At 43.8% G+C, this 288,358-nt stretch overlaps 1 protein-coding gene, 1 non-coding gene and 1 pseudogene across 2 annotated transcripts; 2 read left to right on the forward strand and 1 right to left on the reverse strand.

Moving 5' to 3' along the window:
- Positions 1 to 13,325: 13,325 nt before the first annotated feature.
- LOC126198935 (uncharacterized) lies at positions 13,326 to 168,146 on the reverse strand. The gene is made up of 4 exons (XM_049935573.1): positions 168,049 to 168,146; positions 88,012 to 88,164; positions 36,199 to 36,345; positions 13,326 to 13,608 (listed from the first exon to the last, which is right to left on the reverse strand). The coding sequence occupies exons 1-4, from the start codon at positions 168,121 to 168,123 to the stop codon at positions 13,444 to 13,446; spliced, it is 540 nt and encodes a 179-aa protein (XP_049791530.1). The 5' UTR covers positions 168,124 to 168,146; the 3' UTR covers positions 13,326 to 13,443.
- On the forward strand, positions 102,160 to 102,233 carry Trnat-ugu (transfer RNA threonine (anticodon UGU)). The gene has a single exon. It is a non-coding gene; the product is annotated as a tRNA-Thr (tRNA).
- A 104,131-nt stretch (positions 168,147 to 272,277) lies between the features above and the next one.
- Positions 272,278 to 272,395, forward strand: LOC126200097 (5S ribosomal RNA; annotated as a pseudogene).
- Positions 272,396 to 288,358: the final 15,963 nt, after the last annotated feature.

The following is a 288,358-nucleotide window of genomic DNA, read 5'->3' on the forward strand; positions in this document are numbered from 1 at the left end:
GACACTCGCGCTCCAATACGGGAAGAGGGACATAGAAATACGGAAAAGCCTCTAAACAATAACACAGGGCACTTCGGAAATTATCAAAGAAATTGGCAAGGTACACCGAATTTTGAGATGTAACGGAAACGACGTAACAGTGACCGACATGCGACTCGCCAACATGATGATTTTGACTATAAGCTGTTTATTACTACACGTAAATTCAAAACATTTAAGAATACCGGCAACGACGTTCATCCACAAGCGTGGCTTCGTCAATTCTCTCATTGTTTTCCTCCCAACTGGTCATTAGAGCACATATTAGAATTTATGTGTGGCTATTTAGAAAATGAACCAGCTGTAAGAATGCGATGGGTCATTCACGATTCTCACAGTGAAAGCCGGCCGGAGTGGCCGTGCGGTTCTAGGCGCTACAGTCTGGAACCGAGCGACCGCTACGGTCGCAGGTTCGAATCCTGCCTCGGGCATGGATGTGTGTGATGTCCTTAGGTTAGTTAGGTCGCATAGTGCTCAGAGCCATTTGAACCATTTTGTCACAGTGAAGGAGAATTTTATCATCCCTTCCTCTTAGCATATTGGTCTCAGGCTACTCAAGATCGCGTAAAATATAGCATCATAATGATGAAACATTTCGAACAATCTGAATTTTCCAGTCTTGTCAAATATTTTGAAGACATGTTGCATAAGAATCAGTATCTGTCAAACCCATACAGCCCCTCAGAACTCATCCGCATTTGCTTAATCAAATTGACTGAACATTTACGACATATTATTTTGGCAGGACGTTGCAAAGACGACATTGAAGCTTTTCAGGGGCTGTTACAAGAATTGGAAATTGACACTGACAATCGTGGGACGCGAAAACAGGAACACAACAATTACAGGTCACATCTGTCACAATTCCGCGATGAAAGAAATAATAACTGGACACGACAAGGCTATTCTTACAACGTAAATCGTGACCAAAACAGACACCACCCATATGACAACCGTTGGCAAAGTAGTAATAATTACAGGGAAGGATCACCTCTCCGCGGTAATGACTATCACAGAGACAATCGGAGAAACAGACAATATGGGAACCAAAATAATTATTATCAAAGGAGACAGAATAACGTCAGACGCAACGGTCCATCGCGCAGTTACGATTCCGGGAGAAATTCTCCAACGTCAGACGCAACGGTCCATCGCGCAGTTACGATTCCGGGAGAAATTCTCCACCACATGACCGACAAAAAAGAAACTATGTAAACTACCGACAAAACGACAGACCCGAAAATTTCAACAGAACTGGAGGGATTCAAACAGGGGAGGGCCCTCTCGACAAGGTCAATTTGTAGAAGTTAGATCTCCAAATCCCAATAACGACGCGCGCCAACAAAGAGACAATAGACAATGACTCGCAATGCAGGGAGCCACGAGCACCGGCTGGCCCACAGAAAAATAACATAGACACTAACCTTGAGAAAAATTTTAGCGTACCTTACCAACGTATACAACATGATAATTGCTTTGAAGTTGAAACTCTGCGCACTAGGAAGGGTAAAAGATAGCACCACATTTCATATGTAAAACCGTTTATTGAGAGATAATCTGTTTTTTAACTTAGTCTTTGCCATAAAATCTTTCACTTCACGTTACTAGTATGCTTTGTCACACTCAGAAACTGTTAACATGCAACTATGTTTTAAAGTTAACTATCCTGTCAAGAAGCTAGGGAACATATTTAGACAGTAATTACAAATGCATTGTTATAGTGAACAGACGACACAGTGTTATTTTGTGTGTACATTCTTGCTTGTTAGTTGCACGATTACGTAACGACTATAAGGCTTACATATTTAGAACATATACCGGTAGTGCTAATGACATTGCAATGCAGCATTTAGGTTTACTTGAAAATACATTATGGATTTAAAGTGCTTTATGAGAAATACGAGACGACACAGTGGTTAGTTTATTTGACAGCTACACGATTATATCACGACGCTACTAATTTGTGACACAATGTACATTGTTGCTTTTGCGGTGTATCTGTTTTATATCTGCACAGTTTTTCTGAATTCTTCTGGAAAGTAAAACATGTTTCAGTAGTAACTTTTGTGGTATAGCTACAATGAGACAGCCTTTTTCGTAGCACAACAATACGTTACAGTGTAGTACTTTCTTGATTACGGTACTGTACGAAATAACTACGATATCTATACGCATAGCATTTCGCTTTTGTTTATTACGAGGTAAGTACATTGACTTCTACAGAACTTTGCTTATGGACGACGATAATTACGACACTTAGCACATTTTTTACCCTTAAATTATGACAGAGATTATGTTACAACAAGACTCACAGTTTAGCGCTGCATTACACATATTTGAGTGATTAATTTTGTACTTAAAACATTTATTGTTAAAAATTTTTGAATTACAAAGATACAAAGGTTTTCCGTGATACATTTCATTCCATTGCTGTAATCTGTAACACCTGAGGGTATAATTACATTAATCCTCAGGGGGGTACACGCTTACTTTGTGTACCACGTGTTTGGCAAGCACAAGGAGCCCTACCTAATACGGTATTTGCTTATACAACTTTACACATCGATACCATATTTCTCTAACACATAAATTACACAGCTATCTGATCATTTAACTGAGAGAGGCAAACATTTTTTTCTTACTACGTCTGTGACACATGTTTTCGCAGTTACACAGTTGGATAACTTCACACTTATGAAATTGTATTTTGTCTATACTTTGTGAACTGTTCATATTTTTTTCAGAACCATTGTGATACTATGAGAGCTTTGAATGATGTATTTGGTATGGGATCATGATTTTTAAAGTACGTTTGAGGTAGATGACACTATTGAAATGAGCAGAGAATTCTTTTTAGGTTTTGAAATTATTGCAGAAGCTACGACATTTTTGAGATTTGACTGAGGTGTTATGATGTTATTATTATGATGACGATGTGTATAATGCTGTTGAGGTATGTTTATTATCAATAAGCTGATGCTATATGAGGAATTTGATTATGCTACATATTTATTATGTTGATTATTGAAGAAGTGTCAACGAATATGTATATGTGTAATAAGGTAAGGAGTAATGAATAGTGGTTAGGGTCACTGATATGTGAAGAAGGATGTTGGAAACCAAGAATCGTACTTTAAGAGTTATGAAATGTGTGCATGCGTGAATGTATCACAATACCACCGAAAATTTTTTGGACACTGTTATTTTTATAGGATTTTGTTTCTACACATTTGTAATGCAAATTCTCGACCTGTGAAATTTTTTTATATCAGAGTGTCACTGTAGTGCAAACTGCTGTCGTAAATATTTCGGTAAGAAAGCTAAGTGACATTGATGTAATGCATTGTGGGCACCCAGCTGTGCCAGTCGCCTGGAGAAAAAGCCATAAGGTGGAGAAAAGAAGAGGTCATTAACCTTGCTATTGACATTCCTTTACGGAAAACATCGCAAATACGACATGCTCGTTACTTGAAAACGTATGATTATATTGTGGAGCGCGTAATTTGTGCTACTTACTGAAGTGCTTATGAACTGATGGGAAATATTCTTACATCAGCACACATGATTATGACAAGTGTCTTTTGACGAGAGTTGAGAGAATTTCTACTAACTTATGAAATGCCACATGACTATTGAATGATATTTTTATGCTTTGCTTTACATAGTTGCTTATTTCATTTGATATCTGGTTTCCAGTTGTGTTGCAGCATTGGTTTTATAAAATAAAATTAAATGCATTTGCTAATGTGAACACTTTCTGCCAACAGAACTATTAAATAATAATTTTATGATCCACATTCTTCAAGTAAGGAGCACTTGGAAAGGAAAGAACAATAAGAAGGGACTAATAACAGTAACTTCCCCCATGAACCATGGACCTTGCCGTTGGTGGGGAGGCTTGCGTGCCTCAGCGATACAGATGGCCGTACCGTAGGTGCAACCACAACGGAGGGGTATCTGTTGAGAGGCCAGACAAACATATGGTTCCTGAAGAGGGGCAGCAGCCTTTTCAGTAGTTGCAGGGGCAACAGTCTGGATGATTGACTGATCTGGCCTTGTAACATTAACCAAAACGGCCTTGCTGTGCTGGTACTGCGAACGGCTGAAAGCAAGGGGAAACTACAGCCGTATGTTTTCCCGAGGACATGCAGCTTTACTGTATGATTAAATGATGATGGCGTCCTCTTTGGTAAAATATTCCGGAGGTAAAATAGTCCCCCATTCGGATCTCCGGGCGGGGACTACTCAAGAGGACGTCGTTATCAGGAGAAAGAAAACTGGCGTTCTACGGATCGGAGCGTGGAATGTCAGATCCCTTAATCGGGCAGGTAGGTTAGAAAATTTAAAAATGGAAATGGGTAGGTTAAAGTTAGATATAGTGGGAATTAGTGAAGTTCGGTGGCAGGAGGAACAAGACTTTTGGTCTGGTGATTACAGGGTTATAAACACAAAATCAAATAGGGGTAATGCAGGAGTAGGTTTAATAATGAATAAAAAAATAGGAGTGCGGGTTAGCTACTACAAACAGCATAGTGAACGCATTATTGTGGCCAAGATAGACACAAAGCCTATGCCTACTACAGTAGTACAAGTTTATATGCCAACTAGCTCTGCAGATGATGAAGAAATAGATGAAATGTATGACGAGATAAAAGAAATTATTCAGGTAGTGAAGGTGAGACGAAAATTTAATAGTCATGGGTGACTGGAATTCGTCAGTAGGAAAAGGGAGAGAAGGAAACATAGTAGGTGAATATGGATTGGGGGGAAGAAATGGAAGAGGAAGCCGCCTTGTAGAATCACAGCTAACACTTGGTTCAAGAATCATAAAAGAAGGTTGTATACCTGGAAGAATCCTGGAGATACTAATAGGTATCAGATAGATTATATAATGTTAAGACAGAGATTTAGGAACCAGGTTTTAAATTGTAAGACATTTCCAGGGGCAGATGTGGATTCTGACCACAATCTATTGGTTATGAACTGCAGATTGAAACTGAAGAAACTGCAAAAAGGTGGGAATTCAAGGAGATGGGACCTGGATAAACTGAAAGAACCAGAGGTTGTAGAGAGTTTCAGGGAGAGCATAAGGGAACAATTGACAGGAACGGGGGAAAGAAATAGAGTAGAAGAAGAATGGGTAGCTCTGAGGGATGAAGTAGTGAAGGCAGCAGAGGATTTAGTAGGTAAAAAGACGAGGGCTAATAGAAATCCTTGGGTAACAGAAGAAATATTGAATTTAATTGATGAAAGGAGAAAATATAAAAATGCAGTAAATGAAGCAGGCAAAATGGAATACAAACGTCTCAAAAATGAGATCGACAGGAAGTGCAAAATGGCTAAGCAGGGATGGCTAGAGGACAAATGTAAGGATGTAGAGGCTTGTCTCACTAGGGGTAAGATAGATACTGCCTACAGGAAAATTAAAGAGACCTTTGGAGAGAAGAGAACCACTTGTATGAATATCAAGAGCTCAGATGGCAACCCAGTTCTAAGCAAAGAAGGGAAGGCAGAAAGGTGGAAGGAGTATATAGAGGATTTATACAAGGGCGATGTACTTGAGGACAGTATTATGGAAATGGAAGAGGATGTAGATGAAGATGAAATGGGAGATAAGATACTGCGTGAAGAGTTTGACAGAGCACTGAAAGACCTGAGTCGAAACAAGGCCCTGGGAGTAGACAACATTCCATTAGAACTACTGATGGCCTTGGGAGAGCCAGTCATGACAAAACTCTACAATCTGGTGAGCAAGATGTATGAGACAGGCGAAATACCCACAGACTTCAAGAAGAATATAATAATTCCAATACCAAAGAAAGCAGGTGTTGACAGATGTGAAAATTACCGAACTATCAGTTTAATAAGTCACAGCTGCAAAATACTAACGCGAATTCTTTACAGACGAATGGAAAAACTGGTAGAAGCGGACCTCGGGGAAGATCAGTTTGGATCCCGTAGAAATGTTGGAACACGTGAGGCAATACTAACCTTACGACTTATCCTAGAAGAAAGATTAAGAAAAGGCAAACCTACGTTTCTAGCATTTGTAGACTTAGAGAAAGCTTTTGACAACGTTAACTGGAATACTCTCTTTCAAATTCTGAAGGTGGCAGGGGTAAAATACAGGGAGCGAAAGGCTATTTACAATTTGTACAGAAACCAGATGGCAGTTATAAGAGTCGAGGGGCATGAAAGGGAAGCAGTGGTTGGGAAAGGAGTGAGACAGGGTTGTAGCCTCTCCCCGATGTTATTCAATCTGTGTATTGAGCAAGCAGTAAAGGAAACAAAAGAAAAATTCGGAGTAGGTATTAAAATTCATGGAGAAGAAGTAAAAACTTTGAGGTTCGCCGATGACATTGTAATTCTGTCAGAGACAGCAAAGGAATTGGAAGAGCAGTTGAACGGAATGGACAGTGTCTTGAAAGGAGGGTATAAGATGAACATTTACAAAAGCAAAACGAGGATAATGGAATGTAGTCGAATTAAGTCGGGTGATGCTGAGGGGATTAGATTAGGAAATGAGACACTTAAAGTAGTAAAGGAGTTTTGCTATTTAGGGAGTAAAATAACTGATGATGGTCGAAGTAGAGAGGATATAAAATGTAGACTGGCAATGGCAAGGAAATCGTTTCTGAAGAAGAGAAATTTGTTAACATCGAGTATAGATTTAAATGTCAGGAAGTCGTTTCTGAAAGTATTTGTATGGAGTGTAGCCATGTATGGAAGTGAAACATGGACGATAACCAGTTTGGACAAGAAGAGAATAGAAGCTTTCGAAATGTGGTGCTACAGAAGAATGCTGAAGATAAGGTGGGTAGATCACGTAAGTAATGAGGAGGTATTGAATAGGATTGGGGAGAAGAGAAGTTTGTGGCACAACTTGACTAGAAGAAGGGATCGGTTGGTAGGACATGTTTTGAGGCATCAAGGATCACAAATTTAGCATTGGAGTGCAGCGTGGACGGTAAAAATCGTAGAGGGAGACCAAGAGATCAATACACTAAGCAGATTCAGAAGGATGTAGGTTGCAGTAGGTACTGGGAGATGAAGAAGCTTGCACAGGATAGAGTAGCATGGAGAGCTGCATCAAACCAGTCTCAGGACTGAAGACCACAACAACAACGTAATTTTCTTTTCAACTACTTGGTAACTTTTTTTGTAGAATAAGTTGTGGTATACCACTTTAATGACATAGACATTAAGATGTGAATAGACATTTAACTTATCTACATTGTTGTCTTTAGTGTACTATTTTTTCTGCTTCTGGGTTCGTCATGTTTAGATATAAGTTATTGCATTTGCTGCTGTTGATTGCCAGGCATAGTGCTACTGAATTTCACTTTGTATTACTCTGTTAAGCCAGTTTTACTACTGATTTATTTTTCTTGTTTGCTGCACATTTCCTTATATTAGTTGTAATATTGCAATTGCTTTCCTAATTTAGATATACTGTTTCTAGCTTTGCCAATTTGCATTTTTTTGTCATTGCTGTTTGTGTTAATTGTTTTGTACTGCTGCATGGCCTCGTCTCTTAGTTTATGTATCTGAGCTCAGTTGATTTAACTTAGCTTAAGAGGGGGGATACTATATACGAAACTAACTATGGAGAATAGGGAAAGAATGCATTGAGAAATTATATGAAAAACAATTGGGCCAAAATGTGTATTGTACAATGAGAAATAATTATTTTGAAAGAGGATATGAACCAAACAGTAGGGTTTAGGCACAACAGGTTTAGGTAGGATTTTCTTGAAAATAAATGATGAGGTAAGATAATGGAAAATAAATAATGAGGTAAGAAATAAGTGAAAATATAAATACAGAAAGCATGCTTGGATAGGATTTTTTTGGTGGAAACAAATGCTGAAATAAGAGGAAAGATCTATGGAATGAAGTTTTGGGTTGGACTGCAGTACCAAATGTTACACTGAAAACAAACCCTGCCCTTTCCTTTTGTGTTATTCCGCTATGTTTTTGTGTACCCTTGTGTATTTGTGTTCTTCCTGTCTTTATATTTTTATCTAATAAGATTTATGTTGTAGAATTTTTCTAATACTAGGCTACATTAACTATGATGAGGAATACTGTTAGCCTCAAATATAATTTGCATTAATAATATGTTATTTACTTTGTAAAGATGTTTGGACATTATTTTCTAAAGCTATTCTGATCTTTTATATATTTACATATGTCATAATTCCTTTAACACTTATGTATATGTTTATTTCTATTCTTTTGTAAAGCCTGTGTTACTACAAATGTTATCTGTACTATTATGTTCTTTAATGATGTATTTTGTACCTTTGTAATTCTATTATTCTGTTGTAAATTTATAGTTGTATAGACACCAGTTCTTCAAAATTAAGTTACATTTCACTCCACATGTTTCTGTTGGTCATACTATATGCACAATATGTGAAAAAAAGAGGACTGTTAGTGCTCACACGTGTGTTGATAATTCAGCAAGCGACTGGTTAACAGCATTGCTAGTTCTAAGGACATTCGAAAAAAAAATTTTGTGAATCCACAAGTGATGGTTCATGGACTTGCTATATTATCCGCAAGACTCTTCAATGGTGATTGTGTACCTGCACAGTCACAACGGATGGCTGCTAGCCATCTCTACAAGGACTACAGTGGGTCTGCACCTTTGATGGCCCACCAATACTATAATTTCTACAGGGACTACAATGGGCATACACCTTTGATGACTCACCAATACCATTATTTCTACAAGGACTGAAGTGGGTCTGCTCCTCTGGTGGCCCACCAATACCATAATTTCTACCGAGACTACAGTGGGTCTGCTCTGTGATGACCTACCTACCAGTATTCTTCAAAACTCTGCTGTGGGTTTGCTCTTTTGTGGCCCATTACCTGTCTGCATGTCAAGAGTCAGCACTGTCTTTCCATTGGAAGGACAACACTACTTCTTCAAGACTGCATGGAAATCCACTACTTCCATGTGCATTTTCTTTCTATGATCAGACTTTGTGCACTGCAATTACTACTGCGATGAATGATCAGGACTGTCTTTATGAGAACAATTTTTGCTTTAGACCAACACTGTACCAATAAGTGTGTGCATTTGATGTCTTTGTTATTGCAATTATGAAAATTTTTTTCAAAACTGTATTGGCCACTGCCCAAAACAATTTGTAAAATTTTTTGTGGGGAGCATGGGGGGTGTGTAAGTAGGCTGTTTAGGTTTTTATGTTTGTAATGTCACATAGCACTCTGTATGAAAATCACTGGCTGTGCTGTGTGCAGTCTGTGGCTGGGTGGCATTGTTGGAATAGTCGCTATTGTAGTGTTGGGCAGTTGGATGTGAACAGCGCGTAGTGTTGCGCAGTTGGAGGTGAGCCACCAGCAGTGGTGGATGTGGGAAGAGAGATGGCGGAGTTTTGAGAGCGGATGATCTGGACGTGTGTCCATCAGAAACAATAAATTTGTAAGACTGGATGTCATGAACTGATATATTACGACTTTTGAACACTATTAAGGTAAATACATTGTTTGTTCTCTATCAAAATCTTTCATTTGCTAACTATGCCTATCAGTAGTTAGTGCCTTCAGTAGTTAGAATCTTTTATTTAGCTGGCAGTATTGGCGCTAGCTGTATTGCAGTAGTTCGAGTAACGAAGATTTTTGTGAGGTAAGTGAGTCATTAAAGGTATAGGTTATTGTTAGCCAGGGCCATTCTTTTGTAGGAATTTTTGAAAGTCAGATTGCGTTGCGCTAAAAATATTGTGTGTCAGTTTAGTGTTATCAGAATAAGTAAAGAGAGTAATGTCTGAGTACATTCAGTTTTAGTCAGCTGTTTGAAAATCAAATAACGTAAAGGGTTTATCAGCACAGTAATTCATAAATTTTCTAATGTGATGTTTCACACCTCCTGCTAGAGCAGACACTTAATGGCATATTCACTAAAGCAGCAAGAGGGTTTTCCAGAGTGTCTACATGCACTCGTTACCCTTTTGCCTGTACATACTTTTTTCCAGTCAGATTCTCCAGTTTTACCTGTATTCTTAGCTGGTGCAGTCTCCTTAAATTTCTTTTCCCTAGAACTCCTTATATCACAGACATCTATCTTGTACACCTGTAAGTTCTTTTTATATCTACCACTATAATTATTGTTATTATTGTCATTATTGTTATTACTATTATTATTATTACTATTCTCACTATTAGCGGCAGCAGTTGCAGTAGTACAAGTACTGCCACCATTAACTTTGTTAGGTCATAGTCAGTATTATTTACTCACACAGTCGGTTCAGACACTCAAATTATTTTAATACTACACTGACGGAAAAAATCGCAACACCAAAAAGTAATTAACGTATAGTAACGAAATTTCCTATCACATTTGTCCAGGTAAGGTATTTAAGTGATTTACGTCGCAAGATAACACTTTAATGTAAGCACGAGATAAGCCATAGCAAATGTGAAATACTGGTTTATTAATAACCGATGTAACCGCCATATGTTGCGTGCAGGCATGCAAACGTGAGTGTATTGTGTTGTACAGGTGCCAGAAGTCAGTTTGTGGACTGGAGTTCCTTGCCGTTGCACGTGTTCAGTCAATACAGGGACAGTTGATGCTGTTTGTGGATGACGCTGGAACTGTCGTCTGATGCTATCCTTTATGTTTCGAATTTCCTATATGTGTTCCAGATCTGGTGATCGAGCATGTCAAGGTAACATGACGACACTTCGTAGAGAGTTTCGGACTACAACAGCTGTATGTGGGTGAGCGTTATCCTGTTGGAAAACAGTCCCTGGAATGCGGTTCATGAATGGCAACACAAGTCCAATCACCAGACTGACGTACAAATTTGCAGTCAGTGTGCGTGAGATACCCAGGAGAGTGAAACTTCCTGGCAGATTAAAACTGTGTGCCGGACCGAGACGCGATCTCGGGACATTTGCCTTTTGCGGGCAAGTGTTCTACCAACTGAGCTACCCAAGCACGACTCACGCCCCGTCCTCACAGCTTTACTTCCGCCAGTACCCCGTCTCCTACTTTCCAAACTTCACAGAAGCTCTCCTGCGAACGTTGCAGAACTAGCACTTCTGGAAGAAAGGATATTGCGAAGACATGGCCTAGCCACAGCCTGAGGCATGTTCCCAGAATGAGATTTTCACTCTGCAGCGGAGTGTGCGCTGATACGAAACTTCCTGGCAGATAAAAACTGTGTGCCAGACCAAGACTCGATCTCGCGACCTTTGACTTTTGCGGGCAAGTGCTCTACCAAGTGGAAGGCATAGGTCCCGAGTTCGAGTCTTGGCCCGGCACACAGTTTTTATCTGCCAGGAAGTTTCACATCAGCGCACACTCCGCTGCAGAGTGAAAATCTCATTCTGGAACCGGGAGAGTGCTCCTGTTCTTATATGAAATCGCACCCCAGGCCATAACTCCAGATGTAGATCCTGTATGTCTAACATACAGACTAGTTGGTTGGAAGCACACAATTGGCCTCCTTCTAACCAACACACAGCCATATGTGGCAACGAGGCAGAACCCGATTTCATTAGAAAACAGGACCCTACCCTCCAATGAGCTATCGCTTGACACCTCTGAAGTCGCAAACGGCGATGGTTTGGGTTCAGTGGAATGCACGCTACAGGGTGTCTGGCTCGGAGCTGTCTATGAAATAACCGATTTTTAACGGTTCATTGTGTCACTGTGGTGCCATTGGTGCTTAGATTGCTGCTGCAGATGCAGTACGATACGCCACGGCCATACGCCAAACACAATGGTCTTCCTTCTCGGTAGTGCCACATTGCCGTCCGGAGTCTGGTCTTCTTGTGGCCGCACATTCTCGTAAGTGATCATCTATAGTGGCTACATTCCTGCCAAGTCTGTCTGCAACGTTGCGTAAGAAACAACTCCTCGTAACCCTATTACAAGACCTCGTTCAATCTCAGGTGTTGATAATGGGGTCTTTGTCGCCTTAACGGCATTCCTGACTAATATCAACTCATCGTGTCCAATCTCAAAGGAAACGAACGCTCACGACCGTTTTAGCGTGTATTTAAAGCAAACCTGATTTGCAACCTCATAGTGGCGTTACTAGCGCAACTCGTATGCGACTGACACGAAATTTGACTAGACATCATCTTTCAGATGTAGAAACATGCCTACCAACTTTCGCTTATATCGGACAAGTTCTTCTTAGTGTTGTGATTTTTTTTGCCAGTGTATACGTCATATTAAAACTGTTATTTGTTAGGTAACTATGATGTAAAAAAGAAACTGTATGTGTGAAACCCTGGCCCGGTGTAACAGCCGCTCTGGTGGCCGAAATCAGACCTGGTTAATAAATAAATAAGAACATAACCACAAATACGGGGTGATCAAAAAGTGAGTATAAATTTGAAAACTGAATAAATCACGGAATAATGTAGATAGAGAGGTACAAATTGACACAGATGCTTGGAATGTCATGGGATTTTATTAGAACCAAAAAAATACAAACGTTCAAAAAATGGCCGACAGATGGCGCTTCATCTGATCAGAATAGCAATAATTAGCATAACAAAGTAAGACAAAGCAAAGATGATGTTCTTTACAGGAAATGCTCAATATGTCCACCATCATTCCTCAACAATAGCTGTAGTCGAGGAATAATGTTGTTATCAGCACTGTAAAGCATGCCCGGAGTTACGGTGAGGCATTGGCGTCGGATGTTGTCTTTCAGCATCCCTAGAGATGTCAGTCGATCACAATACACTTGCGACTTCAGGTAACCCCAAAGCCAATAATCGCACGGACTGAGGTCTGGGGACCTGGGAGGCCAAGCATGACGAAAGTGGCGGCTGAGCACACGATCATCACCAAACGACGCGCGCAAGAGATCTTTCACGCGTCTAGCAATACTTTGTTTTTTTTTTTTTGGTTCTAATAAAACCCCATGTCATTCCAAGCATGTGTGTCAATTTGTACCTCTCTATCTACATTATTCCGTGGTTTATTAAGTTTTCAAATTTATACTGACCTTTTGATCACCCGGTGCTTTATTATGAAGAACTTTCCCTATACCTGCGGTGCACAAAGACTGCGGTGCCACATTGTGTAGTAAAGAGATAGCAACCGGGACACTCTAACTGTGCAGGTCAGCAGTCGGTTGTCAACTGAAGAAGAAGCGGGTAGAATCACCTAGTGCTCAGGACAAGAAAGCACTGTTACGCTTGGGCCACATTCTTTACTTTGAGAGGGTTCATACAGACACTTTAAAAGCTGTTTTCAGAACTGCCGTCAGAAAAAAGTAAATGAGACAGAATATAGAATCCACCAGCGGTTGGACAAATTTATTGAAGTAACAATGGTAAATAATAGGTGACAAACTTTTCGTTACAGTTGTGTACAGCGGTGGTGAGACGGTAAGCAGCTGTGCCGCCTTAGAACCCGATGGGGCTCACAAGTTGGAAGCTGCCGTCGAAGCAGGCTTCGTTGCCGTTTCCGAAGTCCATATCCAAGTGTACGGTGTATTTGCCCACGAATCCGGGCATAGCAGCCCTGAACTTGTGCAGGCTGGCCTCCTTGCCGTTTCCGCAGAACTCGCCCTGTAACAGTTTAGCTTCAGTCAGCTCCATGAAATGTGAGAAGGCTACAGAGACGTCCACAGAACACCAGTACCGCGATGTGGCAAAATAGCAGGCGCCACTCACAATAACATTACTTCACGTGCAACGATGGATCGGTAAATTTTGTGAACGTCTATAAGATAGCCTGTAATGCCGGAAATGCATATCCTTCTATTTCCATCTATTGTATTATAATTTTTTTCCTTATTTTGTTACCTGAAGATATGACATATTTGTGTCTTTATGTATTGTAATTGTTTTACTATATATATATATATATATATATATATATATATATATATATATATTTATTTATTTATTTATTTATGCATTTATGTCGATGTATAATTGGTTTGTTTTGTAAATATTATTTGTATTTCTACGCTGGGTCTGACCTAGGGAAAACTATGCTATCGAACGATTACATCGATAGGTCGTGTGGAGAACCAGAGTGTTTAGGATCTTTGATAGTGTTAACTTTGCCGCGTGGAGCGCGGGCAGAGCGGAGTCTGGCTGGAGTAGGGCGGTGGAGCAGGTGTGTTGTGTGACGCTCCCACGAGTCGCCACGCTTTCGGGGTTTGGCAGCATGTAATTGCGCTCAACTTGCTATGATAGTTTCTGACACGGTGTCGCGGACGGGAAGCATTAGCTGGCGCACATCAAGAGCCCGTTTCGCCTGGTGACCGTCTCGAGAAGAAGGCGTGCCAACATCCAGCTTCTGCAACAGCGATGGCCGACAATGAGTGACCGTCGCCACCTCCTCGACCGACTACTTCAAACCTTCAATCAACCAACAAGAAAGACTGGAAGCACGTAAGGTTTTAGAACTGTATGGCAGACCTCAGCTTTGAAAATTGTTCCATTTGCCTCACATAATTACAGCAACATAGCATGAACCTTTGTTACTCATTGTCCCAATTGCATTACCAAGCAGGGTCCCTTCCTTTTGCGAAATGAACCCGAGTGTCGTTGAAATTCAGATGCCAGCATTAAAGTAATATCATTCCATTTCCCTGCTTTAATTTCAAAGTTCAAGTATTCATAGCTGGCTACAATATTTAGATTACACAAGCACAAATTAAGAGTGCGAATTTTGTTACCATATTTTAGCTTACCTGTGACTGCAGCTCAGCTTGTTACGTACTAAATTTTAATATTGTTCAGAATCATTTAATTCAAGTTCAAAGTTAAATCTCTTATTTCTAAATTGCGTAGATTCAAGTAGCTTTTGAAATGATTGTCGAGGTAGCCCAAGACTAACCTTATTTTATTGAATTTCGTAGTGCTTCAGAAACAAAGTTCACTATTAATTTCAGTCACTAAATTAACTTTCAATTTTCCGGTTTTATTAATTCTTTTGCTAAATTAAGTCAGAGTGTAGGGAAATTTATTACTTCTGACAAACATTCAGTTTTCACACAACATCTGTCAACCTTCAGTTACCACGCTTTTAGTGCTAATTATATGTGCATTAATCTTTCATTTTCAGTTATTATAGTAGTTGTCCATAGGACTGGCGACCGTAATTTTTCCCAATCTCAAATATCTAATTAACGGCAATTAATTGTTAAGGCAACGTCCGCACATTTACTTTGTTTATTAATTTTACACTTTTCTCAAAATTAAGTTCCACCAATTTCATTTGCATTTTTTCTTTCATTTAGATGTAACCCTTTCTTCCCTCTTTACCGACAAATTAACTTCGGTGACGAATGCTTTTCCCAAATTTCCATTAGGTGCACACGGTTTAATTTTTCACTGTCGTTAAGGTTGATAAGTGAGGGGGAGGTTACAATCCGCAACATTTATTAAACTGTGTCACTGCCATTTAGAATGATTCCTGTTACACTTCTGTTGGCTTCAGGTATCAGATGAAGTTATTTATCTTCAAGTTCTAATATGAGCAATGCGGTGTGCACTGCAAAAGGCTGCTGTGGATTCGAAGGGGGAAGGTAAAGGAGGGGGGCGGGGAAAGGATTATCTGGGAGACGTGAAACCCCACTCCCAGTAACATTTTACTGCAGGAATTCATACACTCTAAGACAGTAAAAATACGCACCACGGACAAATTATCCGAATGGGACTGAAATCTGCGGATGTTATGTACAGTCGTGGACAAAACGAGCGAGACCCCTCGCCTTTTCGTTATGCTGATCCGCACAGCTTTTAAGTCTGCTACACAGCATAACAGGCAAAGCGACGAAGTTCTACCAACATACTATGCACAGGCGTGAAATTGAAAAACCATCCGAACTTTGTCAGACTGTTTTCAATCATGTGTAAGAGTATATTAATACTGATTAGTGTGTCAAACACAACATGTAAATATAAGATATAAATGAAATAAGAAACGCTAATTAGTATGAACTGTACCAGTAAAAATGAATTTCAGCTAATCGAGATAAAATAACTCTTTTAGTAAGACTAAGTACCCCAGGTCGTTACGAATATTATGCGCATTCCGCCCCGAAACGGTCTGTGTCAACGTTCAGACCAGTCATACACGATTACCGTTGATGACCTACCATGAAAGTGTGCAAATTTATTCAGTTAAAAACCACTCAGTGCCACAACTAAGTCAACTCATTGATTGATAGAAGCGGAAAAAGTAGGTAGTGCCAAGCATGAAATTCTACAAGAGTTTCATATTGACATCCACAGGGCGCCGGCACAGAATAAAGGTAGCAATAAAACGCATTGGGGGCGAGAGAACTTCTTAAAATTGTTTTACTGATTGTCTGTCTGCCTCCAATGAGATTATAATCTTGCAGTAGCGAACTCCTTTCACTACGCCAGCACACAACCCAGGCAAACAGCCCGCTATTATTGCCCCAAACATGATTAATCTGGCAATTTCGCAATGACAGTTGCAAAATGATCTGCAGTTTCTGCTGCATAGAGCTTTCTGGACTCAGAAACATGAATTGTCTGGCTTTATGTCACCGCTTATGTGACAATCATTCGGGATGTTTATCGAAATAACAAAATACTGGTATTAGCGAGTAAATGTAGTAGGATAAGTCTGCACCACTCCAGGAAATAAACGGTGACATAGCTGCCAATAGTATTCTAAAATGTTTCAAATTTTCCATTACACTTGCCACAGCCAGAAAACGTTCATTAGCCGAAGTGTTTCTTAAGCTACCTAGCAATGGGAATGCTCGCACGGGGTGGCATTAATACTGGGATCTGAATTACCACGTCTATAGGCAAATGGATTTTATTTGCACTCCTGTAAACGTGATTTGGATCGAAAGCGTAGCTATGATTAATATGCTGATGTCTCGACTGCAATTAGAACATTTCGAATAAAGAGTAGGGGAAATTACTTATGTGGCCTTCATCTTCAGTAACGGTCGCAGCTATTTTCGTTGTTAGGATTTCGTCACCTAAATCGGTAAAAATGGAACCCTACTAGTCTCTTTCTTGACTTTCTATCTGTCTACCCAAGCCTTAAAACCCGTTTACCTCGAGGTTGGGTAGACATAATAAGCGGAATTCTCGCGCCCCCAATAAGTTTTATTGCTAACTTTATTCTGTGCCAGCGCCCTGTGAGTGTCAATATGAAACTCTTGTAGAATTTCATACTTGTTACTGCCTACTTTTTCCGGTTCTATCAATCATTGTATTGACTTACGTGTGGCACTGAACGACTTTCAATTGAATTTCGTTATGAATCATCACGCATTGCTAAATTTGCACACTTTCATAGTAGGTCAGCAACGGTAATCGTGTATGACTGGTCTGAACGTTGACACAGACCGTTTCGCGGCCGAATGCGCATAATATTCGAAGCGACCTAGGGTACTTTCTCTTACTGAAAGGGTTGTGTTATCTCGATAAGCTGAAATTAATTTATATTAGCACAGTTCATTCTAATTAGCGTTTCTTATTTCATTTTTATCTTATATTAACGTGTTGTGTTTAACACACTAGTCAGCATTAATATAGTCTTACACGCGATTGAAAACAGTCTGACAAAGTTCGGATGGTTTTTCAATTTCACGCCTGTGCATAGTATGTTGGTAGCACTTCGTCACCTTGCCTGTTATGCTGTGTAGCAGACTTAAAAGCTGTGCGGATCAGCATAACGAAAAGGCGAGGGGTCTCGCTCGTTTTGTCCACGACTGTAAATATGCAGACAAACAAATTATTACGAGAATGAAATTTTCACTCTGCAGCGGAGTGTGCGCTGATATGAAACTTCCTGGCAGATTAAAACTGTGTGCCCGACCGAGACTCGAACTCGGGACCTTTGCCTTTCGCAGGCAAGTGCTCTCCCATCTGAGCTACCGAAGAACGACCCGCGGCCGGTCCTCACAGCTTTACTTCTGCCAGTATCTCGTCTCCTACCTTCCAAACTTTACAGAAGCTCTCCTGCGAACCTTGCAGAACTAGCACTCCTGAAAGAAAGGATATTGCAGAGACATGGCTTAGCCACAGCACCTCGTCTCCTACCTTCCAAACTTTACAGAAGCTCTCCTGCGAACCTTGCAGAACTAGCACTCCTGAAAGAAAGGATATTGCGGAGACATGGCTTAGCCACAGGTTCGTAGGAGAGCTTCTGTAAAGTTTGGAAGGTAGGAGACGAGGTACTGGCAGAAGTAAAGCTGTGAGTACCGGCCGTGAGTCGTGCTAGGGTAGCTCAGTTGGTAGAGCACTTGCCCACGTAGGGAAAGGTCCCGAGTTCGAGTCTCGGTCGGGCACACAGTTTTAATATGCCAGGAAGTTTCAAATTATTACAATTTTAGAAAAATTGCATGATATATTCAAGAGAAAGAGCTTCACAAACTGAGCAAGTCATAACGTGTTGGTCTACCTCTGGCCCTTATGCATACAGTTATTCGGCTTGGAATTGATTGATAGAGTTCTGGATGTCCTTCTGAGATATATCGTCCCAAATTCTGTCCAATTAGCGTATTAGATAGTCAAAATACCGAGTTTTATGGGGGAGCCCATAATGCTCCAAATCTTTTTAAGTGGGGAGAGTCCTAGTAATCTTGCTGGCCAAGGTAGGGTTTGGGAAGCATGAAGGTTAGATTAGATTAGTAATTGTTCCATAGATCATGAATATGACACTTCATAATGATGTAGAACGTGTCAGGTTAATGAAAGGTGTCTATACAAGATATTACATCACACAAAATATTACATGACACTTAATATTTTTTAATTTTTTTTGGGTGGGAGGGTGGGGTGGGGAAATTACCCACTTGCTATATCCAAAACTTCATCTAATGAGTAGAAGTAGTTGCCATTCAGAAATTCTTTTAATTTCCTTTTAAATGCTATATAGCTATCTGTTACTTTTGATGCTATTAGGTAAGTGACCAAAGACTTTTGTGGCAGCATAATTTACCTCCTCCTGAGCCAAAGTTAGATTTAACCTAGAGTAGTGAAGATCATCCTTTCTCCTAGTGTTGTAGCCATGTACACTGCTATTACTTTGGAATTCGTTCGGATTGTTAATAACAAATTTCTTAAGTGAATATATATATATATATATATATATATATATATATATATATATATATATATATATAGTGAGGCTACAGTGAAGATCCCTAGCTCTTTAAATAAGTGTCTACAGGATGATCTTGGATGAGCTCCAGCAATTATTCTGATTACACGTTTTTGTGCAATGAACACTGTTTTACTCAATGATAAGTTATCCCAGAATATGATGCCATACGAAAGCAGAGAATGAAAATAGGCGTGGTAAGCTAATTTACTGAGATGTATATCGCCAAAATTTGCAATGATCCTAATAGCGTAAGTAGCTGAACTCAAAGGTTTCAGCAGATGTTCAGTGTGTTTTTTCCAGTTCAACCCCTCATCAATGCATACACCTAGAAATTTTGAATATTCTACGTTAGCTACCGATTTCTGATTGAAGTCTAGATTTATTAATGGTGTCATTCCATTTACTGTGTGGAACTTTATACACTGTGTTTTGTCAAAGTTTAATGAGAGCCCATTTGCAGAGAACCGCTTAATGATTTTCTGAGAAACATCGTTTACAATTTCACCAGTTAATTCTTGCCTGTTGGGTGTGATAGCTATACCTGTATCATTGGCAAAAAGTACCAGCTTTGCATCTTCGTGAATATAGAATGGCAAGTCATTAATATATATTAAGAACAGCAGAGGACCCAAGACTGAACCTTGCGGCACCCCATTCTTGATTGTTCCCCAGTTCGAGAAATCACCAGTTTGTTGCATATTATGTGAACTGCTTATTTCAACTTTCTGCACTCTTCCAGTTAGGTATGATTTAAACCATTTGAGCGCTGTCCCATTCACACCATAGTACTTGAGCAGTAGAAACTCTCGCCGTGTATGGACAGGCATTATCTTGCTCAAATGTAAGCCCAGGAAAGCTTGCCATGAAGGGCAACAAGACGGGGCTTATATATCATAGACGTACCGCTGTGTTGCAAGGGTGTCGCATATGACAACCAAGAGGTTCTGCTATGAAGAGAAATGGCACTCCAGATCATCACTGCTGGTTTTCGGACCCATATGGTGGGTGGCAGTCACATTGGTATCCTACCGCTGCTCAGGATACCTCCAGACACATCGTCGGCCTGGAATCCCACTGAATGGAGTAGAATTGCCTTCCAGTGATGAGTGCCGCTACAAATTGTGCCCCTGTGACCATCGAAAACGTGTCTGGAGGCATACCAGATAGTGGTGAGACACCAGCTTGACTGTCGTCCGCCATGTGGCAGAACAAAAGCAAAAGCAAGCAACATATTGCTGCTCCTGAGACGTCATGTGCGATCATAATAGACATGGTTTGACAAAATCTGAGCTGCAGGGCAAAATTTATTGAGTTAGGAGCACTTACAAAACTGAATTAAGAAAAATACAAGAAAGTGTAATTCTAGCTGTAGCTGTGTTCTCGTCTACAAGACTAAAATCCCATTGTTAGAGTTGGCCAACTCTTTGATAAGGAATATTTTAGACAGGAGGGACGGTTATACAAATTCAAGAAGCTGCATTCTTTGTTCAGTATTCATCTATTTTATACAAATTCAAGAAGCTGCATTCTTTATTCAATATTCATCTATTTAAAACGCCGCTGCAGTGCTCCCCATTCACATATGTTAGAATTTTGCAATATTGCCACTGCACAGATCTATCTTCAAGAGATTAGTTTGCAAACCATTCTCTTCCCGATGCGGCCTGCTTCAAATAATTATTGTTGCTAATGTTAATAACTATTACTGTTAATATTAATTATTATTGGTGGTAATGAAATAGCGTCATCACCAACTAAAACTGTATCTTATAGCATGCCGAGTGTTCTCGATTGTAATGCACGCAATATTTTATGTAATTTCAGTTCTAGCGACAGTGCTTCATGCGTTACAGTATCTTTATTCGTTATCGCGTAATTAACTCTATGTAGAAAAAACGTTGACAGTTCTGGTGACATTCTAATATAATTAAAAGAACTTCTTGGATCTTCCATTACAAATTATTTCAGCAAGGATGCTGAGCAACCGCGCAGACATCTTTTCTTCATCCAGTCACGAATCGAAACACTTTTCTTTTTTTTTTTTTTTTCTTATGCAGCGATTCCACGCAACAAGTTTTAACTCCATCACAACTCGTGCGACGTGCAGCTGCCAAAACTTTCATTTCAGACACGCCTCAGAGACCCACAAAACGACGAAACTGAAGTGTATACTGGTTTTGCCGTGTCTACAGTCGAATATGACACCATTTGCGTGCAACACATTCCACACAACGAGTGGCGCAACCCAATGTCGTCCTGTAAACTAGGCTTAATCTGCATACTCATAGTGGCGCCACTAGCGCCACTGTTATCGGACTATAATCCGTTCATCATAAGAATAAACCTGATGTAAACATTGCGCTATGTATTATTGCGCGTTTGCTGCAACCTCATTGGATTTCCGTTTCACGTGGGACTGCAGCCAAGCTGTCTCGAGTACTGTCAAGTACGATAACAAGGGCACGTTTTGTGCTGTGTTTTACTTGCACATCGACTTAGCGATAATACGGGACAACAGCTTTACCGGCGCATTTAACTTGGACAGCACTGGCCGTTCAGCTGGTACAGCTAGCCTGCAGTGGCGTGGCCAACTGCAGTTGACACGTAAAAAGAGACGAGCAGAGGAGCAATACAGCTTCGAATGTCATTTAATTTTTAAGCAGAATGAAAGAATACACTGCAAATCTCCCACAGTATGCTCCTTAGACGACTAGACGAAAACCGCAACACGTTATCGGTTTTAGCTAACGTATTATTGTAATTAAAATCAAGAATGATGAAAATTCCTGGCTTAAGCTCAGGGTAATTTTTCTGCATAAACTTTGTGTAACGTAAGAGAGTATTGAAGGATTTCACCGAAGCCACTGAAGGTATTACTTACAGTAAGTCGTCTGGTAATCTTTTAGCTCCTTCCTTATCCGAAACCGAGAAATACATTTCGGTTCTGGAAGTGTCACCTGCTTCGTTGATAACGAGCCAATCAACAACGGAATCCTCGAAGCCAACCAGGCGCAGCATTTTCTCTTCTTCTGTTATGACGAGCCGTTCTATATCCCGACAGCGTTCGGCTGTCACGTGTGGACAAGCGGCTACAGTACGTCTGGCAGCTTAAGTCTTGTTACTTCTCGGGCCAAATCCCGCAGCTTAGCTCCAGATCAGTTCTGTTGGGTTCATATTGTAATGGTACAGTAGCAAATGTAAAAATGCAGCGTTTCTACGATGTATTCGGTGCTGTGAAAGTGATTGTTTTTCATGTTTCTACGATACGTATCTGCCTCTGTGCTATAAAACGATGGACATAGTGCAAATAAAGAGGATTTGAAACTTCCTGGGAGAGTAAAACTGTGTGCCCGACCGAGACTCGAACTCGGGACCTTTGCCTTTCGCAGGCAAGTGCTCTCCCATCTGAGCTACCGAAGAACGACCCGCGGCCGGTCCTCACAGCTTTACTTCTGCCAGTATCTCGTCTCCTACCTTCCAAACTTTACAGAAGCTCTCCTGCGAAACTTGCAGAACTAGCACACCTGAAAGAAAGGATATTGCGGAGACATGGCTTAGCCAGAGCCTGGGGGATGTTTCCAGAATGAGATTTTCACTCTGCAGCGGAGTGTGTGCTGATATGAAACTTCCTGGGAGATTAAAACTGGGTGCCCGACCGAGACTCGAACTCTGTAAAGTTTGGAAGGTAGGAGACGAGATACTGGCAGAAGTAAAGCTGTGAGGAGCGGGCGTGAGTCCTGCTTCGGTAGCTCAGATGGGAGAGCACTTGCCCCCGAAAAGCAAAGGTCCCGAGTTCAAGTCTCGGTCGGGCACACAGTTTTAATCTCCCAGGAAGTTTCATATCAGCGCACACTCCGCTGCAGAGTGAAAATCTCATTCTGAAAGAGGATTTGGTTTTTCATTTTTACTTTAAAAGATTGAATTGTTATGTTTTCTTAATTTCAACAAGTTTTATGAACAGTCTTTCCTAAAACATCGATAATTAAGAATTTGTATTGGAAATGGAAACAGGAATTTCGCGTCCAATATGTAATTAGAAACAAGAAATCGTGAATTATTCATAAAAAATGATGATGAATTTTATAATTACGAGATGTAGGTATTTAAAATTGAACGAGAAAAAGAAAATGATACCGTAGAGCACATGCACTCGTATCTGATTCACAGCTTATTACGCTACTGACTGCGCTACACTTTCAAACACAGTTTTCTAATGCATTATATGTAACACTCAGAAAACCTCAAAGCCGATCATCCACGTAAATTGATGAAAAACATTAAGAACAGCCTATTTCTCGGCACTTTTTAACCGTTTTCCTCGCGCGTGTTTCACTACGGAACAGAAAGCAGCCTCAGCCATTATCAGCACGACAATCAGAGCACAACGGTGCAGGGGCTGTGACTGAACAGGACTTTTGAAATAAAAACTACGTAGCTAAAGCGTGATTAAGAAAACGTTGATGCCAGTTAATACATTTGAATATCTTAAAGTTTTATTTAACGTAGCTTAGTAATAAGATATCTAAGACAGAAGTAGGACCTACTTCCAAGAGCGTAACAACACCAGTGTACGTGTGCTACGGCTTCTGACCAATCATTGCGTTTGAGGTTGTTTACATCAGGTTTATTCTTATGCTGAACGGATTATAGTGCTAAATTTCAATAGATGTCATCTTTCGGATGTAGAAATATGTCTACCAACTTCCCTTTACCTCCCACAATTCCTGCTTGGTGGTGGAGGTTTTTTTGTTATTTTGTTGTTGTCAGTGTAGGTAGATACATACACAAATACACTTCTGGAAATGGAAAAAAGAACACATTGACACCGGTGTGTCAGACCCACCATACTTGCTCCGGACACTGCGAGAGGGCTGTACAAGCAATGATCACACGCACGGCACAGCGGACACACCAGGAACCGCGGTGTTGGCCGTCGAATGGCGCTAGCTGCGCAGCATTTGTGCACCGCCGCCGTCAGTGTCAGCCAGTTTGCCGTGGCATACGGAGCTCCATCGCAGTCTGTAACACTGGTAGCATGCCGCGACAGCGTGGACGTGAACCGTATGTGCAGTTGACGGACTTTGAGCGAGGGCGTATAGTGGGCATGCGGGAGGCCGGGTGGACGTACCGCCGAATTGCTCAACACGTGGGGCGTGAGGTCTCCACAGTACATCGATGTTGTCGCCAGTGGTCGGCGGAAGGTGCACGTGCCCGTCGACCTGGGACCGGACCGCAGCGACGCACGGATGCACGCCAAGACCGTAGGATCCTACGCAGTGCCGTAGGGGACCGCACCGCCACTTCCCAGCAAATTAGGGACACCGTTGCTCCTGGGGTATCGGCGAGGACCATTCGCAACCGTCTCCATGAAGCTGGGCTACGGTCCCGCACACTGTTAGGCCGTCTTCCGCTCACGCCCCAACATCGTGCAGCCCGCCTCCAGTGGTGTCGCGACAGGCGTGAATGGAGGGACGAATGGAGACGTGTCGTCTTCAGCGATGAGAGTCGCTTCTGCCTTGGTGCCAATGATGGTCGTATGCGTGTTTGGCGCCGTGCAGGTGAGCGCCACAATCAGGACTGCATACGACCGAGGCACACAGGGCCAACACCCGGCATCATGGTGTGGGGAGCGATTTCCTACACTGGCCGTACACCACTGGTGATCGTCGAGGGGACACTGAATAGTGCACGGTACATCCAAACCGTCATCGAACCCATCGTTCTACCATTCCTAGACCGGCAAGGGAACTTGCTGTTCCAACAGGATAATGCACGTCCGCATGTATCCCGTGCCACCCAACGTGCTCTAGAAGGTGTAAGTCAACTACCCTGGCCAGCAAGATCTCCGGATCTGTCCCCCATTGAGCATGTTTGGGACTGGATGAAGCGTCGTCTCACGCGGTCTGCACGTCCGGCACGAACGCTGGTCCAACTGAGGCGCCAGGTGGAAATGGCATGGCAAGCCGTTCCACAGGACTACATCCAGCATCTCTACGATCGTCTCCATGGGAGAATAGCAGCCTGCATTGCTGCGAAAGGTGGATATACACTGTACTAGTGCCGACATTGTGCATGCTCTCTTGCCTGTGTCTATGTGCCTGTGGTTCTGTCAGTGTGATCATGTGATGTATCTGACCCCAGGAATGTATCAATAAAGTTTCCCCTTCCTGGGACAATGAATTCACGGTGTTCTTATTTCAATTTCCAGGAGTGTACAAAGGATGTCCCAGAAATGTGGCGACAAACTTCGAGGGGATGTAGAGGTTGTCTTGAGGAACAAATCGAGGATAGGAACCCAGGGCCACAAACGTTACCCAACGACGCTACAGAGCGTCGATGTCACAGTTGCCGGCACCTTTCGGCAGCAGACATAACTCTATAGTCTGACGGACCGTAGGCGAGCGTCTCACAATATAATTTGTTATTCAGTGATAGCGACTCATTGTTACGATCGCCAGTGGAGAAGATGAAGCTAGCTGCTGCATAGACATGCACTATGTGATCAAAAGTATCCGGACACCTGGCTGAAAATGACTTACAAGTTCGTGGCGTCCTCCATCGGCAATGCTGGAATTCAGTATGGTGTTGGCTCACCCTTAGTCTTGATGACAGCTTCCATTCTCGCAGGCATACGTTCAATCAGGTGTTGGAAGGTTTCTTTGGGAATGGCAGCTCATTCTTCACGGAGTGCTGCACTGAGGAGAGGTATCGATGTCCATAGGTGAGGCCTGGCACGAAGTCGGCGTTCCAAAACATCCTAAAGATATTCTATAGGAGTCAGGTCAGGACTCTGTCCGGGCCAGTCCATTACAGGGATGTTATTGTCGTGTAACCTCTCTGACGTATGCAGTACATTATGAACAGGTGCTCGATCGTGTTGAAAGATGCAATCGCCATCTCCTCATTGCTCTTCAAAGTGGGAAGCAAGAAGATGCTTGAAACATCAATGTAGGACTGTGCTGTGATAGTGCCAGGCAAAACAACAAGGGGTGCAAGCCCCCTCCATGAAAAACACCACCACACCATAACACCACCGCCTCCGAAGTTTACTGTTGGCACTACACACGCTGGCAGATGAAGTTCACCAGGCATTCGCCATACCCACACCCTGCCATCGGATAGCCACATTGTGTGCCGTGATTTGTTACTCCACACAACACTTTTCCACCGTTCAATCGTCCAATGTTTACGCTTCTTACACGAAGCGAGGCGCCGTTTGGCATTAAATGGCGTGATGTGTGGCTTATGAGCAGCCGCTCGACCATGAAATCCAAGTTTTCTCACCTCCCACTTAACTGTCATAGTACTTGCAGTGGATCCCGATGCGTTTTGGAATTCCTGTGTGATGATCTGAATAGATGTCTGCCTATTACACATTACGACACTCTTCAACTGTCGGTGGTTTCTGCCAGTCAACAGACGAGGTCGACCTGTACGATTTTGTGCTGTACGTGTTCCTTCACGTTTCCACTTCGCTATCACATCGGAAACAATGGAACTAGGGATGTTTAATAGTGTGGAAATCTCGCGTACAAACGTATGACACAAGTGATACCCAATACCTGACCACGTTCGAAGTTTGTGAGTTCTGTGGAGCGCCCCATTCTGCTCTCTCACGATTTCTAATTACTACTGAGGCCGCTGATATGGAGTACCTGGCGGTAGGTGGCAGCACAATGCACTTAATATGAAAAACGTGTGTTTTTGGGGGTGTCCGGACACTTTTGATCACATAGTGTTCTTATCGTCTATGAAAGCGTTGGTTGATGGCTTCAGACACGCGTTTCCATCTGTAGTTTACGTTTCTCCTGGAACACTGTATTATCTTCCATGTTCTTCAGTATACAGCAGAAAAAGTAATTGCATTTGTAAACCAGTGCACAAAACCATCATTCACCTAAGGATTCATGGAACACAAGGCCTGCATATACGGCAGATAGCTCGATCTTCTCCACTGGCGATCGTGCAGTCAGTCACGATCACTAAATAACAAACAACACAGGTCTATAGGGAGACATTCCTCCTACAGTCCGTCAGCATATAAATCCATGTTTGCTGCTGAGAGGGTGGGCTAGTGGCATGCGCCGGTGCCAATAACTTGGACGCTCTGTAGCAACGTTGGATTACGTTTCCGGGCACAGGTTCCAATCCTCAAATTATTCCTCAAGACGGCCTCTATAACCATACAACGTTTGCCAGTATCGTTTTGTAACACCCTGTATCACTAAATAGCTAACCCGGTTCGTGGTTTGTGGTGCACATTTCTATTTGCAGGTTGCTTATTCCAAAGCTACCAGGGGCACTAAAAATCTGATTTTCAATATATCATATAATTGATGACCAAATTTACTATCATAATCCATCTTATATTAAAAGTTTAACACAATAACACAAGTATTACAGTTATAAATTTTGTATATACGCTGAATCGCCACAGAAACTGGTATAGACACATGTATTCAAGTACAGAGATATGTAAACAGGCAGAACACGGCGCAGCGGTCGCCAACGCCTATATACACTCGTGCTCATAAATTAAGGATAATTGCAGAATGTGGTGCCGCCACACAACGTGGCACTACACAAAACTGGCGCTAATAACATAGGCACATAGGGAACACACAAGACACAGATCTGTATGTCCACGGCATTGGTGATAAATTGAGAAAACCGTACCGAAACATATATGCTACAAAACGCCACTGTTTCCTGCGCATGTACCCCGACATCAATATGGGATATGATCACCATGCACACGTACACAGGCCACATAATGGGTTGGCATACTCTGGGTCAGGTGGTCGAGCAGCTGCTGGGGCATAGCCTCCTATTCTTGCAGCAGTGCCTGTCAGACCTCCTGAAGTGTCCTAGGGGTTTGAAGACGTGCAGCGATACATCGACCGAGAGCATCCCAGGCGTGCTCGATGGGGTTTAGGTCTGGAGAACAGGCAGGCCACTCCATTCGGGTGATATCTTTGAGTTCGATGGGGCCGTACGTTATCATCCATCAGGAGGAAGGTGGGACCCACTGCACCTCTGAAAAGGCGGACGTACTTGTGCAAAATGACGTCCCAATACACCTGACCTGTTACAGTTCCTCTGTCAAAGACATGCAGGTGTGTACCTGCACCAATCATAACCCACCCCACACCATCAAACCACGACCTCCATACAGATCCCTTTGAAGGACATTAAGGGGTTGGTATCTGGTTCCTGGTTCACGCCAGATGAAAACCCGGCGAGAATCACTGTTCAGACTATATCTGGACTTGTCCGTGAACATAACCCGGGACTACTGTTCCAATGATCGTGTACTGTGTTCTTGACACGAGACCTTACGGGCTCTCCTGTGACCAGTGGTCAGTGGAATGCACCTTGCAGGTCTCCAAGCGAATTGACCACGTCTGTTCAGTCGTCTATAGACTGTGTGTCTGGTGACAACTGTTCCAGTGGCTGTGGTGAGGACCTGAGCAAGGCTACCTGCGGTACTCCGTGGCCGTCTGCGGGCACTGATGGTGAGATATCGGTCTTCTTGTGGTGTTGTGCACTGTGGACGTCCAATATTGTAGCGCCTGGACACGTTTCCTGTCTGCTGGAATCGTTGCATTAACCCTGAGATCGCACTTTGTGGCACACGGAGGGCCCGTGCTACGACCTGCTGTGTTTGACCAGCCTCCAGCCGCCCTAGTATTCTACCCTTCATAACGTCATCAGTGTATGTTATTTGAGCCATTTTCAACACACAGTCACCATTAGCACGTCTGAAAACGTCTACACACTTACTCTCTGCACCATACTCTGACATGCATCAACACACCTCTGTGTATGTGGGCTGCTGGCAGCGCCACCGTGCGACGACCGCAGGTCAAATGCACCGCATGGTCGTACCCCGAGGTGATTTAAACCCGCAAACCGCCGACCAGAGTGTTTTTTCACCATGTATCAGCATTATCCTTAATTTATGAGCATGAGTGTAAGACAACAAGTGTCTGGCGCAGTTGTTAAATCGGTTACTTCCGCTAAATGGCAAGTTATCAGGATTTGAGTGAGTTTGAACGTAGTGTTATAGTCGGCGCACGAGCGATGGGACACAGCATCTCCGAGGTATCGATGAAGTGGAGATTTTCCCGTACGACCATTTCACCAGTGTTCTGTTAATATCAGTAATCCGGTAAAACATAAAATCTCAGACATCGCTGCTGCCGGAAAAGGATTCTGCAAGAACGGGAACGATGACGACTGAAGAGAATTGTTCAACGTGGCAGAAGTGCAACCCTTCTTCAAATGGCTGCAGATTTCAATACTGGACCATCAACAAATGACAGTGTGCGAGCCATTCAACGAAACATCATCGATATGGGCTTTCGGAGCAGGAGGCCCACTCGTGTGACTGCACGACACAAAGCTTTACCCCTCTCCCGGGCATGTCAACACCAGCATTGGACTGTTGATGACTGGAAGCATGCTCTCTCGTCGAACGAGACTCATTTCAAATTGTATCGTGAGGATGGACGCGTACGGGTATGGAGACAATCTAATGAATCCATAGATCCTGCATGTCAGAAGGTGACTCTTCAAGCTGATGGAGGCCCTGTAATGGTGTGGGACGTGCGCAGTTGGAGTGATATGGGACCCCTGATACGTCCAGATACGACTGTGACAGGTGACACGTACTTCAGCGTTCTGTCTGGTAACCTGCATCCATTCATGTCCATTAGGAATCCGACGGACTTGGATAATTCCAGCAGGACAATGCGACACCCCACACGTCCAGAATTGCTACATAGTTGCTCCAGGAACACTATTCTGAGTTTAAACACTTCCTCTGCCCACCATACTCCCCAGACATGAACATTATTAGTATCTGGGATGCCTTGCAAGTGCTGTTAAGAAGAGATCTCCTCCATCTCGTACTCTTGTGGATTTATGCACAGCCCTGCAGGATTCATGGTGTCAATTCCCTCCAGCACTACCTCAGACTTCAGTCGAGTCTATGCCAGGTCGTCTTCCAGGACTTCTGCGTCCTCGTGGGGGCCCTACACGATATTAGGCGGGTGTACCAGTTTCTTTGGCTCTTCAGTATAAATACGGGCCTTTCGCAGTTTTTCCTCATGCTCAAACAGCGTGCCGTGGCAGTGCAGGAAGTGTGCAACTAGGCTGATCGCTATGGCACTCATACGAGGGCACAGCTTGTGAGCCGTATTCTTGACCACCTCTGTTTTAAGGATTGGATTGGATTGTTTGGGGGGATGAGACCAGACAGCGGGGTCATCGGTCTCAGCGGATTAGGGATGGACGGGGAAGGAAGTCGGCTGTGCTCTTTCAAAGGAACCATCCCGGCATTGGCCTGGAGCGATTTAGGGAAATCACGGAAAACATAAATCACGATGGCCGGACGCGGGATTCAACCGTCGTCCTCCCGAATCTGTTTTAAGGAATCGATGGCTTACGTGCTTTGAACATAGGCTCCAAAAGAAATTAGTCGACATGTAAAGTAGCACTACATTTTAAGCCCAACCGAACTGCGTCTTTTGCAGCACTTCTGGTAGGACCACAGTGGGACATTAAGTTGCTAAGCACTAGCATCTCTTAAAACCTCGCAGTTGTATCCTTGTGCGTGAAACTATTCAATTTCCTACCAAGAAAATCGCCATCTTAAGGGTAATTAGTAACTTTTTAATACAACTAAGTGTCGAACTGCTAAAATCAAGGAAAATTTCATCTAAGCCTATGTATCATCATTATTTATTTATCCTCTCGCGGATGCCCTTACATCACGTATAAAATTAGGAAACAAATTTTACAGCTCCTTACCTACTGAATTCTTTAGTTTCGAGTACTTCACTTTCTTTAACCTACGCGGTTGCGAAGTTCTGTCGCCATACCAAGGGGATGTGGCTTCATATTGCCTCAGTATATTGATACATCGTACTCACACTAGTGAAACTGGCTCATTGCGTTCTGCATCGGATTAACTCTTTACTGTTATCAAGAAAAGCTGTAACGCGTCTATAGTCGCTGAGCTAGTTATTTTCTAATGACAAATAAAAATTAACGTATGTTTAATTTTTTTTAAATTGTTATTCTAGGACTTAAACATTTAGCAAAATCTACGATAGGAATTTTCATTTTTCTATTTTAATCTGTACTTGCATAAATCAGTCTGAAGTCGGAACGCGTCATCGAAAAAGAACGTCGCATGTACTAAATGATTATAAAAAACAATCTAAGGTTTCTATTATTTTTTAAAGTGTGCTTCTTAAAAGTATTAAAACAAAAACTTAGAATATCCTTCTATAAAAATTTTGACAATGAACAAAGTAAGCCAACTTACATGCAAGAGTATTGAAGTGGTTCAGAACAACCCTTGCAGGCAGTTTGTAGATATTGCACAAGAGTACAATCTTTACTTTTTTATTAGGTGGACAGAATGAGAATCTCTCTCTCTCTCTCTCATTTCTACCCAATTTAGGGGTGTTGTAATCACTTTTTGCTGCTGCTGGTTGAAGCCGTGCTCGTTCTGAGCTGTGTGGGTAGTGTTTATGTATTCCATCTGTCGTTCGTATACGGTCCACACAATCTTTCAACAACATCGTCGACGTCAGCTTCGTTGTAATATCATGATTCTGCCAGACGATATATTAGCATTCAGTCCACTCATGTCCAATAACCTATACATAAGAAGTTAGCGCCAACGACGCCTTCTGTGACTGCCTGAATATTCTGAACACATTCGGTCGACAGAATCAACACCTTGATTGACATGTCTCACGATATCATTTACTTGGTAAAACAATATCTACAGCTAATATCACATAAAGACTTATTTATTTTCGACGAGAAATTTCGACAGGCTTTGCTGTCATCTCCTGTTCTTGAAAAACTGTTGCTGGAAAACGTGTTCACTGTGTGTAGGAACCTGATGCCAAGTTGTCATATTAGTGGATAAAATGCAGCACATCATGCAAACGTTTCTCAGAATTAAAATGTTTGCAATCAAACAGCCCTTCGTGCATGTGGCCATGTCCATGTATGTAGCATTCAACAGATGATCGTTAAATCTTAAGAAACACAATCTATAGTAAAATGTACAACAGCACATCTGTTTACGTTAGCCTGACATGTTCTGTTCATTGATGAAGTGACTTAGGTGGCATATATGGTACATATAGCATCAAATGCGTAATTTGATGGGGAATTCTTATTGAAGATATCGACACAGTCCAGTCACGTTAATGTGACACCCCCCCCCCTCCCCCTCCCTCCTATGTTCGACGTCAGAATGCAATAAGCAGTCACAGACAGCAGATGCCAGCACTAGCAATGGAGGGTATACGAGTACAAAGCGTGTCGTGCTGGCGGAGGGTGGGGATGGGGCCGGGGGGGGGGGCGGGAAACAGTGCAGTCGGAGGAGTTTATTGGAAGCAGTTCCAAACGGCTAGCTTTGTAAATTGTTAGCGTGCCACTGTGGCTACAATATACCCCACATGGCAAAATGATGCTATAGGAAACCGGCGCCAAGACAAGTGTTGTGCACCATGGGCCAAGGATGGCAAGGATGAATGAATGAGATGTGTACAACCAAATATAAGTGCAGCTGTTGAACAACTGACAGGCCAGATGAACGAAAGGGCTACCAACAGTGTCTCCTCAACGACCGTTCAGTGGATGTTGCTGCATATAGGCCTCCATAGTAGGTGCACGGTTATGCACCCATGCCTGCTACTGTACATCGGCGACGAAGGTTGTAATTTGCACGCAAATACCGCAACTGGACATCCATAGAGATGATGCAGGTAGCCTCTTCAGATGAATCACGTTTTAGGTTTATCACACAGATGGCTGTTGATGTGTGCGGCGTGAAACGTGTCATTACAAACACCCTGCAGCAGTCATCGGAAAGGTCCAGGCCAGAAGAGGGAGCGTTATGGTTCGCGGCATTTCTTGTGTTATGTCATCATTCTGGAAGCAAAATGGATCAACACAAGCATGTATTTATCCTTGGGGACCATGTCCACCCCTACATGCTGTTTGTTTTTCCTCGGCACGATGGCATCCTCCAGCAGTAAAATCCAATGTGTCACACAGGTCACAGTGTATATGCATGGTCCGAAGAGAACGGGGACGAGTATACCATATCTCCTGGCCACCAAACTCCCTCGATTTAAACCGAACCTAGAATCGGGATTTTCTCTCCATGACTCTTCAACCAAGAAACCTACTACAGCTCGTCACTGCGCTGGAGTCGTCATGGCTCCACTACACTGTCGGTAACTTCCAGGACGTCTTCTGTCACGACTCACAGCGATCCGCGCTGCAAAATTGGTTATTCAGGCTTTTGAGAGGCAGTCACGTTAACATGAGTGGATAGTACACACGTTCTATCACTATACAACTTGAGTCAGTTTTTTCGGACACTTTTCTGTCTTCGGGATTTTCGAAGCGATTTTTCTCGCCCAGTTCAATCTGTCGCAAATAGCGATATTACGACTTCGTGATTCGACTTGGATACAGCAACTAACCTCAAAAGGTGTCCAGTTGCTGCTGAGACCGTTCCTTCGGTTTTGGGCGATCCGTAGACTTGTACCTCAAACTGAACTCTGCCAGTTTTTTGTTCATCCAAAACCATAGTTTGTTCGGCGGCCGGTGTGGCCGAGCGGTTCTAGGCGCTACAGTCTGGAACCGCGTGAGCACTACTGTCGCAGGTTCGAATCCTGCCTCGGGCATGGATGTGTGTGGTGTCCTTAGGTTAGTTAGGTTTAAGTAGTTCTAGGGGACTGATGACCTCAGAAGTTAAGTCCCATAGTGATCAGAGCCATTTGAACCATAGTTTGTTCCTGATAACCGCGTCAAATACTGTCTCCAGTGCTTCATTTGTATAAAGTGGCTAAATACGTCTTGGTCGATAAGTGATGCAAGGCAGTCTGATAATATTGTGGCTCCTGGCACGAGCATTTCTTACAGGTTGTGTTTCAGTCTACTTTTCCGTAATATTATTTCCTGGAATTAGTCTCTCCATTCATTTCAACTTCGTCTCGATGAATCTCTTCGTCGCCAGACAATTCGTAGTTTGAGTCTTGATCACTCATTATCACAAACTCTTCGTCCTCCTGTCCGTTTGATTACGTGCAGATGTTGAATTTTCACCAACTTCGTCATCATGCCCGTGTAATTCATCGTCCAACCGCTGTTCTAATAGGAAATACCGGTTTCCAGAACCACTGTTTAGATTTTCTATTACAGATACCTGAAACGAAAGAGTAAAACTGAAAAAATAACAAAAGTAGTGAATCCATTGCACATCTATAGTTGGGATCCAGTGGACGTGCGCGTATGCCGATACTGAGTGTAGGAGCAGCGAGCGATCGGGGGGGGGGGGGGGGGGGTGAGTGAGGAGAAGTTCTGGTTTCCACTTCGTTTTTACATGTGTTCAAAGACTGGACAGAAATCCATTGGAACCCGGTCTACAGTAAGGGTTAAAGGGTCGGCAAGTTCAATCAGAGGCCATGCGACGAGCACGGTATGAAAGGAACATACGAGGTCTGTTCAAAAAATTCCGGAACATTCTCAATTTCGCGCCAATGTTGAAGTGAAATGCGGTTGACATTCCTGCACACACTTGCATTTAATGTATGGCCGCCGGAAGTTTCATTGTTGTATGTCTGTTAGTTATTGTTCAGTGCTGGACTGAGTAGAACGTTGTGTAACACAGTTTGCGAATTCGAGATGGCAAACTTAGAGGAGCAACACATTTGCATTAACTTTGCGGCGTGAAACTCAAGAAATCCTTTACAGAGATACACCAAAAGATGCAGGAAGCCTACAGTGACGACTGCTTAAGCCGTACTTGGTGTTACGAATGGTTCACACGGTATAAAAATGGCCAGACAGAAGTTAAAGATGACCCTCGTTCAGGACGCCCTCCGACGTCTACCGACGACCCTAATGTCAGGAACGTCAATGAAATTGTGCTTGCCAGTCGAAGACTGACTGTCCGAGAGATTGCAGAAGATGTAACATTTCAGTTGGATCATGTCATGAAATCCTGACACAGCATCTTGGAATGCACCCTGTTGCCGCCAAGTTCGCCCCACGGCTCATGAATCAGGACCAGAAAGATCTTCGCCTCGCACTCTGTGGAGAGCTTTTGCGTCGCCCAAATGAGAACGAGATGTCCCGTAAGAGAATCATAACTGACAATGACACGTGGGTCTACGGTTATTCGGGAGGACGACGGTTCAATCCCGAGTCCGGCCATCCTGATTTAGGTTTTCCGTGATTTCCCTAAGTCCCTTCTGGCAAATGCCGGTATGGTTCCTTTCACAGGGCACGGCCGACTTCCTTCCCCACTCTTCCCTAATCCGATGAGGCCGATGACCTCGCTGTTTGGTCTCCTCCCCCAAATCAATCCAAAAAATCTATGGTTATGACTCTGAGTCGACGCTTCAATTTTCACAAAGGGGCGGGAAAGTTTCTCCAAGTGGCTCGTCAGGTCAGGTCAAATGTCAAACCCATGCTGAAAGTTCTCTTTGACTTTCAAGGATTAGTTCAACATGAATTTGCGCCAAAGGGACATACTGCCAATCGATGGTTCTATGGGGACGTGCTACGACGCCTGCGGACAGATATGAGAAGGAAACGGTCTGAAAAGTGGCGAGACTATTCATGGCTCTCCCATCACGATAACGCACCCACACGTTCATCCCTATTGGTGCGTGACTTTTGCACAAAAAACGAAATCACTGTGCTGCTTATCCTCGGTACTCTCCAGATATGGCCCCTACGAACTTTTTTTTATTTCCAAAACTGAAAACCCCGTTGAAAGGACAAAAATTTGCAACGATAGACGAGATAAAAGAAAATTCTCAGACGGCGCTTCGCGTTATCCAGCAAGAGGCGTACCAAGACTGCGTTGGGAGCGGTGTATCAAGTGTGGAGGACAGATCTCCGAAGGAGACCATGCACAATAAGTGAAAGGTAAGCGTAGAAAAATTTTGTGGACAAAGTTATAGAATTTTTTGAACGAACCTCGTGACATCACTTACCGGAGGCACAGGGCATTCCATAGGCATATTAAGCGCATCGAGGAAAGGTCTCGTGTTGTCATTATCCTTGTTGTCGTCCAGGAATTCGCATCCCTCTTGCTCTCCCTGGTTGACCACAGTTCCGTCCTTCTTCACCACGAAATTTGTCTGCAACAATAAAAAATGGAACGATCATATAGCATTCTTGGCTGCGAAACTGCATACCTGAAAGGGTTTTGTTCCAGTGCGAATTAGCCGGCCGGAGTGGCCGTGCGGTTCTAGGCGCTACAGTCTGGACCCGAGAGACCGCTACGGTCGCAGGTTCGAATCCTGCCTCGGGCATGGATGTATGTGATGTCCTTAGGTTAGTTAGGTTTAAGTAGTTCTAAGTTCTAGGGGACTGATGACCACAGATGTTAAGCCCCATAGTGCTCAGAGCCAGCCACTTCCTGTATTCGACACAGCGCTCATAGCTGCCTGCAAAAACCGAGAATGCCATTCTGCTCCATTGCATTCGAGATTTCTACGAGCCACGATTTGCAGGCAGCGCTCATCAGCTACTGTTGTTGACAGAAGGCGAACACTTCGAGGCACAATTTTTGTTTTGTGTCTCACGATAGTGGTGTAACGTTCCAATGACGTTGTTGTGGTGTGCGCTATGCCAGTGGGCAATCTCACATGATGGCAAGTGAAACGTGGCAATGTGCTCACAAATGTTAAAAATGATACTTCGAGGAGACACGCTGGCAACCTGAGCAGAAGTGATGTTAAATTAAAAGGAAGGTCAGCGTTGGCCGTAATATTGATGTTTTATTGATAGTAGAATCGATTTTCGATCACATAGTGACCATCTTCAGTGTTGTACAAATTAAAGTCAGACACTGGTATGAAGTTCAATATGATACCAAAGTCTGAGTTTAATTTGTACAGCACTGAAGATGATCACTATGTGATCGAAAATCGATTCTGCTATCAATACAACATCAATATTACGGCCAACGCTGACCTTCCTTTTAATTTAATATATATGGTCGTTGTGCGCACAGCACTCCATGGAGTCGCCAATCAATAGATGTGATGTTCATAACTGGAGACACAGCTAGCTCTACCCGGGATCGCTTGAGCGAGAGAAAAAATCTAGTATTCATGATTTTACTGAAATATTACAATATACCGGGTGATCAAAAAGTCAGTATAAATTTGAAAACTGAATAAATCACGGAATAATGCAGATAGAGAGGTACAAATTGACACACATGCTTGGAATGTCATGGGATTTTATTAGAACCAAAAAAATACAAACGTTCAAAAAATGTCCGACAGATGGCGCTTCATCTGATCATAATTAGCATAACAAAGTAAGACAAAGCAAAGATGATGTTCTTTACAGGAAATGCTCAATATGTCCACCATCATTCCTCAACAATAGCTGTAGTCGAGGAATAATGTTGTGAACAGCACTGTAAAGCATGTCCGGAGTTATGGTGAGGCATTGGCGTCGGATGTTGTCTTTCAGCATCCCCAAAGATGTTGGTCGATCACGATACACTTGCGACTTCAGGTAACCCCAAAGCCAATAATCGCACGGACTGAGGTCTGGGGACCTGGGAGGCCAAGCATGACGAAAGTGGCGGCTGAGCACACGATCATCACCAAACGACGCGCGCAAGAGATCTTTCACGCGTCTAGCAACAGGGGGTAGAGCGCCATCCTGCATAAACATCGTACGTTCCAGCAGGTGTTTATCAGCCAGGCTGGGGATGATGCGATTCTGTAACATATCGGCGTACCTCTGACCCGTCACGGTAGCAGTTTTGCTGTCCAGCACCATCTGTCGGACATTTTTTGAACTTTGTTTTTTTTTGTTTTTGTTCTAATAAAACCTCTTGTCATTCCAAGCATGTGTGTCAATTTTTACCTCTATATCTACATTATTCTGTGGTTTATTAAGTTTTCAATTTTATACTGACTTTTTGATCACCCTGTATTTTAAAGATATTGAAATATTGATCTAGGAATGCTTTCTTTGATATCTCTACCTTCACGTGGCTTTCGCTTGTCTAATTACAGGTAATTCTGCTGTCACCGGCCCTGTTTGAAGCGGTGCGCATCTTTACATTATTTTTCACGCGGTAGCTCTCGCGTAATAATGCCCTGTACATTCGTAAAACACCGTCTTGCTTCTTTTTTTAGTCTGTTTCTCTGTGCTGGTGACTTGAGATTGGGTTAATTTTTTTCTCCTGGACGTAGCCTGCCCATATTACGTATTTTTTTAAAAAAGTAATAATACTTATTTGGTTTTACATACTGAATGAAGCAGCTGTGTACACAAAGTACGCGACATGCTCTGTCAGATGTGAAAATATATAAAATTTTAGAGGATAGGTGTCATCTCAGATGAACAGATATTGCTGTGGCTAGAGGAACCGCTGGATGAGAATATCCATACAGAATTCCTGTCTTCAGATACAGACGCACAATCAGACAGTTATTCTGTAATGCGTCTACAGCAGCCCCAACACCTGCAAATCGTGACAGGTATCAAGGTAGGGATGGAAAAACAAAATGGTTCAAACATAAAGCCCCTCCATCAAAAACTGCTCGTCAGAATATTGTGACACAACTTCCAGGTGTAAAGGGGGAAGCAAAAAATTCGAAAGCTGTTCTCGACTGCTGGAAAGTGTTTTTTCAGACAGTGTATAACACTACCGTCTGCTACTACTATGCCATAACCTCAAAGCTGAAGGTAGTTCGTATAAAAAAATTATTCTTATTCAAGTAATTATAGTATGAACAAGCAGAGCAGTGTTACCCTCTGAGAGGAATTTTGTTATGTTGACCGTGTTGTACCTAACGGAGGTGGCTTATCGGAAGTGAAAGTCAGAATTACGTAAATATTTAAACAGTAACAAATAATATTTTACCTAGCTACACGGTTTAAAGCATAAAGAAAACGGTCGCCAGCCTAATTAGGCAAGAGAATGATTAACTTTTTTTTTTAAGAAAGTAGGTATGAGTAACTTTAACGGACAAACACAACCTATATTTTGCCACACGCGAGTGCAGTGAACTCTGACACCTGCATATGTTCACGGATTGGAAGCTGACAGAGCAGAACAAACTATTTGCATAAACATAACAGATAACAATACACACTATTACTTTCAGGGCTTATTCAAACTGAATGGTCTTTATAACATTACTATTAATATTCATGTAAAATCATAAATTGGACATAGGTTCAGTATTACTTTTCAAACATTTTCCTAGCTTACATAAAATTGTAAATGTAGTTCACTGCAAAATTATGAACTGATCACAGGTTAAGCCTCTCTCAGCTAAATACTTTTCTAGTTAGAATGAAAGTTAAATGGAATTCACTAACAGTCTTTTGAATTAAGAAATTATTGTTTTCATAGATAGTGGTCTTTATATTAATCGTTATCTAGCATGAGAACAATAGACTAACTGTTGATCCTGTTACACCATTAATATGCACTTTTAATACACAAGGCGAATCCAATATTGTACAGAAGTTCACTTAAATAGGAAAAGTAATTGAAACTTGCTATAATTAAGTAACTTTGTGCATTTCAGTGGAGGGGGGCCCTTAATCTTGGCCATTGTAGCAGAGCATACTAAACACACTGTCAACACACTAAAGAAACAAGGTATTAGTTCTCAACTCTTACTGCAGTAGAACACGGCATATCTGTAAGAAACTGACTCACCTTTTGCGATTTGCAACAAGCAGCAATGTGATCATTTACTAAGCAAAACTTTACCATCCTCAGTTTTATGACCTTTTAATTTTGAAATTGACAACAACATATTAATAAGCAGTTTTAATAGAAAAATTATTTTCAGCAAGCATCATATACTTTAGCTCACTCTCTTGCCACATTAACTTTAACTTTCTTTCAATAAAGGACACTCGGTAAGCACTTTAGAGTGGGAGGGACCCTAAGTGGATGTGTGACTGAGGATAAATCACGGTAGGTACAAAAGTTCAGCTAAAAATTACCTTGTATTTGAGTACACTAAACATCCAATGAGCTGATCCTTCAGTGTACATTACTATAGTGTTCCATTACAGCGATTGCGCAATGTGGTGGCGATCGCATGTTGGTAGGTGGATTTGCAGGTAGAATTGCCGGATTCTGTCATTTCTTGGTAGCGATGATAGACATCGATTTCAGAATAGTTCCAGCTCTTTATCCATCCATCCGAGGCATTCGAAAGCGCCAGGAAAAGCGTCTCTCAGAACCAACACAATACACAACTTTTACATGAGCTACTGACAGTTTGGTAGCTCGTCCCCGACTGACTCTCAATTCCAACTTTTCTACCTCGGCCAATCACAATTTGCGCGCCCTTCACAGTTCCGTTCCCGAGGGGAACCACAAAACCTTTTACATAAAAATATCTAAGAACCCTAAGTGAAGATCAGCAGTTTACATAACAGCAAAGAAACATTTTAAATAAAACAGAACATTTGCACATATTGGTATTTCTACAAAAAATTATTCACCCAAATTCCAAATATATACACTAAGTTTTGTCTCCCTCCAATTCAGACAAAGAATTTAAATGACAGATATACTACATTGCATAGAATCAAACCATGACATCAAATTTTTTACAAAGAAAGGAGTATACAATTTTGTGTTATCGGTTGAATCAAGCGCATTTACAGAAGCTCAACGATGTAACATTAAATGAAACAAAAGGCAAAATAAATCAGTAGAGCATTAGAGCTATGGTGTTACAAGAGTATTTGACCGTGTTGTAAAATACACAAACCAGGAACTAGACAGAATGGCAGCAGGTTATTTACAGAGTGCTCGAGACTGCCCACAGACAGATTTCGAAGAATTATCTGCTTGCCTTGGAGCTTTATGTCTCACCAGAGTGAAAAAGTTACCGATGAACGACAGGTCACTGATGAAACTGCATTACATATTTTTTTGCATCGATGAGCAGACGAAGATTCCATACTCTTCTGCAAGCTGTACGGTTTGATGACAAGTCTACGAGGGCGCAGATGAAGGAAACAAATAACCTGGCACCGATCAGGGAAATACACAACTGGCCACTAAAATTGCTACACCACGAAGATGACGTGCTGCAGACGCTAAATTTAACCAACAGGAAGAAGATGCTGTGATATGCAAATGATTAGCTTCTCAGAGCATTCACACAAGGTTGGTGCCGGTGGCGACACCTACAACGTGTTGACATGACGAAAGTTTCCAACCGATTTCTCATACAGAAACAGCAGTTGACCGGCGTTGCCTGATGAAACGTTGTTGTGATGCCTCGTGTAAGGAGGAGAAATGCGACTTTGATAAAGGTCGGATTGAAGCCTATCGCGATTGCGGTTTATCGTATCGCGACATTGCTGCTCGCGTTGGTCGAGATCCAATGACTGTTAGCAGAATATGTAATCGGTTGGTTCAGAAGGGTGATACGGAACGCCGTGCTGGATCCAAACGGCCTCGTACCACTAGCAGTCCAGATGACAGGCATCTTATCCGCATGGCTGTAACGGATCGTGCAGCCGCGTCTCGATCCCCGAGTCAACAGATGGGGACGTTTGCAAAACAACAACCATCTGCACGAACAGTTCGACGACGTTTGCAGCAGCATGGACTATCACCTCGGAGACCGTGGCTGCGGTTACCCTTGACGCTGCATCACAGACAGGAGCGCCTGCGATGATGTACTCGACGACAAACCTGGGTGCACGAATGGCAAAAAGTCATTTTTTCGGATGAATCCAGGTTCTGTTTACAGCATCATGATGGTCGCATACGTGTTTGACGACATCGCGGTCAACGCACATTGGAAACGTGTATTCGTCATCGCCATACTGGCGTTCACTCGCCGTGATGGTATGGGGTGCCATTGGTTACACGTCTCGCTCACCTCTTGTCCGCATTGACGGCACTTTGAACAGTGGACGTTACATTTCAGATGTGTTACGACCCGTGGCTCTACCCTTCATTCGATCCCTGCGAAACCCTACATTTCAGCAGGATAATGCACGACCGCATGTTGCAGGTCTTGTTCGGGCCTTTATGGACACAGAATATGTTCGACTGCTGCCCTGGCCAGCATATTCTCCAGGTCTCTCACCAATTGAAAACGTCTGGTCAATGGTGGCCGAGCAACTGGCACGTCACGATACGCCAGTCACTACTCTTGATGAACTGTGGTATCGTGCTGAAGCTGCATGGGCAGCTGTACCTGTACACGCTATCCAAGCTCTGTTTGACTCAATGCCCAGGCGTATCAAGGCCGGTATTACGACCAGAGGTGGTAGTTCTGGGTACTGATTTCTCAGGATCTATGCAGCCAAATTGTGTGAAAATGTAATCACATGTCAGTTCTAGTATAATATATATGTCCAATGAATACCTGTTTATCATCTGCATTTCTTTTTGGTGTAGCAATTTTAGTGGCCAGTAGTGTATTCGATGGGTTTGTGAATGTCTGCAAGAAGAGTTACAGTGTAGCAGCATTGGCAACAGTAGACGAGATGCTGGAAGCTTTCCGTGAACGTTGCAAGTTCAGGCAGTGTATTTCCCTTAAGCCAGCAAAATGCGGAATAAAAGTATATGCACTCTGTGATCCTAGAATTTTTTACACGCTGAATATGGAAATATATGCAGGCAAACAGCCTGCTGGTACATATCAAGTACCTAATGATGCAAGGAATATGGTGTTATGACTAATTCGAATCACTGAAAGCACAGGCAGGAACATGACGATGGACAACTATTTTACATCTGTCCTAGTCACAAACGAACTGTACACTAATCATCGACCCACAGTAGATAACAAGAGAGAAATTCCACAGGCGCTACTGTCTGCAAAGGTTGGATCAATAAACAGCAGCTTTTTCGGATTTGGAAAGAAACCAGGTTACAATTGTCTCCTTTGCTCGTATGTTCCGAACAAGAGACAGAAAAAGATTGTACTAATGATATCTACCTTCACAGAGACGGTAGTATAGATACGGACAGTGGCGAATCAAGTAAACCTGAAGTGATTACATTCTACAATATTACAAAAGGCGGCGTAGATATTGCCGACCGTCTGAAATCGGAATATTCTGTTTTTCACCTTGCTGAACATCGGGGCGATAAATGGTGAAGTAATATACAAGATGAGTACGTGTGACTTGATGCCAAGGAGGTGATTCCTAAAAGAACCGAGTATGGTGGTTACAGAAGCACGTACAATCAAGCGTATACAAGTTACTAGCATATCACACCACTTGAAGGAGAAAATAATAGGCGTTGAAGGTATCCACAACCTGCCTACAGCAGAAGAAGCAAGTGAATCAAGAGGAAATACAAGATGTCACTACTGCCCAAAAAGAAAAAACAAATATACACACCATCGCTGCCATCTTTGTTCCAGTTCCATTTGTATTTTCTTACTTGCCATGACTTGCTCGTCACAAGAAGCTGGAATTAACTCAGATTAGTAAAACGGGTGTGATGGTAAACTAGGATGTTCACTTACAGTCATTGTTTCGAAGTGCTGTTAGGAGAAGTGTTGTGATGTAATGATAAACTGTGTGTAACCACTGCATACTGAATTTTTAAAACTAAAGCAAGATATATGTTTCATTTAATGTTTATACATAATTATAATGTTTTGGTAATAAGAAAGAAGTAATTTACTTGATAATTGTATCTCGGTATGGAACCTACAGGCAAAAACGTAAAGAAATACATTTGTTAGAAAAAATCTAACACGGGAGTTATCGCGCGACAACAATAGGCGCCAGCGATCCCGGGTTAAACTGCACTGGGAGCGAAGGATTACTTTTACCTGTACTAACAGGTCGCTGTCCAGAACGATTTGCTGTAATCAAAAGGCTATGGAGAATTAAGTTAATTCTGACACGATTGTCCTAAAGAGTGACTAAAGTGTAGTTTTAAAGTTTGTTTGACACTACAATAGTGAAGCCATAGTCACGGTATATAAAACTTTTTGCTTTAAAAAGAAAGGGTTACATTACCGGTTTCAATGAACTACATCGTCATTTTCAAATGTAAAAACATCAGTTGGAGAATAGATAATGGGAATTATGACCATACATCTGACAAAAATAACGAGAAACAATGACACCAGGCAACTGAGACTATGGTGGCACAACCAAGTAACTACAAAGGGCGTTCAAAAAGTTTTGCATAGTTGTCTCTCATTTTTTTATTGTTTGCAAGAGAAGAATGAAATTTTTTGTGAAAGTACTTGGAAAATTTAGCTATAAGTTGGTATATAAAAGTATTTTCTTTTATTTACAGGCGAGCCATAATGGACCGTGAAGTAGATGTCAGGTTGCGACAACAGTCGGTGATGGATTTCCTCTTCAAGACGTCATTACCCAGGATGAAACATAGTTGTTTTTGTTCGAACCAAGCCTCATCCGGGTTCCCCTCGGAAGAAGAAACCAAGACTTTCACGAAGAAGAGGCCGAAAGGTGATGGCCTCCTTCTTCTGGGATCAGTGTGGAGCCATTTTCGTTGACTTTTTGGAACCTGGCTCCACAATTAACCGGGACCGTTACTGTTTGTCATTGGACAAGCTGCGACGTGCCATCAAGATCTACAGACCACAGCATCAGGGTCAGCTCATCAGCCCATCAGACTACACCATGACAATGTCAAACCCCGTACAGCCCTTATGACGCAGGAGAAAATGAGGAAAATGGGTTGGAAAATTGTACCTCTTCCTCCCTACAGTTCGAACTTGGCTCCGTCTGATTTTTACCTCTTCGGTCGTCTGACGGTCCATCTGCGTGGTAAAACATTTGATAGTGAGAAAAACCTTATTTCCTATGTCAAGCGATGGAAGTCAATCCCCAGAATTTTACCAAAGTGCATTTACATCATGGAAAGAAGGTTTGGCCAGATGTGTCACAGCTCATGGAGGCTACATTGAGTAGATACAATGTATAGCTAAATTTTCCAAGTATGTTCACAAAAAATTTCAATCTCTCCTGCAAAAAATAAAAAAGTTAGAGACGACTGTGCAAAACTTTTTGAACCCCCTTTGTACAAGTTGTACCTGTTGTTGTTGTTGTTGTTGTGGTCTTCAGTCATGAGACTGGTTTGATGCAGCTCTCCATGCTACTCTATCCTGTGCAAGCTTCATCATCTCCCAGTACTTACTGCAACCTACATCCTTCTGAATCTGCTTAGTGTATTCATCTCTTGGTCTCCCTCTACGATTTTTACCCTCCACGCTGCCCTCCAGTGCTAAATTTGTGATCCCTTGATGCCTCAAAACATGTCCTACCAACCGATCCCTTCTTCTAGTCAAGTTGTGCCACAAACTTCTCTTCTCCCCAATCCTATTCAATACCTCCTCATTAGTTACGTGATCTACCCACCTTACCTTCAGCATTCTTCTGTAGCACCACATTTCGAAAGCTTCTATTCTCTTCTTGTCCAAACTAGTTATCGTCCATGTTTCACTTCCATACATGGCTACACTCCATGCAAATACTTTCAGAAACGACTTCCTGACACTTAAATCTATACTCGATGTTAACAAATTTCTCTTCTTCAGAAACGATTTCCTTGCCATTGCCAGTCTACATTTTATATCCTCTCTACTTCGACCATCATCAGTTATTTTACTCCCTAAATAGCAAAACTCCTTTACTACTTTAAGTGTCTCATTTCCTAATCTAATTCCCTCAGCATCACCCAATTTAATTTCACTACATTCCATTATCCTCGTTTTGCTTTTGTTGATGTTCATCTTATACCCTCCTTTCAAGACACTGTCCATTCCATTCAACTGCTCTTCCAAGTCCTTTGCTGTCTTTGACAGAATTACAATGTCATCGGCGAACCTCAAAGTTTTTACTTCTTCTCCATGAATTTTAATACCTACTCCGAATTTTTCTTTTGTTTCTTTTACTGCTTGCTCAATATACAGATTGAATAACATCGGGGAGAGGCTACAACCCTGTCTCACTCCTTTCCCAACCACTGCTTCCCTTTCATGCCCCTCGACTCTTATAACTGCCATCTGGTTTCTGTACAAATTGTAGATAGCCTTTCGCTCCCTGTATTTTACCCCTGCCACCTTCAGAATTTGGAAGAGAGTATTCCAGTTAACGTTGTCAAAAGCTTTCTCTAAGTCTACAAATGCTAGAAACGTAGGTTTGCCTTTTCTTAATCTTTCTTCTAAGATAAGTCGTAAGGTTAGTATTGCCTCACGTGTTCCAACATTTCTACGGAATCCAAACTGATCTTCCCCGAGGTCCGCTTCTACCAGTTTTTCCATTCGTCTGTAAAGAATTCGCGTTAGTATTTTGCAGCTGTGACTTATTAAACTGATAGTTTGGTAATTTTTACATCTGTCAACACCTGCTTTCTTTGGGTTTGTAATTATTATATTCTTCTTGAAGTCTGAGGGTATATCGCCTGTCTCATACATCTTGCTCACCAGATGGTAGAGTTTTGTCATGACTGGCTCTCCCAAGGCCATCAGTAGTTCTAATGGAATGTTGTCTACTCCGGGGGCCTTGTTTCGACTCAGGTCTTTCAGTGCTCTGTCAAACTCTTCACGCAGTATCTTATCTCCCATTTTGTCTTCATCTACATCCTCTTCCATTTCCATAATATTGTCCTCAAGTACATCGCCCTTATATAAACCTTCTATATACTCCTTCCACCTTTCTGCTTTCCCTTCTTTGCTTAGAACTGGGTTGCCATCTGAGCTCTTGATATTCATACAAGTGGTTCTCTTCTCTCCAAAGGTCTCTTTAATTTTCCTGTAGGCAGTATCTATCTTACCCCTAGTGAGACAAGCCTCTACATCCTTACATTTGTCCTCTAGCCATCCCTGCTTAGCCATTTTGCACTTCCTGTCGATCTCATTTTTGAGACGTTTGTATTCCTTTTTGCCTGCTTCATTTACTGCATTTTTATATTTTCTCCTTTCATCAATTAAATTCAATATTTCTTCTGTTACCCAAGGATTTCTATTAGCCCTCGTCTTTTTACCCACTTGATCCTCTGTTGCGTTCACTACTACATCCCTCAGAGCTACCCATTCTTCTTCTACTGTATTTCTTTCCCCCATTCCTGTCAATTGTTCCCTTATGCTCTCCCTGAAATTCTCTACAACCTCTGGTTCTTTCAGTTTATCCAGGTCCCACCTCCTTCTTAAATTCCCACCTTTTTGCAGTTTCTTCAGCTTCAATCTGCAGTTCATAATCAATAGATTGTGGTCAGAATCCACATCTGCCCCTGGAAATGTCTTATAATTTAAAACCTGGTTCCTAAATCTCTGTCTTACCAATATATAATCTATCTGATACCTTTTAGTATCTCCAGGATCCTTCCAGGTATACAACCTTCTTTTATGATTCTTGAACCAAGTGTTAGCTATGATTCTACAAGGCGGCTTCCTCTTCCATTTCTTCCCCCCAATCCATATTCACCTACTATGTTTCCTTCTCTCCCTTTTCCTACTGACGAATTCCAGTCACCCATGACTATTAAATTTTCGTCTCCATTCACTACCTGAATAATTTCTTTTATCTCGTCATACATTTCATCTATTTCTTCATCATCTGCAGAGCTAGTTGGCATATAAACTTGTACTACTGTAGTAGGCATGGGCTTTGTGTCTATCTTGGCCACAATAATGCGTTCACTATGCTGTTTGTAGTAGCTAACCCGCACTCCTATTTTTTATTCATTATTAAACCTACTCCTGCATTACCCCTATTTGATTTTGTGTTTATAACCCTGTAATCACCAGACCAAAAGTCTTGTTCCTTCTGCCACCGAACTTCACTAATTCCCACTATATCTAACTTTAACCTATCCATTTCCCTTTTTAAATTTTCTAACCTACCTGCCCGATTAAGGGATCTGACATTCCACGCTCCGATCCGTAGAACGCCAGTTTTCTTTCTCCTGATAACGACGTCCTCTTGAGTAGTCCCCGCCCGGAGATCCGAATGGGGGACTATTTTACCGCCGGAATATTTTACCAAAGAGGACGCCATCATCATTTAATCATACAGTAAAACTGCATGTCCTCGGGAAAAAATACGGCTGTAGTTTCCCCTTGCTTTCAGCCGTTCGCAGTACCAGCACAGCAAGGCCGTTTTGGTTAATGTTACAAGGCCAGATCAGTCAATCATCCTGACTGTTGCCCCTGCAACTACTGAAAAGGCTGCTGCCCCTCTTCAGGAGCCACATGTTTGTCTGGCCTCTCAACAGATACCCCTCCGTTGTGGTTGCACCTACGGCACGGCCATCTGTATCGCTGAGGCACGCAAGCCTCCCCACCAACGGCAAGGTCAATGGTTCATGGGGGGGGGGGGGGGGGGAAGTTGTACCTATGTACCCATGACTATTAAATTTTCGTCTCCCTTCACTACCTGAATAATTTCTTTTATCTCGTCATACATTTCATGTATTTTTCATCATCTGCAGAGCTAGTTGGCATATAAACTTGTACCACTGTAGTAGGCATAGGTTGTACCTATGGTTACCCAAATGTTCATTCCATGTCAAGTAGTTTTTATCTATTCTACATTAGAACACTTGTGCTAGATTTGGGGAAGCGAGCTGGTCCCAGATAGAATCCGTCCAGTGGATCAACGACGATAGTGAGTGTGATAGCCAGCTTGGATGTGGTTTTTTGGCGGTTTCCCAGATCTGGCTAGGTGAATACTGGGCTGGTACACAAATTCCTCCACAGTTACATGATTCGAAAGCATTTCGGAAAATGTCCTAATGCTTTGGCATGGGATGCAGACAGCTGGAATAGAAAAATTCAATACCAGGAGGGAGGTGTGGTAAAGGAATGGCATCAAGCCATTCTCTGCCACTAGCGTTGCCAAGTCCGGATTAACATGTCAACACCTGGAAGGCATGGGTAAGGCCAGAAAACAGAAGGAGGATCCAGTTTGGGAAGAAATGATAAGTTCACTTCTTGCAACCTGTAGTCATAAAACTGTTAAAATTTTATTTCAGCATTATGATCCTCCCAATTGTCTGTGGCAAGAAGCGATTTCTTTCTTTGGTCCACTTAGATGTTACTGCCGAAAAATTTCTTTTAACATTCGCATTGTGTCTTACAATAGAAAACCAGAAGAACAAGCAAATTCTCGATAGTTCTGAGGAAGTTTCAGCAAATGCAGACTTTTTGCACTTGAAAAATTTTCACCATTTCCTTAGCTAACCATATGGATTATAAACTGAAATTATTTGTCATCGATAAAATAGTCAGAGGCACATATTTGGAACAGTACACAGATTATACTAAACTAATAAAAAATCGAACAAAACATTTTAAATATTAAAATTACATAGAGCAAAATTCTAGATAATTTACTCGATTTAAAAATGCCGAGGAGTCCTCCTTTTACTAGATGGATGATAATTGTATGTTAGCACCACACTGTGGCAGCCAAAAAACAGCATCATATTGCTAGGTTATAAGTTTTGTCTCTGCCTTTTGTGACACTGATAATTCAGGTGTTACAACCAGTCGCTTTGCTCCTTTTTCTGGAGGCCATAGTGAAAACCCCAATGCCCTACTCATCCCTGGCATTTAGGCAAGATGGCCAGCTCAATTGCACCATTTTTATTGGTAAAAGTGGTATTTAACAGCTGGTACTTACACTCACAAGAGCTGAAAGTGACATTTTATTGTAGTGCATGATATATGAATGACCACAGTACATTGAAGCGTCAAAGGAACTAATCATGCATATTCAAACATAGAGATATGTAAACAGGTAAAATACGGCTCTGCGATCGGCAACTCCTATGTAAGACAAGTGTCTGGCGCAGTTACTAGATCGCTTACTGCCGCTACAATGGCATGCTATGAAGATTTAAGTGAATGTGGTGTTATTGTCGGCGCACGAGCGACAGAGGACAGCATCTCCGAGATAGCGATTAAGTGGGGATTTTCCGGTACGACCATTTCATCAGTGTACTGTGAATATCAGGAATCCGGTAAAACATGAAATCTCCGACATCGCCGCGGCCGGAAACGGATCTTGCAAGAACGAGAACTATTAGGACTGAAGAGAATCGTTCAATGTGGCAGAAGGGCAACCCTTCCGAAAATTGCTGCAGATTTCAATATTGGGCCATCAACAACTGTGTGCGAACCATTCAACGAAACCTCATCGATACGGGCTTTCGGAGCCGAAGGCCCACTCGTGTGACTGCACAACACAAAGCTTTACTCCTCTCCTGGGCACGTCAACACCTACATTGGACTGTTGATGACTGGAAGCATGTTGCCTCGTCGAACGAGTCTCGTGTCAAATTGCAGAGAAGGGAGGGACGCGTACGTGTTGTAAGACATATGCGTTGCCGGCGATGGGCGAGGTATGACAGAGTCTCTGACCAGAGAGTAGTATGTCGTTAGTTGTTGCTTGTCGCTAGTCTGCGCTTGTCTGCGCGAGTCGACAGTAGTCTTGAGTAGTCTGGTGTAGTCTGCGTGAGTCGGCGGGAGTCGGCATGTGTCGGCTGTGTGCTCTGCTCGGGACTCTGGTCAGGACTCTGGAGGATGAGTATTGTTGTAGAAGGTAAAGAAGCAGCCTTGCGCATATCTAATAATGTATGTTAATTGTCATTTAATTTGTTCCAAAAAATGCCCCAATAATAATTTTTATAATATAAAGTAACTCTTTTAAAGAAAAGCATTCATTTCAATTTAAAGAATATTTCCAATGCATGATCATTCCTTCCAAGAATCAAAAAAAAAAAAAAATATATACGCCAGCATTGCACGAAGCTGTGTCGAAAAATTTCTACTTAAGAGCAGATATATTTGCAGTTTTTATTGAGGTAAGAATTTTTTGCTTTTTTTATTCAGAATACAGGGCCGAAGGGCAGCGCTGCTGTTCTCATAAAATTTATTAGGTTACTAAACTTTTTTATTATTTTGGTGTTTAGGAATTTTTCTCTTTCGAACTTAACATTAAATGAGAAAAGAATTTTGTGGCAACATTAAATGTGAATGCATTTCTGCACACAGACTATAAATGGGAGCCAATTTTGTTCAGAGGTTACAATATTAGAAAAATTCATTTAATTATTAATTTAGTGGGGAGTTTACGCTTGGTTCATGGTTCATGGTCAATTTTCATTCATATATATATATATATATATATATATATATATATATATATATATATATATATACTCCTGGAAATTGAAATAAGAACACCGTGAATTCATTGTCCCAGGAAGGGGAAACTTTATTGACACATTCCTGGGGTCAGATACATCACATGATCACACTGACAGAACCACAGGCACATAGACACAGGCAACAGAGCATGCACAATGTCGGCACTAGTACAGTGTATATCCACCTTTCGCAGCAATGCAGGCTGCTATTCTCCCATGGAGACGATCGTAGAGATGCTGGATGTAGTCCTGTGGAACGGCTTGCCATGCCATTTCCACCTGGCGCCTCAGTTGGACCAGCGTTCGTGTTGGACGTGCAGACCGCGTGAGACGACGCTTCATCCAGTCCCAAACATGCTCAATGGGGGACAGATCCGGAGATCTTGCTGGCCAGGGTAGTTGACTTACACCTTCTAGAGCACGTTGGGTGGCACGGGATACATGCGGACGTGCATTGTCCTGTTGGAACAGCAAGTTCCCTTGCCGGTCTAGGAATGGTAGAACGATGGGTTCGATGACGGTTTGGATGTACCGTGCACTATTCAGTGTCCCCTCGACGATCACCAGTGGTGTACGGCCAGTGTAGGAGATCGCTCCCTACACCATGATGCCGGGTGTTGGCCCTGTGTGCCTCGGTCGTATGCAGGCCTGATTGTGGCGCTCACCTGCACGGCGCCAAACACGCATACGACCATCATTGGCACCAAGGCAGAAGCGACTCTCATCGCTGAAGACGACACGTCTCCATTCGTCCCTCCATTCACGCCTGTCGCGACAGCACTGGAGGCGGGCTGCACGATGTTGGGGCGTGAGCGGAAGACGGCCTAACGGTGTGTGGGACCGTAGCCCAGCTTCATGGAGACGGTTACGAATGGTCCTCGCCGATACCCCAGGAGCAACAGTGTCCCTAATTTGCTGGGAAGTGGCGACGCGGGCCCCTACGGCACTGCGTAGGATCCTACGGTCTTGGCGTGCATCCGTGCGTCGCTGCGGTCCGGTCCCAGGTCGACGGGCACGTGCACCTTCCGCCGACCACTGGCGACAACATCGATGTACTGTGGAGACCTCACGCCCCACGTGTTGAGCAATTCGACGGTACGTCCACCCGGCCTCCCGCATGCCCACTATACGCCCTCGCTCAAAGTCCGTCAACTGCACATACGGTTCACGTCCACGCTGTCGCGGCATGCTACCAGTGTTAAAGACTGCGATGGAGCTCCGTATGCCACGGCAAACTGGCTGACACTGACGGCGGCGGTGCACAAATGCTGCGCAGCTAGCGCCATTCGACGGCCAACACCGCGGTTCCTGGTGTGTCCGCTGTGCCGTGCGTGTGATCATTGCTTGTACAGCCCTCTCGCAGTGTCCGGAGCAAGTATGGTGGGTCTGACACACCGGTGTCAATGTGTTCTTTTTTCCATTTCCTATATATATTGCGTGGGGAGGTTACAGTGTATGTAGACAATCTTCTGATTCCATTGACCCTGCGTGTCAGCAGGGTACTGTTCAAGCTGATGGAGACTCTGTAATGGTGTGGGGCGTGTGCAGTTGGAGTGATATGGGATCCCTGATACGTCTAGATACGACTCTGACAGGTGGCACGTACGTAAGCGTTCTGTGTGATCATATGCATCCATTTAAGTCCATTGTGCATTCCGACAGACCTGGGTAATTCCAGCAGGACCATACGAGACACCACACGTCCAGAATTTCTACAGAGTGGCTTCAGGAACACTCTTCTGAGTCCAAACACTTAGCTAGTCACCAAACTCTCCAGACATGAATATTATTGAGCATATCTGGGATGCCTTGCAACGTGCTGTTCAGAAGAGATCTCCATCCCCTCGTACTCTTACGGATTTATGGACAGCCCTGCAGGATTCGTGGTGTCAGTTCCCTCTAGCACAGGGCTTAACAACTGGCCGGTTTTGAGCGTGAGTACTCGCGTCTGCTCAAGCACGTGCTCGCGAGCAGCTGCAAGGTCGCAGAGTACGGTGGCAGGGGAGGGAGGGGAAACGCGCGCGCACGTTTGAATAGGGCCGCAGCGTGCCTATTGAATTCGCGCCGACTGTGTAACGTTTAAAGTACTACGATCAGCTCTTAACAGAGTGAAGTCGCCGTTGTGTAACCCCAACCATGCTTTCGCAGTTCAACCCCCATTGGGAGGAATTGTATCTGTTTACTGAAAAAGATGGTGTTGCAAAATGTTTAGTATGTGACAAAACGCTGAATTCTTTTACGAAATTTAATTTGCAGTGACATTATATGTCGTACCAAAATGTTTAGTATGTCACAAAACGCTGAATTCTTTTACGAAATTTAATTTGCAGCGACATTATATGTCGTACCACGCGAAAGACTACGGACGTGGAAAATGTGATTGACCAGATCGTGCACAGGAAGTTATTAAACATAAAAGGAAGCTATCCGAAGAAGATCTGGACGACGAAGAAAAATCAACTGAGGCAGCTCTCAGAGTGGGTTACAAACTTGCCTTGCTTTTAGCAAAATCCCTGCGCCCCTTAACTGATGGCGATTTAATAAAAGAATGTTTGGTAGTTGCAGCGGAACATTTGTGTCCATCTCAAGTTGAACAGTTTCGGATTGCGCCATTATCTAACATGACCATTATGCGTCGCATACAGGACATGGCAGACGACGTCCAGAGCCAGCTTGCAAATATCTGTTAAGATTTTACGGCGTATTTTCTAGCTCTGGACGAAAGTGTTGATATCACTGGAACAGCGCAACTTGCCATATTTATTAGAGGTGTTAACAGAGATCTTCAGATGAGGGAGGAGCTCCTCGATGTAGTAGCCATGAAGAACACTACAATCGGAGGGGATATTTTAAGTAGTGTTGAAGAAAGTGTTGAAAATATAGGATTGTCGTGGAATTCTTTAGTTTCAGTGTCTACAGATAGGCATACACTAAGCTAATAAAATTATGTGGCAGGTGTACATTGTCCTTTATTTGTTTCATTTGTCGCAGTAATAATTCGTGAGTGATATCCCTGCAGGTGGCCGCGGATTCACATTGACTGGCGGCAGCTGTTGTGTGCCCCACGTGACTCTCCCCACTCTCCGCTCTGGTCCGGTAGTGGGGGGTAGCGTGCTCGCGCTGCTCCGTGCTCGCGCCTTGCTGCTCACAGCTTGCTCCGCGAGCACGTATGTTGTGAAGCCCTGCTCTAGCACTACTTCAGGCTTTAGTCGAGTCCACGCCATGTCGTGCTGCGCCACTTCTGCGTGCTCGCGGGGGCCGTACACGATATTAAGTAGGTGTACCTGATTCTTTGGCTATTCAGTGCATAAGGTGCAAATCACACAGTTTCAGCAATTTAAGTTTTGAAGTGTGATAGGTCCCGCCAGCAATGCCGAGCTGGCTCACGCTATGTCGTCGAGTCACACATAGTGAATTGAGCAGAGGAGCAACACGTGGACTTCAGGCTGTGTCAGGCGTTACGCCTGTCTCACATGGAATGAGAATTACCCTACTTCCGTAATTCCCTCGCAAGCTCCGTCGCCTCCCGGCTGGCTAGCCTGCTGGGATTTGTGCGTGCTTTCCATGGTAGCTTCGGTGCTGGTTTTCTTGTGCTACCAGTGCTGGTCAATCAGAAATCCTGTCTGGTGTCTGACATCATAGCTTACAACGCCAGTTAACCCTTGCGACCCTGCAGACTACTACGTGCCCACCGGCCAATCTGAATTATTTCTCAAACGACTATAAAGAAATTAATTCGTAAGAAAATTGATTTCTACGCATCTTATAGCTTCATTGGTCAGCTTCATGACGAATGTCTGTCATTTCGTTAATGGTTTCAGATACTGTGATATTTCGATATTAGATACACTATTGCAAGAAATTCTTAACGTTTGCAGAGAAAAATAGAGGACACTATTAGTTCATATGTTGCTACATGTGAAATATACCGAAGATGTTGAATTATTCTTTATACATGGAAGGATGTGTCTATCAACAGCCTCGAGAAAACTGATTCTATGTAAAGCAGTTTGTCCCAAACTCGTGTGCCAGCGAAAAAACCAGAATAAAATATTTGCAAAATTTCTCGAATCCCATAAACGGTTGCAGATATCGAAATAAGATTTTGACAAATGATAAGGCGCAAAGAGAAAAGTATTTCGCCATTAACTAATATGCAAACCCTCATGTCTAGCGCAATGTTCATGTGACTATAGATTTTTTTCATTGAAATAATGTAATATTTAAGCCTCATCGATAGCTGTTGAAACGATATTTGTTGTGGGTTTGGAACAGTGTAAGTGAAGAATCACACCGAGAATAGGCATTTTTATGAACTACTGAGTTGTCTTTCCTTCAGTTTCTGCTTCAATAACGCGCTGTTTTATCCTTCTGTCGCAAATGCAATTTTACTAGAATGTCATTAAAATGAATATTTATAAACTCTGCTGTATATTGCCGAATGAAGCAGATTTTAACGTGGCAACAAGAGGACTTATGTCTTACTCAAAACTCGTCACTGACAACGTTCCTCTGAAGACAGATAAATGTGATAAGAAGTCTGGGAAAAATGAATCGCTTCTTTTTTGGAATCATGCACTTCTGTGTGTCTTTAATAACGAATGATATTTATTGCAACTGGACAACGGATTTTATTTCTGTATCTCAGTTATCTAAGAAATATGAAAACAATTAACAGCACCCACCACAAACATCTTCTGGTTCTTCAAAGACATTGATACTCTTTTTGCATTTTGATGGGTGACTGCAAGTGTAAATGTTTTCATGTTTCTCAGATCACTGAGAAAAAGAAATAAAATTGTTTGGGCAGTTTCATACCACATCACTCATTATTGAAATTTCAACAGAAGTAGCCATTTATTTTCACCACACATCTTATTTCCTTTATTTTTTTTCAGACAAACATTATCAGTGGTAAGTTTTGAGTAATACATAAGTTCCTTTGTTGTCACGTTAAAATCTGCGTCTTTCGCCAAAACACAGAAGAGCTTATAAATATTTATCTCACTAACATTCTAATGCAATTGAAACTGCGACAAAATCGTGAAACAGCAACTGATGGAAAGACAACTGAATAGTTTGTGAAACTTCCCATGCTCTTTATAAAAAAGACTAACTTTTTCACAAATATTCTTATAAACTCACAGCAGTTCTCGTTCACCAGCTATCAGTGATCCTTAAATATTACATTACTTCACTGAATAAATTTGTAGGCGCTTGAAATCGCGATAGTTGTGGAAGTTTCGCATATTCATCAATGACAAAAATAGTCTCCTCTTTTGCATACTGTCATCTGCCAAAATATTGTTCCTATATCTCGAACCGTTTATGAGATACAAGGAATGTTATAAATATTTCATTTTGGCTTTTTCACTGTCATATGAGTTTGGGATGAAGCCCTTTACATACAACCCATTTCCTAGTTCAAATGGCTCTGAGCACTATGGGACCTAACTTCTGAGGTCATCAGTCCCCTAGAACTTAGAACTACTTAAACCTAACTAACCTAAGGACATCACACACATCCATGCCCGAGGCAGGATTCGAACCTGCGACCGTAGCAGTCGCGCGGTTCCGGACTGCGCGCCTAGAACCGCTAGACCACCGCGGCCGGCCCATTTCCTAGTGACCAGTGATAGATAACAATATCCTTAGTAGTTTAAAGAGTAATTCAATATGTTAGTTATGTTTCACATGCAGCAATATATGACCTAACGTGTACCAAATGTACAATAATAGCGACCCCTATTTTTCACTGCAACTTTAAGAACATATTTCTGTACTTTATCTAATCCCAAAATATCACAATAATTGTAACCATTAATGAAATGGCAGAAAGTTCATCATGAATTAAGCTTTGAAATGTGCGAGAATCGAACATTTTACGGAATGATTTCCTTACAATCGTTTGAGAAAGTTTTGCAGTCCTGCTGGCTTGCACGCCTTGGCGTTCACGGAGTCAAGCCAGCCAAATAGTTTCTGCACCGAATCATGCACCATGTCAGAGGTTCATCATGTGAGGCGCCACTAGCAAACTTACAGCGAACCATACTCTTTGTGAAATGGGCTTTACCAATTACCAGCTACCCAGCCGTCCCTGTCAGCTGCGGGTGACTAAGCAGAAGCCATCTACAGTGCTACATCGTGGTGAAGCTTACGAAATGCCCTCTCCTTCCTAGCTAACATGGGTTCACAGCTAAATAGTATGGGTGATAAAATCAAATTCATCTGTGAAACTGAAATAAATAGGTGTATGAGCTTGTTAGATGTTTAAAAAAAGAAAGAACATTCGGTGCACAAATCTGGAATTTTTCAGAAAGCAACCACGAGAGATACATTAATCACTACCAAAGCATGCCATAAAAATATCATTTTCAATTATATGGAGATTAATAAATTTTCGACTTGATGAAGATGAGATCATCAAAAAATTGTCAATGTTAAAAAATTTAGCCAAAGTAAATAATTTCAAATCACAAATAATTAAATTAATAAACTGAAGGTTAACCAGTTATCAGCTGCAATGAAATTACTTTAGAAAGAGAGGAAACCAAACAAAAAGTTAATTTCGTAGTTTTTCCCTATTATGGAATCATTTCTAATAAAACAGTCAAAACTTTTTTAAACACAGATACCAAAATTGGGTTCCATACTGAAAAACTATTAGTAATGTTATAAAACACACCACTAGTACAGAGTCATGAGTACACAAAATTTTGAAGTAACGATTGTGACAAAGTATAGATAGGAAAAACTGCAGAGACTTTCAGATCCGTTTTAAGGAGCATATGAAATCTAACGATGACAATACAAGTACCTTTCCACTATGTCTCCTAAATAACAAACATGCGACCTAGAACATTAACGAAAAGCTTAAAATTTTGCATTGTGCTAAGAAAGGAAAGCAAATGAATATCTTCGAAGTCGAAATTTTCAGTCGATTAAAAAGTCAACCATATGCCGTTCTTAATGAGTAAACAACAAACAAATTCTTCGATAACTCAGTCATACTCTCTAAAAATCAATCAGGAACCATCTACGCAATAAAATGAAATTTAAAATTTCGTCTTGTCTCGCCATATCTTTCGGTATTTATTTTTTATCTTTTACTTTATTTTATTTTCCGTACAATTTCATTTCTTCACTATTTTTAACTTTCCTCAAATTCTTATGTAAATATACAGTCATAATATTTCAAATTATTATTCCATGCTTAGCTTTACTCTTAGATCAATATAATACACTCCTGGAAATGGAAAAAAGAACACATTGACACCAGTGTGTCAGACCCACCATACTTGCTCCGGACACTGCGAGAGGGCTGTACAAGCAATGATCACACGCACGGCACAGCGGACACACCAGGAACCGCGGTGTTGGCCGTCGAATGGCGCTAGCTACGCAGCATTTGTGCACCGCCGCCGTCAGTGTCAGCCAGTTTGCCGTGGCATACGGAGCTCCATCGCAGTCTTTAACACTGGTAGCATGCCGCGACAGCGTGGACGTGAACCGTATGTGCAGTTGACGGACTTTGAGCGAGGGCGTATAGTGGGCATGCGGGAGGCCGGGTGGACGTACCGCCGAATTGCTCAACACGTGGGGCGTGAGGTCTCCACAGTACATCGATGTTGTCGCCAGTGGTCGGCGGAAGGTGCACGTGCCCGTCGACCTGGGACCGGACCGCAGCGACGCACGGATGCACGCCAAGACCGTAGGATCTTACGCAGTGCCGTAGGGGACCGCACCGCCACTTCCCAGCAAATTAGGGACACTGTTGCTCCTGGGGTATCGGCGAGGACCATTCGCAACCGTCTCCATGAAGCTGGGCTACGGTCCCGCACACCGTTAGGCCGTCTTCCGCTCACGCCCCAACATCGTGCAGCCCGCCTCCAGTGCTGTCGCGACAGGCGTGAATGGAGGGACGAATGGAGACGTGTCGTCTTCAGCGATGAGAGTCGCTTCTGCCTTGGTGCCAATGATGGTCGTATGCGTGTTTGGCGCCGTGCAGGTGAGCGCCACAATCAGGACTGCATACGACCGAGGCACACAGGGCCAACACCCGGCATCATGGTGTGGGGAGCGATCTCCTACACTGGCCGTACACCACTGGTGATCGTCGAGGGGACACTGAATAGTGCACGGTACATCCAAACCGTCATCGAACCCATCGTTCTACCATTCCTAGACCGGCAAGGGAACGTGCTGTTCCAACAGGACAATGCACGTCCGCATGTATCCCGTGCCACCCAACGTGCTCTAGAAGGTGTAAGTCAACTACCCTGGCCAGCAAGATCTCCGGATCTGTCCCCCATTGAGCATGTTTGGGACTGGATGAAGCGTCGTCTCACGCGGTCTGCACGTCCGGCACGAACGCTGGTCCAACTGAGGCGCCAGGTGGAAATGGCATGGCAAGCCGTTCCACAGGACTACATCCAGCATCTCTACGATCGTCTCCATGGGAGAATAGCAGCCTGCATTGCTGCGAAAGGTGGATATACACTGTACTAGTGCCGACATTGTGCATGCTCTGTTGCCTGTGTCTATGTGCCTGTGGTTCTGTCAGTGTGACCATGTGATGTATCTGACCCCAGGAATGTGTCAATAAAGTTTCCCCTTCCTGGGACAATGAATTCACGGTGTTCTTATTTCAATTTCCAGGAGTTTATGTTTGTAAATGTCGAACTGTCAACCCGTCCAACCAACCAGACATCATTTGTGAACCATCGCGAGTAGAAAACACAAATTTAAAGACGGTGCCATTTCAGTATATAAGGCATAATCTTTTTTGCATGTAAATGTATTTCAAGTAACTTTACGTTCACGTCATTACATTTCTACTCGTGAAAGTAATGTAATAGATTCTATTTTGTACATAAACAAAAAATCCCATCAGAATGGTCAAGAAGGCCGTTACTAATTGTGAACTCAACAAATTATTACAGTAAAGTGAAAACTGCCATCTGTCTTTACTCAGTTCCACGGCCTGTGTCGTAAGAAATTCAAATGGCTCGGAGCACTACGGGACTTAACATCTGAGGTCAACAGTCCCCTAGACTTACAAGTACTTAAACCTAACTAACCTAAGGACATCACACACATCCACGCCCGAGCAGGATTCGAACCTGCGACCATAACAGCAGCGCGGTTCCGGACTGAAGCGCCTAGAACCGCTCGGACACAGCGGCCGGCTTCTGTCGTAACAGCTGAGTACTTATCTGTTACAGATTATCATTGCTTTTTAGCGGAGAAAAGTATAAGTTGCAGTCCTGTGGTATTTCTAGTTGACAGAGGCTGTCTCACAGGGCGTCGGTCCAGTGTCTGAGGCGTCACATAGGGTTCTACGCATTGTAATCGCGGACACGAGAAAACTACGTGGCATTCGCCGGCGGCAGCGCCGCTAGTGCAAATAGCGAGGGAGATGGCACGCTGAAGTTAATGGTAACCGTGACATCTGAGGTGACAGGAAACGAATCGACACTGAGTAGGAATACACGCTCTATTAAGAGAACTAACTCAACTGACAAGGTTGATAAAGGTTTAGTTATCGAGAAAGTTAACTACGGAGAAAATCGAAGCAGTCGATGAGATTCTGAGTAGCCTACAAAGCGAACTGAAACAACATCACCGACAAAGGCCATAGCTCAAGTTAGAAACAAAATCTGGGCATCTGCACTGAGCCGGCCGCGGTGGCCGTGCGGTTCTAGGCGCTCCAGTCCGGAGCCGCGCTGCTGCTACGGTCGCAGGTTCGAATCCTGCCTCGGGCATGGGTGTGTGTGATGTCCTTAGGTTAGTTACCGAGCGAGGTGGCGCAGTGGTTAGCACACTGGACTCGCATTCGGGAGGACGACGGTTCAATCCCGTCTCCGGCCATCCTGATTTAGGTTTTCCGTGATTTCCCTAAATCGTTTCAGGCAAATGCCGGGATGGTTCCTTTAAAAGGGCACGGCCGATTTCCTTCCCAATCCTTCCCTAACCCGAGCTTGCGCTCCGTCTCTAATGACTTCGTTGTCGACGGGACGTTAAACACTAACCACCACCACCACCTTAGGTTAGTTAGGTTTAAGGGGCTCCGGAACGCCCTATACTTGCAATGTTAAAATAACGCTTATAAATTACATCTTTCCTCACAAAGTATTTGAGGTAGGAAGTTGAACTTTTTACAGATTATTTATTGGAATATGGGCTACAACTTAACACAGGGATTTTACAAAATTTTAGTTCAGTTATTAAAGATGATTTTTTTTCAATTGTAATGAAAATTCACAACATTTTTTTGCAATTTTTTATTTATATATTCAAAAATATACAGTTTTTGGGTAAAGGCTGTGTTAAATTATGCAGAAGGTACTGTGTAACATTTACTGAAAGTTTGAAACAAATATGTTTGGAAGATCCTTAGAAAACATGTAATTAGTATGAGAAAATAAAAGTTTTGGGAATCGAGCGACAAAGATTGGATTAACTTTTTAGTGCATTCCAGGTCCATAGGATGGATTATCTTCATCCTCTGCAAACTCCTCCTCCAGCTTCCTCTTGTTCCTCCTCCTGTTTACTCTTGCTTGTATTTCTAGACTCTTTACTGCCCTGTCTGCAGCCCGAAGGCGTTCCTTGTCTAAAGCAAGCATCGCTCGTACCATGTTAGAACCTATCTTCATTCCCATATTTCTAAATACCTTTGGCTTTCCAACATTTCTCCTTTTCTTAAAAGCCTTCAGAGGATTTCTAATAACTTTACTTTTACTCATGATTATACTTCAACAAAACAGAGACTCAAGAAACAGAATTAATTACGAATATTTTCGAGATAACGACAGAGTAAATAAACATGAAACAATCGACAATCACACCAGCGATATATATTGAACCATCACAGGTTAGCCACAACACATACTTTATCTCACATCACTAAAATGTACCTGATGAACACGGACGTTAATAATAACACCATTTGACAGCAGTTTAACAGCGCCACAGTGGGTCACGCCCATGTAGAACACATTTCAAAATAAATTTAAAAATAGTTGTAGTCTTCGGAATTGGATAAATTATATATCTATTAAAAGGTAATAGTCTGCGGATTCAGAAAACGCAAAAAAGTGAAAATTGAACTTTTCATGATTTTGAGCCTTTCCGGAGCCCCTTAAGTAGTTCTAAGTTCTAGGGGACTAATGACCACAGCAGTTGAGTCCGATAGTGCTCAGAGCCATTTGAACCATTTTGCATCTGCACTGACACAGGCAAAACTTGAGGGTCAGGATGAAGACCTGCGTATACAAAAAGAACACATGCTCCGCGAGTTGACAGCAGCGACTACGCCGGACGCAAAAGGACAAGATTGAAGCCTAGTGACAGAAATATAGAAACTAAGGCGGAAGAACATACCACTTAGAAGCGGGGTGAAACCACTTCTCACAGTTTTTGCGGCGGTGGTTGCGGATGTCACTGCCAGCAAAACCAAAAAGTACGATAGAAGCTAGGGTAGAACAGAAACGACGAAGCAAAAAATGTTATGTTCTTCAAACCAACCATCAACCAAGATAAGCGCTCTGTTAAGGAAACCTTGATGAAGGCAATCAAACCCCGGAAAGACAAAATTAAGATAAAGGCCACCAGATCCACAGCCAATACGGTGTTGTAGAAAACGCGTCACAAGTGGACAGCAAAAAGATTTTTTTTTAGATGGGAAGAGCCAAAAAAGAGGTGGCCACTCGCGGGATGCCTCAGATCCCAACAACGCTTTCTGATGATGACTTTCTCGATGAATTGTACGAAATTAACGTAATTGACGACCTAGATAAAGAGGAGTCACGAGGGAGGTCAAATTACAATTCAAAACAAGGAAGGTCAAGTGGCGAACGGGTTGCAGACAGCATCACATAAGCACGACATTGATCATGTATATAATGGAGGAGAGCGCACCTGAACTGACTACGTGGTAAACTCTGATTCCAAAACAGTGCGGCAGAATACAAGAAACATTCTACCAGAATGCGTATTTGGCGTCGCGACGTTCCATGGCGACGACAAATGAGCTTCATAACCGAAGTCGGCACGCAAACGTGCTCTCTGCTTCCATTACTGTTAAATGAAATGTACACTCATGCTCATAAATTAAGGATAATCTCAGGCCGGCCGAAGTGGCCGTGCGGTTAAAGGCGCTACAGTCTGGAACCGCAAGACCGCTACGGTCGCAGGTTCAAATCCTGCCTCGGGCATGGATGTTTGTGATGTCCTTAGGTTAGTTAGGTTTAACTAGTTCTAAGTTCTAGGGGACTAATGACCTCAGCAGTTGAGTCCCATAGTGCTCAGAGCCATTTTTGATAATCTCAGAATGTGGTGACACACAACGAGGTACTACACAAAACTGGCGCTATTAGCGTAGGTACATAGGGAACACACACGACACGGATCTGTAAGTCCACGGTATTGGTGATAAGTTGAGAAAACCGTACCGAAACTCATGTCCCACAAAACGCCACTGTTTCCTGCGCATGTACCCCGACATCAATATGAGATGTGATCTCCATGCACACGTACACAGTCCGCACAACAGGTTGGCATACTCTGGATCAGGTGGTCGAGCAGCTGCTGGGGTATAGCCTCCCATTCTTGCACCAGTGCCTGTCGGAGCTCCTGCAGTGTCCTAGGGGTGTGAAGAAGTGCAGCGATACGTCGACCGAGAGCACCCCAGACGTGTTCGATGGCGTTTAGGTCTGGAGAACAGGCAGGCCACTCCATTCGCCTCATATCTTCTGTTTCAGGGTACTCCTCCTCGATGGCAGCTCGGTGGGGCCGTGCGTTATCATCCATCAGGTGGAAGGTGGGACCCACTGCACCCCTGAAAAGGCGGGCATACTGGTGCAAAATGACGTCCCGATACACCTGACCTGTTACAGTTCCTCTGTCAAAGACACGCAGGGGTGTATACATACCAATCATAATCCCACCCCACACCATCAAACTACGACCTCCATACAGGTCCCTTTCAAAGACATTAAGGAGTTGGTATCTGGTTCCTGGTTCACGCTAGATGAAAACCCGGCGAGAATCACTGTTCAGAGCATACCTGGACTCGTACGTGAACATAACCTGGGACCACTGTTCCAATGACCGTGTACTGTGTTCTTGAACCAGGCTTTACTGGATCTCCTGCGACCAGGGGTAAGTGGAATGCACCTTGCAGGTCTCCAGGTGAATAAATCTTGTCTGTTCAGTTGTCTGTAGACTGTGTGTCTGGAGACAACTGTTCCAGTGGCTGCGGTATGGTCCTGAGCAAGGCTACCTGCAGTACTCCGTGGCCGTCTGCGGGCACTGATGGTGAGATATCGGTTTTCTTGTGGTGTTGTACACTGTGGACGTCCCGTACTGTAGCGCCTGGACACGTTTCCTGTCTGATAGAATCGTCGCCATAACCTTGACATCACACTTTGTGGTACACGGAGGGCCCGTGCTACGACCTGCTGTGTTTGACCAGCCTCCAGTCGCCCTTGTATTCTACCCCTCATAACGTCATCAATACGTGTTCTTTGAGCCATTTTCAACACACAGTCACCATTAGCACGTCTGAAAACGTCTGCACACTTACTCGCTGCACCGTTCTCTGACATGCAGCAACACACACCTCTGCGTATGTGGACTGTTGCCAGCGCCACCGTGCGAGGACCGCAGGTCAAATGCACCGCATGGTCATACCCCGAGGTGATTTAAACCCGCAAACCGCCCACCAGATCGTTGTTTCACCATGAATCAGCATTATCCTTAATTTATGAGCATGAGTGTATAACGGGTACATTACTATGATAAACTGCCTAGACGACATTGTAATGCAGAAGCTAATGGACTACAACGTAATTAGGCAACTGAAACATGAGCTATACCTATCAACATTTACTCAAATAGGGTTAGCTCTAAGCTGGTGAATGAGGTCATCAAAAGAGAGTGTATAATTGAAAAGCAAGTGTTCAGGTGTACCTAGCGGAAACGACGAAATCAAAGTGAACAACCAAACATACCCTACGCTACAACATCGGACCCAAAATACCACCAACAAATTCAAGCAAAACAGGCCTTTGCTTTCGAGACACACATCGCTCATATCGTTCAGACCAACACTAGTGTCAGATACGCAAATGAACACAGCAACCATCATCTGCAGGATATCAGTTTCCATAACAGAATAATAACTGACAGTGGCAGAAACAGTAATCAACAAAACATGTGGTAAGTGATCACTTGACAGTGACGACAGTAAGCGAACAGATGCACCCAGCCAGATGCAACAGACCACAAACGACACAACGCACAAAACCAAACATCTACCAAACACAAACTCGGTAATAGAACAAGGAAACCATCTAAACTGCTTCTCTAACAAGGGAACCTCCCCATCGCACCCCTCTCAGATTTAGTTATAAGTTGGCACAGTGGATAGGCCTTGAAAAACTGAACACAGATCAATTGAGAAAACAGGAAGAAGTTGTGTGGAACTGTGAAAAAATAAGCAAAATATACAAACTGAGTAGTTCATGGGAAGACAGGCGACATCAAGGACTCCAAGAACACAGGAGCGCCGTGGTCTCGTGGTAACGTGAGCAGCTGCGAAACGAGAGGTGCTTGGTTCAAATCCTCCATCGAGTGAAAAGTTTAAATTTTTTATTTTCAGTTTATGTGACAAACTATTGTGTTTTCATCACTTTTTTGGGAGTGATTATCACATCCACAAGAAAACCTAAATCGGGCAAGGTAGAAGAATCTTTTTACCCATTCGCCAAGTGTACAAGTTAGGTGGGTCGACAACATATTCCTGTCATGTGCCGCACATGCCGTTACCAGTGTCGTATAGAATATATCAGATGTGTTTTCCTGTGGAGGAATCGGTTGACCTATGACCTTGCGATCAAATGTTTTCGGTTCCCATTGGAGAGGCACGTCCTTTCGTCTACTAATTGCACGGTTTTGCGATGCGGTCGCAAGACACAGACACTAAACTTATTACAGTGAACAGAGACGTCAATGAACGAACGGACAGATAATAACGATGTAAAAATAAAGAAAGTAAAATTCTCACTGGAGGGAAGACTTGAACCAAGGACCTTTCGTTCTGCAGCTGCTCACGCTGCCACGAGACCACGGCGCTCCTGAGCTCACAATGTCCATGATGTTGCCCATGTGGCCCATGGACTACTCAGTTTGTATATTTTGCTTATTTTTTCACAGTTCCACGCAACTTCTTCCTGTTTTCTCAATTGATCTGTGTTCAGTTTATCAAGGCCTATCCACAGTGCCAACTTATAACTAAATCTGAGGGGGGTGCGATGGGGAGCTTCCCTTGTAAGTATGGGATCCTAGGCGAGACATTGTCCAGTTCAGACAGGTTGGAGCCCTGACACTGTATGCTTGCGAGCGCGTGCGCGTCTTTCGTTACGGTTACGAGTTTCACTCAGCGTTGCTATTCGTAGTGTCTGAGTCGACGTTGATTTGTAGTTTGCCTTCTACGGCGCTGTTGTTATTCGTACGTTTCCCTGTCGCCGTGGGATTTATAGGCGACAGGAGTCACGGTTTTTGTCAGCCAGGGCCATAGCTACGTCAGTCGGCAAAACATGAATAGGGCTAAGTGCAGGAATCCGTGAGCAGGCGAATCTTCCGCGGCAATATGACATATGCCGATCACGTTGATCCCGGCATGCTGCCGGGGCTGACGATACCCACACCATCCAACAGACTAAGGACTGAGTGCACCATGCCTCCTGCCAAAAGTCATCGGTAACCACTGACAGTGATACCGATTCACGAAAGCCTTGTCCATAGCCCCACGTGAGGGGCCGATTTGCCACCTCGTCATGCGACGACTCCAAAGGCCACCGAGTGATAGATCCTCACCCACTGAAGGCCAGCCACGTCGGCACCAAACTCTCATACAGTCAAACACCACTTGGACACCCCATTGGGTGCTGTTTCGTCTACACGTCGTCGACCCGTCGGGCCTTCAGCGGACTCCGCCTCTGTCGATCCCTCCGCCCTCTCCACCCCCTCCCCCACCCCAGCCGAAAATCTAAACGGTCATCTGCTCGCGCCCATCTAAGCAGCTGTGATTCGGATTTGGACGCCTCCACACGTGGGAAAACCTTACCTGTAGGTGCCATGGACCAGGAAATGGGTCCCCCTCTGCCACCGCCACCACGGCCAAAGGAGGAGAAGATCTCTCCTATTGTGGTTTACAATCCCACCTATTAAATTAAACTGAACACTGAACTGCAGCGCCTTTTTACAGGCCATCTGTTTACCAGAAAGACCACGTGAAGTATCTGCTTGACATAAGGAACGACTACCTCTTAGTACTCAACTTTCTGAGGTCGAGGGCAACGTGTTACTACATGCATCAGGTTTCTAGCGACAGAAGAACAAACATCGTCATCAAAGATCTACCCTCTGAAGTTACAGAAACGGACGTCAGGGATGAATTACTGTAGTTCCTTGACCCTTTGGTCCACCAGCACACCAAGAGGGACCCTGAGACCTGGAAGTTAATCCCTATGCCAATCCATGTTGTCTCCCTTCTTAGGAAGGAAGACACTGAACGTATTTACCAAATCAGGTATGCACCAAGGTGGATATTTAATCATATGAAGGCCGCAGCAGGTCACCCATCCGCTGTAGGTGTCAACATTTTCAGCACATCAGTAATTACTGCTCACTACCCTCCCATTGTTTCAAGTGTCCTGGCCTGCACGCATCGGAGGACTGCAAACTCCTGGTCTCAGAAAAACCCAACTGCACCCACTATTTGGGCTCCTATCAAGGCCACCACCATCTGGCCTCCTGGAAGCGTTGTTCTAAATAGCAGAAGGTGATGAAGTCTTCCCATCCTTTAAAAAGGAAGCCAAGAACAAATTGGCCACACCTGCCATTATGGGATCACATCAGTTTTCCCATCTTAAGGACTAAACCATCAAACCACAGATGCCCAGTCACTGGACACATCTGTGACACGGGGCCCCTCCAGCTTCGTCCCCTACGACCACCTTTGCCTCTGCAGCCTCTTCTCCTATTCATCCGTCTCCTGTGTTGAATATCAACGCCCACCAAACGGAAAACCCATCTACAGCCTCCTCACGCCCACTTATTGACGTGTCCCAACCACCCATTGCAGCACCCTGTCAATCTGTCATAGCATCCACCCCTGCCCACCACAGGGTTAAGCAGCCTATCTGGGATATCCTCTGGCTGTGGAGGCATATGCTTCGTTTAGGGATGACATGCAAGAGTCGGGAGGACAACGGTTAAAATCCGTGTCTAGCCACCCAGAATTAGGTTTTCCGTGATTTCCCTAAATTGCTTCATGCAAATGTCAGGATTTTTCCTTAGGAAGGACATGGCCTACTTCCTTCCCTATTCTTCCCTAAATCAAGCTTGCACTCTGTCACTAATGGCCTCATTGTCGATGGGACGTTAAACACTTATCTCCTTCTCCTCATCCATGAAACACCTCAGAAGAACCATCGGTCGGAGGACAGCCTCACAAAAGTCTTTGCCCTGGTTGAAAGGCTCATCCAGATTTTGTTATAGTGGCAAATCGCCCACCACACAACCACCAGATCCCTTGGGATATAGTTTTCTGTATTTGTAATGCTAATGGCATTAAACAGTTGGAAATGAACTGAACATCTTCCTCTATGGCAACTATGTGGACATTTTACTTGTCTGAGAAACCCTTCTCATATTGGCGGGCGATTTTCGTATATGCAACATGGTTTGCTGTCGAACAGACCTCCATTGCTGAAGAGGGGGCATGGTGATATTCCTCCATAAAACACTCATTCACAACCATTGGAACATGTAGAGGCTATGGCAGTCACTACCCCTACCTGCCTTGGAGCTATCACATTTGCTGTGGCATATTTGAGCCCTCACCTGCCACTTCTTGAAGTGGATCTCCGTGCATTGCCATTGTTTGATAGACTCATCGTTGGGGTAGACCTCAATTCCAAGGACCTGGTTTGGCATTCTTGCATCGCTAATTCCAAGGGGAGACTCCTCTTCAAACTGGAAGATACTCTGACACTGTCTATCTATGGCCCACACACTTTGACACATATACCAGTCTGTTCCAACTGCCAACTGGATGTCCTGGATGTGATCATTTTCAAGAATATTGCGATACATCTTTCGTTGGAAACGCTACATAAACTCACATCTGATCATGACTTGCTGCTCCTGCACCTTACTGATATAGTTCTGCCTTTACACATCCATTCTACCTTGACCATCATGGACTGGGACAAATTTTCCAGGGTCATCAAAACACTACCTGGCAGAACCTTTTCCTGACAGTGCCTCCCAATCAGGTTGGTGCTGTGGATTATCTAACCAAGAAATTCCAGGAGCAATGAAGGTCTCTGCTTCCATTGTGCCTAGGGCTTTAGCCCCCACTGGATGATTTGCCTACCCTATTGCGCAAGCTGAAAACCCAGAAGAACCTATACCGCAGGTTGTGGAAGTAGTTTGGTGATCCTTGGGATAAGCATCGCATGACGTGTCTCCAGCATGAATCCTGAGAATCTACTGATTGAAAAATAAACAATGGGTGGACAAGATGTCTGCCTTTAGCCTCCAATGTAAGTCAGACTGGATTGTTGTCTGAGCCCTGAGGCGCTCCACAGTGAGAACCAGCCATTCCATCTCCATAGTGGATGCCTTCTTACGATGCCCTATGTGTGATGGAAAATCTGGTTGATGCATTTGAGGCCCAGAACCAACTGCTCATCAAGGACCTTATGCCTGAGTAACTCCAGGATGTACACAATATCCTTACAGCCATTACCACTCTCAGACAAGACCACCTCTTACTACTTCTCATATTACATCCCTGTCAGAATTCCAAAGGATCCTCTGGCAGAAGCATGGGCAGTCAGAATCTTAAACAAACACCTTTGTTGGCTCCCGTGCAAGCTGCTGGTCATATTCACCAACATTCTGAACTGCTGTCTCACAACTGGCCTTTTTCTCCACGGTGGTAGCAAGCAAAACTGATTACCATCCCCAAGCCCTCAGAGGACACCACAGTCCCTACCAACAACAGACCCATTAGCCTTCTGAATATCATGGGGAAGATCCTAGAATCTTTGCTGCTGCACTGCATTTTCCAGGCTCTGATGGTGGCTGGGACGATCTGTAAGGAACAGTTCGGTTTCGCTTCCTACCTCTCGCCTGAACTACAAGTTTTTATGGTGACAGAATATGTCAGCAGGGGCTTCAACTCCACCACATCGACGCCAGCGGTTTTCGTGGACCTGCAAAACGCTTACGACAGCATTTGGAAGGACAATTTCGTGCTTAAAATGCTGACACAGACGTCCATCCTGGGCATCTATATCATGATCGTGAATATTTCCAACAGAACCATCTTGGCTAATTAGCAAGGAAAGCGCTCACATGTCGATGGGTACCCCTCAAGGCAGTGTGTTGCCTCCCATCCTCATTAAAATCTATGTTAATGATATGCCAGTCATCCCTCACTGCCACCTCTATGCGACTGTCCACAACACCGACCAGCTCACTGCACGTCTCCAGGGGCAGGTGGACTCTTCAGTCACCTAGTGTCGTTCAAACAAGATTGGGTGCAATTCTACCAGAACTACAGCGATCTATTTCACCAAATAGTGCGCTATCCTGCGTCACAGCATCATTACTGCAGGTGTCTGGGTCCCATGTTCCCTAGATACCAAATATCTAGGTGTCTAGATAGATGAAAAGCTGCTCTTCCATAGCGATGCGGAATACGTCATCCAAAACGGGCAGAAGCAGACAATAGCATTCTTCAACAGCAGGGAACTGACCTAAGACACCAAGCTCTGATTGTACCAGATGGTTGTCCACTCTCGCCTCAACTATGGGCCCTCTGTGAGGGACACAATTAGTGCCTCCCAGATGCACCCCCCCCCCCCAGAGTCTGCACAATTAGGTCTTTGGTGGAATTTGCATACCCCTCCACTCGTGAGGCCAACAGGGTCCTTCGAAAGACATCCATTTAAAAGAAGCCTCTGAACGACACAGTCAGTGGACTGCAACACATTGGCACCATGACTCTGCCACCCTGTTCCTCTTACCATCCTTGAGGACTCGGATTTGGACCATGGTTAAGGATTGCCCTGTGCCAGACACTAAGAACGTGTGTTTTAGTATGGGCACTCATTCTGTGCAATCTTTGGTGTGACCAATACTCTAACTATCTCTGTAGTTATCACATCTTCTCAGCAACCTCGAACTTACCCTGTCAGAGAGTGGTATGGATCTTCAAGTCAAAACGCCATACCTTCAACAAGCAGTGCAATGATGTCATTATGAAGGTATTATTGTGAGGAAGACGAACATTACTCATCCACCAAGGAAGGCCGCTCTACATCGCTGGCGCTGTACCACAACCAACCAAAAATAAAAAAAAAAAGATCTTGCCGATTAACAGAATGAAACAGTGAGAAATTTTCCAAATGGTGCAGTGGTTCATAACATGCAAATGCACCGGAAAGCGAGTGCAATATGCTTTCACTCTAGCGAGCAAACAGCCCAAAGGATGTTAGATGTAGAAAATCTGCTGACTAATCCCCACATATTGTTTAAACTCCTTGTGAGGGTGGTCAGCCATGCAGTCTTCAACTCGATAGGCATGAAATGCTTTGTTTTCACAAAGCACCTGTGAAGCTGTTCCAACTATAGATTATGTGGACTACTGTTATATATGCAGAAAAAGAGAAATTCGTGGTCGAGGAGTGCATGAGGAGGATGTTTTTGCCAGTCCTGGCACCTAAGTGCTAGTGTCCATCAATTTGGGGTGGGGCATGTGAGGCATTGTCGCTAAGCTTTGTAGCCTGAAGGTTCCAGGTTTGAGTCTGGACATGTGTAATTTTCTTAATTTTCATGTGATTTCATTGCAATTTCACAACATGGCATAACATGTTGCAACAGCACATAAGGCGTTGCCCCTAAATTCTGGAGTCCCAAGACTGTGTGTTCGAGTGTAATTTTCACAAAATCGTGTTACTCCTATCCTCACCGCCACCAGAGGAGCCGCCGCCACTGTCCTTGCCACCAGCGCCACCAGTCGTGTCAGAATTTCACTGATATGTCATCCATATCTTGCGTCTATGGGACAAATGCAGTACAAAAATGTCAAATGTGTGTGAAATCTAATGAGACTTAACTGCTAAGGTCATCAGTCCCTAAGCTTACACACTACTTAACCTAAATTATCCTAAGGACAAACACACACACCCATGCCCGAGGGAGAACTCGAACCTCCGCCGGAATCAGTCGCACAGTCCATGACTGCAGCGCCCTATACCGCTCGGCTAATCCCGCGCGGCAGATGCAGTACAGGTGACGAGATTTTCTCAAGTTCATTGATACATCTATAAAACGTAATTCGGTTGTGACATATCTGTTCCCACATGTCAGTGTGAGTGCTGTGATAAGCATAGCTCTACACAATGAATTTATGAATTGTTATTCAATTTTCTGCAAACTGTACTTTCTTCAAATTATATGAAGCCGTTGGAGAAATTTGGATGTTACGTAGAAAAAACACTTAGAATTCACTTGATTACTCAGTGTTAATTCTGGACAACAACAGGAACATGAGCTGAAGAACCATGCTTATCCTTCCAAGACTACTCCAGGAATGGAATATCATGCAGAAAATAACATTTAACAATCGTTTTACCATTATTACATCGATCCAGCACAATAGGGGTATGTTATGTTACACACTCACAGCAAACACTACAAATACAGTAAGGAAATACAGATGTTATGCAGAACTAGCACACATCGCCCATTCGGTCACTAAGTGTTAATTTGGCATAACAGGAGGAGTAAGATGAAGAACGCTGTTTAGCTAAGTATGTTGCCTGCTGCACAGTATTTTCCTGAGCAACACATATGGTAAAAGCTCAGTGGTTACTGGAACCTGAGATTGTGTAGATGTTAAAATGTCCTTCTGCCACCGTATCAACTTCTTGAAAGCGAAACTTTTTCCTGGTGTGAGTTTAAACGGATAGAGGAACCTGTATTAGACACTAAGACAACTGTTGTGCATTAATGTGTCATATTGTACAAGAACTAAATGTACAAGATACTGGAACTGAATTGAGATCTTACTTAAAGCGCTTCATGCATCCACCCATATGTAAAAGACTTCAAAACGAATAATGGTATAAATGCCGTACATGTTTCATTACACCTCTACATAAAATCTCTTACAAAGTAATAGAAACATACATTCTCCAAATTGTTGAAGTGGGCAGAATGCCCTCTTGGCAAAGAGCTTCCTATGGGTAATTGGTCATGTGATACAACCAAAAAAAGACTTTGAATAGAAATGGTATCCTCCCATCAAGCAATATATGTTGAGTAATTATAAGTTCTTCTGATGTCGGTAAAACGAGTTTACTTATGACGTTATTAACCCTCCAAATGGACACCATTTCGAGCACATAGACGTATATTTTTCCTAATACTCTGTTTCAGCCCCAGTATCAACTATTAAACGAAATAATGACAGAGATTGAAGGATACTACATGATGAATATAGTGACAGGATGATGGTACCACCACGAAACAAAGTGAAACCAGATACAGTTTTTATGTCAGATGATGTTGAATGTGAGAGTGGAGTTCGATAAGAAATTATTCCTGCTTTGGTAGATATAGCAACATAGCTGTGTTTTATATGTCACAACGTACTCGAAATAACCAAAGAATTGATTCATGATATTGTAAATCTCATTACCGCTTTCAAACAGGATAACACGAATATGAAATACACTCATGAAGGCCATGTCAGTACAGATATGTGTTTCAGCGATTTCAGTAGCATTTTTGTAGATTGCTGGTACCATAGTAAGTATGGTTTTCTATTTATAGATAAGACGTGAAAACTGAATGAAGGACAGTACAGAAGAAATACTGAAGAATATTAGAAAAGCATCCATCATATATTGTACTTAAAGGTTGGAAGTATGATGACTCACAAATTGGTATGACTAGTGGTACACTGGGGTAATAATATCATTAATGGACAAATCTGCAAGAATGTTGCATAATCAGCCAGAGAGGATGCAGAGAAAACTCAAATATATATGGTGACACTAACTTGGAACAATTGACAGGCACGTTGTATATCTCAGTTATGAGCCAAAAACTAGTCTGAATATTCCTAAAACAAATCCCTGGAACTCAGTAGTTACACACCAGAGGAAATAAGAATGTATACAGAAATATTGCACATGACTAAAGCACATAAAAAGACAATGATGATGTAAGAAACAATTGTGGTAATAAATACAAGAAGATTATTAAGCCTTCATTGGACAGTATTTATGATGGAGGTGCGCTTACTATTATTGATATTTACCCTAAGAAAGTGAACAGTTTACCTATGCAATGAACACTTTTCTATGTAATTCATTTGCTAAAATGATCCTAACAAGATTGTAGACAATTTACAGCTGCTGATGGCTTTGACAACCTCCAGTAACACGGTTCATACAAATCATATCAGTTATTCCAGAACACGGACAGGGAGGGATTATCAAGTAAGTACAGAAACTGCAGTTAACGAGTTTCACAGAGCTGCAAGGAAACGTTTCCGTATACACATGTAGTAATATGCACTTTAGACGATTTATGGTAAGTGGATCTTGTAAATATGAAACAGTACACATGAGAGAGCAAAGGTTACAAATATGTTTTAATGATCATTGATATTTACTCTAAATATGCATTGGCTATACCCGTGAAAATGAAGACAGGCAATGCAATTGCATGTAAAATGGAAGAATTTTTGCAAACTGGAACAAACAGAATTCTGAAGAATGTACAGACAGACCATTGGTCACAGCAGGGGTGGGGATGGAGGTGGAGGGGGGGGATGGGGGTGGATTCCACAATCGTCACTTCAAAACTATATTGAAATGGTATGGGATATATCACTACTCAGTGTTCTCACATATGAGAGCAGCTATTGTGGAATGACTGAACAGAACAATAAAAAACCATACGTGTAAACTATTCGATTTTCGTGGGTCATATAAATGAACTGATATACTTCTGAAAATAACTATACAATGTAACCATCCCAAGCATCATATGATACATCTGAAAGCATTTGATACTCATGGTAATGGACTTCTAAATACAATACATAAACACATTAAATGATAGAAGCACGCAAACAGAAATTTAATGTTGGTGATTTCGTCTGCATTTCCAAACTGAAGGCACGTTTTAAGAAATCATATTTAACAAACTGGTTGACAGAGATGTCTGTAATTTCTAAACCGCAATGTACAAATCCTAGCACATACATTCCGAAAGATGATAAAGTTGATGAAATAGCAGGCTGTTTCTACACAAAAGAAATACGAAAAACAATTGAGCCAGACGTCATTAGACGAGTATGAAACAGAGTACTGGTTCGATTGCTTGGATTTCTGTCGTCACATGATGGCTGGATTGACGCTAATGTCATGATAAATAACAGGATTTAACCAACAAACCCTACAACTGCTAGCATGAGTGTTCAGACATGTATCTTTTATGGGACAGGGTATTTTCACAACGCACTCCAAGTTGAAATACATATTCCGACATATAATTACTGTGGTTCAGGAACATAGGTACAGGAACGTTTAGCATGAGCTGATGAAGATACTAACGAAGTAGATGAGGCTTTTAAACTTCAAGAGGTCTCAGACGTTGCAACTAAACATATACAGTAACTCAGAATCGTACAGCAGATTGTATTTTAGCCAGTAGGGGTAAGGAGGTACGCTCAGTAAGAGACATAGGCATACGACAACGAATTGCAGCACTAGTCGTCGATAAAATAATATGTGCAAAAATTGAATTAGGCGCTGGTCGAAGTTTCCGACGATTTGTGAACTCCAAAGTGTGCTTAACATAATGTATTCAATACTCTTTGTCAGCAGCTAAACGAGCTGTACAACAGAAATGAGGAGGAAGAAGCAAGTTAAAACGCCGAGAGTTCTACCATTGCATGAAACATCAGGTGGATTTCTTCTCCTTCTGATACCAGCGTCAGCTGACCTGTCTGCGAAAGGCCCTTTGGCAGGAGGACCTAGTGCCACAGCCACGACAATTAAAAACGCGAAAAACGTCCAGGAACAACTCTATGAGGCTGAAAGACATAATAAAAGTATGTATAGTAAAAGTATGGATTCTGTGACTATAGGAAACGGATTACATTTAACATTATACAGACAGGGTATAGCATTGTTTATAAATAATAATAACAAAACTCCCGGGCATTTTATCTGACAGACCTCTCATGATTGCAGACCTATTTAAGCATGTCACAAAGCTCTGCATTCCAAGATTTTGAGGAGTGTTTATGTGAAATACACTGCCCAATACTCTTTGGGAAACGAATGAATGCGGAAATGTGAATTTAGATGCAGACGGGGCTTGTGGAACACACTGGTTCCACTGTGTTAAGTCGAAATGATGTCTTTTATTTGGACTCGTTCGGTGATCTACATTCACCTGAAGAATTACGTTACTATTTCGCCAACGGCCATGTATTCTATAATTTGCAGTGTTGTCAGAACTTCAGTTTGTACATGTGTGGGCACTTATACGTTATATTTCTCATAATGTATACAAAGAATGTCTATTCCCAAAATATATCCTACCTTACAGTCAGCCGCCACAGATGATAAATCTTTCAATCAGGGGAGTTCTTCATCAGATAGCCACAGAAACCCTCTCCAGTAGGTGGACAATGTTGCATGGCATATCTGTATGAATATTAACATTGAGGTATACGACGACATTTTAGCGACTTATGTCTTACCACACAGTAACAGATTATCTGCCTTTGTGTGTCTGTGTATACACTGAACTAATCCGTCACAAATTCCATTAGCGTATCAACATGTTTTAATAGTTCCAAAGTGATTTCTGTTCTTTTTTTTCTTTTTTTTACATCGTATCCCATGCAAGATGTGGTGTGGTAAAGTAGAATGCAGGACCCAACTCATACATTTCCTTGAACATATCCCAGAACTGTTTGAATGTCTGCAAGTAAATGTACATCGTCAGTCACCCATGTAAAGAAATACATATTCCTCTAAAGTAGGGATTTTAAAGTCGTTCTAAAAACGGAGCACATATTCATATTCTGCATTTTTAAGCCATCTCTACTAAGTTTACCATAGAATACAGCTTTGTTCGTGAACATAGTTTTACAGAGTCTTATCTCTGAATGAATAACTCTGCTGATTAAAAGATTTACCATCAGTGGCAGCTGATATTAAGGTAGGATATGTCTTGGGGATAGACATGCCATATTCTAATAGGTTGCCTGATGCGCACAGCGATTTACCACTATATCCAGAGCATTGAGTTCCGCAGAAAAGTTCTCAACACGAGCAGATGGGAACGTTGGAGGTAAAAAGAAGACACATCCTAGATTATAGAAACTTTCAGTAATGCTTTAAGCTGAGGATAGAACTGAGAAAAATTCACTGTGTTATTAAATTCAATCAGTCTTCATGTTTGAACAAATATATTGATTTAAACATTAAAAAATGTTCGTTTGAACAGGGCTTCTATAGACTAAAGAACCATGTTATTTTCTGGAAAATAAGTAAAATATCTAAAAGTACTGTGATGTTTATTCAGTCAATAAATGAGATAAGTGTCATGGTGGAATTGATTGCTAAGCTGAATTTCAAGTCAGCTACTATCTTCAATGTAGAATTCACTGCTCTGGAGGTGGGGAAGGTTTTGATACAGTTCATGAAACATTTTTATGTAGGTGTGTGTATATTAGATATTTCTAAATTTCAAATGCACTGGTTTCGTCGTCATATCATACAGACACATGTGCAACTCTCGGTGGGCTAAAGATGTGCTTTGTGCAGTCACAAGGAATCTCATAGTCAATGATTTTGTGACATGACTGTATGATGGTGCTGATGTTGATGATTCTCCAACAGCTTCACATATGGTACACCAAGTCAATTTTTAATCGAGGAAACATGTGATACATACTGTACCACGGCTGATGATTGGACTGTCGCATTATGATGATAAATGGGTCTTTTGTGTGATTAGTATTGACACCCTGCTATACTCACACTATTCACTGAGTGAGTAAATGTATTTACTGTGTGTATGTGGAATAGCATGACCTGTTTATCATAGTTTACTGTATCCTGCATACTATATATGCACTAATTAGCTTTTTCCTGCTGCTGGTCGTATATTTTCTTGCATGTAAATAAATATTGTAATGTTATCATTGGAACTGCACCATTAAAAATATATATATATTGTAAATAATTTCGCTTATTTATGTTTTTCATACAGAAATAAATACATATTCTTATTGTATTCCTTATTACTTTTCTGCCTTACATCCCTACAATATTGGATAAGTAACTGATTTTTATATGCCACAGATTCTGCTTGTATGCCATTGAAACCAACAGGAGCAATGACATTCTTAGTTACTTCATTTATAATTTCAAGTTGTACTGATTTATTGCCTATAGGAGTAACGGCTAGACTTTGGTACTGCATGCATACGCACAAAAATACACTGTTCTAAATCATCTTTTATGCTGTGATTACATAATTCACAACATCGTCAAATAACGCTTTCACATACTGGTACCACCGACTTAGTAGTTCTGTTGCAATTCCTCCTATACCATACAGCCAATGTTTTAAATAAACACAATGTGAATGGTCTTCTGGCAATGATAACTTCAGAGTAGGACCTCCATAATGGATGCATTACTGTTAAAGCAATGATGACTTGATGTCTCAAGGAGGAAGATGACGGACTTGTACTCCATTGTCATCAATTCATCAATGTATTTCAGCTGTCTACATATCTCACCACACTCCATCTCGGTAAACTGAATTTTACTATTACATCGAACGTTACTGAGTTGTACTGTTATTTCACAGTCACGATCTGATGCTATGTCAACAATCACATGTTTACAGCCACACCCAGTTAAGAAGGATGTAGTGGTAAAGAGTAGCACTCTGAAACGAACTAGCAGTATTGTCCAACTGTCAGGCTTATATACACATACAGCCTCTTCACAGCAGCAGTATGATGCCTTGAAATTGAAGGTGGTGGGGGAAGCGGCAGAGGCAGGAGTTGCTCAGTGTTGTGAAAATTTTACTCAAACACAGATCTTGGGACTCCAGAACTTATGGGCAACGCCTTAGGCGCAGTTGCAACATAATACATGATGTTGTTAAATTGCAATTAAGTCACATGAAAATTAAGTAACATTGCACAAACGAGGAGTTGAACATTGAACCCATAGACTCTGGAACTAAAGGGCAATGCCTTAGGTGCTGTTGTGATCCGCTATGCATTGTTGCGAAATTGTAATTAAACCGCGTGAAAATTAAGAACATTACTGATGCTGGGACTCCAGTCTGGAACCTTCGGAATTTGGAGATTGGCTGTTGGGAAATATCGCAACTAGGTGATGTTGTGAAATAGTGTGACGGCCTTGGACAGTCTCGGGCTATTAGACTGCATAACACCTATTATGACAATGTGTAATTAGGGGATTTATGACTTTTAGGACTGCCAGCATCGGCAAAAACACTGTAAAATGTGTGGACGTTAGCAGAAACCATGCACAAGGAATGGATGGCTGATTGGTCTTGCAAACAACACAACAGTGATCACAGATGCAGAGGCTGCAATCATATAAGTCAACAGGAAGTGGACTATGACAAAGATATCGCAACTACATTCTGACCAAGTAGTTACAGCTGAAATATATGAGTGGAATGTTGCTTGGATGATTTCGTCCATTTATGCGCAGATCTCTGATTAGATCTGTCCGTGTAGAGAATGGATAGGCAGACTTGTACAACACACACGACATAAAAAGTCCATTATCACAGCATATATCAATCCGTCTCCAACACAAAGGGCACTCATTATGAACAGATATACGTGTACGCTACATTAATGACAAAGTACACAGAACAACCTACACTTAGTTAACAGGGAGGGTCAGCTCACACGTATAACAGACCGAGCGAGGTGGCGCAGTGGTTAGCACACTGGACTCGCATTCGGGAGGACGACGGTTCAATCCCGTCTCCGGCCATCCTGATTTAGGTTTTCCGTGATTTCCCTAAATCGTTTCAGGCAAACGCCGGGATGGTTCCTTTCAAAGGGCACGGCCGATTTCCTTGCCCGTCCTTCCCTCACCCGAGCTTGCGCTCCGTCTCTAATGACCTCGTTGTCGACGGGACGTTAAACACTAATCTCCTCCTCCTCCTCCACGTATAACAGGGCTGCACCAATGTCAAACATCGATATTACAGTAGCAAATATAAAATCTATCGGGTGCTTCTCATCATGGGAGGTATGCAACGGGGCTACATACAGTGATCACAGTGTCATAAGCACAAATATTGCCATACAATGCAACACAAAAAACATACAATAAGCTGTTTCCGGTTAGTAAAGCAGATTTGCAGAAATTACAGGACCTTGTAGAGATACACGGCCTTTCACAGATTGAAGGCAGCACTGAATATGTGATACACAGACTGACGCAGATCTTGCAAGAGGCACAAGATAAAGGAATGCAAACAGTAGTAGATAAGAGTAAAAGGAAAACAGCCCAGTCAGTCGAACTTAGCAGACTGAAAAGGAATTCGTGAACCAAACGCAGATACTACCAGAGGTCAGTACCAGCTAGCGAGAGACAAATAGGGCTAGAACAGTTTAAGGAGGCGAAGCCTCAATACAATGACTTGCTATTGCAAAACAAAAAGATGTCACTGGGACGAGTATGTTCAAACACTATTAACCGACAGCTTATGGGGAGCACCGTACAAACTAATGCCCGAGTGGATAAAAAAACCGTTTTTGGTAGCTAGACATTGGCGATATGATGGAACCTTCAAACAGGGATGGAGACCTACGGCAGAATATCTATTTTACAAGCTCGCTTCCGATGACAACCACAATGCAGACGATCCACACCATAAGAGCTCTAATACAGACAGAATACACAACAGAGACCATTACCTGTCCCTGTGCACAGGAAGAGGTAGCGCTAGTCACAGCAAAATTAAAAGTTAAAAAGCATCGGGCCCAGGCGACATTCACTCCGAAACCATTAAACGAGCAGCACTACATATTATCTCTTTTTTAACTGAGGTAATAAATGAAGTTCAAAAACTGGGAAGAACACCTGCACCCTGGAAGTTAGCAAATACAGTAATCATGAAGAAACGTAAGACAAAGACCCAGTTAAGTCGAAGTCGTATAATACCAATTTGCTTGATCAACTCAGGAGAGGCTTTTGTGTAACTGATTACAGGATCACAGACGGCTCCTAAGACTGAGCGTACCGTGAAAATAAATCAGTTGATGAGACAATTAACTGGGCACTCGAATTAGCGAATAATGTCAACCGCAAGAACGTGTTGGCCATACTGACAGACCTGGCCAGGCATGATAATCTCTGGTCCCCTGCGATGTTTGCGAGACTACAGCAACTGCAGTTACCAGCAAATCATTACCGTAGTCTGCTAGGCTACTATAACAATAGAGCAGCTGAATGACAGGTGGGAAGACGTAAAGTGATCAAGAGAATGACAAAGTGGTGCCCGCAAGGTTCAGTCCGTGGATCCACCTTCTGCGGTCTTTCCATCGAGGCCTCATAACAGAAATGGATGGCGACGCACACACTGACAGGATTGTTGCATACACTGATGATCTACATCTACATCTACATTTATAGTCCGCAAGCCACCCAACGGTGTGTGGCGGAGGGCACTTTACGTGCCACTGTCATTACCTCCCTTTCCTGTTCCAGTCGCGTATGGTTCGCGGGAAGAACGACTGTCTGAAAGCCTCCGTGCGCGCTCTAATCTCTCTAATTTTACATTCGTGATCTCCTCGGGAGGTATAAGTAGGGGGAAGCAATATATTCGATACCTCATCCAGAAACGCACCCTCTCGAAACCTGGCGAGCAAGCTACACCGTGATGCAGAGCGCCTCTCTTGCAGAGTCTGCCACTTGAGTTTGCTAAACATCTCCGTAACGATATCACGGTTACCAAATAACCCTGTGACGAAACGCGCCGCTCTTCTTTGGATCTTCTCTATCTCTTCCGTCAACCCGATCTGGTACGGATCCCACACTGTTGAGCAATACTCAAGTATAGGTCGAACGAGTGTTTTGTAAGCCACCTCCTTTGTTGATGGACTACATTTTCTAAGGACTCTCCCAATGAATCTCAACCTGGTACCCGCCTTACCAACAATTAATTTTATATGATCATTCCACTTCAAATCGTTCCGCACGCATACTCCCAGATATTTTACAGAAGTAACTGCTACCAGTGTTTGTTCCGCTATCATATAATCATACAATAAAGGATCATTCTTTCTATGTATTCGCAATACATTACATTTGTCTATGTTAAGGGTCAGTTGCCACTCCCTGCACCAAGTGCCTATCCGCTGCAGATCTTCCTGCATGTCGCTGCAATTTTCTAATGCTGCACCTTCTCTCTATACTACAGCATCATCCGCGAAAAGCCGCATGGAACTTCCGACACCATCTACTAGGTCATTTATATATATTGTGAAAAGCAATGGTCCCATAACACTCCCCTGTGGCACGCCAGAGGTTACTTTAACGTCTGTAGACGTCTCTCCATTGAGAACAACATGCTGTGTTCTGTTTGCTAAAAACTCTTCAATCCAGCCACACAGCTGGTCTGATATTCCGTAGGCTCTTACTTTGTTTATCAGGAGACAGTGCGGAACTGTATCGAACGCCTTCCGGAAGTCAAGGAAAATAGCATCTACCTGGGAGCCTGTATCTAATATTTTCTGGGTCTCATGAACAAATAAAGCGAGTTGGGTCTCACACTATCGCTGTTTCCGGAATCCATGTTGATTCCTACATAGTAGATTCTGGGTTTCAAAAAACGACATGATATTCGAGCAAAAAACATGTTCTAAAATTCTACAACAGATCGACGTCAGAGATATAGGTCTATAGATTTGCGCATCTGCTCGATGACCCTTCTTGAAGACTGGGACTACCTGTGCTCTTTCCCAATCATTTTGAACCTTCCGTTCCTCTAGAGACTTGCGGTACACGGCTGTCAGAAGGGGGGCAAATTCTTTCGCGTACTCTGTGTAGAAACGAATTGGTATACCGTCAGGTCCAGTGGACTTTCCTCTGTTGAGTGATTCCAGTTGCTTGTGGTGTCAAAAAACTTAAGAAGAGGACTTCAAATCAAAATCAGTGTCATTGTACACAGGATCGGCAGGTGACGCCTGAAAAACAAGCTGACTGTGACTCCAGACAAGGCAGTCTACATATTACGGAAGGGAAGCTACAGCGACAACCAGTTATAAAACTGCACAATGCAAACATATACAGAAAACACTTAGAAAAAGACTTAGGCGTTCCGATTGACGATCGATTGACGTTTAACCAACAGATAGGACAGACAATGGATAATGCAAAAATATTTGTGCATAAACTCGCAAGCATCTGGACAGTCAGTTACAGACTTCCACTGCAACTGCAAGAAAGTAGCACTGGGCGTTGTTTGCAGCGCGATCCCGGACTGAAGCGCCTAGAACCGCTCGGCCACAACGGCCGGCTTGCTCGTCCAGTCGCGGCAAGTCTCGCACGATGTCGGACGAAGACTGCTCTGCGTTGAATGATGCTATTATGCTTCATAGCGCATATACACTCCCGGAAATGGAAAAAAGAACACATTGACACCGGTGTGTCAGACCCACCATACTTGCTCCGGACACTGCGAGAGGGCTGTAGAAGCAATGATCACACGCACGGCACAGCGGACAACCCAGGAACCGCGGTGTTGGCCGTCGAATGGCGCTAGCTGCGCAGCATTTGTGCACCGCCGCCGTCAGTGTCAGCCAGTTTGCCGTGGCATACGGAGCTCCATCGCAGTTTTTAACACTGGTAGCATGCCACGACAGCGTGGACGTGAACCGTATGTGCAGTTGACGGACTTTGAGCGAGGGCGTATAGTGGGCATGCGGGAGGCCGGGTGGACGTACCGCCCAATTGCTCAACACGTGGGGCGTGAGGTCTCCACAGTACATCGATGTTGTCGCCAGTGGTCGGCGGAAGGTGCACGTGCCCGTCGACCTGGGACCGGACCGCAGCGACGCACGGATGCACGCCAAGACCGTAGGATCCTACGCAGTGCCGTAGGGGACCGCACCGCCACTTCCCAGCAAATTAGGGACACTGTTGCTCCTGGGGTATCGGCGAGGACCATTCGCAACCGTCTCCATGAAGCTGGGCTACGGTCCCGCACACCGTTAGGCCGTCTTCCGCTCACGCCCCAACATCGTGCAGCCCGCCTCCAGTGGTGTCGCGACAGGCGTGAATGGAGGGACGAATGGAGGCGTGTCGTCTTCAGCGATGAGAGTCGCTTCTGCCTTGGTGCCAATGATGGTCGTATGCGTGTTTGGCGCCGTGCAGGTGAGCGCCACAATCAGGACTGCATACGACCGAGGCACACAGGGCCAACACCCGGCATCATGGTGTGGGGAGCGATCTCCTACACTGGCCGTACACCACTGGTGATCGTCGAGGGGACACTGAATAGTGCACGGTACATCCAAACCGTCATCGAACCCATCGTTCTACCATTCCTAGACCGGCAAGGGAACTTGCTGTTCCAACAGGACAATGCACGTCCGCATGTATCCCGTGCCACCCAACGTGCTCTAGAAGGTGTAAGTCAACTACCCTGGCCAGCAAGATCTCCGGATCTGTCCCCCATTGAGCATGTTTGGGACTGGATGAAGCGTCGTCTCACGCGGTCTGCACGTCCAGCACGAACGCTGGTCCAACTGAGGCGCCAGGTGGAAATGGCATGGCAAGCCGTTCCACAGGACTACATCCAGCATCTCTACGATCGTCTCCATGGGAGAATAGCAGCCTGCATTGCTGCGAAAGGTGGATATACACTGTACTAGTGCCGACATTGTGCATGCTCTGTTGCCTGTGTCTATGTGCCTGTGGTTCTGTCAGTGTGATCATGTGCTGTATCTGACCCCAGGAATGTGTCACTAAAGTTTCCCCTTCCTGGGACAATGAATTCACGGTGTTCTTATTTCAATTTCCAGGAGTGTATATCAATATAAGTGGTGTCTGTTGTTTCGGACATGTACGAAAGAGCAGACGCTATTTCTGTGTTGTGCCGTAGATGGTTAACGTACCTGAATAGTAAGTGGGAGACCTGGGTTCGAATTATTGGAGCTTTGGAACAAATATTCATTTGTCACCAATGAATTCTTTCATTTCCGCAATGCGGCAGAGATCGCGGGTTCTCCTTTCCGAAGAAGTAATTTTTAGTCAGATTCTTTTAATTTTTCAATCTGAAGTTGTTCTGAAGCTTTCATCTAATTATAAAATCATAAATATGCACTGGGGTACAACATAAATGTCTTTTATGCAACTTTTAAAAAAATTAACTCAAGAAACGGTCCATTTAGTTAGGTAGGCGATGCACCTTCGTTAGAGATTAATATAAATGAAAAAAAGTGTAAATATGCTCAGGCATGAAACTTCCTGGCAGATTAAAACTGTGTGCCGGACCCAGACTCGAACTCGGAACCTTTGCCTTTCGCGAGCAAGTGCTCTACCATCTGAGCTACTCAAGCACGACTCACGCCCCCTCCTCACAGCAGGTGGGGCACTTGCCCGCGAAAGGTAAAGTTACCGAATTCGAGTCTCGGTCCAGCACACAGTTTTAATCAGCCAGGAAGTTTCATATATGCGCACACTCCGCTGCAGAGTGAAAATCTTATTCTGGAAGCATCCCCTAGGCTGTGGTTAAGCCATGTCTTCACAATATCCTTTCTTTCGGTAGTGCTCTTTCTGCAACGTTCCTAGGAGAGCTTCTGTAAAGTTTGGAAGGTAGAAGACGAGGTACTGGCAGAAGTAAAGCTGTGAGGACGGGGCGAGAGTCGTCCTTGGGTAGCTCAGATGGACGCCAGCACAGTAGCTCAGCGTGTTCGGTCAGAGGGCTGCTCGCCCTCTGTAATAAAAAAACTCAGTAAAGGAGTCAACGATCAACTTGAACGGATGTCTTGTGACGTCCGCCCAGACCAAACGCAACGAACAATACCGGGAAAAAAAAAAATGGTAGAGCACTTGCCCGCGAAAGGCAAAGGTCCGAGTTCGAGTCTCGGTCCCTCGCACGGTTTTAATCTTCCAGGAAGTTTCATATCAGCGCACACTCCGCTGCAGCGTGAAAATCTCATTCTGTATGCTCAGGCATATTTATTATCACTGTGGGTGACAGCGACAAATACAATATTGTTCAGGATTTGACGAGGATAAGACTACTGGGGTATGTGGGCACCAGGGAGTGTATGAAATTAATAAAACAGAACACTGAGATAATTTTCCAAAACCAACTGACGTGCCACGTTTATTCATGTAGAGGATGTAACGTGTGATGCCTGGGAGACCACCAACAGACTGAGGGATATATTGTCCTAGAGAGGACTGGTAGGACACGTCTGGATGAGTTGAAAGCTCGATGCCAAGAGCGGCCTAGTTCTCACGCTTACTCTCGCCAGCCACCACGTGACCATTCACAGCACTCTGATTGGGTGCTGGAAGGTATGCTGGAAGTGTACCCTCGTCAGCCATACATCGCCGAAGCGTCACCCGGTCAGTGTTACTCGCTGTGAAAATGGTATGCATGAGATCATGGCGTGTGCTGGCAGCAATACCCGGTGGCATTCGCTATCATATTTGCATATGCCAAGCCACGACTCTGCAGCGAAACGCATTTCTTCTGTAAGGAGAACCAAACTCCGAAAAATAAAAATTTTCTTTTAACCTGACATGCGAATAATTACTTTAATACTTGCTTCTATTTTTAAAAGGTTCTCCCTTTTAAAAAAATTTCCGTGTTTCCATGAGTAAATAACCTACTTCAACTTTTTCCATCGGGTATTGTTATACGAACAGAATAAGCTCGTAAGAGGAGAAACGTCACAGTATCTCATGACGTCATCATAGACTGTCGAGACAAAGTATCGCAGGAAAAAGCTCCAAGGCAATCTTTTCGCTCCACGGCAACGCCCTGGTTCTTTCTGTACAGAAGAATCTCTGGGTTACCACATTTTGTCCTGCACTTCTCGCCATGTATTTTCCTGCTGTGGTACCCTGTGACTTTCTTCTGCTTCCTCGGAGGAAAAAGTGGTAGAATCATGGAGTATCGGACATTTCCGTAAGGGCGACGAGATGAGTTTGCAATTCGAATGTTTGCTGAATAACCAAAATGCAGACTTCTACAACTACAGCCTACGATTTATCTGTCATTGAGGAAAATTAAAGGATCGCATCTTGATTTTTTCGAGTTGATAATCAGGGCCTGACGGACGATATGAGAGCGGAGCAAAACAATTTTGAGCAATTTAGATAGCGTAAATGCTATAGAATTTGAAAATTTTGTCCGTTGCGGTTTCCTAGCAAAGTAATTTATCTCAAGACATGAATTCCCGAAACTTTACGACACAGAGAGATCTTACCCAGGAAGATTCGATGGTGATGTTGGTCTTGTAGCAGCCTACGGCTTTGAAGGTGCACTGCGGAGTCAATTCGGGCTTGAGGCCCTTCAGTTCTATGACGTTCTTGTGGCCCTCGCACGGCTTGATCTGCATGTCCTTGATGGTGTAGCCGTCCTGGAACAACAAGGTAAGCAATCACAACAGCGGAAATGTTCCATTTTACAAAAAGCCTACCTACACTGAAGTTAGCTCCCTCTTAAAAAAAATCTGTTGTAATGTATCAAATTTAGGAGCAGATGATTATCTGTACTGTGTCTTAAACAAAATATCAGGGGCGATCAGAAGGTTTACGTATGAGGGCGTTGCTGCAGCGCACAAGCAACGTAGCGCGACTTCGATGCGGATATACAGGGTGGTCCATTGATCGTGGCCGGGCCAAATATCTCACGAAATAAGCATCAAACGAAAAAACTACAAAGAACGAAACTCGTCTAGCTTGAAGGGGGAAACCAGATGGCGCTATGGTTGGCCCCCTAGATGGCGCTTCCATAGGTCAAACGCATATCAACTGCGTTTTTTAAAAAAGGAATCCCCATTTTTTATTATACACTCCTGGAAATGGAAAAAAGAACACATTGACACCGGTGTGTCAGACCCACCATACTTGCTCCGGACACTGCGAGAGGGCTGTACAAGCAATGATCACACGCACGGCACAGCGGACACACCAGGAACCGCGGTGTTGGCCGTCGAATGGCGCTAGCTGCGCAGCATTTGTGCACCGCCGCCGTCAGTGTCAGCCAGTTTGCCGTGGCATACGGAGCTCCATCGCAGTTTTTAACACTGGTAGCATGCCACGACAGCGTGGACGTGAACCGTATGTGCAGTTGACGGACTTTGAGCGAGGGCGTATAGTGGGCATGCGGGAGGCCGGGTGGACGTACCGCCGAATTGCTCAAGACGTGGGGCGTGAGGTCTCCACAGTACATCGATGTTGTCGCCAGTGGTCGGCGGAAGGTGCACGTGCCCGTCGACCTGGGACCGGACCGCAGCGACGCACGGATGCACGCCAAGACCGTAGGATCCTACGCAGTGCCGTAGGGGACCGCACCGCCACTTCCCAGCAAATTAGGGACACTGTTGCTCCTGGGGTATCGGCGAGGACCATTCGCAACCGTCTCCATGAAGCTGGGCTACGGTCCCGCACACCGTTAGGCCGTCTTCCGCTCACGCCCCAACATCGTGCAGCCCGCCTCCAGTGGTGTCGCGACAGGCGTGAATGGAGGGACGAATGGAGGCGTGTCGTCTTCAGCGATGAGAGTCGCTTCTGCCTTGGTGCCAATGATGGTCGTATGCGTGTTTGGCGCCGTGCAGGTGAGCGCCACAATCAGGACTGCATACGACCGAGGCACACAGGGCCAACACCCGGCATCATGGTGTGGGGAGCGATCTCCTACACTGGCCGTACACCACTGGTGATCGTCGAGGGGACACTGAATAGTGCACGGTACATCCAAACCGTCATCGAACCCATCGTTGTACCATTCCTGGACCGGCAAGGGAACTTGCTGTTCCAACAGGACAATGCACGTCCGCATGTATCCCGTGCCACCCAACGTGCTCTAGAAGGTGTAAGTCAACTACCCTGGCCAGCAAGATCTCCGGATCTGTCCCCCATTGAGCATGTTTGGGACTGGATGAAGCGTCGTCTCACGCGGTCTGCACGTCCAGCACGAACGCTGGTCCAACTGAGGCGCCAGGTGGAAATGGCATGGCAAGCCGTTCCACAGGACTACATCCAGCATCTCTACGATCGTCTCCATGGGAGAATAGCAGCCTGCATTGCTGCGAAATGTGGATATACACTGACTAGTGCCGACATTGTGCATGCTCTGTTGCCTGTGTCTATGTGCCTGTGGTTCTGTCAGTGTGATCATGTGATGTATCTGACCCCAGGAATGTGTCAATAAAGTTTCCCCTTCCTGGGACAATGAATTCACGGTGTTCTTATTTCAATTTCCAGGAGTGTATATTCGTGCGTGTAGTACGTAAAGAAATATGAATGTTTCAGTTGGAACACTTTTTTCACTTTGTTTTAGATGAAGCTGTAATAGTCACAAACGTGTAAGTACGTGGTATCACGTAACATTCCGCCAGTGCGGAATTTGCTTCGTGATACATTACCCGTGTTAAATGGAACGTTTCCCAATTGCGGAAAAAGTCGATATCGTGTTGATGTATGGCTATTGTGACCAAAATTCCCAACGGGCGTGTGCTATGTATGCTGCTCGGTATCCTGGACGACATCATCCAAGTGTCCGGACCGTTCGCCGGATAGTTACGTTATTTAAGGAAACAGGAAGTGTTCAGCCACATGTGAAACGTCAACCACGTCCTGCAACAAATGATGATGCCCAGGTAGGTGTTTTAGCTGCTGTCGCGGCTAATCCGCACATCAATAGCAGACAAATTGCGCTGGAATCGGGAATGTCAAAAGCGTCGGTGTTGAGAATGCTACATCAACATAGATTGCAACCGTACCATATTTCTATGCACCAGGAATTGAATGGAGACGACTTTGAACGTCGTGTACAGTTCTGCCACTGGATACAAGAGAAATTGCGGGACGATGACAGATTTTTTGCACGCGTTCTATTTAGCGACGAAGCGTCAGTCACCAACAGCGGTAACGTAAACCGGCATAATAATCACTTCTGGTCCACGGAAAATCCACGATGGCTGCGACAAGTGGAACATCAGCGACCTTGGCGGGTTAATGTATGGTGCGGCATTATGGGAAGAAGAATAATTGGCCTCCATTTTATCGATCGCAATCTAAATGGTGCAATGTATGCTGATTTCCTACGTAATGTTCTGCCTATGTTACTACAAGATGTTTCGCTGCGTGACAGAATGGCGATGTGCTTCCAACATGATGGATGTCTGGCACATAGCTCGAGTGCGGTTGAAACGGTATTGAACAGCATATTTCATGAAAGGTGGATTGGTCGTCGAAGCACCATACCATAGCCCGCACGTTAACCGGATCTGACGTCCCCGGATTTCTTTCTGTGGGGAAAGTTGAAGGATGTTTGCTATCATGATCCACCGACAACGCCTGACAACATGCGTCAGAGCATTGTCAATGCATGTGCGAACATTTCGGAAGGCGAACTACTCGCTGTTGAGAGGAATATCGTTACACGTATTGCCAAATGCATTGAGGTTGACAGACCTCATTTTGAGCGTTTATTGCATTAGTGTGGTATTTACAGGTAATCACGCTGTAACAGGATGCGTTCTCAGAAATGATAAGTTCACCAAGGTACATGTATCACACTGGAACAACCGAAATAAAATGTTCAAACGTACCTACGTTCTGTATTTTAATTTACAAAACCTACCTGTTACCAACAGTTCGTCTAAAATTGTGAGCCATATGTGACTATTACAGCGCCATCTATCACAAAGCGAAAAAAGTGATCCAACTAAAACATTCATATTTCTTTACGTACTACACGAATATGTAATAAAAAATGGGCGTTCCTATTTAAAATAACGCAGTTGATATCCGTTTGACCTATGGCAGCGCCATCTAGCGGGCCAACCATAGCGCCATCTGGTTTCCCCCTTCGTTCTTTGTAGTTTTTTCGTTTGACGGTTATTTCGTGAGATATTTGGCCCGGCCACGATCAGTGGACCACTCTGCATAATAAACGACATGTAGGTAAGGGATGAGTGTGGCATTCGTGCCTTTCCGACATGCATGTGGTAAGTGTTGAAACGTGAACTGTGACGATAGTATTACCAAATGCATGCAAACATGACCCCGGTACAAATCCATCAGAGAATGAAGAATCCGTCATCTCCGGCGGTACTCCGCAAGGATACCGCCCTTTGATTGTGCCATTCCAGCACTAATCGAAGTGCTAGGTGTTTCAGGAGCCAGCCAGCCAGCCAGCCGAGCAACAGCAGTCCAGCCGAGCAGCAGCGGTCCCGGCCAGCAGCAGCGGTCCCGGCCAGCAGCAGCGGTCCAGCCGGCAACAGCCAGCCAGCCCTCCAGCTGCAGCAGCAGCGGCCCCGGCCCCGTCCGCGGCAGCGGCAGCGGCAGCAGCAGCAGCAGCAGCAGCAGCGGCATTGCTGCCACCCGTCGTCGAGTCAGCGCCAGCGCCAGCAGCGTGGGACTCAGGTCTTCGTCCGTCTTCGTCTTCATCCGTCTTCATCTTCATCCGTCTTCGTCTTCGTCTGTCCCCAGTTTTTGTCCTTTCTTTTTCGTTCTGTGGGTTTTTGTTTCTCCCTGTCGTCATGTCCGCCCCCACCACCACTACCACCACAGCCATAGTTTATACTTCCCCCTCCGCCGCCACTACCACAATAACATGGTGTGCCCAGTCACACCCCCCTCTTTCCATCCCACCTCTTCTCACTCTCCCTTCGCCCTCGCTCTTTGTCGCCCCCTCTTCAGCTTCTTCCTCCCGCTCCTCTCCCTCTGATCCTTTCCCCCCACTCCCCCAGCCTGTCACTGCAGCTCCAGCTAGGGTGGTGGCCCGTCAGGCCACTGCCCATGCCCAACTCTCCCCATCACCTTCACCATCACCGCTGCCACCGTCGCCGTCATCGTCGCCTTCACCGTCACCATCTCCGGCGCCGGCTGCTGCGTCCACGCCGGGACCTGTCCCTTACCACCACCTCCCTATAGCTCCTGTTCCTCATATCACCACACGCCCTTCTGCCGCCATTAAACGCCCTAGTGGCACCACCACCTCCTCTGCTCCCGAAAAGGCCCCGCCCAGTCCTCCTTCCCTCCCAGGGTGCCATGGATGTCTCCCCGCCTGGCCCTGCTCCCTCCGCCTCCTCCTCCTCCTCCTCCTCCCCCCCTCTCTATACAAATACCTCCTCTCCTGTCCCATTCCTTCCCTTCTCGAGGCCCGGAATCTCTCCCTCCTCCTCCGCCAACACTTCCCTGGTGCCCCCATCTCTCTCCTCACTCCCAGACGGCATTCCGTTCTCATCTCCTCCCCCAGCCCAACCCTCCATACTGACATCCTCTCCCACCTCCCCATCACCCGTTTTGGCCCCAACGCCTCCCTCACCCCTGCTCCTTCTCCATCTCCTACCCGCCAACCCCAACCCCCGCATCGCCCGCCGACCCTCACCGCCGTGATCACTTGGCTCAGTCTGTCGATCACGAAGGAGGAGGTGTTGGCAGAGCTCAAGGCGCATCCCACACTGGAGGTGCGGGCGGTCTGCCGCATTTTCAACTCGGTCAGCCCCACCCGCCTTATGCGGGTTTTCTCCGAGGAAGCCCCTTCCATTGACCATCTCCTGAAGGAGAGTGCCCTCCTCTTCAACCAACGCTACAAGGTCGACCCCTCCCGTTCCCCTCCTCAATCCCTGCGCTGCCAGAGGTGTCTGCGCTATAACGCACACCCAAAAGCCGAGTACCGTGAGGCCCCCACCTGCCCGCATTGTAGGCAAGCGCACTTCCTCCGGCAGTGCCCTAACCTTCAATCCCAACCCTCCTGCAATACCTGCAATCTCTCCCATCCCACCTACTCCAAAAAGTGTAAAGCCCAACCCCCTCCGACCACTCCTGAACTCACCGTCCCTGTCCATCCTCTGGACGCTCCCACTCCTCCCGGCAATTCCCTTCGCCTGCCCCCTACCACTGAGGACATCATCAGATTCCTCACCATCATCCTTCAGAATGTTCATCCTTTTCAGCGCCCCCACACTCTCCAACAGATATCCCTCGCTGCCCATTCCATTTTCCAACTCAAAATGTACACCACCTACTCCAACAACCAGGCCCATTTCACCTTCTCCCATCTTGACACCCTCGTCTAAATCCCTATCGTGGCACGACAGCACCGTATCCTTTTCAACAATATCTGCTCCCTTCCCACCAACAAGAACCTCTTCCTGCACACCCTTGCCACCCACCGTGTGGATGCCTTCCTCCTCAATGAAACCTTACTCCAACCCCACCACACCGTCCACACTCCGCCCTATCTCCTCCACTGCTCCGATAATCCCCTACCAATTGCACATGGTGGAGTTGCAATTGGTCACCACTGCCAGATCCCCGTTCGGCTCCAACCTCTCCTTCCTGACCCCACCGAACACCTGATCCTTAGTCTCTTCTTCCCCGGCCTTACCGTTACCTGCGCCACCATCTATGTCTGCCCTAACGCCGCTCTTCCCTTCGACTTCCTCTCCCACATTGACCGTACCTTCTCTTCCTACATGATCGCCCCCGACCTCAACATCCATAGTCGTTCCGCTGCCCAGTTACGGCGGTGGCACCGGTTCCTCTCCTCCCTTCAAGGCGACCTCATCCCCATCCCCCATCACACCCGTCCCGAATCCAACTCCACTCCCGATGTTATCCTCTCCTCCCCCAACCTCCTTGGCCGCATAACGGTGGATGTCCTGGAGCCTATTGGTAGCGACCATCTCCCTGTCCTCCTCACCGTTTCAGACGGTCGTCGCCCCCGCCCCGACCCTCGTAATGACCCACCCTCTAAGTACGTCCATGACTATTCCCGTGCCAACTGGAATGCCTACGGGGATACCCTCTCCACCCAGGTCGATAGCCACACCTTCACCTACTGCCACCCTGACGATGTCACCCATACCACCTCCTTTCTCGAGCAGACCTTGTCTGAGGCCGTGGAGGCCCACGTCCCTACTGTCGCCATCCACCCCCACCGTCCTACCTTACCCCCACAGGCCGTCCTCCTCCTCCATGAATCCCGCCGTCTCTACCGTGCCTTCCTCCGCACGCGTGACCCGGACACACTATGACGCCACTGGCAACTCCAGCGACACATTCGTAATTTTCTCGCGGCTAAGAAACGCCGGGACTGGCGACAGACATGCACCCATTTAAATGCTACCCCAACCTATCAACTCGTCCAATTTCTGGTCAGCCTTCCGTCACCTTACCGGAACTAAACCCTCCCCCTACTATCCTCTTCTCCATGATGATCACCCCTTCCCTGAAACCCTTAGTAAGGCCAATCACTTTGCCTCCTACCTCTCTGATGTATTTTCCATCCCCGATGATCCCCAGTTCGATTACTCCCTCTTCCCGGATGTCCGCGATCGAACTGACACCTCTGTCCCTCCCCTTGCTCCTGGTTTCCAGTACTTGGACACCATTGCACACACGGAACTCAATGCCCCTATCACTACACAGGATCTCATTGCTACACTCCGCACAAAACACAACACCGCTCCTGGTCACGATCGTGTCACCTACCGTCCGTGAAGCTCCTGTCTCTTTCCTCTCCACCCTGGCCAGGCCTGTGGAAAACCTCCCGTATCCTGATGTTCCTTAAACCTGGCAAACCGCCGTCTGCCGTCTCCTCCTGCCGTCCCATCAGGCTTACCTCGGTATTCAGCAAGGTCCTGGAATCTATCCTCACCTGACGCATCCACCAGCATCTCCGCCAGCACCGCCTCCTTCCCGTTTCGCAGTGTGGCTTTCGGCTGTCCTTGTCTTCCGACGACCTTCTCCTTCACCTCACTCATCTCCTTTCTGACCAGCTTAATTCCCATTGCTCCGCAATCTTCCTCTCCCTGGACCTCGAACGAGCTTATGACTGTGTATGGCATTCCGGTCTCCTCTTCAAGCTCCAAACCTTCGCCCTTCCCATTAACTACGTCTGTCTGATCGGCTCCTTTCTCTCCCGCCGTCCTTCCTATGTCACCATCCATAACACAGATTCCTACACCTTTTTCCCCTCCGCCGGTGTGCCCAAAGGCTCCGTCCTCTCCCCCCTTCTGTACCTTTTGTACACAGCGGACATGCCGTCGCCGTCACCCCCCGTCCACCTTCTCCAGTTTGCTGCTGACACCGCCTTCCTTGCCCTTGCCCCCACCCTGCAGCGCTCCCAGCACCTTCTCCAACCCCATCTTGACCGGTTCACCGCTTGGTGCAACCAGTGGTTGCTCAAGGTCAATCCCTCCAAAACCCAGGCGATCATTGTAGGCAAAACCACCCCTTTCTTCTGCCTCCTTGATTTCTATCTCACCATCTATGGCCGTCCTATCGCCCTCACTCCCACCCTTAAGTACCTTGGCGTCACCCTCGACCGTCGCCTCTCCTGGACTCCCCATCTACAGACAACCCAAGCCAAGGCACACTCCCGACTCCGTCTCCTCAAGCTCCTTTCCAGCCGTACGTGGGGTCTGGACCCCTCCACCATCCTCCACACCTATAAATCCCTCATCCGCCCTATCCTTTGTTACGCCCATCCGGACTGGATCTCCGCCCCCCCCCCTACCTTTTATAAATCCCTCGAAATCCTCGAACGCCATGCTCTCCGCCTCGCCTATCGCATCCGTCTCCCCTCCCCCACGCAGATCCTGTATGATCTCATCCTCTTCCCCCACCTCCTCCTTTTCCTTGAAAGGATACGGATCCTGTACACCTCCCGCAAACTCGATCCTCCTCATCTGCTTATCTCACCCATCCTCTCCCATCTCCGCCCGCTGCTGCGCCTGTATTCCCACGTCCCACCCGGTCTCCATCTCTCCACCCTCCTTACCCTCTCCCAAGGTGGATTCCGCCAGCTCCCCCTCCCTGATGATGTCCTCCTGCCCTCCATCTACCCCTCCTATCAATTTTGATCCTTCCCCCCCCCACTTCCTGTGTCCTTTCCTTTAGGCACCCTCCCTCCCTTCTCTTTCCTTTTCCCCCATCCCCTCCCTCCACCCCTCTTCCCCCAGGCTTCCCCTCCCCCTTCCTCCCTTCCCCCTATCTCCTCTGCCTGTCGCATCTGCTCTCCCTTCTCCCTCTCCCACCCCCCCTCCTCCTCTCTTGGCAGGTCCCCGGACTCGTACACAGTTAGTGAACATTCGCGCGCCGGAGATCAACGCCTTGCGTTCTGTGTGTGCCGTCGTTTTGTGCTTAAGTGGTTCAATGTTCTTCGTTTTGTGCACCTACGTTCACGTGTGATAATTTTCGTCTATGTCTGTGTCGAAATGTCTGAACAAATTTTATCTTGGACTCTACGCCTGTGAACAGCTCCATGTATTTTAAGTAGTGTTTGTCTCCGTTTATATGTCCACCGTATTTTTTTCCTCTACATGTCTTCATTTGTATCTTTTGTGTTTCTCTGAGGCCGAAGAGCGGCGTAGTATGCTGCTGCTGGCCTGCCTGTACACAGGTTTCAAAATAACAATAAAGAAAAAAAAAAGAATCCGTATGGAGCAGTGGTGTCATCCACTGTCCCCTCGTCGCAAGAAGTTCAAGAGCCAGCCATCTCCTAGAAAGGTTATGCTCATCCTATTCTTCTTTGATTAGCAGGGTCCATAGCTTATTGATTTCAAGGAACCTGGTGTCTCCTTCACTAGAGAACGGTACCCATGCGATTATCACGCCTTCGGTCTCTTGAAAAAGAACCTGAAGGGTCGGACGAGAAGGTGCAGCAGTCAGTCACGGATTTCTTCATGCAGTAGGACACGGTGTTTAACCAAACGAGTATCTTCGACCTGGTGCATAGGAGAGACGTCTACAGACGTTAAAGTAACCTCTGGCGTGCCACAGGGGAGTGTTATGGGACCATTGCTTTTCACAATATAGATAGTGTCGGAAGTTCCCTGCGGCTTTTCGCGGTTGATGCTGTAGTATACAGAGAAGTTGCAGCATTAGAAAATTGCAGCGACATGCAGGAAGATCTGCAGCGGATAGGCACTTGGTGCAGGGAGTGGCAACTGACCCTTAACATAGACAAATGTAATGTATTGCGAATACATAGAAAGAAGGATCCTTTATTGTACGATTATATGATAGCGGAACAAACACTGGTAGCAGTTACTTCTGTAAAATATCTGGGAGTATGTGTACGGAACGATTTGAAGTGGAATGATCATATAAAATTAATTGTTGGTAAGGCGGGTACCAGGTTGAGATTCATTGGGAGAGTCCTTAGAAAATGTAGTCCATCAACAAAGGAGGTGGCTTACAAAACACTCGTTCGACCTATACTTGAGTATTGCTCATCAGTGTGGGATCCGTACCAGATCGGGTTGACGGAGGAGATAGAGAAGATCCAAAGAAGAGCGGCGCGTTTCGTCACAGGGTTATTTGGTAACCGTGATATCGTTGCGGAGATGTTTAGCAAACTCAAGTGGCAGTTTCTGCAAGAGAGGCGCTCTGCATCGCGGTGTAGCTTGCTGTGCAGGTTTCGAGAGGGTGCGTTTCTGGATGAGGTATCGAATATATTGCTTCCCCCTACTTATACCTCCCGAGGAGGTCACGAATGTTAAATTAGAGAGATTCGAGCGCGCACGGCGGCTTTCATACAGTCGTTCTTCCCGCGAACCATACGCGACTGGAACAGGAAAGGGAGGTAATGACAGTGGCACGTAAAGTGCCCTCTGCCACACACCAAACGGTTCAAATGGCTCTGAGCACTATGGGACTTAACATCTGTGGTCATCAGTCCCCTATAACTTAGAACTACTTAAACCTAACTAACCTAAGGACATCAAAATGGCTCTGAGCACTATGGGACTTAACATCTATGGTCATCAGTCCCCCAGAACTTAGACCTACTTAAACCTAACTAACCTAAGGACATCACACACAATACCCAGCCATCACGAGGCAGAGAAAATCCCTGACCCCGCCGGGAATCGAACCCGGGAACCCGGGAGTGGGAAGCGAGAACGCTACCGCACGACCACGAGATGCGGGCACCTAAGGACATCACACACATCCATGCCCGAGGCAGGATTCGAACCTGCGACCGTAGCAGTCGCGCGGTTCCGGACTGCGCGCCTAGAACCGCTAGACCACCGCGGCCGGCGTGCTACACACCGTTGGGTGGCTTGCGGAGTATAAATGTAGATGTAGATGTAGATGAGAGTGGATTGCCTTAATGGTTACGGCGATTTTGCGTGATTGGGATACCTATTCTGGATTGCGCGGAAAAAATTAAGCCTATAAATATCGATACTTTTTGGAAAATATCGATATATTGTTATTTTATCTACAGTCCTAGTTCCCTGCTATAAAGAAGGATAGAAGATGTTTCTTGAGATTCTTTCGTGGAGTGACTGTACATTTGGAAAGATGTAACATGGATAGAGTTTATACTTGCTGCAAGCGCCAGTTGTGAATTACTATAGTGTAGAGACTGCATTTTACTCAACAGTAGCTGTCCTTTGACATGCATTGCAAAATTATCATTCATGTGTTTAGAGTTTTGATATTTATTGTGCATCCTCTACATTTCAATTAAAAGTATTTCATAAAAAAAGTAGAGGGTAAATTTCGTAACTTACGTACTGTTTGACTGAAACAGATTTCATTGTTTACGATAATGCCATAGGAAGACCACAATTTTCAAAGTTAATGCGATTCATTTCTATTATGAAAAAAAATCGTAGTGCTATCTCTATTTAAAGCAACCTTTTTATTCATTTGCCAACATTTCTCGTCTCACTTTGATATTAAATCTTAACAGAAGTGTACTGTCGTCACTTGCACTATTGCGTGGACAGCTAGCTGCATTTTTTGATAACAAAATAATTCCTTTTGGAAAGTAGCTACGGATGAGCTGTAAGTCTATCTGCCGCCCAATGCTTTCTTACAGGGATATGAAACTGTGATTTTTTATGTGGTAAGCAGGGCTGTCCATAGCGCAGACAATAATCAGTCGCAGGGCCAAAACGAACTTTGTGATGTTGAGTTACGAAACTGTATTCATTTGTAATTTTTTTTGTAAAATTCGGGAGTGACGTTTTTCTTAACAAGACGCTGATTCAGTGAGCGATAGTTAGTTGGCGTGTTGTAATTATTTGATGAGGAAGTCATTCTGTGTATTACTGATAGTTATTCTTTCTATTCAACTTCATTTACAGATTATCAGATTCAGTTTCGAGTAATTTGCATCACACACGTCAAATGAAACTTACACAGTGAATATTCATATTCCAGTGTGTTGTAGATGCACACTAAGCATTATACAGAAACAAAGTGAAATGCAGCAGGCAAATTTGCGTTCCTTTTTCGTTAATTTTTATATTAATTTAAAGAATGGGAGTGATGGTATATGCGCAAGGAAATATTTATTTTAGATCATAGTGACTGGTAGTATGGTGCCCTATGAAATTCCCTTTCTTTAAAATGGTGAAGCATTAATTGTTTTCTAAATGTTTTGGGTATGTGGGAGGACGCAACGCGCTGGAGCTGAGATGGGGGAACACGAAATGTTATGAGGAATGTCCGTTTGTGGGGTGACAAAGGGACAGGCATTGACTTCGCGGAGCTGCGACTGCCGCGGCGTCCCAGGGAGCCACTAAGCATTGTCTGCTTTACAACTTTGGCCAGTGGGCCGCCGGGATGCGGAGAAGCACTACAAGCTGCTGCTCAAGGCCCCTTTGTCATACTTTGCAGACCGGCTTTGTAGACACTAGTCGGCCGTTTTCGAAAACACGAGGTGCACAAAATAATGAGCTAGCTTAATTCCACAGGCCTATAAGAAATTTATACTAACCATTAAAAGTGGCACTGCTGATCTAGTTCTTCTGCAATTGTGGAACATGAAACGTTACAACAAATAATTTCGATGCCAGGTGGAATATTATGATCTCTGTAGGAAAACAGTAGACATATTAAGATTGATCTTGCTGTTTTTTTTCTTTATTGCAATTTCATTTCTCTGCTCCACACGGGCAGGGGAGCGGTGGCAGCGGCACAGTCCACCGCTCTTCAGCCAAAGGGCTTTACAAATACAGAAGGTGAACTCCTACATAAAAGGCGGATAAAAGAGAGGGATATAAAAAACGCTTTAAATGGAGATGATGGGAGTTAAAATACACATTAATACGGGGACAAACACTGGGGGATAGTTAAAAAGTCGACATAAAGTTAAAAAGAACACGGCTAGCAATGTGTAGTGCACTTTAAAACACTGGAGACAAAAACAAGTTAAAAGTCGGCCACAGTATAAAAAGCACACGAACAGTCGTAGACTATATACAGGTCGAGCACACAATTAAAACCACATCACTTGATGACACTGTAGAAGGGCACCAAACACAACACAAACACAGCACACTTGATAATGAATAAAAACCTGGGAGGATCTGCCAGGGGGGGGGGGGTTCAAGGAAAAAGGCAAAGGAGGCGAGATGGAGGGGAGAGAAAGGGGGATGAGGTTGGGGCATGCCGAAGGAGGGCGGGGGAGGGAAGGGACGGTAGAAGAAAACAGCCGAGGAGGGGGTGCAGGGACTCAGGTGAAAGGAGGGAAATCCGCTCTGGGAGAAGGGGAGAGGAAAAAGGGGGCCCTGGGGTTGGGGGGGGAGGAGGAACAAGGCCAGGCTATAGTTGGTAGGTGGGGTAGATGCCACAGCGAAGTTCAACATGTGGGGGGGGAGGTGTTGGAAATTGCCCTGATGAAGGAGATGGTGTGGAGGTGGAGAGAGGGAGGAATACATCGATAGAGGTGCGGCGACGGGAGGGGGGGGGGGTGGAGAAGACGTAGTGCTGCAATGGCTCGCCAATATATACGCTGGCTCGCTAGAGATGCGCAGGCGCCAAGGGTTAAGGCTATAACATCGTCGTAGACGAATCATAGAGCACGGCGACTTCCAGTGTCCCCTGCCGCACAAACGGTCCATGGGCTTCTCATTCGCGACGCTGGAAAAGCTTGACCGCGAATAGCTGCAGAGCGCGTGTGGGCGAGTGTTGGCGCCCAGTTTAAGCGTGCGGGCTTTGATTCTCCGTCTGTGTTGGATTCGTTCGACTGCGGCCGACGATGCCTTAGTACCGTCAGTGCTGGTTTCCATGCCTTGTTGAGTTGAATTCCTGTATCTCTATTGATCAGGTCGTTACTTATACGAATTTCGACTGCTTGTTTAATGATGGAATCCCAGTTCGTGGAAGCGGACGAAAAGATCTTTATATATACTAAGAACAGATACCATCTTAGTATATATATAGTTAAGGCTCACCGGCCACGTGACCATCTTTTTCTTCTGTGCGAATGCACAAACAGTGCCCGAACTCTTACGGGAATCGGCAACGCGCCGCGAGTAATGAGTATAATGGGCGCGGGCAGTACGAATGTAGTGCGGGACAATACGTTGAGAATATGGGTTTCGCGGGAGACGTGCCAGAGATAAATCCCTGCAGTCGCGCTATACTTTGTGTCCTCGGTGGCTCAGATGGATAGAGCGTCTGCCATGTAAGCAGGAGATCCCGGGTTCGAATCCCGGTCGGGGCACACACTTTCATCTGTCCCCGTTGACGTATGTCAACGCCTGTTATCAGCCGGCACGGTAGCTCAGCGTGTTCGTTCAGAGGGTTAGCAGCCCTCTGTAATAAAAAAACTGAGCTAATCGATCAACAACGTACTTAAACGGATGTCTTACGACGTCCGCCCCGAGCAGATGCAACGAACAAACGCGAACAAAATGAGATTTAAAAAAAAAAAAAAAAAAAAGATGGATAGAGCGTCTGCCATGTAAGCAGGAGATCCCGGGTTCGAGTCCCGGTCGGCGCACACATTTTTATCTGTCCCCGTTGACGTATGTCAACGCCTGTAACCAGCTAAGGGTGTTCATTTCATTCAAAAGATCTTTGTCTCTCCGTAGTTCAAGCTCTGTCCCGTGTGAAGACAGTGTTCAGCCACAGCAAACTTTTCTGGCTGACCTAGTCTGGTGTGACGTCCGTGTTCAGGACATATATCCTTAACAGCGCGACACATCTGGCCAACGTATGATTCCCCATACTGGTAGAGCTTTTATATATATCCCTGGTCTCCTTAGACCTAGGTCGTCTTTAAAAGAACGCAGCGTAGTTTGTACACGCGCTGGAGGGCGGAAGACACATTTTATTTGAGGTTTTGTGAACGGCCTGCCAAAGTGGTGGGCTATAGCCGTTTGACTTAACAAGGCTAATAATAAACACTTAACTACAAATGGCTCTGAGCACTATGGGACTCAACTGTTGAGGTCATAAGTCCCCTAGAACTTAGAACTACTTAAACCTAACTAACCTAAGGACAACACACACATCCATGCCCGAGGCAGGATTCGAACCTGCGACCGTAGCGGTCGCGCGGTTTCAGACTGTAGCGCCAGAACCGCTCGGCCACCAGCGGCCGGCAAACACTTAACTGATTATACTAATTTTACATACACTCCTGGAAATTGAAATAAGAACACCGTGAATTCATTGTCCCAGGAAGGGGAAACTTTATTGACACATTCCTGGGGTCAGATACATCACATGATCACACTGACAGAACCACAGGCACATAGACACAGGCAACAGAGCATGCACAATGTCGGCACTAGTACAGTGTATATCCACCTTTCGCAGCACTGCAGGCTGCTATTCTCCCATGGAGACGATCGTAGAGATGCTGGATGTAGTCCTGTGGAACGGCTTGCCATGCCATTTCCACCTGGCGCCTCAGTTGGACCAGCGTTCGTGCTGGACGTGCAGACCGCGTGAGACGACGCTTCATCCAGTCCCAAACATGCTCAATGGGGGACAGATCCGGAGATCTTGCTGGCCAGGGTAGTTGACTTACACCTTCTAGAGCACGTTGGGTGGCACGGGATACATGCGGACGTGCATTGTCCTGTTGGAACAGCAAGTTCCCTTGCCGGTCTAGGAATGGTAGAACGATGGGTTCGATGACGGTTTGGATGTACCGTGCACTATTCAGTGTCCCCTCGACGATCACCAGTGGTGTACGGCCAGTGTAGGAGATCGCTCCCCACACCATGATGCCGGGTGTTGGCCCTGTGTGCCTCGGTCGTATGCAGTCCTGATTGTGGCGCTCACCTGCACGGCGCCAAACACGCATACGACCATCATTGGCACCAAGGCAGAAGCGACTCTCATCGCTGAAGACGACACGTCTCCATTCGTCCCTCCATTCACGCCTGTCGCGACACCACTGGAGGCGGGCTGCACGATGTTGGGGCGTGAGCGGAAGACGGCCTAACGGTGTGCGGGACCGTAGCCCAGCTTCATGGAGACGGTTGCGAATGGTCCTCGTCGATACCCCAGGAGCAACAGTGTCCCTAATTTGCTGGGAAGTGGCGGTGCGGTCCGCTACGGCACTGCGTAGGATCCTACGGTCTTGGCGTGCATCCGTGCGTCGCTGCGGTCCGGTCCCAGGTCGACGGGCACGTGCACCTTCCGCCGACCACTGGCGACAACATCGATGTACTGTGGAGACCTCACGCCCCACGTGTTGAGCAATTCGGCGGTACGTCCACCCGGCCTCCCGCATGCCCACTATACGCCCTCGCTCAAAGTCCGTCAACTGCACATACGGTTCACGTCCACGCTGTCGCGGCATGCTACCAGTGTTAAAGACTGCGATGGAGCTCCGTATGCCACGGCAAACTGGCTGACACTGACGGCGGCGGTGCACAAATGCTGCGCAGCTAGCGCCATTCGACGGCCAACACCGCGGTTCCTGGTGTGTCCGCTGTGCCGTGCGTGTGATCATTGCTTGTACAGCCCTCTCGCAGTGTCCGGAGCAAGTATGGTGGGTCTGACACACCGGTGTCAATGTGTTCTTTTTTCCATTTCCAGGAGTGTATACAAACTGGACTGTTTAAATATGTTTAAATTTCATAATTAATCGTTTAACATTGCGGAGAATAAAAAAAATTGAAAAAATGGAGTCAATGGGAGTCGTACCTGAGCCAACGAATTACCGTTTGATGCGCTTGACACTTCCGTAGTACGCCTTTACAACACTGTTGCTCAAAAATTCCTCATACTCTACGCATAAATCTTTAGAGAGAATTTTACCTTTTACTACGACCCACTCAGGCGAAATATTCTAGGGACATGAAAGATGCATTTACCTGCTTCTATTCACATTGTCTGTGCCAAATCAACAAGCCTCATCCCGCACCCTGCTTTTGTTGGATTTACGTTTGGATTAGATTTACCTAACTTATTAAATCGCACTTTCTCTTCCGAATCTCTACTGGAATAGGGCCTCCTTAGCAGATCATTCGCAGAAACTAGATTTCCTCATGTACTCGCGTATTCTACCACAATCTAAAGCCTTTTGACTTACAAGGGTAATAATCGTAACTAAACTGAAAATATTAATTTCATACACATAAACGGAACTGCTTAAATATATCTAGATTTTATAATAAATTGTTTAACTATTGGAGGAATAAAATAAAATGGAAAAAGAAAGTGTTAGCAGCAGCAAGAACTGAACCCGAGCCAATGAACTGCCAGTGAGTGTGCTTGACCACTCAGCCGCAGTGCTGTCACGGCAACTGATCCTCACAACATTTCATACTCTCCGCTTGCACAATACGTTACACGAAATTAAAAAAAAAATACTGACCTGGTGCTGTGAACAACATAGCATTCAAAGTGCCGGAAGGGATGGTGCCACATCAGAGTATACGCTGTCGAAATCAGATACCTATGTCTCTTCTCTGAATTGATCGTATTGTGGCTGACCGTCATGTCAGCACTCGGCACCGGTTTTTAGTTACCGTAGAGACAGCGCTACAAAACGTGTTTTCGTCCATTTTATTTGCGTAACAGCATGCATTCAATGAGCAATGGCGTAGTTTTAGTTTGAATTCTGACTTGCAGTCGAAGGTGGTGGTGGTTAGTGTTTAACGTCCCGTCGACAACGAGGTCATTAGAGACGGAGCGCAAGCTCGGGTGAGGGAAGGATGGGGAAGGAAATCGGCCGTGCCCTTTCAAAGGAACCATCCCGGCATTTGCCTGAAGCGATTTAGGGAAATCACGGAAAACCTAAATCAGGATGGCCGGAGACGGGATTGAACCGTCGTCCTCCCGAATGCGAGTCCAGTGTGCTAACCACTGCGCCACCTCGCTCGGTTTGCAGTCGAAGAGAAGCGGCATAATTTTAGTGCGATATTTAGAGTATGCTATAGCACAGTGGCACACAGTAACCGCCCACCACTGTGCACTACAGCAACTGCCATTTGTTGTAATGCCGTGCATTAGAGGTAACTTATAACATCCTTGTCATAATGCACGTGATTCATAATATCAAGAACGCCTGGGCAGATACAAGAGATGGTCTGATGCCACCAAATACTGCCAGGCTACATAAATAAACTAACACAGAAACCGCACCAACTAACCATCCATCAGAAAGCCCACTATAGACTAAAACTTCTAACCTGCAGAACTTATGGACTGCATCCTCTAACATAGTCTGTAGTGTTCTGTGGTCGGCAGGACAAAACGAATTATCAAGATTGAACACATTTTATTATAACTAAAACGCCTCCTTGGCGCGCACTAATTTCCAACCGCAAAAACAACAAGAAGCATAACAATTCTTGTGGTGGTAAACACCATTTAAGAGTACAAGACAATGAAAAGAAAATAATAACCAAGATACTGCTCTACACAAATACAAAGACACAACTTTCTACCCAATGCTACGGCGAGTGTCTACTATGCTAGAGCCGGCATAGGTATTGGCCGTAGCTGTCCTAGCTGTAGGTACATTTCTGGTCTGATTGCTGGTGTCCTTACAACGCCGATTCGGCGGAGTGCTACACGTAGTCACATTAGTTCCAATCGATGGATCTCTGTCACCTGGCTTTTCACGAAGTATTTCTGTGTTTATGCGGAAAGTCTGTTGTTGTTTACATCCACTGGCGATGTTTCGATCTGAGCTCTTGAAAGGTCAGCAGTTCAACTTGCTTGTCTGTTGTGCTGGCCCTCTAACTGACAAGGGGCCGCTACGACATAGACTACAGCCACACGGACATAATTCGACCAGCCCACTCTTATGCCAACGATTCCTAGATTTCCACTCCTCCAAAACTTTACCACTTCCTCCAAATTCTCTAACACCATGCACTCTTCACCTTGCTTTCTGTATCCACCCGTCCTCTCTCACTAATATCCTCTACGAACTTACACTAACTGATCAAGAGTATCCAGACAGCTGTTAGTGGACGTTAGGATGAGCTGTGTCCACCCTTCGCAGCTTTTGATGGGTTACACTCTGTTGGGGCACTTCCATGGGATGTCTGAATGTCTGTGAACGAATGGCAGCCCATTCTCTCTCAAAGCCGAAACCTGAGAAGATAGTAATCTTGGATGCAGTGGTCTGGAGTGAAGTCAGCGTCTAACTCATCCCAAAGGTCTGCTCAGGTCGGGATTCTGGACAGGCCAGTCCATGTCAGGAATGTTATTGTCTGCATGCTACTGCCTCATAATTCCTCTTCTACGACAGGATACACAGCCAGGATCTCCGAAATGTTCCTCTACTATAAGCTTTACAAAGAGCTATAAAAGTCTATTGACTTCTGTCTCGGGTTCTTCGGCCGACGTTCATCTAATGATTTTTCTGACGTTTCGCCAGCACGAGTGGCTGGCATTGTCAAAGCTTCACCCTCCATTGCCGGTGGTGAACTGGAGCCGAGCTCGCGGGCGCAGACTATATGTACCTGCCCTTCCTTGTGAAAGGGCAGAGGAAATACGCACGGAAACAGCCAGGATACTGCGCCGAGCAAAACCACCAGCTTGCAACCTGAAGAAAGAAGAGGTACAAGCCATTAAGAATCTCAACGCCGACAAGAGTATATTGGTACTGCCTGCCGATAAGGGGAATGCGACCGTCGTAATGAAGACCGAAGATTATGAGCAAAAGATCCGAGACCTATTAGATCCGACGACGTACCGAAAACTAAGCGCAGTTCCGACGCAACGTATCACACGGAATACGAATCGATTGATCAAGGCGTCTTCTCTGCTGGCGGACATACAGAGAAACCTGCGCAACACAGAAGCCCTACCACCTCGGCTGTATGGATTACCCAAGATCCATAAGAACAACGTTCCACTGAGACCGATCGTTAGCGCTTCTGGATCACCGACATATAAGCTGGCAAAACACTTGGCCTCTCTGCTCCAACCACACGTGGGGAAGACCGACACATACATTAAGGACTCAGGACATTTCATTGAGAAGCTGAAGAAACTGAAACTTGCACCAAACGACATCCTGGTCAGCTTTGATGTTGTTTCGTTATTTACGAAAGTGCCACTCAGTGACGCTCTGGAGCACATCGGTTCCATTTTCCCGCTAGACATCAGAAAGCTCTTCCATGCATGTCTCACCACGAGCTATTTCACGTGGAATGGCGACTTCTACGAACAGCTGGAAGGCGTCGCCATGGGTAGTCCTCTCAGTCCAGTGGTGGCCAACTTCTTCATGGAACAATTCGAAGCACAGGCACTGGACTCGGCCACTTGCAAACCTAAGGTGTGGTACAGGTACGTCGATGATACTTTCGTAGTGTGGAGCCATGGTGAAGAACAGCTCGGTGACTTCCTAAGACACTTGAACAGCCTCCATGCCAACATAACATTTACCATGGAAGTAGAAAAGGACAAGAAACTGCCATTTCTAGATGTGCTGGTCACAAGGGACGGCGAAAACCTGGGACACAGCGTGTATCGAAAACCGACTCACACGGACCGATACCTGCACAAACTGTCAAACCACCACCCGAGCCAAAACAGGGGCATGATTAGTACGCTCGTAACGAGAGCAGGACGAATATGTGAGCCGCAACACCTCAAACGAGAAATGCAACACCTGGAAACAGTCCTGAGGAGCAATGGGTACTCCACAAATTATATTAGAAGTGTAACTGAGCCAAACACTCGGCGAAGTAAGGAACCAGAAAAAGAAATGTCGGGTACGGCCTTTCTGCCATACATTCCCAGAGTGACGGACAGAATCGGCCGTATATTGCGCAAACATGGCGTAAAGACGATCTTCAAACCGACAAGGAAGATCAAAGAGTGTCTTAGATCGGCGAAGGAGAAAAGAGACCCACTTTCAATGTCGGGAATATACCGCATACCATGCACATGCGGAAAAGTTTATGTCGGGATGACTGGACGATCCATTAACACCAGGATCAAGGAGCATAAGCGACATTGCAGGTTGGGGCAGGTGGAGAAATCGGCCGTGGCAGAACACGCACTGAATGAGACCGACCACGTAATAAAATTCGCTGCAACGGAAGTTCTGGCTGTAGAGAACCACTATCACATGCGCTTGTTCAGAGAAGCTGTAGAAATACAAAAACACGCGAACAGTTTGAACAAGAAAGAGGAAAGCCTTAAGGTCAACGGATCCTGGCTTCCCGTACTGCAGCGAACGACCGTCGCAGGTAGCAAGAGGAGAACCGCACCGGAAATGACCGCGGAGAAGCCCTCGGACGTTGGCGCGCCAGGTACATATAGTCTGCGCCCGCGAGCTCGGCTCCAGTTCACCACCGGCAATGGAGGGTGAAGCTTTGACAATGCCAGCCACTCGTGCTGGCGAAACGTCAGAAAAATCATTAGATGAACGTCGGCCGAAGAACCCGAGACAGAAGCCAATAGGCAGTTTGTCAACAAGTGGCCACGAAAGCCTCAATAATTTTGTAGCTATAAAAGTGTTCTCATCTTTCGGCGTTTTGCGTTTCTTAAGTGCATGAAGGAGACCACACCTCCCATACAGTAACACCCTTTCATGGCATTACACAAGGCGACAGGTAATGTCCTCCAGGCATTCACCAAGCCCAAACAAAATGGTTCAAATGGCTCTCAGCACTATGCGACTTAACTTCTGAGGTCATCAGTCACCTAGAACTTAGAACTAATTAAACCTAACTAACCTAAGGACATCACACACATCCATGCCTGAGGCAGGATTTGAACCTGCGACCGTAGCCAAGCCCAAACCCTTCCATCGAATTGACACAAGGTGATCCACTGACACAAGGTGATTCATTACTCCCAGTCGTTTCCAGTCATCCACTGTCCAGTGGCATCGCTCTGTACATCACCTCAAGTGTCGCCTAACATTGGTTACGGAAATATGTGACTAAATGAGGAGCTGTAACACCATTCTAACGCACCCCATTCTTTTTACCTACCGCACGGTCATTGTGCAAGTTGGACTGCCTGTAGCACTTTGGAACTCACTTTGCCATAGAGGCATACACAAAATCGGTGACACATTTATATTGATCCACGGTCCATTCTCGATGGTATTGTGCCCTACAGTCGTATTTGACTATGTCGCTGGGTCTAGATTGGAATTCGTAATGGTCGACTCCTGAGGATCTCCACGTTTAACAATGTATGCTAAATAGTGTGCTCTGAATCACTTGTGCCTGCATCAGCATTGAAACTGAACCAAAATCTCAGCCCTTGAAGTGAGGTTGGCAGCCCACCTTGCTTGTCTGTTGTGCGGGCTCTCTAACTGATAAGAAGTCACTACGACATGGACTACAGCTACACGGCCATAATGCGACCAGCCCGCTCTTATGCCAGTGACTCCTAGATTTCCTCTCTTTCAACCAAAATTTTACCCCTTCCTCCAAATTCTCTAACACCATGCGCTCTTCGCCTTGCTTTCTGTATCCACCTGTCCTCTCCCACTATGATTCTGTATGAATTTACACTAACTGATCAAGAGTGTCCAGACACCTGTTAGTGGACATTAGTATGAGCTGTGTCCACCCTTAACCCTTTTGATGGGTTAAACTCTGTTGGGGACACTTTCATTGGATGTCAGAATGTCTGTGGAGGAATGGCAGTCCATTATTCCTCAACAGCTGAAACCAGAGAAGATACTTTCTTCCCATTTCGCCGTTTTTAATTTCGACATCAAAACGTATTCGACTGGATGAAAGTGAAAACAGCTTGGTAAGGAATCTTACAAGGCGTTACACTAACAAGGAATTAAAGAGTCTCCTTAGTCTGCATAGTATTTTCAGGAAGTTTGTCTCTGGGCTGCATGGCATTCGGCACCAGATCATCAAAAAGGTTTTGAGGCAATCGAAACAGAGGTAAGTTAAAATAGTATGTTGTACTATCCAGAGATGACAAAAGATTTTTTTTCGGCGATGGGTGCGTTAAATGTTGGAATCAGAGCTTAATAATTCCGAGTCCAGTCTGACACAAGAAACAGGGAGCGAAGGTTTACAAGATTGGTTCCACACCCAAGCATTCCTTGTACAAAAGCTTGTTCTGTGGGGGAAGTTGAAACCTTGGCAATAACTTGGGCACCTAAGCGTATTAATTTTTATCCTTTTGGGCATCACAGAAACGTTTATAACAAAGATAAAGCTCTTTGTTTTTTGTTGAACTATAAAATATTATATGCCATAACCGCGAGTTTGCCATTATCTGACCAAGAGCACAGTTTTAAAATAATTTACGTTAAAGGAGAACTAATCATCACACACTTTGCCCATTGCCTCATGTGTACTAGAAGGAGTTCGATTAAATACAGAAGGAAATAATTTTTCCAATATTTTGTTAATCAACAAGCGAGTTACCACAAGTATGAAGATGGAGATATGTGAAATTATGGTCTGAATACAGGTTTCACGTGCCCAGAGGCTATCCACAAAAAAATGGTGCAAGAACAAAGGGAGTAAAAGCTTGGTATGCTCTATATGCCTCAAAAAATGTTTCATTTTGCAAATGTAAAGATAAATTATAAGTATTTAGTGTGGAGTATCTTACTATATTCCTCAGAGTGGATGGTTGTGGATTCATTGCCTATGGAGACGTATCAATTATTTGAATGTGTGGTATTTGTTCTTTCAGACATGTCCTAAATTTAAAATTAGTGAGGAAGGAGGACATGACCAGGTATAGCAGATAAGTGGTGGTGCTAGGTGTGGGTCAGTTGAGAAGCATCCCAAGATAGTCTACATAGTGGTTAACACTGTGTCCAGGTGGCGCAGTAGGTAACGCAGCTGTCTATTATGCAGCAGATCTCGGGTTCAAAAATCGGTCCAGCACTCATTTTGACTTATCGCCACTGATTCTACATAAAGTCCTAATGCAGCTGATATCATCAGTCCCTTCTCTTCCCTTTCCTTTCTGCCAACCCTCCACCTTTAGTGTACATAATAACAGTAATAATGATAATAATCAAGCATATTAACAGATGTCAACTCACCTGCACACAGTAGCAAAATTTCTTGAAGGGAAACAATAGCCACCAAATTTTGATATCAAAATTCCATACAGTTGCAAACCCAGCAGCAAGACTATTTCGTGAGTTAAACAAATTTATGTGTTTATAGATATCTGAAAGGCAAAGCCTCTTGCTTGAGTAACGAGGAGAATTTGAATACATAATTAATCAGCTCTCACAATCTTCATCCAACTTTATCCTATTCTAATTGGTTTTTGAGAAGAAGGGAGACAATAAGTGGACTCAGCTATGACGTTGAGCTGAGCCGACAGGACGCACAGCAGTGCAGCAGCAGCACTTGTCTGAAAAAGTGTAAATTAATTTAGTCTTTTTTTTTTTTTTTTTTTTGTTCACATGCTTCTGCAAAGAAGTGAACTGTATGTGTGTATTTTACTGTGTAGACTACTGGTTAGAAAATTAATCGTAGTTTTTGTTTTTGCCTAAGTCGTTTGAACATCTTTGTGCAGGGTGGCTTTCTAGTGTAAATTTTCCCGCCGCCAGAAACCCTGTCACGCCACTAAGTTTTAATCGTGTGCTAGCAGGCAGCACACAGTTTAGATCAGTGCAGTCTAGTTTGAATATTTATCTCATGCAGTAACTTTTCGGCAAACAGGATTTCTAATAACAGGTATCTATACATACATCAACTTCAGTAGAGAAATTTATGTCTGTTTAATAGCTTGCGGTCCCAGAATACAGTGAGAAATCTGCACAGCAACTTTTAGTGTTACTTCATTCTTCTTTGGTATATTTTCAAACTCTGTAGCGCCATTTGAGGCCTTATATCTAATTTATATACAGTACGATATGGCTAGGGACTGTGCTTGTTGTGAGTGGACACAAGGAGAGTTGGCTGCTGTCCGAAAACAGTTGGCTGCTACGTTGGCTACCATTGACAAGCTTTTAGTTAATGCTCAAAGTTGCGGTGACGTCGGGACGCCAGTGACGAAACCTGCAACACCTATGGTGCCACTGGAATCCCCTGGTGACCAGGGCGTCGCTGCAACTTCTGACACGCAATATCTGACCAGTCCGTCCTCCAGAGTGGGTGGCAGACAGTGGTGGGTTCACGTGTTGCCGGGCGGAAGGCGAAAGAGGGAGCAGGCCGTGCGGCTGGCTCCATACGTCTTACAAGGGAACCTCCCCATCGCACCCCCCTCAGATTTAGATATAAGTTGGCACACTGGATACGCCTTGAAAAGCTGAACACAGATCAATCGAGAAAACAGGAAGAAGTTGTGTGGAACTATGAAAAAATAAGCAAAATATACAAACTGAGTAGTCCATGCGTAAGATAGGCAATATCAAGGTTACCAGGGCCCAGGAGCGCCGTGGTCCAGTGGTTAGCGTGAGCAACTGTGGAACGAGAGGTCCTTGGTTCAAGTCTTCCCTCCAGTAAAAAGTTTAATTTCTTTATTTTCGCAAAGTTATGATCTGTCCGTTCGTTGACGTCTCTGTGCACTGTAATAAGTTTAGTGTCTGTGTTTTGCGACCGCACCGGTAAACCGTGCGATTAGTAGACGAAAGGACGTGCCTCTCCTATGGGAACCGAAAACATTTGACCGCAAGGTCATAGGTCAACCGATTCCTCCACAGGAAAACGCGTCTGATATATTCTATACGACACTGGTGACGGCATATGCGTCACATGACAGGAATAAATTGTCGAACCACCTAACTTGTACACTTGGCGAATGGGTAAAAAGATTCTTCTACCTTACCCGATTTCGGTTTTCTTGCGGATGTGATAATCACTCCCAAAAAAGTGATAAAACATAAGAGTTTGTCACATAAACTGAAAATAAAAAATTAAAAGTTTTCAGTCGAGGGAAGTCTTGAACCAAGGACCTCTCGTGCCGCAGCTGCTCACGCTAACCACGGGACCACGGCGCTTCTATGCTCAAATTAACCTTAATATTGCCTGTCTTACGCATGGACTACTCAGTTTGTATATTTTGCTTATTTTTTTGTAGTTGCACACAACTTCTTCCTGTTTTCTCGATTGATTTGTGTTCAGTTTTTCAAGGCCTATCCACTGTGCCAACTTATAACTAAATCTGAGGGGGGTGCAATGGGGAGGTTCCCTTGTTAGCAACATGCACAAGGTGCTACCCAGTGTTGATTATGACCCTGAGCCAGCATGGGATGCCTCTCCTGTTGGGCCAGCAGTCGATTTTCCTGCCCAGCTGGACAAGTACAGAGAGTGGGTATGCTAGTCATCGGGAGCTCCAATGTTAGGGGGGTGATGGAGCCCCTCGGGGAGATAGCAAACAAGGCGGGAAAAAATTGCATTGTGCATTCGGTATGTTTGCCGGGAGGTCTCATCCGTGACGTGGAGGAGGCCCTGCCGGCAGCTATCGAGCGCACTGGGTGCAACCGGCTGCATGTAGTGGCACGTGTTGGCACGAATGATGCCTACCGCTTGGGTTCTGAGCCAATCCTCGGCTCCTTTCGGCGGCTGGCTGATTTGGTGACGGCAACTAGCACGCGGTATGCAGGCTGAGGTGTCTATTTGTAGCATTGTACCCAGGATTGATTGCGGTCCTCTGGTGGAGCAGAGTGGAAGGTCTAAATCAGAGGCTTAGATGGCTCTGAGAATTTCTCTACCTCCACTGTCGGGTGTAGAATTGGAGGGTTCCCCTTACTAGGTCAGGCGTGCACTACACGCAGGAAGCGGCTACTGGGATAGCGGAGTGGGTGTGGCGTGCCCATGGGCCTCTTTTAGGTTAGAGAACCCCTCCCATGGCAGCAAAGACGATTTGCCTGTTAAATCAGCCACAGCGACCTCAGAGAATCTTGGTCATCGCAGATGAGAGACAGAAAAGATTAATATGATTTTAGTAAACTGCAGGAGCATCCAAGGAAAGGTCCCAGAATTAGCGTCGCTTCCTGAAGGTTATAATGCAGAGACAGTATAGGGAACAGGAAGTTGATTGAAACCAGACGTCAATGACATCGAAATCCTAAGTTCAGACTGGAATGTTTATCGTAAGGATAGGTTAGTCGCCAATGGCGGCGGCGTGTTTATTGCAGTAAAAAATTCGATAAAATGTAGAGAGGTTATCACAGATTCCGAATGTGGATTAATCTGGGTGAAACTGAGTATCAAAGAACGGCCAAAAAGGGTGATCGGATGCTTTTATAGAGCACCTGGGCCAGGATCTGAAGTCGTAGAGCACTTCAGACAGAACTTGCAGAAAATCATTAGTAATTATCCTGATCATGTCGTTGTAATAGGGGGTGACTTCAACTTGCCAGGTAGAAATTGGGAGTGTTATATCATCGAAACTGCTCCCAGAGACAGGGAATCGTGTGGCATTGTTCTGGATGTCTTATCCGAAAACTACCTCGAGCAGATAGAGATGCAACTAGTGAGGTAACGTCTTAGATCTCGTGGCAACAAACAGACCTAAACTTATCGCATCAGTTAATGTAGAGGAAGGTATCTCTGATGATAAGGCTGTGACAGCATCTATGACGACGGGTGCTACAAGGAATATTAAGAAAGGTAGGAAGATATATTTGATCAGCAAGGGTGACAGGATACAAATTTCGGAATATCTCAGCAGTCAGCATCAAATATTCGGCGATGAGGACGAAGCTGTGGACAACAAATGGAAAAAATTCAAAGGCATCGTTCAATATGCCCTAAACAAGTATTGTAAGACGTCGTGGTCTCCTGACCTTAATTGCTTACATATTCCTCCCTCACAATCATATTCCGCACATCAAGACGCTTCATTCAATCCCAAACTCGATAAGATAAAGTCAGTGTTGTAGGAATTCATGTAAACGATATGCAAATAACTAATAAATCGCAAATGCGCACCGAGATTGAAATACTCGAAGCTGGCGTACACACACACATTCAAGACATGATGGTCACAGGCGCTTTTAGTTCGGGAGATGCAAACCACACGCCGGGGGTGGGGGGGGGTCCCTTCAGAGGACGACTCAGTCTATCTATGTCAGCCAGTGACCACCCATAGAGCAGACAGAGTTTGCCCAAGTGAAAGGAAGAACAATCCCGTGTTCGGCTTAAAAGCAAATTCCGCTACAGTGTCTCGGAGTGCCCAGCCTACGCATTCTTTACAACATAGCACGTAGTTTCAGAGATTTTGACAGGGAGACAGCAAACGCCAAACGCCGATGCTACAGATTTCCGGATTGGTCGCCTTAAATGAAACGTCATCCTCCCATTTTAGAAGAGCAATGCTGATTGGCAGACGATATTCCTGACACCTTGAGCTGAAGGAGTAATGGAGGAGACCGAAAGATATACCCCTTCATGTCTGGCATGGAGAGGGGCCGTTCCGTTGTCGCTCTTGGAGCAAGAACACGTAACGACAGCATGTACACTCGTATGTGTACTTAAAGAGCGAGGAACAAGTCTCTCCTCAGTACTTCACTGGGAAAGCACCTCTGTTCGAGACCGAATCAGAGACCTTGCGATTAAGTGTTGCTCACTGTGTTGGCCGCCACACTTATTGTGTGGTGTGAATGGACAGAGCTATAGTTAAACGCCTGAGATCGAATTTTTGAGTGGCATCGCGGTGGACTGGTTATCTGACCGGTGTACCACGCCAATAGTTGGACTAGGGGCGAATAGGAGTCCTTGACTTCATCAAGGCGTAGGGATAGTTTGATTGGCGAAGGTCAATCCAGAGAGAACGAGAGTTATCTTATTTGTCAGCAGCGAGCGGCGCAGACAGCAGTCATCGCAGCTTACGGTATTGTGCGCTACAGCTCTTGTGAGCCCCATATTTCCTCCACAACAGTACACTTCACTGCATTTCACACGCGACAGCCTCGACCTCACCTAGCAACATTCTAACGGATAATTATTCAAGTTGAGTAGGCGTGGCTCTCAGCCATTCTGCCAAGTCAGTAACAATCTTAAACTTTGTATTTAAATTTCATTAGCGAATCCTTTCCTTAAGAGGTAACCTCACATTCCGATAAGAACCTGGAAATAACTTGCTCAGTTCATAACTAAAACTGCCATTGTCATTTCTCAGAATTTTAGAAAAACAAATAATAATTTTCGTTAGTTTCATGTTTTTCTTACACTAAGTAGCACTACACCAGTACCCAAGTATCCCACTACTTACGTAAGAGATTTTGTGAATTTTTGTGTCATTTCCTTACAGCGGACGACTCCAGAAGATATTTATTGCTGAACGTTTTTCAGGCTTTTCTCTTTAGAACGTTAGGAGCGTCTGTCTGACTTCTGTAGTAGTGTGGGGGTGGAAATTGCATCTTGCAGGAGCCACAGGGTAAAGGGCACATCTCGGATTAATCCGTTGTGCATAATGACAGAATAGCACCCACGCCGCTCACAGTATGGTCCGAGTAAGGTTTTAAGGGATGGGAAAGATCCACCATGGTTTAATAGCCGTGTTAGAAAAGCGCTACGTAAACAAAGAGCATCTCAGATTCAAGAGAAGTAAAAACCTAGCTGATAAACAAAAGCTGAACGAAGCGAAAAGGAGCGTAAGGAGAGCAACGAGAGAAGCGTTCGATGATCTTGAAAGTGAGACGTTGTCAACCGATATGAATAAAAACCCTAAGAGATTTTGGTGGTATGTAAAATCAGTATGTGGGTCAAAACCATCTATTCATTCTCTCAGCGACCACACCGGCAGATAGAGAGAAGGCCGAATTAATGAATTCGGTCTTCTGAGGTTGTTTCATCGCAGAAGATCGTAATACTGTCCCTCGTTTCAGTCGTCGTACGAACATCGAAATGGCAGATATTGAGATAAGCGATCGCGGAAGTGAAAAGCAGCCACAATCGCTTATTAGTGGCAAGGCCTCAGGACCAGATGAGATACCTATAAGATTCTATAAAGGTTATGCCAAAGAACTTCCTCCCCTTCTAGCAGTAATTTATCGTTGATCGCTTGAGCAACGCAAGATACCTAACGACTGGAAAAAAGCGCAAGTCATTCCCGTTTTTAAAAAAGGTCGTAAGACAGATCCACATAATTATAGACCTATATTGTTGACGTCAATCTGTTGTAGAATTATGGAACATGTTTTATGCTCAAGAATTATGACGTTTTTGGAAAACGAACATCTCCTCTATAAAAATCAACTTCGATTCCGCAAATAGAGATCCTGCGAAACTCAGCTCGCTCTGTTCCTCCATGAGAGCCACACCGCAGTGGAGAATGGCGCTCAGGTTGATGCTGTGTTCCTTGAATTCAGTAAGGTATTTGACATCGTCCCTCATTGCCGTTTAATGAAAAAAGTACGAGCTTACGGAGTATCGGAGTCGATCTGCGAATGGATTCAAGACTTTCTTGCAGATAGAACTCAACACGTAGCTCTTAACGGAACCATATCGACAGATGTAAAGGTAATATCCGGTATACCACAGGGAAGTGTGATAGGACCGTTTCTGTTTACAATACTATATATAAATGGTCTAGTAGAAAGCGACGATGCTCTTTAAGGCTATTCGCGTATGATTCAGTTGTCAATACCAAAGTAGCAACGACAGAAGGTAGTAAGAATTTGCAGAACGACCCGCAAAGAAATGATGAAGGGTGCAGACTCTGGCCGTTTACCCTGAACGAAAAAAAATGTAACATATAAGGCGTTTATATCGCCCGATTGTTGAGCATTGTTCATCTATCTGGGATCCCTGTCAGGTAGGACTGATAGAGGTGATAGAGAAGATACAACGAAGAGCGGCGTGTTTCATCATGGGATCGTCTAGCTGGAGAGAGAGCGTTACGGAGATGCTAAACAAACTCCACAGGCAGACGATACAAGAGAGGTGTTGCGCATCACGAAGAGATTTACTATTGAAATTTCGGGACAGAACTTTTCAGGAGGAGTCAGTCTATTACTTCCTCCCTTATAAAAATGGCTCTGAGCACTATGGGACTTAACTTCTGAGGTCATCAGTCCCCTAGAACTTAGAACTACTTAAACCTAACTAAGGACATCACACACATCCACACCCGAGGCAGGGTTCGAACCTGCGACCGCAGCGGGCGCGCGGTGCCAGACTGAGCGCCTAGAACCGCTCGGCCACTCCGGCCGGCTCCTCCCTTATACATTTCGCGTATTGACCACGAGGAGAAAATTCGAGAAATTAGAACCAATACAGAGATTTACCCACAATCATTATTCCCCCGCACTATTCGCGATTGTAACAGGATTGGAGGGATCAGATGGTGGCACCGAAAGTATCCTCCGCCACACACCATTAGGTGGCTTGCGGAGTATGATGTAGACATAGAAGACTCAGGAAAGGTGAGACTGAAAGTAACTGAACTACAAAGACAGGTCAAGTATGTTGAAGACGTAATACAGAAGACAGAGTACCATGTTGGAGAGAACATACTGATATGGAACCACCCAAAACCATCTTTGACATTCGAATAACATAAAAATGTCTTAGCGTCTCCTACCGACGTGGAACTCCAGACGTTTTTGATGCAGCGGTTCTTCATGCCATCAGGTCACACGCTTGTCTAAACTTTCACGGTGTGAATCAGTTATTAGTCCTGCCTAATAAGACTGCAAAGAGAAGTTGTGCAGACTGACCTGGTCCAGGGACAAGGGATTGTTGAATGCCGCATATGTTTTGACGCACTTTTAATGTGCTCTCATTGCACTGCATTACTTCTGTGCATTCTTCAACTTTTGTCAGATCGTTTTCTTTGTGAGGTGGTGATACATTCTAGATAGTTCTGTGAGTTTCTAGATCACGTGAGAGGAATTTTCTGTACTTGTCAGTTTGTAGTAGAAACGGTAATACATTGAAATACAATCTGTGATGACATTTTGCCTATAAATATTCATCATCGTCTTTGTAGATATGTGACTTGGAAGTATGTCCAGAATTCGTTTTGTTCATGTTATATGTATGACTCGTGGTGTCACATTTTCGGCAATACATGCTGAACTGTAAACTGATCTGGAATATCACTAAACCGTAAATTCGTTATTTCTAATCATGGTATAATTTTATTGTTAATGACGAGCGTATTTACGAATTATTTGTGATTGAGTTACTACCTGAGAAAAAGTCGTAAAGACGATCGCTATTCACTGGCTTCTCCTGGTTCCAACAATATTAGAAATAGGTTTTACAGAAACAGAGGCAAAAACACCACACATACGAAAGCAGAATAGGCTACGCGTTGGGCTAATTAACTTAATACTGTGATCACCCAGCACTGTGCACTATCCAATAAATTTCTGAATTCCATCGCTTACGTCTCTCGGGAGAGCCACCCATATACGTATAAGTGTTCTACATCTCCTCCTAAACATAGAACAAGGCAGCGCAGTGGTTTGCAAACTGGACTCGGAATGGGAGGACGACGGTTCAAATCCGTGTTGGGCGTGATTTCCCTAAATTCCTTCAGGTAAATACCAGGATGGTTCCTTCCAAAGGCCACGGCCGATTTCCTTCTCTATCCCTCCCCAATCCGAGCTTTTGCTTCACCTCTAATGACCTCGTTGTCGACGGGACGTTAATCTCCTCCTTCTCCTCCTCCTAAACCACTGGACCGAATTCAACCAAATTTGGTACAAACATCAGTTACTGCCTGGAAAGAATCGCTGTGTGGGTAAAAACCACCTAGCTATGAAAGTGGTGGGCGAGGATCTGGAAAAGAAGAGTAGTCCATCACACACGAATATTCAGACGTTATTTATCCAGTATCTGAGAATGAAAGCACTTACTGACATGCAACAAAATTTACTCATAAATTCGAACAATTTAGAAAGGTTTTTCTTCCTGACAGTCCCCACAAAATGATGAATGGAAAAAAGTTTATGTCTTACTACATTTTGCCGGCCGAAGTGGCCGTGCGGTTAAAGGCGCTGCAGTCTGGAACCGCAAGACCGCTACGGTCGCAGGTTCGAATCCTGCCTCGGGCATGGATGTTTGTGATGTCCTTAGGTTAGTTAGGTTTAACTAGTTCTAAGTTATAGGGGACTAATGACCTCAGAAGTTGAGTCCCATAGTGCTCAGAACCATTTGAGCCATTTACTACATTTTCGCTGTTCATTTATTACTTATTTACTATTATCTGTATTCGCAATACATTTCGTTGACAGTGTCCAAATATGCCGCTGAATATATCTAGAAAGTTATGTCATTGTACGACACAGAGTTCAGGAGACATGAGTCATAGATGTAGAGCTGCGAGAGAACGAAACTGCACGGTAAAATTAGCTAGAGATATAGGTGAACTACATGTACAAATATGTGTGAAATATGTTGGACAGGCCCACAGCCACACAGGTCAAACAGAGCACCCTCTAGTCGAGACAGGTCTCTAGCAGGACAATGCCACTATACCTGTGTTGGCGATAGCCGAAGGCTGGGCTGCAGGCGACGGACTGAAGGGACGCATCTACACAGTGGAACCGTAGACCGGGCCTTGTGTGCAGAGCCACGCATAATAAAAATTCACAAGTTTTCATGTTTACCGAAACTGCAAATTGGCCGCCTCAGTCGTATAAGAAACTCTGGCGTCTGAGAAACATTTAGAGATAGAATCTTTATGACCTCATAACAAGGACTAACATGCTCCAAGGCACATGCGATTTAGATAAAGATCTTTAAGATTGTATCTGTTCACTTGTTGCCACGGGAAGCGACACGACTTCAGAGAAAAACATCTTCTCCCTCCTTGAAAACTTAAAAAGGCCTGTAATTGGCAGTTTCTTTTTTTCTCAGAGACGCAGGTTTCTTAACTCTTGCCCTGGTTCGACATGAGGTTGTACTGTCGTGTAGGATGGGAGATTTAGCGCCTCTAAAGCCATGTCATTGGCTCAAGATGGGGCGAAGGCTGTGTCGTTCGTGCACTTTGCGAAAAAAACGGAGTTTTTTTTACCTGGAGAGGTGCGAGGCACTCGGGCTCTGGAAGCAACTTCTGGTCGAAGCTCTGGCATGTGTGGTTGGTACTTGGGAACTGTCCTGAGACTGACTTCACTGGCAAGTAGTTAGATGGAGAGCCTGTGGTGAAATTCTTACTGTACCGATAGGGTGTCTTCAAACACCTCGGACTGCTTGTTTGCTGAGGGAACACTTGTACATTTTTGGTTTACCAGTCTTGACGTGTGGTACCCTTGTGCACTCTGTCGTGTAAGTGAGCCAAATTGGTCCTTGGTACTACCAGCGAATGGGTGTGTCACACACTGAAATCTACCGTCATTCCAGGGTTCTGGTAGAGAGTAAATTGCGATCCGTGTGCATGATCGCTAGACCATGAGATTTTGCAATTCTTTCGTGGCCGCGACCGATTCACAGGTGCCGCCTTACGCCTCGCCTCTGCGGATCTCGACAGCTTCATGTTAAATCGCTGCACGAAGCAAACAGGGTAACGTACTGCTGCTACGGTATTGTCAGGCTGTACAGATCTCAATCGCGTACTTGTTGACATCTGCACCTATATAAACTGTTGTAGATTTGAACAGTCAGAGTCTGCTCAGCATCAGATTAATTCAGACCGCGTTGTCCACTTTCTTAGGGCCAGAGTACTTGACTCACTTTTGCCACCAGGATCCTTGTCCATTGTGGTCTTAAAGCACCTGTACGTTGTTTACGATATTCTACCACAACGTGTTTTGCATAAATTATGTTAGTGTTTTTTTTTGGAAAATAAATGTCAGTAAAACAGCGTTAACTTTCAAGGTCTTCGTTCATGACCAAATGCATCCATGTGCTTCTATAGCTCGTTGGGTTTAGCCTCGCCACTATTGTTCAGTTTTCAGTTCAAACGTGTATTTATTCATGAAAGCTATGGAGGTTACTCTCCTGGAATTTTTGATATTTTGACCATGTTAACCAGTACCTAAGATTTTTGTTCTTTGTGCCTGTGCTGTGCGATACTGTGATTAGCCAGAAATTATTTCTAATTCATTAACCATCCCTTAAGTTTCTTAATTTCGCGAGCCATTTCTTTTGAACATTTCACACGAGTGAAATACAGGGTGATTCAAAAAGAATACCACAACTTTAGGAATTTAAAACTCTGCAACGACAAAAGGCAGAGCTAAGCACTATCTGTCGGCGAATTAAGGGAGCTATAAAGTTTCATTTAGTTGTACATTTGTTCGCTTCAGGCGCTGTTGACTAGGCGTCAGCGTCAGTTGATGCTAAGATGGCGACCGCTCAACAGAAAGCTTTTTGTGTTATTGAGTACGGCAGAAGTGAATCGACGACAGTTGTTCAGTGTGCATTTCGAACGAAGTATGATGTTAAACCTCCTGATAGGTGGTGTATTAAACGTTGGTATAAACAGTTTACAGAGAATGGGTGTTTGTGCAAAGGGAAAAGTTCTGGACGGCCGAGAACGAGTGATGAAAATGTAGCACGCATCCAGCAAGCATTTGTTCGCAGCCCAGGAAAATCGGCTCGCAGAGCTAGCAGAGAGCTGCAAATTCCACAATCAACTGTATGGAGAGTCCTACGAAAAAGGTTAGTTATGAAACCTTATCGTCTGAAATTGGTTCAAGCACTGTCTGCAGCTGAGCACTTCATCACTGGCCTCCAAGAAGCCCTGATCTTACCCCCTGCGATTTTTTTTTATGGGGGTATGTTAAGGATATGGTGTTTCGGCCACCTCTCCCAGACACCATTGATGATTTTAAACGAGAAATAACAGCAGCTATCCAAACTGGTACGCCTGATATGCTACAGAGAGTGTGGAACGAGTTGGAGTATCGGGTTGATATTGCTCGTGTGTCTGGAGGGGGCCATATTGAACATCTCTGAACTTGTTTTTGAGTGAAAAAAAAACCTTTTTAAATACTCTTTGTAATGATGTATAACAGAAGGTTATATTATGTTTCTTTCATTAAATACACATTTTTAAAGTTGTGGTATTCTTTTTGAATCACCCTGAACTTCTCGTTGATAGCTTTAGTGGGCAGTCCATGCCAAGTGTCGGTCACTGTCTACCTCTCAAGTAAGATAGTGATCCGTTTTGTAATAAACTAACGTAAAAAAATCGCAACAGTAAGAAGGAGCTGAGCAACATTAACGAAAGTTGGCATGCGTGTTTATACATCTGAAAGATGTTGCCTTTTCAAATTTTTTGCCAGTTGTATATGAGTGCCGCCAGTAGCGTTACTATGAGGATGCAAATCGTTTTTGCTTTAAATGCAGCCGGCCGGAGTGGCCGTGCTGTTCTAGGCACTACAGTCTGGAACCGCGCAACCGCTACGGTCGCAGGTTCGAATCCTGCCTCGGGCATGGATGTGTGTGATGTCCTTAGGTTAGTTAGGTTTAAGTAGTTCTAAGTTCTAGGCAACTGATGACCTCAGAAGTTAAGTCGCATAGTGCTCAGAGCCATTTTGCTTTAAATACACGCTGGAACGGTCATGAGGGTAAGTCACCTTTGAGAATGGACGTGGTGAGTTGATATTAAACAAGAATGCCTTAACGGCGACAAAAATGCCATTATCAACTCGTCAGTGAGTTTGAACGAGGTTGCTTAATAGGGCTACGGGAAGCTGGATGTTCCTTCTGCAACGCTGCCGAAAGAGTTGGCGGAAATGTCGCCACTGTACATGCTGACAGCGATGGTCAAGAGACTGTATGGTCGCAAGAAGACCGGGCTTCGGAGGGTCACGTTGCACTGCCGAGAGGGAAGACTATTGTGTTTGGCATATGACTGTGGCACGTCGTATTGCAATTGCAGGACCAGTTTGGATTGTAGTTGGCATCACAGTGACATAACGAACTGTTATAAATCGGTTACTTCAAGGACAACCCAACCCACACGCCCTGTAGCGTGTATTCCACTGACCCCAAACCACCGGCCATTTGCAACTTTAGTGGTGTCAAGCAAGATTTCATTGGAGGGCAGGTTGGAGGTCTGTTGTGTTTTCTGCTGAAAGCTGGTTCTGCCTCTGTGCCAGTGACGGCCCTGTGTTGGTTAGGAGGATGCCAGTTGAGTGCCTGCAACGAACCTGTCTGAATGCTATACACAATGGACATACGTCTGGAGTTATGGTTGGCTCAAATGGCTCTGAGCACTATGGGACTTATCATCTGAGGTCATCAGTCCCTTAGAACTTAGCACTACTTAAACCTAACTAGCCTAAGGACATCACACACATCCATGCCCGAGGCAGGATTTGAACCTGCGACCGTAGCGATCGCGCGGTTCCAGACTGAAGCGCCTAGAAACGCTCGGCTACATCGGCCGGCTGGAGTTATGGTCTGGGGCGCGATGTAGTATATCAGCAAGAGCACTCTCGTGGTTAGTGTTAGCCATTGTGTATGTCTTTGACGCCATTGTTGGTCTTCCCCCTAGGTAGACTGTTAACATATATGCAGGGTATAGATATTATTGACTTCTCAGATGGTTGTCGCTGCAGTGGGGAGCAAGAGACAGTGGCTGCTGGGGCTGGCACCAGCGCTAAATAAGTTGCATTTGTTTTATTTATTCTCATGTCTGTTACGTATTAAATCAAATATTTACGTCCATTTTCTCGTGAAAATGGGAGATAGTTAAAATAATGTAAATATCGAAAGGTGTTTCTACACTGAATTGCTTATACGAGGTGTCTTTTTTAAGTACGGTTTTGAAATTAAAAAAAGACTTGCTAAGATATCTCAATAATTTTATTTTTACATGAAAGCCTGTACCTTAATCTACTTTTCTACATAATTTCCGTCAATATTGAGGCACTTGTCATAACGTACCAGTTTTTGAATACCCTCCTAATAGAAGTCTGCCGCCTGATTTGTTAACCACTGCATCACCACTGTTTTTACTTCATCATCGTCTTGAAGACGCTGACCGCCCAGGTGTTTCTTCAAGTGCAGGAACAGATGGTAGTCACTGGGCGCAAGATCAGGACTGTACGGAGGATGATCGAAAGTTCCCCATCGAAAAAAATGTGATGAGATCTTTGGTCTGATTTGCCACATGCGGACGGGCATTGTCTTGTAGCAAAACGATGCCCTTGCTCAACTTCAAAAATGGCTCTGAGCACTATGGGAGTTTACTGCCGTGTATTGACAACACATGAAGACTTGTTCATCATATGCCGCCTATAGCATCTGAGGACGGCCTATGAAGGTAGAAACCGGTTATGATTGTTCATAAAAGTGATTGAGCAAAAAATAAAAAAAATAATAACTTGTATATATGTTTGGATATGGTCTCTGCTGGTGCCTCAGATGACGAAAATTGTATGATATTAAACTTAATTCATTAGTAACATACATCCTTATCCTCGACCTCAAGTACTGGACCTAGTGTAATTACAAGAAAATTAAATTGTTACTAACAAATAGCCACGACCTGAACGGGGTAACTTCAACAGAAACAAGAGTAGCTTCAGGTCTGCCCCAGGGCAGCGTAATAGGTCCTCTGCTTTTTACGATTTACATAAACGATCTGGTTGATGGTTTTGACAGCAGCCTTAGACTGTTTGCCGATGATGCTGTAGTCTACAGGAAAGTAGTATCACACGAAAGTTGTGAACAAATCAATGAGTATTTGCAGAAAATAAATGCGTGGTGTAATGACGGGCAGTTATCTTTCAATATTAGTAAGTTGTAAGTAGGCTGTTTAGGTTTTCTTATTGGTAACGCCACGTAGCGCTCTGTATGAAAATCACTGGCTGTACTGTGTGCAGTCTGTGGCTAGTTTGCATTGTTGTCTGCCATTGTAGTGTTGGGCAGCTGGATGTTAACAGCGCGTAGCGTTACGCAGTTGGAGGTGAGCCGCCAGCAGTGGTGGATGTGCAGAGAGAAATGGCGGAGTTTTTAAATTTGTAAGACTGGATGTCATGAACTGCTATGTATATTGTGATTTTTCAACACTATTAAGGTAAGTACCTTGTTTGTTCTCTATCAAAATCTTTCATTTGCTAACTATGACTATCAGTAGTTAGTGCCTTGAGTAGTTTGAATCTTTTATTTAGCTGGCAGTAGTGGTGCTCGCTGTATTGCAGTAGTTCGAGTAACGAACATTTTTGTGAGGTAAGTGATTTGTGAAAGGTATAGGTTAATGTTAGTCATGGCCATTCTTTTGTAGGGATTATTGAAAGTCAGATTGCGTTGCGCTAAAAAATATTGTGTGTCAGTTTAAGCACAGTCATGTATAATTGTTCAAAGGGGACGTTTCATATGTCGACCCTTAGCCGAGGATACCTCACTGGAATCTTCTGATTTTTTCTTGTAGTTTGTGCAATTAGTGTAGATTTTGTTTATTGCTAGCGCGTAATTATAGAGAGAAATTCCTTTGTAGTTGTAGTTTTTCATTGTCGTACACAGTTGTGGCATGCATGTAGATTTGCACCAAGTATTTCGCAGCTGCGCTTGCAATTAACTAGATATTATTTTCAATGCTATGTTCATGTGTTTTGTTATTTTGCTCTTCAAATCGTGCTTTTCTGTGTTGTCGTGTGAAATATTGTGACAATAATGGCGTGTGAAAAACGTAATACTAGGCTTCAAAGTAAACTGAGAAATGACAGTGAAGACGAAAGCAGTGTGTTAGCGCCGCAGAGTAATGAATTAACTAATGTTCAAAGTAGTAATTTCGTAATTATGCATAGGGAAATGGAGCGGGCTGCAAATAATGGTGTAGGCAGTGAAACAATTAGTGAACAGGGAAGCATTATCGATCGATCGGTCGGCAACAGCTCGCCTCAGGAATCCGAAATGACAGAACACAATATTGCAAATACTATAGACTCAGGTTTTGGGTCCCCACCGTTTTCTCAAATGAGCCAAGACACATTTTCTGCTTGTCAAAACGCGAATGTTGCCGGTGAAAATGCCATGCCAAAAAGCATAGAGAAACACATTCCAGACACTAATAGATTATTATTGCAATTAATGCAACCAATGGAACAAAATCAGAGACAAACACAGCAAAAGCTTCAAAAGTTAGACACAATAGAACAAAATCAGAGACAAACACAGCAACAGTTAGACACAATGGAACAAAATCAGAGACAAACACAGCAAAAGCTTCAAAAGTTAGATACAATGGAACAAAATCTTCGGAAGTTAGACACCACGCTTGAACAAACACGTGAAGATTTAACTACTGAGTTACATAACATTGAATCAAAATGTCAAAAAGCCTGTAATGACGTAAAAACACAAATTTGTGAGCATTTTCAACCTATTTTTTCGCGGCATGAAAATGCATTACAGAATCACGAAGCAGCCATAAAAGAACTGTAATTTATTGTTCATGAAAATCATGAGACCTTGCAAGCTAAAATTGACTCAGTTGCATCTACCGATTCGGTTACACAACTTGCAAAAACTCAGGAAAACTTAAAGTACACAGTAGATACGATTTCAACACAAATGGACACTCTGAAACTTTGTTCAGAAAAACACACAGAGGAAATAATTTCACTATCGGATAAAGTAGCTGAACTTTCATATCAGTTCACTAACTTATCTACAAAGGTAGATGATGATATGAATGACACAAGACCTCTAGCTTTCACTGACACTGAAGAGTATGAATAAATTAGAAAATTCAAACAAAATCAAAATCAAATAAATACACAGTACAAAAGAGAAATCCGGGAAGTACAAGATCAGTTGGCACAAGTGATACAAGAATTACATATTTAAGGGGACACTCGCGCTCCAGTACGGGAAGAGGGACATAGAAATACGGAGCAACCACAAAATAATAACACAGGACACTTCGGAAATTATGAAAGAAATTTGCAAGGCGCATTGAATTTTGAGATGGAACCACCGAAACGAAGTAACAATGAGCGATGTGTGACTTACCGATACGATGATTTTGACTATAAGCTGTTCATTACTACATGTAAATTCAAAACATTTAAGGATTCTGGCAACGACATTCATCCACGAGCATGGCTTCATCAATTCTCTCATTGTTTTCCTCCCAACTGGTCATTGCAGCACAGATTAGAATTTATGTGTGGCTACTTAGAGAATGAACCAGCTGTAAGAATGCGATCGGTCATTCACGATTGTCACAGTGAAGGAGAATTTTATCATGCCTTCCTCTCAGAATATTGGTCTCAAGCTACACAAGACCGAGTAAAACATAGCATCATAATGATGAAACATTTCGAACAATCTGAATTCTTCAGTCTTGTGAAATATTTTGAAGACATGTTGCACAAGAATCAGTACCTGTCAAACCCATACAGCCCCTCAGAACTCATCCGCATTTGCTTAATGAAAATGCCTGAACATTTACGACATATTATTTCAGCAGGACGTTGCAAAGATGACATTGAAGCTTTTCAGGGACTGTTACAAGAATTGGAAATTGACACTGACAATCGCAGAATGCGGAAACAGGAACACAACAATTATAGGTCACATCTGTCACAATTCCGCGATGAAAGAAATAATAACTGGACACGTCAAGGCTATTCTTACAACCAAAACAGACACCACCCATATGACAACCACTGGCAGAGTAATAGTTACAGAGAAAGTTCGCATTTCCGTAGTAATGAATATGACAGAGACAATTATAGATACAGACAATATGATAACCAGATCTATTATTATCAAGGGAGACAGAATAACTTCAGACACAACGGTCCACCACGCAGTTACGATTCCGGGAGAAATTCTCCACCACATGACCGACGAACAAGAAACGATGTAAACTACCGACAAAACGACAGACCTGAATTCCATCAGAACTGACGAGCTTCAAACAGGGCAGGGCCTTCTCGTCAAGGTGAATTTGTAGAAGTTAGGTCCCAAATCCCAATAACGACGCACGCCAACAAAGAGACAGACAATGACTTGCACCGCAGGCAGCCACGTGCGTCGCCTGGCTCAGAGAAAAATAACATAGATGGTAACCTTGAAAAAAATTCCAGTATCTTTACCGACATATACCACACGATGATTCCGTTGAAGCTGAAACTCTGCGTACTAGGAAGAGTAAAGGTTTACACCACATTTCACATTTAAAACCGTTTATTGAAAGATAATCTGCTTTTTAACTTTGTCATTGACATATAACTTTTCACTTTACATTACTAGTATGCTTTGTCAGACTTAGAATCTGTTAACATGCAACAATGTTTGAAGTTAAATATCCAGTCAAGAACCAAGAGAACTTATTTAAACAGAAATTACGAATGCATTGTTATTGTGAACAGACGACACAGTGTTATTGTGTGTGTACATTCTTGCTTGTTAGTTGCATGATTACGTAACGACTATAAGGCTTACATACTTAGAACATATACTGGTACTGCTAATGAGATTTTAATGCAACATTTTGGTTTACTTGAAAATACATTCTGGATTTAAAGTACTTTCTGTGAGATACCAGGTGACACAGTGGTTAGTTTATGTGACAGCTACACGATTTTATCACGACGCTACTAATGAGTGACAATTTACAATGTTGCTTTTGCGGTGTTTCTGTTTTATATCTGCACAGTTTTTCTGCATTGTTCTGGAAAGTAAAACATGTTTTAGTAGAAACTTTTGTGGTATAGCTACAATGAGACAGCCTTTTTCGTAGCACAACAATATTTACAGCACAGTACTTTCTTCATCACGGCAATAAGCGTAATAACTAAGATATCTATATGCAAAGGATTTCACTTTAGTTTATCATGAGGTAAGTACATTGACTTCTGCAGAACTTAGCTTTCGGAGGACGATAACTACGACACTTCCACAGAGATTATCTTACAACAAGGCGCACAGTTTAGCACTACAGTACACGTATTTGAGTGATTAATTTTTGTACTTAAAACATTTATTTTTAAAGATATTTGAAGTACAATGATACAAAGTTTTTCCGTGATACATTTCATTCCATTGCTGTAATCTGTGACACCTGCGGGTATTATTACATTAATCCTCAGGGGGGTACACACTTACTTTGTGTACCATGTGTGTGGCAAGCACAAGGAGCCCTAGCTAATATGGTATTTGCTTATACAACTTTACACATCGGTACCATATTTCTCCAACACAAAATACACAGCTACCTGATTATTTAACAGAGAAACAAACATTTTTTTTCTACGTCAGTGACAGATGTTTACGCAATTACACAGGTGGATAACTTCACACTTATGAAATTGTCTTTTGTCTGTACTGTGTGAACCCTTCATATTTTTCAGAACCATTGTGATACTATGAGGGCTTTGAATGATGTATTTGGTATGAGATCATGATTTTTAAAGTACGTTTGAGGTAGATGAAACTTTTGACATGAGCAGAGAATTTTTTTTAGGTTTTGAAATTATTGAAAGAAGCTGCGACGATTCTGAGATGTGATTGATCTGTTATGATGTTATTATTGCGATGACGATGTGTATTATGCTGCTGAGGTACGTTTATGATCAATAAGCTGAGAATCGTACTTCAAAGAGTTATGAAATGTGTGTACATACGTGAATGTATCACAATTCCGCCGAAAATTTTTTGAACACTGTTATATTCATAGGATTTTGTTTCTACACATTTGCAACGCAAATTCTCGACCTGTGAAATTTTTTATATGAGACTGTCACTGTAATGCAAACTGGTGTCGTAAATATTTCAGTAAGAAAGTTAAGTGACCACCTTCACGTAATGAGTCGTAGGCACCCAGCTGCGTGACAGTCACCTGGAAAAAAGCCATTAGCGTGTGCCTTTCAGAGGCACAGGTGGAAAAAAAGGGGCCATAATCCTCGCTATTGACATTCCTTTGTAGAAAGCATCGCAAATACGACACGCTCAAACTTGAAAACATATGATAACACTGTGGAGCTCTTAATTTATGATATTTACTGAAATGCCTAATGAAATGACGAGAAATATTTTTATGTCTATACACCTGATTATGACTACTGTCTTTCTAGTTGAGAGATTTTTTTTACTACCTTATGAAATTCCATATGGCTAATGAATGATGTTTCATGCCTTCCTTTGTACATATTTGCTCATTTTCTTTAATATCTAGTTTCTAGCTGCACTGCAGCATTGGTTAAAATAAAATTTAATAGATGTACTAATATAGTTATTTTATGCCTACAGATCCAGTCAATAAGAAATTTATGATCTACTTCCAAGAAAACGAGGGCACATAAATAGACATTTCCCTTCACAGGAATTGCATAAATAATTTTTTTACGATTTGGTAACTTATCTGCTAGTGTAACTTCTCGTGATGCATCACTCTAGTGTTAAGATGTGACATAGGTATTAAAAATGGCCATTTTTACTGCAATATTTTTTCTGCTTGAGCTATGTCATGTTTAGGTATAAGTTATTGCATTTGCTGCTGCTGTTTGCCAGGCATAGTCCTACTGAATTTTACATTGTATTAAGCTAGTTTTACTACTGATTTATTTTTCTTGTTTGCTGCGCATTGCCTTATATTAGTTGTAATATTGCATTTGCTTTGCTAATTTATGCTGCTTGCTTTGCCAATTTGAATTTTTGTCATTGCTGTTTGTGTTAATTTGTTATGTGCTGCTGCATTGCTTCGTCCCTTGGTATATATGTCTGAGCTCAGTAGATTTAAGTTAGCTTAAGAGGGGGTAGACTATATAAGAAACTATGATGAATTGGAAGAAATGCATTGAGAAGCTATAAGAAAATGGTTTGGCAAAAAAAAGTAGTGTACAGTGGAGAGAAACTATTTTTGAAAGAGGATGTGAACAGAATACAGAAAGCAGGCTCATATAGGACTTTTGGGAATAATGATGAACGAAGGGAGATCTCCATGCAAAATACTGCAGTAAAACAAACCCTGTACTTTCCTTTTGTGTCATCCCTCTATGTGTTTGTGTACCCTTGTGTATTTGTGTTTTCCTGTCTTTATGTGTTTAGCTGATATGAGTTATGTTGTGGAATTTTCCTAATAAGATGTTATTTTCTTTGTAAAGATGTTTAGACATTATTTATTCTGTTCTGTTTTAATGCTCATGTGTGAAGTTGATGTTTCGAAAGTTATTCTGATCTTTTATGTATGTACTCATGTCATAATTCCTGTAACACTGATGTATATGTTATTTCGATTCTTTTGTAAAGCCTGTACTACAAATGTTATCTGTATTGTTATGTTCTTTAATGATGTATTTTGTACCTTTGTAATTGTATTCTTATGTTATAAAATTGTAATTGACACAAGTTCATCATATTATTAACTTGTAAGTTCCATTTCACTGCACACGTTTCTGTTGGTCACAGTATATGGACAATATGTGAGAAGTAGGGACTGTTAGTGTTTGCACATGTGTTAATAATACAGCAAGGGACTGGTTAACAGCATTGTTGGTTCTAAGGACAATTCAAAAACTTTGTGAGTGCACAAGTGGTGGTTTATGGCCTTGCTATATTCTCCGAAAGACTCTTCGATGGTGATTGTGCACCTGTATAGTCGCAACAGATGGCTGTTGGCCGTCTCTGCAAGGTCTACAGTGGGTCTGCACCTCTGGTGGCCCACCAATACCGTAATCTCTACCAGGACTACAGTGGGTCTACTCTGTGATGACCTACCTACCAATATGCTTCAAAACTTCGAATGACTCTGCTGTGGGTTTGCTCTGTTGTGGCCCATTACCTGTCTGCCTGTCAAGAGTCAGCACAGTCTTTCCGTTGGAAGGACCACACTACTTCTTCAAGACAGCATGGAAATCCACTACTTCCATGTGCATTTTCTTTTACTGCTGAGACTTTGAGAAAAACACTGCAATTTTACTGTGATGAACGATCAGGACTGTCTTTATGGACTTTGACCAACATTGTATCAATAAGTGTGTGCACTTGATTTCTTTGTTATTGTAATTATGGAAAATTTTTTCAAATCTGTATTGGCCACTGCCCAAAACAATTTGTAAAATTTTTTGTGGGAAGCATGGGGGCTATGTAAGTAGGCTGTTTAGGATTTTTTATTGGTAACGGCACGTAGCGCTCTGTATGAAAATCACTGGCTGTGCTGTGTGCAGTCTGTGGCTAGTTTGCATTGTTGTCTGCCATTGTAGCGTTGGGCAGTTGGCTGTTAACAGCGCATAGTGTTGCGCAGTTGGAGGTGAGCCGCCAGCGGTGGTGGATGTGCGGAGAGAAATGGCGGAGTTTTGAAATTTGTAAGACTGGATGTCATGAACTGCTATATATATTATGACTTTTGAACACTATTAAGGTAAATACATTGTTTGTTCTCTATCAAAATCTTTCATTTGCTAACTATGTCTATCAGTAGTTAGTGCCTTGAGTAGTTTGAATCTTTTATTTAGCTGGCGGTAGTGGTGCTCGCTGTATTGCAGTAGTTCGAGTAACGAAGATTTATGTGAGGTAAGTGATTTGTGAAAGGTATAGGTTAATGTTAGTCAGGGCCAATCTTTTGTAGGATTGTTGAAAGTCAGATTGCGTTTCGCTAAAAATATTGTGTGTCAGTTTAAGCACAGTCATGTATAATTTTGCAAAGGGGACATTACAAAGTGACTGTGGCGTTTACTGTTTGCAAGACGTAAATGATCTACATAATTCACGCGATCAGGAGACAACCACCAATTCTTGGAAAGTGACTGTGGCGTTTACTGTTTGCAAGACGTAAATGATCTACAGTATTCACGCGATCAGGAGACAACCACCAATTCTTGGAAAGTGACTGTGGCGTTTACTGTTTGCAAGACGTAAATGATCTACATAATTCACGCGATCAGGAGACAACCACCAATTCTTGGAAAGTGACTGTGGCGTTTACTGTTTGCAAGACGTAAATGATCTACAGAATTCACGCGATCAGGAGACAACCACCAATTCTTGGAAAGTGACTGTGGCGTTTACTGTTTGCAAGACGTAAATGATCTACATAATTCACGCGATCAGGAGACAACCACCAATTCTTGGAAAGTGACTGTGGCGTTTACTGTTTGCAAGACGCAAATGATCTACATAATTCACGCGATCAGGAGACAACCACCTACCACCATCTGTATAACACATCTAGATGCTGCAGACCATAGGCACAGCAACACGCCATTGCTCCTCATTGATAGTACTTTTCTTTGTCGCTCGCCTCAACCCTATAGTGGTTCCCTTGATATCATTTTCAAATTTTTATTTTTAACTGATGCTGGATCACGTGTGAATACTAGTGGAGTTTTTCCTACCGTTTTCAGTGCTTAACATTCATTATCCTGTTCGTAATTCTTGACTGCAGCATACATTTCAATTAATGAGTTAATTTTTGGCTTCTCCCATTGTTTTGATTGTGGCACAGCTCATACTGTTCATCTACACCCTCAAGATAATTTATGATTAGTCGATGTCTAGACTGATAGCTTGATTGACGCCTGTGAGAAGGTTCAAGTGACATGCTTCCGAGGCCAGATGGTATGGCAGCAGCTGCTTTAGTTTCCACTTGTTAGTGGAAGTGGGGGTGGGAGGGCAGACGCGAAGTGTGCTTCAACAATGTGAACGAAAAGAAAGTTGGCAACAAAAACCAATAACTGTGACAGAGTCCATGCAAGATACGGTGGCCAATGCGCAGTGACCAGCTTCCGTCCAAAGTGCTGGGCGAGTTCATTCGTGTGCTTGGAAGTGGAGGCCGACAAGTGCTTGGCACCTTTCAACTGGTCGGCGATGCCAGAATCTAAGTGCACGCCCTGCAATCTTGCTCAAACGATTTTACAGAAACTATTCGGTAAAAGAATTAATTTTTGGTTACTTATAGCTTCATATGTCAGGTTCAGGATGATATGCCCATCATTTCATTAATGGTCATAGCTAATGTGCCATTTGCATAGAAGTAAGACACTGTGTGAAATTTTGCAATGGAGAACAGAGGTCATTATGATCTTGCTTTTGGTGCATATTACATAATGTCATGTGACTAGGGCCTCCCGTCAGGTAAACCGTTCGCCAGGTGCAAGTCTTTCGATTTGACGCCACTTTGGCGACTTGCACGTCGATGGGGATGAAATGATGATGATTAGGACAACACAACACCCAGTCCCTGAGTGGAGAAAATTCCCAGCCAGGAATCGAAACCGGGCCCTTGGGATTGACATTCTGTCGCACTGACCACTCAGCTACCGCGGGCGGACTGCTACATAATATGTTACTGTGTATGAAATTTAGTTAATACATCGAATTATTTTAGACTTGGGTAGATGTATCTATTTGTCACCAGGCTCGAGAAAACTGATCTGATGTAGCACACTCATTTGCGATAGCGCCGTGCCAGTGACAAAGCCAGAGTGTAATACCCACAACTATCCTCACATTTTATAAAAGGGTTCAGGTATCGAAATGAGATTTTGGCAGATGATAGCACAGAAAGAAGAGAGTATTTTTCCATATTGTTATTGTGCAGAGCTTCATTATCTACAGTGTTATTCGACTAACTATAATTTTTTTCAGGGAAAGAATGTACCTTTTAAGCGTCATCGATACCTGGTGAAGCAAGAAATTCTAAGGGTTTTGGAACAACATAAATGGAGACATTACCCTTCTTTGTACAGAGAATGTGATTTTTCATATGCTACTGACCTCACTTTTCCTCAATTCCTCACCTAATAAACCACTGTTTCAGAATTCACTCGCAATTGTGTCTGCACAAGAAGTTAGTGAGGTGAGACTGCGTGAACTTCCTGTGTTTTGGGAAAAGAAGCAAATTTTAACATGGAATCCAGAGAAACTTGTAGATTTTACTGAAATTCGGCCCTCATTATGCTTCTCTGAAAGTTATAAATGGTTAACAAACCAGGCGAAAATAAATCGCTACATTTTCAGCAGAACTCTTTTGAGATATTAACCAATGCGGAGGTGACAAATTTTTTTTTTTTTTTTGATTCGTCGCCATGCAACTGGAGGGGCCCCACTAAATATTTACAAAAGGAGTGAGTGTAGGCTTTAGTTTAGGACGGTACTTCCCCTCCAGCGCTCCGTATTTCCCCTACAGCGCCTGCCTGCCGCCCCTACCACTACCGCTTTCCTCATGCGTCCCGTCTGCGCATCTATCTGCCGTGGTATTCTGTGCACGGACTCTTTCATCTGTTCTGGATAAGATACGATTTAGTTCGGATCCGTGACAGATCTAGTTATTCCTGAGTTTCTCCTGGCGTATACAACTTTCAAATAACTTCCGGGAATTCAGCCAGGTAACACTTTCAGCGACCGCCGATATTTCGGCGGGAGAACACCCCGCCATTTTCAAGGCAAACTGCAACGGACAGGCGGCGTACATGCAAATTTAATACCTCGGTTCTCCGACAGAAGCAGGAAAGATAACACACACACACACTGAACACTAGTGCCACCAAAGATGACCAAAGTCAGAGCTATCGATAGTGAGACTATGAATTCGCAGGTGAGGCAGCATTGACTCTGTTCCTCTGTTTTTTGACAAGGGAGAGAGCCGGATTCCAAACAGAGTTTAAACAGAAACCTCCATCCCTGTTAACGAGGTTGCTCGCTAATTTAATCTCAACTGCCTCCCTAATGACACTATCCCAATAGCTGGACGTGCATGCCAATATCTCGGTGTTATTATATAACATGGGGTGACCAGTATCCAAGCAATGTTCGGCAATTGCAGATCTATTTGGCTGCTGTAATCGTGTGTGCCGTTTATGCTCAGTACATCTGTCCTCCACGGTCCTGATAGTTTGACCAATATATGCCATGCCGCAGCTACAGGGAATACGATATACACCCGCCTTACGCAGTCCAAGATCATCCTTAACGGAACTCAAAAGTGCTCTAATTTTAGATGGAGGTCGGAAAACACATTTCACATCGTATTTCCGTAAAATACGACCGATCTTATTGGACGTGTTTCCTACGTAAGGCAAAAAGGCAGTAGACTTAGGTGTTGACTCAGAATTATCATCAATCACCCGATGTACAGTTGGTCGATAGCGCAACGCACGTTCAATCTGTCTATCACTGTAACCGTTTTGACGAAATGTAACTTCAAGATGGGACAGCTCAGCTGGCAAAGTCTCAGCGTCAGAAACGACATGTGCCCTGTGTACCAAGGTACGAAGTACCCCTTCACGCTGAGCCGAATGGTGACAACTATTAGCTTGTAAGTACAAGTCGGTGTGAGTACGTTTCCTGTAGACTGCATGTCCCAATGATCCATCATCCTTCCTCCTAACCAACACGTCGAGAAAGGGAAGGCAACCATTCTCTTCCACCTCCATCGTAAAACGAATGTTCGGGTGGATCGAGTTCAGATGTTCTAGAAAGACATTCAAATTCTCCCTACCGTGAGGCCAAACAACGAAGGTATCGTCAACGTATCTAAAGAAACAGGCGGGTTTTAAAGGCGCCGACTCCAATGCACGTTCTTCGAAGTCTTCCATAAATAAATTTGCGATCACAGGAGACAACGGACTACCCATCGCAACTCCATCTGTCTGCTCGTACGCCGCCTGTCCGTTGCAGTTTGCCTTGAAAATGGCGGGGTGTTCTCCCGCCGAAATATCGGCGGTCGCTGAAAGTGTTACCTGGCTGAATTCCCGGAAGTTATTTGAAAGATCTAGTTATTGTTCAAAACATTTATCAATTACAAATTATTTATTAGGATGGTATTGCATATACAAATGCAATAATGTCAATAGTAATCACAATAATAATGTCAATAATAATAATAAATGCAATGGCCTTCACTTGCAGGAAAACGTTATCATGTGGTGTGCAGCGTGCAGCTTTATTCAAAATATTTTGCGTTTCCTACGCAGTGATTGGATTAGGGTCTCATAGTACAGCTAATATTGCCATGAGGGATCGAGATTGAAACCGGAATGCAACAACCATTATTGCCACCTACGTTTGGCGCTTTCTTCGGAATACATTGCGATCTATGAGGTGGTGGTAACGCATCTAAAACTGAACATGACAGTCCGCTTAATACCATGTCCTTTCATTATACCGCCACATATTCTACCAAGTTTTACGAGTCTGGTTTATTTTAGTATTATCGTACAGCCAATGGCATGATGTTTTTGGGCCTCAGTCCTTTTACTGGTTCCGCTACTTTATGTAATGACTCAGCACTACCCTTCGCCATCTGATACGGATATTTCCGCTAAAAAAGTCGGTTCGAGCATATGGTATAGAAAGTCTTTTGATTTCGAGTAAATGATATACTTTATGTCTACAGCTTGGTGTTTTATATGTTACTGATTGGCAAAAAAACACCGAGAATGAGAGGAGGAAACGGAATGAAACTTTACGTATTGACATGGTATGTGAAGGTACCGCAGTGATTACGAAATCATCATTTTGGAGACTTGTGTTCAGTTCCTGTGTCTGCAGAACATAATAGTGAATTAATGATGGGTCCATGTTTTTGCAAGTACGCAAAATATTACTTTGTTTTAACAACCAAACATGTTTCACCACAATTGTGATTTCCATAATGGATTTTTCTTTTATTTTCCTTTTGTTTTACATTGAGTGTGTCACGTACTGCCAACCGAAATCAGCCGCAGTGCTCCAGGAACACTCTTCTGAGTTTAAACATTCCGCTGGCCACCAAACTCCTCAGACGTGAACATTATTGAGCATATCTGGGATGCCTTGCAACGAGCTGTAGATACATGGTGTCCATTTCCTCCAGCACTACTCCAGACATTAGTCGAGTCCATGCCACGTCATGCTGCGGCACTTCTGCGTGCTTGCGGCGGTCCTGCACGATATTTGGGAGGTGCACCTAGTAGTTTGGCTCTTCAGTGTGTATAACACATCATCAAGACTGGACAGGATGTGTTGTTTGGCGCAGCAGTCCACTGATTATCACTACAATCGTGCTTGGATGTTTATTTACTCGTGTTCTGTACAAATGTCTTCCACTGTGGGGAAGCGAGCCAGTTTATTCGCTTACTACGTGCGCAAGGTAGCACAAGCGGCAGAGAGTAGGGCATTCCTCTTCCCGTCCTCTCCTCTGGTGCGCTAAGTAAGTGAACTGCATGACTGTCTGTGTAACTAGAAATTGCGAAACAACACGTTCAAAAAATCATAATCCATACATATTATAAAAATGATGTACATATGTATGTAAACCTGTATATACGTATGTATGCATGTGTGTAAGTATTTGTGTTCCACATCTCCTCCTAAACCTCTCAACCGATTTCAACCAAACTTGGTACTCATATCACTTACTGTCAGCAAAGAATCGGTATGGGGTTAGAACCACCTCCCTGTCACAGGGATGGGGGCGAGGTTGAGAAATCAGTGTAGTCCGCGAAGTGCGAATACCAATATTTCATTAGTATTTGAGAATGAGAACACTTAGTGACCACGCACCAAACATTACACATAACTTTAAACCTCCACGAAATTTTATTTCGCTGACGGCTCCCACATAATTATGAAAGAAAATAAATTCATGCAGCAAAACTGGTACGTGAAGCATGACTAATGTATTGCTCCTTTACAACTAAATCTATTCGCGGCACATTTTGGAGAAAGTGTTCATATATGCTACTGAATGTACCAGCAAAATTATCCCTTTTTACGACGTACAGTTCAGGAGATATGACGTCATAAACATTGAGCTGTGTGAAAATCAAAGTACAAGGCGCAATTCGCTAGAGATACATGTGAAATATGCGTACAGATATGAGTGAAATATTTCAAATATATGTGAAACATATTTGACAAGTGCGAATGCATGCAAAGTCATGGGTAAAAAGTCATCCAAAAAGGTTTCAGTAAAATTTGGTATTGATCTTAGTCTAGAAAGATATACTGTGGGGGTAAGAATCACCAGGCTCCTATAGGGGTGCAGGTGATAAAGTGTAGAGAGAAGGGGAAGGAGGAGATGGAAAGAGGGATAAGGAAGAGATGGGCACAGATAAGGGAGAGGAGAAGATGGACAGAGAGAGAGGGGGTGGAATGGACAGAGAGAGGTTGAAGGAGAAAAGAAAGAGGAGATAGACAGAGGGGGGAGGAGGAGATAGAATTAGAGAGCGAAGGAGAAGATGAACAGAAGAGGAAGGAGCAGAAGGACAGAGAGAAGCACATGTACAGAGAGAGAGGAAGGAGGTGATGGACAGAGAAGGGCAGGAAGAGATGGACAGAGAGTGGTGGGTGGAGGGGGGGAGGTGGACAGAGAGAAAAAGTGGAGGAAATGGACAGAGTGCGGAGAAGGATGAGAGTGGTATAAACATACCATCGTTTGATCATCGAACAGATTCCATATGGACAACATAGTAATAGCCATCCCTGGCACAGAGAAACAGCTGAAAGACTTGAAAACAAATAAGTCGCCAGGTCCAGATGGAATACCGGTTTGGTTTTACAAAGATTATTCTACGACATTGGCCTCTTATTTAGTTTTCACTTATCGCGAATCTCTCGCCCAGAGAAATGTTCCAAGCGACTGGAAAAAGGCGCAGGTGTTCCAGTATATAAGAAGGGTAAAAGAACGGACACGAAAAATTACAGGTCAGTATCCCTAACATAAGTTTGTTGCATATTCTCAGTTCGAATATAACAAATTTTCTTGAGACCCAGAGGCTTATGTTCACGAAGCAGCATGTTTTTAGAAACCATTGCACGTGCGACACTCAGCTTGCGCTTTTCTGACAAGATATACTGCGAACTATTGATGAAGGACAACAGGCATAGTCCATAGTTCTAGATTTCCGGAAAGTATTTGAAACGGTTCCCCACTCCAGAGTGTTAACGAAGGTTCCAGTACATGGGGTAGGTTCCCAGATATGTGGCTCAAAGACTTCTTACGTAATAGAACACAGTATATATAACCCAGTATGTTGTCCTAAAAGGCAAGTGTTTATCATAGACAAGCGTATCGTCACGAGTGCCCTAGGGCAATGTGATAGGATCGCTTTTGTTTTCTATATACATAAACCATCTGGTGGCTGGGGGGGGGGGGGGGCAGTAGTCTGCAGTTGTTTGCTGATGATGACGTAGTGTTCCCGGGAGGGTCTCCAAGTTCAGTGACTGTTGCGTAATACAAGATGACTTAGACAAAATTTCTAGTTGCTATGGTGAATAGCAGCTAGCTCTGAATGTAGAAAAATGTAAGTCAGTGCAGAGGAGTAGGAAATAGCTCATAGTTTTCGGTTACTGCTTTAGCAGTATCCCGCTTGACAGTCACGTCTTTAAATATTTGGGCATAACTTTAGAGAGGGGTTTGAAGTGGAATGAGCATGTGAAAACTGTGGCAGGAAAGGTGAATGGTCGACTTCGTTTTATTGGGAGAATTTTGGGAAAGTGTAATTCATCTCTTAAGGAGACCGTGTACATAGCTCTAGAGCGACCCATTCCCGACTACTTCTCAAGTGTTCGGGATCGCTACCACGTCAGATTAAAGGAAAATATCGAAGCAATTCAGAAGTGGGCTGCCAGATTTATTACAAAGAGGTCTGAGAAGCTCGTAGGTGTTACGGAAATGCTTCGGGAATTCAAATGGAAATCCTTGGTGGTAAGATGACGTTCTTTTCAAGAAACAATATTGAGAAAATTTAGAGAATTCTTATTTGAAGTGACTGCAGAAAAATTATACATTCCCCAACATACGATTCCCATAAGAATTACAAATATACGAGTAATAAGGGGTCATACGGAGGAGTATAGACAGTTATACCAAATTTCAATATAGTAAGTGTAAGATAGTTTCGTTTAGAAATGTGGAACTGGCAAGTTCAGAGGAAAAGGGCTACGAGTAGTTGTATGAAAGAATTTGGGAGACCTTAATTTTTTAAACAGAGACTCAAAATTTCATAACTGTATTATACACACTGCTATCTAATAGAAAAAATACTATTACAGTAGAATGCCGCTTGTGAAGATTAACTGAGATTTTTGTGCCGATAGGTGATGCTTTTAGAGCAGATAGTGTGACGCATTAGAGGTGAGAAGTGGAATGTTCCAAATAACGTCCGCAACGAGTGACAAAACCAGCACCAGTGTGGGTAGAGGATTAGTCTGCAGTAATCTGTCGTTGTAGGCAGTTCGTGGCGGAGGCTGCAAGAGGGGCAGATTGTGGTAAGTGAATGTGAAACAGTCACATTGCCTCATAGCCGGTGAGTGCGAGATCCATATGACTGCACTTGGAAAAAAGCTCATGATTAGCGAGCGAGGCTGTATCAGTATTACGTTTCCATTTTATGGATTTGAACTTTCGTGCTGAGTTTATTAAAATCTAAAGAGACTAAATGCTGTTACTGCTTGCAACTTTCCAGTGTTGGCGAGTTTGTATGTGCCGCGTGCATCAAAAAACCGTCAGCCCAGTGGAGCATTGGATTTCCACTTTTGGGATGAGCAAAGCTATCACTGGTTATACAGGCCAATGTCTGATACGAATTTAAGGAACTTAAATAGAATTTTCGAATATGAACAGTGCCAGATGAACAGGACAGATTAACACCTGCATTAGGTTGTACTTTGTTGTGACGTTTGATAAGAGATTCGGGCAGGGAGTGCCGAACTGTACATGAGTCGGAGGTATGTGCTGTGAACGGGTCGACTCTCGGCCAATCTCGGCTTTGCTCAGTCCTTCTAGGAAGTATACGGTAGGGCGCGACACTTGATTTAACATTGTGGAGCAACTCTCTTCAGTTCACCAGAATCGTGGTGTAAGCGGTTCACCGTTCGCTATTTGTTTATGGGTCCGTTCAGATAGCTGAGTAGTCAGCGCGACGATCTGTCACGCCAAGGGGCCCGGGTTCGATTCCCGGCTGGGTCGGAGATTTTCTCCGCTCAGGGACTGGGTGTTGTGCTGTCCTTATTATCATTTCATCATCATCAGTGAAAGGCAACGGGAAACCACCACTGGAATCCTTCACTAGACGCTCAGGCGGTGGACCTCTCTGACGAGGCTTTCCCCATGACAAGACCTGCCGTAAGGCAGAACACAAAGTTAAGATTTGTTGATGGTACCAAGGGCGTTCAAAGGTCCATTGGCTGTTTGCATAAAATAAGGCAGTCTGTCAATGTGTCGCTACAAGCCTTTAAAACTGAAAGAGAATGACAGAAGACATGGATGAGAATTCTGAAAGTATATTAAGCAGCTGTATAATTGCAAATTTCCTGTGAAACGACATTACAATACCAGGCAGAAAGAATTTAAAGATTTAGTTGACAATGAAAGAGCAAAAAATTACAACGAACGACAGATGATGTTCATCGTTTTGCACATCAAGAATCACTTTTTGCTAAATTTGTAGACATGAATCACGTCAAGAAATTTGTGGTGCAAATGGTAAAATTTTTGAAGTATTACACATTATTCGAACGCCACTTTAAAACAGTTTTCGATGGAACTGATTGACTATGGAAATTTTATGTATTACTGCAAAGTACGTTTATTAAGTCAAGGGGCATGCCAGAAACGATTTTTCGATTCAAAACTCGCCACTGTTGAATTTATGAAGGAAAAAATCCAATATGGATTGCAGAACTCGTATTTTAATTGGACTTGATGTGGTGTCACCGCCAGACACCACACTTGCTAGGTGGTAACTTAAATCGGCCGCGGTCCTGTAGTACATGTCGGACCCGCGTGTCGCCACTGTGTATTCGCAAACGTAGCGCCACCACATGGCAGGTCACAAGACACGGACTTGACCTCGCCCCAGTTGTACGGACGACATAGCTTGCGACTAGACCTACCAAGTATTCCTCTCATTTGCCGAGAGACAGATTAAATAGCCTTCAGCTAGTCCATCGCTACTACCTAGCAAGGCGCCATGTGTATCATTGCTAATTGCTTACTACTATGCAAGAGATGTATTTCAACAAGAAGAACATCATTAAAAGTTAAGTAGATGACAATCTCTCTTCTTTTCTTTATAGTTTTTCATCCAGTCTCCTGTTTCAGAATTTACGCCCGTCTGCGTTAGTTTCGCGTGCACCTAGCCACTCATTGTGTCGAGACCTTAGGGAATCGACACAACACTTGACTGCACACGACCAACAGTAAGATATTGCAGGGTTAAAAAAAACTTATTTCTGATTTGATGAGAAGGCATTTAAAAAGAAAATACCGTTAAAGAAGCGACACATTTTGACAAACACAGTCCAGTTCCCTAAGTCCGCTGCCGTTAAAGAAAACGCGAGGTTTGAAGTATTCATTGCGGCCTTGATAAAATTACAAAGATAGCTTTCTAAACGTTTTGAGGACACTGTCAATCTTAAACTCGTTTTCGGGCTGTTTTGGTGACCGTTTGTCATTTCAGCTGAAAGCGCCGCTAAGCAAGACCAGATGTAACTGACTGATCTATAGAGTAATTCCCCGTTTTAAACACAAATGCGGCGTGGGATTAGCCGAGCGGTCTGAGGCGCTGCAGTCATGAACTGTGCGGCTGGTCCCGGCGGAGGTTCGGGTCCTCTCTCGGGCATGGATGTGCGTGTTTGTCCTTAGGATAATTTAGGTTAAGTACTGTGTACGCTTAGGGACTGACGACCTTAGCAGTTAAGTCCCATACGATTTCACACACACACATAAACACAAATCATTTGCGTTAAAACTGTCCAGGGCGTTTGCATTATTTTCCTCTGGTAGAGTTTCCATGTCTCCATATTAAGGTTGCGAAAGTATTACAATATTTCGACCAACTTATGCGTGTGAAAGACTGTTTTTCGATGAAGAAACGAAATAAGTCTCGATTACGAGGAAATCTGAGTGCGAAAATCTCTGAAATTTTCTGTGTCTATTCGTATACCGACAGTTTGTGCCAGATAAAAATTATCTTCAGCGCACCAAAAATAATCAAATGATACTGAAAATTCGTTTTGTTTGTCGTCTATGTCGTTGAGAAATGTGAAACGTAAAAACTATCGTGTGCAGTGCAACTGCCGCCTTTCGCTTTCCACCGCTCAGCGTGATGTGACGGTCAGGGAAATGTGCACCCAAGGTGAGCGATATGGTGGCCATGCCAGAGTACGGCTCGCGAGCTGAATTCTTGCCCACCTCTGTTTTATAAGAATTGTGTTGATGTAATCTGTCTGTGGAGAACTAGTCCTCTAGAAGCAGCGTTTAACAATCAAGGCGATAGAGGGAAACGAGGACGTCAGTCACGGATAAATTTTCAACATCTTGCACGACATTTTGGTCGGTGTTTGCCGGGTTCCGCGACTGTTCACACCAATCAAAACGACCGCTAAACCGAGGTAACAGCTGAAATGTTGCAGCTACGTCAGGTCAATCCAGACGACTTCTTTAGTCGCCTAATCCCTATGGACAAGCCCTGGATGTCTCACTATGACTAGGCTTACCTTTTTTTGGGTCCAACCCAGAATATACTTCCACATTTTTTGGTTGAAACACAAGACATATATTTTTTTAAAATTCGTTTATAGTTTACTGAAACACTAAATTTTATTTATTCAGTTGTATTTTTCACTAGCCATGACTTCCTTCAGAAATGGTGTTTGTACAATGTCGACTGAACGACAAGTTCCTAAAATAGCTCTATCTAAATCAGTCTGATCTCTTATGAACAGATTTTCATTCGCCTTTCTCTTGACACAATCAAAATTAGTGCTATTAGCAGTATAACAAACAAAGTTTTCTTTAAGTTTTGAATTTTTTGCACATTGCAAAAGATGCTGAGTGAAAATTTGAGCAGTTTCGCCTGGCACTTTCTCAGAATTTGAAAGTTGATCCCGAATTCCCTTCTCCAGACTGAAATATCTTACATGAATTGGAAAAATTTTTACTTCACTTGTTTGAATTGTCGTTGCTGTTATGCAGTCAATGTCTTCTACAGAACACAACACATTATCAAATATAAATGGCAAAATAACGGTAAGAATGAGTGTCTCGGTTTTGGTTCTAGCAGATGGAAAATTTTTGTTACATAGCTTTTTAACCAGTTCAAATATAGCTGACTGCGCCGGCACGGTAACTCAGCGTGTTCCGTCACAGGGTTAGCTGCCCTCTGTAATAAAAAAAAAACTGAGTTAATGGATCAACAACGAACTGAAACGGGTGTCTTGCGACGTCCGCCCCGAACAGATACAACGAACAAAATGAGATTAATAAAAGAAAAAGTGGTCAACGCGGCAGACTGTCAATCCTAAGGGTCCGGGTTCGATTCACGGCTGGGCCGGAGATTTTTTTCGCTCAGGGACTGGGTGCTGTGTTGTTCTAATCATCCCCATCGACGAGCAAGTCGCCGAAGTCGCGTCAAGTCGAAAGAATTGCACCAGGCCAACGGTCTACCCGACCGGAGGCCCTAGTCACACGACCACTTACTTACTTACCAGTTCAAATGTGCAGTCTGGTCTTTTGAAACTGAATTCGTGTCTACCAGCCTGGGATGAAAATGTAGCCTCTTCAGCAGCACGCACTACATCACAGTTCCCATCATGATCTTTAAATGAATCTCTTAGTTGTGGTGAAGCAGTATCATTTATAGCACTCCTGTATTTAGATGTTTTCACTTGGTCTTTAATATGATCCTTTCCTTTATGTGCAACAGAAAGTTGTCCAATAGATAATACGCATTGTAGACTTTCATTGTTACCGTTATTACACAGTTTCAAAACATTGTATTTTTGTTCCAGATTAACATAAAAAAACACACTTCCTTTTGCCCATTACTAAACGATGAGACAAAAAAAATGAATAGAGATAAAATAAACAAAACTGAGTAGATGAATTACGTGACATACAAAAGCAACACAAACATATTGCCCTCGTTGTTTAACAATTGCCTAAATGAAAAGTTGAGGCGGAACGGGTAGCTATAGCTTCCCATCGACGTCAGCACTTGCTCCATGGTCGGCTGAGAGAGGCAGCGGTAAATGAATGTTTAAAAACGCAATGTCGAACATATAGCTCTAAAATTAAAAAAAAAAAATCTTCGGCAGTCGTAAAGATTCTCAAACCCCGAACATTTCTGAAACATCGGACATTACCCCAGACAGCACTAAAAAGCATGGCCTTTACGGGCTAATCCGAGACGTATGGTAAACTTAGCTATGGCCCGTGCAGCTTCAAGTGGAAACAGACGTATTCAGCAGTACCTAGAAACGCGGGGAAACTGTCTTTTTGGGACTGGCATAGTGTGGTGCTAACAGATTGGTGGTGAACACTGGTTGAGGTTTGATAATTTATACAGAAACATGAAAGTGGGCCCTGTATCTGAGATATATTAATTAATCTCCCTCCAAAGTAATTGATTAGGAACGCTATGACTCCTAAATGAGACGAAAATGCCGGCCGGTGTGCCCATGCGGTTCTAGGCGCTTCAGTCTGGAACCATGTTACCGCTACGGTCGCAGGTTCGAATCCTGCCTCGGGCATGGATGTGTGTGATGTCCTTAGGTTAGTTAGGTTTAAGTAGTTCTAAGTTCTAGGGGACTGATGACCACAGATGTTAAGTCCCATAGTGCTCAGAGCCATTTGAGAGGAGAATTACAATTACTTTGAGTTATTTTGATAAAGTTATTCTTAAATCAGCTCTGTCATCGGAACAAGACACGCCCAGGGCAAAAGCACCAAGGCGCAAAGATGGGAGCTGGTGCCAGTGCTATAGAGACTCGCCTCTTGCGCGAGTTCCATCAGCGCCACGGGCGGCGCTGAGTATGAAGATATCGACTTCGCCTCAGTCAATTTCCGGCCGAGTACCACCCGCCAATGATCGGACGACAACGGACAGAAGCCTGCTCGGAAGACAGAAGAGCAGCTCTCGGCCACTTGGCTATAGATCATCGTCCAAGGCTGACTTAGACAGGGAACGTCGTTTACTGAACTCTCAAAAGTGGACAGACAGTTGTACATTGCGTTGGCTATATACTGTGAAGTCTACCTACGATTATTTGCACTTAGCCATTGAGGGCCCTTTCTGTGTTATATTACAAGCAGTTTCGCAGACTTCAGTATTCAACAAGTCACAAAGATAAGAAAACCTAATGAAAATTTTCACTCTGCAGCGGAGTGTGCGCTGATATGAAACTTCCTGGCAGAGTAAAACTGTGTGCCGGACCGAGACTCGAACTCGGGACCTTTGCCTTTCGCGGGAAAGTGCTCTACATTTGAGCTACCCAAGCAGGACTCACGCACCGTCCCCACAGCTTCACTTCGTCCAGTACTTCGTCTCCTACCTTCCAAACTTTACAGAAGCTCTCCTTCATATCAGCGCACATTCCGCTGCAGAGTGGAAATTCTCATTCTGGAAACATCCCCCAGGCTGTGGTTAAGCCATGTCTCCGCAATATCCTTTCTTTCAGGAGTGCTAGTTCTGCAAGGTTCGCAGGAGAGCTTCTGTAAAGTTTGGAAGGTAGAAGACGAGGTACTGGCAGAAGTAAAGCTGTGGGGACGGGATTGAGTCGTGCTTGGGTAGTTCAGATGGTAGAGCACTTGATAGCGAAAGGCAAAGGTCCCGAGTTCGAGTCTCGGTCCGGCACACAGTTTTAATCTGCCAGGAAGTTTCATAAGAAAACCTTTTATTGTGTGACTTTGTTACTAACTTGTTGGACTGTTGTAGAACCGTCGTTCTCCTATCCTGTTACCTGACCCTGAGGCATAGCTGAGTAATAGTGGCGGGGAGAAGTTGTCTTAGCGATGTACTGCACCAGAAGTCGTTTCAAGAACCCACAAGCTCGGCCTACTGTAACAACACTGGCAACTTGGCCTCCACAGCGGTAGCGACGAGGCCTTTACAAGGGTTTACAAAAAAACCAGTTGAAAAACAATGGTAGTATTAATATACTTGACCCTGGCACATCTGACAAAGGGTGTCAGGGGGCAAGGATGTTAGTAACCGTGCAAGAGAATAAATTGTAATCGCAAAGTGCACAGTGATTGTCATGATATTAACTGAATGACAAGTAGTACTACAGAATGTAACACATCGCACCAGTGGTTGGAGGTGAAACCAGACTTTTCACTGAATTAAAATACAAATCTTCCTTCAAGTCTAAGATAAAGTACAAAAAACAGTAATTTCTAACCGAATGTTTTCTACAAGGAAACCTTACATTACCACGTTACACATTTCTTATTGCATAAAGATTGCCTCGGCTTCGGTTCTTCCGAGCAATGAACAATAAACATGCTGCATCGGACACGCTAGTCTCCTTTCCTGGGCTATCGTCTACCCGGCTAATCGGTCATGTGTGTTCTACCATTTTACACATAAAAAATCATCTCTCTCTCTCTCTCTCTCTCTCTCTCTCTCTCTCTTTCTGTGACCAAAAAGGCAGTCATAAGGCAGTCATCAGGAGCACAGCAGAGGTCCTCTCCTTAACCTCTCTTTTACTTATTTTAGCCAATCCCTGTGATTTTTATACCCTGAAAACGATCTCACGCCTTCAAAGGCCCAAAAACTAAGGGTCTCCAATTTATTTTTGAGATGTTTATCTGTGGAGTCCCCTGATTTACAGAGAAAAACTCAGCTTTCTACTTTCTTGCACCTTAGTGCTAGAAACGTTCCTCCTCTTTCCACTCTCTAGGTTGTAACCTGTTTTGCAGCAGGGGGCTTGCACCACTTGCACCACAGGAGATCCTATCTGTATTCGGCCACGATGCTTTGGACTACCCATTGCAGCAATACAAAGACCTGTCCAGCCCATGGGCTATTGACCTGTACGTCCCTTGGGCGTACTTCTACAAAATGGCTCAGCGTTGTGGCCTACTTTTACTTTAGCAGACCGTGAGCTTCTGCACTATCCATAATGCTTTCAGCGTCCTCTGATGTGTAGAAGGCTTGCAAATCCAAATCAAGAGTAAATTAAGAGTAAGGTTGCATTAGTCAATTGACAACAACCAAAAGATAAGGCATAATCGTAGCATTCAAAACAGACAGTTCAAACCAAAAGTGCATTTAAAAAATAACAAAAGAACACAGACATTTAGTAGAACGCACGAATATACCAACTATAATGCAACATGTGTGTTGGAGGATATGTTGTAAAAACCAGCAGAACGTTCGACAGCTGGTAGAAAAAATATATCAGAGCATGGAAATACGGGACAAGACAATCAACTTCTGCAGAACTTTTAAAAGAAAAGAATCACAAACCTACTACAAGAGAGAAAGACATGAATATAGTTACAATAAATAATGAAAGACATCTCTTAACCTTGCAAGAGAATTACGACATATCTAAAACAAAGGCTGAAATGAAGATACAACTAGACGACCAAGTGAATCTGACTAACTACTCACTGACAAACTTCCTATTCGCTTCTGTGCCGGTTGCTTCAGCCGACTTTCATCTAATGATTTTAGTGACGTTTCGCCAGCACGAGTAGCTGGCATTGTCAAAGCTTCACCCTCCATTGCCGGTGGTGAACTGGAGCCGAGCTCGCGGCCGCAGACTATATGTACCTGGCGCACCAACGTCCGAGGGCTTCTCCGCGGTCATTTCCGGTGCGGTTCTCCTCTTGCTACCTGCGACGGTCGTTCGCTGCAGTACGGGAAGCCAGGATCCGTTTACCTTAAGGCTTTCCTCTTTCTTGTTGAAGCTGTTCGCGTGTTTTTGTATTTCTACAGCTTCTCTGAACAAGCGCGTGTGATAGTGCTTCTCTACAGCCAGAACTTCCGTGTCGGCGAATTTTATTACGTGATCGGTCTCACTCAGTACGTGCTCTGCCACGGCCGATTTCTCCACCTGCCCCAACCTGCCATGTCGCTTATGTTCTTTGATCCTGGTGTTGATTGATTGTCCAGTCATTCCGACGACCGTCGCAGGTAGCAAGAGGAGAACCGCACCGGAAATGACCGCGGACAAGCCCTCGGACGTTGGCGCGCCAGGTACATATAGTCTGCGGCCGCGAGCTCGGCTCCAGTTCACCACCGGCAATGGAGGGTGAAGCTTTGACAATGCCAGCCACTCGGGCTGGCGAAACGTCAGTAAAATCATTAGATGAACGTCGGCCGAAGAACCCGAGACAGAAGCCAACAGGCAGTTTGTCAACAAGTGGCCACGAGAGCCTTAACAATTTTGTAACTACTCACTGTTATATAACAGACAGTAATCCCAGTATACGAACACAAATTCCATTTCTCTCCCAGGCATATAAAAGTGTACGGGAAAAAAATAAGCTCACACACACACACACACACACACATTAGCGCAGACATAATCACAGAAGAAAGGAACAAATAAAATCTAAGAAAGTTGCCAACACTTACAGAAACAACTGACACTTTAGACACAGAAAATGGCTCTTAAAATGCTATATTTCGCAAACAGTGACCAAAAGAAAACTGCCAACTTTCAACCAGTTTGCCAATTGAGAGATAGCTGGTTGGCTTACAAATAATGAATTAGACGCAGATCTGTAAGTACTTTTCCATTTCATTACAAAATTTCCAATGAACTATTTGAAAGCTATAACCTCTATGTGCAAACGATAACCTATATGTGCAAATGAAAAAAATCGTGTAATATTTCAGGATTCCCACTCAAGAGTCTTGTAACTAAGGCGAAATGCGCCCGGGTGCACCTGATAAATAAATAAATAAAAAAAAAACTTGATGTGTAGCAAGCAAAAGCCGTTTTTCTTTTGAACTACTGTAATTATAAAATTTGCTTTTTAGTTGAATAATGGAATTTTTAGTCGTATAATTTAAAAATTATTATACTTTCCGTCAGAAGAAGTGGGACATAAATAAAGAAGATATTATTCTGTATTGACATATTAAACATAAGACACGGGTTAACTGTGTGAGCTACATGTTACATATTAAGGAAAGGTAGCAATAATTGTAAGAGGCGATCAGTAAGTTCCCTGTACAGTGGGGCCCGTTACTGAATGGGTTCACTAGTACAAAAATTTGATTTTTATTTTTCACTTGACGTTCGTCAATGCCTTCTGCCTGGCGGTAAGTTGTAGCGTCACAGTCACGTTGCCCAAAACCGGATAGAACCACCCTGAAACTCACGTGTTGAACCATCAGCAGCTAAACTCAGGTGTTGCTGACGAGGTAACGCTACGGAACTGCGCGTCTGACGACCTGACCGACAAATAGGGAGGCCTGGAGGTGGTCAAGTGGGGCTGGAACTGTGGCCAGCTGCTGGGAGCGGACACGCCATTGGCTCTCTTCTGCTGGCAGCTTCCTCTCCGACCGGACGCTCTCCTCTCCTGCTCTCTTGGGCGGAGCCCATTCAGTCCCGGCGGCTTCTCCAAGCCTGCCTGTTTACAGCTTTAAACTTTCATGCATATAAAAATACACTACTGCCCATTAAAATTGCTACACCAAAAAGAAATGCAGATGACAAACGGGTATTCATTGGACAAATATATTATACTAGAACTGACATGTGATTACATTTTCACGCAATTTCGATGCATAGATATTGAGAAATCAGTACCCACAACAACTACCTCTGGCCGTAATAACGGCCCTGATACGCGTGGGCATTGAGTCAAACAGAGCTTGGATGGCGTGTACAGGTACAGCTGCCCATGCAGCTTCAACACGATACCACAGTTCATCAAGAGTAGTGACTGGCGTATTGTGACGAGCCACTTGCTCGGCCACCATTGACCAGACGTTTTCAATTGGTGGGAGATCTGGAGAATGTGCTGGCCAGGGCAGCAGTCGAACATTCTCTGTATCCAGAAAGGCCCATACAGGACCTGCAACATGCGGCCGTGCATTATCCTGCTGAAATGTAGGGTTTCCCAGAGATCGAATGAAGGGTAGAGCCATGGGTCGTAACACATCTGAAATGTAACGTCCACTGCTCAAAGTGCCGTCAATGCGAACAAGAGCTGACCGAGACGTGTAACCAATGGCACCCCATGCCATCACGCCGGATGATACGCCAGTATGGCGATGATGAATACTCGCTTCCAATGTGTGTTCACCACGATGTCGCCAAACACGGATGCGACCATCATGATGCTGTAAACAGAACCTGGATTCATCCGAAAAAATGACGTTTTGCCATTCGTCGTTGAGTACATCATCGCAGGTGCATCTGTGATGCGGTGTCAAGGGTAATCGCAGCTATTGTCTCCGAGCTGATAGTCCATGCTGCTGCAGACGTCGTCGAACTGTTCGTGCAGATGGTTGTTGTCTTGCAAACGTCCCCATCTGTTGACTCAGGGATCGAGACGTGGCTGCACGATCCCTTACAGCCGTGTGGATAACATGCCTGTCATCTCGACTGCTAGTGAGACGAGGCCGTTGGGATCCAGCACGGCGTTCCGTATTACCCTCATGAACCCACCGATTCCATTTTCTGCTAAAAGTCATTGGATCTCGACCAACGCGAGCAGCAATGTCGCGATACGATAAACCGCAATCGAGATAGGCTACAATCCGACCTTTATCAAAGTCGGAAACGTGATGGTACGCATTTCTCCTCCTTACACGAGGCATCACAACAACGTTTCACCAGGCAATGCCGGTCAACTGCTGTTTGTGTATGAGAAATCTGTAGGAAACGTTCCTCATGTCAGCACGTTGTAGGTGTCGCCACCGGCGCCAACCTTGTGTGAATGCTCTGAAAAGCTAATCATTTGCATATCACCACAGCATCTTCTTCCTATCGATTAAATTTCGCGTCTGTAGCACGTCATCTTCGTGGTGTAGCAATATTAATGGCCAGTAGTGTATGTTTTCTTTACGGGTGCCTACAGCTTTCCCCTCCTGGCCAATCCTGACGCATTAACATTCCCTCTTGAAGGCCGTACAGTCTGGACTCGATGAAGCAATCAGACATTGAGGCAATCATTTTACCGACGCTCCAGCCTCAAGATTCCACTTTCAGGAAAACTCTATGTGCTGTGCTGCTACGTAAAGAAGTCCGTAAGTGCTTGCTGCACACCCGTCTGACAGGAATCGTTGACCCTTTGATGTATTTTTTTAAGCGAACAAAGCCGTAATAGAACTATAGGTTAGGTGCTCGAATGTCCCCCTCTTGTGTTGGCGTAACTTCTGCGACTTGTGTCGAATCGCGACCAGCACGGAACTTGGCACACCATTTTCGACAGTCATGCTACCCTATACACATTCTTCTGTTCTCCAACGGATGTCAACTGGTGTTTGTCCTTCGGCAGCCAATAAAGGAATAACATCTCATTGGTCTTGTTTTGAAGCATTTCCTAACAGGAAATTTGGAAAATTGTGGTAATTTCCTATGACCAAACTGCTGATGTCATCGATCCCTAGGCTTAGACACTGCTTAATCCAATTTAAACTATCTTACGCTAAGAACATCATACACTCACCCTAGGTAGAACTCGAACCTCCGACGGGAGGAGCCACGTTTCCTAATAGTGTCGCCATAGTTGACGTATCTGCATTTACCACATGCGTGTCAGAAAGACACGAATACCACAGTAATCCCTTGCCCACATGCTGGTGCTTGTACAGCACACCCACATCGGAGCTATGCCGAGTTGTATGTACACTGTAGCAACGTCCTCAAACAAGAAAATTTTTACTGCCCCTTACAGTTAAATTTTAGAAAATTTTCCGTTAATGTAGCTGAAATTTGATAAACACGATCAACACTTTTATGTATGCTATGGATAACACAAATTCGTCTATGATATGAAGGAGAAATCAGGCAGTGGACCTGAATTCGACTGATAGTGACAGAGTAAGGAGGCTGCTTAGGTTTTTGTGTTGGTAACGCCACGTAGTGCTCTGTATGAAAATCGATGACTGTGCTGTGTGCAGTCTGTGGCTGGTTGGACTCATTGTTGGAATATTCGCTATTGTAGCGGTGGACAGTTCGATGTGAATAGCGTGTAGCGTTGGGCAGTTCGAGGTGAGCCGCCAGCAGTGGTGGATGTGGGGAGAGAGATAGCAGAAGTTTCAGGGGTTACTATGAGCGGACGATCTGGACGTGTGTCCACCAGTAAAAGGAAATTTGTAAGACTGGATGTCATGAACTGTTATATACACTCCTGGAAATGGAAAAAAGAACACATTGACACCGGTGTGTCAGACCCACCATACTTGCTCCGGACACTGCGAGAGGGCTGTACAAGCAATGATCACACGCACGGCACAGCGAACACACCAGGAACCGCGGTGTTGGCCGTCGAATGCCGCTAGCTGCGCAGCATTTGTGCACCGCCGCCGTCAGTGTCAGCCAGTTTGCCGTGGCATACGGAGCTCCATCGCAGTCTTTAACACTGGTAGCATGCCGCGACAGCGTGGACGTGAACCGTATGTGCAGTTGACGGACTTTGAGCGAGGGCGTATAGTGGGCATGCGGGAGGCCGGGTGGACGTACCGCCGAATTGCTCAACACGTGGGGCGTGAGGTCTCCACAGTACATCGATGTTGTCGCCAGTGGTCGGCGGAAGGTGCACGTGCCCGTCGACCTGGGACCGGACCGCAGCGACGCACGGATGCACGCCAAGACCGTAGGATCCTACGCAGTGCCGTAGGGGACCGCACCGCCACTTCCCAGCACATTAGGGACACTGTTGCTCCTGGGGTATCGACGAGGACCATTCGCAACCGTCTCCATGAAGCTGGGCTGCGGTCCCGCACACCGTTAGGCCGTCCCGCTCACGCCCCAACATCGTGCAGCCCGCCTCCAGTGGTGTCGCGACAGGCGTGAATGGAGGGACGAATGGAGACGTGTCGTCTTCAGCGATGAGAGTCGCTTCTGCCTTGTTGCCAATGATGGTCGTATGCGTGTTTGGCGCCGTGCAGGTGAGCGCCACAATCAGGACTGCATACGACTGAGGCACACAGGGCCAACACCCGGCATCATGGTGTGGGGAGCGATCTCCTACACTGGCCGTACACCACTGGTGATCGTCGAGGGGACACTGAATAGTGCACGGTACATGCAAACCGTCATCGAACCCATCGTTCTACCATTCCTAGACCGGCAAGGGAACTTGCTGTTCCAACAGGACAATGCACGTCCGCATGTATCCCGTGCCACCCAACGTGCTCTAGAAGGTGTAAGTCAACTACCCTGGCCAGCAAGATCTCCGGATCTGTCCCCCATTGAGCATGTTTGGGACTGGATGAAGCGTCGTCTCACGCGGTCTGCACGTCCAGCACGAACGCTGGTCCAACTGAGGCGCCAGGTGGAAATGGCATGGCAAGCCGTTCCACAGGACTACATCCAGCATCTCTACGATCGTCTCCATGGGAGAATAGCAGCCTGCATTGCTGCGAAAGGTGGATATACACTGTACTAGTGCCGACATTGTGCATGCTCTGTTGCCTGTGTCTATGTGCCTGTGGTTCTGTCAGTGTGATCATGTGATGTATCTGACCCCAGGAATGTGTCAATAAAGTTTCCCCTTCCTGGGACAATGAATTCACGGTGTTCTTATTTCAATTTCCAGGAGTGTATATATGTGATGACTTTTGAACATTATTAATATAAATACATTGTTTGTTCTCTATCAAAATCTTTCATTTGCTAACTATGCCTATCAGTAGTTAGTGTGTTCAGAGTTAGAAACTTTTATTTATATGGCAATATTGGCGCTCGCTGTATTGCAGTAGTTCGAGTAACGAAGATTTTTGTGAGATAAGTGATTCATGAAAGATGTAGGTTATTGTTAGTCAGGGCCATTCTTTTGTATGGATTTTTGAAAGTCAGATTGCGTTGCGCTAAAAATATTGTGTGTGAGTTTAGTGACGATCAGAGTAAGTAAAGAGAGAACTGTCTGAGTATGTTCAGTTTTGCTCAGCTGTTTGAAAATCAAATAATGTAAGACTTTTTTCCAGCACTGTTATCTTTTACATACAAAGAGGAAGTTACAACAGCACTAATTTAAAGTGACACACCCGTCTCTGAAATGGCGTGAAACGAAAGTATTTGCATCAAATTCTGAGTCACACAGGATATTATAGAAAAAAATTTGTTACTTTATATACAGAGGATGAAAATTATAGCAGAAACACAAACGTCTGAAAGTATACGATAAATGAAGCAAAAACGTTCCAGTAAACATTTGTGCACGAACACGCCCGTGGCGGCATACTTGCGATTGTGTGAGTATGAGCCCCAAATGGTTCAAATGGCCCTGAGCACTATGGGACGTAACATCTAAGGTCATTAGTCCCCTAGAACTTAGAACTAATTAAACCTTACTAACCTAAGGACATCACACACATCCATGCCCGAGGCAGGATTCGAACCTGCGACCGTAGCAGTCGCGCGGTTACGGACTGAAGCGCCGAGAACCGCTCGCCCACCGCGGCCGGCTATGAGCCCCAGCTGACTTCACTATGAAATATAGTCCTAATTGCCAGAAATTTATTTGATATGTAAACTATTCTGTCAAGTCCCACGTAACTGGGCTCAAATTTCGTCTATGATAATATTTGCTACTGAAGTCAGCGGTGATTTGTAACAACACATCTGCAATTCTCTCGCAAATGGTAGGTTTTGGAGCACGTTTACAAGAACGTTTTTGCTTCTGTTATTGTACACTTTCATCTGTGTTAGTTTTCTGTGGAAATTGTTAGAGCTGGGCAAACGACACTCCGACATCCTCAGGATATCTCGATACACCACAGTGTTCGATACTGTATCGATCCTGCTAGACTAACCTCGAGAACTCTGGATTATCTACATGGAGAGGCTGTAGCTTCGCTTAAAATATGGCAGTTTCTAAAAAAAAGAGTGACTACTCCATAGCGTGCGAACAAATATGCAATAAGAGTTCCTGTGCAGTAAGTATGAATCTACAGGATGGACCAAAAGTCACGAAGGAGCTGTAACTCTGAATATCTTATTTACATTTTCTTTTCTCCTTTCTTTTGGTTCAGATTCTGACGGGGGTTATTCTTAGCTGCAGGGTGGGGAAAATAAAAGTGGCCTGTGGAACAGAGTACCTGGGTACAAAGAAACACAGCAGAGGGAAGGAAATACAGTAACAGCTCGACTAAAACAGTTGTAGAAAGTGACCACCAATCATCTCTTTGGACTTTTGGACCCTGATCAGCAAATTTGCTGAAGGAGGATCGAAGCTGGACTGCTGGAATTCGTGTAGTCTCATCCGAAATGTTCTGCTGCAGTTTTTGAAGACTGTGAGGGTTTCTGCGATACACCTTAGACCTGAGGGCTCCCCACACCTGCACAGTGACTCGGGTGGCCACCTAGGGCCACAATCAGACTGACCTCTGCTAACAACCCCGACAGGCGTGTAGACTGTGTAAATGTGCTCCAAGGTTCGGCCGGCTGTATGGGCAGCTGCTCCATACCGTTGGAAGTAACTGCAGGCCTTTTCCTCGGCTGTTAATGCCGCCACAAATGAATACAGAATGTCCAAGCCACTTTTATTTGCCTCAACCTGGATAAACTCTCTGTGACTCCGTGATTGTTCGCTCAACAGGAGCTACTCGACCGCATAGTAGCGGCTTCGGTCAAGAATACCATCATATCAACCGTGAGAGAGGTGTGCTGACCCCGCCCCCCTCCTATCTGCATCCTCCTCTGAGGATGACACGGCGGTCGGATGGTCCCGGTAGGCCACTCGTGACGGAGTGCTACTAAACAAAGTAAATCAATCAAAACTGTCCATTACTGCTGTAGTGGAAACAAATCACAGTGGGAAGCCTAGTCGAGAAAATAACACTAACAAATGTCACCAGACTGCCGGACAAGCGAGAGGGGCTCTGACGTAATGTACTCGAGCAGTTTTCGAGTCGCGCTCAAGCACAGCATTGCTAATTACGAAGCACACTCCGTACGAATTTCACACGTTGCGCATCTCTCAGCTTGCCCCCCCCCCCCCCCCCCTCCGCCTCCCCGCCGCCCCAAGCAGCACCTTGTGAGGCTTGGCGATTAAACCGACACTGGCTGCTGCGGTATAGAAGCGCCGAATGGCCAGGGTGTACAAGGCGTTAAACCTACAACACGCATCTTCTCCAAACGGAAGTGACCTAAGAGGCATCCCACTCTGCCCATGCGCGAAGCCTACTCCACCCTGCTCTTCTCAAACATCTAAATATTTATAACATCGAAGAATAAACATGTCATTGTTGCTCGTATCACCCGCAGCAATTTAAGCTGTACTTTAGGTTTCTGCCTAACCACATCCTCTGGTATAGCAACATATTCGGAAATGAACAGCCAAATATTTGTGACAAAGGAATTTTACTGCAGCTCGTTTCAGTCTCCGCGATTTAATCTGTCCTCTTAGGTTCCTGCCCAACAACAACCCGGGAAATTATCACATACTTGTAAATATTTATATACAGGCAGTTACATTGATAGTGACCGGGCCAAATATCTCACGAAATAAGCATCAAACGAAAAAACTACAAAGAACGAAACTTGTCTAGCTCGAAGGGGGAAACCTGATGGCGCTATGGTTGGCCCACTAGATGGCGCTACCAAAGGTCAAACGGATATCAACTGCGTTTTGTAAATAGGAACCCGCAGTTTTTACTACATATTCGTGTAGTACATAAAGAAATATAAATGTTTTAGTTGAACCACTTTTTTCGTTTTGTGATAGATGGCGCTGTAACAGTCACAAAAGTATAAGTAAGTGGTATCACGTAACATTCCGCCAGTGCGGACGGTATTTGCCTCGTGATACATTACCCGTCTTAAAATGGACCGTTTACCAATTGCGTAAAAGGTCGATATCGTGTTGATGTATGGCTATTGTGATCAAAATGCCCGAGGGGCGTGTGCCGGCCGGTGTGGCCGAGCAGTTCTAGGCCCTTCAGTCTGGAACCGCGCGACCGCTACGGTCGCAGGTTCGAATCCTGTCTCGGGCATGGATGTGTGTGATGTCCTTAGCTTAGGTTTAAGTGGTTCTGAGTTCTAGGGGACTGATGACCTCAGATGTTAAGTCCCAAAGCGCTCAGAGCCATTTTTTGAACCCAAGGGGCGTGTTCTATGTATGCTGCTCGGTATCCTGGACGACATCATCCAAGAGTCCGGACCGTTCACCGGATAGTTACGTTATTTAAGGAAACAGGAAGTGTTCAGCCACATGTGAAACGTCAACCACGACCTGCAACAAATGATGATGCCCAAGTAGGTGTTTTAGCTGCTGTCGCGGCTAATCCGGACATCAGTCGCAGACAAATTGCGCGAGAGTCGGGAATCTCAAAAACCTCGGTGTTCAGAATGCTACATCAACATCGATTGCACCCGTACCTTATTTCTATGCACGTCGTATACAGTTCTGCGACTGGGAACAAGAGAAATTACGGGATGATGACAGATTTTTTGCACGCGTTCGATTTAGCGACGAAGCGCCATTCACCAACAGCGGTAACGTAAACCGGCATAATATGCACTATTGGGCAACGGAAAATACACGATGGCTGCGACAAGTGGAACATCAGAGACCTTCGCGGGTTAATGTATGGTGCGGCATTATGGGAGGAAGGATAATTGGCCCCCATTTTATCGATGGCAATCTAAATGGTGCAATGTATGCTGATTTCCTACGTAATGTTTTACCGATGTTACTAGAAAATGTTTCACTGCATAACAGAATGGAGATGTAATTCCAACATGATGGATGTGCGGCACATACAGTAGCTCGCGTGCGGTTGAAGCGGTACTGAATAGCATATTTCATGACAGGTGGATTGGTCGTCGTTGAGAGGAATGTCTTTACACGTATTGCCAAAAGCATTGAAGTTGACGGACATCACTTTGAGCATTTATTGCATTAATGTGGTATTTACAGGTAATCACGCTGTAACAGCATGCGTTCTCAGAAATGATAAGTTCACAAAGGTACATGTATCACATTGGAACAACCGAAATAAAATGTTCAAACGTACCTACGTTCTGTATTTTAATTTAAAAAGCCTACCTGCTACCAACTGTTCGTCTAAAATTGTGAGCCATATGTTTGTGACTATTACAGCGCCATCAATCACAAAGCGAAAAAAGTGGTCCAACTAAAACATTCATATTTCTTCCCGTACTACACGAATATGTAATAAAGAATGGGGGTTCCTATTTTCAAAAAACGCACTTGATATCCGTTTGACCTATGGCAGCGCCATCTAGCGGGCCAACCTTAGCGCCATCAATGGAGCACCATATATATATATATATATATATATATATATATATATATATATATATATATATATATACTCCTGGAAATGGAAAAAAGAACACATTGAATTGACACCGGTGTGTCAGACCCACCATACTAGCTCCGGACACTGCGAGAGGGCTGTACAAGCAATGATCACACGCACGGCACAGCGGACACACCAGGAACCGCGGTGTTGGCCGTCGAATGGCGCTAGCTGCGCAGCATTTGTGCACCGCCGCCGTCAGTGTCAGCCAGTTTGCCGTGGCATACGGAGCTCCATCGCAGTCTTTAACACTGGTAGCATGCCGCGACAGCGTGGACGTGAACCGTATGTGCAGTTGACGGACTTTGAGCGAGGGCGTATAGTGGGCATGCGGGAGGCCGGGTGGACGTACCGCCGAATTGCTCAACACGTGGGGCGTGAGGTCTCCACAGTACATCGATGTTGTCGCCAGTGGTCGGCGGAAGGTGCACGTGCCCGTCGACCTGGGACCGGACCGCAGCGACGCACGGATGCACGCCAAGACCGTAGGATCCTACGCAGTGCCGTAGGGGACCGCACCGCCACTTCCCAGCAAATTAGGGACACTGTTGCTCCTGGGGTATCGGCGAGGACCATTCGCAACCGTCTCCATGAAGCTCGGCTACGGTCCCGCACACCGTTAGGCCGTCTTCCGCTCACGCCCCAACATCGTGCAGCCCGCCTCCAGTGGTGTCGCGACAGGCGTGAATGGAGGGACGAATGGAGACGTGTCGTCTTCAGCGATGAGAGTCGCTTCTGCCTTGGTGCCAATGATGGTCGTATGCGTGTTTGGCGCCGTGCAGGTGAGCGCCACAATCAGGACTGCATACGACCGAGGCACACAGGGCCAACACCCGGCATCATGGTGTGGGGAGCGATCTCCTACACTGGCCGTACACCACTGGTGATCGTCGAGGGGACACTGAATAGTGCACGGTACATCCAAACCGTCATCGAACCCATCGTTCTACCATTCCTAGACCGGCAAGGGAACTTGCTGTTCCAACAGGACAATGCACGTCCGCATGTATCCCGTGCCACCCAACGTGCTCTAGAAGGTGTAAGTCAACTACCCTGGCCAGCAAGATCTCCGGATCTGTCCCCCATTGAGCATGTTTGGGACTGGATGAAGCGTCGTCTCACGCGGTCTGCACGTCCAGCACGAACGCTGGTCCAACTGAGGCGCCAGGTGGAAATGGCATGGCAAGCCGTTCCACAGGACTACATCCAGCATCTCTACGATCGTCTCCATGGGAGAATAGCAGCCTGCATTGCTGCGAAAGGTGGATATACACTGTACTAGTGCCGACATTGTGCATGCTCTGTTGCCTGTGTCTATGTGCCTGTGGTTCTGTCAGTGTGATCATGTGATGTATCTGACCCCAGGAATGTGTCAATAAAGTTTCCCCTTCCTGGGACAATGAATTCACGGTGTTCTTATTTCAATTTCCAGGAGTATATATATATATATATATATACATACATATATATATATATATATATATATATATCACTTTTCCTTTTCTAATCAGGCAGAAATACAATGAGCAACGAATATTGCAGAACATAGGAGAGGCGTTCAATAAGTAACACAACACATTTTTTCCTTGGCCAATTTTGTTTGAAGAAATGCGGAATTTCTTGTGGAACATCGCAAATTATCCCCCCTTCAGCACCTATAGTTTCATGAAGTTCCGATGGGCGGCGTTGCTATACGTAGTCTTCAAAATGGTCTCTGTGACGGAGGTGCGCTCGAGGCAGCGAGCTATCACCGAGTTTCTTTTGGGGGAAAACCAGAGCGTTGCAGATATCCAGAGGCGCTTGCAGAATATTTACGGAGACATGGTAGTAAACAAAAGCACGGTGTGTCGTTGGGCAAGACGGCTGTCATCATCACAAGAAAGTCGCGCAAAATGTCTCTCGTACCGGCCGGCCGTACACAGCTGTGACTCCTGCAGTGTTGGAACGTGCGGACACTCTCATTCGAGGTGATCAGCGGATCACAATGGAACACCTCACTGCACAACTGGAAGTCTCTGTTGGTAGCGCTGACACACTCGTCCACCAGTTGGGGTACTCAAAGGTGGTGTTCCCACTGGGTTCCCCGCCGCCTATCAAAAGACTATAAAGAGCAACGATGGACCACCTGTGCGGAATTGCTTGCGCGTTACGAGGCTGATCGTGCCAGTTTCTTGTCGAACATCGTCACAGGCGATGAAACATGGGTGCATCACTTCGAGCCGGAAACAAAATGGCAAACCTCTCCTCCGTCCGCCCCGACAGCTGAGTCGTCAGCGTGACGAATTGACGTTCTGCGGGCCCAGGTTCGATTCCCGGCTGAGTCGGGGATTTTACTCCGCTCAGGGACTGGGTGTTGTGCTGTCTCATCATCATTTCATCCCCATCCGGCGCGCAGGTCGCCAATGTGGCGTCGAATGTAATAAGACCTGCACCAAGGCGGCCGGACCTGCCCTGCAAGGGGCCTCCCGGCCAATGACGCCAAACGCTCATTTCCATTACCTCTCCTCCGAAGAAAAAGTTCAAAGCGGCACCCTCAGCCAGTACATTCAAGGCGACGGTCTCCTGGGACTTTGAAGGAGTTAATCTGTTTGACGTCCTCCCTCCCAATGATGAACTGGAAAGTGTATTGCGGTACCGTCAGAACATTGAAGAAACGACTTCAGCGCGTTCGTTGCTATGAAAATGCTAACGAACTTCTCCTTCTCAATGACAACGTAAGGTCGCACACAAGTCTGTGCACCCGAGCGCAGCTCAGAAACCTTCCTTCTACATCTACATCTACATCTACGTGATTACTCTGCTATTCACAATAAAGTGCCTGGCAGAGGGTTCAATGAACCGCCTTCGTGCTGTCTCTCTACCGTTCCACTCTCGAACGGCACGCGGGAAAAACGAGCACTTAAATTTTTCTGTGCGAGCCCTGATTTCTCTTATTTTATCATGATGATCATTTTTCCCTAGGTAGGTGGGTTCCAAAAGAATTTTTGGCAATACGAGGAGAAAACTGGTGATTGAACTTTCATGAGTAGATCCCGTCGCAACGAAAAACGCTTTTGTTTTAATGTTGCCACTCCAATTCACGTATCATGTCTGTGACACTATCTCCCCTATTTCGCGATAATACAAAACGAGCTGCTCTTCTTTGTACTTTTTCGATGTCATCCGTCAGTTCCACCCGTTACGGATCCCACACCTCATAGCAATACTCCAGAATAGGGCGGACAAGCGTGGTGTAAGCAGTCTCTTTAGTATGCCTGTTGCAACTTCTAAGTGTTCTGGCAATGAATCGCAGTCTTTGGTTTGCTCTACCCACAATATTATCTATGTGATCTTTCCCATTTAGGTTATTTGTAATTGTAATCCCTAAGTATTTAGTTGAATTTACAGCCTTCACATTTGTGTGACTTATCGGGTAATCGAAATGTAGCTGATTTATTTTAGTACTCATGTGAACAACTTCACACTTTTCTTTATTCAGGGTCACTTTTCACACCATAGAGATATCTTCTCTAAATCATTTTGCAAGTCGTTTTGATCATCTGATGACTTTACAAGACGGTAAATGACAGCATCATCTGCAAACAATCTAAGACGGCTTCCCAGATTGTCTCCTATGTCGTTAACATAGATAAGGAACAACAGTGGGCCTATAACACTTCCTTGGAGAACGCCGGATATTACTTCGTTTTACTCGATGACTTTCTGTCTATTACTACGAACTGTGACCTTTCTTGATAGGAAAGGACTGCTCTTCCTCGTTCATCCTGCAGCCCAGATCTTGGATCTTTCGATTCCCATCTGTTTGGTCCAATGAAGGATGCTCTCTGTGGGAATCAGTGCGTGGGTGTTAAGGAGGTTGTCGATGCAGCAAACCGCTGGCTCCCACTTCGACCAATAGAGTGGTACCAGGCTGGTATAAAGGGCCTTTCGGTAAGGTGGCTTAAGGGCGTCGCCCTGAACCAAGATTATGTTGAAATATATGGTTCTGTAGCGAAAAGAGTGTGGTATCGACAGCTACGATGCCACAGCGTAGGTGCCCGTTCTTAGGTTGGCACTGCGAGAGCGGAAGATCTTCGCCGACGACAGCGCCCTCTAGCCGGCGCTGTGCAGCTCTACGAGCGCCGCTCCAGACTCACCCCATTTCATCACGAGCAGACGACCAACCAACATCGTTTAATTTTCGTAGTGGGCGAGCCACTACAGATTTTGCCTGTGTAACTTATGTTAGCTTTGATACATCCGGCTTCACACCTACGTGCATCTCAGTCAAAGTTAGGTAACAGTTTATGTATTCAAGTTATTATTGTGTTGTGATATAGTAAAAACACTTTTACTTTAATTGCAGTACCAAGAGTTCTACCTCATCTGCTCCTCCTAGCTTCCTACATTCGACCTACCCTTCAGTTTTCAGTAGCAGACCCACGCGCCGCCTTCCAGGCGAGATGCAAAAATGAGTGGAGAATAATATTGTGTATTGGAATCCTGAATACAACCAACCAGCTTTCACAGAAAAGTGTGTCGCATTACTTATTGATCGCCATTCGTATTACAGTAATAAGTAATTCCCGGAATATGTTGAGAACGCTAAGATGAAAAAAAAAGTATCAGTTCTTTGTGAGGCGCAAACCTAGGGAACTACTTCCTTTAGCACTGTACTCAACTAAGTTACCCATTACACCACTTCTCAATGATATGACTTCGGTATTTTGTCTTGAGTATCATAGTGTCTCATGAAGGTTTACATTGCCGATGCGTCATTAACTGACATTTTACGACAAGGATGACGTGTTTTTGATAAATCTTCAATATGCCGTTAGCTTGAAACCGTAAACTGCGAGCTGTGTTACAAACTAGGTAAATATGCCAAATATTAGATACAGGCTCCCAGGTAGATGCCATTTTCCTTGATTTCCTGAAGGCGTTCGATACAGCTCCACACTGTCACCTGATAAACAAAGTAAGAACCTACGGAATATCAGACTAACTGTGTGGCTGGATTGAAGAGTTTTTAGCAAACAGAACACAGCATGTTGTTCTCAATGGGGAGACGTCTACAGACGTTAAAGTAACCTGTGGCGTGCCACAGGGGAGTGTTATGGGACCATTGCTTTTCACAATATATATATAGTAGATAGTGTCGGAAGTTCCATGCGGCTTTTCGCGGATGATGCTGTAGTATACAGAGAAGTTGCAACATTAGAAAGTTGCAGCGAAATGCAGGAAGATCTGCAGCGGATAGGCACTTGGTGCAGGGAGTGGCAACTGACCCTTAACATAGACAAATGTGATGTATTGCGAATACATAGAAAGAAGGATCCTTTATTGTATGATTATATGATAGCAGAACAAACACTGGTAGCAGTTACTTCTGTAAAATATCTGGGAGTATGCGTACGGAACGATTTGAAGCGGAATGATCATATAAAATTAATTGTTGGTAAGGCGGGTGCCAAGTTGAGATTCATTTGGAGAATCCTTGGAAAATGTGGTCCATCAACAAAGGAGGTGGCTTACAAAACACTCGTTCGACGTATACTTGAGTATTGCTCATCAGTGTGGGATCCGTACCAGATCAGGTTGACGGAGGAGATAGAGAAGATCCAAAGAAGAGCGGAGCGTTTCGTCACAGGGTTATTTGGTAAGCGTGATAGCGTTACGGAGATGTTTAGCAAACTCGAGTGGCAGACTCTGCAAGAGAGGCGCTCTGCATCGCGGTGTAGCTTGCTCGCCAGGTTTCGAGAGGGTGCGTTTCTGGATGAGGTATCGAATATATTGCTTCACCTTACTTATACCTGCCGAGGAGATCACGAATGCCGGAGGCTTTCCGGCAGTCGTTCTTCCCGCGAACCATACGCGACTGAAACAGGAAATGGAGGTAATGCCATAGGCCGGTAAAGTGCCCTCCGCCACACGCCGTTGGGTTGCTTGCGGAGTATAAATGTAGATGTAGATGAAAGAAATATGGCGTCTACCGCATCGAGTCACTTCCCTTTGGAGCAGACACGTGTCATTCCTTGAACATCTTCAATGGGCATGTTAGGACGTAACGTCGGTATCTCTCCGGGGACACGTGGCCACAGGGTGCAGGGGAAGGCCTGCTTAGTGTACAGAGCGCGCATGCCGCGACACTCACACAGGCGTGGGCGGTGCCAGCGAGGGCTGCCACGGCGGCGGCGATGAAGGCGACGGTGGCTCCGGTAGCTGCCATGGCGGTCCAGCGGCACAACTGGCTCTGAGCGGAGCGGACGCCGGACCGCTCTTGTAGTCCAGCGCATCCGGACGCTCGCGTGCGACCAGATGCTATCACTGGCCCCGTCACAGCTGCCCAAGGCCGACGCCGCATTCTGCCGTCCGCTACATTCACATTCATTTTGCATAGTCACTAATGAACACAGAGCCCACGGTCTTTGCTAGCTGCCCGACAGTGGTGCGGCACCAGTCTCATTCTCGAACCACTGTATATGCTCCGTTATTCTGGGGAGGCTCACAATTGGTTACTTCTCTTTCTCGCTCTCCCCCCCCCCCCCCCTCTCTTCCCGCAAATATACACTCATGCTCATAAATTAAGGATAATTGCTGAATGTGGTGCCACACAACGTGGCACTACACAAATCTGGAGCTAACAGCAGAGGTACACAAAGTACACACACAACACAGATCTGTAACTCCACGATATTGCTGATACGTTGAAAAAACCGTCCCGAAACACATATGCTACTAAAGGAAACAGTTTCCTGCGCATGTACCCCGACATCAATACGGGATATGATCACCATACACACGTACACAGGCCGCACAATGGGTTCGCACGCTCTGAATCAGGTGGTCGAGCAGCTGCTGGGGTATAGCCTCCCATTCTTGCACCAGTCCCTGTCGGAGTTTCTGAAGTGTCGTAGGGGTTTGAAGACGTGGCTCTGAGCACTATGCGACTTAACTTCTCAGGTCATCAGCCACCTAGAACTTAGAACTAATTAAACCTAACTAACCTAAGGACATCACACACATCCATGCCCGAGGCAGGATTCGAACCTGCGACCGTAGCGGTCGCTCGGTTCCAGACTGTAGCGCCCAGAACCGCACGACCATTCCGGCCGGCTTTTGAAGACGTGCAGCGATATGTAGACCGAGAGCATCCCAAACTTGTTCGATGGGGCTTAGGACTGGAGAACAGGCAGGCCACTCCATTCGTCTGATATCTTCGGTTTCAAGGTACTCCTACACGATGGCAGCTCGGTGGGGCCGTGCGTTATCATCCATCAGGAGGAAGGTGGGACCCACTGAACCCCACACCATCAAACCACAACCTCCATACAGGTGCCTTTCAAGAACATTAAGGGGTGGTATCTGGTTCCTGGTTCACGCCAGATGAAAGCCCGGCGAGAATCACTGTTGAGACAATACCTGGACTCGTCGGTGAACATAACCTGGGACCAGTGTTCCAGTGACCATGTAGTGTGTTCTTGACACCAGGCTTGACGCGCTCTCCTGTGACCAGGGGTCAGTGGAATGCACCTTTCAGGTCTCCGGGCGAATAAACCATGTCTGTTCAGTCGTCTGTAGACTCTGTGTCTGGAGACAACTGTTTCAGTAGCTGCGGTAAGGTCCCGAGCAAGGCTACCTGCAGTACTCCATGGCCGTGTGCAGGCACTGATGGTGAGATATCGGTCTTCTTGTGGTGTTGTACATTGTGGACGTCCCATACTGTAGCGCCTGGACACGTTTCCTGTCTACTGGAATCGTTGCCATAACGTTGTGGCACACGGAGGGCCCGTACTACAACTTTCTGTGTTTCCCAGCCTCTAGTCGCCCTAGTATCCTACCCCTCATAACGTCATTAATATATGTTCTTTGAGCCATTTTCAACACACAGTCACCATTAGCAGGTCTGAAAACGTCTGCACACTTACTCGCTGTACCGTACTCTGACATGCACCAACACAGCTCTGCGTATGTGGACTGCTGCCAGCGCCACCGTGCGACGACCGCAGGTCAGATGCACCGCGTGGTCATACCCCGAGGTGATTTAAAACCGCAAACCGCCCACCAGAGCGTTGTTTTACCATGTATCAGCATTATCATTAATTTATGAGCATGAGTGTAGATTGACGTTACTCCCACAGCTAAAGTTCCATAGTGAACAAAAACATCTGAAACGTGGTGCTGCAGAAGAATGCTGAAGGTTAGATCTGTAGATTGAGTAACCAGTCTGGAGTTACTGAATCGAGTTCGGTAAAAGGAAACTGAAGACTTGAAATAAGAAAGACTCTAACAAGGGAACCTCCCCATCGCACCCCCCTCAGATTTAGTTATAAGTTGGCACAGTGGATAGGCCTTGAAAAACTGAACACAGATCAATCGAGAAAACAGGAAGAAGTTTTGTCGAACTATGAAAAAAATAAGCAAAATATACAAATTGAGTAGTCGATGTGTAACATAAGCCACATCAAGGACAATGTGATCTTAGGAGCGCCGTGGTCTCGTGGTTAGCGTAAGAAACTGCGATACGAGAGGACCTCGGTTCAAGTCTTCCCTCGAGTCAAAATTTTAACTTTTTTATTTTCTAGCAATTGACGTGTGTCAATTATCAAAGTTCAGGCACTCAGACAATCAACTTCGCTCTCGAAAATTCCAGGATATGTTCTGATTTGCTTGGACATGTGCAGGATTTGACACACGGAAAAAATTGGAAAACGTTAAAAACATATGTTTTGACAGAGCACAGGGAAAACTGTGTGACTGTGAAACTGTTGCATTCATTTGTTGCAGTTTATGTGATAAACTCTTATGTTTTCATCACTTTTTTGGGAGTTATTATCACATCCACAAGAAAACCTAAATCGGGCAAGGTAGAAGAATATTTTTACCCATTCATCAAGTGTACCGCCGGCCATTGTGGCCGAGCGGTTCTAGGCGCTTCAGTCTGGAACCGCGCGAGCGCTACGGTCGCAGGTTCGAATCCTGCCTCGGGCATGGATGTGTGTGATGTCCTTAGGTTAGTTAGGTTTAAGTAGTTCTAAGTTCTAGGGGACTGATGACCTCAGATGTTAAGTCCCATAGTGCTCAGAGCCATTTGAACCATTTGAACCATCAAGTGTACAAGTTAGGTGGGTCGTCAACGTATTCCTGTCATGTGACGCACATGCCGTCACCAGTGTCGTATAGAATATATCAGACGTGTTTTTCTGTGGAGGAATCGGTTGACCTATGACCTTGCGATCAAATGTTTTCGGTTCCCATTGGAGAGGAACGTACTTTCGTCTACTAATCGCACGGTTTTGCGGTGCTGTCGCAAAACACAGACACTAAACTTATTACAGTGAACAGAGACGTCAATGAACGAACTGACAGATCATAACTTTGCGAAAAGAAATAAAGTAAAATTATCACCCGCAGGTAGATTTGAACCAAGGACCTCTCGTTCCGCAGTCGTTCACACTAACCACGAGACCAGGGCGCTCCTGAACTGACACGATGTTTGATGTTGCTTATCTTGAACATGGACTACTCAGTTTGTATATTTTACTTATTTTTTCCAAAGTTCCACACAACTTCTTCCTGTTTTCTCGATTGATCTGTGTTCAGTTTTTCAAGGTCTGTCCACTGTGCCAACTTATAACTAAATCTGAGGGGGGTGCGATGGGGAGGTTCCCTTGTAAGTGCCAAAAGCATGAGTTTGAGGAAAATGAGTTTTAACTATACTAGGTATTCATGGTCGTAGTTGCACTATTAATATGTTTTATCTGATAGTTATGCATACACTGAGGTGACAAGTCATGGGATACCTCCTGATACCCTGTCGGATCTTCTTTTGTCTGGCGTGCTGCAGCAGCTTTACGTGGCACGAACTCAGTAAGTCGTTGCAAGTCCCGTACAGAAATATTGAGCCTTACTGTCTCTATAACGTTACATTAATTGCGGAAGTGTTGCCGGTGCAGGATTTGGTGCGCGAACTGACCTCTCGATTACGTCCCATCAATGTTCGATGGGATGCACGTTGGCCGATCTCGATGGCAAAATCATTCGCTCGAACTGTCCAGAATGTTCTTCAAACCAATCTTGAACAATTTTGACCCGATCACATGATGCGCACAAAAATTCCATCGTTGTTTGGGAACATGTAGTACACGACAGGCTGCAAATGGCCTCCAAGTAGTTCACTTGGACCAAAGGGTCCAGTCTATTCCCTGTAAACATGGAGTAAACCATTGAATTATAGACCCAAATCACTGACCTCAATTTGCAGTAGGATTTTGGAGCATATACTGTCCTCGAACATTATGATCACCTTGAAGAAAATTACTTATTGATACATAACCAACACGGATTCAGAAAATATCGTTCTTGTGCAACACAGCTAGCTCTTTATTCCCATGAAGTAATGAGTGCTGTCGACAAGGGATCTCAGGTCGTTTCCATATTCCTAGATTTCCAGGAGGCTTTTTATACTGTTCCTTACAAGCGACTATTAATAAAATTGCGTGCATATGGAGTATCGTCTCACTTGTGTGACTCGATTCGTGATTTCCTCTCAGAGAGGTCACAGTTCGTAGTGATGGACGGTAAATCATCGAGTAGAACAGAAGTGATATCTGGCGTTCGGCAAGGTAGTGTCATAGGCCCTCTGCTGTTCCTGAATTACATAAATGATCTAGGTGATAATCTGAGCAGCCCCCTTAGATTGTTTGCAGACGACGCTGTAATTTACCGTCTAGTAAAATCATCAGACGATCAGTTCCAATTACAAAATGATCTAGAGAAAATTTCTGTATGGTGCGATAAGTGTCAATTGGCACTAAACAAAGAAAAGTGCGAGGTCATCCACATGGGTACTAAAAGAAATCCGATAAATTTTGGGTATACGATAAATCGCACAAATCTAAGGGCTGTCAATTCGACTAAATACCTAGGAATTACAATTACGAGCAACTTAAATTGGAAAGACCACATAGATAATTTTGTGGAGAAGGCAAACAAAGATTGCGCTTTGTTGACAGAACACTTAGAAGATGCGACATACCCACTAAAGACACAGCCTACATTACACTTGTCCGTCCTCTGCTGGAATACTTCTGCGCGCTGTGGGATCCTTACCAAGTAGGATTGACGGAGGACATCGAAAAAGTGCAAGGGAGGACAGTTTGTTTCGTGTCATCGCGCAATAGGGGTGAGAATGTCACTGATATGATACGCGAGTTGGGGTGGCAGTCACTGAAACAAAGGCGGTTTTCTTTGCGACGAGGTTTTTTTTTTTTTTTTTTTTTTTTTTTTTTTTTTTTTTTTCATCAGTCTACTGACTGGTTTGATGCGACCCGCCACGAATTCCGTTCCTGTGCTAACCTCTTCATCTCAGAGTAGCACTTGTGCAACCTACGTCCTCAATTATTTGCTTGACGTATTCCAATCTCTGTCTTCCTCTACAGTTTTTGCCCTCTACAGCTCCCTCTAGTACCATGGAAGTCATTCCCTCATGTCTTAGCAGATGTCCTATCATCCTGTCCCTTCTCCTTATCAGTGTTTTCCACATATTCCTTTCCTCTCCGCTTCTGCATAGAACCTCCTCATTCCTTACCTTATCAGTCCACCTAATTTTCAACATTCGTCTATACCACAACATCTCAAATACTTCGATTCTCTTCTGTTCCGGTTTTCCCACAGTCCATGTTTCACTACCATACAATGCTGTACTCCAGACGTACGTCCTCAGAAATTTCTTCCTCAAATTAAGACCGGTATTTGATATTAGTAGACTTCTCTTGGCCAGAAATGCCTTTTTTGCCATAGCGAGTATGCTTTTGATGTCCTCCTTGCTCCGTCCGTCATTGGTTATTTTACTGCCTAGGTAGCAGAATTCCTGAACTTCATTGATTTCGTGACCATCAACCCTGATGTTAAGATTCTCGCTGTTCTCATTTCTACTACTTCTCATTACCTTCGTCTTTCTCCGATTTACCCTCAAACCATACTCTGTACTCATTAGACTGTCCATTCCGTTCAGCAGATCATTTAATTCTTCTTCACTTTCACTCAGGATAGCAATGTCATCAGCGAATCGTATCATTGATATCCTTTCACCTTGTATTTTTATTCCACTCCTGAACCTTTCTTTTATTTGCATCATTGCTTCCTCGATGTACAGATTGAAGAGTAGGGGCGAAAGGCTACAGCCTTGTCTTACACCCTTCTTAATACGAGCACTTCGTTCTTGATCGTCCACTCTTATTATTCCCTCTAGGTTGTTGTACATTTTGTATATGACCCGTCTCTCCCTATAGCTTACCCCTACTTTTTTCAGAATCTCGAACAGCTTGCACCATTTTATACTGTCGAACGCTTTTTCCAGGTCGACAAATCCTATGAAAGTGTCTTGATTTTTCTTTAGCCTTGCTTCCATTATTAGCCGTAACGTCAGAATTGCCTCTCTCGTCCCTTTACTTTTCCTAAAGCCAAACTGATCGTCACCCAGCGCATTCTCTTTTCCATTCTTCTGTATATTATTCTTGTAAGCAGCTTCGATGCATGAGCAGCTTCGATGCTGATTGGGCGATAATTCTCGCACTTGTCAGCTCTTGCCGTCTTCGGAATTGTGTGGATGATGCTTTTCCGAAAGTCAGATGGTATGTCGCCAGACACATACACTCCTGGAAATTGAAATAAGAACACCATGTATTCATTGTCCCAGGAAGGGGAAACTTTATTGACACATTCCTGGGGTCAGATACATCACATGATCACACTGACAGAACAACAGGCACATAGACACAGGCAACAGAGCATGCACAATGTCGGCACTAGTACAGTGTATATCCACCTTTCGCAGCAATGCAGGCTGCTATTCTCCCATGGAGACGATCGTAGAGATGCTGGATGTAGTCCTGTGGAACGGCTTGCCATGCCATTTCCACCTGGCGCCTCAGTTGGACCAGCGTTCGTGCTGGACGTGCAGACCGCGTGAGACGACGCTTCATCCAGTCCCAAACATGCTCAATGGGGGACAGATCCGGAGATCTTGCTGGCCAGGGTAGTTGACTTACACCTTCTAGAGCACGTTGGGTGGCACGGGATACATGCGGACGTGCATTGTCCTGTTGGAACAGCAAGTTCCCTTGCCGGTCTAGGAATGGTAGAACGATGGGTTCGATGACGGTTTGGATGTACCGTGCGCTATTCAGTGTCCCCTCGACGATCACCAGTGGTGTACGGCCAGTGTAGGAGATCGCTCCCCACACCATGATGCCGGGTGTTGGCCCTGTGTGCCTCGGTCGTATGCAGTCCTGATTGTGGCGCTCACCTGCACGGCGCCAAACACGCATACGACCATCATTGGCACCAAGGCAGAAGCGACTCTCATCGCTGAAGACGACACGTCTCCATTCGTCCCTCCATTCACGCCTGTCGCGACACCACTGGAGGCGGGCTGCACGATGTTGGGGCGTGAGCGGAAGACGGCCTAACGGTGTGCGGGACCGTAGCCCAGCTTCATGGAGACGGTTGCGAATGGTCCTCGCCGATACCCCAGGAGCAACAGTGTCCCTAATTTGTTGGGAAGTGGCGGTGCGGTCCCTTACGGCACTGCGTAGGATCCTACGGTCTTGGCGTGCATCCGTGCGTCGCTGCGGTCCGGTCCCAGGTCGACGGGCACGTGCACCTTCCGCCGACCACTGGCGACAACATCGATGTACTGTGGAGACCTCACGCCCCACGTGTTGAGCAATTCGGCGGTACGTCCACCCGGCCTCCCGCATGCCCACTATACGCCCTCGCTCAAAGTCCGTCAACTGCACATACGGTTCACGTCCACGCTGTCGCGGCATGCTACCAGTGTTAAAGACTGCGATGGAGCTCCGTATGCCACGGCAAACTGGCTGACACTGACGGCGGCGGTGCACAAATGCTGCGCAGCTAGCGCCATTCGACGGCCAACACCGCGGTTCCTGGTGTGTCCGCTGTGCCGTGCGTGTGATCATTGCTTGTACAGCCCTCTCGCAGTGTCCGGAGCAAGTATGGTGGGTCTGACACACCGGTGTCAATGTGTTCTTTTTTCCATTTCCAGGAGTGTATATTCTACACACCAACCTGAATAGTCGTTTTGTTGCCACTTCCCCTAATGATTTTAGAAATTCTGCTGGAATGTCATCTATCCCTTCTGCCTTATTTGACCGTAAGTCCTCCAAAGCTCTTTTAAATTCCGATTCCTATACTGGATCCCCTATCTCTTCTAAATCGACTCCTGTTTCTTCTTCTATCACATCAGACAAATCTTCACCCTCATAGAGGCTTTCAATGTATTCTTTCCACCTATCTGCTCTCTCTTCTGCATTTAACAGTGGAATTCCCGTTGCACTCTTAATGTTACCACCGTTGCTTTTAACGTCACCAAAGGTTGTTTTGACTTTCCTGTATGCTGAGTCTGTCCTTTCGACAATCATATCTTTTTCGATGTCTTCACATTTTTCCTGCAGCCATTTCTTCTTACCTTCCCTGCACTTCCTATTTATTTCATTCCTCAGCGACTTGTATTTCTGTACTCCTGATTTTCCCGGAACATGTTTGTACTTCCTCCTTTCATCAATCAACTGAAGTATTTCTTCTGTTACCCATGGTTTCTTCGCAGCTACCTTCTTTGTACCTATGTTTTCCTTCCCATTTCTGTGATGGCCCTTTTTAGACATGTCCATTCCTCTTCAACTGTACTGCCTACTGCGCTATTCCTTATTGCTGTATCCATAGCGTTAGAGAACTTGAAACGTATCTCGTCATTCCTTAGTACTTCCGTATCCCACTTATTTGCGTATTGATTCTTCCTGACTAATGTCTTGAACTTCAGCCTACTCTTCATCACTACTATATTGTGATCTGAGTCTATATCTGCTCCTGGGTACGCCTTACAGTCCAGTATCTGATTTCGGAATCTCTGTCTGACCATGATGTAATCTAATTTAAATCTTCCCGTATCTCCCGGCCTTTTCCAAGTATACTTCCTCCTCTTGTGATTCTTGAACAGGGTATTAGCTATTACTAGCTGAAACTTGTTACAGAACTCAATTAGTCTTTCTCCTCTTTCATTCCTTGTCCCAAGCCCATATTCTCCTGTAACCTTTTCTTCTACTCCTTCCCCTACAATTGCATTCCAGTCGCCCATGACTATTAGATTTTCGTCCCCCTTTACATACTGCATTACCCTTTCAATATCCTCATACACTTTCTCTATCTGTTCACCTTCAGCTTGTGACGTCGGCATGTATACCTGAACTATCGTTGTCGGTGTTGGTCTGCTGTCGATTCTGATTAGAACAACCCGGTCGCTGAACTGTTCACAGTAACACACCCTCTGCCCTACCTTCCTATTCATAACGAATCTTACACCTGTTATACCATTTTCTGCTGCTGTTGATATTACCCGATACTCATCTGACCAGAAATCCTCGTCTTCCTTCCACTTCACTTCACTGACCCCTACTATATCTAGATTGAGCCTTTGCATTTCCCTTTTCAGGTTTTCTAGTTTCCCTACCACGTTCAAGCTTCTGACATTCCACGCCCCGACTCGTAGAACGTTATCCTTTCGTTGATTATTCAACCTGTTTCTCATGGTAACCTCCCCCTTGGCAGTCCCCTCCCGGAGATCCGAATGGGGGACTATTCCGGAATCTTTTGCCAATGGAGAGATCATCATGACACTTCTTCAATTACAGGCCACATGTCCTGTGGATACACGTTACGTGTCTTTAATGCAGTGGTTTCCATTGCCTTCTGTATCCTCATGTCGTTGATCATTGCTGATTCTTCCGCCTTTAGGGGCAATTTCCCACCACTAGGACAAGAGAGTGCCCTGAACCTCTATCCGCTCCTCCGCCCTCTTTGACAAGGCCGTTGGCAGAATGAGGCTGACTTCTTATGCCGGAAGTCTTCGGCCGCCAATGCTGATTATTTATCAAAATTTAGACAGTGGCGGGGATCGAACCCGGGACCGATGACGTTTTGATTATGAATCAAAGACGCTACCCCTACACTACGGGTACATACCCGAGCTCTATTTACACAATTTAAATCACCAACTTTCTTTTTCGAATGCGAAAATATTTTGTTGACACCCACCTACGTAGGGAGAAATGATCATCATAATAAAATAAGAGAAATCAGAGCTGGAACGGAAAGATTTAGGTGTTCCTTGTTCCCACGCGCCATTCGGGAGTGGAATGGTAGAGAAGTAGCATGAAAATGGTTCGATGAACCCTCTGCCAGGCACTTAAGTGTGAATTGCAGAGTAACCATGTAGATGTAGATGTTGATGTTGAAACACAGCCCACACCATTATGAAGCCACCACCAAGTTTCCCAGTGCCTTGCTGATAACTTGTGCCCATGGCTTTGTGGGGTCTGCGCCACACTCCAACTTACCATCAGATCTCTCAACTAAAGCAGCGACTCATGTGACCAGGCCACGGTTTCCCACTCCTCTAGTGTCCAACAGCTATGTTCATGAGCCTGGGAGAGGCGCTGCAGGCAATGTCGTGCTGTTAGCAAGCCCATGAACGCCAAATGTCGCCGCACTTACCTAACGGATACATTCGACGTGCGTTCCACATTGATTCGTATGGTTACGTCATGCAGTGTGGCTTGCCTGTTAGCACTGGCAACTCTATGCAAACGCCCGTGCTCTCGTTCTTTAAACGACGACCGTCGGTCACTACAATGTCCGTGGTGAGAGATGATGTCTGAAATATGGTATTCTCGGCACACTCTTGAAACTGCGAATCTCGAAATATTGAATTCCATAACAGTTCCAGAGTAGAATGTCCTATGCCTAACTCCAACTATCATTATGGGTTGAGTGTCTTTTAATTCCCATCGTGTGCCCACAGCCACTGCGGAATCCTTTCCACATGATTCATCTGTGTGCAACTGACAGCTTCGCCAATGAAATGCTCTTTTGTACCTCGTGTACGTGAAACTACCGACACCTGTGTGAAACCTCCTGCTAAACCCGCAGGACAGGATAGGTAGTTGGAATTGTGGAAAGGGGCCAAAATGAGCGGCTGTCAGTTACACTCACACATATAACTTTATTTAATTGACCAAACATTACAGTACAAATTCTTGAACTTAGTTATCGGCTAAATCACCACACTATCATATGTCTTAAGGGCACAATCACTTTAATTTTAAAAAATGAGTAAAAGCCATTAACTCAAAATTCAGACGCCAAAGAGAATATTTAGAGGGCAGAAGGCCTCACGTTAAGTAAATTCTATAATTTGGCTGAAGGCCCAAAATCTAACACTTGAAAGGCAACAACCTTAATTTAAAGACGGCTCAAGGCCCATGATTTAAGACTCAAGGCAAAATTAAATAAAAAAAAACACAAGGCAGAAGGCCTTATCTTCAATTAGGCTGAAGGTCCCAAACAATCTAATAATTGACAAGCATGGAACTTTAATTTTAAAATGGCTGAAGGCCCATGACTTAAAACATAACTAAAATAATCTTTAGTAGACAGAAGGCCCAAGGCTTTACCGTTAAACACTATATTAATCAGGCTGAAGACCCAAACACTCTAACACTTTACAAGCAAGGAACTTTAATTTTAAAATGGCTGAAGGCCCATAACTTAAAACACAACTAAAATAATTTTTAGTAGACAGATGGCCCAAGGCCTTATCTTTAAACAATATATTCATGAGGCTGAAGGCCCAAACAATCTAACACTTGACAAGCTGTTAATTTTAAAGCGGCTAAAGGCCCATGACAAAACACCACTAAAAACAATTCAACTTTAATTCAAAACCGTTGGCTATGAGCCATACAAATACACACAACAGAAAATAGGAAAAGGCAGTGCTGCTAATGGCTCTCAGCACTTGAAATACTAACGTTCACTTAGGTGAGACAGGCAGTCAGCACAACCATTCTCGATCCGACGACAACCCAACCAACAGCAGTCAACGGACCCACCGACAAGGTAACTTGTGCTCCACTCGACCAGAACCCAACTGGGAGTTCATTGCAAACGTAAAAGGCATGGACGCCCACAACCAAGCATACATTAAGCTGTCGAACTACACACCATGCTGAACAGTGACAACATGGTGAGGAAAGGATACTGCCTGAATTTACGTCATTGGCCAGAACAGGTAACCGGAATGTTAACGACCACAAGGCAGAAAATTCTGCTGGTGCACTTCTATTCCAGATTAACAAATATAGTTAGACTCCACTAGACGGTGGCAAATCCTTCACCAACTCGAACACACATGTTGTTGCTGGCAGGAATGTCCCAACAGCCAACAACGAGAACCAGACTGCACAATGTGAACAGTCTTGACTTGCTGATAAATTAAATGGAAACTCAACTTTCGTGTCCAGGGTCGGTGAGCCACGGACCTCGTAGCGATAGGAACAGCCGCGCACACTCCGACACTGCGTAGAGACCGCCAGCGGGCCTGGACAAACTACGCCCCACGGAGGTTTCCTCACTGCTCCACGCCAACCGACCGACTCCTCGCACACAGCACAGCCAGAAATTAAAAGCACCAGCCTAAAAATAGTACAATGTGCGAATATTGGTACATACTGCCCCTCATGGAGAGAGCAGACAACAGCATAATCGCAATAACCATGGGATACCAAACACAGAATAGGAACCAAGGTTTAAACGAACGCACAACTTGAGCCCAACATGTCTCAGTGTATGTGCCTTCGCTGTCCCACGACGGACCTACTTTCCAAGGGAAATTATAAACATCTTTTTGTAGTAGTATGAAAAACTTACAGAAAAGTATGAAAAACTCTAAACGTCATTGTTCAGTTCTCAACAAAAATATAGTAAAAGATCATTCTGGTTTTGTAAAACTGTAAGTGGTCATTGCCTGTCAGGTACTGCACCATTTCATTAAATCTTTCTTCTTTTCTTCGCAGATGTAACTTTTAGTAACCAGGACTGGTAGTTCCATTTTCTTGGTGTCCTCTAGTCGTAAACCTTTCCTCAAAATAAGGATGCATTTCCTGGCCAAAGTTTCATTTAAGCTTCTCCTAGTCTTAACTGCATGAGATTTACTTTTGCCAACAACAGCCACTGTACAATGAATATGTTTGGATTTGCGGTGTTGACATTACAATCTGTTGCTTTCTTAAAATCTACGTAGTCATATGCATTCATACTACTGACGATAAGTGGCTTTGTTTTGATTGCTGTGTCATGCCCTTTGTATCTTCTGGAGCAATGCATTCTGTAACTCAAATAGCGTTCAGTAATGAGACGTCTTGTATTGAACGAGGTTTTGCTGGAATACATTTATTACTTGAATTTATATATTGATTCCCTCCATTTTTTCATCTTTTTCGTCCTTCCTACCACAGTACCTTCTCCTTTAATTCGTCGTTCCTTTCCACTCAAACTATTACAAACGTCTACTGCCTCCGTCATTTTGTCTAACACCGAGGAATAAGAGCACTGGACGTTACAGCCTTTCATATGTTAACAGCAGTGGCTGTTAAAACGCATATCATCTTTTGATTCCATTTAGTACTATATTTTCATTCGTGGCAGTTTGAACCCTTTATAGGTTACTGGGATGGCGCACAGATCTCATCTCACACAAAACCTCAAAATTCCTTACTATGGCACTTAGATCCTTCAATTTATGACAAAACGTGACTCAAAAAAGGGATAGTTTGGCAGGGCTCACCCAGAGGCGTGAACGACTCGCCAGTTACTAGTTGAGGGAAGTGTGAGGGGATGAATACAGTAAGCAATTGCAAATGGACGTAGGTCTCAATAGGTGAGGAGGCTTTGCACTGGATGGAGTAGCCTGGAGAGCTGCATATAACTACCCATCATGCCCAAAATAATAACAGTTTTAAGAACTGAAATGGTGAGTTGCAAAAGGGGTCATGTCCTAGAAAGTAAATTTTTTAGCAGACACAAAAAACTGTCTTACTACACAACGGGTTTAAACATGTGGTCGGAAGGTTTCTGTGCAGGAAATGCCCCAGGAATAAACAGTTTATACGATTACAATATACTTGAGGTATCGAATGTTGTCAGTCATGAGCACAATGGTTTATTTATAATGTACCCAAGATACAATCACAATCAAAATACAGCAAAGCAGACGACAGTGGGTATGCTTCATTTTTATGTTGTCCGTTCTTCGCTGGCCACTGGCAGATACTATGATAAAATTAATTTTTGCTCATGAGTTATGTATTGTAGAATTTTGTTTACATTGCTAAGTTTCTTCTTTTTTATTGGAGCAGGACCTCTATATGCTTGTTTATCCTGGGAGTGGCCCCTTCTGTAACTCAATACCCATCTAGCGACCACTTATAGTTACACATATAGTTATTACACATACGTGTGTTCGAACTCAATGCCGTGTCAAAATTTCAAAGCACTCGTGAAGAACTTTCGGAGGTTTACGATTCTGAATAAACGAACATTTACATTTTTGTGTATACAGAAGTAAATGTTTGTTTGTTCAAGATCTTACATCTCTGGAATTTCTTGACCAGTTCCTTTGAAGTTTTGATACAAAGTTGCATTCCAACAAGCCATATGATACATATATTAAATAATTACATTTTTATACATGGCATACCAGTAGGTGTATAAAAACTGTTGTGGCGTAACAAGGTAGCTACGCCACACTGAGAAGGAAGCCGAAAGGCACGCGTACACACACGCCGACTGGCGTCAAGTCTGGAACAGGATACGTATTGAATACTATAAAGAAAATACGTAGCTTTGGAATATACTTAACTTTTAATGCTTCCTTTGGTACATCTCTCTTGACTATACAAATGAGACTCGTAAGATACATGCACTCATACAATTGGCGCCTTGCTAAGTCGTAGCCATTAACTTAGCTGAAGCCTATTCTAACTGTCTCTCGGCAAATGAGAGCAAAGGCTTCGTCAGTATAGTCGGTAGCAACGTCGTCGTACAACTGGGGCGAGTTCTCGTACGTCTCTCGAGACCTGCCGTGTGGTGGCGCTCGGTCTGCGATCACACAGTGGCGACACGCGGGTCCGACATGTACTAATGGACCGCGGCCGATTTAAGCTACCACCTAGCAAGTGTGGTGTCTGGCAGTGACACCACAAAAACACTCGCGTATTGTAATGCAACATTGAGTCAAAATATCAAAGAAATCGGCAAAGAACTGAAAGAAACTGTCCATTGAATTATTTCTTGTTGTTGTTGTTGTGGTCTTCAGTCCTGAGGCTGGTTTGATGCAGCTCTCCATGCTACTCTATCCTGTGCAAGCTTCTTCATCTCCCAATACGTACTGCAGCCTACATCCTTCTGAATCTGCTTAGTGTATTCATCTCTTGGTCTCCCTCTACAATTTTTACCCTCCACGCTGCCCTCCAATACTAAATTGGTGATCCCTTGATGCCTCAGAACCTGTCCTACCAACCGATCCCTTCTTCTTGTCAAGTTGTGCCACAAACTCCTCTTCTCCCCAATACTATTCAGTACTTCCTGATTAGTTACGTGATCTACCCATCTAATCTAAAGCATTCTTCTGTAGCACCACATTTCAAAGGCTTCTATTCTCTTCTTGTCCAAACTATTTATCGTCCATGTTTCACTTCCATACATGGCTACACTCCACACAAATACTTTCAGAAACGACTTCCTGACATTTAAATCTATGCTCGATGTTAACAAATTTCTCTTCTTCAGAAACGCTTTCCTTGCCATTGCCAGTCTACATTTTATATCCTCTCTACTTCGACCATCATCAGTTACTTTGCTCCCCAAATAGCAAAACTCCTTTACTACTTTAAGTGTCTCATTTCCTAATCTAACTCCCTCAGCATCGCCCGACTTAATTCGACTACATTCCATTATCCTCGTTTTGCTTTTGTTGATGTTCATGTTATACCCTCCTTTCAAGACACTGTCCATTCCGTTCAACCGCTCTTCCAAGTCCTTTGCTGTCTCTGGCAGAATTACAATGTCATCGGCGAACCTCAAAGGTTTTATTTCTTGTCGATGGATTTTAATACCTACTCCAAATTTTTCTTTTGTTTCCTTTACTGCTTGCTCAATATACAGATTGAATAACATCGAGGAGAGGCTACAACCCTGTCTCACTCCCTTCCCAACCACTGCTTCCCTTTCATGTCCCTCGACTCTTATGACTGCTATCTGGTTTCTGTACAAATTGTAAATAGCTTTTCGCTCCCTGTATTTTACCCCTGCCACCTCCAGAATTTGAAAGAGATTATTCCAGTCAACATTGTCAAAAGCTTTCTCCAAGTCTACAAATGCTAGAAACGTAGGTTTGCCTTTCCTTAATCTAGCTTCTAAGATACGTCGTAGGGTCAGTACTGCCTCACGTGTTCCCATATTTCTACGGAATCCAAACTGATCTTCCCCGAGGTCGGCTTCTACCAGTTTTTCCATTCGTCTGTAAAGAATTCGCGTTAGTATTTTGCAGCCGTGACTTATTAAACTGACAGTTCGGTAATTTTCACATCTGTCAACGCCTGCTTCCTTTGGGATTGGAATTATTATATTCTTCTTGAAGTCTGAGGGTATTTCGCCTGCCTCATACATTTTGCTCACCAGATGGTAGAGTTTTGGCAGGACTGGCTCTCCCAAGGCTGTCAGTAGTTCTAATGGAATGTTGTCTGCTCCCGGGGCCTTGTTTAGACTTAGGTCTTTCAGTGCTCTATCAAATTCTTCACGCAGTATCATATCTCCCATTTCATCTTCATCTACATCCTCTTCCATTTCCATAATATTGTCCTCAAGAACATCGCCCTTGTATAGTCCCTCGACATACTCCTTCCACCTTTCTGCTTTCCCTTCTTTGCTTAGAACTCGGTTTCCATCTGAGCCCTTGATATTCATACAGGTGGTTCTCTTTTCTCCAAAGGTCTCTTTAATTTTCCTGTAGGCAGTATCTATCTTACCCCTAGTGAGGTAAGCCTCTACATCCTTACATTTGTCCTCTAGCCATGCCTGCTTAGCCATTTTGCACTCCCTGTCGATCTCATTTTTGAGACCTTTGTATTCCTTTTTGCCTGCTTCATTTACTGCATTTTTATATTTTCTCCTTTCATCGATTAAATTCAGTATTTCCTCTGTCACCCAAGGATTTCTACTAGACCTCGTCTTTTTACCTACTTGATCCTCTGCTGCCTTCACCACTTCATCCCTCAAAGCTATGCATTCTTCTTATACTGTATTTCTTTCCCCCATTCTTTTCAATTGTTCCTTTATGCTCTTCCTGGAACACTCTACAACCTCTGGTTCCTTCAGTTTATCCAGGTCCCATCTCCGCAAATTCCCACTTTTTTGCAGTTTCTTCAGTTTTAATCTACAGTTCATAACCAATAGATTGTGGTCAGAGTCCACATCTGTTCCTGGAAATGTCTTACAATTTAAAACCTGGTTCCTAAATCTCTGTCTTACCATTATATAATCTATCTGATATCTTCTAGTATCTCCAGGGTTCTTCCAGGTATACAACCTTCTTTCATGATTCTTGAACCAAGTGTTAGCTATGATTAAGTTACGCTCTGCGCAGAAGTCTGTCAGGTGGCTTCCTCTTTCATTTCTTAGTCCCAATCGATATTCACCTACTACGTTTCCTTCTCTCCCTTTTCCTACACTCGAATTCCAATCACCCATGACTGTTAAATTTTCGTCTCCCTTCACTACCTGAATAATTACTTTTATCTCATCATACATTTCATCAATTTCTTCATTATCTGCAGAGCTAGTTGGCATATAAACTTGTACTACTGTTGTAGGCGTGGGCTTCGTGTCTATCTTGGCCACAATAATGCGTTCACTATGTTGTTTGTAGTAGCTTACCCGAACTCCAATTTTTTTATTCATTATTAAACCTACTCCTGCATTACCCCTATTTGATTTTGTATTTATGATCCTGTATTCGCCTGACCAAAAGTCTTGTTCCTCCTGCCACCGAACTTCACTAATTCCCACTATATCTAACTTTAACCTATCCATTTCCCTTTTTAAATTTTCTAACCTACCTGCCTGATTAAGGGATCTGACATTCCACGCTCCGATCCGAAGAACGCCAGTTTTCTTTCTCCTGATAACGACGTCCTCCTGAGTAGTCCCCCCCGGAGATCCGAATGGGTGACTACTTTACCTCCGGAATATTTTACCCAAGAGGACGCCATCATCATTTAATCATACAGTAAAGCTGCACGCCCTCAGGAAAAATTGCGGCCGTAGTTTCCCCTTGCTTTCAGCCGTTCGCAGTACCAGCACAGCAAGGCCGTTTTGGTTAATGTTACAAGGCCAGATCAGTCAATCATCCAGACTGTTGCCCCTGCAACTACTGAAAAGGCTGTCCGCTCAACAGATACCCCTCCGTTGTGGTTGCACCTACGGTACGGCTATCTGTGTCACTGAGGCACGCAAGCCTCCCCACCAACGGCAAGGTCTATGGTTCATGGGGGGGGGAGTTATTTCTTACGTGACACTTTTGTAGAGTTAACGTTACAGGTTTTTTCTTGCATAAGGTTTTATGTCAACGACACAGAGTTACGGAAATCCTAAAAAACCAGGATTGTGTTTGTGTGTGTTCGTGTGTGTGTGTGTGTGTGTGTGTGTGTGTGTGTGTGTGTTTGAGCGTTGGAGCTCTCAACGACGAGGTTATCAGCACCCATACGAAAATAAGTAGAAGCGAATGTGGTTCGACATAGGAAATGCGATAAAAGAAATAAAAATCAATCTGACATAAATTAGCACTCACTTTCCTTCCTAGACGCTCTGAGACAGACGACAATCATCCTACTAAAGCTTGCTTAAAAAATTTCAAGAAACAGTGTTAAGTGAAGAATCCAGAGATATGTTTCAGCCCGATACACGTCGCTCCTTATGGGACCGAGAAGTCAAGACGAAATTAATTATGAAACGTGCATTTAGTCAGCCATTCTGCAGAGTATGTATACAGGTATAGACAGATGTAGAAGGAGGCTGTGTCGTATGAGTCACAATGGGGTTTAACAGCCAAGAAAGTGAACGGATCGCAAGATAATTGTATTACCTACTGTAAAATGTGAAGCAAAGAGTACTTTAAATTGTCCCATAGACATTTATCGATGTTACGATCATTATTATTATCTTCGTCATCAGCTATTTCACATCCAAACACAGACCTCCTCTGCTGTTTCTCACAGGCGTCCGCGGAAACCTATCCAAGAGGAGGAAATATCCTAAAATTGCGTTTTTGATATAACGGATTCTGTGATTTTGAGAACATATCGGTCCCCAAACAATTAAATTTAATAGAAAGCACACAGAAGTTGTTTGATTACTATAACCTCCATGTTTGTAAGTATACAAATATTTCGTTAGTTTATGCAAAGTACATGGATTTACGTTATAGATATGAATACGAACGACATCCGTTTGACCAAGCAATTTGGAATGACATACTACTTACGATAAAATCGAGGGTCTCCAATGAGTTAACGACAAAAGACTTTTGCTATTAGTTTGACACTGGAAATTAACATATATATATCGGTCTTCATAATTTTGTTTTATATTTGTTTTGGAAATTTTTATGTATATTGTATATTTGTTTTTATATTTGTTTCCTAGGAAGATTGATTAAATCATGTTGAAGAGAAAAAAATAATCCGTAAAAACTGTAACATTACCCTGCCTCATTAATGTTCGTCAATGTGGACGCCAGGGTACCTCGGATATATATAAAACAAAATTAGGCAGATTGATTAAACATGTCGAACAAGAATGTGTGTGTGTGTGTTGTCGCCAGTGTAGCTTGGATATATATGTTGACAACATTAATGTGGAAGGTAATGTTGCAGTTTTTACAGATTATTTTTTTCTTCTTTGACGTGATTTAATCAATCTTCCTAGGAAACAAATATAAAACAAATATACAATATATACAAACTATAAAAGCATATAAAATAAAATTAGGAAGATTGATTGAACACACACACACACATATATATATATATATATATATATATATATATATATATATATATATATATATATAGGGTGTTACAAAAAGGTACGGCCAAACTTTCAGGAAACATTCCTCACACACAAAGAAAGAAAATATGTTATGTGGACATGTGTCCGGAAACGCTTACTTTCCATGTTAGAGCTCATTTTATTACTTCTCTTCAAATCACATTAACCATGGAATGCAAACACACAGCAACAGAACGTACCAGCGTGACTTCAAACACTTTCTTACAGGAAATGTTCAAAATGTCCTCCGTTAGATAGGATACATGCATCCACCCTGCGTCGCATGGAATCCCTGATGCGCTGATGCAGCCCTGGAGAATGGCGTATTGTATCACAGCCGTCCACAATATGAGCACGAAGAGTCTCTACATTTGGTACCGGGGTTGCGTAGACAAGAGCTTTCAAATGCCCCCATAAATGAAAGTCAAGAGGGTTGAGGTCAGGAGAGCATGGAGGCCATGGAATTGGTCCGCCTCTACCAATCCATCGGTAACCGAATCTGTTGTTGAGAAACGTACGAACACTTCTACTGAAATGTGCAGGAGCTCCATCGTGCATGAACCACATGTTGTGTCGTACTTGTAAAGGCACATGTTCTAGCAGCACAGGTAGAGTATCCCGTATGAAATCATGGCGGTGAATCGAGGAAGTACAGTGCATACTGACGAAACTAAAATGAGCTCTAACATGGAAATTAAGCGTTTCCGGACACTTGTCCACATAACATCTTTTATTTATTTGTGTGTGAGGAATGTTTCCTGAAAGTTTGGCCGTACCTTTTTGTAACACCATATATATGTTTGTGTGTGTGTGTGTGTGTGTGTGTGTGTGGACTGATTAAATCATGTTGAATAGGAAAAAATATCATCCGTAAAAACTGCAAAATTACCCTACCACATTAATTTTCGTCAATGTGTGTGGACGCCAGTATAGCTCGGAACCCGCCAGCGCTCCAAGTAAACTGCAATATCCCGCCAACAGACTGAAAAAAAACAAATTCAGATTATATAATGACTGCTAAAGCAATAACATTTCACATTTCCGAAATGCAGTTTGCTAGAGTCGCAAACAATCACTGCTAGCAACGACTAAGAACTTTATAACGAAAAGAAAGAAAATACCCCAAAATTCCAGGAAGGGGCAAGGGCCCCCTGTAACACTCCTCAATACACACCCGAAAGCACTTTACTATGTATTGCAGCGTTAAGCTACAGTCGACCATTTTGCCGTACACGTATTTTTAATGTCATCTACCCAACTCGTGTTAGGTAATAGTCTTGGCCTTTTCTTCCCTCTCTGAATCCAGCGAAGAATTTTCTCGGATCCACCTACCATCTAGTCATTGCCCACAAGTGTCGCTGTCCCAGTACTCCCAGACACAATTTGCAGAAAATCGGGACTTACGGTCTAGTGGTTTAAAAAATCGGTGTGACAAGGACTTGTAAGTATGGACGCAAACAAAGCATGAAAATTTTCAGTCATTAGATAAGGATTTTCTTGCAATATATTATGGACAAAATTGGTCACTAATGTACTCAAAAGCATTTTCTGTACATCGCAATTGCACCTATTGGCTGGTAACAAAAAATGGAATGTGATTCACTGACGTCAGCTGCAGCGGGGCGTTAAGCGGAATCAGCGGCGTCGAGCGAAGGTAACAAGAAACATTTTGCACAAAGCAAACTTGGATTTTTCATTTATGTTCTGACGTCTATGACTCATAATCTCGTTCTCAAAGAATCCTTGACACAAAACAACCTTGTGTAAAAGAGTTAAATATGAAGGAACATGGATATACAGTAGTTAAGAATTATCTAACTGCATTTCTTAAGAATACTAATGAAATTTCAAAATATAAGACGAGTTACTTAACATGCCTAACTATCAATTAGCTTCATTGAAATTGTTTGTATCTGCTGCGTTTCTACACACATACTCTATAAGTTATTTACCTGTATTTCCACTGACTGAATGGACTGAGAATGTCAACAGGCGTTGTGCACAACACTGAATTTTACCTGCCTGCCCTGTTTTGTTTTTCACTACGAACTGAAGTGTGACAAACAAATTTTTTACACTCTTCTTTGCAAGAGCCGACCAAATGTATGCATGTATGATCCATATTTTAAGTAGATTTACTATGTTTCAAAATAGATGTATGTTTGTTTTGTTACTAAAATAGTGTTGTGTTTTTTTTCATATAATGGGCGATCACCGGGAAAATAAGTAACGCATCCGACGCCGAGCTGCACCGGGTGCCTGGCCATCAGCAGCAAATGTGTCGAAGGCCATCGCTCCTTGAAGAAGCGCTCGTGATATTATTGTTCTCAGATGTTCCTCTCGTTGTAAGAACTGGAAGTCTATTATTTTCCATTTTATTGTTCTCTGGTTTAGGAAAGTGATTACTGTGATCTTATTGAGTTATGATCAGATGTACATCGATGTTATTGAAACTCTTTGTTGTTCGAAAGTTGTAGATGCTCATTTACGTGCAGAACAGTGCAGTAGTTTATTAATACGACTGTTATTTTCAAATACCGATTCAGTTTTATTTTTACAAGCTGCAAATTGGATAAAGAGTGAAAAGGAACAAGATCTGAGCTTGGAAGGAAATGTGCACACTCAGGTAAAACTCCTGCTATAGTGTGTTTGAAGAGGCGATGGGAGATCCATTCACTTCTGCTTCCAATCAGATCCATTTCTCAACCGTTTCAGAGAATGGGGCAAATATTTCTACGTCTACGTCTATACTACGCAATCCACCTTGCCATTTGTTGGCGGAGGATAGTTTGTGTAGCACTGTCGCGCTTCCCGACCCCCCCTCCCCATATCTCACCCTGCCTTGTTTCAGTCTCAAATAGTTTGCAGAAAAATGATTGCCAGTAATCCTCTGTGTCGGCTCGAATCTCTCTAATTTTATCTTCGTGATCTTTTCGCGACATATATGTAGAAGGAAACATTATATTTGTTGACTCTTCTAGGAACGTAAGCACTCGAACTTTACCAGTAAAACCGAGCGAGGTGGCGCAGTGGTTAGCACACTGGACTCGCATTCGGGAGGACGACGGTTCGATCCCGTCTCCAGCCATCCTGATTTAGGTTTTCCGTGATTTCCCTAAATCGTTTCAGGCAAATGCCGGGATGGTTCCTTTGAAAGGGCACGGCCGATTTCCTTCCCAATCCTTCCCTAACCCGAGCTTGCGCTCCGTCTCTGATGACCTCGTTGTCGACGGGACGTTAAACACTAACCACCACCACCTTTACCAGTAAACAACCCCGTCATCCAGATCACCTCTCTTGCTCGCAGCATCTGCCACTGGAGTTGGAAATTTTGGTTCAAAAATGGTTCAAATGGCTCTGAGCACTATGGAACTTAACATCTGTGGTCATCAGTCCCCTAGAACTTAGAACTACTTAAACCTAACTAACCTAAGAACATCACACACATCCATGCCCGAGGCAGGATTCGAACCTGCGACCGTAGCAGCAAAGCGGCTACAGACTGAAGCGCCTAGAACCTCACGACCACAGCGGCCGGCGGAAATTTTGGAAATTTGACGTATGTTCGCATGGGATCAAACTGCTGAGGTCATCGGTCCCTAGGCTTACACTTAATCTAAGTTAAACTAACTTACGCTAAGGACAACACACACACCCATGCCCGAGGGAGGACTCGAACCTCCGACGGGGGAGAGTCGCGCGAACCATGGTAAGGCACCTACAGCATGCGGCTTCCCCGCGCGACACACTGAAGTTGGCTGATCATCTTTGTGACGGTTAGCTTCTTACTAAATGAATCTGCAAAGAAATGTGCTGCTTTTCTTCCGATCTTCTCTATTTCCTCTATCGCTCCTCTCTGGTACGGTACTCATACTGATGAGTAATATTCAAATGTTGGTCAAATGAGTGTTTTGTAAGCTATCTCCTTTGTCGATCGACTACATTTCCTGCGGTTTCTTCCAAGCCAGCCACAGTGGCCGAGCGGTTCTAGGCGCTTCAGTCTGGAACCGCGCGGCCGCTACGGTCGCACGTTCGAATCCTGCCTCGGATATGGACGTGTGTGATGTCCGTAGGTTACGTTTAAGTAGTTCTAAGTTCTAGGGGACTGATGACCTCTGATGTTAAGTCCGATAGTGCTCAGAGCCAATCATTTTCTCTACTTGAATTGAAATGCACTCATCTTAAAGCTTGCAGGATATGGTTTACGACGAGGTCTTGCACCCTCGTGACAACAACCCTTCCATCCGGCAGTCCATGCACGCCGCCAGCAGTCCCAGCGTATTCTCGCACTGCGCAGACCTGGCTCCTCCTGAGTCCCCAACTGAACTGCACACACACGACACGGAAAAACGACGACGTCGCCCCAAGGATAGGGCAACAGTTACTGCATATCCATAACCGCCGCTGCTGCCAGTAGCGGACAGGCAACGCTTGCAAAACGAGTGGTGCCAGTCAAGACGAGAAGAAGACAAACAACCGCAACCATGCCAACTAAAGGATACGGTCTGGCCTCCAACAGAGGGCGGGAACCTACAAACAGCACCAACGCGAGCTGCAGCACGGCTCAACCATCATTTGTCTATATCAAAGCTTTAAGCGATTTTTAAATGTTTTCCATTATTGAGAGAAAAATGAACTAAGAACGTAATTAGTTGCACAATTTTATTGTAAGACATCTCCATCAAATGTCTTCATTCGGAATGAGTGTCAGATCTCAATAGCAGTTGTTTTGGGGGTCATCAGCATTGTGGCTCGCTTCATGCGCCTCACCACTGGTTCCTCTCCTGTGCCAACATCTTCTTCGAGAGTAGCACAACATCTGACGTCCTCCATTATTTCCAATCTCTGTCTTCCAGTACCGTTTTTACCCTCTACAGCTCTGTTAAATGCCATGGAAGTTATTCCCTGATGCCTTAACACATTTCCTATCGTCCTGTTCCTTCTTATTGTCAGTGTTGTCCCCACATTCTTCTCCCCGCAGATCCTGTGGAGACCAACCTAATTTTTAACGTGGGCAACATCTCAATCGCTTTTCCCACTGTTCATGATTCTCTTCCATACAATGCTGTGCCGCAATCGTACATATCCCAAAGTGTCTTCCTCAAATTGTGTCTTATGTTTGATACTAGCAGACTTATTTTGGCCAGAAATGCCGTCTTTGTCTGTGGTGGTCAGCTTTTTATACCCTCTTTGCTTCGCACATCAAGAGTTATTTTGCTTCCTTCCCAAGTAGTAGAATTCCTTCACGTTGCCCGCTTCGTGATCCCCACTTTTGACGTTAGTTTTATCGGTAATCTCATATCTGTCACTTCTCATTACTTTTAATTTTCTTCAGTTTACTGTTAGTGCATAATTTGTGCTCATTGGAGTGTTCATTCTATTCAACAGGTCCAGCACTTCTTTCTCACTTCCCCTGAGGATACCAATGTCCCCGGCCGCTGTGGGCGAGCGGTTCTAGGCGCTTCAGTCAGGAACCGCGCTGCTGCTACGGTCGCAGGTTCGAATCCTGCCTCGGGCATGGACGTGTGTGATGTCCTTAGTTAGGTTTAAGTAGTTCTAAGTCTAGGGGACTGATGACCTCAGAAGTTAAGTACCATAGTACTCAAAGCCATTTGAACCATACCAATGTCCCGACGAATCGATACCCTTTCACCCTGAATTTTAATCCCACTCTTGAAACATTAATTTCCGTTGTTGCTTCCTCGATATACGAGGTCTGTTCAAAAAATTCCGGAACATTCGTAATTTCGTGCGAATGGTGTGTTGGAATGAAATGCAGTTGGCATCCCTACACGTCCCTGTGTTTAATGTGTAGGTGCAGGACGTTTCACTGTAGTATGTACAGGGTGTCCATAAAGTCCTTCCCTGATTGCATAAATTGATAACTCAGGCTAGAAGTAAGATACAAATATGAAACTGGTGTCTAATTGTTTACAAACTATCAAAGTTTTTTTCACACATCAGTAAACTTCCACATGAGCAGCCTTGGTAGCACATAGCACATCTAGGTGATATTCAATTTCTGTCCACACATTAGCCAACATCACTGGAGGGATCGATTCAACGACTGTGGTTATCCGTTGCCTCAGGGTTTCAAGATCTGGTACACGTGTTCGGTAGACCTCGTCCTTGACGTAACCCCATAAAAAGAAGTCTAATGGGGTTATGTCAGGAGAGCGTGGAGGCCAAACCGTTGGCCCATCGCCACCAATTCATCGCCCAGGAAAGGTCATATCGAGATAGGCACGGACGTCAAAACCCCAATGAGGCGGTGCACAGCATACAGTTGCAACATGTCCAGATACACTGCAGATGTGGTGGTAGCCTCCGCGAAGAAGAATGGCCCGATAATTCGATCGTGCAATAGCGTGCGCCAAACATTCACCTTTGGACTGCCTCTGGTGCACTCCATGACCTCGCCAGGGGGTTGTGAACCCCAAATGAGCACATTATGGCGATTCACTACTCCACTGACAAAAAAGGTCGCTTCGTCGGAAAAGGCAATTCGTCTGAGATAACCATCATCGTCCTCAATACGTGATAGCATTTCGACCGCAAAGTCATAGCGACGTGTACTGTCATTGGGCAACAAGGCCTGAACGATTTGCACTTTGTATGCACGAAACAATAAACGTTTGTGTAAAATGTCATGGAGAGAGCTTTTTGGCATCTGTAATTTACGTGAGGCCCTGCGCACCGATTTCTTCGGACTTCGCAGAAAGGATGCCTTACAGCTTCCACCCTGTCTGCTGAGGTTCTTGGTCGACCAGACCTCGGAAGGTCAGCAATCGATCCTGTGTTCTTGAACCTCTCATACCAGGCTTTAATGCTCTTGACATCAGGTGGATTCCTTCCAAATGTTGTCTGGAAGTGTCTCTGCACTGTGGTTGGTGATCGTGTCACATGGTACCACAGGACACACTGTGCCTTCTCCTGATTGGTTAACAAGGCTTCTTGGGCACTGCACCTCATCCACTACTTACGTACTGCGAACCTAAAACAGAAAAAAACTTTGATAGTTGTAAACAATTCGACACAAGTTTCATATTTGTATCTTACTTCTAGCCTGAGTTATCAATTTACGTAATCAGGGAAAGACTTTTCGGACACCCTGTATGTTACTTATTGTTCAGTCATGTATTGAATAGAATGTTGTGTCGCACAGTTTGCGATTTTCGAGATGGCAGAGTGCACGAAACTCAAGAAAACATTTAGAGACACACCAAATGATGCAGGAAGCCTACGGTAATGAGTGTTTAAGCCGTACACGGTGTTACGAATGGTTCACACGGTTTAAAAGTGGCTGGACGGATGTTAAGGCTGACCCTCGTTCAGGACGCTCTTCGACGTCTACCTACGACGCTCATGCCAGAAACGTCAATGAAATTGTGCGTGGCAACATAAGTCTGGTTGTTTGAGACATTGCAGAAGAATGTAACATTTCAGTTGGACCATATCATGACATCCTGCCACAGCATCGTGGAATGCATCGTGTTGGCGCCAAGTTCGTCCCACGGCTCGCAGTCTGTAAAGGGCTTTTGGATCGCCCAAATGAGAACGAGATGTTCCTTAAGAGAATCATAACTGGTGATGAGACGTGGGTCTACTACAGTTATGATGTTGCGACTTTGAAAGGACGAAGACTGGCAATGACAGACGGGATGAAAGAAAATTCACAGACGGCGCTTCCCACGAACCAGCAAAAGGCGTACCAAGACCGCTTCCGGAAGTGGAAACGGCGTGGGAAGGAGTGTATCAATTGTGGAGGAGAGTATTTCGAAGGAGTCCATGCTCAATAAGTATAAGATAGGAATAGAAGAATTTTGTGGACAAAGTTCATGAATTTTTTGAGCAGACCTCGTTCAAGGTGAAAATTACTGCAACGGAGTAACTCTGGGAGGGTGCACGGGAAACCAAAACAAACATTTTTCTTTAATCTCATAATTACTTTTGAGAATTTTTTTAATCCGGTAGAGGGCGTAATCTTTCTCAGCACTGGTCCAACTGCCAATAGCAAGGGGCCGAATCAGACGAATGTAAGAAACGTCCTTCTCGATCAATTGTTAATCCATTTTACTTGCGGCGTGTGCACAGCCTGGAACCAGGTGAATATTCAGTCAGAGCACAGTTACCGTAGTACTACCTGGAACAGTATGAAATGCATCCTACATTTCCGTCTTCTGCACTGTTTACAGATGAAGCAAGGTTCGGGCATGATGGGGTGTTCAACAACCACAATTTGCAAGTTTTGAGTGAGCTCAATCCACAAATCACATTTACTCTCGCACATCAGCTGTGGTTCCACGTGAACGTGTGGACGGATATTGATGGTGACTGACTGGACCATATCTCCTGTTTGGCTGGACCATATCTCCTACCTAGGCTATTAAAAGACAAACATTATTACAACTTGCTCGCCAGAGCATTACCACAGTTTCTGAGTGACGTGTCAGTCGTTACAAGACAGCGCATGTGGTTCTACGGGGTGTTCAAAAAGTCTCTCCACAGTGCCGTATGATTGTTGGCCGCGCGTGCCGTATGATTGTTCGCCTGCCTGGGTTACTTCCCTTCAAGTGGACTCTCCCAACATTCCACTGTTTTGTTTATCTCAGCCAGCGTCAGTAGTATCGTTGGTGTGTGTCGTTACGTGTTGACGTGAACGTTCAAGTTGGTTCGTTTGTTTCGTTTTTGTCACTGTCAAAATGCTAACCATTGAAGAATGTGTGTTTTTATTCGAACAAGTGTTCAAAGCTGGCGGTAAATACACATTTTCACTTCGTCAAACATTTAATTCAGTTTTCCCGGAGACAACACTCCCACATCGCGATACTGTGCGAGATTTGATTAACAAATTTCGAAGTACGGGTTCAGTGACAGATGCACCGAGAAGTGGTCGTCCTAGCGTTTTGTCTGAGGATAAACTACTCTATATTTCCGATAAAATGTTCATGAGTCCGAACAAGTCAGTAAGAAAACTCGTTCAGGAAATCGATGTTAGTGTCGGAACGGCCCACATAGCTGTAAGGAAAAAATTAGAACTTTTCCCGTACAAAATGACAGTCGTGCAAGAACTGAAAAATACTGATCATGACAAGAGACTGCATTATTGTCAATGGTTCAAAAATTTCGTTCAACAAAATGGAAAGGATATTCTTAATGAAAAGCTTTTCACTGATGAGGCGTGGTTTCATTTATCCGGGTACATGAACTCGCAAAATTCTCCTATGTGGAGTACTGCAGATCCATTGCGTATTCATGAGGAACCACTTCATTCTGTGAAAATAGGACTTTGGATTGCAATTTCTAGACGTCGTATTGTGGGTCCCATATTTTTCAACGAAACAATAAACGCACAACGATACTGCAGTGATATTCTGTACCCATTCATAGGAGAACTTGTGTTATGTGAAATACTGAACGGTTATTTTCAACAAGATGGTGCAACCGCGCACACAGCTCGCGTTTCAATGTCACTGCTTGCTGATGTCTTTGGTGATCGCATAATTGCACAGGGACTTTGGCTTCCACGATCGCCTGACCTAACACCACCTGACTTTTTCATCGGGGGTGTTGTCAATAAAAAAACGTCCAAAATCCAGCGATGAACTGAAAACTACAATATCCGCTTTCACTGTTTCTGTTATAGACGAAATCTTACAGCTTGTGTTTGGAAACATGATTAGACGAATTGAATTGCGTATTCAACAACAGGGGGGACACTTTCAACATCTAATGTGAAAATTTATAAGTAAAAATTAATATTCAACACATTAATAATTTGTATTTCACTGAATTTGATGTCGGTATATTCACTGCGGCATACGGCACGCGTGGCTAACAATCATATGACACTGCGGAGAGACTTTTTGAACACCCCGTAGCATGACGGAGTGCCAGCGCATTTCAGTCGACCTGTATATCGATTCTTGAACTGACAGTTTCCAGAAAAGTGGATTGGCAGTGGTGGTCCTGTACCAGGGCCTATTCGATTCTCTGATTTGACCTCTCTGTATTTTTGTGTGGTCAGGGATGTGCAACCTTGTTTACAAAATCTGTATTCAATCGGAAGAGGATCTGGTTGCCCGGATAGTAGCAACAGCAGCAGCAGAAATTCAGGACACTCCTGCAGTCTTTGACCGCGTTAGAAGAACATCGCCTACCGGTGTAACCTCTGTTTACAAGTCAATGGAGGCATATTTGAACCCCTACTATAATTGTACTAACTGTGCCTGTGTTGATGTTGTTGTCCCTTGGTAGTAAAGGATTAAAACTTGTTTGTGTTACTTGTCCTCACAGGAAAACACATTAGAAAAAGCGTTTTCAGTGTACCATGCAACCTCCCAGAGTTTGTTACTTTAATTAATTTTCATCCTCTACCGGTTTAAGAAATCGTCACAGGAAAATATGACATTAGAGAAAAATATTTGTTACGGTGTCCCGTTCAGTCTCCCAGAGTTTGTCGGTTTAAATTAATTTTTCATCCTGTATAAAGTGAGCAGCTGGGGTGAAAGACTGCAGCCCTGTCTTATTTAATGTGAGTTCCATCTTATTGTTGTTATTATAGCAGTTATAAGTGATCAAACATCGAAAACTGTCTGTTTGAGTGCTGGAAATCTTTTGCATTCTGGTTCTATTTTTTAATCTGATTTCTAAGAACTATGTATCGACTAATTCCGCGAGCGAGAATCTTGCTTAAGATGGTTCCTTGAGACATGGGAAAAAATAAAGAAGTAGATCTTGACAACTACCTCCTTTCGTTAATGAAAGTTGTTTGAAGATGGAGGTCGCATAGTTCATTATCACGAGGTGTAGCATAGAGATTGTTCTGAAACCGCCTTAAACTAATATCGCCGTGCTGAAGGCATTCTTTTCACGCATGCAGTGGGAGACAGCCTGTAACACAGAATGTTGCACAAAGGCGCAGCAATGGCCGCACAGGATGTGAGTTAGGGGTTTGCTACTTGTGCAGTTGACCACGAGCTCAGCGGAAGGCGAGCAAGATGGCAGTTCTGATAAGTATGCATTGTATGTGTGTGATGTGTAATAAATTACCTCCGCACGTGTCGCCGACAGGAAGCCGAAAGTCGTTACTGACACGCACGAAGCTGCTGAAAACTATCTCAGCTGTTCAAAGCTCAACAATACGTACATTGTTATTATAAATGATTGGATCGATTTCATAAATTCACTGTAGCTACAGTAACTGACATATTCTCACAAAACTGGACACTCGTATAGGAAAAATAAAAAAAATAAAAATTGTACTGTTGCCGCCGCACTTCAGCTTTCTGCCACGAGAGCGCAGCAGTGGGGCAACATGGCGACAGGCACCGAGAAAGTGTAATACTCGCGCAAAGTTGACACCCGGCGCGGTCGCTGATGGGAGCCACTGTAAATGGAAAATGCCTTTACGGTCGCTCCCATCAGCCACCACGCCGAGTGTCAATTTTGTTCGCGTGTATAGTATATTGTTCTTGAAACGCGTTCACATCAGTCTGCCATATCAGTGCAACGTCACATCAGAACAAACTTCAACAAAGATCGACCAATTGTCGGCTGCATTCAGCGATGGTGTGCGCAGTTAAAAGTTTCAGGATGCCTCTGCAAGGCGAAATCAACGGGCCGACCTGCAGTGAGTGCAGGAACAGTTGAGCGCGTGAGGGCGAATTTCGCACGTAGCCCTCAGACGTCGATGAGCAAAGTAAATACAGAGCTGAACATACTACAACGACCCCCAGCCACCCGCCGACCCTCGGCAGTGACGTCACGGCCGACACACAGTGCTACTTCGTGCCTTTGGCAGCGTCGGCCGTGACGTCACGGCTGAGGGTCGGTGGGTGGCTGGGGGTCGTTGGCAAGTAATCAGTTATGTAAAAACGTGCTCATTTGTATTACCAATGTTCTTTTGTGTGCAGATGTGAATCGGATATATAAGGAGTAGCTTTGTTTCGATTGAGTACGTTTCAGTCAGTACCTAGTGAACAAGTGCTACTGCAGTCATAGGTCTGAACAGTGAAACAGTGCGTAAAATCGTGGCTTTCAAAGAAGAAAGGTATTTATAATATTATTTTAATTAATTTGTGTTAACTCGGAGCGATACAATGAGTTCGTCCGACTCCAACGAGAGTTCTTCCAATAGTCTCTCTTTATTGAGTAACGAATCGTTTCCTCCGAGACGCAATATTAATAGTAGTACGATTCGACGCTTAGTTTTTGAAAGTGACAGTGAAGGTGAGAATGAAGAATTACTCAATCGAAGCCGAGAATCTGATGATCGATTTGTCCAACGTTGTGCAGATTGGGCAGCATGTATCGATGAGAAGGTACCTGTGTCAACTAAAGACTTACTCTATGGAGGACAGACAATAGTTCTCAAAGGTTTGGGTTGGCCAAGTTGTTTATATGATAACGCAGTAATGAAAGCAGTGCCAAACACGACATACAAAATATTTACTCGTAATGAAGAATTTGAGAGACATTTTAATTGGAGTGTTGTAGCATTTAGGAGATATGATCACTTTATGCGTATTTGTTCTCTAAAAGATAGAGATTTGATAACATGGACAAGATTTGATACGATGCGTAAGTTACGATACAGGATTAAAATTGTCAATGTCAATTATAAATTAATATCACTTAGCCAAACACATAATTATTGTCTCAGGCACTATGATCATATGAGAAAGCCAGTTTTATATAATGTTTTATGTTCAGATTGTTATTTGAATGTTATTGTTAATACTCATGACGAAGGTAAATTACGTATACTAACCAATAATCATTTTGTAAATAGACCATCTAATGTATTATATCTGACTGAACAACCGACACAGGATCATTACGGATTTACAACACAAGAAATACTATGTACATCCAAGGCTCATTACTTTGAAACTTTATTACAGATGAGCGATATTTTATTTTGTAGAATATGTTTGAAAGCAACGTTTGCTGAAAGAATCGAAAGTATTTTCACTAAAGATTTAATAAGATCTGTAAATCAGTGTGACTTATAAAATTTTAATTCTATTTTCAGATCTATTATTACGACTGGCAGATATCCATTTCATTATTTCACGCCATCACAAAAGGACATAGATTCATTTTTTAATATGTCTAAAAAGGACATCTCATCTGATTCATCTGATTATTCAGACGAAGACGATAGAAGACCGACTACACCTGGAAAAGACATAGACTCTAGACGTAAACGAAAAAATTCTGATACGGAAGAACATAAAGAAGTAAGTCAAATAAAAAAGCCAAAGTCAATAACTGTGACAAGCGACAACGACGATACTGACGGAATAACAATAGATGTGATAGAAATTGTAAGTTTACTTGTAAAGATAATTGATTTATTTGACGATCCAGAAGAATGTCTAAATTCATTCTATGGTTACGTACTCACTTTGAAAAAAAATGTCAAATTGAACATTTACAAAATTTACAGCAAATTGAAGGGAGAATGGGAGAAATCACCTCAAACAACATCATTAATTACTTGTGTTTCCAATTTAGAGAATTGGATTGGACACACTCTGTGTTCATCCAAAGCCAATACTCGAAGTGTTATAAAGACATTACAAATTGCATTAGATTCTTTTGTAAACAAAGTCAAAGAAACAGATTTCTCTTCATCCTTGCCGAAAAATCAGAAACTAACTCAGATCACATCCACGCCATCCACTGTTGCAATAGAAGAAATGGATGGTGCAGATGTTACTTCAGAACATACATCACTAATAGAATTGGGAAGCCAGAATTTACATCAGTCTTTAACACATCCAACGAACAAGGCCGAAGAAATTTATTCCAGTATTTCAGTGCAAAACAACAATGCCATTACATCCTCTTCATGGATCGAGGACGAACAACCATTTTATATGATTGTTCAATTTTATCCAACACAGACAATAAAACATATCAACAGATCTCAATGGTGGAGACACAAAAAGAGGGAAATGAAATTATTTGTGAATCCAGATTCAAGCCATTCTCCCTTGAATCAAGCTGTAAGGAACCTTATAGTAATATCCCAACAACATCTGGACAGACTTACAAAAAATGGACAGGAGGTCACAAAAAAAAAATCCTTTGAGGAACTCGTATGTATAGTAAAAAATAATTGAACTGTACCTATGTGGAGATGTAATACAACACTTTGTAAGTAATACAAATGAGCACGTTTTTACATAACTGATTACTTGCCAACGACCCCCAGCCACCCGCCGACCCTCGGCCATGACGTCACGGCCGACACATAGTGCTACTTCGTGCCTTTGTCTGTCCTCCATAGAGTAAGTCTTTAGTTGACACAGGTACCTTCTCATCGATACATGCTGCCCAATCTGCACAACGTTGGACAAATCGATCATCAGATTCTCGGCTTCGAATGAGTAATTCTTCATTCTCACCTTCACTGTCACTTTCAAAAACTAAGCGTCGAATCGTACTACTATTAATATTGCGTCTCGGAGGAAACGATTCGTTACTCAATAAAGAGAGACTATTGGAAGAACTCTCGTTGGAGTCGGACGAACTCATTGTATCGCTCCGAGTTAACACAAATTAATTAAAATAATATTATAAATACCTTTCTTCTTTGAAAGCCACGATTTTACGCACTGTTTCACTGTTCAGACCTATGACTGCAGTAGCACTTGTTCACTAGGTACTGACTGAAACGTACTCAATCGAAACAAAGCTACTCCTTATATATCCGATTCACATCTGCACACAAAAGAACATTAGTTATACAAATGAGCACGTTTTTACATAACATATTCCTTTGAGGAACTCATATGTATAGTAAAAAATAATTTAACTGTACCTATTAATAAAGTAATAGAAACATCTACGTGGAGATATAATACAACACTTTGTACACTTAGTGATAAAGTATTATCAAATATTGTTAAACACATTCAAATTGAAACAAGTCATTTGAATGTAATTCAGTTGTATGAATATATATGTAATGCTCAATATGTTTATTTTGAATCATATGTTTCAAATTTTAATGACTTTTATTATGATGAAAATGTCAGTGGAAAAATTGTAAAAGATTTGTTACGATATCAATTTCAAGATGATGAGGAAGCTATAAGACATTTTATTATTACATTATTCCATGTGCTTAATCGAAGTAATGGAAAAAAAAATTTTTAAATTTGATAGGAGAACCAACTTCTTTCAAATCGACATTTGTTCAAATGGTTGCATCAGCAAGGTAGTAACAACAGTAATAATACTTCAACTAATGGAACCAGTTCTACACAATCAACTCCATTTCAGTTGTGGAAGTCAGTAGAACAAATTAAACAAAATAGTGTTATAATTGTTAATACTCACATATTTTTTGTATGGGGTTACGCTTATAAATGGTTTGATGTTGTTGCTCCTGAAAATAATAACAAAGTTGTTTTCATCATAATCTTAAGGGAACGGCTGAACCTAGAGCCTTACCACTTGCAATTGTTACAATTCCTGATTCGGAATGACAAAACCAGACACTTTGAATTTTCGGCACAGTTGCAACAGCTTATGGAAGAGGAGGCTTTTTTTTTTTAGAAATTTATCTTCAGTGACGAAGCAATATTTGTTGTGAAAGGTACAGCGAACAGGCACAATGTGCGAATCTGGTGGATGGAGAATAGCCGTGCTATTGTGCAAGTACGAGGGTAATTCCAAAAGTAAGATCTCCTATATTTTTTAAGTACATAGACCTGTTTATTTCTACCATAGTTTACATCAGTTTACAGCTTGCACATTTAGCTATTTTTCAGCATACTCACCATTTCTGTCAATGCATTTTTGTAGACGCTGTGGCAGTTTTTGTATGCCCATGTCATACCAGCTCGCCGCCATGCTGTTCAGAAAGTTATGAACCTCTTCTTTCACCTCGTAGTCGGAGCTGAATCGCCGGGACCACAATTAACGCTGACAGGTACTGTGAGGCTCTGAAAAAACTCAAACGGGCAATTCAGAACCGGAGAAGAGTAATGTTGAGCAAGGGGTACACATTCTCCATGACAACGCTCGCCCACTCATCGCTCGGCAAATCGTTACTCTCCTGCAACAGTTTCAGTGGCACATAATAACCCACCCACACTACAGTCCTGACTTGCCGCCCAGTGACTATCACCTGTTCCCTAGGTTAAAAGAACATTTGATCGGGAAGCGATTCAGCTCCGACGACGAGGTGAAAGAAGAGGTTCATAACTTTCTGAACAGCATGGCGGCGAGCTTGTATGACATGGGCATACAAAAATTGGCACAGCGTCTACAATAATGCATCGACAGAAATAGTGATTATGTCGAAAAACAGCTAAATGTTCAAGCTGTAAACTGATGTAAGCCACTGTAGAAATATAGAGGCCTATGTGCTTATAAAAAAATAGGAGACCTTACTTTTAGGATTACCCTCGTACATTCGAGATTAACCAAGCGTTGATAGGTTTTGGGTAGTCTCGCGGTTTAAAGTTTACGGTCTCTTTTTCTCCTGTGAAAAGACAGTTCTAGGGCACGTGTATCTCGGTAGTCTGAAAATTAGCTTATGCCACAACCGGAGAACGACAGCGTGGATTTCAACTACCAACAGGATAATGATCCACCACACATCCATCATGACGTTCGTGAATTCTTAAACAGGAAACTGGGAAAACGATGTACCAGTTCTGGTGGGGTTGATGATTATAAATTCATGTCATGACCTCAACAGCCTAATCCCTTGCGATTTTTTTGTGTGGCGTTATGTGAAAGACCGAGCGTTTACACCCCTTCTATCAACAAACCTACAAGAACCGTGAACAGATTAATAGGGACACGCTGCGCTGGACGTGGGAAGAACCTTTTTCATGATCGAACAGTCCACGGGTGTAGTGCCGGTCCATAGTGTCCAACAGGCAGAATATTTCGGCGATCAGACATGTCGCCATCGTCAGGTGCGCTGTCGAACTGAGCTCCTGTCGCTGCAGCTCTTCAGGGAGATATCTTCGGTACCTCGGTGGTGTAGAAGTATTTGCATTTCTGCATCGTCTTCTGCCTAGAATTGTGTTGGGGTTGTTGTATACAAGGGAGTTTTGGATTCACAGGATATCTTGCTGCATGAGAGGAATAGGGTTTACTGTTGGACAGTGGATAGAGTATCTTAGGATTGACTTTTGTCAGGTTTTTTTTTATAGTATGAGTAGTGAGAGAAGAGAAAGATAGAGCAAATAGTCAGAGATTTTTGATGATGCTGATAAGTGTGGTTTGGTGATTTGATGGCTGTGATCCTTAATTCTATGATGATGATGATTTGCGGGTGTCCTTACGACAGTTTGCTACTGTGATGGGCTTGTGGACATACACTCCTGGAAATTGAAATAAGAACACCGTGAATTCATTGTCCCAGGAAGGGGAAACTTTATTGACACATTCCTGGGGTCAGATACATCACATGATCACACTGACAGAACCACAGGCACATAGACACAGGCAACAGAGCATGCACAATGTCGGCACTAGTACAGTGTATATCCACCTTTCGCAGCAATGCAGGCTGCTATTCTCCCATGGAGACGATCGTAGAGATGCTGGATGTAGTCCTGTGGAACGGCTTGCCATGCCATTTCCACCTGGCGCCTCAGTTGGACCAGCGTTCGTGCTGGACGTGCAGACCGCGTGAGACGACGCTTCATCCAGTCCCAAACATGCTCAATGGGGGACAGATCCGGAGATCTTGCTGGCCAGGGTAGTTGACTTACACCTTCTAGAGCACGTTGTGTGGCACGGGATACATGCGGACGTGCATTGTCCTGTTGGAACAGCAAGTTCCCTTGCCGGTCTAGGAATGGTAGAACGATGGGTTCGATGACGGTTTGGATGTACCGCGCACTACTCAGTGTCCCCTCGACGATCACCAGTGGTGTACGGCCACAGTGTAGGAGATCGCTCCCCACACCATGATGCCGGGTGTTGGCCCTGTGTGCCTCGGTCGTATGCAGTCCTGATTGTGGCGCTCACCTGCACGGCGCCAAACACGCATACGACCATCATTGGCACCAAGGCAGAAGCGACTCTCATCGCTGAAGACGACACGTCTCCATTCGTCCCTCCATTCACGCCTGTCGCGACACCACTGGAGGCGGGCTGCACGATGTTGGGGCGTGAGCGGAAGACGGCCTAACGGTGTGCGGGACCGTAGCCCAGCTTCATGGAGACGGTTGCGAATGGTCCTCGCCGATACCCCAGGAGCAACAGTGTCCCTAATTTGCTGGGAAGTGGCGGTGCGGTCCCCTACGGCGCTGCGTAGGATCCTACGGTCTTGGCGTGCATCCGTGCGTCGCTGCGGTCCGGTCCCAGGTCGACGGGCACGTGCACCTTCCGCCGACCACTGGCGACAACATCGATGTACTGTGGAGACCTCACGCCCCACGTGTTGAGCAATTGGGCGGTACGTCCACCCGGCCTCCCGCATGCCCACTATACGCCCTCGCTCAAAGTCCGTCAACTGCACATACGGTTCACGTCCACGCTGTCGCGGCATGCTACCAGTGTTAAAGACTGCGATGGAGCTCCGTATGCCACGGCAAACTGGCTGACACTGACGGCGGCGGTGCACAAATGCTGCGCAGCTAGCGCCATTCGACGGCCGACACCGCGGTTCCTGGTGTGTCCGCTGTGCCGTGCGTGTGATCATTGCTTGTACAGCCCTCTCGCAGTGTCCGGAGCAAGTATGGTGGGTCTGACACACCGGTGTCAATGTGTTCTTTTTTCCATTTCCTGGAGTGTATGATAGTCTGGTGGAATAGTTATGGGTGAACTTATTACTATGAGATTTGGTTTTGTAGTCTTACATGCTAAGTGGAAGTGTGGGGGTGACATTGGGTATGATGGTTATGAGATTTTGTGCCCTGGACAATTTTGCACAATGAGGGACGTGTGGGTCGGTCGAGCGTCCGGTATGATGGGTATGAATTGCTTATAACTCTTTCTTGGCTGTAGGTTTTTCTTTACCTCTTGCTAAGTATTGTGAAGGGGGTGACTTGTATGCTAAAGGGGGGAGGGAGTGACTGGGCTCTCTATTTGATCTTAAATTTTCCTATGGTTGGCAGTTTATTTGTTTGACTAAGTCTAGGGAGGGTTGTATTTAGATGTGGGGCGTATCTCTTTCATTATTCCTAAGGGGGGCGGGGGGGGCTGTATTTACAGTTCCAGGGGAATACTTTTGTTCACTATTTCTAATGGGGGGGGGGGTAGTATTTACAGTGATGGGGTCTCACATTCATTCATCTGTGCTTGATCTCATTCACTCTCTCTCACTCACGCAGTAGGTCTGGCCATCTGGTTGTCGCCAGTCGATGGACTCTTTGTCCTACTTCTTGTATCAGTGGGTTGGATGACTCTCTGGTCTGCTGGTAGAGGACGGTTGCAGACTGTCTTATCTTTATTGGTAGGAGTGGGACGTCCGCCACCTGGTGTACTTCGGCCGTCGGGAATCGGCGCTGAAGGTGCAGAGCCCTCTTTAGAGCGCAGCTTTGCACCGCCTGAAGCCTCTTCAGGTGTGTGGGCGCTGCGTTTCCCCACATTACTGCGGCATATTCAAGGGCCGGCCGCACTAGTGCGAGGTATAGGATGACTGCGAGTCGTGGTGGTAGTGACGACGTCGGGTTGATAAGAGGATATAGCTCCTTCAGCCTGGCGTAGCCTTTTTGTCTTATATCCTCGATGTGTGGTTTCCACGTTAAGTACCTGTCCAGTGTTACACCCAGATACTAGGCTGTTGTTGTCCATGGTACTGGGGTTCCTCTTATTTGTATCATCCGGTAGTTTCTTGGTACTGGTTGAGAGGTGGCATGAGCCCCCTCTCATATTTCTATCTTACGACTCTCCTCTCTATTTGCATGCGGTGGAGAGCTGCTATTCCTTCACACGCGGACTTCCCATGCAGCGTCTCTCGTCACCCGGGTGGTCCAGTGACAGGCGGGCTCTTCTGACTTTGAAAGGGTAGGCCGACAGGCGTGGGGGGTCGAGTGAATGCTTTCCGGACGCCGGCATTGTCAGGAGACGCGCCCGTTTGGAGCCGGAAGTGGCGGCTGGGCTGGAGGTTCCGTTGCTTCGCAGAAGCTTAGCGAAAACACTTTCTGGCGGGCTACCAGCGAGGCGTGGGAATGACTTATGTACCCAGGCAGCTGTGGCGGGAAAATTCCCGCGCTTTCTGCAAAATAGGAACTGTGATTGGCTTGCTCAGGGCATAGCTCCGTGACGGAGCAAAATCAGCACAGAAATTGGCGCCAAGAATCTCCATTGGTGGAATGTTAGTGCCCCGGCAATGGAGTGGAATTTCCGCCGTTTTTCGAGTTGCTGATTGGAACGTAACCACGGCCACTGTCGTGGGGGCGGGAATGTTGTGTGTTCGGCCTGTACGGGTGCTCTGGGAGTCGGCAGTCGCCTTTCGGTCGAGGACGTCGAAGCAACCAGCCCTCGCCTGCGGTACGCCAGATCGTGTTCTGGCAGTCAAGAAGACAGTTTTGGTAATGTATGTCCGCAGCACCGGCAGATAGGGATTTTCCTAGGTGATAAACAGAGCTCAGCAGAGCGCGCCTGTTCGTCTTTTTCTAACTTTGTTCTGTCTTGAGTAGCAGCAATTACTGTTGGGTTAGCGGTGTGTCTCTCTTGAGATCTGAGTGGCAAGGAATTGGCTCCACATACCACTTCGTCTTAAACCTCACGATCTAGTTTAGGGACAACTTCACCTTTACAGTGTTTGTATGAGTCTCCAATTCGAGCCAATTTAATGTATCATAAATTAGAATTCATGTGTTTTTGTTTATTAATTTGTGTTTAGTCTTAATAAATCATATTGTTATTTTGGACAGAACTTTCATTCTGTTAATCGATAGAGCAACCCTATCATTCCTCACTATGCTAATGAAACCTTTGTTTATTTAACTTATTTATCAAATTAAATTATTGCAGGTGCCAAACTCTCTTCTACTCCACTGGCAGGGTTGATTAGAGTCAGTTCGCGTATTTTTTTATCCTTGTGCAACAGCAAAAGTCGGAGTTAGAATAGGGGGGGCTTAGAGCATGATTTACATATGTGGATTCTAGTGGAATTTAGTGATAAATACACTGCTAGCCCCGGCACCTCGCATAATATGGCGACCCTTAGCCTCGGATCTTTCCTGAGAATCACTGATTAACAAACAGTATTCTTAGTACGAATATTCAAATTTTTTTCTCTAATTTTTTTATTGATTAATACCCAAGTTTTTTTCTGGTAGTTCCGCGTTTAGTTTTAAGTAGCGGCGCATGATTACAGTTTTTGTTTTCAGTGTATATATTTTTTGTTCATTGTTTTTTGTGTTTCGTTGATGTGGTGTCCGTACCACATCGCACTTTGTCGGATTTGTGTGCGGTTTCTGTACCACATAAAATTGTGCTTGTAATTACAGCGTTGGAACAGCGTTGTTGAAATTTTATGTCTATGTGTAAAAAAAATACAGGGAGTAGATTATTTTATTGTGTATTTTAGATAAATTTTGTCTCTCATGAATGATCACGAGAAGTAAGGCACGACTATTAGTGAGCGAAGCTAAAACAAAAGTGGATACTATAATGGATAAGGGGCACGTTACTGACAGGGATAGGTTTGGAGGTGAGATGGGCACATTTTTAGCAAGACAGGACGACAGGGTCATTGATGAGGACGGTGATTTGGACGCGATCTTAGAGCAACGTCGCGGCCGTGATTATGATAGTGAGGTAGAGGATGAAACAGAGACAGGCACACAGGTCGAGACGGTAGCAGAAGTTTATAATCAAACGAACGAGAGCAGACAGGGGCTAGCTCGGCCACGTCAGAGCTCTAGCGCCCAGGTGTCCAGAGTTACATCTCCCATGTTTGAAGAGGATCAAAAAGATGACGTAAACCCAATACTGAGCTTCCTACGATCAATGAAAGAAGAAGATGAGAAACAGCGTAAGGACACTCAGACTATAATTTCGCATATAGGGGAAATTCGTGGGGAATTACTAACAATAAAGAAAGAATGTGGAGAAGCAAAACAAATGTCAATGGCTGCACAAAAAGTAGCAGGCCTGGCCAAAACGGCAGCAATAGGGGCAATGAAAGTCGCGGAAGCAACTTCTAAACTCGCAGGGCGCTTGCGACGTACAACACAATCCCACTCAAAATCCCTAGCATTCTTAAAAACTCAAGGTAATATCGCGGTTGCAAACACCACGAAACGAATGGAAGAAGTAGAGAGTCGGATAGCAAAACTAGAGCAAAACGGGCACACGAGCACTGCGCGTTCGGATACCAATGATGGAATACACAGAATTGTGTCTCCGAGGAAAAGCCCGCCGTGCTCTAGCCCAGTGACAGAGTGCGGAACTAACAATGCACACGCAGAAACAGCGAGTAATAGCTCCAATAATTATAGCCCACCTAGGAGAGTGAATTCTGAGAGCCACTTCCACTGTGATACAGAGGTAGCACATCACAGTTATCAGCAAGATAGAGCAGGACACTCAGCAGACGTGCAAGTATCGGAAACGAGTGACAACACCAGTGCGAGGATCAGACAGGATTTTGATCACAATCACTTCCTGTCGATACTAAAATTCCAGAAGTTCAAAGAAAATGGAGGGTCGATGCATCCGAAGAGCTGGGTGATGCAGTTCACAAATTCATCATGGCCAACCCAGGCAAAATTAGAATTCATGTGTGGACACATCGAAGGCCAAGCCGCGGAAAAGATGCGGGGTGTGGCAGTGACGTGTCGGACTTATCAGGAATTTGTTGGTGCATTCCTGCGGACCTACTGGTCAAAGCAAACGCAAGACAGGATTAAAGAGGAAATAATATTTTGTCCTGAACTGGAAGTGTCCGGGCATAGGAGCGCAACCAAATTTCTTGATGAGTTACTCAAGAAGAATCAATTTTTAGATAGTCCATATAGTAACGGAGAAATCATTAAATTTTGCTTTTCCAAATTGCCAGTTAGGTACCAACAGACACTTGTCGGCAAGTGTGGATCTGACATAGAAGCATTCAAGAGTCTATTGCGCGAACTCGAAGTAGTCTTTGATAAACAAGACGCAAAGGACAGGAAGAAGGGGCAAAGTAACAAATACCACGGGCCAGGAAGGGAAGACGACAACAGATCGCATAATCGCACTGGTCAGTTAGGAAACCAGGGTTACGGAAGTCAAGGTTACGCTATTCAAGGTTATGGAAACCAAAGACACGGAAACCAGAACGTCAGGGAGCAGGGTCAATCTAGACAAGGAATCTGGGATAGGAGGAATAACGAACGCCAAAGCGACCGTAATTGGAGAGAGCGAAACCAAGGACAACAGTGGAACCAGGAGATTGAAACTAGACCCGCAAATCCTAATGCACGTCAGAGGAGGGGGAGCTTAACAAGGGATTGACGCCAGACTAGTGCGAACACAGGCCGCCGGAATTTCGCACGTAATCTCGGACCTGGCCAACTACGGATGATACATTACGAAGATTTATCAGAAATCCTGCTCGAGGAACATAAAGCAACTCCTCGACAAGATCGGCAGCCTCTTATCACAGTAACAATAGCTGAAAAGAGTATGAATGCGATAATAGATAGTGGAAGCTACATAACAGCAATATCTGAGGCAGCATACAAGAGGTGCTCTCAGGAGATGGACTGGCCTGTTCTATCGGTTAAGAAAACCAAAATAAAAGGGGCATTATCGGGTAAATGTACGGAGGTCACCCAACAAACAAGACTGGAATTCTCCTGCCAAGGACACAAAATAGAGTCTAACTTCTGGATCGTGCCAAATCTGGCGATCGACATTATAATAGGAACGGACTTCCTAAATGAACATGAAGCGATAGTTGATCTAGGACGAGGTGAAGTGGTTTTGAGGAAAGGGAATTCCGTCCACATTAAGTTCGACGACCAGCTGATCCCAGCTCAACTACCGTCTAACTGTGTACGGATAAACTATGCGTGTCTGAAAGACAGAAAGGAAGAACAGGTCGACGTTGCGGGTAAGGGAGAGGACACGGATGAGAATGAAGTCGGAATAATGGGAGAAATAAAGGAGAAAATAGGAGAAAAAGTGGAAGCAATAAAGAATATAAGGAGTGACCACCGCAAAGAACTTCATAAATTACTAGTAGAACATGCGGAGGTCTTTCTTCCCAAGACAGGATCAATAAAGAACTTCCAATATGAATTTCGTGTTCGTCCGCACAACCAGTTTCGTGTGCCACCCTATCCAATCCCCTTGGCATATCGACAGAAAGTAGCAGCTGAAATTACGCGAATGCTGAGTGAAGGAATAATAGAACCTACGGCTTCAGCCTATAATAACCCGTTAAGAGTAGTCGAGAAGGCATATGGTAGTATTCGTTTAGTCTTGGACTCGCGACAAATTAATACCATAATAGAACCCGAAACAGACAGACCGGAACGATTAGAGGAACTCTTACAAAACTTCCATGGAATATCAATCTTCTCATCAGTTGATCTAAAATCGAGTTTCTGGCAGATCGAGCTCCATCCAAATTGCAGACAGTACACAGCCTTTTTAGCATTTGGAAGATGTTACCGGTTTCGTCGTCTCCCATTTGGTTTGAACATTTCGTCTGCCGCATTCATTGGGGGGCTGGACGGCATACTAAGCAATAATTTGAAACGTCATGTCACCAGCTATGTGGACGATTTGCTGATCGCGGAGAAATCTTGGGGAGAGCACAATGCGGTCCTCGGTGAACTTCTTGCGACATTCAAGGAATACGGAGTGACTATCAATATCGAAAAATCGAATTTTGGGACGTCCTCTGTCAAATTTCTAGGACATATCATCACGGGTGAGGGCATTGCGCCAAATCCCGAAAAGATCGAAGCGATTGAAAAGTTTCCCATTCCTACGACAAAGAAGCAGTTAAGGGGGTTCTTGGGGATCATAAATTTTTACAACCGCTTTATACATGTCAAAACTCAGAGCAGTCCTCGGTTGCATCAACTTACAGGAAAGAAGATTCCTTGGGAATGGGATGAGGCGGCAGAATCCGAATGGAAAGCATTAAAATTCGCATTATTACAAGCACCCATCCTATCGCACCCTAATTTAGCAGAAGAGCTTTGCATAGTAACGGACAGTTCATACTCCGGTCTGGGTGTCATGGTGTTCCAAGACTATGTACATGAAGGAAACAGGGTGTGGAAGACAATTGCGTTTGCTAGCAGAGTACTAGCCAAGAGTGAGAGGAATTACTCAGTAACCGAGTTAGAGGCGCTGGCTATTGTATGGGCGTTTGAAAAATTCAGATACCTTCTGTTTGGTCGCAAGACGAGGGTCTACACAGACCACAAGGCACTCGAGTTCTTGATGACTGCAAAGCTTAATCACAGGCGGCTCATTAGGTGGGCATCATATCTGCAGCAGTACAACTTTTCGATAGAATATATCCCCGGCAGTCAGAACATCATTGCAGACGCCTTATCACGGTCACCGATCGGATTTGAGCACAACATGGAAGAAGATCTGGAGGAAAATCACTACTGCCTTTACTATATGCAGAAAGTAGCCTTTGAAAATTTTATTACCTGTAGTATGCAGGACATCAAGAAGGAGCAAGACAAGGACCCTGCCCTAGTGTTATTGAAACAGAAATGGATAGACAGAAGACACGCCACCATCAGGCAGTTCTACCTCTTGCGGAAAGGCATAATTTTCCACCGAAATTATGCCAATGACACTGAATGGGGGGTATGCATCCCTGAACACCTAATAAACAAGGTTATATGACATACTCACCTCAGCTATGGACACTTCGGACCACGCAAGTGCAATCTCAAGCTAAGGACCATGTGTTACTTTCGAAACATGGAGCGTCGAATTCGGAGGGTACTGTCGGTGTGTAAAGACTGCCAAAAGGCTAAGCACACCACTGTGAGCATGCAGGCACCATTATACCCAATCGTACCGACCAAATTAAGACAATTAGCAGCAACAGATTTGATGGGACCTTTGCCAAGAACAAGAAGAGGATATACTTACGTATTAGTGTTTGTTGACCTAACGTCCAAATACGTTACCTTTACGCCACTGAAGAGGGCGACAGGACGAACTGTATCACGAGCCCTAATCCGGGATTTCCTACCACAGGTTGGTCATGTGAGTAGAATTATTTCTGATAACGGGCCACAGTTTAAGTCAAAAACATGGAAGGAGACGTTGCGTCGATGTAAAATTGATCCCATTTTTATATCTTCACACCATCCGAGCTCGAATGCTGCAGAATGGGTTATTAAAGAACTCGGAAACTTGTGCCGGTTGTACTGTAACAAACAGCACACGACATGGGACGTTTTCCTTAAAGACTTCCAGGAGGTGATCAGTGAGGCACCCCATGGGATAACAAAATTGGCACCCATTACAGTACTGAAAAACCGGATTCCTAAGGACTTGATAACCAAGGTCGTAAACTTCCCACCAAGGGGGCGAACGCAGCACCAAGCCATAGTGGATTTGGCTCGCAAGAGGATACGGGCTGCAGCAGAGGTCAGGAAGAGACGTGCCGACAGGGGAGCCCGTCTACGACACTTCCAAATTGGACAAAAGGTGCTCGTTAAGTCTTTCCGACTTTCGAACAAACAAAAAATGAAATGCCAAAAATTCTATTCTGTTTACAACGGCCCGTACCGTATAAGGAGAGCAGCTCACCACAATGCTTATGAATTGGAGACGCTGAAAGGAAAGAAGTCCATAGGACTTCACCACATCTCTCACATAAAGGAGTTCGTGGAATAGTAGTAGTGTAAGTGGTGTACATAGTAGAATAGGCAAAGATATGAACCTTTCTTCGGAGAACAATAATCGTTGCATTAATAGATTAAGATTGCTAAAGTATTAACACGCTGCGTTTTCTCGCTTAAGAATTTACTGCTGTTAACTTTTTGTCTATGTTCGGGATCTCCTCTGTCGTTGCGATAAGAGGGACTACCTTTCCATGAGCAATGTTTTTGTCCTTTCCTATCTGGTGTCCATGTTGTGGGATAATGATGAGTGACGAGATGTCGCACAAACGGGCGCATACAAGAACGTGCTCTTAGAAGCGTTCTGAGAAGTCGTGATACGCTCAATAGCGGCCACAACCAGTTCGTGAAACGTTCATACCAATGCTTGCAGGCACGCGTCAGTGCACGGCAAGATTGTGGTATATTGCGTGATTTCGAGGATGAATATGGGCAGTATAGTTTTTTTTTGCAGAGCTGCGCCAGCATCGTTGTCTTGCAAGTCGGGGTGATCCTGTGAGCGTTTGACTCCAATGGTGCCCTAGACGAGAGAAATGCGAGCATAAAGCCTACCATGCCAATGTGCTGGTTGGGGATTTAGCGTGCTGCTCGTGACTGTCACAGATGAATAACCAGGGACTTATACTTGGATGTTCGTGACATACTGTGTAGCTGGCGTGTGTTGGGCGACTGAATCCTCAACAGGAACCACCCCTGGCTTGGTCATATTACATTGCTCCTGGAAAGGTGTGCTTTGATCCCGAAAACCGCATCAGATAGAGAAGGAAGTTGCAACTATAAATTTATTGTCGTGTATAGCCATGGCTAACCCAGTCTCTGGAGTTTCAGTGAGGCGTAGTGAGAACTCGGAGGCCATGTCGTACGGCGCGCACATCACTGTCGTCAATAGCGGCGAGCAGCGAGACATCTCAACGTAACAGGAATTATGTAAGAGTATTGTATAAAAAAAAAGTAATAATAATAATAATAGAGTACCATATTCTAGGATAAATTAAACTTTAGGATTTTTACAATAACTAGATTAATATTGTGGGGGTTTTCTACCACAAGTGTTGTGTTTGGCGCGCGCCTGTTGGGATGTTATTTTTCAGGTCATGAAACCACAGACCCGAGATGGAGGGACGACCGGCGAGCGAACGTACAATAGTTGCATGTTCGAACGTACAATAGTTGCATGTTCTTTATAGCTCAGTAAAACTTCAGCCTGCATAATAATATAATTTATTTAGAAGACATAGAATGTAGATCGTTGGCATATGGTAGTTAACTCTTGAGCATGTCTACTGTCGATCTATATAATTAATAGTAATATTAGTGCGGGCCCGCACATTTAGTTCTTCATCCTATATAGCGTCACACACCATGTACAATAGTGAGATCGGTCTCTACACAAATATCAAGATAAATTAGTTCCATGATTTTTGTTATGATAGCTACAGATAAATAACTATAAAAGTAAAATAAGAGTGTCTGAAATGACAGACCATCAATGTTTCATTATGTAAATTTATTATAACATGGAAGGTCATGGGAAAAAGTTAGGCATAAGATTTTTGTAAGAATTGTGCAGATGACGGGGATCGTGGCAATGCGGAGGCCGGCCGGAGCGGGAACAAGAGGTCTGCGGCTACCTGCAAGAAAAGAGCGTCAGCACCCCACCTGACGTGAAGGGCGAGAGCATCCGGTCGTACAGGCTGACAGTCACCCGGCCGTGTACCTGAGGGATTAGGCGGCAGACAGCCCTCGCCGGGCCACAAGCGAAAGTGGGGCTGGCCGTTGACACTGACAAGCGACCCACACGCGACAGCCTGCTAGCTCTCCGGACGCGGCAGCCGTTTGGAGGGATTCCCTGCGGCAGACCACGTTGTCGTGAGTACCGGAAGAAGATCACATATCGTGTCAGAATCTGCGCCTCATGTGCCTCAGGACAGAAAGGGACGCTATATACTCACCTGTTTGGGTTTTTACAACTCACTAGCATTGGCCGATCTGCATACACAAAGCAGTATCGTGCCACACTAACAAATGTGTGGTCTCATTTCTTATTTCTCCTCTCTATTAGAGAGCAGTTTTAACAATAGTCGCTCCTAGTTCGATCCTGTATGGATGACCTCACACACTTGTGGAGTCACTCCACGTGCCATCATCCCTCGTCGAACTGCAATATTGCGAAACGTAAAGTTCTGTCCAGCGAGAGAAGAGACCTAGACTAGTGATGTATCCCAACGAGTAGACCTCAGAGACAATTAATCGATGTGAGGAGAGCCTATCACTGTGTCTTCCTACCGTACTGCCGTGATCATATGCGTGGGTCTGACTACAATCTCAACAGCGAACTGCAGACACTCCAGAACTCCCTATTGCTGTTGCCACAACGTAGCAACAACACCCGACGTTTAGCCTTATGTGATGTCAGTACTGTGTAATGTGTGAAGTGCTTCGAATATTTCTAGCAATGTGATTTAGTGCCTCATTCTCAGCACAGTCGTGAACATTGTGCAATGTGCACGCACAACTTGATGCCCCATGAACCTTGTTTTTTTTCTTTTCTTTCTTAAATTTCTTTCTCTAATGTTGGTTTTGTAATGTATGTTATACCTTGTATGTGTTTGTGTTTTTACACTGTAATTCTTATTACAAATTACTGTATTGTTCTCCACACCATGTTTTTTTGTATTTTGTATTTATTGTTGTGTGTATGCGAACAGTGTGCCTGAAGTCCCCATAAACTGAAGCAGATACCACCACTGTCATTATGAATGGACCATCAGTTCAGGGAACATTTTGTAAAGGTTATTCTTGCTGCAGGGAGACAGAAAGAATCGGAGGTTGTAATTAGATTCTGAAAGCTCACAAAGAGATTGTTAACTTAAATAGTATCATGTGAGAGTGAGTTCAGGTTAGTTTCATGATTCAAATTGTTGTAAAATCTTGGGCATTCAATTGCGGAGCACTACAACTTTGATTGTAAAGAATAAATTGCTCCATATTTGGCTCACATGCCCGGGCCATATTTAGAGAGTGAATATCTGTGTGAATCGGTGTTTGGAAGGGGCTCCCTGGGTATGGATGTGTGATGTGAGTGTTAGTGTTCCATATTAAGAAGGTGAAGTTGGCTACATCATAAATAATCCTCCCTCTATGAGCTGCATTTTTCAGTTGCAGTGATTTTCTTTATAGAGTGCGGCATGTGGAGCCAGTTTGCGAGATTGTTCTTGGGCGATTGACTCACTACCTTGCTCCTAAGTGAGCCAACCGCTCACCAATTACAATCTAAAATGGCGTAGGGGCTATGAGAGGTGGCATGAGCCCCCTCTCATATTTCTATCTTACGACTCTCCTCTCTATTTGCATGCGGTGGAGAGCTGCTATTCCTTCACACGCGGACTTCCCATGCAGCGTCTCTCGTCACCCGGGTGGTCCAGTGACAGGCGGGCTCTTCTGACTTTGAAAGGGTAGGCCGACAGGCGTGGGGGGTCGAGTGAATGCTTTCCGGACGCCGGCATTGTCAGGAGACGCGCCCGTTTGGAGCCGGAAGTGGCGGCTGGGCTGGAGGTTCCGTTGCTTCGCAGAAGCTTAGCGAAAACACTTTCTGGCGGGCTACCAGCGAGGCGTGGGAATGACTTATGTACCCAGGCAGCTGTGGCGGGAAAATTCCCGCGCTTTCTGCAAAATAGGAACTGTGATTGGCTTGCTCAGGGCATAGCTCCGTGACGGAGCAAAATCAGCACAGAAATTGGCGCCAAGAATCTCCATTGGTGGAATGTTAGTGCCCCGGCAATGGAGTGGAATTTCCGCCGTTTTTCGAGTTGCTGATTGGAACGTAACCACGGCCACTGTCGTGGGGGCGGGAATGTTGTGTGTTCGGCCTGTACGGGTGCTCTGGGAGTCGGCAGTCGCCTTTCGGTCGAGGACGTCGAAGCAACCAGCCCTCGCCTGCGGTACGCCAGATCGTGTTCTGGCAGTCAAGAAGACAGTTTTGGTAATGTATGTCCGCAGCACTGGCAGATAGGGATTTTCCTAGGTGATAATCAGAGCTCAGCAGAGCGCGCCTGTTCGTCTTTTTCTAACTTTGTTCTGTCTTGAGTAGCAGCAATTACTGTTGGGTTAGCGGTGTGTCTCTCTTGAGATTTGAGTGGCAAGGAATTGGCTCCACATACCACTTCGTCTTAAACCTCACGATCTAGTTTAGGGACAACTTCACCTTTACAGTGTTTGTATGAGTCTCCAATTCGAGCCAATTTAATGTATCATAAATTAGAATTCATGTGTTTTTGTTTATTAATTTGTGTTTAGTCTTAATAAATCATATTGTTATTTTGGACAGAACTTTCATTCTGTTAATCGATAGAGCAACCCTATCATTCCTCACTATGCTAATGAAACCTTTGTTTATTTAATTTATTTATCAAATTAAATTATTGCAGGTGCCAAACTCTCTTCTACTCCACTGGCAGGGTTGATTAGAGTCAGTTCGCGTATTTTTTTATCCTTGTGCAACAGCAAAAGTCGGAGTTAGAATAGGGGGGGCTTAGAGCATGATTTACATATGTGGATTCTAGTGGAATTTAGTGATAAATACACTGCTAGCCCCGGCACCTCGCATGGTCTGCGGCAGATGGGAATGGCTTGGGTTTTTGTTGCATTGAATGATAGGCGCCATTTTGTTGCCCATCTTATTAGTTCGTCACAGGCTCTTTGCAGTCTTTGTTGTAGGTGGTCTGGGTTTGTACTGCGAGAGTACAAAGCCGTGTCGTCGGCGTATGGGGCGAGGTGTACCTTGTCGATTGTTGGTGTGTCTGCTGTATACATTATATACAGTAGTGGACCAAGCACGCTCCCTTGTGGCACGCCTGCGTTTATTCGTCTGATGGTTGACGTTCCCTCTTGTGCTGTCACGTGAAAGCTTCTGCCTTCTAGGTAGCTCTTGAGTAGTTTGACGTGTGACACGGGTACCCCCTGCACTAGTAGTTTGTACAGAGGGCCCTCGTGCCACACTGAGTCAAATGCGCGCGATATATCTAGGAATATCGCGGCGAAGTATTCCCTGCGTTCTCTGGCGTCCAGGGCTTCTTCTACCAGTCTCAGCAGCTGGTGTGTTGTTGAGTGCCCGCATCGGAATCCGGAAAAACGGGTACTCGGAACGGCAGATCAGACGCGCTCTCCGCCCCACGTCTACAGTACAGCGTGTGGAGACGGAAGAAGTCACGGAGAAAGAGATAGCCACCGCCTATATACCGTATACTGGCGCACTATCGGGAAAAATAGGACGAATATGGAGGAATCACCGAGTAGGAACTGTCTTTTGCCCACGAAATAAAACGCGAGTATTATTGGGACGTGTCAAAGACGATCTCGGTTTGCGAAAGGCCGCCATATACCAGATTCCGTGTCAATGTGGCAAGACTTATATTGGACAGACAATGTGCACTATCGAAGATCGTTGCCGAGAACATCAGAAGCACACTCAACTTGGGTACCCATACAAGTCGGCGGTCGCAGAGCACTGTTTGTCCGAAAATCACGAAATGGACTACCAACATATCAGACCTGGCACAGACATCTAAGTACTGCGACAGCGTCGTTAGAGAGGCTATCGAAATTCGTACCAGGGACGGACTCATCAATCGTGTATGCGGCTACAAGCTCAGCAGGGCATGGGAACCAGCACTGGGTCTAATTAAGAAGACGCTCACCTAAGGAAACGAACGGGCGACTAGGGTGGACGAGGCAATTACACAGATACCACCACAGACGCCGACGCCAGCGTCTCACCGACCGCTGACGCGCGGGAGCGGACCGCGGAGAGAACGCCTCGCGAGGGGAGGGGATTTAAGACGGTCGCCCGCCCTCAGGAGCTCAGTTCGTCAGCGCACCTGACGATGGCGACATGTCTGATCGCCGAAATATTGTGCACGTTGGACACTATGGAGCGGCAGTGCACCCGTGGACTGTTCGAGCAAGAAATACGCCGGGAGAAACTGAAGAATCGCAACCTTTTTCATGGTCCATCAGACATATGGCCGTTGACGTGTACTGTCTGAAACAGCAGAAAGCAAACACCATTAGGAATTGAGACACTTAAAATAGTAAAGGAGTTTTGCTATTTGGGGAGCGAAATAACTGATGATGGTCGAAGTAGAGAGGATATAAAATGTAGACTGGCAAAGGCAAGGAAAGCGTACCTGAAGAAGAGGAATTTGTTAACATCGAGTATAGATTTAAGTGTCAGGAAATCGTTTCTGAAAATATTTATATGGAGTGTAGCCATGTATGGAAGTGAAACGTGGACGATAAATAGTTTGGACAAGAAGAGAATAGAAGCTTTCGAAATGTGGTGCAACAGAAGAATGCTGAAGATTAGATGGGTAGATCGCATAACTACGAGTAATGAGGAGGCATTGAATAGGATTGGGGAGAAGAGGAGTTTGGTGCCCAACTTGACTAGAAGAAGGGATCGGTTGGTAGGACATGTTCTGAGGCATCAAGGGATCACCAATTTAGTATTGGAGGGCAGCGTGGAGCGTAAAAATCGTAGAGGGAGACCAAGAGATGAATACACTAAACAGATTCAGAAGGATGTAAGTTGCAGTACGTACTGGGAGATGAAGAAGCTTGCACAGGATAGAGTAGCATGGAGAGCTGCATCAAACCAGTCTCAGGACTGAAGACCAGATCAACAAACAACAACGTAAGCGACGTTGAAAGTTATCTTAATAAATAAAAAAGATAAAGGAGATTATGTGTATGTGCACGTGTTTGCTTTACTTCTGGATTGTCTTTTTCTGAATTCAAACGGTTGCATAGCAAAAGATTCCATTCGTAGAAAACAAATATGCACATAAGCTAGCTTAACCGTAAAAGTACGGAACTAAATCTGCCTGCGAGAATGGGAAGAAAATCTGACTGCAACAGTGTAAATGAAGTACGCTCTGTCTGAACCAACACAGTTTTTTTAACCGTATTTGACTTACCTGTGTCGCAATGGAAAACTAAGTGCAGCTCCTCTGGCAGAAAAAGAAAAGGGGCATTTCCATTTCCGAGCTGCTAATAAGTATCGCAGCCAACGACCTTGCCACAGCGGTAACACCGATTCCCGTCAGATCACCGAAGTTAAGCGCTGTCGGGCTGGGCTAACACTTGGATGGGTGACCCACCTTCTGCCGAGCTCTGCTGGCCAGCGGTGTGCACTCAGCCCTTGTGAGGCAAACTGAGCAGCTACTTGATTGAGAAGCAGCGGCTCCGGTCTCGGAAACTGACATAATGCCGGGAGAGCGGTGTGCTGACCACATGCCCCTCCATATCCGCATCCAGTGATGCCTGTGGGTGAGGATGACACGGTGGCCGGTCGGTACCTTGGACCTTCATGGCCTGTGCGGGAGGCGTTACTAAGTATCGCGGTAGCTCAATTCGATCTCTGAAACACAAGCAACGCAAACTTGGTTCTCATAAAATTTATCTTTCACAAAAAAGAATGTCCATGCAAGATGGTTAATGACATGGGTTAATCGGAGCTACACTCTAGATAAACATTCTTCTCAAGGAACTGTATCTAAAAAAATCATCTCAAAACAATTTTTGACATTATTTTATTTACAAATGTTCACCATTAAATCATAGCAACCAATAGGAAAATATTTCATTACATACTACAATTACATAAGATCAACACTGGAGAACTACAAAAATGTAAAACACGGAAACTTATCCTAACACAAAAGTCCTCATACTAATGTTTACATTCTTTTCGTCTTTCCAAATCCATTAACATTCTTATATTCTCCCATTAACAGTCTGGATGATTGACTGATCTGGCCTTGTAACATTAACCAAAACGGCCTTGCTGTGCTGGTACTGCGAACGGCTGAAAGCAAGGGGAAACTACAGCCGTAATTTTTCCCGAGGACATGCAGCTCTACTGTATGATTAAATGATGATGGCGTCCTCTTGGGTAAAATATTCCGGAGGTAAAATAGTCCCCCATTCGGATCTCCGGGCGGGGACTACTCAAGAGGACGTCGTTATCAGGAGAAAGAAAACTGGCGTTCTACGGATCGGAGCGTGGAATGTCAGATCACTTAATCGGGCAGGTAGGTTAGAAAATTTGAAAAGGGAAATGGATAGGTTAAAGTTAGATATAGTGGGAATTAGTGAAGTTCGGTGGCAGGAGGAACAAGACTTTTGGTCTGGTGATTACAGGGTTATAAATACAAAATCAAATAGGGGTAACGCAGGAGTAGGTTTAATAATGAATAAAAAAATAGGAGTGCGGGTTAGCTACTACAAACAGCATAGTGAACGCATTATTGTGGCCAAGATAGACACAAAGCCGACGCCTACTACAGTAGTACAAGTTTATATGCCAACTAGCTCTGCAGATGATGAAGAAATAGATGAAATGTATGACGAGATAAAAGAAATTATTCAGGTAGTGAAGGGAGACGAAAATTTAATAGTCATGGGTGACTGGAATTCATCAGTAGGAAAAGGGAGAGAGGGAAACATAGTAGGTGAATATGGATTGGGGGGAAGAAATGAAAGAGGAAGCCGCCTTGTAGAATTTTGCACAGAGCATAGCTTAATCATAGCTAACACTTGGTTCAAGAATCATGAAAGGAGGCTGTATACATGGAAGAAGCCTGGAGATACTGACAGGTTTCAGATAGATTATATAATGGTAAGACAGAGATTTAGGAACCAGGTTTTAAATTGTAAGACATTTCCTGGGGCAGATGTGGATTCTGACCACAATCTATTGGTTATGAACTGCAGATTGAAACTGAAGAAACTGCAAAAAGGTGGGAATTTGAGGAGATGGGATCTGGATAAACTGAAAGAACCAGAGGTTGTAGAGAGTTTCAGGGAGAGCATAAGGGAACAATTGACAGGAATGGGGGAAAGAAATACAGTAGAGGAAGAATGGGTAGCTCTGAGGGATGAAGTGGTGAAGGCAGCAGATGATCAAGTAGGTAAAAAGACGAGGGCTAATAGAAATCCTTGGGTAACAGAAGAAATATTGAATTTAATTGATGAAAGGAGAAAATATAAAAATGCAGTAAATGAAGCAGGCAAAAAGGAATACAAACGTCTCAAAAATGAAATCGACAGGAAGTGCAAAATGGCTAAGCAGGGATGGCTAGAGGACAAATGTAAGGATGTAGAGGCTTGTCTCACTAGGGGTAAGATAGATACTGCCTACAGGAAAATTAAAGAGACCTTTGGAGAGAAGAGAACCACTTGTATGAATATCAAGAGCTCAGATGGCAACCCAGTTCTAAGCAAAGAAGGGAAGGCAGAAAGGTGGAAGGAGTATATAGAGGGTTTATACAAGGGCGATGTACTTGAGGACAATATTATGGAAATGGAAGAGGATGTAGATGTAGACGAAATGGGAGATAAGATACTGCGTGAAGAGTTTGACAGAGCACTGAAAGACCTGAGTCGAAACAAGGCCCCGGGAGTAGACAACATTCCATTAGAACTACTGATAGCCTCGGGAGAGCCAGTCATGACAAAACTCTACCATCTGGTGAGCACGATGTATGAGACAGGCGAAATACCCTCAGACTTCAAGAAGAATATAATAATTCCAATCCCAAAGAAAGCAGGTGTTGACAGATGTGAAAATTACCGAACTATCAGTTTAATAAGTCACAGCTGCAAAATACTAACGCGAATTCTTTACAGACGAATGGAAAAACTGGTAGAAGCGGACCTCGGGGAAGATCAGTTTGGATTCCGTAGAAATGTTGGAACACGTGAGGCAATACTGACCTTACGACTTATCTTGGAAGAAAGATTAAGAAAAGGCAAACCTACGTTTCTAGCATTTGTAGACTTAGAGAAAGCTTTTGACAATGTTGACTGGAATACTCTCTTTCAAATTCTGAAGGTGGCAGGGGTAAAATACAGGGAGCGAAAGGCTATTTACAATTTGTACAGAAACCAGATGGCAGTTATAAGAGTCAAGGGGCATGAAAGGGAAGCAGTGGTTGGGAAAGGAGTGAGACAGGGTTGTAGCCTCTCCCCGATGTTATTCAATCTGTATATCGAGCAAGCAGTAAAGGAAACAAAAGAAAAATTCGGAGTAGGTATTAAAATTCATGGAGAAGAAGTAAAAACTTTGAGGTTCGCCGATGACATTGTAATTCTGTCAGAGACAGCAAAGGACTTGGAAGAGCAGTTGAACGGAATGGACAGTGTCTTGAAAGGAGGATATAAGATGAACATCAACAAAAGCAAAACAAGGATAATGGAATGTGGTCGAATTAAGTCGGGTGATGCTGAGGGAATTAGATTAGGAAATGAGACACTTAAAGTAGTAAAGGAGTTTTGCTATTTAGGGAGTAAAATAACCGATGATGGTCGAAGTAGAGAGGATATAAAATGTAGACTGGCAATGGCAAGGAAAGCGTTTCTCAAGAAGAGAAATTTGTTAACATCGAGTATAGATTTAGGTGTCAGGAAGTCGTTTCTGAAAGTATTTGTATGGAGTGTAGCCATGTATGGAAGTGAGACATGGACGATAACTAGTTTGGACAAGAAGAGAATAGAAGCTTTCGAAATGTGGTGCTACAGAAGAATGCTGAAGATAAGATGGGTAGATCACGTAACTAATGAGGAGGTATTGAATAGGATTGGGGAGAAGAGAAGTTTGTGGCACAACTTGACTAGAAGAAGGGATCGGTTGGTAGGACATGTTTTGAGGCATCAAGGGATCACAAATTTAGCATTGGAGGGCAGCGTGGAGGGTAAAAATCGTAGAGGGAGACCAAGAGATGAATACACTAAGCAGATTCAGAAGGATGTAGGTTGCAGTAGGTACTGGGAGATGAAGAAGCTTGCACAGGATAGAGTAGCATGGAGAGCTGCATCAAACCAGTCTCAGGACTGAAGACCACAACAACAACAACATTGATTTGACGTTAATATGACAGTACTTCATAAAACAGTAAGAAGTTTCTAGTTTGGATGTCTGTGTTGAATCAAGAATGTCTAACTAAATGCTGCCACACTAAAAGTAGGGTATGTTCATTCGTTATCTTAAATGCCAGTCTTCTCCAAATAGCATCTATATGAGTACAAGGGGCGTTTGAAAAGACCATGCAAAAACAAAAACTACTTACGTGTTTGGGGTCAACCTTTTTTATTTTTAGACATAGTCTCCTTTTAGACTTATACACTTCGTCCAATGCTGTTCTAATTTGTTGATCCCTTCCGAATAATAGAAATTGTCCAAGTCTGCAAAATAGCTATTTGTTGCTGCGATCACCTCCTCGTTTGAATAAAATCTTTGTCCCGCCAGCTATTTCTTCACATTTGGGAACGTATAGTAGTCCGAGGGAGCCAAGTCTGGAGAACAGGGGGGATGTGAAACGAGTTGGAATCCTATTTCCATTAATTTTGCGATCACAACTGCTGAGATGTGTGCTGGTGCATTGTCGTGATGGATAAGGACTTTTTTGCGGTTCAATCGCCGTCGTTTTTCTTGCAGCTTGGTTTTCAAACGATCCAATAACGATGAATAATATTCACCTGTAATAGTCTTACCTTTTCCAGATAATCAATGAGGATTATCCCTTGCGAATCCCAAAAGACAGCAGCCATAACCTTTCCGGCCGAAGGAATGGTCTTCGCCTTTTTTGGAACAGATTCTCCCTTGGTAACCTATTGTTTAGATTGTTGTTTGGTCTCAGGAGTATAGTAATGTATCCATGTTTCATCCACAGTGACGAAACGACGCTTAAAGTCCTGCGGATTCTTCCCGAACAGCTGCAAACCATCCTTGCAACACTTCACACGATTTCGTTTATGGTCAAGCGTGAGCAATCGCGGAACCCATCTTGCGAATAGCTTTCCCATATCCAAATGTTTATGCAAAATATTATGTACCCGTTCATTCGAGATGCCCACAGCAGAAGCAATGTCACGCACCTTAACTCTTCTCTCTCCATCACAATGATTTCTGGAGTAGTAACCTCCACAGGGCGTCCAGAACGTTCAGCATCACTTGTGGCTGCATGGCCACTCCGAAAATTTTGAAACCACTTACAAACTGTTCTAATCGTAGGTGCAGAGTTGCCGTAATGTTTATCAAGCTTCTCTTTAGTCTCCTGAGGCGTATTGCCTTTCATAAAGTAATGTTTAATCACCACACGAAATTATTTTTCGTCCATTTTTTGACAATCACTCGACTTCCTTGATTCACGCGAATGCCAAATACAAAGGATTAGACCAATATGGCTGAAACATGGTGTGCGTTCTTCCCAAAGATGCGGGATTAGCCGAGCGGTCTAGGGCGCTGCAGTCATGGACTGTGCGGCTGGTGCCGGCGGAGGTTCGAGTCCTTCCTCGGGCATGGGTGTGTGTGTTTGTCCTTAGGATAATTCAGATTAAGTAGTGTGTAAGTTTAGGGACTGATGACCTTAGCAGTTAAGTCCCATAAGATTTCACACACATTTGAACATTTCACATTTTCCAAAGATGCTACTAACTAAACATGCCATCTCTCGGACTTTGCACCGACTTTTCAAACCATCTCATTCAGTGCGTAATGATAATATTCCTTCTGTAGTAGCTGGCCGCTGTGGCCGAACGATACTAGGCGCTTCAGTCTGGAACCGCGCGACCACTACGGTCGCAGGTTCGAATCCTGCCTCGGGCATGGATGTGTGTGATGTCCTTAGGTTAGTTAGGTTTAAGTAGTTCTAAGTTCTAGGGGACTGATGACGTCAGATGTTAAGTCCCATAGTGCTCAGAACCATTTGAACCTTTTGTAATAATAAAATCTTCCATGAGATCAATAAAATAATTGCAGTCTTCTGCGTCCTTCCTGTACGAGCTCACTTCCACGACACCCCACTACAAGTCAACCTCTCCACTTCTCGTAATCAACACTTAACACCTGCGCGTTTTCGCAGAGCAAACACGACCTAACCAGTCTCTGGGCAGCGCAGAGTCTCCGACGAGGCTGCACCTGCATACCCAAACGATACAGATATTACATGCGCCACTCAAAAACAAGAAAATTACCTGGAAAATTATATACACACACCCTTTAATGTGACTGTGTGAAGCAGCGTACTGCTAATGCTGTATGCCAAAATTACGAGATTGTTACTCCTACTCATCTGCATTTACTTACATTTTTCTACATTTAGAGCTAGCTGCCGTTCATTACACCAAGTAGAAATTCTGTGTAAGTCATCTTGTATCCTCCTACAATCACTCGAAGACGACAAATTCAGCAAACAGTCGCTGATCGCAGCTCACCCTCTCCGTCAGATCATTTATGTGTAGAGAGAGCTGTCCTATCACGCTTCCCTAGGGCACTTCTGACGATACCTTGAAAGGTGGCTACACTGAGCCACAGCGCCAGAGATCGCGCTAGAGAGTTTTGTTCCGCCGCCTCCACTGGCAGTGATTATTGAGAAGTAGCGGTGGGCAGTGCTTGTCGAGAGGTCGTTGTGGGGAGTGCTTGTTGAGATGTGGTAGTAGCGAGTCGGTGTGGAGATGTTGCAGTAGTGAGTGCTTGTTCCATGTTTTATGCAGTTGTTTGATGGGCTAGACAGCAGATGTTGTTCTAATGGAGATATTGTAATGATTAGAGTGCTTTTCATCAATATATATGAAGGTAACAAAACTCGCTTTTTTTTCTCATTATTTCAATATCTTGAATAATGTGTCATTACAGGTTCAGTCAACAAAGCATCTGGCTCGTGTTCTTGTATTAGAGTGTAATTCTGGTTTTCTTGCGTACTTATAGTATTTCTATTTTTTTAATTAATTTTAATTACTTCAGTATAAATGGTATTTAAAATTTCTTGTCTTGTTGAAGAAGAACCGTGCCAGATGTGTACGTTGAATCACACTCCCACACACAGAACAATTACACTTGTGTTTTGGTTTCGTAGGTTTTATAGTTGCTGGGGACTTAATTAATTAATTGTGTTAACGAAAATTTTCATTTCATTCTTTGTTGTTGCTCTATGCAGTCAGATTGCGTACAAATACTAGACAGGGCCAACCGTTTACGAGGTTGCGTAACCGGACAGTCAGCTACAAAAATTGAAATTATTTGCAGTCAGTTTAATTAAGCCCCCATGCAACCTACGAGGTGGAATCCAACATTTTCGGGACTGTTGCTGCCATCTGGGAAGTAGGAGTAGTAGATCTTTGCTCCCCTAGGTGGCGAGAGCTGCATATCTGATGAGTCAGCGTGCGGAGTGGCATTCAGCTGGGAGGACGTGTTGCTTGTCCACAGTGATTTCCGTAATACTCTATGTTTGGTGTGTGGCGATTTTACGATGGATCCGTGAACAGAACAGCGCGTGTGTATCAAATTCTGTGCGAATCTCGGGAAAAGTGCTACGGAGACCCTTGTAATGATTCAACAAGTGTTTGGGGGGCAGAGCATGAGCCGTACCCGTGTGTTTGAGTGGCATGCTCAGTTCAGGCCGGCCGTACAGACGTCGAAGATGATGCTCACACTGGAAGGCCCGTTAGCTGCACAACGCCAGACGTTGTTGCCAAACTTCAACGGTTCGTGCGCATCGACGTCGAACCATTCAAGACCTTGCGGATGAAGTGGGGGCCGGTCGCTGTGGCCGAGCGATTCTAGGCGCTTCATTCCGGAACCACGCAGCTGCTACGGTCGCAGGTTCGAATCCTGCCTCAGGCATGGATGTGTGTGATGTCTTTAGGTTAGTTAGGTTTACGTAGTTCTAAGTCTAGGGGACTGAAGAAAAAAATTGTTCAAATGGCTCTGAGCACTATGCGACTTAACGTCTGAGGTCATCAGTCGCCTAGAACTTTGAACTAATAAAACTTAAGTAACCTAAGGACATCACACACACATCCATTCCCAAGGCAGGATTCGAACCTGCGACGGTAGCGGTCGCTCGGTTCCAGACGGGACTGAAGACCTCAGATGTTAAGTCCCATAGTGCTTAGAGCCATTTGAACCATTTTTTGGATGAAGTGGGTATTGGTTGTGGGACATGTCAACGAATGTTGACTGATGAATTGGGCATGCATCGTGTCGCCGCAAAGTTTGTGCCAAGGATCTTGACTGCCGATCAGAAGGCACAGTGTATTGAAGTGTGCGCGGACTTTCGTCAGACCGCATCTGATGATCCAACCTTCTTGACATGGGTTATCACTGGCGACGAGAGCTGCATTTACGGTTATGTCCCAGAGACAAAGCAACAATCGTCCCAGTGGAAGAGCCTGGGCTCTCCAATAACCAAAAAAGCGAGACAGGTAAAGAGCAAAGTGAAGAGCATGATCATCGTTTTCTTTGATACCAAGGGAGTTGTGCAGAAAGAATTCGTCCCACTCAACGAAACAGTGAATTCCGGGTACTACTGTGAAGTTTTGCGACGGCTCTGTGGAAACGTGCGGCGACGACGGCCCGAACTTTACCGACAAGTGAACTGGCTGCTGCACCACGACAACGCGCCCTGTCACATGTCCTTGCTCACCAGGACCTTTTTGGCAAAAAACAACATGTCGGTTGTACCCCGCCCACTGCACTCGCCAGACTTGGCACCTTGCAGCTTCGCGCTATTACCAAAACAGAAACTCAAGTGAAAGGCCGTCGGTTCTACACTCTAGAGAGGATTCAAGAAGCATCGCTGGCGGTGATAAACACCCTCAAAGAACAGGACTTCCAGAAAACGTTTGACCAGTGGCAGAAGCGCTGGGACTGGTGTGTACATGCGGATGGGAACTACTTCGAAGGTGAAGGTGACCATTAGTCCAAAGGTAAGGTTTTCAACAGATGGCAGCATCAGTTCCGAAAATTTTGGACAGCACCTCATATGTCTCTGATGAATGTTCGCCGTCCAGATGTCTTGAAGCCTCTCCCATATCTGAGAATCTATTCCGTATGCTCGGACCTTCGTTAACAGTGTAAGTGTGACACACTGTGAAACGCCTTCCGGAAACCTAGGATAATGTAATCTGCCTCGCGCCTTTCACCCATGGTTCGTAGGATATCATGCGAGATAATGGCAAGCCTAGTACAGCACGGACGATGCTCTCTAAGCCCAAGCTGATTAGTGGACACAATCTTCTCTCTCTCAAGAAATTTTATTTTATCCACCTTGGAATATGCTTAGCAATTATGGAAAAAACCGAATGTAAGTGTATTGGTCTAAACATTGCAGGTCCGACATTTTAGACTTCTCCCATACGGCAGTAACATGCGTTTTATCCAGTCGATTGGGACTTCGCGCTGGGCGAGTGATTCGTGGTAAATGCAACCTAAGTAAGAGGTCAATACCGAAGAGTATTACCCGTAAAACAGAGTTGGAATTCAATCTGGAGCCGGCCGACGTGGCCGAGCGGTTCTAGGCGCTTCAGTCTGGAACCGCGCGATTGCTACAGTCGCAGGTTCGAATCCTGCCTCGGGCATGGATGTGTGTGATGTCCTTAGGTTAATCATAACATGTAAGCTTTCACGGCCGGCGTCTTCATTTATTAAAACTTCCGGGCTGAGTTGCCGTGATCCATATATAAAACTTCTTCTCCTTCCTGACGTTTCGTTGCCAACTGCGGGCAACATCTTCTGAGGTGAGTCGGCGACTAGCTGCTGGGCACTGGAGGTCCCGCTTATATAGAGCGCTTAGATGGCTCCACCACTCATCACGTGCTTTCGACTTTAAAACTATCTCTGGCTAGTGCCATCTCTCTCGATTACAGGTAATCGATTGTCACTTCGTTGGTACAAAGTCGATCGCCATATCTTGCTAGTTTTAATCCTTCTTCTTTTCTATTAAAATTATTTCCGTGCTTGTAGATCTCTATAGCTTCTCTATACATGCGAGTATAATAATATGAGGTCCTAGCTATCACGTTTGTCTCACTAAATTTTATTTCGTGATCACCGTCTTTGAAAACGTGTTCCGCTAGAGCTGATTTGTCAATCTGTCCCAATCTACAGTTCCTTTTGTGTTCCGTTAGGCGGGTATTAACACTCCTTTTAGTTGTTCCAATATAAACCATGCCACAGCTACACAGAATTTTATGCACACCTGGGGTAGCTAAGGGGTGTCGTGCATCTTTCACCGATCTTAAACTTTCACTAATTTTCTTGGTACGTCGAAAGATTGTCTCCACTTGAAACTTGGCCAGAACTTTACCAATACGGTCCGTGTTGTTATGAATAAATGGAAGAAAAACTTTTCCAGCCGACGGTTGTTGTTGTCGTGTATTTTCGGACACTTTTCTTCTAGGGGCGAGTGCTCGATCTACAGGGTGATTCAAAAAGAATACCACAACTTTAGGAATTTAAAACTCTGCAACGACAAAAGGCAGAGCTAAGCACTATCTGTCGGCGAATTAAGGGAGCTATAAAGTTTCATTTAGTTGTACATTTGTTCGCTTGAGGCGCTGTTGACTAGGCGTCAGCGTCAGTTGATGCTAAGATGGCGACCGCTCAACAGAAAGCTTTTTATGTTATTGAGTACGGCAGAAGTGAATCGACGACAGTTGTTCAGCGTGCATTTCGAACGAAGTATGGTGTTAAACCTCCTGATACGTGGTGTATTAAACGTTGGTATAAACAGTTTACAGAGAATGGGTGTTTGTGCAAAGGGAAAAGTTCTGGACGGCCGAGAACGAGTGATGAAAATGTAGCACGCATCCAGCAAGCATTTGTTCGCAGCCCAGGAAAATCGACTCGCAGAGCTAGCAGAGAGCTGCAAATTCCACAATCAACTGTATGGAGAGTCCTACGAAAAAGGTTAGTTATGAAACCTGAACGTCAACTACCCGAGGCGATGGATCGGCCGCCAGGCAGCCCGTGACAGAGCACTTCATCACTGGCCTCCAAGAAGCCCTGATCTTACCCCCTGCGATTTTTTCTTATGGAGGTATGTTAAGGATATGGTGTTTCGGCCACCTTTCCCAGCCACCATTGATGATTTGAAACGAGAAATAACAGCAGCTATCCAAACTGTTACGCCTGATATGCTACAGAGTGGAACGAGTTGGAGTATCGGGTTGATATTGCTCGTGTGTCTGGAGGGGGCCATATTGAACATCTCTGAACTTGTTTTTGAGTGAAAAAAAACCTTTTTAAATACTCTTTGTAATACAAAATTGTTGAGGCTTTCGTGGCCACTTGTTGACAAACTGCCTATTGGCTTCTGTCTCGGGTTCTTCGGCCGACGTTCATCTAATGATTTTTCTGACGTTTCGCCAGCACGAGTGGCTGGCATTGTCAAAGCTTCACCCTCCTTGCCGGTGGTGAACTGGAGCCGAGCTCGCGGGCGCAGGCTATATGTACCTGGCGCGCCAACGTCCGAGGGCTTCTCCGCGGTCATTTCCGGTGCGGTTCTCCTCATGCTACCTGCGACGGTCGTTCGCTGCAGTACGGGAAGCCAGGATCCGTTGACCTTAAGGCTTTCCTCTTTCTTGTTCAAACTGTTCGCGTGTTTTTGTATTTCTACAGCTTCTCTGAACAAGCGCGTGTGATAGTGCTTCTCTACAGCCAGAACTTCCGTGTCGGCGAATTTTATTACATGGTCGGTCTCATTCAGTGCGTGCTCTGCCACGGCCGATTTCTCCACCTGCCCCAACCTGCAATGTCGCTTATGCTCTTTGATCCTGGTGTTAATGGATCGTCCAGTCATTCCGACATAAACTTTTCCGCATGTGCATGGTATGCGGTATATTCCCGACATTGCAAGTGAGTCTCTTTTCTCCTTCGCCGATCTAAGACACTCTTTGATCTTCCTTGTCGGTTTGAAAATCGTCTTTACGCCATGTTTGCGCAATATACGGCCGATTCTGTCCGTCACTCTGGGAATGTATGGCAGAAAGGCCGTACCCGACAATTCTTTTTCCGGTTCCTTACTTCGCCGAGGGTTGGGCTCTGTTACACTTCTAATATAATTTGTGGAGTAACCATTGCTCCTCCTCCTAAGACACTTGAACAGCCTCCATGCCAACATAACATTTACCATGGAAGTAGAAAAGGACAAGAAACTGCCATTTCTAGATGTTCTGGTCACAAGGGACGGCGAAGATCTGGGACACAGCGTGTATCGAAAACCGACTCACACGGACCGATACCTGCACAAACTGTCAAACCACCACCCGAGCCAGAAAAGAGGCATGATTAGTACGCTCGTAACGAGAGCAGGACGAATATGTGAGCCGCAACACCTCAAACGAGAAATGCAACACCTGGAAACTGTCCTGAGGAGCAATGGTTACTCCACAAATTATATTAGAAGTGTAACAGAGCCCAACCCTCGGCGAAGTAAGGAACCGGAAAAAGAATTGTCGGGTACGGCCTTTCTGCCATACATTCCCAGAGTGACGGACAGAATCGGCCGTATATTGCGCAAACATGGCGTAAAGACGATTTTCAAACCGACAAGGAAGATCAAAGAGTGTCTTAGATCGGCGAAGGAGAAAAGAGACCCACTTGCAATGTCGGGAATATACCGCATACCATGCACATGCGGAAAAGTTTATGTCGGAATGACTGGACGATCCATTAACACCAGGATCAAAGAGCATAAGCGACATTGCAGGTTGGGGCAGGTGGAGAAATCGGCCGTGGCAGAGCACGCACTGAATGAGACCGACCATGTAATAAAATTCGCCGACACGGAAGTTCTGGCTGTAGAGAAGCACTATCACACGCGCTTGTTCAGAGAAGCTGTAGAAATACAAAAACACGCGAACAGTTTGAACAAGAAAGAGGAAAGCCTTAAGGTCAACGGATCCTGGCTTCCCGTACTGCAGCGAACGACCGTCGCAGGTAGCAAGAGGAGAACCGCACCGGAAATGACCGCGGAGAAGCCCTCGGACGTTGGCGCGCCAGGTACATATAGCCTGCGCCCGCGAGCTCGGCTCCAGTTCACCACCGGCAATGGAGGGTGAAGCTTTGACAATGCCAGCCACTCGTGCTGGCGAAACGTCAGAAAAATCATTAGATGAACGTCGGCCGAAGAACCCGAGACGGGTTTGTCACTCTTTGTAATGATGTATAACAGAAGGTTATATTATGTTTCTTTCATTAAATACACATTTTTAAAGTTGTGGTATTCTTTTTGAATCACCCTGTATTTCCTTGTCAGTGTACCCATTTCTCTTGAAAGCTGTTCACAAATGGCTTAATTCATCTCTCAAGTAAATTGGCTCACAGATGTTATTAGCTCTGCCCATTTAAGTTTTTATGACTCCTCTCTTCTGCCTAGGACGATGATTCGAATTCTTATGTAGGTAACGATCGATGTGTGTGTCTTTCCTATATACCTTGTGCCCTAAAGTCCGATTTGCCCGTTTAATAACCAATACATCCAAAAATTTAGTTGTCCATTACTCTCTTTCTCCATAGTCAACTGTATCTTTGTATTGAAACTGTTTATGTGCACCAAAAAATCACTCAATTCCTCTTCAGCATGATTCAATACCACAAAGGTGTCATTCACAGATTGATAGCATTTCAATGTACCCGTGGTCTAGGGGTAGCGTCTTTGATTCATAATCAAAACGTCTTCGGTCCCGGGTTCGATCCCCGCCACTGCCTACATTTTGATAAATGATCAGCACTGGCGGCCGAAGACTTCCGGCATAAGAAGTCAGCCTCATTCTGCCAACGGCCTTGTCAAAGAGGGCAGAGGAGCGGATAGAGGTTCAGGGCACTCTCTTGTCCTAGTGGTGGGAAATTGCCCCTAAAGGCGGAAGAATCAGCAATGATCAACGACATGAGGATGCAGAAGGCAATGGAAACCACTGCATTAAAGACACGTAATGTGTATCCACAGGACACATGGCCTGTAATTGAAGAAGTGTCATGATGATCTCTCCATTGGCAAAAGATTCCGGAATAGTCCCCCATTCAGATCTCCGGGATGGGACTGCCAAGGGGGAGGTTACCATGAGAAAAAGATTGAATAATCAACGAAAGGATAACGTTCTACGAGTCGGGGCGTGGAATGTCAGAAGCTTGAACGTGGTAGCGAAACTAGAAAATCTGAAAAGGGAAATGCAAAGGCTCAATCTAGATGTAGTTGGGGTCAGTGAAGTGAAGTGGAAGGAAGACAAGGATTTCTGGTCAGATGAGTATCGGGTAATATCAACAGCAGCAGAAAATGGTATAACAGGTGTAGGATTCGTTATGAATAGGAAGGTAGGGCAGAGGGTGTGTTACTGTGAACAGTTCAGTGACCGGTTTGTTCTAATCAGAATCGACAGCAGACCAACACCGACAACGATAGTTCAGGTATACATGCCGACGTCGCAAGCTGAAGGTGAACAGATAGAGAAAGTGTATGAGGATATTAAAAGGGTAATGCAGTATGTAAAGGGGGACGAAAATCTAATAGTCATGGGCGACTGGAATGCAGTTGTAGGGGAAGGAGTAGAAGAAAAGGTTACAGGAGAATATGGGCTTGGGACAAGGAATGAAAGAGGAGAAAGACTAATTGAGTTCTGTAACAAGTTTCAGCTAGTAATAGCGAATACCCTGTTCAAGAATCACAAGAGGAGGAGGTATACTTGGAAAAGGCCGGGAGATACAGGAAGATTTCAACTAGATTACATCATGGTCAGACAGAGATTCCGAAATCAGATACTGGATTGTAAGGCGTACCCAGGAGCAGATATAGACTCAGATCACAATATAGTAGTGATGAAGAGTAGGCTGAAGTTCAAGACATTAGTCAGGAAGAATCAATACGCAAAGAAGTGGGATACGGAAGTACTAACGAATGACGAGATACGTTTGAAGTTCTCTAACGCTATAGATACAGCAATAAGGAATAGCGCAGTCGGCAGTACAGTTGAAGAGGAATGGACATCTCTAAAAAGGGCCATCACAGAAGTTGGGAAGGAAAACATAGGTACAAAGAAGGTAGCTGCGAAAACCATGGGTAACAGAAGAAATACTTCAGTTGATTGATGAACGGAGGAAGTACAAACATGTACCGGGAAAATCAGGAATACAGAAATACAAGTCGCTGAGGAATGAAATAACTAGGAAGTGCAGGGAAGGTAAGACGAAATGGCTGCAGGAAAAATGTGAAGACATCGAAAAAGATATGATTGTCGGAAGGACAGACTCAGGATACAGGAAAGTCAAAACAACCTTTGATGACATTAAAAGTAACGGGGGTAACATTAAGAGTGTAACGGGAATTCCATTGTTAAATGCAGAGGAGAGAGCAGATAGGTGGAAAGAATACATTGAAAGCCTCTATGAGGGTGAAGATTTGTCTGATGTGATAGAAGAAGAAACAGGAGTCGATTTAGAAGAGATAGGGGATCCAGTATTAGAATCGGAATTTAAAAGAGCTTTGGAGGACTTACGGTCAAATAAGGCAGAAGGGATGGATAACATTCCATCAGAATTTCTAAAATCATTGGGGGAAGTGGCAACAAAACGACTATTCACGTTGGTGTGTAGAATATATGAGTCTGGCGACGTACCATCTGACTTTCGGAAAAGCATCATCCACACAATTCCGAAGTCGGCAAGAGCTGACTAGTGCGAGAAATATCGCACAATCAGCTTAACAGCTCATGCATCGAAGCTGCTTACAAGAATAATATACAGAAGAATGGAAAAGAAAATTGAGAATGCGCTAGGTGACGATCAGTTTGGCTTTAGGAAAAGTAAAGGGACGAGAGAGGCGATTCTGACGTTACGGCTAATAATGGAAGCAAGGCTAAAGGCTGCTGAACGGAATGAACAGTCTAATGAGTACACAGTATGGTTTGAGAGTAAATCGGAGAAAGACGAAGGTAATGAGAAGTAGTAGAAATGAGAACAGCGAGAAACTTAACATCAGGATTGATGGTCACGATGTCAATGAAGTTAAGGAATTCTGCTACCTAGGCAGTAAAATAACCAATGACGGACGGAGCAAGGAGGACATCAAAAGCAGACTCGCTATGGCAAAAAAGGCATTTCTGGCCAAGAGAAGTCTACTAATATCAAATACCGGCCTTATTTGAGGAAGAAATTTCTAAGGATGTACGTCTGGAGTACAGCATTGTATGGTAGTGAAACATGGACTGTGGGAAAACCGGAACAGAAGAGAATCGAAGCATTTGAGATGTGGTGCTATAGACGAATGTTGAAAATTAGGTGGACTGATAAGGTAAGGAATGAGGAGGTTCTACGCAGAATCGAAGAGGAAAGGAATATGTGGAAAACACTGATAAGGAGAGGGGACAGGATGATAGGACATCTGCTAAGACATAAGGGAATGACTTCCATGGTACTAGAGGGAGCTGTAGAGGGCAAAAACTGTAGAGGAAGACAGAGATTGGATACGTCAAGCAAATAATTGAGGACGTAGGTTGCAAGTGCTACTCTGAGATGAAGAGGTTAGCACAGGAAAGGAATTCGTGGCGGGCCACATCAAACCAGTCAGTAGACTGATGAAAAAAAAAACCATTTCAAAGTGCTTTTTTTGGCCGACTGCAGCACCTGTTGTTCGAAAAATGCCATGAATAGATTAGCAATAGCAGGGCTTAGAGGGCTACCCATGGCCACCCATCGATTTGTTCATAAAACTCGTTGTTATGTTGAAAATAAGTCGAGGATAGATAATGTCGAAACAAAGCTATTATATCAGTAGGAAACATATTAGCTATGTAAGAAAGAGCTTCGTCAATAGGGACCATGGTGAACAGTAATATTACATCGAAACTGACAAGGATGTCACTTGCACTAACTGTGATCTCCCTAGTAGGACCTCACATTATTATACTCGCATGTATAGAGAAGCTATAGAGATCTACAAGCACGGAAATAATTTTAATAGAAAAGAAGAAGGATTAAAACTAGCAAGATATGGCGGTCGATTTTGTACCAACGAAGTGACAATCGATTACCTGTAATCGAGAGAGGTGGCACTAGCCAGAGATAGTTTTAAAGTCGAAAGCACACGACGAGTGTTGGCGCCATCTAAGCGCTCTATATAAGTGGGACCTCCAGCGCCTAGCAGCTAGTCGCCGACTCACCTCAGAAGATGTTGCCCGCAGTTGGCAACGAAACGTCAGGAAGGAGAAGAAGTTTTATATATGGACCACGGCAACTCAGCCCGGAAGTTTTAATAGATGTCCTTAGGTTAGTTAGGTTTAAGTAGTTCTAAGTTCTAGGGGACTGATGACCTCAGATGTTAAGTCCCATAGTGCTCAGAGCCATTGTTTTTCAGTCTGGACCTGGCGACTTATTTGTTTTCAACTCTTTCAAATGTTTCAATGGCTCTGAGCACTATGGGACTTAACATCTGAGGTCATCAGTTCCCTAGACATAGAACTACTTAAACCTAACTAACCTAAGGACATCACACACATCCATGCCCGAGGCAGGATTCGAACCTGCGACCGTTGCGGTCGCGCGGTTCCAGACTGAAGCGCCTAGAACCGCTCGGCCACCCCGGCCGGCTCAACTTTTTCAATTGCCTTTCAGCACCAGGGAAGCATATACCTACATTGAGGTGACAAAATCTGCGGAATACATCCTAATAGGATGTTGGACCTCCTTTTGCCCGGCGTAAGTAACTCGACGTAGCATGGACTCATCAAGTCGTTGGAAGACCCCTGCATAAATATTGAGCCATGCTGCCTCCATAGCCGTCCATAATTGCGAAGGTATTGCCGGTACAGGATTTTGTACACTAACTAATCTCTCGCTCATATGTCGTAAGTGTTCGATTGGATTCATGTCGGGCGATCTGCGTGGCCAATTCATTCCCTCGAACAGTCCAGATAGTTCTTCAAACTAATCGCTAGCAATTGTGACCCGGTGACATAGCGCATTGTCATCCATAAATATTCCATCGTTGTTTGGGAACATAAATTTCATGAATGGCTGCAAATGGTCTCCAAGTAGATGATAATGCAGAGGACCTAGCCCATTCCATGTAAACACAACCTCCACCATTATGGAGCCACACTAACTTACACAGTGTCTTGTTGACAGCTTGGGTCCATGGGTTCGTGGGGTCTGCTCCACACTCGAATCCTACCATCAGCTCTTACCAACTGAAATCGGGACTCATCTGACGTGGCCACGGTTTTCCAACCGTCTAGAGTCCAACCGATATGGGCACGAACCCAGGAGAGGAGCTGCAGACGATGTCGTGCTGTTAGCGAAGGCACTCGAGTCGGTCGTCTGCTGTTGAATGTTATTGATAACCATCGAATATGTGTTTGTGATATCTTGTGATATACAGGGTGTAAATTTTAAGTTGACAAACCAGAATAACTTGAAAAATAAGCTTCAAACGAAAAAATGTGTAGAATCCAAAGTTGATTATTTTCGAGGGGGACATCTGCTGGTGCTAAAATTAGCCCGCCTCCCCAGCCCCCTGAGGGTGGGGCGTGAGGCAACTTAAATATTTCAAATGTCAACCTCTAACATTCTGCGTGGTGTCTGTTTGTTCTAAGTCGTGTCTCCCTACCACTTTCGCGCAACGACGCTCTGAGCGTGTTTTTTTAGGGAATTGACTAAGTTGAACCTGGGACCTGTTGCAGGTAAGGAGACGCCAGACCACACATGACATGTAGAGTTCAGAAGAGTTCAGTGAGACTAGCGATGATATAATCAAATACTTAATGATTTCAGCGTCAGCTCCACTGCACTCCCTGTAAAAGAATCTTAATACTAACTGAATTTAGTGGAAGGAGTTCAAAGCTTTCCTATTTTTAGTTAGCTGGTAAAATAACGTCGAGAAAGTAGTTAAGTTTACCATTGGAATTTTTATTCTACTCACAAAACATTGTTTATAAATTGCACTATTGATAAAAGGAAATATTTTAATACAGGATGATAAAAACCAACTGCGTTCAACAAAAATGTGAACGAATATTCCCTGAATGGGTTTCCAAGTTCTATAATGGATCGAAGGATGACCTATGCCATATCACATCTATAATCTAGGTTTAAATGAAGTTTCATAAAAGAGAAAACTATCAAAAATGGTCTACAGTGACCCTCAATTATCTTTAATTACTTTTGTAACTTGTCGTAAATTACAGTGGCTGATGTGGCTTCTCAATAATTATATAACAGAAAAATCATCGCCTTTCAGATTTTTAACTTCTAATAGCAAATGTGAATACCACGAAGTTTAATTGACGATCGACACTAGTATTACATGAAAAGGGGGTGTAACAGAAAAGACTTCTGCAGTTCTGAGTGAAGTCTTATTCAGCATCGCGTGCGTTCATTACCTCGTCGTTGGTTGGGCAGCGTCAGGGGGCGGCAGGCGGCGCAGCTCCACACACCTCGCCGTCTCCGAAGCAACTCCTTCTAACTTCTCCTTACCACAATTTACCGAAGTTGGTTTAAGAAAAGCTATCTGGCTGTGTTTTCAACTGACCAATCAGGGTCTCAATGTTAACCTTAAGCTCCACCTACAAAAATTCTGTCTATCCAATGAGAAACATTATACTTTTCGTGGTGGGGCAATGTTTTTAATGTTTGCTACTTTGGTTAATTTAATGTCAGGATTTATTCGGAGCTATGTGACATACTGCCGGATTTGCTATCATGTCAGGGTTTTCATGGAAGGTGTTGGATTTGCCTGACATCTTACAAACCCCCATTTTTTATTGCAGAATCAGATTCTACACAAAAACTACGTACATTTTGTCTTAAACATTTGTTTTGATTGTTGGTAGTTGGCGCTGTAATTCAAGAAAATCCATATTCTCATTTTTGCGTGGAAAGTGGTTACGGATAAATAAAAAAAACGCATTTACTACGTAAATTTTGATTCGCTGAAACTAAAATTCTCCCTCTCACCCCATAGGGTGGGGTTTGAGAGAGAGGAATTAGTTTTGCAAATGTTGACCCAAATATTAATTTTTTCTGCAGATTCGGATAAGTTTTGTTTCTTTCGTGGTCATGAGGCTATCCAACTTTTAATATGAAACAAATCATCTGATTAGCTAACTAACTAACCAAACATCCTACTTACTAACGAGTGAACTTATTAACTAAAAACTAACTGATTCACGAACCTAATTTTGTATTAGATTCTGAGTAATTACTCCTGTTTGTCGAGAAGTCTCACAACTGGGGTGCTTGCTTAATTTGAGTCTTTTAGTTTCGGGTGGAAAAACGTAGAAAACGACATTTATAAATTTATTGACTTAACTCACATTGTTCACACTTTTATTTTTCAGGACCACCAAATCTTACACAGAAATACGTTCATCTTTAGTTAGCGAGTGGTTTAGTCTTTTCCTCAGTTAGTTCAAATGGTTCTCACTTAACATCTGAGGTCATCAGTCCCCTAGAAGTTAGTACTACTTAAACCTAACTAACCTAAGGACATCACACACGTCCATGCCTGAGTCAGGATTCGAACCTGCGACCGTAGCAGCCGCGTGGTTCCGGACTGAAGCGCTTAGAACCGATCGACCACAGCAGCCGGCATTTACGAAGTTAATAAGATTTTTTTTTATTTATCCGTAACCACTTTCCACGCAAAAATGAGAACATGGATTTTCTTGGATTACAGCGCCAACTACCAAGAATCAAAACAACTGTTTAAGACAAAATGTACGTAGTTTTTATGTAGAATCTGATTCTGCAATAAAAAATGGGGGTTCCCGTTTGAAATTCTAAAGTTGGCTCCCGCCACACCCACAGGGGGCTAATTTTAGCACCAGCAGATGTCCCCATCGAAAATAATCAACTTTGTATTCTACACATTTTTTCGTCTGAAGCTTATTTTTCGAGTTATTCTGGTTTGTCAACTTAAATTTACACCCTGTATGTCACCCACCTCCCCCCTTTCTCTCTCTCTCTCTCTCTCTCTCTCTCTCTCTCTCTCTGTCCGCGTATGTGCGTGTATATGTGTGTGTGTGTGTGTGTGTGTGTGTGTGATGGATACTTTCAATATTTTATTGTCTTCCTGAGCTCAACGTCTCCTTTAAGAAGGAACAATGAGTAAGCTTTTCAGGGAAGCGAATAAACAATTGTAGTACACAGAATGGAAAGTAAACTTCATCATAGTGACCTCGAAGTCAGCTGATTGGCTATAGTGTGTATGGTGTGTGCAGTGACTGCTGTCGAGAAAGGAATGAAAAGAGTAAAGTTACCGTTTTCCTTCATTAAAACGCGTCTTTGCAGGAGTCTGACAACTAAACAGTGTAATGCACGGGGGATAAACCGAATGAGATTGCGCTGTCTTAACTATATAAATCGGCCTTGTATTCGAGAGTATGGACACAGTAATCCCCATCCAGCTACCATGGTTTACGTTTGCGGCAGCTTCAGGCAAGTGGCTAGGTGGATCCTACTCCACTACTGGCCATTAAAAATGCTACACCAAAAAGAAATGCAGATGATAAACGGGTATCCCGAGAAATCAGTACCCAGAACAACCATCTCTGGCCGTAATAACTGCCTTGATACGCCTGGGCATTGAGTCAAACGGAGCTTGGATGGCGTGTACAGGTACAGCTGCCCGCGCAGCTTCAGCACGATACCACAGTTCATCTAGAGTAGTGATTGGCGTATTGTGACGAGCCGGTTGCTCGGCCACCATTGACCAGACGTTTTCAATTGGTGAGAGATCTGGAGAATGTGCTGGCCAGGGCAGCAGTCGAACATTTTCTGTATCCAGAAAGGCCCGTACAGGACCTGCAACATGCGGTCAGGCATTATCCTGCTGAAACGTAGAGTTCCGCAGGGATCGAATGAAGGGTAGAGCCACGGGTCGTAATACATCTGAAATGTAACGTCCACTGTTCAAAGTGCCGTCAACGCGAAGAAGAGGTGACCGAGACGTGTAACCAACGGCACCCCCTACCCTCACGCCGGGTGATACGCCAGTATGGCGATGACGAAACACGATTCCATTGTGCGTTCACCGCGATGTCGCCAAACACGGATGCGACCATCATGATGCTGTAAACAGAACCTGGATTCATCCGAAAAAATGACGTTATGCCATTCGTGCGCCCAGGTTCGTCTGTGAGTACACCATCGCAGGCGCTCCTGTCTGTGATGCAGCGTCAAGGGTAACCGCAACCATGGTCTCCGAGCTGATAGTCCATGCTGCTGCAAACGTCGTCGAACTGTTCGTGCAGATGGTTGTTGTCTTGCAAACGTCCCCATTTTGTTGACTCGGGGTTCGAGACGTGGCTGCACGATCCGTTACAGCCATTCAGATAAGATACCTGTCATCTCGACTGCTAGTGATACGAGGCCGTTGGGATCCAGCACGGCGTTCCGTATTACCCTCCTGAACCCATCAGTTCCATATTCTGCTAACAGTCATTGGCTCTCGACGAACGCGAGCAGCAATGTCGCGATACGATAAACCGCAATCGCCATAGGCTACAATCCGACCTTTATCAAAGTCGAAAACGTGATGGTACGCATTTCTCCTCCTTACACGAGGCATCACAACAACGTTTCACCAGGCAACGCCGGTCAATTGCAGTTTGTGTATGAGAAATCGGTTGGAAACTTTCCTCACGTTGTAGGTGTCGCCACCGGCGCCAACCTTGTGTGAATGCTCTGAAAAGATAATCATTTGCATATCACAGCATCTTCTTCCTGTCGGTTAAATTTCGCGTCTGTAGCACGTCATCTTCGTGGTGTAGCAATTTTAATGGCCAGTAGTGTATAACGCCACGGCTGAATAACTGTCCTACCCTTGTCGAACTGGATCTGTAGTACATGAATGCCTGTGTTAATGAATTATGTTTTTGTCATCAAACTGTAATAGTATGACTTGTCCATTAACGGATTAATGAAAATGCTACTACCATTACTACATCAAGTTGATGTTTACTTGACGGAGAATAACATTGAATTAATGTCTCATTGCCCGCATTCGCCTGATTTATTCCCTAAAGATTTCCGTTTATTCCGTTATATCAAACAAAAAATGCAAGGACAGCGATTCATCAACTCAAAAACGATTTGAATCTTCAAAACCATGTACTCGAAGTACCAACATCAGAGCGGAAAACAATATTTCAGAATTTTTTCTAATGGATTCAAGAGTGTATAAAATTTAAAGTCGAAAATGTTGAGAAACAGTAAAACCATTTATACAAAAAGCGTTTTAATTGTTTTTATTAAACTTAAGTGTTTAATCTGTAGCCTAAGGCGCACGACATTCACAAACAAAAACGTAGTTGTGCCATCGCGTTTAGTCCAACATGACGATGCACCTAGCAAGAGCTAATACTTTTTCCCCGATGAAGCAACGCTATATACGTAAACGTACTGCCAATGAATACATGGCAGTCGATACGAACACATATGAGCAACAACGCGAATCAGACGATAATGAGACCTGGCGCTACAAATTTTGGCGCTGCGAGACTGGGTTGTTGCATGATGCTGCCATCTGCTGGAATCACGCGAACACTACGAGTAAGCTGAAGTGCGGCGAAGAGATGGCGCTGTCATCTGTGCCATGGCACAAGATGGGCCGCTGTGAATTTTATTTGTAGTGTGTTGCGTTTCTTGGACCTTTGGTGTTCATTAGTATACACAACAGTCAGAGGTGAAATAAAATGCGAGAGGCTGCAATATTCGGATACAAATACAACAAGTTCCCCATTCGCTGCGTTTCGTTCTTTGCGAATAAGAATCCATTGATAGATCATTGTATTTGAGAATTTTCCCTTGTCACGTCGATGGGCGCAATGCACTATTAATAATTTTTTAATGATGCAGCCTGTTTTGTACGTAAGAAGTCTGGTTAACACTGCTAGTGTATGTAGGGATATCCTGACTAATAAATCTCAATTAATTTGGCCTTGCGATTTTCTCGTCTGTTCTTGGTTCATATGTCTTTTGTCGCATATCATTCTTTTCATTGCCTTTGTTGACATTTCTATATGATTAGGGTTACCACACGTCCTCATTTATGTGGACATGTTCTCGTTTTCGACGTTTAATGTAGTGTCTGCACACATTTTTATACGATTTCTGCTAATGTCCGCATTTTTTATTTTTGAGTATTAACATCATTTGGTTATTGTTTCAATCTCGCATCGACAACAATTACATAATTTTTACTTCGATTACTGAAATATATCGTTTGTTATTTGCTTAAGTTAGTAAAACAGAGGCTATCGAATTATATTGCTTAGACACAAAATCTGATTTGGAGAACATACGCAACTGATAACCATATTAATTGAATTAGAAATCCGCTTCAGCTCTAGATTACGAATGAAGAACATTTTTAATTCATTTTATTGCTTAGACATAGCTGTGATGTCTACGTTCCTTGGCAGCGACATCCCAAACGCTTGTGTTTAGACGTTGCTCTTAATACAGCCACAGTGGACAAAGGAGAGAAATAGATCTGTAAAAGTGATCGCAGTGCCAAATTTTATTTTAGATATTTGGAACCCAAAAATATTTTGAAAAATTTGTGTCAACAAAAGGAACTTTCACGCAAGATTCAGTCCAGTGGAAAATATGCCTGGGATACGGGCTCTAAGGTAATGTACGTATGTGTCTAATATTTTTGCGTATTTGTTTCATTAAGTAATATAGCCATTTGACGACATAAGTTTGGACTAGTAAAATTTCATACAGTTAATCGAAAGGGATTAGGAACATGACAGTCACTGTTTTACGGTAATCGTACTTTCTTATTTAAAACTAAAAACATAGCAACCTAATACCGATTATATAGGCTACACTACAGATGAGAGATACGGCAGTCATACCTTTTTATTTCAAACGAAAACAGTCTGATAAGAGATTAGCAAAGGTTACCTTATTCTAACTTCCTATCGACATCCGGACTAGAACTAGCCTAAAAGCGTACAGATCAACCCCGTTAAGGGTGTCCTCATTTTGGGGTTCCAGAATGTGGTAACCCTATATGCGATGTTGATTTGCAGTCAGAATGAGATTTTCACTCTGCAGCGGAGTGTGCGCTGATATGAAACTTCCTGGCAGATTAAAACTGTGTGCCCGACCGAGACTCGAACTCGGGAGTTCGAGTCTCGGTCGGGCACACAGTTTTAATTGATTTGTAGTATTTTTAGGAGGTATGTTGCTCCTGGTAAATACAATTATTCCTAATGGTTCGAACTCTAATTACTACGCATATTACATTCATTTTTATAGATAATATGATTTCTAGTCATCGTATCACATCCTCTAAGATTACTATTAAAATTAGCACAGCTATATAAATCGATCGAGATTTTTACATTAACTTCCTCCGTGCTAGATTCCTTGATACCTCTTTCTAACTTGCGAAACTCTTCGTGTGGCAATAGGGGACGGAAATGAGCTGGAATTACGAGCGTGTTTCATGACGAAGATGAATTGCTTGAGGTGAGTGACAGAACGGTATTGGTTTCAGGGTTGTATAAACTGACAATAGTGCCTGCGCCGGATATAATGGCAGACGCACCGACCAGGCTCCTGGCATCAAATTTATGGATTTCCCCATAATCCCAGTCATTACGGTTTTGTTAGATATTAACTTTCCTTCAGTTTATTGACTATGGTGAGGTAGGTAATAAGTCTTCAGGTCAGAAAGCAAGAACAACTAATTTCAAATATAATTATTCGAAAGCGTCAGCTAATGGCGTTAGCTACAGATCAACGCCGAATTACAGATAATGGAGAAATACTCGACTATATTGGAAATTTTTATAGTAACCTGTACAGTAAAAACAATGATAATACGTTAATCCTAGATGAAATGGATGTTTCCGTCTCCAAGATGACAGAAATACTCTCATCAAAAGTTAAACATTCTATAGACAAAATGAAAAAAGGAAGTGCTGCAGGGAGTGATGAATTTTCAGCCGATATTTTAAAGCTGATGGATGAAGTATGTATAAAGCATTTGGCTAAAACATTTTCAAGTAATTGGCACAGTGAGGCATTAAAAAGAGATTGAAATAAAGCCAAAACAGTCCTAATCCATAACAAAGGTAGTGCTAAGTACAGAGTGTACGTAAAGTCGGGGAACACATTCAATTATTTATTGCACAAGAGCTAAACATTGTACAGATGTCATACATATTGCATTTTGAAGAGAAACTCTGAAAGTCTTTTTCTTTTTTTCTTTTTTTTTTACAAACATTCGATATGCCAACCATGAGTAACGCAGCAGACATCAATATGGTAATCGAATTCTTGCCATACTCGTCCCAGCATGGCATCGTCGACTGTGGCAGTCGCTTCCCGTATTCCCCCTCAGGGCTCTGCTACATCACGTGGTAGAGGCGGTACATACACCAGATCTTTAATGTGTCCCCACAGAAAAAGTCACACGGAGTGAGATCTGGTGATCAGGGCGGCCGGCCATTTTATGAAACAGCTCGCTCCGCACCTGAACTCACCATGTTTGCGACTAGCGCTGACTATCGGCAATTACCAAACTACGATGTGGCGGTATACATGACAAAAAAACTTTCAGGGTTTATCTTCAAAACGACACATGTATGATGTCTATACAATGTTTCGTTCTTGTGCGTTAAATAATTGAATGTGATCCCTGACTTTATGTACACCCTGTATATGTTGCTGTGGTCTTCAGTCCTGAGACTGGTTTGATGCAGCTCTCCATGCTACTCTATCCTGTGCAAGATTCTTCATCTCCCAGTACGTGCTGCAACCTACATCCTTCTGAATCTGTTTAGTGTATTCATCTCTTGGTCTCCCTCTACCATTTTTACCCTCCACGCTGCCCTCCAATACTAAATTGGTGATCCCTTGATGCCTCAGAACATGTGCTACCAACCGATCCCTTCTTCTAGTCAAGTTGTGCCGCAAACTCCTCTTCTCCCCAATTCTGTTCAGTACCTCCTCATTAGTTATGTGATATACCCAACTAAGCTTCAGCGTTCTTCTGTAGCACCACATTTCGAAAGCTTCTATTGTCTTCTTGTCCGAACTATTTATCGTCTATGTTTCACTGCCATACATGGCTACACTCCATACAAATACTTTTAAAAACGACTTCCTGACACTTAAATCAATACTCGATGTTAACAAATTTCTCTTCTTCAAAAACGCTTTCCTTGCCATCGCCAGTCTACATTTTATATCCTCTCTACTTCGACCATCATCAGTTATTTTGGTCCCCAAATAGCAAAACTCCTTTACTACTTTAAGTGTCTCATTTCCTAATCTAATTCCCTCAGCATCACCCGAGTTAACTCGACTACATTCCATTATCCTCGTTTTGCTTTTGTTGATGTTCATCTTATATCCTCCTTTCAAGACACTGTCCGTTGCGTTCAACTGCTCTTCCAAGTCCTTTGCTGTCTCTGACAAAATTACAATGTCATTGGCGAACCTTAAAGTTTTTATTTCTTCTCCATGGATTTTAATGCCTACTCCGAATATTTCCTTTGTTTCCTTTACTGCTTTCTCAATACACAGATTGAATAACATCGGGGAGAGGCTACAACCCTGTCTCACTCCGTTCCCAACCACTGCTTCCCTTTCATGTTCCTAGACTCTTTATAACTGCCATCTGGTTTCTGTACAAATTGTAAATAGCCTTTCGCTCCCTGTATTTTACCCCTGCCACCCTGTATATAGGAAACTATTACCCTACAAAGCTTCTTTCCATAATGTAAAAAGTTTTCAGTAGAATTATGTCTGCCATAATAAGCACTACACATGACCTAGCTCAACCCACGAAGCATGCTCGCTTTCACACAGGATTTAGTACAACTGACCAAACATTCACCCTACGAGAAACAGTTAGTGGTACAAATGAGTGTCATGATCTACCTCTTTGGCATAACTTTTTGATTTTTAAAAGGACATACTGTAGGATCAATTTCCCAACTATGTTTGAGGCTCTAGGAGAACAAGGAGTAGAAGATGGTTATATTAAAATCTTCTATAACATACACAAAACCTCCACGACTTTTGAGAGTGTTGCTGAAGAAACCAATGAATTTCTCATTGACAATGGTGTAAAGCAAGGACGCCGGCCGAAGTGGCCGTGCGGTTAAAGGCGCTGCAGTCTGGAACCGCAAGACCGCTACGGTCGCAGGTTCGAATCCTGCCTCGGGCATGGATGTTTGTGATGTCCTTAGGTTAGTTAGGTTTAACTAGTTCTAAGTTCTAGGGGACTAATGACCTCAGCAGTTGAGTCCCATAGTGCTCAGAGCCATTTGTAAAGCAAGGTGACTTTCTACCTCCAAAACCGTTTTCAGTAGTCCTAGGAAAGGCAATGTCTAAATTGAATTGAAAAAGTAGGGAATCCAAGTTCCGGGAAAGAGATTAAGTAACCTGAGATTTTCTGATGGTTTAGTATAATGCAGCGACTGTGAACGGTTATAAGAAAGCCATTAGACACCAACAGATGAATAATTAAACTGACATTGACCAAGCACTGTACTTCTCGTAACACACATAAAAATTTAAAGATTTTGATCTTGAATCAGTCCCCCTTCACCGTTACAGTACATTCACTCTAGGCAATAATAAGCTAACAGAACAACACATCTGACAAAGATATACTTTCAGAATCCCATATTTCTATAAGCTAAGTATACTGTTATGTTTTCCCGGAGTCAACTACTTGTTCTCTTATGAAATAATGTAAATAGAAAGGAAATCTCATCATTACCTTGCAATGGTGTTTCTTATTTATAAATTGACACTATTTGTCCGAAATTATGGGAGGTATACTGCCACTTGGGTAGCTTTATATACTAGTGCATCCTTTTATTAGTCCACATACCACTGCGCCTAAGCACTAGATGAATGCGCTTTAGTATTATATGTCTGTATCAATAAGCTTCTATTTTAAAGTATAAATACACTCCTGGAAATGGAAAAAAGAACGCATTGACACCGGTGTGTCAGACCCACCATACTTGCTCCGGACACTGCGAGAGGGCTGTACAAGCAATGATCACACGCACGGCACAGCGAACACACCAGGAACCGCGGTGTTGGCCGTCGAATGGCGCTAGCTGCGCAGCATTTGTGCACCACCGCCGTCAGTGTCAGCCATTTTGCCGTGGCATACGGAGCTCCATCGCAGTCTTTAACACTGGTAGCATGCCGCGACAGCGTGGACGTGAACCGTATGTGCAGTTGACGGACTTTGAGCGAGAGCGTATAGTGGGCATGCGGGAGGCCGGGTGGACGTACCGCCGAATTGCTCAACACGTGGGGCGTGAGGTCTCCACAGTACATCGATGTTGTCGCCAGTGGTCGGCGGAAGGTGCACGTGCCCGTCGACCTGGGACCGGACCGCAGCGACGCACGGATGCACGCCAAGACCGTAGGATCCTACGCAGTGCCGTAGGGGACCGCACCGCCACTTCCCAGCAAATTAGGGACACTGTTGCTCCTGGGGTATCGGCGAGGACCATTCGCAACCGTCTCCATGAAGCTGGGCTACGGTCCCGCACACCGTTAGGCCGTCTTCCGCTCACGCCCCAACATCGTGCAGCCCGCCTCCAGTGGTGTCGCGACAGGCGTGAATGGAGGGACGAATGGAGACGTGTCGTCTTCAGCGATGAGAGTCGCTTCTGCCTTGGCGCCAATGATGGTCGTATGCGTGTTTGGCGCCGTGCAGGTGAGCGCCACAATCAGGACTGCATACGACCGAGGCACACAGGGCCAACACCCGGCATCATGGTGTGGGGAGCGATCTCCTTCACTGGCCGTAAACCACTGGTGATCGTCGAGGGGACACTGAATAGTGCACGGTACATCCAAACCGTCATCGAACCCATCGTTCTACCATTCCTAGACCGGCAAGGGAACTTGCTGTTCCAACAGGACAATGCACGTCCGCATGTATTCCGTGCCACCCAACGTGCTCTAGAAGGTGTAAGTCAACTACCCTGGCCAGCAAGATCTCCGGATCTGTCCCCCATTGAGCATGTTTGGGACTGGATGAAGCGTCGTCTCACGCGGTCTGCACGTCCAGCACGAACGCTGGTCCAACTGAGGCGCCAGGTGGAAATGGCATGGCAAGCCGTTCCACAGGACTACATCCAGCATCTCTACGATCGTCTCCATGGGAGAATAGCAGCCTGCATTGCTGCGAAAGGTGGATATACACTGTACTCATTGTGCATGCTCTGTTGCCTGTGTCTATGTGCCTGTGGTTCTGTCAGTGTGATCATGTGATGTATCTGACCCCAGGAATGTGTCAATAAAGTTTCCCCTTCCTGGGACAATGAATTCACGGTGTTCTTATTTCAATTTCCGGGAGTGTAGTTAGTTGTGCACTGATTATATAATAAAACCAAAGTTCTATAACGTTAACTACACTGAAGACCTAAAGAAACTGGTACACCTGCCTAACATCGTGTAAGGCCTCCGCGAGCACACGGAAGTGCCGCAACACGACGTGGCATGGACTCGACTAATCTCTGAAGTAGTGCTGGAGGAAACTGACACCATGAATCCTGCTGTGCTGTCCATAAATCCGTAAGAGTATGACGGGTTGGAGATCTCTTCTGAACAGCACGTTGCCAGGCATTCAAGATATGTTCAATAATGTTCGTGTCTGTGGAGCTTGGTGGCCAGCAGAAGTTTTTAAACTCAGAAGAGTGTTCCTGGAGCAATTCTGATCTGCGGGATGTCGCATTGTCCAGCTGGAATTGACCAAGTCCGTCGGAATGCACAATGAACATCAATGGATGCATGTGATCAGACAGGATGCTTACTTAGGCTAGGCGCGCACAGGCGATTTTTCAGTCGGCGCGACTTAACAATCGCTGTCGCGGAAGTACATTGTGGTGCGCACACAGCGACATGAAAAACGCAACTCCTCTCAGTACCAGCATGGATTTCATCGAAACAGCTTGTTTGGTGGCGCTTTTACTACGAAGAAGAGCGAGAAAGCAGCGCAAATGTCGTTACTGGGTGCATCCGATTGTAAGTCAAAGACTAGTGAAAGGGCAGTTTTACAACTTACACGAAGAGTTACAAAATCACGAAAATAAATTCTTTCAATACTATCGAATGAGTAAGAATAGTTTTGACGCACTGCTTCAGACAGTAGGACCGAATGTAACAAAACAAGATACGACATGGAGGAAGTGTATACCACATGAGGAGCGCTTATCAGTGACATTGTTTCATTTGACAGTTTTTATTGCCCTTTTACATTATTGATTAGATACATCAAGAGAATCATTTCATTCAACAATTGCTGTTGCCATTTTACATTACTGATCAGATACATCAAGAAAATCACTACTGCAAGTCGAAACTGGCGAACTTGTTTCATGAGAAAACTGCAAAAACATAATCATAAAAGCATGTATTCTGCATAATTTCGTAAGACGAAATGACGGTGCACGAACTGAGGACGAGTCGTACGAATGCCTTCTGCAAGGCTGTGAGCCTATAGGAATAAGAGCTGATGCATGTGGTATGCAGATAAGGGATTATTTTGCAAACTAGTTTGTGACTCCATAAGGATCAGTATCTTGGCAATATGAAAAAATTTAAATTGTTGTAACTGTGATGTCTACATGAATGAATAAAATAAGTGAACCATGAAATACCTTTGTTAGTATTTTCTGGTCCAGGCAGTTCAGTCCAGTTCCGAATTAGGCTGCAGCATACTTCTCCCCATAGTTTCTCTTTCAAATTGCGATCACTGTATTCTTTTCATTTCCTGTTGTAGAGAGCTGGTCGCTTTCTACTTCTGCAATTAGTCTTTCTGAATCGACAACACAACAGTGTCATCCGTAGCGCAACTCCCGTTATCAGACATGCTGCTGGCGCACTGAACTTGTGTGTATGCCACACAGAGCGAGAGCGACCGACTGAGAAATCGCGTCGCTAGTGCGCGCGGGCCCATGCCACTGCCTGTGAATCATTCCACACCTGCGACAATCGCGTCGCGCGTGAAATAGGGCCGGTTGCGTCTTTTAAATCGCCGCTACTTTTTTGTCGCACGTGCGCGCGCTCCTATTCGAGCCACTGTGTTTCATTCTTGCGACAAATAAATCGTGCGACGGAAAATCGCCAGTGCGCGCCTAGCCTTACGTGTCACCCGTCAGAGTCGTATCTAGAAGAATCAGAGGTCCCATATTACTCCGACTGCACACGCCCCACACCATTACAGAGCCTCCACCAGCTTGAACAGTCCCCTGCTGACATGCAGGGTCCATGGATTCATGAGATTGTCTCCATAGCAATACACGGCCATCCGTTCCATGCAATTTGTAACGAGTCTCGTCCGACCGGGCGATATGTTTCCAGTCATCAACAGTCCGATATCTGTGTTGACGGGCCCAGGCGAGGCGTAAAGCTTTGTGTAGTTCAGTCGTCAAGGGCACACGAGTGGGCCTTCGGCTCCGAAAGCCCATATCGACGATGTTTCGTTGAATGGTTCTCACGCTGACACTTGTTGATGGCCGAGCAGTGAAATCTGCAGCAATTTGCGGAATGGTTGCACTTCTGTCACGCTGAACGATTCTCTTCAGTCATCGTTGGTCCCGTTGTTGCAGGATTTTTCTCCGGCCGCAACGACGTCGGAGATTTGAAGTTTTACCGGATTCCTGATATTCGCGCTACACTCATGGAATGGTCGTACGGGAAAATCCCCACTTCATCGCTACCTCAGAGATGCAGTGTCCCATCGCTCGTGCGCCGACCGTAACACCACGTTCAAACTCATTTAAATCTTGATATCCTGTTTTGTAGCAGCAGTAACCGATCGAACAACGGTGGCAGACACTTGTTGTCCTTGTAGTAGTAGTAGCTTTATTCATCCATAGATCTCTTTTTAGAAGGATATAGGACATGTCAAAGTATTTACAAATTTAGATCACTTTAAAATAAGCTAATTCGTGTACATATATATTTACAGACTTCTAGTTAGATCTGATCTCCGGGAGGGGACTGCCAAGGGGGAGGTTACCATGAGAAAAAGATTGAATAATCAACGAAAGGATAACGTTCTACGAGTCGGGGCGTGGAATGTCAGAAGCTTGAACGTGGTAGGGAAGCTAGAAAATCTGAAAGGGGAAATGCAAAGGCTCAATCTAGATGTTGTAGGGGTCAGTGAAGTGAAGTGGAAGGAAGACAAGGATTTCTGGTCAGATGAGTATCGGGTAATATCAACAGCAGCAGAAAATGGTATAACAGGTGTAGGATTCGTTATGAATAGGAAGGTAGGGCAGAGGGTGTGTTACTGTGAACAGTTCAGTGACCGGGTTGTTCTAATCAGAATCGACAGCAAACCAACACCGACAACGATAGTTCAGGTATACATGCCGACGTCGCAAGCTGAAGATGAACAGATAGAGAAAGTGTATGAGGATATTAAAAGGGTAATGCAGTATGTAAAGGGGAACGAAAATCTGATAGTCATGGGCGACTGGAATGCAGTTGAAGGGGAAGGAGTAGAAGAAAAGGTTACAGGAGAATATGGGCTTGGGACAAGGAATGAAAGAGGAGAAAGACTAATTGAGTTCTGTAACAAGTTTCAGCTAGTAATAGCGAATACCCTGTTCAAGAATCACAAGAGGAGGAGGTATACTTGGAAAAGGCCGGGAGATACTGGAAGATTTCAATTAGATTACATCATGGTCAGACAGAGATTCCGAAATCAGATACTGGATTGTAAGGCGTACCCAGGAGCAGATATAGACTCAGATCACAATATAGTAGTGATGAAGAGTAGGCTGAAGTTCAAGACATTAGTCAGGAAGAATCAATACGCAAAAAAGTGGGATACGGAAGTACTAAGGAATGACGAGATAAGTTTGAAGCTCTCCAACGCTATAGATACAGTAATAAGGAATAGCGCAGTAGGCAGTACAGTTGAAGAGGAATGGACATCTCTAAAAAGGGTCATCACAGAAGTTGGGAAGGAAAACATAGGTACAAGGCAGGTAGCTGCGAAGAAACCATGGGTAACAGAAGAAATACTTCAGTTGATTGATGAAAGGAGGAAGTACAAACATGTTACGGGAAAATCAGGAATACAGAAATACAAGTCGCTGAGGAACGAAATAAATAGGAAGTGTAGGGAAGCTAAGACGAAATGGCTGCAGGAAAAATGTGAAGACATCGAAAAAGATATGATTGTCGGAAGGACAGACTCAGCATACAGGAAAGTCAAAACAACCTTTGGTGACATTAAAAGCAACGGTCGTTAACATTAAGAGTGCAACGGGAATTCCACTGTTAAATGCAGAGGAGAGAGCAGATAGGTGGAAAGAATACATAGAAAGCCTCTATGAGGGTGAAGATTTGTCTGATGTGATAGAAGAAGAAACAGTAGTCGATTTAGAAGAGATAGGGGATCCAGTATTAGAATCGGAATTTAAAAGAGCTTTGGAGGACTTACGGTCAAATAAGGCAGAAGGGATAGATAACATTCCATCAGAATTTCTAAAATCATTGGGGGAAGTGGCAACAAAACGACTATTCACGTTGGTGTGTAGAATATATGAGTCTGGCGACATACCATCTGACTTTCGGAAAAGCATCATCCACACAGTTCCGAAGACGGCAAGAGCTGACAAGTGCCAGAATTATCGCACAATCAGCTTAACAGCTCATGCATCGAAGCTGCTTACAAGAATAATATACAGAAGAATGCAAAAGACAATTGAGAATGCGCTAGGTACGATCAGTTTGGCTTTAGGAAAAGTAAAGGGACGAGAGAGGCAATTCTGACGTTACGGCTAATAATGGAAGCAAGGCTAAAGAAAAATCAAGACACTTTCATAGGATTTGTCGACCTGGAAAAAGCGTTCGACAATATAAAATGGTGCAAGCTGTTCGAAATTCTGAAAAAAGTAGGGGTAAGCTATAGGGAGAGACGGGTCATATACAATATGTACAACAACCAAGAGGGAATAATAAGAGTGGACGATCAAGAACGAAGTGCTCGTATTAAGAAGGGTGTAAGACAAGGCTGTAGCCTTTCGCCCCTACTCTTCAATCTGTACATCGAGGAAGCAATGATGGAAATAAAAGATAGGTTCAGGAGTGGAATTAAAATACAAGGTGAAAGGATATCAATGATACGATTCGCTGATGACGTTGCTATCCTGAGTGAAAGTGAAGAAGAATTAAATGATCTGCTGAACGGAATGAACAGTCTAATGAGTACACAGTATGGTTTGAGAGTAAATCGGAGAAAGACGAAGGTAATGAGAAGTAGTAGAAATGAGAACAGCGAGAAACTTAACATCAGGATTGATGGTCACGATTGGTAAATGTATTCACATGGAGTATGTAAAATCCCCAGTGTTTTGAACAGATCTTTACAATGGGCTCGACTAGTATTTTTGGTTATTATTATGGCTCTTTTCTGTAATTTGAAAATTGTGTTCATATTTTGTGCATTTGTTCCCCAAAAACGAATGCCATAGCTAAGAATTGAGTGAACATATGTATAATATGTAACTAAAAGACACTGCATGTTACACACTGATGATAGGATGCTAAGGGAATAACATACTGATGACATTCTGTTTGCAAGTACCTTTGTGTGTTCACACCACTTCAACTGAGAATCAATATTCATTTCTAGAAATTTTGCATTTGTTACACAGTCTATAGAGGTGCCATCTACATTTAATTTAAGGGGCTCCGGAACGCCCTATACTTGCAATGTTAAAATAACGCTTATAAATTACATCTTTCCTCACAAAGTATTTGAGGTAGGAAGTTGAACTTTTTACAGATTATTTATTGGAATATGGGCTACAACTTAACACAGGGATTTTACAAAATTTTAGTTCAGTTATTAAAGATGATTTTTTTTCAATTGTAATGAAAATTCACAACATTTTTTTGCAATTTTTTATTTATATATTCAAAAATATACAGTTTTTTGGATAAAGGCTGTGTTAAATTATGCAGAAGGTACTGTGTAACATTTACTGAAAGTTTGAAACAAATATGTTTGGAAGATCCTTAGAAAACATGTAATTAGTATGAGAAAATAAATGTTTTGGGAATCGAGCCACAAAGATTGGATTAACTTTTTAGTGCATTAAAGGTCCATAGGATGGATTATCTTCATCCTCTGCAAACTCCTCCTCCAGCTTCCTCTTGTTCCTCCTCCTGTTTACTCTTGCTTGTATTTCTAGACTCTTTGCAGCCCTGTCTGCAGCCCGAAGGCGTTCCTTGTCTAAAGCAAGCATCGCTCGTACCATGTTAGAACCTATCTTCATTCCCATATTTCTAAATACCTTGCACCTTACAATATTGCCATCATTGAAAGTCGCAACAGCATCATACACACCAAAGTGAAGTGTTTCTATTCCAACAAATACAGTCTTGGGGATTCTCGACCATATAACACTATTTACACTTTCATTGGGGTTTTGAGTTTTTCTGTGAATACACTTTTTCAACAGTTCAGGTGCTGCTAAGTCTCTGAAAATAGGTTTTATCACCTCCATTATTGCATGAGGCAGACTATGCTTATGAGTGTACACTTCACCAGTTAGCAATCCTTTGTTATATTTACACCAACTGTCTTCTTCTTTGGGACACTCACTTGGTTATCGTCTTTATTGTTTACAGTAATAACACATACCTTTGGCTTTCCAACATTTTTCCTTTTCTTAAAAGCCTTCAGAGGATTTCTAATAACTTTACTTTTACTCATTATTATACTTCAACAAGACAGAGACTCAAGAAACAGAATTAATTACGAATATTTTCGAGATAACGACAGAGTAAATAAACATGAAACAATCGACAATCACACCAGCGATATATATTGAACCATCACAGGTTAGCCACAACACATACTTTATCTCACATCACTAAAATGTACCTGATGAACACGGACGTTAATAATAACACCATTTGACAGCAGTTTAACAGCGCCACAGTGGGTCACGCCCATGTAGAACACATTTAAAAAAAATTTAAAAATAGTTGTAGTCTTCGGAATTGAATAAATTATATATCTATTAAAAGGTAATAGTCTGCAGATTCAGAAAACGCAAAAAAGTAAAAATTGAACTTTTCATGATTTTGAGCCTTTCCGGAGCCCCTTAACATTGTCATTTTTCCTCTTCAAACTGAAATTAATGGTATTAGTTTTTTTATGTTCAATGTCACTCTATTACTTATTAACCAATCATAAACTTCCTTGAGAGTTTCATTTGCTTCCTCGGCAAGGAGTTCTCTTGTTTTCTCAGTGACTATAATACTGCTGTCATCAGCGAAGAGGATTTTTTTTACCATGAGAAACACTACTGGGAAAGTCATTGATGTATATCAGGAACAGTACTGGTCCTAATATGCTACCTTGTGGAACCTCTATATAGGCGTTGCCGACAGCAGCACCATATTCTGCCCGTTTACATATCTCTGTGTTTGAATACGCATGCCTATATCAGTTTCTTTGGTGCTTCAGTGTATAAGCTGTCACTGTCTCGAAAGTTGTCTACACTGCATTTTATCAGATGGTTGAGTGCTGCTGTGTGTTCGTGGCTCAGTTGTTGTGAGAAACTAGTATTGTTGACTTGTTAGTGAAACGAGTCAATTTGCATTAAAACTGCGAACTGATATTGTGGAGTGTTACGTAAGGACAGGCTCCAGCAAGGAATGTAAAGAAATCTTTTAAGCGAAGTATCCTGGAAGACAACTCCCCACGACCAGCGTTATTCAACATCTGTTCACAGGGCTGTAGGATGAATCCAGAGTGTGTAGAGGAATAGCGGAACGACAGTGAGGATCTCTAAAACTATAAACAGACTTCTCATGGACATTACGAGAAGGCCCCGCCAGTCGGTAAGGAGGTTATAGCGGCAAGTTGGTGTCTCTCGTACATCGTTTCATCGTGTACTAAAAGATATGAAATTAAAAACCTAGCGTGTGAGTGCGGTGCAAGAGTTGAAATTTGAGGATCAGGAGAAAAATAATTCATTATTAACATCAGTTGTTAACGGTTACTGGGACCGCTTGCTCTAGTTCATGCTAGATGAGGGCTGGTTTCATTTTTCAGGTTATGTAAACTCCCAGAATTGCAGATACTGGTCGCAAGACGACCCATGTATTCTGCATGAAGAACCTCTCCCCTCAGAGAAGATAGGTGTTTGGTTTGAGTTGTGTGAAATGCGCACTATTGGCCCCATGTTTTTCAATTACGTACATCTTAAACCGTGCCAAATGTCTAGGGATTTCTGACTCTTTCTATGCACAATTAAGAAACGCGAAGAAGCTGTACGCAGTATTCCAACAATATGGAACAACCGCTCACACATCCTACCAAAGTACGGCCCACACCACCAACGTATTCTCTGAAGACAGACTTATCAATTGAGGCCGTAACACCGTGTGATTTTTATTTACGGGAAACGCTAAAAAGCAAAGTGTATACTGAGAATCCGGGCACAATAGACGATCTTAAATGGAATGTTACCAGAAAAATTAACAACATCAAGCCTGCAAAATTACAGTGCGTTGCTAGTAACGTCGTCACACGCAGTCAGCGATGCCTGACTGTACACGTAACTATATGTTTTTAACGTTTACTTTTAGTTAGTTCATTGTTACTTGGATTTTGGGGGTGATGCGTACCAGTTCTGTGTGTGACGCCCTGTATATTTAGTATTGCTAGACTTTCCACAAAACGCGGGATTGAAAAATACGATATCGATGGCTGCAGCTCTTCCAAAACAAATACGTAACACTACAACGTTAAATGCTATCACAGACGAAAAATCCAAAATTGATTTTATAGTGAAAAGCAAGTAAATCGACTTGAAAACTTGTTTACTATCTCCTCTTTAATAACGTTTAAAAAAACACAAGTGCTTCAAAATCCTTTGTCCAAGCTTAACATCTCTCGTAAACAAAATTTCAACTGTCGATCATGAGCGATATAGTATTAAGCCTCTCAGTAATTCTTTGAACATAACCAGCTGAATAACTTTTTCGTGTTTCTCTTTTTTTAATGTGCATTTTTTATTCTTTTAAACACAAACCATAGAATTATACCAGTGATTAATGTAAATCTCTGATTATATAATAAATATCACTTTAATTTCTTTCTAAAAATTAGTATCTACGAATTCTGTTTTGCGATTATTCCATATACTATCGCGGAAGCGAGTTAAATCGTGAGTAATAAAGCATTCTACAAAACATTTCTTTTCTATTTCTTTCTTATTTCTTTTTGCTTTTTATTTCAAATTGGAATGTGTTATTGAATTATTTATTTATTTAGGGAAACTGAAATAACAAGTACAGGTCCTCATTTTGCTTTTCAAACGCCCACATTAAATGTGGTTTATTTTAAAAAGTAGTCACATACATTTAATACGTCTCTGTGCACAAATGTCCCAGTCTCCCCAAACCTACCACTGAACTGACCTGTTAATCAACAAGAAAAATAATAATAAAAAATAAGTTCTAATTTATTACAGTCACTTTGACCCTAAATGAAACAGGATCAATCAAAAGTAATCTTCGTCAGTGTCTACAGGGTGAAAAGTATTTAAACCGACAAACTCTGGGAGGTAGTAGGGGACATCAAAACAAGTATTTTTCCCTAATGTCATTTTTTCCTATGAGGATTATTTAAATCGGTGGAGGCCGTATTACGCTCGTCAGTTGTTAGACGCCGTATTACGATCTTCAGTTGTTAGAGGGCGTATTATGCTCTTGAGCTGTAGGCAACTGCTGTCCACCAGTGTAGTAGTGCATTGTCTGTGTTTACTAATGGAGCGATACACCTGGAGTGAGTACACTGATATGTTTGGTGCTTACTACGTAGCGCACCACAACGGACGAGCTGCACAGCGGGTTTATCAACAACAATATCCTAATCGCCGTATCCCGCATCATACGACCTTTGCTGCAGTGTACGAACATCTGCGTGAGACCGGGTCATTTAGCAGATTTCCTGGACAGGGACGCCGTCGCACGGTAAGAACGCTGCAATTTGAGGAAGCTGTCTTGCAGCATGTGGAGTTGGATCCTTCAATCAGTGCGGTTCTTCGTTAATGTGTGGGTCGGTGTTGTTGGGGACTGTTTAATTGGGCCGTATCCGCTACCTAGGCCATTAAAGGGCAGGCACTATTACAGTTTTCTCGCCAGAGCATTGCCAGAATTGCTGGAAGACGTCCCGCTCCATACAAGACAACGGATGTGGTTCCAACATAACGGGGCGCCGGCACATTTCGGTCGTCCTGTGCGTCGACCAACGGTTCCCAGAAACGTGGATTGGCAGAGGTGGTCCTGTACCATGGTCTGTTCAATCCCCAGATATGTCCCCTCTGGACTTTTTTGTGTGGGGCTAGATGCACAACCCTGTTTACACAACTCCTGTTGCATCAGAAGAGGATCTGGTTGCCCGGATAGTATCAGCGGCATGAACAATTCAAGATACTCCTGCAGTTTTTGCCCGTGTCAGACAGAACATGATCCGACAGTGTAACCTTCGTTTACATGTCAATGGAGGCATTTTTGAAAATCTAATGTAAATGAAATTGGGTTGTGTTAATGTGTTGTCTCTTGGTCATAAAAAAATGGAAAAGTGTTTGTTGGTTTAATTAATTTGCGACCAGAGAAATCTTCCTCTACCGGTTTAAATACTCCTCATAGGAAAGAATGACATTAGGGAAAAATATTTGTTTTGATGTCCCCTACAACATCCCAGAGTTTGTCGGTTTAAATACTTTTCACCCTGTATAACACAAGGGTTGTCCAGAAAGCAAGTTCCCATCGGTCGCGAGATGGAAACCACAGTGAAGACCAGAAACGTTTTATTTGCAACAGTTAGGTACACCTTCCACCTACTCCTCTACTTAGTCGCCGCTCCAACTTCATGTTTTGTCGTAGTGTTGTATCAACTTTGGAAAATATCCTCGTCATAGAAAGCAGCCGCCTGTGCTTTCGGCTAGTTATCTGCTCTGGTCTGTAGCTCGTTGTCTGTGGAAAAATTCATAGCCAGCGTTTCTTGTGAGCAGAGATGAGACTCAGAGGGAACCAATTACGGACTGTATTGTGGGTGATCAAACACGTCTTTATTGCCCCTGCAGTGTGCGGCCGAGAATTGGCATGAAGAAGGAACTGCTCGACGGTTGTGTTACGTGGGCTGCATGACACAGGCGAAATCTCTAACCAGGCCCTCATACTTGGCGGGAGACGCTATGCCCTACTCTTTACGTGCTCTCTGTTCACTCAAAACTGAAAAGAGCGACGCGACACGATCCACGGGCATACTAGAGACACTGCCCAACACATCCGTGCAAAACTTTACCGGATTTTCCCGTGGTTTCCATTTCGCGACCGATCGGAACATACTTTCTGGACAACCCTCGTACTTTTCCCGGATGTTATGTTCATATGGAATGGTTCAAATGGCTCTGAGCACTATGGGACTTAACAGCTATGGTCATCAGTCCCCTAGAACTTAGAACTACTTAAACCTAACTAACCTAAGGACAGCACACAACACCCAGCCATCACGAGGCAGAGAAAATCCCTGACCCCGCCGGGAATCGAACCCGGGAACCCGGGCGTGGGAAGCGAGAACGCTACCGCACGACCACGAGATGCGGGCGTTCATATGGACACTCGCCGGGCAATGAGTACAAGCACTATTCGTCACGCGGGTTAATGGTTCCTCAGTTGGACGATCCTGAGACAACCTGAAGAGATGGGGCTTCATAACAGAAGATACGTCCTGTGATTGTGGACAAGAACAAACCACAAGCCACATTCTCCGGTGCCTTTTGTGCCCGACATCCTGCGCGAAGATTGATCTCCTGCAAGCCACTCCAAGCGTCTTGGAGGTTGCAAAGTACTGGGCACATGTAATATAAATACAATTTGTGTATATATATGTACATATTTATTGATGTGTATGGCTACTGTAAATTTGTATGTTTCTGATTCGAGAATAATAAATGGTTCCTCTAAGCCCAATATTACTCTGCAAATGGGTTTAGATCTTCCTTGCTAATAAGCTAACAATGCCGTATCACGCATCCAAATGGTTCCAGTACGATTTATCTGGTGCCTGTCTAATTCAGCACAGTGAGTTGTCTTTCGATCTCAAGGCTGTCGTATACCACAATCACCAATAAATCGAAACAGCTCTCCCTGCGAGAGTGTTCGCCGCAGTACACTAGCACTGAAACGTGGAGAAGACTCGGAAACCAAGTCCGACTCCAAATAACTACCAATCAAACTTTCCACACCACCACCTACGAACTGTGATCAAACCGCGTTTAGTTTAAATCTCTTTTGGATTCAAACCGAGTAAATACGCCCTAGCAGCTCTCCAAAGCTGCACTAGGTCTAACCTGGATTTGTTTCCTGTAGACTGGGCTTTCTCACACAGCCACTTCAGCACGTTACATGTTACAGTTTACTGCGGTCCCGTGCCCGGAGGAACAAATCCGATATATGGTTCAAATGGCTCTGAGCACTATGGGACTTAACATTTATGGTCATCAGTCCCCCAGAACTTAGAACTACTTAAACCTAACTAACCTAAGGACAGCACACAACACCCAGCCATCACGAGGCAGAGAAAATCCCTGACCCCGCCGGGAATCGAACCCGGGAACCCGGGCGTGGGAAGCGAGAACGCTACCGCACGACCACGAGATGCGGGCTACAAATCCGATATAGGTACCCGTGTTCTTATCCAACGATGCTACAGAGCCAGCAGATTATACGTCCAACGCCGACTGCAGCGCTTCCTCCCTCATCTTAAACACTGGTGACTGCAACAATTACACAAGATCCATAAGAAAAATTGCGTTTCGACAGCCACCAATCACAGAATTTTAGGAAATTATATTGGTCTGTTATCGTTTCATAAAACAAAGTTTGGCCAACTTCTGGACGCGTTACATGAAGTTCGTTCACAGTCAAACGGCGAGTTCCTCTCTTCATCACGATTCTTTCATTGACCATTGTGAGACCACAGTTTTAGAGACCCTCAATAGGGATGGCTTTGCACAAAATGACGGAAAATATAAGCACAGTAACATAGGTAAACACTGTCCACGAAAAAGTAATTAAAATGCACAAATTTTCTTCCTAACTATTTTGCAGATGACATGCTGTCAAACCGATAAAAAAGTGCACAAAAACCGATCTTTAAAAATACGTTTTCATTAGCAATATAATCTTCAGTTGAGCAATCGAAACAAACCGAACAGAATGCACATGTTATAACTGTCACGCCTCCAACAGAGAAACCACTACAAAACTTTGTGTTATAGCCTACTTTACAGGAATAAATTTGATCCACGGAAGATAACACATAGGTGTCGAAACTTGTTCCCGCGAATGAAAAGAAATAAATAGGTTTTGCACAATGTAGGCTTCACAAAAGGCCCAATTTCAAATGAGGAAAAAGACAAGAGGAGCTTCCAAATTGAGCAAGATGATTCTTGACACTGTTGTGTTCCAATGGGATAGAGCACTTTGCTCTCAGAATAAGGGAGCACATAAATCGAACATTCGTGCCCTTGGATTTCTTCGCTTTTGGAGTACAAGACGTCAAGGGGATAAAAAGCAAACTAAAGCAGTCTCAAGGATCTAAGAACGCGATTCCGGCATGCAGCGTCGACAAGATATTCTTCAGAATGTATTCAGGTCTGTTCTTGAGCGATGGGAGCAAGACTTCGAAATGGGTGGATGCCATGATGAAGTGCGGTGAAAATGTAGACATAGATTAACATTAAGTGGAGGTTTACTGTCTTTGGCCCGAAAAAAGCATGTTCTTTGAGAATTTTTGCTCGGGATCTGCTATAGACATCAGTGTCAAATTTGATCAAAACGTTTATTGATATTTCCACTACAAACTAGAATTTTTTCGACCGGAAATGTCGAAGAGCAAAGGCGGAAGTGCCGTCGGAACGAAACAAAATTTCGATGTCGACCTCCACGCGCGGTGTGTCACAGGTCAGCCGGCTCGTCTGAAATCAAAATTGAATTGACGTTAGCGAATATATAAGATTCTTTAGGAGTTGTACCCCCCTTAAGTTATTTGGACCATAGGAAACAAAATGGCGCCCATTAGAAAAAAATAGCGTTTTTTCATCGATTTTTCGACTTCATCGGCCAAGTAAAAATATTTATAGTTGATGGATCGGAATAAACGTGGCACAACTCCTAGACAGTTTAGTTAGCTTCGTCGGAAACAGAATCATGCCAATCGGTTCAGTAGATTTGAAGTTACGAACCCGCGCGATAAAAAAAAGTCATTTCGAGAAAAACGCGTTTGAAGTTTTGAGTACATATAAATGCAGTATTATGCAACTTACGTTCAATCTGCCATTCCGGGTCCATAAACTAGTCCTTCCTCTTCCTCATAGAGGGCGTTCTGCTCGATCTGGGCCATCCTGCGGTGCTCCAGAGCCGCTCGTACAGCCGGTGACAGGCGGTTTTCGGCCTCTTGAATCCGGTGGTCGTCCGATTGCTTGGGGCGGTCTTCAGAATTGCTGAATACCCTTCGTTGAAGCTGCTCACTGCCAGGAAAGTCGCAATGTCCACAGTCTTCGCACCAGAATGCAAATGCTTGGGGGCCACCTTCCAAACACACGCGTTCAAACTTTAATTTCAATTTTTTGTGTTTCCTCCCAAGCACCGGTACAATAACTCGTCCACCTAAAGGGCCTCGTAGATCGGATGAATCACTTTTTGAACTTCTTTGGAGAGCGTCTGGTCGTGTTGATATTCGTCCAGATGTCCGGTAGCCCCTGCAATGCTCCACTTGCACCAACTAGTTTCCCCAGCCGGACAATTTTGTCGTTGTGGGTAGTCATCCGTCGAACACTTGTGAAAATACGTTGCCCAAATTGCATTCTTCATCTGTTTCACCGAAATAGAATGCCGTCGGATTGCCAAGCCGTAGTACGTTATAAGCTCAGTTTTAGTCATGGGCAAGCACATGAAATAATTTTTCGAGACTACAGAGTCGAAATTCCCGAAAAAAGCTGGCGCGTGAAGAAAGGCCGATTTCAGGCAGGTGCATTTTTTTGTTCAACCGCGAATAACAAACATTTCCGTTCTGCATTCGAGTAAGCCTCCCCTTAAGGGTACATGTGTATTACGTAAACGCATCCATTAATTCCTAGAAATGGGTCGAGACTTTACGACCACCCAGTAGTTTTTCACCATATTTTGTTTGCTGAAGCTGCTGTCACAAAATGCGTCAGTCAGTGGTATTGTCGTAAATATCCTCTAAACTGTTTCGATAACTCTCTCTTATCCTCAGCTTAATTTTTAAACCCTCATCCTGTGTTGTTATTTTTTCGGTCTGTATTTGCGTCCTTATGTGCGCGCGCTCTCGGCAGGGGCAAATCGGGCCACCCCTTCGGTACGACCCTCTTCCGAGCACACACTTCGCTCACATCGAAGAGGACCGTTCGTGGACCGCGGCGCGGGATTAGCCGAGCGGTCTGGGGGCGCTGCAGTCATGGACTTTGCGGCTGGTCCCGGCGGAGGTTCGAGTCCTCCCTCGGGTATGGGTGTGTGTGTTTGTCCTTAGGATAATTTAGGTTAATTAGTGTGTAATTTAGGGACTGATGACCTTAGCAGTCAAGTCCCATAAGATCTCACACACATTTGAACATTTCAACATTTGTTCGTGGGCCACAAGGCGTGTGTAGCGCGAACCTCGCCAGAAGCAGCAGCTGTGCCCCGCGCCCGGCTCTCTGCAGGTGGACGCCCGCTGGCTAATTGGCTGTGTCGCGGCGCTGCGCTGTGTCGCCGTTTCGCTTTTTTTTCTTTTTTTTGGCGGCCGCTGATTGGGCGGGGCGCCGGCGGCCAGTGGCGCGTGTTTGCTGGCGGCTAACGAGCGCCGCTCAGGGTAAATATTATCGCGACTTTCCCCAAACAGCGGCCGTTCTGTCCGGCCCGACAGCGGACCGTTGCAGGCTCGCCACTCCAAAAGTCCGAGCGCGGGCGGACTGCGTGCGAGGTCCTCTGTCACCCACGCTCGACTACTGCTCGAGGGTTGGCAAGTCTCAAAAGATAATCTCACCGGGCAAAATATTTGTATCCCCCTTAAAAGAGCGCACTGGTCGCTTTGTGCGCTGTAGAGGGTGGAAAACTGGCACCAGGAAGCCATGTGACTCTCCATCTGAGGTAGGGGTGTTGATAAAATATCGATATATCCTATTTTCCAAAAAGTATAGATACGATTCGGTGACATTATCTGCCTCGACAAGTCGATATATCGATACCAAAATGGAAATATCGAGTGCCGATTTTTTAATTTTATATTGTACTTTTTCACAATTTCCGGTAAATCTGAAGACAGGGTACAATGCTGGCGCCGGCGCAAGTGTTTCGGAGCACGCTAGTTAGTGCACAGTGTCGAAAGTAGGGCTTTGCTATAGACTACCTCTTCATCGTTCCCATGTTGACCCAACGACATCGACAATTACTAATGCAGGGGATTCGTGGCCCGTGAGTCTATGTAAACTCGTAGCTGTTAAAGGAAGAGTTCCACGTGTCGTTCTCGCTTTTGGATGGACTACTGCGCTCGTCTTTGCAGTAGTGCTGTCGGTAGAATATCTGTATATCGATATTGCGATTTTTTGACTTGAAAATATCGATATACACCTGCGATACATTTATGGCCACCGATATATCGATATCAGAAAGGCATTATCAAGTGCCAATATTTCTATTTTATGTTATATTTTTTCCAATTCTCGGTAAATATTTGAAGTTGTTCTTTTGAAATTGCAGTAGAACACAATTTTACTGTCACTAGGTGAAGGAGTCTAACTACTTTTTGAGCTTTCATCACGTCCAATCTTTCTCTTCGATTGTGTGAAGCAAGTATAAGTTGCACAAAAGAAAAAGAAGAAGTGCGATTGTACTGGGGGGGGGGGGGGCGGTGTGTGAATGGAATGAAAAGAATTCCGACGTGACGACAGAGCTAACCTGTTTCGTTAAGAAACAATTTTTAACGCAACTAGTGTGATATTTCTTCACATCGGCATTCTTCAAAAACAGTTGATGAACAAAAATCTAAATGACAAGACTGGCCTTTGCTGTGGGTGGAGACGCGTGAGGGGAAATGCTGACGCAATTGGTGCTCGGCGCCACCAACAGAAACTCCAACGTTTAGCTTCACCACACAATTTTGACACTACAACTGCTAGGTCGCTGGCGTTTGAAAAAACAGGGAAGTCGACATGAAGTGTTTCGGACAAATCCAGTATATTACGAAACCGAACGACGAATCCATCAGGCACCTTTTATTGGGTAACACGTGCAGTTACCATTGTCAGCAAAGTGGTTATTGCCAAGCATGAACGTGCTTCGTTTTCCTTCCAAACCAAGCTCTAAGTGAGATGTGCACGCTGCTAGCTTGATACATACAGAATATCTAATAATAAATCAGTACTTAAATACACTACTGGCCATTAAAATTGCTACACCACGAAGATGACGTGCTACAGACGCGAAATTTAACCGACAGGAAGAAGATGCTGTGATATCCAAATGATTAGCTTTTCAGAGCATTCACACAAGGTTGGCGCCGGTGGTGACACCTACAACGTGATGACATGAGGAAAGTTTCCAACCGATTTCTCATACACAAACTGCAGCTGACCGGCGTTGCCTGGTGAAACGTTGTTGTGATGCCTCGTGTAAGGAGGAGAAATGCGTACCATCAAGTTTCCGACTTTGATAAAGGTCGGATTGTAGCCCATCGCGATTGCGGTTTATCGCATCGCGACATTGCTGCTCGCGTTGGTCGAGATCCAATGACTGTTAGCAGAATATGGAATCGGTGGGTTCAGGAGGGTAATACGGAACGCCGTGCTGGATCCCAACGGCCTCCTATCACTAGCAGTCGAGATGACAGGCGTCTTATCCGTGTGGCTGTAACGGATCGTGCAGCCACGTCTCGTTCCCTGAGTCAACAGATAGGGACGTCTGCAAGACAACAACCATCTGCACAAACAGTTCGACGACGTTTGCAGCAGCATGGACTATCAGCTCGGAGACCGTGGCCTCGGTTACTCTTGTCACTGCATCAGAGACAGGAGCGCCTGCGATGGTGTACTCAACGACGAACCTAGGTGCACGAATGGCAAAACGTCGTTTTTTCGGATGAATCCAGGTTCCGTTTACAGCATCATGATGGTCGCATCCGTGTTTGGCGACATCGCGGTGAACGCACATTCGAAGCGTGTATCGTCATCGCCATACTGGCGTATCACGCGGCGTGATGGTGTGGGGTGCCATTGGTTGCAAGTCTCGGTCACCTCTTGTTCGCATTGACGGCACTTTGAACAGTGGACGTTACATTTCCGATGTGTTACGGCCCGTGGCTCTACCCCACATTCAATCCCTGCGAAACCCTACATTTCAGCAGGATAATGCACGACCGCATGTTGCAGGTCCTGTAGGGCCCTTCTGGATACAGATAACGCTCGAGTGCTGCCCTGGCCAACACATTCTCCAGATATCTCACCAACTGAAAACGTCTGGTCAATGGTGGCCGAGCAACTGGCTCGTCACAATATGTCAGTCACTACTCTTGATGAACTCTGGTATCGTGTTGAAGCTGCATGGGCAGCTGTACTTGTACACGCCATCCAAGCTCTGTTTGACTCAATGCCCAGGCGTATCAAGGGCGTTATTACGGCCAGAGGTAGTTGTTCTGGGTACTGATTGTTCAGGATCTATGCACCCTAATTGCGTGAAAATGTAATCACATGTCAGTTCTAGTATAATATATTTGTCCAATGAATACCCGTTTATCATCTGCATTTCTTCTAGGTGTTTTTTTTTAATTTAACTGCATTAAATTTCCTACAAAAATGTAGGACCAATATATCGCACGTAGCGAGCGAGAGAATATGAAAATCTCGCGCTGGTTTTGGAAGGCGAGATGTTATAATGAAAACTGCAAGTTGTATTTCAAGGGCATCGTTTCTTACATTGATACTCACGTATAAACAGATATTTAACGGCAACGCAGCTTTAACATACCCTTACAGTGGCCCCCAGGACAGCAAGCAAGGAAAGGCATTCATTTGATTTAGAGCACATTCCCAATTGGGAAACGCCTTTGCGTGTCTCCAACTGTCTGTAAATAAAGAGTTTCACATCCATGGGCGTGGGAGATGGATTAAAAATGTAAATAAATTAAAGCATTTATTTTTTGTGGATCGTATATAACTGTAGCTCCAACAATAGGCACTCCACACAAAGCAAATATCCCAAAATTAACCAGTTAATACGACAATAGCAAGCTAAACCCAGTTTATCACTTATTCTCACAAAAGATATATATAAAGGAAACGCAAATTACGAAGAACACTTCTGTACAATGCATTACATCTGTAAGTGATAATATTGTGGCAGTTTATGGCCAGTGAAAGAAAATCACCTTCCAGACTCTCTTTACTTACCGCAGTAAACTTTGCAGATCACAGAATCAACATCAAAACAGCGCAAGTGAGATACACATTCCTGCAATTTAAGCAGTAATAAATAACATATTTAATCAGCACCTTGCTTGAAGGGCCCCTTCGCGATCTGTCGTCAATAGTATTCGAAATTATCACAAGACTACTTCATAAAATAATTTAAATAATATTATTTGATTACGCATCCAGGCAACATCAAGACGTTACTAGCTTCTACAGGGTTGTCTCAGAACGCGTATATCTTCACTCAAGTGGTGTGGCTAAGGGCCATCTCTCTCCGGCGTCCCTCTGCCGACAAGTCACGTTGACCACGCACTTAATAATAATTCACGTTTCCACTACAGAGAGCCAGCTAGGGTCTCAGCTATGGGAAACAAGCTTTCATGTCCACCAAATGCTAGTCGTTTCTCCAATTATGTAGGCCTCTTTCGTCTATGTTGTGTATGGAAGCGTAATCTGATTCGAGCTATGATACCTGTCGGCAATCTAGTGATCGCTGCTTTTCATTGTATGCTCGTAACAGTGTCTCATTTCCTAATCTCTGCATTATCTGATTTAATTCTAATCACTCAATAGTCTTTGACTTACTTTTGTATATATTCATCCCAAAACATCTTTGCAAGACACAATCCAATTTCAGTCAACTGATTTTCCAATCCGTTGTATTGTATGACAAAATTGTAATGCAATCGTCCAACTTTCAAGTTTTAATTGCTTCTGCCCGATGTCGGCAGATAAATACGATATTACAGTGCCTGTATTATTCTGACTTACGATGCAAAGTTCCTATGCACATGCACGCATGCCCAAAGGAACACGCACTGCGGCGACTGCAGCTGTTATGAAATACATCGACTCTATTCGGAAGTACGAATATGAACAACTCTTAGCTGTCGAATAGAATGACGACAATGAGAATTGGTGTAGGACTGGAACTGGAACCCAGATTTCCAGCTTATCGCGAGCAGTCGCCTTACCTACTCGTACACCCATTATTTGTATTCCTGTACAGGTGAGACATTTTACTTGAAAGTCGCTTTCCCAGCGTCGGCACGTAAATACGATATTGCTGTGCCCGTGTTATTCTGAACTACGATGCAAGGTTCCCTTGGCATTCGTGCATGAACTTTACACCATGATCCAGAATAACACAGGCACTCCAATATCGTACTAAAAACAAAACCTAATTTTTAAAATTGTATTAATAAAATTTCGACAACGGCCTTGCCGCAGTGGATGCACCGGTTCCCGTGAGATCAGCGAAGTTAAGCGCTGTCGGGCGTGGTCGGCACTTGGATGGGTGACCATCCGGGCCGCCATGCGCTGTTGCCATTTTTCGGGGTGCACTCAGCCTCGCGATGCCAATTGAGGAGCTACTCGAGCGAATAATAGCGGCTCCGGTCAAAGAACACCATCGTAACGACCGGGAGAGCGATGTGCTGACCACACGCCCCTCCTATCTGCATCCTTAACTGAGGATGACACGGCGGTCGGAAGGTACCGATTGGCCACTTGTGGCCTGCAGACTGAGTGCACACACACACACATCACTAAAATTTATAAAATTTCTCATGATATTTTGCGCTGAATTAACCAGAGGAGCCATTTAGATAAAAAAAATACGGCACTGCTCTGTCGCTCCTAATGATAATTACTGAAATACGTGTACGAAATTGATTGGTTTTCTACTTGCCGTATGTGTGAGGTCATGAATGGCTGTACTGACACTAATGTGTAAGTGATGAGTTCAGTTTTTCTATTATAGCCAATTCTATTGTTTGGATTTAGTGCTCAGTTCTCAGTGGTTTCAACAGCTTTGCTCCGATATCCGTTGTTGCGAGCAGCGTTCACATTTAGATTAAGTATGTTGTACGAGGGCTGTTCGGAAAGTAAGGAACGATGGGTCGCGAAATGGAAACCACAGTGAAAATCAAAACTGTTTTATTTGCAACAGTTTGCTACAACTTCCAGCTACTTATCTCCATAGTCGCCGATCAGACTTAGACGTTTGTTGTAGCGTTGCACCAACTTTCCAATACCCTCGTTATAGCAGACAGCCGCCAGTGCTTTCTGCCAATTCTCTACGCTGGCCTACAGCTCGCTGTCAGTGCCAAAATTTTGTCTTCATAGCCAGCGGTTCATGTGAGCAGAGATGAAACTCGGAGCGAAACAATTAGGGCTGTATTGTGGGTAATCAAACATTTCGAAATGAAAACGATGCAGGAGCATTTTAATTGCCCCTGCAGCATGCGGCTGAGAATTGTCCTGAAGAAGAAAACGCACGACAGTTATGTAATGTTGGCTGCATAGATTCAGGCGAAATCTCTCACCAGGCCCTCGTACTTGGCGGGAGACACTATTCTTCTAGGTATCTTTATGTCCTCCCTGTGTGCTCAGAATTAAAAAGAACGACGTAACGCGATCGACGGGTAGAGACACTGCCCAACACACCTGTGCAAAACTTCATTGGATTTTCACTGTGATTTCCATTTCGCCACCGATCGTTCCTTACCTTCCGAATAACCCTCGTACATTCCTATCCGTAAAAGTTTTAATTGTAGTGTCCCCAGTTTTTTTATGTTACTTTGGGAAGGGGGGATTTAATTTTAGCTGTGCGTTAACCAGTGGCTACCGGTTATCGTGTGCTAATGTGCTATAGCTGACAGTAAATATCGCACAAAAAGTATGCCATTTCTTTTGAAATGACAGGCTGAAATTACACTAAAATTATAACATTTCGCTTTGAATGCGAGCTGGAAATGACACTAAAATTACGTTATTTCTCTTCCAACGCGTGCCGGTAACCAAATGAAATGGATGAAAAAGTGTTTTGTAGCGCTCTTTCCACAGTCACTAGAAAACAGTGTCGAGAGCTGAAATGACGATTAACCGCTGTAGGTTCAACCCAGAGAAGGGACAAAGTTGTCTGTTTTCTACTGCACATGCTCTGATCAACTCAGAGAAGGGACACAGCTGTTTGTTTTCTATTGCACATGCTCTGTTCAACTCAGAGAAGGGACACAGCTGTTTGTTTTCTACTGCACATGCTCTGTTCAACTCAGAGAAGGGACACAGCTGTTTGTTTTCTATTGCACATGCTCTGTTCAACTCAGAGAAGGGACACAGCTGTTTGTTTTCTACTGCACATGCTCTGTTCAACTCAGAGAAGGGACACAGCTGTTTGTTTTCTACTGCACATGCTCTGTTCAACTCAGAGAAGGGACACAGCTGTTTGTTTTCTACTGCACATGCTCTGTTCAACTCAGAGAAGGGGCACAGCTGTTTGTTTTCTACTGCACATGCTCTGCTCAACTCAGAGAAGGGACACAGCTGTTTGTTTTCTACTGCACATGCTCTGTTCAACTCAGAGAAGGGACACAGCTGTTTGTTTTCTACTGCACATGCTCTGTTCAACTCAGAGAAGGGACACAGCTGTTTGTTTTCTACTGCACATGCTCTGTTCAACTCAGAGAAGGGACACAGCTGTTTGTTTTCTACTGCACATGCTCTGTTCAACTCAGAGAAGGGACACAGCTGTTTGTTTTCTACTGCATATGCTCTGTTCAACTCAGAGAAGGGACACAGCTGTTTGTTTTCTACTGCACATGCTGTGTTCAACTCAGAGAAGGGACACAGCTGTTTGTTTTCTACTGCACATGCTGTGTTCAACTCAGAGAAGGGACACAGCTGTTTGTTTTCTACTGCACATGCTCTGTTCAACTCATAGAAGGGACACAGCTGTTTGTTTTCTACTGCACATGCTCTGTTCAACTCAGAGAAGGGACACAGCTGTTTGTTTTCTACTGCACATGCTCTGTTCAACTCAGAGAAGGGACACAGCTGTTTGTTTTCTACTGCACATGCTCTGTTCAACTCAGAGAAGGGACACAGCTGTTTGTTTTCTACTACACATGCTCTGTTCAACTCAGAGAAGGGACACAGCTGTTTGTTTTCTACTGCACATGCTCTGTTCAACTCAGAGAAGGGACACAGCTGTTTGTTTTCTACTGCACATGCTCTGTTCAACTCAGAGAAGGGACACAGCTGTTTGTTTTCTACTGCATATGCTCTGTTCAACTCAGAGAAGGGACACAGCTGTTTGTTTTCTACTGCACATGCTCTGTTCAACTCAGAGAAGGGACACAGCTGTTTGTTTTCTATTGCACATGCTCTGTTCAACTCAGAGAAGGGACACAGCTGTTTGTTTTCTACTGCACATGCTCTGTTCAACTCAGAGAAGGGGCACAGCTGTTTGTTTTCTACTGCACATGCTCTGTTCAACTCAGAGAAGGGGCACAGCTGTTTGTTTTCTACTGCACATGCTCTGTTCAACTCAGAGAAGGGACACAGCTGTTTGTTTTCTACTGCACATGCTGTGTTCAACTCAGAGAAGGGACACAGCTGTTTGTTTTCTACTGCACATGCTGTGTTCAACTCAGAGAAGGGACACAGCTGTTTGTTTTCTACTGCACATGCTCTGTTCAACTCATAGAAGGGACACAGCTGTTTGTTTTCTACTGCACATGCTCTGTTCAACTCAGAGAAGGGACACAGCTGTTTGTTTTCTACTGCACATGCTCTGTTCAACTCAGAGAAGGGACACAGCTGTATGTTTTCTATTACACATGCTCTGTTCAACTCAGAGAAGGGACACAGCTGTTTGTTTTCTACTGCACATGCTCTGTTCAACTCAGAGAAGGGACACAGCTGTTTGTTTTCTACTGCACATGCTCTGTTCAACTCAGAGAAGGGACACAGCTGTTTGTTTTCTACTGCACATGCTCTGTTCAACTCAGAGAAGGGACACAGCTGTTTGTTTTCTACTGCACATGCTGTGTTCAACTCAGAGAAGGGACACAGCTGTTTGTTTTCTACTGCATATGCTCTGTTCAACTCAGAGAAGGGACACAGCTGTTTGTTTTCTACTGCACATGCTCTGTTCAACTCAGAGAAGGGACACAGCTGTTTGTTTTCTACTGCACATGCTCTGTTCAACTCAGAGAAGGGACACAGCTGTTTGTTTTTATTGCACATGCTGTTTTGTGACGTCATTGCTTCCACCACTACGAGTGCTACATGGCACACAGCACCAGATCCTTCGAAACTGCGAGTTGCAGATTGTGCAAATGTGAAGTATGACAGATTTTTAAAGAAAGATTGCAACGACAACACTGTAGGCAAGTGGTGTAAAACGCCGACTGATAATTTGCGGACACAGATTCGATTCCCTCTGATACAAACATTCTTTTCCATTTCATTTTATTCCTTACAATGTTAAAGTATTAATTACAAAGTTTAAATATATTTAAACAGTTAAATTTATATAAATAAAACTAATATATTCAATTTAGTTACGATTACTACCATGGTAAGTCAAGAGGCTATAGGCATTTAACAGAATGGCATAATTATATGTGAGCTGCCACTGGTGTTCATTCTGCTCCATACATTTCATGCACCTTATTTGGTTGATCCTCCCTGCAACCAGTCGTATATTCAATTATTAATAATACGAGGTGTGGCTAGAAAAAAACCGGACTAGTACTGGTGAAACAATAAAACGAATGCAATAAGGCTGAAAGTCGCGTGGCCTGTCACGTGACTCTCGCTCCGCCTACTGCTCGAGTTTCATCTGCCTCCTGCACTCAGTCTGCCCGTGGCGTCTGTTTTAAGTAGTTGACGTTTTGTCTGTGCGTCGGAAAATGTTGAGTGTACAGAAAGAACAGCGTGTTAACATCAAATTTTGTTTCAAACTAGGAAAATCTGCAAGTGAAACGTTTGTAATGTTACAACAAGTGTACGGCGATGATTGTTTATTGCGAACACAAGTGTTTGAGTGGTTTAAACGATTTAAAGATGGCCGCGAAGACACCAGTGATGACACTCGCACTGGCAGACCATTGTCAGCAAAAACTGATGCAAACATTGAAAAAATCGGTAAACTTGTTCGACAAGATCGCCGTTTAACAATCAGAGCAGTGTCTGAGTTAACAGGAGTTGACAAGGAAAGTGTTAGGCAGATTCTTCATGAAAGTTTCAACATGAACAAAGTGTGTTCAAAAATGGTTCCAAAGTGTCTCACAATTGAACAGAAGGAACGCCGAAGAATGATTTGTTCTGACATCCTGGAAAACATTGAAAGTGATCCCACCTTCTTACAAAATGTTATTACTTGCGATGAATCGTGGTTTTTTACTTACGATCCCGAAACTAAACGCCAATCGATGCATTGGAAAACTCCTGGTTCTCCACGACAAAAAAAAGCACGAATGTCAAAATCGAAATTCAAGACATTGATGATTGTTTTTTTTTTTTTTTTGACATCAAAGGGATTGTGCACATTGATTGGGTACCAGAGGGACAAACAGTGAATCAGCATTACCACATTAGCGTCCTGGCTACCCTACGTGAGCGAGTACGGAGAAAACGGAACGATTTGTGGAGAAAAAAGTCATGGATCCTTCACCAAGACAATGCCCCAGCTCACAGGAGCTCTGCGTTGTCAGTGAAGACGTTTTTGGCAAAACACAACATTCCCATCTTAGATCATCCACCCTACTCACCTGATTTGGCCCCCTGTGACTTTTTTCTTTTCCCTAAAGTCAAGTCAGCTTTGAAAGGAACTAGATTTGAGACTGTTGAAGCAGTAAAAGAAAAAACGACGGAAGTAATGTATGGACTTACCGAAAATGATCTGCAGCATTGCTATGAACAGTGGAAAATTCGTATGGAGCGGTGTAGAGACCGAGGAGGAGAGTACATTGAAGGAGATAACATGAAATTGTAAATAATTGTAAATAAATGTTTTTTCCAGCATCAGTCCGGTTTTTTTCTAGCCGCATCTCGTAGTGTGCCCTTTTGAGCAGTAACATAGACGTGAAAGTGTGTCACTATTCCACAGATACGTTTCATTTTGACACAAAAGTTGTGACGACAGCTCCGCACAGTTATTCTCTCTTTCTAGTCATTTAGTCGGTTCCAGCTTTGCGTGACTTCTTGAGCTCAAGCACACAAATGTCCTCTCCCTTGTACTTTCTATCGCAGACTTTCCAGGTTGGAATCCATAACTTCTGTGATGCCATCCTTTGCTGCCCTCTTCTCTTCGTGCCTTCGATCTTTCCAAGAACTGACTTCTTTCCCAGGTAATCATGTCTTCCCATGATGTCCACGAAGAATGTCAGATTTTTTTTCGGTATCAGACCTTCTAAGGAACAATCTGGTTTTATTTGCTGTAATGCTGACCTATTCGTTCTCTTTGCGGTTCATGCGCTCTATGGAGTTTTCTCCAACACCACATCTGAAAGGTGTCTGTTTTACAATTTCTCTTTCTGTTATGTGGACTATGTGTATGCCAATGCTTGCAGGCAACTCTTATTACTACAATTTTAGTTACAGACTTTTCAAAAAAGAGTCTTAACCGTCGCACGCTTACTATGCTGTTTGCAGGTGTTCTGTTACCCTACCAAAATCCTGCTTGGGAAAAAATGCTGTCGTTGGTCCATCACGCTTAACATTTGGGTATTTGTGTACAAGATACATCTACATCTACATGGATACTCTGCAAATCACATTTAAGTGCCTGGCAGAGGGTTCATCGTACCACCTTCACAATTCTCTATTACTCCAATGTCGTATAGCGCACGGAAAGAATCAACACCTATATCTTTCCGCACGAGCTCTGATTTCCCTTATTTTATCGTGGTGATCGTGTCCTCCCTATGTAGGTCAGTGTCAACAAAATATTTTCGCATTCGCAGGAGAAAGTGGGTGATTGGAATTTCGTGAGGAGATTCTGCGGCAACGAAAAACGCCTTTCTTTTAATGATGTCCAGCCCAAATCCTGTATCATTTCTGTGACACTCTCTCCCATATTTCGCGATAATACAAAACGTGCTGCCTTTCTCTGAACTTTTTCGATAAACTCCGTCAATCCTGTCTGGTAAGGATCGCACACCGCGCAGCAGTATTCTAAAAGAGGACGGACAACTGTAGTGTAGGCAGTCTCCTTAGTAGGTCTCTTACATTTTCTAAGTGTTCTGCCAATAAAACGCAGTCTTTGGTTAGCCTTCCCCACAACATTTTCTATGTATTCCTTCCAATTTAAATTGTTCGTAATTGTAATACCTAGGAATTTAGTTGAATTTACGGCTTTTAGATTAGACTGATTTATAGTGTAACCGAAGTTTAACGAGACCCTTTTAGCATTCATGTGGATGACCTCATTATTTTCGTTATGTAGGGTCAACTGCCACTTTCTCGCACCATTCAGATATCTTTTCTAAATCGTTTTGTAGTTTCTTTTGATCTTCTGATGACTTTATTAGTCGATAAACGACAGCGTCATCTGCAACAAACGAAGACGGCTGCTCAGATTGTCTCCCAAATCGTTTATATAGATAAGAAACAGCAAAGGGCCTATAACACTACCTTGTGGGAACGCCACAAATCACTTCTGTTTTACTCGATGACTTTCCGTCAGTTACTACGAACTGTGACCTCCCTGACAGGAAATCACAAATCCAGTCACATAACGGAGACGCTATTCCATAAGCACGCAATTTCACTACAAGCCGCTTGTGTGGTACAGTTTCAAAAGCCTCCCGGAAATCCAAAAATACGGAATCGATCTGAAATCACTTGTCAATAGCACTCAACACTTCATGTGAATAAAGAGCTAGTTGTGTTTCACAGGAGCGATGTTTTCTAAACCCATGTTGACTGTGTGTCAATAGACCGTTTTCTTCGAGGTAATTCATGATGTTCGAACACAATATATATTACAAAATCCTGCTGCATATTGACGTTTACGATATTGGCCTGTAATTTAGTGGATTACTCATGCTACCTTTCTTGAATATTGGTGTGGCCTGTGCAACTTTCCAGTCTCTGGGTACGGATCTTTCGTCGAGCGAACGGTTGGATTCGATTGCTAAGTATGGAGCTTACGCAGCAGCATACTCCGAAAGGAACCTACTTGGTTGTTGCTGTTGTGGTCTCAGTCCTGAGACTGGTTTGATGCAGCTCTGCATGCTACTCTATCCTGTGCAAGCTTCATCTCGCAGTACTTACTGCAACCTATATCCTTCTAAATCTGTTTAGTGTATTCATCTCTTGGTCTCCCTCTACGATTTTCACCCTCCACGCTGCCCTCCAATGCTAAATTTGTGATCCCTTGATGCCTCAGAACATGTCCTACCAACTGGTCCCTTCTTCTTGTCAAGTTGGGCCACAAACTCCTCTTCTCCCCAATTCTATTCATTTAACCATACAGTAAATCTGCATGCCCCGGGAAAAATTACGGCTGTAGTTTTCCCTTGCTTTTAGCCGTTCGCAGTACCAGCACAGCAAGGCCGTTTTGGTTAGTCTTACAAGGCCAGATTAGTTAATCATGCAGACTGTTGCCCCTGCAACTACTGAAAAGGCTGCTGCCCCTCTTCAAGAACCACATGTTTGTCTGGCCTCTCAACAGATACCCCTCCGTTGTGGTTGCACCTACGGTACGGCCATCTGTATCGCTGAGGCACGCAAGCCTCCTCACCAACGGCAAGGTCCATGGTTCATGGGGGGGACCTAATTGGTATACAGATAAAATTGTAAGTGGTGTAATCTGGTCTGTGTTGTTACTGGTCTGGAACGAGATTCGTGCGGCGTGCTGAGAGAACGTCTGGAGGGCTGTGGCGGGATGGTACGGAATTTGTGGGAGGAGGTGGGGGAAGCGCGAGGGAGGCGGGAGCAGGTCGGTAAGTAAATGAAGGCCATTAGTGGAGCCGCGCGGCCGCCACCTAATTGGCCCATCCATCCGTGCACGGCCAGGGGAAGCCCCGATCTTGAGCGGGACAGAAGGGGGGGGGGGGGCGGGGGGAGAAGCACTCGCAGCACGGCTCACTATGCTTCCCACACTCTTGACTTGATATGCGTTCCACTATCTGTCGCTCCGTGGCAAGTTGACTGGAAGTGTAATCAGGAAGATCGATAACAACAATGGACGAAACACGAAACTTGTGGCAGATGCTCTGTGAGTGTGTGGGTTTTATTCTGTCAAGTTGTGCAACGGAAGTTCCACCTCACACTACTACAGAAGTCAGACAGACTCTCCTAATGTACCAACAAGAACTGCTTGAAAAACATTTGTAAGTAGGCTGTTTATATTTTCTTATTGGCAACGTTACGTAGCGCTCTGTATGAAAATCACTTGCTGTGCTGTGTGCAGTCTGTGGCTAGTTTGCATTGTTGTCTGCCATTGTAGAGTTGGGCAGCGGCAGCTGAATGTTAACAGCGCGTAGCGTTGCGCAGTTGGAGGTGAGCCGCCAGCAGTGGTGGATGTGGGGAGAGAAATGGCGGAGTTTGGAAATTTGTAAGACTGAATGTCATGATCTGTTATGTATATTATAATTTTTCAACACTATTAAGGTAAATACATTGTTTGTTCTCTACTAAAATCTTTCATTTCCTAACTATGCCTATCAGTAGTTAGTGCCTTCCGTAGTTTGAATCTTTTATTTAGCTGGCAGTAGTGGCGCTCGCTGTTTTGCAGTAGTTCGAGTAACGAAGATTTTTGGTGAGGTAAGTGATTTGTGAAAGGTATAGGTTAATGTTAGTCAGGGCCATTCTTTTGTAGGGATTTTTGAAAGTCAGATTGCGTTGCGCTGAAAATATTGTGTGTCAGGTTAAGGATAGTCATGTATAATTGTTCAAAGGGGACGTTTCATATGTCGACCCTTAGCCGAGGATACCTCACTGGTATCTTCTGATTTTTTTCTTGTAGTTTGTGTAATTAGTGTAGCTATTGTTTATTGCTAGCGCGTAATTGTAGAGAGAATCTCCTTTGTAGCTGCAGCCTTTCATTGTTGTACAGTAAAACAGTTGTGGCATGCATGTAGATTTGCACCAAGTATTTCGCAGCTGCGCTTGCAATTAACTACATATTATTTTCAGTGCTATGTTAATGTGTTCTCTTATTTTTGCTCTTCAAATTGTGCTTTTCTGTGTTATCGTGTGAAATATTGTGACAATAATGGCGTGTGAAAAACGTAACACTAGGTTTCAAAGTAAACTGAGAAATAATAGTGACAACGAGCGTAGCTTATCAGCACCACTGTGTAGTGAATTAACAGACATTCAAAGTAGTAATTTAGTAACTGTGCATAGGGAAATGGAGCGGGCGGCAAATAATGGTGTAGACAGTGAAACATGTAGTGAACAAGGAAGCATTATCGATCGATCGGTCGGCAACAGCTCGCCTCAGGAATCCGAAATGACAGAACACAATATTGCAAATACTGTAGACTTAGGTTTTGGGTCCTCACCGTTGTCTCAAATGAGTCAAGACACATTTTCTGCTTGTCAAAATGTGTATGTTGCCGGTGAAAATGCACTGCCAAAAAGCACAGAGAAACTGATTCCAGACACTAATACATTATTATTGCAATTAATGCAACAAATGGAACAAAATCAGAGACAAATGGGACAAAGGCTTCAAAAGTTAGACACAATGGAACAAAATCTTAAAAAGTTAGACACAATGGAATAAAATCTTCAAAAGTTAGACACCACGCTTGAACAAACACGTGAAGATTTAACTACTGAGTTACATAACATTGAATCGAAATGTCAAAAAGTCTATAATGACGTAAAAACACAAATTTGTGAACATTTCCAACCTATTTTTTCGCGTCATGAAAATGCATTACAGAATCACGAAGCAACCATAAAAGAAATGCAAACTATTGTTCATGAAAATCACGACACCTTGCAAGCTAAAATTGACTCAGTTGCATCTACCGATTCGGTTACGCAACTTGCAAAAACTCAAGAAAACTTAAAGGACACAGTAGATACGATTTCAACACAAATGGACACTCTGAAACTTGGTTCAGAAAAACACACTGAGGAAATAAGTACACTATCGGAGAAAGTAGCCGAACTTTCGGATCAGTTCACTAACTTATCTGCAAAGGTAGATGATGATCTGAATGACACAAGACCTGTAGCCATCACTGACACAGAAGAGTATGAACAAATTAAGAAATTCAAACAAAATCAGAATCAAATTAATACGCAATACAAAAGAGAAATCCGGGAAGTACAAGATCAGTTGGCACAAGTAATACAAAAATTTCATATTTCAGAGGACACTCGCGCTTCAACATGGGAAGAGGAACTTAGAAATACGGAAAAGCCACAAAATAATAACACAGGGCATTTCGGAAATTATGAAAGAAATTGGCAAGGTGCCCCGAACTTTGAGATGGAACCGCCGACACGACGTAACAATGACCGATATGCGACTTTCCGACATGATGATTTTGACTATAAGCTATTCATTACTACACATAAATTCAAAACGTTTAAGAATTCTGCCAACGACATTCATCCACAATCGTGGCTCCATCAATTCTCTCATTGTTTTCCTCCCAACTGGTCATTGGAGCACAGGTTAGAATTTATGTGTGGCTACTTATAGAATGAACCAGCTGTAAGAATGCAGCCGGCCGAAGTGGCCGTGCGGTTAAAGGCGCTGCAGTCTGGAACCGCAAGACCGCTACGGTCGCAGGTTCGAATCCTGCTTCGGGCATGGATGTTTGTGATGTCCTTAGGTTAGTTAGGTTTAACTAGTTCTAAGTTCTAGGGGACTAATGACCTCAGCAGTTGAGTCCCATAGTGCTCAGAGCCATTTGAACCATTTTTGTAAGAATGCGACCGGTCATTCACGATTGTCACAGTGATGGAGATTTTTATCATGCCTTCCTCTCAGCATATTGGTCTCAAGCTACACAAGACCCAGTAAAACATAGCATCATAATGATGAAACATTTCGAACAATCTGAATTTTCCAGTCTTGTGAAATATTTTGAAGACATGTTGCACAAGAATCAGTACCTGTCAAACCCATACAGCCCCTCAGAACTCATCCGCATTTGCTTAATGAAACTGCCTGAACATTTACGACATATTATTTTAGCAGGACGTAGCAAAGAAGACATTGAAGCTTTTCAGGGACTCTTACAAGAACTGGAAATTGACACTGACAATCGCGGAAATCGCGGAACGCGAAAACAGGAACACAACAATTACAGGTCACATCCGTCACAATTCCGCGACGAAAGAAATAAAAACTGGACACGACAAGGCTATTCTCACAACACAAATCGTGACCAAAACAGACACCATCCGTATGACAACCACTGGCAGAGTAATAATAGTTACAGAGAAAGATCGCATTTCCGTAGTAATGAATATGACAGAGATTACCATAGAAACAGACAATATGGGAACAAAAACAATTATTATCAAGGGAGACAGAATAACTTCAGACGCAACAGTTAAGCGCGCAGTTACGATTCCGGGAGAAATTCTCCACCATATGACCGACAAGAAAGAAACTATGGAATCTACCGACATGACGACAGACGATATGATCGTAACGACAGACCTGAATTGCATCAGAACTGGCGGGATTTAAACAGGGCAGGGCCCTCTCGTCAAGGTGAATTTGTAGAAGTTAGGTCTCCTAATCCCAATAACGACGCGCGCCAACAAACAGACAGACAATGACTCGCACAAGCAGGCAAGTTGCGTTCAAGTTGAAAATCTGAGTACTATGAAGAGTAAAGGATTGCACCACATTTCACATGTAAAACCGTTTATTGAAAGATAATCTGCTTTTTAAACTTTGTCTTTGCCATAAAACTTTTCACTTCACATTCCCAGTATGCATTGTCAGACTTAGAAACTGTTAACATGCAACAATGTTTGAAGTTAAATATCCAGTCAAGAACCAAGAGAACTTATTTCAACAGGAATTACGAATGCATTGTTATAGTGAACAGACGACACAGTGTTGTTATTTGTACATTCTTGCTTGTTAGTTGCACGATTACGTAACGACTATAAGGCTCACATACTTAGAACTTTTACCAGTACTGCTAATGAGATTTTAATGCAACATTTTGGTTTACTTGAAAATACATTCTGGATTTAAAGTACTTTCTGTGAGATACCAGACGACACAGTGGTTAGTTTATGTGACAACTACACGGTTTTATCACGACGCTACTAATGAGTGACAATTTACAATGTTGCTTTTGCGGTGTTTCTGTTTTATATCTGCACAGTTTTTCTGCATTGTTCTGGAAAGTAAAACATGTTTTAGTAGTAACTTTTGTGGTATAGCAACAATGAGGCAGCCTTTTTCGTGTCACAACAATACGTTACTGTACAGTACTTTCTTCATCATGGCAATAAGCGTAATAACTAAGATATCTATACGCAAAGCATTTCACTTTTGTTTATCATGTGGTAAGTACATTGGCTTCTGCAGAACTTAGCTTTCGGAGGACGATAACTACGACACTTCCACAGAGATTATCTTACAGCAAGACGCACATTTAGCGCTACAGGACACGTATTTGAGTGATTAATTTTGTACTTAAATCATTTATTTTTAAAGATATTTGAAGTACAACGATACAAAGGTTTTCCGTGATACATTTCATTCCATTGCTGTAATCTGTAACACCTGAGGGTATAATTACATTAAACCTCAGGGGGGTACACGCTTACTTTGTGTACCACGTGTTTGGCAAGCCCTAGCTAATATGGTATTTGCTTATACAACTTTACACATCGGTACCATATTTCTCTAACACACAAATTACACAGCTATCTGATCATTTAACTGAGAGATAAACTTTTTTTTACTACATCAGTGACACATGTTTACGCAATTACACAGTTGGATAATTTCATACTTATGAAATTGTATTTTGTCTGTACTTTGTGAACTGTTCATATTTTTTGGGAACCATTGTGATGCTATGAGAGCTTTGAATGATATATTTGGTATGGGATCACGATTTTTAAAGTACGTTTGAGGCAGACGACACTTTTGACATGAGCAGAGAATTTTTTTTAGGTTTTGAAATTATTGGAGTAAGCTACGACGATTTTGAGAGTTGACTGAGGTGTTATGATGTTATTATTACGATGACTATGTGTATTATGCTGTTGTGGTATGTTTATGATCAATAAGCTGATGCTATATGAGTTATTTGAGTATGCTACATATCTGTTATGATGAAATATTGAAGAAGTGTCGACGAATAAGGTAAGGAGTAATGAGTAGTGGTTGGCGACTCTGGTTTGTGAAAAAGGTTGTTGGAAACCAAGAATTGTACTTTAAGAGTTATGAAATGTATGTAAATGCGTGAATGTATTACAATGCCGACGAAAATTTTTGGACACTGTTATATCAATAGGATTTTGTTTCTACACATTTGTAACGCAAATTCTCAACCTGTGAAATTTTTTATATGAGACTGCCACTGTAGCGGAAACTGCTGTCGTAAATATTTCAGTAAGAAAGGTAAGTGACCATGACGTAATGCGTTTTGGGCGCCCAGCTGAGAGATAGTCGTCTGACAAAAGAAAGCCATTAGGTAAAAAAAAAAAAAAAGGGAGGCCATTATCCTCGCTATTGACATTCCTTTGTAGAAAGCATCGCAAATACGACACGCTCAAACTTGAAAACATATGATAATACTGTGGAGCTCTTAATTTATGATATTTACTGAAATGCCTAATGAAATGACGAGAAATATTTTTATGTCTATACACCTGTATATGACTACTGTCTTTCGAGAATTGAGAGAATTTCTACTAACTTATGAAATGCCACATGACTATTGAATGATATTTTTATGCTTTGGTTTGCGTAATTGCTTATTTCATTTGATATCTGGTTTCCAGCTATGTTGCAGCATTGGTTTTATAAAATAAAATTAATTGCATTTGCTAATGTGAACACTTTCTGTCAACAGATCTATTAAATAATTATTTTATAACCCACATTCTTCGAAAAAGGAGCTCTTGGAATGGAAAGAACAATAAGAAGGGACTAATAACAGTAACTGCATATATAATTTTCTTTTCAAGTACTTGGTAATTTTTATGGTAGACTTAGTTGTGGTGCACCACTTTAGTTACATAGACATTATGATGTGAATATACATTTCCCTTGGCTGCATTGTTGTCTTTAGTGTAATATTTTTTTCTGCTTGAGCTATGTCATGTTTAGATATAAGTTATTTCAGTTGCTTCTGCTGTTTGCCAGGCATAGTGCTACTAAATTTCACTTTGTATTACTCTGTTAAGCCAGTTTTACTACGAATTTATTTTTCTTGTTTGCTGCGCATTGCCTTATATTAGTTGTAATATTTCATTTGCTTTGTTAATTTATGCTGCTTGCTTTGCCATTTGTATTTTTTATCATTTCTGTTTGTGTTAATTGTTTTGTGCTGCTGCATTGCCTCGTTCCTTAGTTTAGCATCTGCGCTCAGTAGATTTAAGTTAGCTTAAGATGGGGTAGGCTATATGTGAGAACGAGTTGTGATAAATTAGAAGAAATGCATTGAGAAGTTATATGAAAACGATTTGGGCCAAAATGAGTATTGTACAATGATCCATAATTATTTTGAAAGAAATATGGTTAGAATACAGAAAAGAGGTATAGATAGGACTTTTTTGGAATAATGATGAACGAAGGGAGATCTCCAAGAAAAAAAAAGGTTTTGTTCGCAAAATACTGCAGTACCAAATGCTACACTGAAAACGAACCCTGTTCTTTCCATTGTGTTATCCCCCTATGTGTTTGTGTACCCTTGTGTATTTGTTTTCTTCCTGTCTCTGTGTACTGTTTCATAGAAATTTTTCTCTTCTAATACTAAGCTACATTCACTATGATGAGGAATACTGTTATCCTCAAATATAATTGGCATTAATAATATGTTATTTACTTTGTAAAGATGTTTAGACATTATTTATTCTGTTTTGTTTTAATGCTCATGTGTGAAGTTGATGTTTCAAAAGTTATTCTGATCTTTTATGTATGTACTTATGTCATAATTCTTGTAACACTGATGTACATGTTTATTTCTATTCTTTTGTAAAGCCTGTTTTACTACAAATCTTATCTGTATTGTTATGTTCTTTAATTATGTATTTGTACCTTTGTTATTGTATTCTTATGTTATAAAATTGTAATTGACACCAGTTCAACAAATTAAGTAACTTGTAAGTTACATTTCACTGCACATGTTACTGTTGGTCATAGTATATGGACAATATGTGAGAAGTAGGGACTGATAGTGTTTGCACGTGTGTTAATAATTCAGGAAGGGACTGGATAACAGCATTGCTGGTTCTAAGGACATTTCAAACAAATTTTTGTGAGTGGAGAAGTGGTGGGTAATGGACTTGCTATATTATCCGCAAGACTCTTCAATGGTGATTGTGCAC

Source organism: Schistocerca nitens, chromosome 8 (genome assembly GCF_023898315.1).
Source record: "Schistocerca nitens isolate TAMUIC-IGC-003100 chromosome 8, iqSchNite1.1, whole genome shotgun sequence".
Classification (NCBI taxonomy): Eukaryota; Metazoa; Arthropoda; class Insecta; order Orthoptera; family Acrididae; genus Schistocerca; species Schistocerca nitens.

What these genes read in the sequence shown, in the direction of transcription:
- LOC126198935 (XM_049935573.1), bottom strand. Translation starts at nt 168,123, where the DNA reads ATGGCAGCTACCGGAGCCACCGTCGCCTTCATCGCCGCCGCCGTGGCA. An exon ending in TCACCATCGAATCTTCCTGG is followed by an intron (nt 36,346 to 88,011) that starts GTAAGATCTCTC and finishes TTATTGTTGCAG; the next exon opens with ACAAATTTCGTGGTGAAGAA. An exon ending in TGGAATGCCCTGTGCCTCCG is followed by an intron (nt 13,609 to 36,198) that starts GTAAGTGATGTC and finishes AAACTGTTACAG; the next exon opens with GGCGAGTTCTGCGGAAACGG.